This window comes from Chelonia mydas, chromosome 5, assembly GCF_015237465.2.
Source record: "Chelonia mydas isolate rCheMyd1 chromosome 5, rCheMyd1.pri.v2, whole genome shotgun sequence".
Lineage (NCBI taxonomy): Eukaryota > Metazoa > Chordata > Testudines > Cheloniidae > Chelonia > Chelonia mydas.
In genome coordinates this window covers 125,923,686-126,178,267 of record NC_051245.2, presented here as the reverse complement: position 1 = coordinate 126,178,267, position 254,582 = coordinate 125,923,686, and the positions used below count along the sequence as shown (strand labels likewise).

At 44.3% G+C, this 254,582-nt stretch overlaps 1 protein-coding gene across 3 annotated transcripts; it reads right to left on the bottom strand.

Moving 5' to 3' along the window:
- Positions 1-66,440: 66,440 nt before the first annotated feature.
- GAK (cyclin G associated kinase) lies at positions 66,441-195,391 on the bottom strand. Of its 3 annotated transcripts, none has more exons than XM_037902267.2 (28): positions 195,024-195,391; positions 162,799-162,860; positions 160,776-160,835; positions 157,723-157,837; positions 156,772-156,914; positions 153,978-154,103; positions 152,544-152,633; positions 146,372-146,507; positions 145,576-145,688; positions 141,954-142,065; positions 139,573-139,696; positions 128,258-128,307; positions 128,019-128,167; positions 124,773-124,895; positions 122,194-122,327; positions 120,378-120,572; positions 118,700-118,817; positions 105,018-105,097; positions 104,419-104,612; positions 101,445-101,603; positions 99,434-99,925; positions 95,596-95,766; positions 83,765-83,902; positions 83,269-83,388; positions 75,101-75,331; positions 71,431-71,579; positions 69,000-69,176; positions 66,441-67,176 (listed from the first exon to the last, which is right to left on the bottom strand). In XM_037902267.2, the coding sequence occupies exons 1-28, from the start codon at positions 195,163-195,165 to the stop codon at positions 67,075-67,077; spliced, it is 4,005 nt and encodes a 1,334-aa protein (XP_037758195.1). In that variant the 5' UTR covers positions 195,166-195,391; the 3' UTR covers positions 66,441-67,074. The 3 variants fall into 3 exon arrangements, with proteins under 3 accessions (XP_037758195.1, XP_037758196.1, XP_037758197.1); XM_037902268.2 differs by lacking the exon at positions 195,024-195,391 and adding an exon at positions 177,683-177,838; XM_037902269.2 differs by lacking the exon at positions 162,799-162,860 and having other exon boundaries at positions 195,024-195,121.
- Positions 195,392-254,582: the final 59,191 nt, after the last annotated feature.

Below are 254,582 nucleotides of genomic sequence, written 5' to 3'. Positions count from 1 at the left end.
TTGGGAATCATATTTTACATATAATAACTACATCAGCACTTAGAGAAAAGAAGTACACCTATCAGACTCTTTCCTGCTGTTTGTCAATGATTGCAGCAGTGAGTCAGGAGGTCGTACTCCAGTGGTTCCCAAACTATAGGTCCTCTAGTATACATGCAAGGTCATGCTGGATTGAGGACACCATTTTGTAGAGCATGTATTTCTGTTGGGTGGTCTGCAAAGGCACCATATAGGGCTGTGGGAATCAATAAGTTTCAGAATGGGGTCATGCAGGCAAAAAGTTTGGGAACTGCAGTTCTACTCATTACTGCCCTGCTTCAGGAAAGGAAAACATACATGGGGTAGTGAAAAACAGAAATGTTCATTGCAACAAAAGACAGTAATTTACCTATATTCCAGTTCCCTAGTTAAGCTAGTTAATGAGCCAAAGGCTTGGCAAGCTCAGCATTAATATGCTCATCAAGTAAGAAGGACCTTCAGGCCTTTACCTATTTACTCTCAGAACTCTTGTCTTTCAAAGTCAGTCAGACAGCAGTTACTGCCTCGATGCTACTATCAGAAATACAGATTATGACCGAACCACCTCCATTATATAGGGCTTCCAAGCTCTGCCCCTTTCCCGTAATGCTTTGTTTAAAGGAGATTGACAGGAAAGCTTTTTTCCCCCCACTTTTTCTGTAGCACAAGCTAGGAATTGCACTAACATTCCATTTGTTGTCCAAGTAAGAAGTAGTACTCTTGTGATATTCATTAAAAACCTGTATATCAGAAGCGATGAATCAGTTTTCCTGAATCATGAGAGTAGCTCTAAAATTGCGGTATTTAAAAAAATATCATGTTTTTCCACTTTGGGATTTTTGAACTTTTAGATAGAAACAGTTTGCACTCGCTTCAGGTTCAAAATTCAACCTTAAATGCAAAAAATGAGCTTTTTTGTGCTTTGCTGCCCTTCTACTCTCTGTCTTACCCAGTCTTCTGCCCCACACTCATTCTCCATTCAGTGTGCCACTAATCTAAGTATTTTGCAATGGAATCAGCATTATTGAGCTATTCAGAACTATGTTGTTGAAAATGTGCAGAAAACAAACTTCCAGGCTAGAATACTTAGCGTTCAGAACTGATGAAGTGTTCAATTATTGTTAATCATTTAATCAGCAAGAATAGTTTTGTTGGATATATAATTGTTTTTCTGTTAAACTGGCTAGCATTTTGATAATAGCCAAATCTTTTAATCTGATATTCAATTTATATAGCAATATATTCTAATAGTAAGAAGAATAGTCGTTGGAGTAAATGGATATATAAAAAACGTTCACGTGGAAGAGGGTAAGAAGTATGATAAATAATCCAAATTCAGGAATATTAGTAAAAGAATAGTGATATTATGTCTCTAAATGTCAAACAATCAAATTTCTGATACACCGGTACCAAGGAACTATGTTGTTAGAACTGTCACAAAAGATGCTGATATTATCTGAGACTGGTATGAAGGTGCTGGCTGTGACTCCACAGAGTTGTTGCTCCATTCTGAAATGGGCTTAAAATGGAACATAAATTCCTGTTTTAATACTATGTGTAGGAGACTTATGCCTTTGAGTTTTCAATGTTAGTTTTTATGTCCTTTGAACGTTCTATATATTTTGGTTTGGTTTCTTTCAATAGATTTTTAATATAAATTGTTTGAAATTAGTCTCTGGCTGAAACTGGTCAGGATTTCGTCTGTTTCCTTCTCATAGAATCATAGAATACCAGGGTTGGAAGGGACCTCAGGAGGTCATCTAGTCCAACCCCCTGCTCAAAGCAGGACCAATCCCCAATTAAATCATCCCAGCCAGGGCTTTGTCAAGCCTGACCTTAAAAACTTCTAAGGAAGGAGATTCTACCACCTCCCTAGGTAACACATTCCAGTGTTTCACCACCCTCCTAGTGAAAAAGTTTTTCCTAATATCCAACCTAAACCTCCCCCACTGCAACTTGAGACCATTACTCCTTGTCCTGTCATCTTCTACTACTGAGAATAGTCTAGAACCATCGTCTTTGGAACCACCTCTCAGGTAGTTGAAAGCAGCTATCAAATCCCCCCTCATTCTTCTCTTCTGCAGACTAAACATTGGCCTTCTTGGCAACAAGGGCACACTGCTGACTCATATCCAGCTTCTCGTCCACTGTAACCCCTAGGTCCTTTTCCGCAGAACTGCTGCCTAGCCATTCGGTCCCTAGTCTGTAGCGGTGCATTGGATTCTTCCATCCTAAGTGCAGGGCCCTGCACTTATCCTTGTTGAACCTCATCAGATTTCTTTTGGCCCAGTCCTCCAATTTGTCTAGGTCCCTCTGTATCCTATCCCTACCTGCCACCGTATCTACCACTCCTCCTAGTTTAGTATCATCTGCAAATTTGCTGAGAGTGCAATCCACACCATCCTCCAGATCATTTATGAAGATATTGAACAAAACCGGCCCCAGGACCGACCCTTGGGGCACTCCACTTGATACCGGCTGCCATCTAGACATGGAGCCATTGATCACTACCCGCTGAGCCCGACAATCTAGCCAACTTTCTACCCACCTTATAGTGCATTCATCCAGCCCATACTTCTTTAGCTTGCTGACAAGAATACTGTGGGAGACCGTGCCAAGAGCTTTGCTAAAGTCAATAAACAATACATCCACTGCTTTCCCTTCATCCACAGAACCAGTAATCTCATCATAGAAGGCGATGTGACATAGATGACATAGATTGACATAGATGTCAATGTGTGTCTTTAAAACTGTGTACAGCTACACCAGTTTTAGCAGAGAGGGTGAGTCTTAAGAAAAGCTGGTGCAATAGTTGTTTAATAGATTTAGGATTAAATCTGTTTTGCCACCATGCTTCATAATGAAAGCTCAACCTTCAGCAGAGGCTGGCACACAAAAATTTCCTTAAGGAAGAACTCACCGATTGCCCTTCTTAAAAACCGCTGCCATCTCCTATTGTTCTTGTGGAGCTGAGGCCAAAAACCAGCATCAGTTAAGATGGTTGCCATTCCCTTACAGCACATCTAGGAAGAAGTTACAGGCTACAGTTAGCAAAGATGGCCATCATCTCCCATTGTCTCAAAGAATGAAGGCAGCCTGTCCACCCCTGGATAAATGGCAGCACCTTAAACAGTCTGGAGGAACTGTGAGGTGTAGGTGAACATGAAGGGCAGTGGAATCAAAAGGGAAATATAGTGATGTGGGGGTGAAGGAGTGTGTAGGGAGAAATGGACTGATAGGGAGGGAAGCTGGTGGGAGCATGGGCACAGAATCATAGCAATGGAAGACTGGAAGGGACCTTGATAGGTCATCTAGTCCAGTCCCCTGCACTCAGGCAGCACCAAGTTTTATCTAGAACATCCCTGTCAGGTGTTTGTCTAACCTGTTCTTAAAAACCTCCAATGACAGTGATTCCACAACTTCCCTAAATAATTTGTGCAGGGACATGCACAAAAGGGAAAGGGAGGGGGCTACAGGAGAGCAATGTTCCTTCAATATTTCTCCATAAATTTCTAAGGATGTTTACACTACATGACCCGAGAACCTTTTAAGGGCAACTGGCCAGGGTGTTACACGAATGTCCTGATTCTGGTGCGTGCTGTCTGGTTCACCAAAAAGAGTGTCATGTGAGTTCTCACATAGAAGCCAGGCACAATGGTCGCTAATGTCATTGTGAAATAAATGTACTGATACTATGTAAGGAGTTATGTGTATACACTGAAAACATGTCAAAGTCTGTAACACGTCAGAGTTGACAAACGGGATTTCTGTCCAACAAGAGATATTTATTCACCTGTCTTTCTGTTGAAATGTACATTAAGTATTGTCTCATTCACAGTGGGTGTCCCATCACCTGTTTAAGCTGAACGCAGGTGAAGGATTGTAAGAATTTCAGAAAGGAACTAACAGACAGAGAAACACAGCAGGAAAGGGAACCTTATCTGAAGAAACACCTCAAAGGTTTGCTGAGCTATATTTGGGGAACAAAGATGACATCCCATCATCCTGCACCTAGGAAGTAAATGGGCAGTGTGTTGACATTCATGAAAACGGGATCGCAACCAGCCTTGGTTGAGATACTGCAGAGGACTTTTGGGGTGAGATAAATTTCTTTAGACAAGAGTAACTTCTTAGTTGAGTTTAGTCTCTAGAAAGCTTTGCTACAATTTTGTTTTATATGTAATCTTTTATTTCCATTATCCTTACTCACACTCTCTTTAATCTTTGGTAATAAAAATGTATCCTCGTTTTCACTATAAATATATCTCAGTGCTGTGACATTGAGCAAGGTGCTGATCTGGAGCTGATGTGTACCCTGTTCCCTTGAGGACAGCAGACCTGGTATTTCTGTGTGTGTTCTGTGGCTGAGGGACTGGAAGCTCCAAAAGGACAGGGATGCACCTATTGTTATTGCAAAGCAAAGTAAGGGCTGGCATGGCACAGAGGAGAGCGCGTGGGTAGCTAATGAGCTGACACCCAGTGAAGCACAACCAAGTCTCCCTCACACTGGAAGCAGCGGGTAACAAGGTGACTCTCAGTCCTGGGTCCCTCGAGAACCATCACACACTGATATCACTGAGTTTGTTAATCTTTCAGCAACTTCTCACTATGTACGATTAAACTGACTTTCTTGGACACCAAGCGGAAGCATGTTTAGTCTGTTGTGGATTTTTTAAAATCAGTTAATTTATTTTATATTAATATCTCCTAAGGCTCCATATTGAGACCCTTCTAAATCAGTGTTGATGCCAGTGTATAGATTGTGAATCAGGAGCTTTATTACATGTGCTTCAGACATGCTTATTTAGCATATAATTTATGCAATGTAATTTAAATGGCACCTCCTTATCTGATCTGAACAGCCCTAGATGTTAAAACACTTGTAAGGTTAACCCTGAACAAAAAGCAAGCACTCATTCAAATACAGAGTGCATGAGCAAGGCAGCAGGGAGTGGTGCAGGAGGAGCAGGGCCTGCAGAGAGAAAGGAGGGGCGAGGAGGACCCCAGTATAGTGCAGCTAGAGAAAACTCAGCTGAGCTGAGCTACCCCGCTTACATCAAAGGGTTGCAGCACTCTCTGGAACAGTTCCAAAGACCGTTGCTCTCACTGATTTCAGTGAAACTTGAAGAAAAGCTCCTGTGTAAACCGGTGGGTGCCTGATAGGCATTTATCAACCTGGCCACAGTTAGATTCACCCCCGCCACTGCAGACATCCATGCACAAAACACACATGGACATAGAAGCAACAGGAGGTCTTCTCCACATCACTCCTCTCCAAGGCTGCTGATTCTTCTTCACTTTCCACAAGCATTAAATACACTGATACGTTCAACGATATCACGAGGACTGAAGCATACCAGTTAGGCTATTTTATCATCTTTACCATTTGCAGAACTTATTTTTAGAAGGAAGGGCATATGAATTCTAGGTTTCTTGGGCCCCACATGCAAGCTCTAAAACCTTCCATGGAGGCTGGCAAGCACTTGATGAGCACCGTTCCGCAACATGTCAAAGATTGATAAAAGCAACAGACGTTTAAAAAGCTAGATTGCGCAACTACATTGTTCATGAGATCAGTGCCTTTAAAATACATACCTCATCGCTATTTTAACTTATTTAGCAGATCACATTCCAAGCTGGTCTTATGGCATTCAAGCAAAGAATATTATAGGTTAAAGCAATGCTAGCATCAGCATCCTGGGATTTTACAAGATAGTGGTGGGTTAAGTAATTTCACTAGTCCAAGTCTTGCTAAGTGATCATGGGTTAGAATTTTGAAGTATGTTACTTAGAGTACTATTTTCTGTATACTTAACCACATGAGGTTTGCACTCTAATGGGATCTACTCAGCCTAAATACCACACAGTGCTTCAGAAGTGTGCCCTTAGGACCTGGTCCAAAGCCAGTAATATCAGTGGGAAGACTCCCATTGACTTCAAGGGGTTTTGCATTAGGTCTTTAAGCATCAAGCTATTATATTGTCTTCCTGCAGAGAATCAGTTTCAAAATAATGAGCCAGAGCAGGGAAAATCTAGGTCTCTCTTTGACCTGAAGCATCTAGCTACTCAGTGTATTGTTAAAAATGGATGTTGCTTTCAACAGCTCACTTTCAGTTTCATCAGTGGCTTTACTAACTTATGGATAGTCTTATTAGGGAACAGGACAGGTGTCCTCAAACCTCACAGAATTCTGGTACTGGTGAGACATACAGATGTAGCAGAGTCCCAAGCAAAACAATATTTGTTTAACATAGCATTAAACAGAACAAGGGGTGAAATCTGAGTTTACCTACTAAAATACCACTAAATGCTCTCCGCTGAATAGTTACAGAATTCAGGGCCCTGCAGGTCGGTTTCTCATTGCAGGTGAAATAAGTGATACAGAATTTGGATATCTTTGTACAAATAAACTTGTTGCACTATATACATCAGTCCTTGGACAGAGATGGTCAGAAATGACACACAGCCAATCCCCTCTTCCAGAAAACTCAGCCCAAACACCTACGCCTGGTTCCCAAGAAGAAGCTCTGCCTTTATGTTTCTAATTTGTCAATTCTTGGTGCAGTGAATCAACACTTATTGTTTGAAACAGCTCCCTCAAGAAGAACTACATCTTCAAACGAATAATACAGCATTTCTTCAATGACCATACACTGTTGCAAGCACACACAAAAAACAACAAACAAAAATAACCTTGTAAGGCTGTCACAATGGCATCAGAAAAGGAGCAATAAATCAGAGACAGATTTTGCCGTTCTTACTCACACTGAATAGAACCTTATTCTGTGAGTGTTCTTATTGATTTGCATGGGACTACTAATGGAGCAAGGTACTAATCAGCATGAACACAGGTTGCAGTATCTGGCTCTGAATTAACAATCAACAACATACATCTAAACACAGCTGATGTTCCTTATTGTCAGCAGCGATTCTATTTTGCTTCTGGCAGAAATAATTTTCAACAATAAAAGGGAGGGGACACCATATTTATACGGAACACAGGGAACTTCAGAACTAAAGGGAGTGACCTCACAAGGCTATGGCTACCCTACAGAGCTTACAGAGGCACAGCTACACCGATGCAGTTGCACCACTGTAGCGCTGCTAGCGCAGACATCTAAGCTGGTGGGAGAGAGCTTTCCTGTTGACTTAATTACTCCAGCCCCCGTGAGCAGCGGTAGCTATGACCGTGGGAGAAGCTGTCCTGCCGATATAGTGCTGTCCACACTGGCGCTTAGGCCGGTGTAACTTACGTCGCTCATGGGAGGTGGTTTATTCACACCCCTGAGCAATATAAGTTATACCAACCTAAGTTGTAGTATGTTACAAAGCCCTCCAGAGCACTGTTTTCCTGTGCTTGTACTGAACACTTCAAAGTGTCTCCCAGTGGGAGTTTTGCATGAGGACTGCTATGAAATGGCACTAGTTAGCATGCAATACCAGTTACATTTATTTTCATGTGTACGTTCTCCACTGCTTCAGTGGCACTGATAGAAGCTGGAGTATAGACAGGGCCCAGGTATTTTTCCTATTGTCCTCTGACCTGACAATGATAAAAAAAAACCTCAGCAGCCATAACTACACTGCTGCAGCTTCCCAAAGTGGTCCAAATTTCCCCCAAGAAGAGGCCATCAGAGTAAGTCAAAAGAAAAGAAAATAATGTTCTTCGATGTGCAAGATCTGTTAACATAAGAACACTTCCCTCACTACCATGCAAAGCCTAATTACTTGGAAATTTAGGATTTTTTTTCCCAGTTGAAAACAATGGATTTCTTCCTCTTCTTCTTTTTTTTAAACTAAAATACTGAAAAAATTTAACACTTTAAAAGCTAAAATGTTTTCCTCAGATGTGGTCTGAACAGAGCAATGCTTTCTCATGCAAGTCATGCTACTAAAGTCAATGAAACTATTTGTATAATAGAACCCATCGTAAGCTCATTTGCACCATACTCTCCGCATGATCCTGAGCAACCTGTTCCCTGAAGCACAGGAAATATATAGCTAGAGAAGCTAATGACAATCTGCAGATGCTCCTCACTTGAACATCTCCAAATAGCCTGATCATTTAGATTAAAATCAAGACACCAAAGAATGATTCTGATACACTAACAGACAACGTTCCCAATACAGACCTTTCCACTTGGGTCTGAAATCTGTCATTTTCATGGTGTCTAATTTCATCGTTCAATAAACAGCAAGAGTGAAAATATAAATGGGGTTTTGATTTTCAGGTTAGTGTGGATGGCACAAGGACAATGCGAAGATCATTTTAAAGAGACAAATTGGTTGTCTCTGAACTGGGGATGAGCCAGAGGAGAGTTTCAGGAGCATCTTCAACCTGATGTAGTCCCAGTTTTTTATATTGCAAGCAAAGCTCAAGTCAGTCTGTTGTCTGAGGGAGGAGGCAAAGAGAGAGAGAGAGAAAATCTGTACTCCTTAGCATCTTCTCGGCCATGCAAGCTGCTTTATCGCTACACCCCCCTGAACCCCATTGTGGAACCCACTGCTTTAGTTTCTCTAGGATACAATAGTTGCAGAAGTCTTCCCCTAAAGTTTCCATTGCTTTGCTATTTTCCTCATTATGTGCAAGCATATCTATAGCTCTGAGGATGCTTTTGGACCATAATACACAAATTACTAGGTTTGAATTTAAATAATAAACAAAATGCAGCCTCAGAGACGGAACTATAAGGAATAGAATTCACATCACATCAAGCCTCCGGTTTATGTAGATTACTGATTCAAGTAAATGCCAGCCCTTTAGGACAACTGACGACACTGTGGGAATGAGAACTACACAAAAAGTACAGGCATTCAATGGTCTGAACTCTAGGGAGGCAATTACTGGGCAGTGAAGGATGCCAGTCTAAAGCTGCAGCAATTTAATAAATTAAAAGATGTGCTGAGCCCTTCCATAGATGCATCATCAGGAGCTGAGAGAATAAAATACAGCTGGATGTGCTAGTTATATTGGACATACTAGAGGGGGATCTGGCAGGGACAATGCTTAACACTTTCCACTAGAAAGGATTCTTGTGATCTTTTCTTAACACGCCTGCTCTTTGCAGCAGGCCTTTGCTATTCAGCAAAGGGGGACACCTCAGGCTACAGAAGTGTCTTTTTTCCCCCTCCCATGCAATTCCATTCAGAGATAGCTGAGGGTAGATCTACACAGTTCAATACACAAAATAAGCTAGATGAGCAAAAGCCCTTTTTGCCAGTGTAAGTGCATCTCCATGAGGACTTTTGCTGGCATAGCTGTATCTTACTGGTGTGTGGGTTCCGCTCCCTGCCCTCCCCACCACATGATGTTGTCAAAAACCCTAATCAAGACTCAATTATAACATGCCCTGAACCTGGTACATGGCCTCAGTGTCCTACTACCCCCGGGGAAGAAGCTCTTCCAACAACAGAGAGTACAGCAAGCCAGGCTCCCTCAAGTACCAGCAAACCATCCTCCCCACCCCTTTCTTCCTGCTGCCTGGGTGCTAGTAGGAAGGAGCACGGGGAGCACGGGAGAGAATCTCCCTGCTCTCAGTTCTGGAGTCTGGCCCCACCCTGGCCCACAGTAGCTAGACTCAGCAATTGCAAGGGAAGTCCTTCTCAGCCCCTGCAGCCCTGGGTTGCTTAGTGCAGGGTCTAAGGTCTGCTTAGTGCAGACAGGATCATCAGAGAAATTAGCTGCAAAACTCTAAATCTCCACAGAGCATGTGCGAACAGATTCTTTCCTAAAGGTTACAACCTACCCAGATTTGGGTGGATTATTACTAAGAGGGCAAAGAGAATGTCCCTGATATAAAGGTCACTCTTGGTCAAATGTCAAGCCCCTGCTGCAAAGCATGGAAGTATTGAAGCTTCTCAAAGAAGAGGTTGCCATATATATATATATACATTTTTTTTAACATGGGCAAAACATATTTCTCCCTAATCCTGGTCTCATAAGGTTTAACCATTTTATCTGAAATTTTTCACACAAAAAAATTCAGCCTGAGGCAGACACCTAGCATGGGAAGTGTCACCCTGAACAGCTAGTTTGGCAAAATTGTAAGGAACTGAAAATTGGGTCTTATAATGTGAAGTGTCAGGCAACCTTAAGCATAAGTGGAGCTGGTAGCACCACCAATATAGACAGGACCAGGTCAACAGCTCAGGTGGTAAGTAGTCATTGTGACCAAGGTAACTCAGCCAATCCCCTTTATTATTCTCCAGTTAATTTGCATGGTACAACTCTATTAATTGAAATGAGTTGGTGCGGTGGGACTGTACACGTCAAGAACAGGGTGGTTGAAAAATTTCCACCAAAACTGTTTGATGGAAATTTGAGTTTTTGACTGACTAAAATATTTTCGTCACAGTGCTTCATGGGAAATGTAGTTTGTTTGCCCCAGGGCCCCATTCTCCTCGGTGGTCTGGGCTCTCTTGCTGGACTGTATCTCCCATGAGGCAACTGTACCCTTGTCCAAGAGGGGAGACCATGGTGCATCATGAGAGATTGTACTCTGACCAGGGACTCTAGCCTATAGGTGGGAATGGAAGTTTGAGACATCAGATGTATAATTCCCATGAGGCACCACAGTAGCATTTCGTGGTTTTGATTTGTGGCTCAAATCAAAATTTTCTTTGAAAATTTAGGCTAATTATTTTTGTTTACATCAAAAATTTCTTGGAGGGGAGAAGGAACCTATTTTAACAACCTGTAGTCAAGAATTCTCATAGACTTCATTATGCAGAAAAGGCAAAAGTATTCAATAAATGGTTCTGTTCTATATTTGGAAAGAAACAGGATGAGTTATCTTTTACTGATAAGGAAACACTTTCCATTCCATCAGTAACTAAGAGATTGTTAAACAGCAGTTATTAAAGTTAATTTTTTTTAATTCAGTAAGGCTGGATAATTTGCACTCAAAAGTACTACAAGAATTAGCCGAGAAGCAATCTGAACCATTAATGTTGATTTTTAACAAATCTTGGAACATTGGGGAAATTCCAGACATTGGGGGATAAACTAATGTCATGACCACATTCTAAAAGGGCAAACAGGATAACCTGGGTAACTAAAGGTGGTTAGCATGACATCGATCCTGGATAAAAGTCACAGAAAGACTGATATGGAATGCAATTGGTAAAGAATTCATAGATGTAGCATAATTAATTCCAATCAATGTTGTTTTCTGGAAAATACATGTTGTCAGACAAATTTGATATCGCTTTTTGATGAGATTACAAGTTTAGTAGATGACTTGATATAGTATTCTTAGACTTTTGTAAGAGATTTGACTTGGTACCTCATGTTTGCAGTGTTGTTGAAACTGTGCTTGTCCCAGGATATGAGAGAGACAAGGCGGGTGATGTAATATCTTTTACTGGACCAACGTCTCTTGGTGAAAGAGACAAGCTTTCAAGTTCCACAGAGCTATTCTTCTTCAGCTTGTCTCTTTCACCAAGAGACATTGGTCCAGTAAAAGATATTACGTCACCCACCTTGTCTCTCTTAGTTCCTCATGATATTCTGATAAGAAGTTTGCACTATACAAAATGAATATAGCCTATATTAAGTGGATTAAAAACTGGTTCTCTAACTCACAAAAAGTAATTTCATATGGGGAATTGGCATCCAATTGGGGTATTTCTTGTGAGGTTCCACAGGGATCTGTTCTTGACCAAATGCTATTCAATATCTTTATCAAATAGAACATCACTGCTGGTATAATTTGCAGCTGACAACAATTGGTGGAGTAGGGACAGGTCAGCTTTACAGGTAGATCTGAAACACTTGATAAGGTGGGATATGCACAGGGGCAAAGAATATTGGTCACCCATACAAGATGGGGAGAGAGTATCATGCAACGTACTGGCACTGAAAGGGACTAGGGAGTAACAGTAGGTAACTGACTGAATGTGAGCTCCCAGTGTGATGTTCTATCTAAAAGGACAAATACAACCCTCAGATGCATAAGCAAGGAAACTATCAAGTAGAAACAGGGAGGTGGCATTAAGTGTCCAAAAATGTCATTAACACAGAATTAAGATTGCCCAGGCGTGCCTCAAACCTTTCCAGAAAATTGAGTTCCGCTACACTCAAACCTCTCAAAACCAGGAAACAGAAACTTCTGAAAAAAATTACAAAATACAAAGCTACAGTACACACCGCCCCCACGATGCCCCAGTGCCAATCACACATGTTAGCACTTTGCCCATACAGATGCTACAGAACACTTTGGGAACAGAACACATGAGTAAAGGTCTTCAAGGGCATCAACTCATCTAGATATTTGCCTAGTTTTACAAAAAGCTACCTAAAAAGCACTAGCAAAGTCAGTACAAACTAAAATTTCATACAGACAATGACTTGTTTATACTGCGCTATAAACTATACACTGACATGTAAGTACAATATTTAAATTTCAATTGATTTCTAATTCTATGGTAAAAATGAGGAAGTCAGCAATTTTTCAGTGACAGCATGCTGTGATACTTCTGTATGTTTATGTTTGATTTTATAAGTAAGTAGTTTTGACGTGAGGTGAAACTTGGGGGTACGCAAGACAAATCAGACTCCTGAGAGGGGTACAGTAGTCTGGAAAGGTTGAGAGCCACTGATCTAACACACCTTCTCTTTGCTAAGGCAAAACTCACCTATAGGTCAGGCATAGTGAACAGCAGCTACCTACACTTGGCCTACACTCAGACAAACACAGACTTGCAAAATGTTACCATCCTTTCCTCCTGGCCCTGACAATTCCATCTGAGACATGGCCTTCACTTACCGCTCACTAAGTCCCAGAGACCAAAGTGCTGATGATCCCAAGACAAGACAACCCAATGCACTGCTTCTGACACAACCTACAGAATTCAGTGCTGAAAGGAGGCATGCTTGATTTCTCAAGGAACATGTGCACCTGCCTCACATCACAGTGACAACGTCTCCAACCTGCCCAATCACTCCCCTCTCAGCATTCAGTACAGCCCCACCTAACACAATGAATGCAACCGGAGTGTGTGCAAGTAAATGCTGCAATTCAATCATATGGAATGCAACACAAACAATGGCAGATTCTTAGTCTTTCATGTCTACTTAGGATGGCACCACCTTTACTGACCCACACCCAGTGACTAATGCCAGCTCCATGGGGCAGACTTAAGTTTGCATTGAAGGAGGGCATATACTTTAACTCTTCATTTCCTGGTTTTCAGAGGTTTGAGTGTCACTGAACCTGATGTTCTGGAAGGGCACAAGGCACCACTGGGCAACCCTGTTAAGTTTTTAAGCAGTTAATTTCCCTATTTTTTCTTATCAGCATCCCCTGGTTCCACAGCCCAGCTTTCCCTCTCCACTGCCTCTGGCTCCTTAGAACTGACTGAACAAGCCACAGAAGTCCCTGGATGCATGTTAGTCCTTTCAGTGCCATGCATCATCTCATCTCTTCACTCCCCTCTCTGCCTGTTGAGCACAGCCCAGTTCTCCTTCCCCAGCCAGGAAGAGGTGTGCATTGGCAATGGCCCCACAAGTTGAGGAACTGGGGAGAAGGTGCAGAAACAGTGCAGGGACTGACGTGGAGTCAATGGGGATGTGTTTCGAAGGGTGGACAGAAATAGAGGTATGACTTGTAATAGGGTTTGGCGGAGCAGAGCTGAAGCCTCCTCCATACCCCACTGCACAGCTCTGACCTTCTTTCTTTTCCACACTCTCCTCCTTCACTGCTCTGACCTCTGCTAGAAGCAGCTGCAGCAGCAGCAGCACTAAAGGGAAGGGTCAGCCCAGAGCCTTTTCCCCACTGCAGGAGGCAGCGTGGGAAAGGAAAGGTGTCCTGGTTTTTTTCCCCTGATCAGGGAAGGGTGCCCCTGAGGCCCTTCCCTCAGGCAGGTGGCACAGTCATGGGGAGGAATTCTTGAGCAACGAATTGTATTTGTAGGGCAGGGCACAGACGGGACCATTTTTCTCCCCCTTCAGGTATGTCACTGCAGGGGAAACTTCCCAACCTCCCCTTTTATGGTTCTGCTCTGTCAACACATCTGAGCTCCCAGAGAGCCCTTTGACTTACTCGTTGAAAGAGCATAGAAAAGCTGAATTTTTGGAAACCTAGTTCTTTCTCAGAGCCTGCTGGTCACTGAACTGGGTTTTCAAAAGCAGTGTTTAAACAGTCTCCTACACTAATAGGGGCTAGTTGTCTAGGGGTGTGCTGGTCCCTCTGTAGCTGTACCCGACCCTTCACTGCTCCAATAGTTCCTTGTGTCCCACCCACATACACTACTGACCCCCATATTTTGTGGCTCAGCCCCAAAAAGTTATAACAACCAGAATATGTTATGAGCAGCTCATGATTAGGGGCTGAGTATTAGTAACCCCCTGAGCAAATGACCCAGTGACTTGCTTTCCTTTGATCACACTCAGTCCCACTGTTCAGGAAACAGATGAAGAGCAGGCATCAGGATTATGCTACCCTGACTGCTTATTAGCATATTTTATCTTTCCTCTGTTTAATTAATGCTAATTTTCTTGACAATTCATCTAGAGCAGGGCGTTGATTAATCGCAATTAACTCAAAAAAATTAATCGCGATGAAATGTTAATCATAAAAGTTCATTCATACAAGTACTGTAGTGCAATCTCTTTATCGTGGAAGTGCAACTTACAAATGTAGATTTTTTTTTGTTACATAACTGCACTCAAAAACAAAACTATGTAAAACTTCAGAGCCTATAAGTCCACTCAGTCCTACTTCTTGGTCAGCCAATCGCTAAGACAAACAAGTTTGTTTATATTTATGGGAGATAATGCTGCCCTCTTCTTATTTACAATGTCACCAGAAAGTGAGAACAGGCATTTGCATGTCACTTTTGTAGCTGGCATTGCAAGGTCTTTACGTGCCAGATATGCTAAACATTGGTATGCCCCTTCATGCTTCAGCCGCCATTCCAGAGGACATGCTTCCATGCTGATGATGCTCGTTAAAAAAATAATGCATTAATTAAATTTGTGACTGAACTCCTCGGGGTAGAATTGTATGACCCCTGCTCTGCTTTACCTGCATTCTGCCATATATTTCATGTTATAGCAGTCTCGGATGATGACCAAGTACATGTTGTTCATTTTAAGAACACTTTCACTGCAGATCTAACAAAATGCAAAGAAGGTACCAATGTGAGATTTCTAAAGATAGCTACAGCACTTGACCCAAGGTTTAAGAATCTGAAGTGCCTTCCAAAATCTGAGAGGGATGAGATGCGCAGCACGCTTTCAGACGTCTTAAAAGAGCACGACTCCAATGCAAAAACTACAAAATACGAACTACCAAAAAAGAAAATCAACCTTTTGCTGGTGGCATCTGACTCAGATAATGAAAATGAACGTGCGTCGGTCCGCTCTGCTTTGGATTGTTATCGAGCAGAACCCACCATCAGCATGGACGCATGTCCTCTGGAATGGTGGTTGAAGCATGAAGGGACATATGAATCTTTAGTGCATCTGGCATGTAAATATCTTGCAACGCCAGCAACAACAGTGCCATGAGAACGCCTGTTCTCACTTTCAGGTGACATTGTAAACAAGAAGTGGGCAGCATTATCTCCTGCAAATGTAAATAAACTTGTTTGTCTGAGCAATTGGCTTAACAAGAAGCAGAACTGAGTGGACTTGCAGGTGCTAAAATTTTACATTGTTTAATTTTTGGATGCAGGTTTTTTTGTACATAATTCTACATTTGTAAGTTCAACTTTCATGATAAAGAGATTGCACTACAGTACTTGTATTAGGTGAATTGAAAAAAAACTCTTTTTTACAGTGCAAATACTTGTAACCAAAAATAAATAAAAAGTGAGCACTGTACACTTTGTATTCTGTGTTGTAATTGAAATCAATATATTTGAAAATGAAGAAAACATCAAAAAATATGTAAATAAATGGTATTCTATTATTGCTTAACAGTGCAATTAATTTTTTTAATCATGTGATTAATCGCAATTAATGTTTTTTAGTCACTTGACAGCCCTAATCTAAAAGTAAAATCCGTCTGCATGTAGACTTCAGAGGACTTTAAAATATCAAACTAGAAACTTTGGTCTGAAGGCAAAGCGTCCAAAAGGTTTTTTGCTGCCCCAAGCAAAAGATTTGCCGCCCCAAGCTCTGAGAGCGCAACTGCCCAAGGAAAAAAAAAAAAAAGGTGGCCGGAATGCTGCCCCTGGCATTGTGCCGCCCCAAGCACGTGCTTGCTTTGCTGGTGCCGAGCGCCGGTCCTGCCCGCAGAATGCAAACAGAGCAATTAATGTGCACAACACATTCTCTGAACGCTGCCAAGAGTAGACTTGAGCTCCCAATATGCCCAGGTTCAGTCACCACAGCATGTCACCTTCAACCCTGCAGTTACTGTGACAAGAGACTGCCGGCAACAGAGCCCATAGACGTGCTGCACATGAGCATTTCACCCTCTGGCATGTCAGTTTAGCTCAAACCAAGCTGGAGTTCTAAATTTAACTGTCAATAACTTGCTTCCCCAAAGGGGCTGGAGCGGTCATCCTAGCTGAGCTCAATCCTGAGCAGGTGAAATCTGTCTGAGGCGGATCAGAGCCTTAGAGCCCCAGAAAGGCACTCACATACACAAAGCTAAGAAACAGGTGATTTTGTAAATACATGATCTGGGGGTCTGTATTTTGGGAACCCCTTGCTCAAATGACCCAAACTTTGGGCCAAAAACTTTGCCCTGCATCCCCATGAGGCACAGCAATTTTCACAGTAATCAGAGTCAGCATATGAATTTCAGAGCATTTATAATTGGTCTTCCTTTAACCAGTAAGTGAGGCTCAACCTTGAGTGGCTGGTCTGCTATATGGTGGCATTAGGGAGCCCGTTACTGGAATAGTGTGTTTTGTTCTGGTAGTCACACTTCGACAAGGATGTAAAGTTGGAAGGGGTTCAGGAAGGAGTTACAAGAATGAGTCACGATCTGGAAAGCACGCTTTACAGTGAGAGACTAAAGAATCTCAGTGTAAGAGATGGTTGAGGTATTTTGACCAGTCTACAAGTTCCCTCAGGGTTAGAGATTTCTGATATTAGAGGGCTCTTGAGTCTAACAGAAAAAAGTGGACTAAGATCCAGTGGTTGGAAGCTGAAGCTAAGCTATTCAGACTAGAAATAAGATGCAAATGTTTAATAATGAGGAACAACTATGGATCCAACAATAAATCCACCACGTATCATAGACCACACACTGCAACTTTAACTCTTCAGTGTAGGAATGCTGATGGAGCCGTTCTCCACTAGTAAACACACTTTGCACTGATTTTGGAGTAAATCATCACCATCCTTACTGAAGAATAAAGGTGGAAGAAACATACCAATGTATTTTTGAGTCGAGGTCAAAGAAAAACCTTACACACTTCTAAATTACCTTCTCACTTCAGTGATATAGTTGTATGCTGTCTAGACAGCTACAGAATCTGTCAATCTCACATTCAAGGTCTGAGTCATCCAGCTGTATTTAATGACTTCCTGAACACCGAAGACCAAATTCAGATTGGAGTTTAAGCCCTTATAGTTTATGCCTTCCAGCCTCTTGGCATTTAAATTACATCAAATTAGGCTGCCTTACATACATTTAAAACCACTTAACACCATGTGATTTACTGAATTTCTGCCAGATGTGAACAAGAGCTCTCAAAAATGCGTAGCAAAAGGCCTACAGTTGCACTGGATTTTCTCCAGTGGCAGTGCAGACCTGCACCATCCCTGCAGGAGCTCAAGGAGGCAAAATTCCTGACCTTGCTAGCGAAGAAGGTGAGCTCATCAGCAGCTGCCTCTCTTTAGCAGTTCTGGCCTACTTCCTTTGCTACATCAGTTCCCTTCAGGACACTGGTGTTAGATGGAAAGGGCATTGCTATTGTCCCATCCCCGCAGGGATGCTATATATACCCCCAGGGGTGAAGGAAGAGAAAAGTCCCTGTGTTCCCAGATACAGGCCCTTCAACAGCAATTCCAGGCCCAAGGGCAGAACAGTCAATGGGCCACCATACACTCAGAAGCCGCGCCTGCGTGGACACAGTCTGCGTGACATTTGGGCGGCGCTGTGCCTGTGCTGGCTATTGCCCAGCGAGCGGCTGGCTCTGCTGCTGGGGGCGCTCTTCCAGCATGGCCAGGGCTTCCATATGTCCGCCCGGTAGGGTTGCCAACTGCCTAATTCCGCAAACCCTAGGACCCTTCCCCCACCCCTTTCCTAAGGCCACGCCCCTTCCCTGTCCCTTCGCCAGGGCCCCACTCCCTGTTCACTCCATCCCCCCCTCCCTCTGTTGCTCGCTCTCCCCCACCTTCACTCACTTTCACCAGGCTGGGGCAGGGGGTTGGAATGAGGGAGGGGGTGCAGGCTCTAGGAGGGAGTTTAGGTGTGGGTTTTAGGCTGTGGCAGGGGTGGACGGGGTTAGCACTTACCTTGGGCACACCGCTCTGGCAGCAGCTCCTAGGTGGGAGGTCCAGGGGGTCTCCGCACGCTGCTGCCTGCAGGCACCGCCCCCAAAGTTCCCCTCGGCTGCAGCTCCCAGCCAATGGGAGCTGCGGAGTCAGCACTGGGGGCAGGGGCAGTGCGCGGAGACCCCGTGCCCCCCCTCCCTCCCAGGGCCGTAGGGCCATTCTGGCCACTTCAGGCAGTGGCATGGAGTGAGGGCGGGAAGGAAGCCTGGCTTAGCCCCACTGCACTGCCGGTGACGGCAGCCCTGGGCCCTTTTAAATCACCCAGACTGCTGGGCAATTGCTGCCCCTGTCAGTGGGCCTGCCCTGATCACAGGGACATCTCTTATGTGAGCTACCCAAGGTGGGGGGTGAGATAAGAGAAGGCTGCTTGTGGACACTTCCACACTGCAATACAATCTTAAGGGCCAGGCTCAATCTGCCCCTAACGGTGTGCTTACTGCCAATACCTGCTCTACACAGCCAGGAGACATGGCACCTCATTCCCAGGCTGTAATTAACTAAGGGGAGGTTGGGAGGCTGGAAGAAATTGTGGTGCGACTCAAAAAAAAATCATTTGGCTCCAGGGTTCCTCCTCTAGAAAATCTGGAAATAGCAAGAGAAATTTCCTGCACTTAAAATATTTTCAGGATAAAAGGGCTCAAATTCTGAACTCAGAAAACTTCACAGTGGGGCAAACATCCCAATCAGAGCAACACATGCTCATTGAAATCAGCGGGGCCCCAAGCACTTTCATTTCCCATTAGATGCACAGAGGAGAAAGAGAGCTGAGGCCTGAACCCGATGCTGTGAACCAGAGTTAGGCCATGTATTAAAGCGGATGTTTACAAGTTCACTACATGACCTTGGCAAAGGCACTGCTAGCATGGCTGAAACACAAGCACTCCAAAGAAGCGATGGATACTGGGTATGTGTGAGAACATACTTCAAACAATTAGCCCAGGGACATGCTGGCCTAGTGCTAAATAAGAGGGTCTGCTAGAAGTAATGAATAGGGATGTTGTGCCGGAGACACCTGGAGCATTATACAAGGGGAGGTCACAAGCAGATGTCTTGAAACATGTGAGAAGGTACGAGAGTGGTTTATCTCAGTCTATAAATATTAGGATGCCTTGCCTTCACTATTTGTGAGGCCTTGGGGGCAGCAGAAATTCCCACTGCTGATGAGATGTTCCATGCCACTGGACACTCTTGTGTTAGTGTACCTATAACCATGGAGCCAAGCCACAAGTAATGTGTCTTGAGGGCAATAAACCTGGCCGAGCACCTTTGTCAACTGAACCATGCCAGTGGTCATTCTTTCTGAGTAGTACTGTCAAGGCCTGTTGAGTCAACTATCTTCGCAGGGTTTGGACAGCACACAGAGAGAGCACACACACATCTACCTGACAGCAGTGCACATAGAAAGGGGCCTGGAGTTTCAAAGATGCATATGCACAGCCTCTTTTTGTGCACAAATATGTGGCTCTTGCAAACCACTCAACCCCAGTACAATACATTAAATTACATTAATTTAGTGTAAATTAAATGCCTAGATTTCAAGGCCAGGAGGGACCATTTTGATGGTGTAGGCTGACCTCCTGACCAGTGATTCCTGCACCAAGCCCAATAGTTCATGGCTGAACTGCAGCATCTTTTTTATAAAAACATTCGATCTCAATTTAAAGACTAAGTGATGGAGAATCTACCACATGCCAGTTTGCTACAATGGTTAATTTCTTTCATATGTTTCCAGTTTGAACTTCATTGTTTTAATTACGATTTTAATCTGTTAATTACTTTAATATGTTTCCAGTTTGAACTTCATCGTTTTAAACTTTGAGCTGTTGGATTTTATGCCGTTGCTGGACTGAAGTGCATTGTGGTATCAGACTAGATCAATTTATGCAGCAAGGTTATTAGCGACTGGTAGAGAGCCCTTATAAGCATGTATACAACACTTTTCCTCTGTGGATCTCAAAGTGCTCTACAAAGAAAGGTAAGCATTGCCACCTCCATTTTACAAACAGGGAACATGAATTAGACACCTCACCCAAGACTACTGAAGCAAGCTACACTGAAAAACACATACCCAAGTGGGTCTTTTGGCAGTGAAAGCCAAGCTGCTATCCTGTGTCACAACACACAACATGCTCATATGAGGCATGGAACATATAGGTAGGGCCCTTCGTTTTCAGGTTTTATTTTATTTAATTTTCCCCAGGAATTTATCAATGTTTATTACTGATGTAAGCAGAGTCAGGATGAGCTCCACCCTGACATCTGGTGGTGAGGTGTGGCAAGTTGTGGAAAAGAACTTCAGGGGCTGATCTCATTTGCATAGGCACACCCACCCCACCTAGAATGAGGCCATAGCTGTCCAAATGGTCACTTTGGCTGTTGTGGGATCCCCCAGTGTCTCTGTTATTGGGGCGGGAAGAATAAATTGTTATTACCCTGATTATGGAAACTGTGCTTGGAACTGTACTTGGCCTTTTGTTATGATGGAGGGACTCACCATCAACTAAGTAGCACTCGCTAAGCAAGGGACATGGGTTCCAAAACTCTGTGAATGGAGAGAGGTTTGAGACAGGTATTTGTACCTGGTGGTGTGGGCCCCTTTGTGAGGGCCTGAAACACCAATTGCACCTCTGTCTCTCTCCACTGTGGAATGTCAGAGCTAATTTTGGGTCTATTAAGAGTCTTGCTACAGGTACTGTGCTAAATTCACTTTGGCCTTATGGTGCACCAGCACTAAGGCTCCCACTACTATGAGCTGAAATCACTGAACACTGTGTCAAGTAGTGGGGAGCCGGAAGAACCAGAGTGCAGCGGTGCTGTTCGTGGATAGGCTGGCGGAGTGTTCGTGAGACGGCGAGGTGAGCTGTGCAGAGCGGAGCTGTTCGTGAGACAGCGGAGTGTTCGTGAGATGGCGAGCTGAGCAGAGCTGTTCGTGAGACGGCGAGCTGTGCAGAGCGGAGCCGGTCATGAGACAGCGGAGCAGAGCAGAGCCCAGCCCTGTGGGGCACTCAGCTTCAGGACACGTAAGGTGCCCCTTACCTCTTCCACACACAGGCACATTTTAGCCAGACTGGGGAGTAACACTCTGCAGATGAACTTTTGAACTCTGAGGCTGGGCTTTTGAACTTTGGGTGATTTGTGGATTGCTGGACTCAAGAGACGTTTGGGTTCTGGGACTCAAGAACCCGAGGGAAAGGATGTGGCCCAATTTGCTGGGGTGGGTCTTTGCTCATGGTTTGGTTAATGAACACTAGTTGTGGTGTTTCCCCAAATTAATGCTGATGTCGTTTACCTCATGTTATTAAAGATTCTCTGCTACACCGAGACTCTGTGCTTGCGAGAGGGGAAGTATTGCCTCTTTGAGGCGCCCAGGGGGTGTGTAAGATTTTCCCAGGTCACTGGGTGGGGGCTCGAGCCAGTTTTGCATTTGCTTTGATGAGAGGGAACCCCTGTGTACTGAACCTGGCCCTTGCTGCTATCAACTTGTCCTGGCAGAAGGGTTACACTACAATAATGAAAATCTGAGTAAAAAGCTATTAATAATTTTTCTGGGTAAATGCTGGGTTTTATATTAGTGGATGAAAGGACGGGGGAAAGTATTCCATAGATTAATGCTTTGATGAATAGAATTCAATGTGATTTGCTGCAGAACTAAAATAGAACTCAAAACACAATGCCCCCTCTGAGTTTAAGAAAACAATGTATCTCTAATCCCCAAATAAAACTTTTCATTTGAATAAACAATTTACTGTTGTAGACTTCGAACTATTAGCCTATAAATATTTACATTTAATAATTGGGCCATACTATTTGCAGCGCATACACTCAACTTCATCCTCTTCTCCGGTTTTTGTTTTTTTAAAACTTTCAAATACTTCCCTGTGTTCTGAAACGTATTCTGACTCAGATTTTCATTTTCTTCCCATTTTAGTGTGTCAAATCTTTAAACAGTTATCTGCTAACAGCTTGAAACGTGTACGTGGTGGGTGTGAGATTCATCAGTACATTCAGATGCGTGCACACTTCAGAGCTTGCGTGCATGCCTGTTTATCGGGTGTATCTTCTAGACTAATACGTAGCCTTACTTCAACAGACAGCTTTGCATATCCACACAGACTAACGTATCATAATAAATCTTGCTCATGCAATGAATTGTATTTTCCAAATAAAACAAGTTATTTTTATATATTTGAATTATACAAAAGTAGGGTGAAAATCGGAAAAAAATGAATATGCTTTTTGTAAAATCCAAGATTTTTTCAGTAAAAATTGGTTTAAACTGAAAACGAAGGGACTTACATATAGGCCAAGAATCTCTCTATAGGAAGTGCCCTGCAGGAATGATTTCCTGTTCTTTAGCCACTAGCCAATTAGAAGTAAGACATGTGCCTATCTTAATACATTTTATTTAAGGAGGGCACTGGGTCTGGGCTCTCAGAATAGCCAAATGAGCCAGACTGCTGCCAACAGTCTGCAGAGCCCAATTCCCCAAGCTTGAGGGCGCATAGTTTTATAATGTCAGAAGCAGTGCAATTTTTTGATTCCTGGAACACAGAGCATAAGGAGAATAATTGTGGGAGTGAATGGCTCCAATTACCTAGGAGCAGTTCCTGAAGCACTGGCTCAGATGACATCTCTCTGATAATAATGAAGGGAGTCTTCTTGTAGATCAAGTTATTTGAAATATTTGCTAGCTTGCTCTAGCACTCCCATGACAAGTTAACATCAGCTACTATAATTTCTTACAGCTTGGTTCCTGTTAGCTTGGTGCTGTAACACTGGTAGCCAAGTGATATTTAAAGCAACTTTCCCCTTGCTATTTTTCAAGGAATCAAAACATTGATCTCTGCTTTCACTTAACCCACTCGAGATAAGAATCCAGATGCCAGAAAGGCTAAGACAGCAACAAGAGCAGACTCCTTGATGATAGTGGGACTACTTTACCATGTTGCTTTTTATGGAAAATTGAGAAACTAGGTTAGAAGTTTCAATCTTGCCAAATCTTCTTCTTCTTTTTTTAATTTGCAAAAAGATAAATTGGGGTTTCATTGACTGAAATGACTGATCCCTTTGGCAACACTGCAAACATTTCCATCTGAGTCAGACAAAGTAATGACAATACCTGCATCTTAATTACACTCACACCACCATCTAATCCCACACTATCATAATGCTTTATTTCTTAAAGGGCAATGAGCACTATTTTCAGGTTTGCAAGCTAAGAAAAATGAGTGCTCATGGGGTTACTAAATGAATAGAGCATCTAGCCTCATTCATTGCACCCATGTAAGTACCAGCCATCTTGAGCAATGGATTAGGCAGGCGTACTGCTTGAGGGAATTTTTTGTTTCATGATGATATACTCTACTACTACTAAAGTGGAAGAATTAAGGTTGCACAAAAAGCCTTAAATTCTCATTTCTGAACTTTGCAGTGCTTGACCTCGCAACCTCAACTTTCTTTTTATGTAGTTTCTTGTAATATATAGATAGATATAGAGAGAGTCATTCTAAATATTATGTCCAGGTAGACTCTTGAATCTGTTCAAGTTGAGGATACGCTGTGTCCAGATTTATTTTTAAGTGGGTCAGCTTTGTAATACAGCTGTTTGATTTCTATAAATCCTCCCAAACTTATTTTATGCAATAAGATTTCAATGGCTCCTTCAGTATCTGATACTTCAGGTACTCAAATATATTCGATATCGACACAAACAGCAGAGACACTAGTTTTTGAGCTGCCATTACTGTACTACTGGAAGTCCACCAAGAACTCTTTATATACCACAACTCAATAGTTCCTTGTTGATCTCCTCTCCTGGCAATTTTTAAATCAAGGTTGGATTTTCAGATATGCACTAGTTCAAACAGGAATTATTTGGGGAAGTCCTATGGCCTGTGTTATACATAAGTCACAGTAGATGATCACAATGGTCCCTTCTGGTCTTAGAATCTATGACCCGATTCTCCTTTGTCTCAAACAACAAATACCACCACCTTGGAGGGGAAGAAAAAAGACCTCACAATATGCCTGGAACATCAACATATCCGGGTGTGGGTGGATTAAGGTGTGAGGAGCAAATTCCAAAGTCAAAGGGCTTTCACAAAGCCTGCCCTCTTGTTTACACTGGATTTCCAGTTTGAGGAGCCACTACTGATCTGAACTAAGGCAATGTGGCATGGATTGAGAATTAACTTCAGAATTATTAATTAGATCAGACTAGGTAACTGTCTAGCACCATTAAATCCTAGTGTAGACAAAGCCACAGGTAACCAGTTGCCAAACCATTTAGGGCATATTAAATCATAATTTTTCTTTCGTGTTCTCTCACTGCCTAGAAATACACAGAGAACCTTTCCATCTAACTACTCTTCATTCTGCCCTGTTGATATTAATTCAACAAACTCCTCATTTGGTGAAATAGGATTAGAAAAGATGACGATGGTGATAAATAAAAGTCTTTTCCGACAGCAGGGTAAAACTCATGGGAGACTGAGTTTTTTGAAGCAGGTTCTTGCCCACCTTATCAAGAAAAAAAATTCACCCCCTTTATTCCCACCAGCAACAGACGCATTTAGGAAACTGCTGGGTGAAGGCTGTATGTGGCAAGGCAGGTTGTTTGACACTTTGGGTGTTCATGAGATAATTTTCTAACATATTTTTGGCATCGTCCCATTGGAGCAGCTAAATATATTCATTAGTTGTGCTCACCAGAAGCTTCAGTAATGCATCCAATTCAGGCCCTCTACCATGTATCACCCTAAGATGGAGACATTTCAAACAAGCTCTGATATTTTCCTATAAACAGTACAGGAAATAAAATGTAACCAGTGTGAAGTGCTGCTATGAAGTCCATAGAGCCTTAGAGACTGTTTAAGGCCTGGCTGTAAAAATCACACAAAGCATTGGCACGTTAATTAACAAACACCCTAATTGAATTAAAAGGGAAACTGTCAGGTTAAACATACTTCTAAAATTATTATTCAAACAAACAATCTAAAAATCTCTTCACCCTTTATTTAGAAACTTCATTTACTTGGGTTTAAACAGCTAATTTACTTTTTGTACCTCGTGTAACTTTGACTGCTATGACAGATTAGTCAACTTCACTTTCTGGACCTCTGGTCATAGAGCAATGTTGTAGTATTTCAGGTACAAACACTGCTCAGAAAAACCTAAACAGAACACACCTACGCTGACATTTAAAAAAAAAAAGTGGACATCTTTTTCTTAATAAATTTTGTAATTTGTTCAAACAAATCTAAATTTTGGACTTGAAGTACCTGACACTGGGTCAAACATTCCACTCCACTTCAAGTGAAAAGGAGCAAAATGTAGTAGGTTCTTCTGGGATGTTCCAAAAGGTAGCGTCCAGGCTTGGCATAATGGTCCCTCCCAGCCCCACAGAAGAACCGGTACAGGAACGAGCTTCACAAGTGTGGAGGAACAGGAGTGGGGGCACAGCTGCTCTGCAACATTAACTGGACTAATGCTCATTACTGGTTACCTTCTCTCCACTCCAGCAGAGCTGGAGAGAAAGGATCTAGCCAATGGAAGGCAAAATTCTCCAACTGAACATCCAGCAAGTATAAGGCTCCATAATCCAAAAGGAAAGTAACTTTGGCTATGTCTATACTACTGCTGCAAGTCGATCTAAGTTACACTACTCCAGCTATGTGAATAATGTAGCTGAAGTCAACATAGCTTAGGTCGACTTACTGAGGTGTCTACACTGTGCTGGGTCGACGGGAGACGCTCTCCCGTCAATTTACCTTACTTCTCTTGTTCGCAGTGGAGTACCAGAGACAGTGTTCTGCCATTGATTTCACTAGACCCGCTAAATCGACTCCTGGTGCATTGATCACAGCAGCCTTGATCCTGCAGTAATGTAGACATAGCCATACAATCATAGAACTGGAAGAGACCTCGAGAGGTCGTCTAGTCCCATCCCCTGCACTCATGGCAGGACTGAGTATTATCTAGACCATCTGAACTCCATACAGGCTGGGGGAAGGATCAGGCTGGGCAGAGAACCAGAATCTGTATGTATGAGCAGCAGCAGCCAGGAGCAGACACTAGACGGCTAAGAGCTGTGTATGCACCTGTGCCTGGCAAGGGGCCAGCACCAAGCTTCATGGCAGCTTTCAAGAGGATCATGTGGAGGGGTCCCAAGGAGACATAGTTAACCTTATGGACATTTTCTGGAGTGCCCCTAGGGGCTGAGTTAAGAGCTGGTGGGTCGAGCCTTTGTGCAAAGGGGAGTGAGGACGTGCTGATGGCTGAATGGATCTGGATGCTGGGGGGCAGTCAGAGGTGATGCTGCAGTAAGGGGTGAGTTTGAGGCTGGCATGAAGGGAGGGGAGGCTGCTGGGTGCAGAAGTTGTTATGCAAGGCTGAGTACTGCAGCTTTGCTAACACCAGTTGCCCCAAAATATCCATTGCCCCCAAAAATTAAAACTAATTTCAATATGAGACTTTTTTAAAGTTGATTTTAATTTGCCTTCTGGTGTTTGATCTTTTAGACTTGAAAACATGAACCCTTTATTCACAACCACACAGTCTAGAAAGTTTGTTTTTTTTAAATGAGAGCTTGGATTCTCCTGTAATAGCAGGATTCCAGGAGCTGGGGCTTTAAGAGAAACACCAACTATCATGAAACATGAGACAAAGAACAAGAGTTGGTAAGATGGGTGCTGGGGCAAGAGGACAAAGCGTAAGGCTCATATTGCAAGTGGGAGGTCAGGGCAGTGCTCCAACAAGGAGAAGAGATGATGGTTTTATGGAAAATAGATCTTGCTAACAAACTGAGTATAGCTTTTAATGAGATCATAAGTTTGAAGTAACAGTGATATAGACTTTTCTAAGGGATTTGCCTTAGTCTTGTAGGACAATCTGGTAAAAAATAGTGCTATACAAAATCTGGTTAACTGAGAGATCACAAAAAGTACATGGCAAACTCATCACTTGAGGTGTTTCTCATAGAATCACACAGGGATCTGTTCTTGTGCTGATGCTATTCGCTACCTTTAGCAATGATCTGGAAGAAAATATAAAATAATTACAGATAAAAATGTGTAGATGATACCAACTGGTAAAGTGGTAAATAGTGACTGGGACAGGTCAGTTACGCAGACCAACCTGGATTATTTGGCAAGGCTCATTTGAACAACATTCATTTCAATACAGCTAAATTTAAGGTCAAAATCTAGGAATAAAGACTGTAGGTCTGTGGCGGGGTCTAATAGGCCTTCTCTGACCTCTGCTGGAGGCATTGGTGCACGGACATCCCCTGCTCAAAGAAAACCCATTCAGATTGGGCTACTACGAAGACAGTTCTCTGGAGGCCTAGAAGGACCAGGTAGATACACTGACCAATCAGGAGTCAACCAGCCGGTTAAGAAGTCTTGCCTGCTGCTTCTCACTGGTAGAGCTGGAGGAGATTTTGACAGAGGAAGTGTGCCCCAGTGTTAGCCCAGGACCCCAAGGCCAGCTCAGAGTCTTGCTGCAGTTAAGCGGTTGCCTTTGCGCTTTTTGTTTCTCCATTTAATGGCTCAGGCAGCCAAACTCTGAGTTTTGTTATTCAGTTAATTGACTGCTTAAGAGACCAATGTCAGGCTTACGGCACCGACCACCCTGCTCCAAACAGGAGGCCAAAGCCTTGTGGACTCTGGCAGGTAACGCTGTCCCCTGGGTGCTACAGAGCAGCCCCACTGCCACAAGGCCACACATAAAGATGGGGGAGGGTAGCTTGGAATGCAGTGACACTGAAAAGGACTAGGGGGTAATTGGCCATAACCAGCTGAAAGTGAGTTCCCACCGAGATGCTGTAGCTAAAAGGAAGAACAGGATATCTGAACATATAAGCAGGAGAAGTGAGATTTCAGTGGGGGGGCAGGTAGCTAGGGAGACACTGAGTTGAGAAAAGGAGACCTCCTGGGTGAGGGAAGAGGTGTGGAAGAGGGCTGGGAGGTGGAAAGGATGACAAGGGGAGGCCTATCCCAAGAGAATTGATGGGGGAAAGACCCTAAAGAAAGTAAGTGGATTATCAAAGGGGGAGAGAGCCCAGGAGAGGGAAGGGACCCAAGTGGGAGAGAGGAACTTGGGCTGAGCTCCTGTATGGAGACATCCCAGGGGAGACATCCCAGCAGGAAGATGAAATAAGTGGATTTAGCAGGAAGATAGAGAAATAGGGACAATGAGGGATGGGGAAGAAGAAAATAAAAAGAAGAAAAGGGAAGTGTTGGAGGGGCAGAAAAACAAATGCTGAAAAGGACTGAGAAAAAGATGAGATTGGAGTGAAAGTTAACAACCATCAGTGGAAACACATTAAATCGTTGTGTCCCAAAGATCTTTTGGTGTCAGCAGGCAGAGGGCACAGGGGCACATAAGCGTTCCAGAGATCCCCTGGATCTGGTATCTACCTACCACTTCATGCAGGAGAGCCATGCAAGGCATGCATTGAAAGCCTATGTCACACTGGTCATCACAATCACTGCAAGATGTATTTGTGGAAAACATGTGAAGGGTTATGTATAGGGCCCTAGCAAATTCACAGCCATGAAAAACATGTTGTGGACCGTGAAATCTGATCTTCCCCCATGAAATCTAGTCTTTTGTGTGCTTTTACCCTATACTGTACCAATTTCACCGGGGACACCAGAGTTTTTCAAATTGGGGATCATGACCCAAAAGGAAGTTGCAGCAGGGTCACAAGGTTATTTTAGCTGCAGTTGCAGTATTACCACCCTTACTTCTGCACTGCTGCCTTCAGAGCTGGGTGGCTGGAGAGTGACAACTGCTGGCTGAGGGCCCATTTCTGCAGGTAGCAGTGCAGAAGTAAGGGTGGCAATACCATACCATGACATCCTTACTTCTGCGCTGCTGCTGGCAGCAGCTCTGCCTTCAAAGCTGGGCTCCCGGCCAGCAGCCGCCAATCTCTGGCCACCCAGCTCTGAAGGCAGTGCCGCCACCTGCAGCAGTACAAAAGGAAGGATAGTAGTACCACAAGCCCTCCCCCCTGCCAATAACCTTGCAATCCCCCCACAACTCCTTTTTGGGTCAGGACCCCTACAATCACAACACTGTGAAATTTCAGATTTAAAGAGCTGAAATCATGAAATTTACTATATTTAAACTCCTATGACCGTGAATTTGGTAGGGCCCTAGTTAAGTATACATACTAAAAATTATGTTCTCCAGGGCTGTGAACAAAGGCAAGTCACCAAGAGGTGATCCACATTCTCCTATCAGGCAGGGGGAGAAGAGACACTTACCTTGCTCTGGCTGGTCATGTGCAAATTGTATATTGTCTGGCTCATAGTGGTTGCCCATTTACAGTCTGAGCAACATGCTAATCAATAGATTGCAGGGGGTGTAGGAAAAAACAAAACCAGCAGGGGTTATCCAGTTTAGAGGTAAAGCAATGAGCTTTTGAAACTATAGGTTTTTAAGGCCTGGCTTGACAAAGCCCTGCCTAGGATGATTTAGTTGGGGTTGGTCCTGCTTTGAGCAGGGGGTTGGACTAGATGATCTCCTGAGGTCCCTTCCAACCGTAATTGTCTATGATTCTATAATTATATGTTGGTGCAGCTGAACCATCAAACTGTGAGGACAAGCTGTCAACAGGCTTGATCTCAGGAGAAACGATCTCAGCCAAGCTCACTGAAAGCTCTGGGAGAAGGACTTGGTGTACACTATCTTGCAGGAGACAAGTAAAGTTTAGTGAGTTAAGTTTAGGCTCTAGAAAGCCTGCTATGATTTTGTTTGATATGTAACCACTTGTTTCCAAGATTCTCACTCTCTAATCACTTGAACCTCTGTTCTTTGATAATAAACTCATTCTTGTTTCCACTCTGTTATATAAGTGTGGTGTGTTAAACAGTGTGGTGATCCTGAGTTGACTCTTGCATGCTGGCATGCTCTGTTCCTTTGGGAGGAGTGAACCCGCGAGTTCTGTAAGCGTTCAATTGGTCAAGGACTGGGCACTACAGGGAATGTGTGGAGGACTCTGGGGTTGGTGTACGCCTATCGCTAACCTCTACAGAGAGCGTGAGGCCTGGAAGGCAGAGCCTGTGTGGCCAGAGGCTGGTGGATTCAGGGAGCCGATCCACCACAGGCACAGACAAACCAGAAAAGTCAGATTTCCACACAGTGGTTTTTTGCTGCAGACAGACAAGCACTGTGATATCAGGGGTAACTCAACCAGTCATCAATCGCTCTCTCCTGTTCATTTGCATACTTTAATTCCATTGGTTGAAGTGAGTCAGCAAATGAAAATGCAGGTGACTTTCACAGAGTCGGTGGGTACAGGACGAGTAACCGGGGCTGCTTCAGGTCAGGGGCTGACTTGGCCAAGTAGGAGTGAGGCTGGAGATTTGCATTATGGCTCCTTCCCTTCATGCTGGACCTGGCTCAAACAAAACCATGCACCTTTGCCCAATCAGAACTATCTGGTAAGATCATCTAAACAGTGCCCATTCGGTGCTGCAGGGAGAAAGATTCCTCTGCCTTCAGCACTAGGCGGGCAGATGACCAAGGCAGGCAGCGGGGTTAGGGTTCCGGGAGGGAGGAAAGGAGTGAGGAATGGCCGAGTTGCCTCTGATGTCACAATGGTCATGGTCCTCTGCCTGGAGCACCCAATGGGCCCTGTCAAGGGGAAGCTTTTGTTGAAATGAAACTACTAACACAATGGCGAGAAGAAGTAGCAGCAGCGTAGAGAAATTACCCATCACAGGGAGGGTTAGTGGCAGTACGCTGTAAAACTGCTACCAGTTCAGGGACAGAGACTGTGTGCCTGCCTTTCATGCCAGCTGCCAGATCAGCATGTATCAGCAGGCCAAGTATGCGGCCCTCTACTATGGCCCTGGCATAAATACAAGGGTCTGCCCTGACACGCTAACAACTGAAACAGACCATGTAGGAACAAAGGAAGGTGGGCCGCCATGGAAACCAGTGCCTCTGCCAGGGGAAGCCAAGCCCAGGTCTGCTTGGTAGAAAGTTTTTAAAAATAGCTTCTGCGAATGCTATGTAACACATCCAGACTTCGATTTTATCTAGCAGACACACTGCTGACATGGGCATGGGATGCAGAAATAGGCACTCCATCATGGTGAGTATGGGAAGGGGTAACATGGTTTTGTTTTGTTTTCAGCAGTGATGCCAGCTGTTCAAACCTTTTTATTTTACATCTGTGTGTCTGATGAGCAGTTAGGGCCCTAGGATCTTGTGCATCTTTATTGGACTCTGCCAAATTTTGGTCCATGAGAATGCAAATTATTTAAATACAGATTCGCACCAGAAGGTTTCTTATTCACTTACAAGCCTCACCAGGTCCCTACATCAGCCTGTGTTTTCAGTGCCAGTGGAGGTCATGGGAGAGGATGACCCTCACATGTTGCATTTCAGGAATCAAGAGACCACGGGCACCTATTTTAAAGAAAGATTACAAGATCCAGGATAGAAATCGGGATACCTGGCCACTTGCTTCTTTCTCTGCCCCGATGGGGATTCCTGGGCTAAGATGAAATAACCGCATCATTGTCTCCCCCTTCCCTTCACAATGTCAGTCCAAATAAACAGTGTTTATTGGGGCTGAAGAACTTGTAGGAACATGGCTCTGCGGGACCTGTGTTTCCACAGCAGCTGGGAGGTAGAATGGGTTGCACAGCCACCATCGGGATGGCTTGGGCCTCTGCTGGATCTTCTGGGATTATCACATTTGTGGGTAGCCAAAGGTTTCCAGGTCAAACTAGTTCTCCAGGGGAGATCACTAGCCACCCATGCAGCTGAAAGAATCAGGTGACAATTTAGCTTCTAGTCTTGAATGTGAGCATTTTACACATGCAGGAGACAATATGGCCCTCTCCCTTCAACAGCATTAGAATGTAGTTCAATCTGTTACTGTTAGAATAGCTGCTAAGCCTGCCTGTTTTTCCATAAATGTTACTGCGGTTTAAGTGCCATCTGTGCATAGGCGATCTGCCATCAGTTTATAAACCATGTGCAAGTAACAGGAGAGTTCTTTAATTTATATGCTTTTCTCCAAAGTCCTCTCAACAAGTTAAACATGTCAAATATTTTTAATGATTGAAACCAGTTCATTTCAATAAAACTTCAGCTAAGAACTTTAAAATATCTTTTTAAAAACCCTCACACTGTTAAATCAAAATGATGTCAAGAAAGTTAAAACATGAAGGGAAATGCTAGCAAAACTCTGACAAGAAACTAAAAGAGCAAGTGACCAAAGTCAAACAGCATCAAATGGCATCTACTTGAGAGCAAAGAGAATATTACAATGGCTCTGCTAAGATCAGAAAGTGAATTGAAATGTTAGCAAAATAAGCACCTCTTTAAATCAACCTCCACATATTCCTATTTCCATACTCAATTAGCTTCACAAGAGCACTAAGAGGTGTCTGAAGTCTCCTTAATGTAATCATCCCTTGAGGGAAATTTCCTTTTGCATCTTTGTACAAATTGCCCTTACTGAATAGGTGATCATTTCACTTTGGGAGATGGGAGAATGCCTGTTCAATTCAAAAGTCTTTTTTCAAAAACGTAACCCATCATTTGCTGCACATCTTCTTGTATTTCCATTCTTGTGTCTGAAATTAGGACACACTTGGAAACACTAATTACTTCATGATCTAATAGCAGATTTAATCTAGCTGTATCTCTTATTCAGAGTAACAAACCCCTTCCTTTGGATTCAACCCCCAACTTTCCCCAGATGCTAATGTACACGTGTTGCATTTATCACATTTCACAGCAATGGAAACCTTCCTAGCAATAAAACTAGCAACACCTCTGCAACACAGTCTGACAAGTCTGTTAGTGAATTATCCTCTGTACTGCCAGATAGTAGAAGCGGTTTCCAGAAAGGAGAAGGGGTAGATGATAATCAGCATGTGCTAATGACAGAGATGAGACTGCATCAGCTGGATTTGACAGCCAGGATTTTGCAGATTGGCAAAATGCATCTACCCTAGACAATCATATCGTTAGTAACTGAACAAGGATTGCACTGCCAAAGTACCAGCTCTGGCCAAGGCCAAAGGCATTAGCTAAGAACTGAGAAGCTTGTTGCCGGCACCCAGTGCCAGAGGCAAGCAACAGCAGGGGTTCATTGCCCGGTGTGTGTCACCCAATAATCACAACGGGGTGGAGAAGCGGAAAAGTTTATTTGAAGCTTCAAAGAAGGTACAGGGAGAATAGAATCTCAAATCCTGCACACAGAGCAGGAAGTTACACAGGCTTTTATACATTCTTTTTTCAGCATACTTATCCAACAGCAAGCTGCCCTAAGTATCCATATAGCCAGCCAATCCAGTTACCAGCTAATTCCCTTGTTCTCTGTACCATCTATTACACTATAGATATAAAGCTGCTTTGTTCAGCATTGTTCTGCCATATCTGCCCTGTTTGGCCTTGTTTAGTTTCAGGCAGTCTGACGTTGCAACATATTGTTGTAAAATCCCCAGCATGACTGCTGCGAGTGCCTCCGGGCGGGGGGAGCCAAGGACACATGGGCCTAGTGCGAGGGGGCTTCATCGACACTCGTGGTCTTCCACCCTCCCGAGTTATCTAGTGTAGTGCCCAGTGTCCCCAACAAGTTCATAGCTGGAACCCAAACCAGATCACCTGTATGTTAGTTTTGTTCAAAATAGGTATTAGTCTTACAAGAATGTATTTGATGTTTGGACTCTCTGAAATGCTTGTACGTTGTGCATGCATTAATTTCACTTGTAGTGTCTGTATTCCATGCTATGCTTCATGGGAAGTGCAGCCCTATGTGCAGAATGTTGCCACAGTAAAGACTCAGGCTGACAAATGGTGTGGATTTTCTTTGCAAGTTGAGGAAATACATGTCGAGACTCAAGCATGGCTTTAGGAACTTTTCCGGCAGTAGTGCATACGGAAAGCCAGGAGATGAGCCAAACAGTTAGTGGAATTGATGCTGCTACTTCACAGAAGCCAGTGTCTTGCCATCAGCCTAGCAAACTAGAGATGTAAAGCAGGAGTAACCAAAGAAATCAGCCTCACAAGCAAGATGTGCTGAGCCACAGCCCTTTAAGAAACGTGGGCCTTCACATCAACCCAGCAAGCTAGAGGTGCTCATCAGATGATGATAGAGGCCTGTCACTTCATGGCAGCCCAGTAAGCTACAAGTCCTGAGGATGAGCTCTCTCAAAAGTCTGGGCTTCAAACAACATCCCAACCAGACATGTTTTGAGACAGTGACCCGTGAAAGTAACATGAGAGGCCAATGTCTTAAAATCAGACAAACCAACTTAAAATAGCTCAGCCTGCAAAATCAGAGGCCTATGTCTTTGTATCACCCAGAAATCAAGAGTGCTGAGCCAGTAACCACAAAGGCCTTAACAGATTAGTAAGATAGAAGTGCTGAGCTCACAGGCTCAGGGGCCTGACCCTCAATATCGTCCCAGCAAGGCAGAGGTGCTGCTGCGCCAGTAACCTCAAAGTCTTGATCTTCTAATCTCAGTAGTAGAGTTTGTCCTTTAGTTTAAGCAAGGACTGAATCACTTCTACTTAGAGCAACAACTTCTGCCTGCTGGAGTGGAGGGATTAAAATAGCCAGAGTACCAAGATTTACATTTTCACAGATGGCTCAAAAACTGTGCCGTGATCATGCAAAGCCCTGCCATTTGACTGGGTAATAGTGACTGTCAGCAAATCAGAGGACAGGGATTTGCATAATCACTGATTATGCAAATCAGGCCCTAACAACCAGAGTGCAGGGAATGGAATAACTTGTGGGGGGGCTGGGGGAGAGAACTGGGAGAGTACTGTGACTGAATAGCACCCTTCATTGGCTGTCAGTTCCAGTTCCGTATGATATTAGACATTACAAAATAAATACCTGGATGTAACAAACTACATGTTGGTAGGATGAGAGATGCCCTGAGTGCAGGGTTCATTCTCAGCTTGAACGCTTCTGGCTTAGCTTCGGGGTTACACCAACTGTGGCATATGGTACTTCCCAACAGTGCGATTTTAGCTGGGACTGAGAATTTACTGTCCCGGGGCTACGCAGCAGGCAGTGGGCCACTCACTGACCTGAGAACTCCTCTGCAGGCAGGTAAGAGGGAAGGGGAGAGGCCAAGAGGGTACACATGAAGGAGTGTCCTAACCCTTTAAGGGACAGGCTGGAGCCTACAACCAGCCAAGGAAGCCTCCTGCTCTGCCCTGGGGGTGAGTGGTTGAGCAGGAACAGGAAGCTGACTTGCAGAGAGGGGACCAGGAGTTATGTATGTTTTGAGGTTCTCCCCCCAACTCCCACATTGGGTCCAGAGACATTTGTTTGCTGAATAAGTCTGGGAGCTCTAAAGTGTAAGTCTGGGAGTCCCGAGGAAAGAGCCTTATGAATTCCATTAAGAATGCTCCGTCCGTGAGACCTTCCTAAATGGGACACGCTTGTTTTGGTTTTCCTTTGGGTGGATCCTTTATGGGACAACACAGCAGCAGGACCACCAGGAGTAGCACGTGGAAGGCCGAGAGGAGTTTTGGGATTGAAGCTGGGGAGAGGGCTTTATATCAGTGATTTAAACCCCTCCAAGTGGATTTAAACCCAGTTACAGCTTTATAAAACAAACTTGAGCTATTGCAACTTCAGATGAAGATTTATAATTAACTAAATTATAAATGCAGTGTTTTGAATACTACTACTAGTAAGGTGTCACTTGAATCTTTCAAACTCCCGTGGACAATACATAAATAATTTAATTGACAATTAAAGCCCTGATCTGGCAAACCCTTGTGCAGCTATGTAACTTTGCTCATATGAATAATCCCATTTGACTACCTGGGGACTATTCATGTGCTTAGAGATAAGCACAACTAAGTGTTTTCAGCACTGGGCTAAAATTGTATATTTATTAATACTTTTCTTAGTATCATAAAACCTTTGTCACTTCAAAACAAACATAAACTTGACTTTTACTAGATTTTTAAAGGTATGAGGTGTTGCTGCGCTCAGCTTCTTGAGAAGCTGGCTTTTAGACTCTAAAGTGCCTAAATCACTTTTGAAAATGAGATTAGGCTTATAAATCAGTTAAGCATTGCAATGCTGAACACATCAACGCCTAAATACCTTTAAAAATCTGGGCTTTAATACATGAACAGAATTAGTGTGCACTATGTTATACACAGGCAAAACATTTCAGTGATAGGAACCTAAAGGGGGACTCCTAAACCCGTGTGCAGGCCAGTGAGGGGTGAGATTTTCCAAAGCACGTCAGTGATTCAAGAGTATGTCATGTTAGGGGTGTGATTCCCAGCTGAAGTAGATGTACCAAGCGAGCTTTGATTGACTTAGCATGCTAAGAACAGAATTACAGCCATGGCAGCATGAGCAGTGGGAGGTGATATATATACGTAGCCAAAACTTCAGGCACGTACGCGGAGGGGCTAGCCCCTTGCTCCACAGCAGCTATCCTTCTATTTTAGCTGCTAGCTCAATCAGAGCTGGAGCTTTAAGGAAAAACCACAAATACTGGGAAATTTGCGATACAAACCACAAGAGTTGGTCTGACTGCATTGCTAGATACTGTGGAGTAGTTACCAAATCCAATTGTGCACCCACTGCGTTCAGTGCAAGTTTTGCCACTCACTTCATTGAGAGCTGGATTAGGCCCGTACTTTGGGTTAGTGAAAATGGAATCATTAAAAATATTTATCCACTGGGGGAAATTAATCCCTGGTGTAACTAGACCGAAATCACTTCTGCTAAGAATGAATTAGGTCCATTATAGGTGATATAAATGTTCTATGATTACTTTAACCTAACAAGTTTGTTTGGACTGTTTAATAGACTTATATTGGGGTTCTATGAACTGTCAAGGGCAGACAGAGTTAGAGCATTTTCTATGTGATTTGAGGGTGAAGGAAACAGTGGAAGTTCAGCAAGGGGACTAGAAAGAGAAAGGGGGGGGGGGATGGTTTCCCAGCTAAGCAGCATCACTAGCTCAGGACCCCTTTGGTTGTAAAGAATCCATGGTGTGAAATGGAGAGAAATGGCGAATTGTCATTGGAGGCTCTAGACTGACAGATCATGAGAGCTATGAAAGACTAAATCGTAATCCCTTTACTCACATAGAGCAGCCCTACCGATTACACATGGTGCAAGGTACTTTCCAGCATTAGTTAGGGTATCTCAATTTTGCCCAAAAAGAAGCAAAGCATCTATGGGAAGTGGAGCAACTGAACAAGCATTAGTATTGTGTCTATTGGGGGTAATGCACATTTGAAAACATAATTCAAACTATACATGTAAAATGATGGGGTCTAAATTAGCTGTTACCACTCAAGAAAGAGATCTTGGATAGTTCGCTGAAAACATCCACTCAGTGTGCAGTGGTAGTCAAAAAAGCTAACAGAATGTTGGGAGTCATTAAGAAAGGGATAGATAATAAGAAAATATCATGTTGCCTCTATATAAACCCATGGTACACCCTCATCTTGAATGTTGTGTGCAGATGTGGTCGCCCCATCTCAAAAGAGATATATTGGAATTGGAAAAGGTTCAGAAAATGGCAACAAAAATGATTAGGGGTGTGGAACAGCTACCATATGAGGAGAGACTAATAAGACTGGGACTTTTCAGCTTGGAAAAGAGACAACTAAGGGGGGATATGATAGAGGTCTACAGAATCATGACTGGTGTGGAGAAAGTAAATAAGGAAGCGTTATTTACTCCTCCTCACAACACAAGAACCAGGGGTCACGAATGAAATTAATAGGCAGCAGGTTTAAAACAAACAAAAGGAAGTATTTCTTCACACAACACACAGTCAACCTGTGGAACCCTTTGCCAGAGGATGTTGTGAAGGCCAAGACTATAACAGGGTTAAAAAAAGAACTAGATAAGTTCATGGAGGACAGGTCCATTAATGGCTATTAGCCAGGATGGGCAGGGATGGTGTCCCTAGCCTCTGTTTGTCAGAAGCTGGGAATGAGGACAGGGGATGGATCACTTGATGATTATCTGTTCTGTTCATTCCCTCTGGGGCACCTGGCATTGGCCACTGTTAAGAGACAGGATACTGGGCTAGATGGACCTTTTGTCTGATCCAGTGTTGCTCGCCATCCTTACTTTTATGTTCTTTAAATATTTGCAGATCTTTACTCATATTCCCCCTTATTCCTCATTTAGTCCCATACTGCAAATCACTTTTGGCTCAGTCTTCTCCCCCCCTCCCTCCCCACATTTTTGTTGCTCTTCGCTCCCTTTCACTTGTTGAAGTTTCTCTCGATTGGAGGTACCCACGTGCTTTGTCTTTTCCTCCCATTTCCTTTCATGTAAATGAGATGACAGTAAGGCTGATCTCACATTTCCATGTTGTGTGCTATGTGACAGAGGCACGACTACCAAAACGACGCTGCCAGCTATGGTGGATTTACGCCTGGATTGACTGCATTCAATTCCAGATGCCTCCACGCTAGGCAAATGAACGAGAGTGCAGAGAAGGGCAGCAGAAATGGCCAGGGGATTGCAGATAGCCTTGCAGTGCGAAATGTGTGTAGCTGGGCTAAGTGATGAAAAAGGGAGATGTGATAAAACATCACAGAGGGAGAAAAAAATGTTGTTGTTCAAGGGGGCCTGACTAGGAGTAATGGGATTCAATTTTAAAGGAGGAAAAAAGATTCAGCAATAAGCTCTTCCTGCTGAGCAAGCTGTTAAATTGTTTAGTGAACTTTTGAGGAAAGTTGGCAGAAACCCCAGGGCTTGAAACATTTAAAATTATATAGGATGTTTGCCAGTGCTTTTTTCCTACGAGGAATAATCCTGCATGGGCAGGGAAATAAACAGAAAGGCTGATTTTGCTTGAAACTCCACATTTGGTCATTCATAGGATGGGAGCCGAGTTACCAGACATCCAAACAGTGATGTACTTCCCTATAAAATGGTTACAGTCTCAAACGGAGTTCATGCAAGTGGTGCAAACACAGAAAAAAATGCCAGTAAAAGCAAACCAGCCCTTTGCACAATGACTTTCCCCCAGCTATAATGGATAGGAATTTGCCCTTTCAGGCCAGGAGGTGGCAGTATAAGCTAAGAAATGTATTCAATTATTATGATACTAGTTTGTATTCATGTGCATTGTTATCCAAGGAACTGTCAAACTCCAGTGTTTCTCTGGCCTTGTCTACACTACGAAATTAGATCGAATTTATAGAAGTCGGTTTTGTAGAAAGCGTTTTTATGCAGTCGATTGTGTGTGTCCCCACACAAATGCTCTAAGTGCATGTAGTCGGTGGAGTGCGTCCACAGTACTGAGGCAACCGTCGACTTCCGGAGCGTTGCACTGTGGGTAGCTATGCCACAATTCCTGCAGTCTCCGCCGCCCATTTGAATTCTGGGTAGAAATCCCAATGCCTAATGAGGCTAAAACATTGTCGCAGGTTGGTTCTGGGTACATCTCATCAGGCCCCCCTTCCCTCCCTCCCTCTGTGAAAGCAACAGCAGACAGTCGTTTCACACTTTTTTTCCTGGGTTACCTGTGCAGACACCATACCACGGCAAGCATGGAGCCCGCTCAGATCACCGTCACCATATATCTCCTGGGTGCTGGCAGACGTGGTCCTGCACTGCTACACAGCAGCAGCTTATTGCCTTTTGGCAGCAGACAGTGCAGTATGACTGGTAGCCGTCATCGACGTATTCCAGGGTGTTCTTTTAACCGAACTCGATGAAGTCAGGGGCGCATGGGCAAACATGGGAGTGACTCAGCCAGGTCATTACCCTTTTAAGTTTCATCTCATGGTAATTCAGTCCTACCAGCAGTCCTACTACACCATCTTTTAATGAGCACCCAAGAGATGACGATGGCTAGCGGTCGTACTGCACAGTCTGCTGCCAGCAAGATGTATAAAGATAGATGAAGTGGATCAAAACAAGAAATAGACCAGATTTGTTTTGTATTCATTTTCTCCTCCCTCCCTCTGTGAAATCAACGGCCTGCTAAACCCAGTTTTGAGTTCTATCCTTGAGGTGGCCATTCTGTTTCTCACAAAGCCACCCCCTTTGTTGATTTTAATTCCCTGTAAACCAACCCTGTAAGCCATGTTGTCGGTTGCCCCTCCCTCCATCAGAGCAATGGCAAACAATCATTTCGCGCCCTTTTCCCTGGATTGCCCGAGCAGGAGCAGATGCCATAGCACAGCAAGCATGGAGCCCGTTCAGCTTACCACAGCAGTTATGACCATTGTAAACACCTCATGCATCATCATGCAGTTTATGCAGAACCAGCACCTGAAAAACCAGGCAAGGAGGTCACGGAAGTGCAGTGATGAGGATATGAACACACTTTTCTCTAAAACCATGTTCCCCTGCAATTTGGAGGTCATGGTGTTAATGGGGCAGGCTCACGCCATGGAACACTGATTCTGGGCCCAGGAAACAAGCACAGAATGGTGGGACTGCATAGTGTTGCAGGTTTGGGATGATTCCCAGTGGCTCCGAAACTTTCGCATGTGTAAGGGCACTTTCATGGAACTTTGTGACTTGCTTTTCCCTGCCCTGAAGCGCAAGAATACCAAGATGAGAGCAGCCCTCACAGTTCACAAGTGAGTGGCAATAGCCCTGTGGAAGCTTGCAATGCCAGACAGCTACCGGTCAGTTGGTAATCAATTTGGAGGGGGCAAATCTACTGTGGGGGTTGCTGTGATGCAAGTAGCCAACGCAATCATTGAGCTGCTTCTATCAAAGGTAGTGACTCTGGGAAATGTGCAGGTCATACTAGATGGCTTTGCTACAATGGGATTCCCTTACTGCAGTGGGGCTATAGACGGAATGCATATCCCTAACTTGGGACCGGACCACCAGGGCAGCCAGTACATAAACCGCAAGGGGTACTTTTCAATGGTGCTGGTGGATCACAAGGGATGTTTCACCAACATCAACTTGGGATGGCCGGGAAAGGTTCATGATGCTCACGTCTTCAGGAACTCTGGTCTGTTTAAACGGCTGCAGGAAGGGATTCACTTCTCAGACCAGAAAATAACTGTTGGGGATTTTGAAATGCCTATAGTTATCCTTGGGGACCCAGCCTACCCCTTAATTCCCTGGCTCATGAAGCTGCACACAGGCACCCTGGACAGTAGTAAGGAGCTGTTCAACTATAGGCTGAGCAAGTGCAGAATGGTGGTAGAGTGTGCATTTGGACATTTAAAGGGTCGCACGCGCAGTTTACTGACTCGCTCATACATCAGCGAAACCAATATTCCCATTGTTATTGCTGCTTGTTGTGTGCTCCACATCTCTGTAAGAGTAAGGGGGAGACGTTTATGGCGGGGTGGGAGGTTGATGCAAATCACCTGGCCGCTGAATACGTGCAGCCAGACACCAGGGCGGTTAGAAGAGCACAGCAGGAAGTGCTGCGCACGAGAGAAGCTTTGAAAACCAGTTTTATCACTGGCCAGGGTACTGTGTGACACTTCTGTTTGTTTCTCCTTGATGAAAACCCACCCCCTTGGTTGCCTCTACATTCCCTGTAAGCCACCCACCCTCCCCACTTCAATCACAGCTTGCTTGCAAAAGAAATAAAGTCACTATCATTTAAAAAACATGTATTCTTTATTGATTATAAAAATAGGGAGATAACTCACAAGGTAGCCCAGGTGGGGTGTGGGAGGAGGGAAGGAAAAGGCCACTTTAAAACTTCTTCAATGACAGCCTTCTGTTGCTTGGGCTGTCCACTGGGGTGGAGTGGTTGATGCCCGGAGCCTCCCCCATCAGCGTTCTTGGGCGACTGGGTGAAGAGGCTATGGAACTTGGGGAGGAGGGAGGGCGGTTAAACAGGGGCTGCAGTGGCAGTCTGTGATCCTGGTGCCGTTCATGAACCTCCACCAGACGCCGGAGCGTGTCCATTTGATCCTGCAGTAGCCCCAGCGTTGCCTTATGCCTCCTCTGATCTTCCTGCCGCCACCTCTCCTCACGTTCATCGGCCGCTTTCCTATACTCTGCTATTGTATCCTTCCACACATTCTGCTGTCAGTGCTGGACGACTGCATGAGCTCAGAGAACATTTCATCGCGTGTGCGTTTTTTTCGCCATCTTATCTGAGATAGCCTTTGGGACAGAGGAGGGAGGCTTGAAACATTCTCAGCTGCTGGAGATAAAAAAGGGAGTGAAGTATTTAAAAAGATACATTTTACAGAACAATGGCTATACTCTTTCACAGTGAACAACACTATTCACATTACATAGCACATGTGATTTTGGTACAAGGTCGCATTTTGCATCTTATATTGAGTGTCTGCAGCTTTGGTGTTAGAGATCACACACACAGTGCTGGGCAACAGAATTCGGCTTGCAGGTGGCCATGGTAAGCCATAGTCTTTCAGCTTCTGCAACCTTCATAACAGCAGCGCCCTCCTTTCCCATACCAAGCAAAGCCCGTTGAGTTGGCCATTTAGTGCTGCAGTTTTCCTGTTAACGTGCAGCAGCAGTAACCAAACTAACTCCTTCCCCCCATCCAATTCTCTGGGATGATCGCTTTTCCCCTCCCCCCACCACCTGGCTGGTAACGGGAAGATCCCTGCTAGCCAAACGCGAACAGCTCAGTGCCAATGCCCTCCCCCCCACCACGTGGCTAACTACGGGGAGGATTTCTTTTCAGCCACAGGCAAACAGCCCAGTACGAACGGGCATCTCTGAATGTCCCCTTAATTAATTCCCCTATTTCAGCAAGGTTACCATGAACGATATCACTCTCCTGAGGATAACACAGGGAGATAAAGAACGAATGTTGCTTGAATGCCAGCAAACACTGAGACCATGCACTGCCAGGCTTTGTCATGCAATGATACTGGATTACTTGCTACTAGCATGGCGTGGTAAAGTGTCCTACCATGGAGGACGGAATAAGGCTGCTCTCCCCAGAAACCTTCTGCAAAGGCTTTTAGAGTACCTCCAGGCAGAGGTGAAAGTAAGTCGACTGACTTACCGGTACGCTGGGGCCAGCTCTGGCCCCTGGAAGGGGCGGGGCTGAGGGGGTCAGAGCCAGCCCCAGCCCACCCTGTAAAGTAAGTGCCCCCCCTCCCCCACTGGGGTAGCAGCAGCAGCCCAGGGCTCCTGGGGCTATTTAAAGGGCCTGGGGTGCCACTGCTTCTACTGCCCCGGTCCTTTAATTAGCCGCCGGAGCCCTGGGGAAGTGGCGGGATTCCAGCAGCTATTTAAAAGACCACAGCAGCAGAGGCAGCTGGAGCCCCGGCCCTTTAAATAGCTCCTGGAGCCCCCACTACCCCAGGGCTCTGGGGGCTATTTAAGGGGCCTACACCTCCCCTGCTTCTACTGCCCTGGTCCTTTAAATAGCCCCCAGAGCCCTGGAGTAGCGGTGGTGGGGCTCCGGCGGCTATTTAAAGGGCCGGGGCGGTAGAAACAGGGGAGCCCCAGGCCTTTAAATAGCCACCAGAGCCCTGCAGCCGCTACCCCAGGGCTCCAGCAGCAGAGCTCTGGAGGCAATTTAAAGGGCCTGGGGCTCCAGCCACTGCTGGGAGCCCCAGGCCCTTTAAATTGCCCCCTGGGGAAGCCAGGCTGCCCCAGTACTGTGCACCAACTCTTGCCGGATGCGTACCGGGGCATACTGGCTTACTTTCACCTCTGCCTCCAGGAGAGCTTCATGGAGAGGTCCCTGGAGGATTTCCACTCCATCCCCAGAGATGTTAACAGACTTTTCCGGTAGCAGTACTGGCCACGAATGCATCCCATGTCCTCCGGGCTACTTAATCATTAAAAAACACTTGCTTTTATAATGTATTATATTTAAAAAGGTACACTCACCAGAGGTCCCTTCTATGGCTTCATTGGGTTGGGAGGGTATTTCAGTCAGGGTGATAAAAAGATCCTGGCTGTCGGGGAGAACGGTGTGCTGTGTGCTCTCCTCAAGCTCGTCCTCCTCCTCCTCATCTTCCCCATCCGCAAAATCCTCAGGCATGGCAAAGAGTACCCCATCATCGGAGTCCACGGACAGGGGTGGGGTAGTGGTGGTGGCCCCCCCAGAATTGCATGCAGCTCAGTATGTCTGGGGCTCTGTCCTAGAGCGTCTGTTTGATTCTTTGGTTTTCTGGTACACGTGTCTGAGCTCCTTAAGTTTCACGTGGCACTGTGTTGCGTCCCTGCTGTAGCCTCTGGTCCTCATAGCCTCTGAGATTTTTTGAAATGTTTTGGCATTTCGTCTTTTGGAACGTAGTTCTGATAGCACAGATTCCTCTCCCCATACAGCGATCAGATCCAGTACCTCCCATTCGGTCCATGCTGGAGCTCTTTTTCGATTCTGGGACTGCATGGTCTCCTGTGCTGATGAGCTCGCCTGGCCAAACAGGAAATGAGATTCAAAAGTTCCTGGGGCTTTTCTTGTACACCTGGCCAGTGCATCCGAGTTCAGAGTGCTGTCCAGAGCACTGTGGGATAGCTCCCAGAGGCCAATACCTTCGAATTGCGTCCACACTAACCCTAATTCGAAACGGCGATGTCGATTTCAGCGCTAATCTCCTTGTTGGGGAGGAGTACAGAAATCGGTTTTAAGAGCTCTTTATGTCGAAAAAATGGCTTTGTTGTGTGGATGGGTACAGGGTTAATTTGGATTTAACGCTGCTAAATCTGACAAACTCGTAGCGTAGACCAGGCCTCTAACTGCACCTGTCTTCCATTTATGTCGATAGCTGTAGATTTGTGGTTGTGGGGGATCAGGGTTTCCATGCAGTAGAAGTTGGAAGGGGCTTTCTTTGTTTCTCCAGTAGATTTTGTCTTTCAGCATGTGTGCTGCTTGAGAGTCCTTGAATCCCTGTATTTGATCCCCCTTTTCCACTGTATGAGGTTCAATCTGCTTTGCTTTCGGGGGCATTGTGACTGCCTCTCTAGCTGTCTTTCCTGCTGTCCCCTCAGTTATGCCACCAATGCTAGCTTTGTGTACATCTAACAAGTGTCTTTGCACCCTCTTTCCCTGTAGGCATGTAATGTTCTCTGCAAACTGCTCTGCAAGGCTGCCACCTCAAACCTACTCTTTGAGACCTACAAGACCAATTAATAATTGAGAGGCTGGATAACTGTGGCACATCTAACGAAGTATAGTGTACATATAAAAAACTGAGCACAGGACAGGATTCTATTAAGCCTCTGTCTTTTTATCTGTAATTTCCTGGACTGTAACCTTTTTGGGGCAGGGGCTGAACTATCCGTATGTAAACTGCACGTAGCACATTGCAACACTTGTGGCCTACTGCCCTCCTAGCAGAGGGAAGTTAGTGTTGCTCACCAGAGGAAGATGGTCCTTCGCCCAAGATGATTACATGCTAAAGATTGACAGGCAACAATTCAGAGAGATGCAGCACCAGGAGGTGCTGGAGTCGTGGCAGGATGGTGGTGCCAGGACTGGGCAGTTGTGTATTTTTAAAATAAGTAAAATCTTTCCTAAGGTGGTGGATTAACATAGGCATGCTTCACAGAAGAGGACTCTTGTGGGGGTATTGAAAGAGAAGAGGGTGGACTAATTCTCTCCAAATGTGTACATTTTTAATATTTAAAGGCCTTATTTGAAGGTTGTCGCAGATTCTCCATCACTGGCACCTTTTAAATCAAGACTGGATGTTTTTCTAAAAGATCTGCTCTCATTCAGACAGGAATTATTGTGCGGAAATCCTATGGCCTCTGTTATAGAGGAGATCAGACAAGCTGATCACAGTGGTCCCTTGGCCTTGGAATCTATTAAACGATCATAGAAGGGAAGGACTGTAAAATGCTGGTAATAAAGAGAAACACAGAGAGGGCTGTGTATGGGATGGGCACACATCCATGGTGCTTTCTCAGGGTTAGTGTGTTCCTGTTTGAATGGCCAGCTGATTTGAGGTCAGAATTTAACCCCTGACATTAGTGATTTCTTTCTGTTTGGATAGAGTAAAATTACTAAGGACATTCGCAGCTTTCACTGTGTCTGAATTTGGCCCATTATATTGAAATTCCACTGAAGGTGATGGTCCTGTGGCCCTACCTCCCAAGGCACAGGCATACGGAGTGGAACTGGTGTGCAGACAAGGTATATGTTGCATACTAGAAAGATGAGTAACAGAGGGCTGGGGGAATTAGGGAGGTAGGATGCCTCCCCATGTTTTCCACAGAGCAGTTCAGTGTGACAAAGTTCCTGCTCTACCTTGGTGGGTTTTGCGCTTATTGGCAGATTTGCTCGCCTTGGAGCTTCACAGCAGCCCTCAGCTTGGCCGTTTTTCTGAACCCACAGTCCAGGTCGACTCCTCCTGTGTCCGACCAGGAGTTGGGAGGATTTGGGGGGAACCCAGGCCCGCCCTCTACTCCGGTTTCCAGCCCAGGGCCCTGTGGAATGCAGCTGTCTGGAGTGCCTCCTGGAACAGCTGTGCGACAGCTACAACTCCCTGGGCTACTTCCCCATGGCCTCCTCCCAACACCTTCTTTATCCTCACCATAGGACCTTCCGCCTGGTGTCTGATAATGCTTGTACACCTCAGTCCTCCAACAGTCCGCGTTCTCACTCTCAGCTCCTAGTGCCTCTTGCTCCCAGCTCCTCACACGCACACCACAAACTGAAGTGAGCTCCTTTTTAAAACCCAGGTGCCCTATTAGCCTGCCTTAATTGATTCTAGCAGCTTCTTGATTGGCTGCAGGTGTTCTTATCAGCCTGTCTTAATTGTCTCCAGAAGGTTCCTGATTGTTCTGGAACCTTCCCTGTTACCTTACTCAGGGAAAAGGGACCTACTTAGCCTGGGGCTAATATATCTGCCTTCTATTACCCTCCTATAGCCATCCAGCCCGACCCTGTCACATCAGCTCTGCATCAGTTCAGCCATGGCCTGTGTACTAAAGGCACAATAGAATCCAGCAGTTGCTAGGTAACAGTATTTTGCTCTGGAGGGGGCATGTTTAATCAACTAGTGTTGGTTCAGATGATGTAATGCTTCTGATCCAGTATGTGCTAGAGAATTTGTAGAGGAGCTCTCCATCTGTCTCCAACAGTCTGTCTCTGTAGCTGAGACCACGACAGCTATCATGCTCACCAAACTGAGTTAAGCTCTGTTAATGAAGCAGGCATCTCTCATTTGCTTCTCAACTCCAAACAGAACAAGTAGGAAATCATGAAGCTGCTTAAGATGCCACTAACTGCAAGTTGATGCTTGTTCTTGCATCCATTTTGCGGTTAATGATTTGTGTTTTGAAGCCAAGAATGGTAAAGCTATTGTCATGGAAATTCTCCAAGAGTTAAATGGAAATCAAGATAATGGAAATGAAAGCACCAATGACAGTAGAAACTCAGGGTCAAATACTCCATTAGCAATTGCCAGCGATGCTGTCAACATCACTTAGCATTTTAGAAATTCATAATGAAATTGACAAGATCCAACTAATGCCAATTAGAAATGTGTTGAGAATCTGTCAGGAACTGACCTGAAGAAAAGGCAGATGAAAGTATTGAACTCAAATGGCATTAATCTAATGGAAGCGGAGCACTTTGCAAGACATCGAATTTTACATTAATGAGCATCAAATACAGTGAGTGTGGCTGTTTTATTTCTTTAAATAATATTTCTATGCTGAAATAACAGTGCACTACAGAATGCTTATTGCATACTATATTTTATTCAACACTCCAAGAACACCATGTTCCAAAACTAAAGTGAATTATTTATATAATCAGCTTTAAATTTGAATATTTGCTTCAGCTTGTTCGGTAAAGTAAATATCAACAAGCATGTTTCATAGCTGATACCTTAAACATATTAAAGGTCACAATGAAAATTACTATTCTGAGTCCATCAAATCTGTTGTCACAAGATTTTTGACTCAAACTCTAAAATCTACCTATGGATAAATATACTTGGGATTGCTTGAGAATAAGGGCATTCTCAGGATATAGAGCTGTTAACCATCCAAACTGTGAAAAATGCTTCAGCTGCTGTCTCTCTGCAGAACACGTGTGGTTTTATTACACCAGATTCTGCTGCCCACGTGCTGAGTAACACATTACCTCACAAATAGTGCTCTTGACTTAAGTTGGCTTGTTTGTGGCGTGAGAGTGGCAGAATCAGTCCCCTACTAACCGTGGGCCCAAACATAGATCTATAGACTAAGGCCAGAAGAGACCATTATGATATTCTACTCCAACTTACCTCTGCATAACACATGCCAAAGAACCTCACCCAGTAACTTCGAGCATCAAGCCCATAACCTCTGTTTGAGCTATAGCATCTCTCTTAAGACAACTTTCAGTGTTGATTTAAAAACTACAAAAAGCTGGAGAATCCACCATATCCCTAGTTAAGTTGTGGAATGCTGCATAGCATGTAGTCAACGTGGGGAGGAATGCCATGAGTCAAAGACAGGAATCTGACAGGAGAACTGGAGTGTGCGAACACAGCTGAGTTTGGCAGATTATTCTTTATGAATAATGAAAGGGTTGACTGCAGACAAGTCTGTGGTGGACAGAACAACTTGGGGAACACTGTAAACGCCTTCTGTGATGGGAGGCTGGTTGAGATTTGATGGTCGTCATTTAAACAGACGGGTGCCAGCCAGCTGGGTTCAACACTCTGGGGGCTTGTTAAATGGATGTGAGGGGCAGAGGGTTTGATGTTAAAGAATCTGAAATGCTTACAGTTAGAATGACAAAAAGACAATGTTCTGCAAAAGATCAACTGTAAGACTGAAAGTTAGTATTATCTACTTAAGTGACTACCGAAAAAGGCAGTGAGTGTGGGGAAAGCACTTAGAAGATGTGCTAAAGGATGCTCCATACAGGCAGAACAGAAAGCTGGTGGGAGGCTCATCACAATGAGACTGTCTGCATCAATGGGAACAAGCTACACAAGACAGACGAATGAAGGAAAAGGTTCTCCTTTAGACACAGTCTGGGCACACCTAACCTGTAGTACAGGGGTGGGCAAACTTTTTGGCCCGAAGGCCACATCAGGGTTGCGAAACTGTATGGAGGGCCAGGTAGGGAAGGCTGTGCCTCCCCAAACAGCCTGGTCTCCACCCCCCTATCTGCCCCCTCCCACTTCCCGCCCCCTGACTGCCCCCCTCAGAGCCCCTGACCCATCCAACCCCCCCTGCTCCTTGTCCCCTGACCACCCCCTCCTGGGACCCCCCACCCCCTATCCAACCCCCCCGTAACCCTTTACCCAACCCCCCCCCTCCTTGTCCCCTGACCGCCCCCATCCGGGACCCCCCATCCCTAACCACCACCCCAGGACCCCCCCCGCTCCCTGTCCCCTGACTGCCCTCCCTCAAACTGCCGCTCCATCCAACTGGCCCCTGCTCCCTGTCCCCTGACTGCCCCCCGGAACCCCCTGCCCCTTATCCAATCCCCCCACTCCCTGCCCCGTTACCATGCCGCTCAGAGCATCAGGAGATTGCAGCCCCGCCGCATGGCCAGAGCCAGCCACGCTGCCCGGCAGGAGTGGAGGGCCAGAGAGCTGGCAGCGCAGCGCACTGAGGCTGTGGGGGGCAGGGGGGCAGCAGGGGAGAGGCCAGTTCAGGGGCTGGGCAGGACGGTCCCACGGGCTGTAGTTTGCCCACCTCTGCTGTAGTAGCTGAAGAAATATCAAGGTGGGTTAAATTCAGTTCTGAGCTGTTCAACTTTCAGTACTGTTCTGCCCTGGGAAAAGGCACCAGTGGTCAACAGGGCATCCTGTCCTTTAAAGTTGGGGCCTTCCTGTCCTAAGGGCAAAGCTCACATATCCAGGGAGTCAATAAGAATGGTAGCGCTGTACCCAGGAAGCAGGTGGCTTCCCCCCCCCGCAACAAGATAGACTCTTGTCTCACCTCTAAGGAATGCCTCCTTTTGTTTTGTCTTTGGAGCTTCAGCAAGCTGATTTGGGGTCTCTTCCCATGCTATATAGAAGTGCTGCATGTTCAACCCAGGTGTATTTATACCATTCAGGCAGGTGCACAAGGAGGGATTTGTATAACACTTGGGGGCAAACATTCATTATCCAGCTGACTCAGCCAAATGTAGTGCGGATTTATGCCAATGTTGAAGGTCTTGCTGCAAGGCATGTGAAAAGGTTTGCAAACTTGCACCCTAGCTAATGTAACTGACCCTGCTTTCATTATCCATCTAATGCTGCTTGGAAGGCAGCTAAGCTCTTGGTTCCCACACTCCCCCAGAGGAGTAATTTTGCCCCAAAAGTTAGAAGTGGGGAACAGAGTCCCCTGCAGCACTGCAGAACCATCCCTCCCAACACCCCCAGGGGATTTCAGAACCTCAGTGTGCTTTCTCCCCATTCACCACCAATCCCTCAGCACTTACCTTGGCTTCCCTCTGGCTCCAATTCTACAGCGTTTCAAGTGGCTCCCACCCTGTGCCCAACTGCTTATTTCTGAGAGCAGCTGGTTCATGTTTCCACTATTCCCCCAGCTCCACCTCCCCAGCATCCACCTTCCGTCCCCTCCTGATTCCTCAGCGTGAAACTGCACCGGGCTCCTCTGCTTTCCACAAACTCCTCCCATGTCTCCTCCCTCTCTCCCCACCTTGAACCTCATTCTCTCCTTCACCCCAGCCCCACAATCTCTCCTCCCACTTTTCACTAGTGCATCTCTCTGTTGTACTGGGGTTATCATCACAATGGTATCAACCTTCCCTCCCAAAGCGTCCAGCCACATCCCTCTCCCAACTCCCTGCCAAACTTCTAATCCCCCGTCTCTTCTCCCTTTCCCCACCCCAACTTGCTTTCTTCATGGCCTGCTCCTCCAGCGTGTCCCTTCCCTGCCCCCTCACAGGTGCTCTGGCATCAACTCTGGGTCCTGCTGCTATCCTCCCTCCTGGAGTCCCCTTTCACCCTCCCCCCAAGCCCCTCCGTTCCTCTCTGCCCTCGGGGGTCCCCTGTAATCCCCCCATGCACCACAGACATTCCTCCATCCCTGGCCTCTCCAAACCCCCTACTGACACTCCCATAGCAGCCTCCCCTGCCCTTCCTCATGGGCAGCAGCCTCCCCTGGAATCCAGATGTTGCCCTTCCCCCAGAGAAGCCCATTCCCCTTTTCCCTGCTGTACCAATCATCCAGCTGCCCCCGCCTCTCACCCCAAAGCAGCTCCTGACTCTGCCCTCCCCCACACTGTCCCTTGCTTCCTCCAAGGCTGCTCCTGCCCCTCATTCCCTGCCTAGACCCTCCAGGGCTCTTCTTCCCTCTCCCCCAAGCCCATGCAGTCCTCACCATGCTATGTCCCTATCCCCAGGAGCTCCCCCTTTCCCTTGTACCTTTGCCCCAGTGCCTCACGCCTTAAGCAGCTGGGGGAGGGGAGAAGGGAAGCTGCTGATTTCAGGCCAGGCCTGGCTCCTGCTCCACAGACACTTAGAGCCTGAAGGTGAGACGGCAGGAGGCCAAGCACGGTGGGGAACTGACTGCAGGTAGGAGTCATAGCTGCAGCAGCCAGACAGAGCAGCCCCCAGAGGCAGAAGGTTTCAACATGGCTTCCCACCTGGGAGTAGTAACAGCTGAGGGGGTAGGGGGCAGCCTGGTGGTGGGGGAAGCAGCCTCAGACCACTCTGACCCCGCCCCTTCACAGCCAACCAAGAACTGAGTGGACTTACACAATGTCCCTTCCAGCTGAGAGATGACCCCCCTCCGAGGATACCAGGTATTCTGCTCCCTGCCTCACGTGCTATAGGTCAGGAAGCTCTCTGGACCCTCCACATTCTGCTCCCCATTGGAGCATCTTTAAACTGGATCGTTGAAAGCCCGTCTTCACATAGCCACACAGGAAACTCATTCAGTCTGTGACTTTGCACTCCATAATGTTTTATGGAAATAGGCTTATGAGTGTAAATATGAGGTGACTGGAATATGCTTCATGGAAAAGGTCTCTTGTAAGGTATCATTACAAAGCTTATGATCTACTGAGTGTGTTCATCCCATTTGTTTGCGTATGTTATTTCTAGATCTGGAGTTAGGAGAATAAGATATAAACTTGTATCACTGATGTAAACATATTAAGTGGAAGCCATTAAGGGTGCTTTAGAATCAATGAGCTGTCAATGGGTTTGTTTAACTGCAAACCTTCCTGTGTATGTGTCGAGCAGATCCTGGGTAATGAAGAATGAGGTCTTACAGTGACATGTGACCTGAACTGGAATCCATCTTAAACCTGGTACTTTTCCATTTAGAAGGAGGGGTGGGGACCCAGAGAGACAAAAGATTCCCACCTTGTGCCAAAGCTATAAAAGGGGGTGGAGCAGGACAAAGAGGGTCCCAGTCATGAGAAAGCTCCTGCATTTCACCTAAGATCCCTGCTGGAACTAACAAGGACTGTACCAGGGGAAAGGATTGGGCCCAGACTAGGAAGGAGTCTAGTCTGTTCCTAATTGGAACATCTCTGCAGCTGAGATTTACCTGTATTCAGTTTCTTAATGTATTAGGCTTAGACTTGCGTGTTTTGTTTTATTTTGCTTGGTGACTTACTTGAAACCACTTAAATCCTACTTTTTATACTTAATAAAATCACTTTTGTTTATTAGTAAACACAGAGTAAGTGATTAATACCTAGGGGAGCAAACAGCTGTGTGCATCTCTCTCACTGTTATAGAGGGCGGACAATTTATGAGTTTACCCTGTATAGGCTTTATACAGAGTATAATGGATTTATTTGGGGTTTGGATCCCATTGGGAACTGGGTGTCTGGGTGCTGGAGACAGCTAGTTTTTGGTTAAAGTCTGCAGCTTTGGGGGCATGGATCAGACCTGGGTCTGTGTTGCAGCAGCCTAGCACGTCTGGCTCAACAAGGCAGGGTTCTGGAGTCTCAAGCTGACAGGGAAAACGGGCTCAGAGGTAATTTCAGCACAGCAGGTGACAGTCCCAAGGGGGTCTCTGTGACCGAACCCATCACAAAGTCTACATAAGGATGTAACTGCAAATATGAGAGTTGCTTAATTGTAACCCACATTAATGGGGTGACCACTTGCCTGCCTAATGCAATATAGAAACATTTAAAGAGGCTTTGGAAATAAGTTTTGTGAGGGAAAGTTAAGTTATTTCCTCTTTTAAAGAAAGAAATAGGCAGAAATTGTGTTTGTTTTGTTTTAATTGATCATTGATTGAATGATGTCACATTTCAAACAAAGTGTTTTGTTCAAAAATTGTGCCCAACATTAATGGCCCATTCATTTTTTGTTTACAAAGTTTACTCTTAGACTATTTCCTTTGTATACATACACATGTATGGATTTTCATTTCACTAGTAGCAAAATGCCTTGATACACTGCATTTCCTGATAAAGATGCCAAAAATAAGGTTCAAACTTCCTTTGTCCTTCCACTCACCAAAAACAAAAAACTAAGTACAGTAGCAACTACATGAAATTACACAAAGTATCTCCAAGTGATTTAAATCTTCCTAATGTAGACGCTGATCGCTTCTAGAAGACTAAATTGCAAATATACAGTACATTCAATTAAAGAGAGGTTTCTAGATGCCTCTCAATCCTGTTTTCCAACACTTCATCAAAAAACTTCAATCAGAAAATGCATCCTTCATAGAACAGTTGCATTCATATTTTTGGAGTGTCTGTTTTAAAATGTGAGGCAGTATAATCACCAGTCTGGCAATAAACTTATCTTAAGCAGGGGGTGAGCGAATTATACAAGATTCAAAGAGATTAGGACCATAGTACATTTGTTATTCTCTTACCTTAATACACAGATTTCAATATTCTATGACCATTGCTGAATATTTTGAAAATACATCTCTGGTAGTTAAAAGATTTCTGCACTAGGAGCAAACTAAAGCAGTTGGAAAGTGACACATTCTTGTTAGCGATTTTGAAGGCTGATTACCTTCAACTCCAACAGAAAAATGTCAGCTGACCCACAAAGAAAAGAGCAAGACCAAAATGTTAAGGTTTTGTTTTATTTTAACCTCATTCACAATATCAAAGTATTTGTGATAAAGAAATTCTTGGAAAACTAAGTGTAGAACTTATACAAGAGAATCACTTTTAAAATCAATTAAACTCATAAGACCCTGCAGCTATTTTTCATAGGCAGCAAATGAAACTATTGGCTGTGACAACTTGGGCCTACATTGCCAGTGGCTGGAAAATTAAAAGCCTGATCTGGAGACACTGAACATTCGTGAGTCCCAATGACTTTGCGAATTGCAAGTCCTCAGCACCTCCTAGGACAGCCCCATATTTGTGCAAAATCTTAATGCCCAGAACACAACTTTGAGAGAGCCAACTCTGCTTGGAGAGGAACTCATTCTGCTCATGGCACAAAGACAGTTCTTCTAGGAGGAGGTAAAAAAAAAAACCAATTCAATCTAGTGAGCGTGAGCACTGAAATAGTAACAGTTCACTTTACACTGAGGGAAAGACTACTTGCCGGTTTTGCTGATGGATGACGAAGGGCTGAACATGTCCCTGCTATTGCTATTTATGCTTACATCCCTCCTGGCCAGTGTGGCTTAAGATGACAATTTCAGGTCCTGCCTACCTTTTTTGCTGGAGGAAAAAACTGACAAAGTGCAAGGGCTATTTAATCACTGTTCTTTCAGTAGCCTATTTAACTCCATAGCTAACACCCGCGAGGCAGAAAAGACTTCTCTGTTAATGATTCTATATGGCTACCAACGGATGAAAATACCAAAATGCTCAATTCTAAATCACTATTCTATTCCTATTGGATACGTCCAATGAGTTCTCAAGCAAAAGTTGGGAAGGCCAGGCTTGGCTTGCTCGGTGTTCTTACAGTTAAAGAAAAAGCAAGCGGATTTCATCACCGCCACACACACTTTCAGAAAGATATTGCCCTCTTTTTAGGTCATCTTTAAAGTGAACACTGAACCATTCTTAACCACGCCTTTACTATCAGCTCTCCTTTGGGTCAGATCCATAGTCACAGCTCAATTGCCCTACCCTACAGAGCTGACAAATTCCTATTGTAAACAGTTTATTACCCCAGAAACAAAATTACTAGAACTGTCCCTCACTTTCACATTGTATATTCCCTTCCCTCACTGTCCCGCCCTCCCAAAATAATGGTCCCTGCAGCCAGGCACAGGTAACTGATTGCCTGCAGGCAGTGCTGCTCCAAAAACAGTTGCTTTTCATTCACAATGGTCCTGAAAGGACTCCAAATCCAGACCACAAAGCATTACAGTTCAGTATACCAAGTGGTCTTTAGAGGCTGCACTGCTTGTGGACTGAAATACAGTGGATAACCAGATGGAATACTACCTTTGCAAACACAGTAAGTGCAAAGTTTAAGACCTAATGCATTACTACATCAACAGGCCAGAAATCGGTATGAACTCCAATTAATCTGTGATGGATATCAAATTAACTTCTCAGGGGACAGTTGTTTGTTTCTAACTCTTAAATGCACATTGTTACCTTCAGTTTTGCTTCAGACTCTAAAATGCTCTAAATATTTTTTTATGTCGTGTAGTTGTAGCCGTGTGGGTCCCAGGATATTAGAGACGTGGGGGGGGGGGGAGGAGGGGCGGGGTGGTAATATCTTTTATCAGACTAACCTGAAGAAGATCTCCGTGTCAGCTCGAAAGCCTGTCTCTCTGTCTCTCTCACCAACAGAAGTTGGTCCAAAAAACGATATCACCTCACCCACCTTGTCTCACTAAAAATATTTTTGATGACAAAGCACCACACACTGAGTTACTATCACAGCATATAAAATCAAATAGTTCAGTGGTTTGAGTATTGGCTTGCTACACTAAGGGTTGCGAGTTCAATCCTTGAGGATTTAGGGATCTGAGGCAAAAATTGGGGATTGGCCCTGCTTTGAGCAGGGGGTTGGACTAGATGACCTCCTGAGGTCCCTTCCAACCCTGATATTCTATGACAGAGATATGGAAAGTTTGGGGGGGGAGACGGCTAGCTCAGTGGTTGGCACATCAGCCTGCTAAACCCAGGGTTATGAGTACAATCCTTGAGGGGGCTGCTTGGGGATTTGTCTTGCTTTGAGCAGGGGGTTGGACTAGATGACCTCCTGAGGTCCCTTCCAACCCTGATATTCTAAGTTGTGTTGGGTACTTGTTTTAATTTTAAAGACTTAACATGCTTGGGAATGAGATGCTAAGGAGGAAGGGGAGAGAACAACGCAACCAGTAAGGGGAAGTCCAGTGAGCAGGTAAACATGCATGATTTCAGTATGGTTGAAGGCATGCACCTGCCAACAGGATTAGTTGGTACATCCAGCTGCATTGCATTTTGTAATGAATTGGAAGGGCTGCAGTTAAGTTGAAAACTCATTGCAGATTTGCATTACCAGTGAGGTTCCAAGTATGAAGAAAGGGGTTTGCAGTGCACTGAGCCAGAAATCAGTCAGGTTGGGATTACTGAGTGGTGTCAGATGTCTACTTCTCCTCCAGCTGCAGAGAGAGCAATGAGAAGTTCCTGCTGCCTCTTCAATCTCATTAGGAGCAGCTGTTCATGGACCTGCTCTGTGCTAGATCTTATTTATTGCTCACTGTTTTTCATTTTCCATCCTCTCTCCATTAAACTCCTTACAAGCCTTCTGGGGAAGGGTTGTTTTGCTCTTGCTTCTCAAGGGCCTAGCACGCACTTGTTGCTATGTAAATAAAAGTGGCTGTGGATCAGGCCTCAGCCGGGGCAAAAGGGAGCAGGGTGACATGGGTCTCTGCAACTGATCAGCACTACTAGCGCTAACTGCTTGTAAACCTACGCATGGGTGAGCCCCCAAAACTTCCTCTGGAGGGAATGGAAACGAACACCTAGAACCTCTGAAAAGCAAGACCCCAGTGAGGTTCTACTGTACATCGAAACTTTAACCAGGGTTAAACAATAAAATTAGGAATAGCTTTTCCAAGGTTTTTTTTTTTAGGGCAGTTTTTCCTAATTTAATCACCGTTACTCCTTAATACAACTGTTAAATACCTGACTAACTTACTCTGCTAATGCCATTCTAGGTAAAAGAAAAACACTGAACTCCGCAGTTCCTCTAGATGTGTACTCACTAGCCACTTACACACTCCATCCACATTGTGCCTGGCTGTAGGAAAAGAGTAACTAAAATGGCTGCCTTATTTTAAATTAGGACATGTATTTAGATGTGTATCTTTTGGACTGAGGGTGTGTCATGCGCAATTGTTCCATCAAAGATTAAATTAATCACAACATTCAACCAACAGGAAGAGCGTGTCCCCCGGGGGCGGGGGGGAGGAGGATGTCCCCACTGGCTTTTCTTTCAGTATAACTATTTCCTGGGTGACAATCATGTGCATGCTGGTCATCTGGGCCAATTACAGAGCAAAGCCTCCCGACCTGTAACTGGTGCTTTGGGGGTCATTAGGGCTAGAAGTCAGTCTCACCCCTGCACTTCTCCACCTGCTGCTCATTATGGCAGATGAGCCTGGAAAGTCCCTGCCCACCTCACCCCAGTATAACGGCTAGGGAAAGGAATGATGTCAGAATTAGAAGTGACACAGAACAGTCACCAGGTGGTTGCCCTTCCCAATAAACTACAATCACGATCCAATACTTAGCTTTGTCTAGCCTTTAATCATTACGTTGATGGCACTTCCTCTGAAGAGCTACTCTGCTGTTTACAGTCTCAGTTCAGAACACTAACTTGCTATAATGTCATCTGAACTTCTAAACAGAAACCAGCAGGGAACAGGCATGTGTTTCATACACTGGTCTGAAATATTTAAGTCACCCTCCACCATCTGATTCTGAAATGGAGCAGCTCAGCTCTTCCTTTCTTTGAGGTGCATCATTTAAGTTCCCTGCAGTTTCCTGAGTTGAGGTATTTCTGCTGAAACACTAAAAAACAGAGGCTGGTGTTTTCAAGTCGGGGTGCCTAAAGCTGGGCTGCTAAGTGAAAGGGATCAAGTACTAATCACTCCGTTAACTTCCATAGGAACTGCAGGGGCTCAGCTCCTTTGAAGATTAGGCCACTTATTTTAGGTGCCTAACTTTAGGTACCCATGTTTAAATACTTATGCCCAGAAGTCATGGCTGTGCTGTGTTGATGTTAAAAGGTCCCATGATAGATTTTGTAAGATTAAGCACCATGTGCAGTGGTGACACTTCCTGTCCCCAGCCATGGTGGAGATCTGCTGCTCCTTGTACTAGAGGTTGTGGCATTTCAACAGTGATAGTGATTGTGATTTCTGAAAAACCACAAACGGACACATGAACAGTTCTTTACTGAAACCCAGTCTACTATATACATTCTTGTATCCAGTAATAAACAATTCAGTCCAAGGAAATCAAGTGTGACTAGGAAGATTGACTAATTACACATCCATACAGCATCTTCCATCCCCAAAGACTTTATACATCTCTATCATTTCACCCATCAATTAAATGGAGACAGATGGGGTGAAAGGCAGGCAACTCATTCCTCACAGTACTCCACGATTGGTTAAGGGGGGAAACCCTATGCTGTTTATTATTCATATCACCTCTCCATACTTCATTACTTCACTAAGACTTCACAGTAACTGGCAGAATTGCTCTTTTCTTAAAAATCCACTACTGCACTCCCCAGTTCTCCTAGACTTCAAAAGGACACCACACTGGAAACCTAGCCACATTTCAAACTGCCTTGAGTTTCTGGTCCTGTACTGGTCCTTCCCTCACCTCGCCAATTTTTATTATTTTAAAATTGCTCCCTGCGGCTGCCCCAAAACCAGCACAGTGATGATACAAGAGAAAGAGTGAAAGTGACTGCACATAAGTGCTGTGAAATACACAAAATAAACAGAAAAAAATAGTTCTCTAACCTTTTCCGTTACAGTAATCTTAGTTGCTATACTTGTAGCAAAGAAATAAAAAAGCATGATTTTAAAATGGACAGCCTTCCTTTAAAAAGGATTGGTCCCTGAACGTCCTGGCCCAAAAATGTTTAAAACTGCACTACTGCCTAATGGTCCAACCCTCCCGAACCCCTGTATACAAAACTTATATTGCTTTACATTACCTTGCCCCAGATAGATTTGTAAGAGTCTTTATAATCTTAATACTTCAGCCCTCCCAAGAGGACCCTAAATTTCATGAAAATAGGCCTTGTATAGAAGAACTACGAAGGGCCCCAAACATATAAAGAGTGTTGCTCGTGTCCATTCCATTCTAGGTGTGTGTGCACCCATGTGCACAGATGTCAGACTTTTGCCTTAGCGGTGTTTGTAGGGTCAGCTGTGGCGCCATCTGGAGTGCCGCACTCATGCGGTGGTATATCAGGCGCCAGCGGCCCTGCGCCCTTTCAGTTCATTCTTGCCAGCAACTCCAACAGAGGGGCAGGAGGGTGGGTGAGGGAACGGACATGAGCAACACACCTTGAAGAACAACAGTTACAAAAGATAGGTAACCGGTTTTAATTCTTCGAGTGCTTGCTCATGTCGATTCCATTCTAGGTGACTCACAAGCAGTATCCCTGGAGGTGGTCTCAGCATTAATGGACATGCAGCTTGTAATACTGCTCTACTGAAGCCGGCATCGTCTCGGGCTTGCTGGGTAAGCACATAGTGAGATGTGAATGTGTGAATGGATGACCAGGTGGCGGCCCTGTAGATGTTTGGAATTGGCACATGGGCCAGGAAGGCTGCCACCAAGGCTTGTGCTCTAGTCAAATGGGTGGTTACAATTGCTGGTGGAGGAACTTTTGCCTGATGATAGCAAAATCGGATGCAGGCGGTGATCCAAGATGAAATTCTCTGAGTGGACACTGGACGACCTTTCATCCTGTCAGCCACTGCGATGAACAGCTGTGTTGACTTGCGGAATGGCTTGGTCCTCTCGATGTAGAAGGCTTGCAGGGAGTGCAACCTACGTTCCTCCTCAGACTTATGAGGCTTCATGAAGAAGACTGGTGAAAATATGTCCTGGCTCATGTGAAATTGCGAAACCACCTTGGACAGGAAAGCTGGATGTGGCTGCACCTGGACCTTGTCCTTGAAAAACACCATATAGGGCAGGTCCAAGGTAAGTGCCCTAATCTCAGAGACCCTTCAGGCAGAAGTTATCACCACTGGGAATGACATCTTGCAGGAGAGCAGAAGAAGGGAACAGGACACCAAGGGCTTGAATGGAGCTCTCATGAGCCTGGCAAGCACCAGATTCAGGTCCCACAGAGGGACTGGGTCCCAGACCTGGGGGTAAAAGTCATTCCAGACCTTTCAAGAATTGGACTGTTATGATATGAGTGAAGACCAACCTGCCTGGAATGGAGGGTGAAAGGCTGATATGGCAGCCAAGTGGACCTTAATTGGAGCTTGAGATGCATAAGGTAGCCCAGGATCGACTGCAGCGAGCTGGCCTGCTCAGGCCTAACCCCTAGGGCCAAGGCCCAGCACATGAATCATTTCCATTTGGCCAGGTAGGTCACTCTAGTGGAGGGCTTTTTACTACCCAGTAGGACCTGCTGGACACGGGCCGACCACTCCTGCTCTTCAGCAGTTAACCATGCAGCAACCAAGCTGTCAGGTGCAGCGCTGCTAGATTCGGGTGCAGGAGCCTGCCATGATTCTGGGACAGGAGATCCAGCCAGAGGGGCAGCTGCAGTGGGGACATCACCGACAGGTCCATCAGTGTGCCGAACCAGTGTTGGTGAGACCAAGCCGGGGCTATCAGGATGACCTTGGCCTTGTCCTGCTTGGTCTTCATGAGGACTCTGTGAAACAACAGCACGGTGGGAAAGTGTACATCAGAGCCCCCAACCACAGAAGTAAGAAGGCATCCAACAAGGAGCCCCTGTCGATCCCCCAAAATGAGCAGAACAGGTGGCATTTTCTGTTCTTTTGAGTTGAGAACAAGTCCACCTGGGGAGATCCCCACTTTCGGAAGATCCCCCTGATTACCTCAGGGTGGAGTGACCATTCGTGGCGACATGAGAAGGCTCTGCTGAGGTGAGCTTCTAACATGTTCCTGGTCCCGGGGAGGTGTGCTGCCACAAGACGAATGGCATGCTGCACACAGAAGTCCCAGAGCCAGAGAGCTTCCTGGCAGAGGGCTGATGACCTGGCTCTGCCTTGCTTTTGTTGATATAAAACATCGTGGAGATGTTGTTCATCAGGACTTGAACCACTTTGCCTTGTAAGTAGGACCGAAAAGCCTGACAGGCCAGGCAAACTGCTCTGAGCTCTCTGACATTTATGTGGAGGGAGCGGTTGACCCCCAACCACCGGCCCTGAGTACCAAGCTCACCCAGCCCAGGTCAGAGATGTCGAAAACCAGAGTTAGCGACAGGGCTGGGGCCGCGAAGGGAACTCCCTGCAATGCCAATGCGGGGTCCAACCACCATGCCAGTGATGAGCAGAAGTGGTCCGGCACCTTGACGACCAGATCGAGGTCATGCCTGTTGGGCACATAGACCGATGCCAGCCAAACCTGCAGCGGCCAGAAGTGGAGCTGGGCATGACGGACCACATAAGTACAGGCAGCCATGTGGCCTAGCAACCTTAGGCAAGTGCAGGCCGCAGTGAGCGGGTGGCCCCTTACACAGGAAATCACCTCTGACATGGCTTGGAAATGGGCCTCCAGAAGGAAGGCTCTGGCCTGTGTGGAGTTGAGGATTGCCCCAATAAACTCTATTTGTTGCACTGGTATGACTTCTTTTAGTTCACTAACAGGCCCAGGTCGTGACAGGTGGCACACACTATATCTGCACTTGATCCTGTGACCTGCCCTTGATGAGCATGGAGTCCTTAAACTTATGGAGGGAGTCCCACAGGTTAAGGTTATATCTCCCCAAAAGAGCCTCTGAATTGGAGACTGGCCACTGAATAAATTTTCCTCACAAGAAGTTCCAGTCTCTTGGCCTTCTCATTTTTTGGGGTGGAACTAGAATGCCCTTGCTTGTCTTTCTTGTTGGCTGTTGAAACAACCAACGAACCCAGGGGCGGGTGAGTGTATAAGTATTCAAACCCCTTGGCGGGAATGAAATACTTCTCAGCCCTCTTGGAAGTGGGCAGGATTGAGGACGGGGTTTGCCAGAGGGTTCTGGCAATCTTTAGGACTCTTTTGGGCACCGGGAGCACGACACGTGCGAGGGAGGATATAGAGAGCACATTAAAGTGTCTGATTGCTCTGCCATCTCTTCCGCCTCTAGGCCTAAGTTAGTGGCCATCCTTTGGAGCAGGGCTTGGTGCTCCTTAAAGTCGTCTGGTGTGCTAGCACAAGAGGGCCCCACCACAGCCTCATCTGGAAAGGATGAGGACGACTGAGCCATTGGGGGAGGGCCCGGGACATCAGCTCTCTACCCCAGTGTCTGTTTGCACTTTGCGCAGAGCCTGGTGCCATTTGATGCTTGTCCAATGGGGCGACCAACGATTGGTACGACAGGGGCATCGGCATAACGGGCATGCCCCAGGCATTCCAGTAAGGCCATTGCGCTGGCCACTGGCCCTGCTGCCAGCATGGCATCGCTGAGGTGGACACAGCCTCAGGAGCCCAGTCACGATGGAGCTGTCTCAGTGAGGGGCTGAACTCCTTCTCCATGCCGGAGGAATCCTCCTTCAGTGACCATTGCAGGGCTGTCAACACCTGAGTCTGGTGGCTAACCATCGCTGTGGGTGAACGGTGCCTTGAGTAGGCAGACTGGTGCTGGGAGTAGAGGGAGCAGCGCCATGTCAGGGAGCGTCCCCGTGGTCTAGGTGACAGTGATCGTTGGCGTGGAGGGGGTTGGCGTGAGGATAAATGGTGCCGACCATGCAGTAACCGGCGCTTCCCTCTGGGTGAGTGCTGATGAGAGGATGGAAACCGGGAGAGCAGTGCTGACAATCTGTGGTGGTGAACCGGTGACCTAGGCTGATGCGGAAACCAGGGACATGGCAACAAGGAGCTCTGCCTCAGCTCCGGAAACCGGTGGCATTCACTCGCCTTCTGGGAGGCTTTCATGGCTGGCTTGCCCTCGTAGGGAGACTTTGCCAGGTCCATCGCCGCACCCGATGTCCTTTGCTTTCTCAGCACCGGGAGCTGGGAAGGCATTAACTCCGCCATAAGTCTGGGTGCCCTACCACTCCCAGAATTGGTGGCAGATCCCTTGAGGGGCAGGAGGTCCCCTCAGGGACGTGTCCCCCTGCGGCTCTGGCATGGGCGGGAGGCCAAAACAGGGTCCTTTACCCAATGCCCCTTGCTCTGTCTTGCTCGGTGCTGGGTCCACTTTTCAGACTTCTTCTTGGGCACCGGCAAAGGGGATCAGTGCCAGGTAGAGCCCGGTGCCAGGGTGCACTATGCACCAAGGCTGAAGTGCTGGGGACACTTGCATCTGGCCGGGACAGCTCTGAGGCTGGGCGGAGAGCAGCCTCCATAAGGAGGGCCCTCGAACGAATGTCGCGCTCTTTCTGTGTCTTGGGACGAAAGTTCTTACAGATGCGACACTTCTTTTACATGGGATTCCCCCAGGCACTTCAGACAGCTGCCATGCAGGTCACTAACAGGCAGGGCTTAAAACCCGGTGACCTGGGGCAAAGTGCGGGACCCTTACTGAGTAACTGCAGTACTTAACACGGGGTGGGCAAACTTTTTGGCCCAAGGGCCATATTGGAGTTGCAAAACTGTATGGAGGGCCAGGTAGGGAAGGCTGTGCCTCACCAAGCAGCCTAGCCCCCGCCCCCTATCCGCCCCCTCCCACTTCCTACCCCCGACTGCCCCCCTCAGAACCTCCCACTCATCCAACCCCCCTGCTCCTTGTCCCCTGACCGCCCCCTCCCAGGACCCCAGCCCCTAACTGCCCCCCTGGGACTCCACCCCCTTTCCAACCCACGCTGCTCCCTGTCCCCTGACCTCCCCGACCCCAATCCACACCCCTGGCCCCTGACAGGGCTCCTGGGATTCCCACGCCTTTCCAACTCCTCCTGTACCCCGTCCCCTGACAGCCCCCCCCCGAACCTCTGCCCCATCCAACCACCCCGACAGGCCCCCCAGGACTCCCACACCTATCCAACTACTCCCTGTCCCGACTGCCCCCCGGGACCTCCTCAGAGCAGCATGTCTGGCAGTCGCGCTGCCCGGCTGGAGCCAGACACGCTGCTGCACTGCCCTGCAGGAGTGGGCAGCCCCACTGCCCATAGCACTGCCAGCGTGGCTGTGGGGGAGGGGGGACAGCAGGAGAGGGGCTGGGGGCTAGCCTCCCCGGCCAGGAGCTCAAGGGCTGGGCAGGACGTGGCCCACACACCGTAGTTTGCCCATCTCTGACTTAACAGCTACTTACTAACTAATCTACAATAAACAGAACTATTTACAGCTGTAACACAAAGGGAAAGAACCACTGACCGCCTGCGAGGCAAGGGAGAGAGGCGCTTTGACCAACCAGCATAGGCGGCAAGAAGGAACTGAGAGGGTGGAGGGCCGGTGGTGCCTGATATACCGATGCATGAGTGTGGCACTCCAGAGGGCGCCACAGCCGACCCTACGGATACCACTAAGGCGAAAGTCTCTTACAACTGTGCACGTGGGTGCGCACACACCTAGAATGGAATCGACATGAGCAAACACTCGAAGAAGAACCAGTGGAATTAAGGCTAATTCAGAGTTGTGCCGGCACAAACCCATACTTTCGATTTCAATCAGATCAGAGTTCAATAATCCTCCTCCACTCTTTCAAAATTCACAGTGACCGAATATATGTACACACGTTACATACAGAGGTAACAGTTCAACTGTGTTGTATCTGAGTTTGGTGGGAGCCTGTAAAGTGTACACAGCATTCAAATAATCTCTTCGCCAACCCATTCACTGTGATGTCGATTTGGCAGTGGAAAGCCTCATTTCATGCAAATTGTGGGATAATCTGAATTAAAAAACTAGAAGACGCTCATTGTAAGACAGGTACCTTGACATCACTGCAGCTCCTTTCTCAGTTAAGAATCCAAACTGGACGCAAAGGCAAATTGATTAAAAATACATCTTTTAAGATACTTGGGTAGATTCATAGATATTCAGGTCAGAAGGGACCATTATGATCATCTAGTCTGACCTCCTGCACAATGCAGGCCACCGAATCTCACCCACCCACTCCTGCAATAAACCTCTCACCTATGTCTGAGCTATTGAAGTCCTCAAATCATGGTTTAAAGACTTCAAGGTGCAGAGAATCCTCCAGCAAGTGACCCGGACCCCACACTGCAGAGGAAGGTAAAAAACCCCAAGGGCCTCTGCCAATCTGCTCTGGAGGAAAATTCCTTCCCGACCCAAAGCTGCAGTGCAAGAGACTGTCACCAAAACTAAATATCACTCTAACAAACATTTGCAAACTAGCCCCCAGGAACTGGGATTTACAGTTTGGAGTTATACAATAGTCATTGGTCGTTAGTATTCAGATATCCATATACTTGTACATGTTAATTTTTGTTTTTTGTTTCTTTTTTAAAGAGATGAGAAACAGTACAGTGAGCTGTGTTCTCACACTGGGTTCTCAACTAGTCTTGCACTAGCCAATGCACTCGCAGTACATCAAGTATATGATGCCCTAACTATACACACTGGTTTGTTCTTTGCATACATAGCTGTGTGCATGCATGCTTCTAAAAATCAAGTTCTCAGACATACAACATAAGTATCCCACTGTCAGTATAAGCACAGGAAACGCTTTCAAGAGGCTAGCTAACAATATAACATTGACTCAGTTAAAACAGACAAATCAAAGCAGAGTAAACTGTTTTGTGCTCACATTTCAAGTTTTAGAATAAATGACTGTCAACTTTTTTCTAGTATGGTATTTATAAAGCCAATGGAAGGCACATTCCACTAGAAAAAAAATAAGAGTAAAAGCTGAAATTCATAGAGTAGGAAAATAAACACTAATCATAGTGGTGCCTTCCAAAAGTTCATAATAAATAATAAAAAGTTAGAATATGCAGTCCTTATATTAAAGCTAAGATTTGTTTCCAGGTTCATGATATGCATTTAAAATAAAATAAAATAAAATCAAGAACAACCCTGGCTGACTTTCCATTAACTGGGAGTTATTTGGCTAAGCAACTGTCAATTCATTGTAAGGAACACAGGTATTGTCAGAAAATATTTTAATTATTTACAGAATGATCATCAGAATGATTACACAAAATACAGATGAAAATGTACACCTCTTATAGATTCAGCAAAAAGATATGCTGAGCAAATTCACTGCTGATAATATAACTAAAGCACCTAGAATAAGGCGATGGTCACCAAACATCAAAATCAAATCATATAACTATTGAAAATATAAAGTACAAATTGAGGTTGTGTGTTTCTTTTAAAGAAAAACCAAAATCAGTGGATTTGGAATGGCTCACACACTTTTGATACCATTACGCCAAAAATCAGTGGATTTGGAATGGCTCATGCTTTCGATACCATTATGCCAAAAATCAGCAGACATCATTAAAGTTATTTATATTTCAACATATTTAAACCTGAATGGAAAGATCTGTTCTCAGGCTAAGATTCTGAAGCATTGAGCAGTTGTTCTCTGAGTGCATCTGTGTACGTTTTGGATTCTGCATCTTATAAAATGTATCACCCACTTCCAAGTATGATTTCAAACTGTGCTGAAATCATGCAAAAATCGTTCCTAAATCCTAGAGATAAGAAATTCAGACTAACAATTCTCCACTCCATTTTGCTGCACATACATTTTGAAAATCCTGTAAAGATGAAGTTTTAGAAAAGGGATTTTGATCCCTGGTTTTCAAACTCTGACCATGCATCACTCAACTCCATGAAGATCATTTTGGCATACTGTTCATAAGGCTGTCCTGTGGCCTGTAAACAAACAGAGCAGGTATTAGAAGCTTACTGCAGAAGTCTAAAGAATGTGAAGAACTGCAGCAGGGCTTGAGAGAAAACTGGATTTTACTAACAGTGAAATTCACACCCTGTCTCTTGTTTAGCCCCTTCTGTTTACCTTTATTTGTTATATAGTGCTGTAAGTGTGCATGGCTTTTTCATCCAAATACTGTAATTCCCTTTTCCCCCCAAATCCCCATATATACCAAAGTCATAGTTTAAATGGCACTCAGAGATTATAATTTGCCTGCAACACTTCAAATTTTTAGTCTAATTTGCTCAGTGTAACTGAGGTCGTATTAAAGTTTCCATCTTTGTATTAAAGGAGTTAATAGACATGGTCTTCATTTTCAGCAAGTGGCTCTTTAAAAATGAAATCAAAACTAATTTAGGTAGAAAATACTGCATGGCAACTGTTACATTAGTATCCCACAATGCAACTGAAGAGCTATTTCCAAGAACACTGTTAAATTCTTTTACACTGGAGTCCGACTTTCCTAGTTGAACATACACTGCTGACTAGGAATACTCCTAGACTTTTTAGCCTGAAACAAATACACCAAGTTATGGAGGAAGTTCTGCAATCTAAATTGGTCTGTGGAACCAGTATGTACACAGTAATACTGCAGATACACCACCTGCTCAATTTTAACTCTTCCTGGCTCAGATGCGCATAAACACGAGGCCCCATGTATTCTGCAACCTCAGACGTTGCTGCAGGATTATGCTCCAGAATTAGAGTTTTTTTTAAAAAATTCCTTAATTCTTGCTCTTCTTGTTAGAAAAGCAAGAAAATTTGAACCAAGCGCAAGAGATGCAATGTTATCTTCCTACATCTGTACACAGCCACGAACAGGAGCCCTGAAAGGGGTGAACTGCCCTAATACTTTTAAAGGGATGTTATTGCTGACACTACAGATAATGTAGATATAATCACCATTTACACAGGGTCTACTGTGCTTATTGGGTTATTCTTTTTTTCATCTTTTTTTTTTTTTTTTTTTTTTTAAATTGGAAGCTGCCACATCATTCCTACCAGGACCTTTCAACAGATTTTATATCCAGTTTGCTGTGGATTATATGGGACCCTGCCTCCACTGAAATCTCTGGGAGGCCTAGGAGTTGGAGGATCCCCCCCAAGACCCATTCAAGGAGTAGAGATTAAGCACAGATTCCACTGATTTGCATTTTGATTGGCAGATGTCCAGAACCTAACAGAACTCTGCTCCAGTAACTGGGCTTTCCTCAGACTGAGCTGAGTGGGACCCAGATGTGCAGGAGTTCAGGTGAGGGCAGGGCTCAGCACTGGCTGCTCTGACACCTCATTACTGTGTTATGGATGACAAGTGAGACTTGAGAATCCTGTACTGCATGGCCTCATTAGTGTGCTAACTTCAGAAGACAACAAAACAAACAGAAGGAAGGCAGAGCATGTGGCTGGCCAAGCACCCATGTAGCTGGGTCCAGCAGTGAATGATAATATGAGTGGTGGAAAAAGTGCTTCTCAACCTTTGTATCTGAAGGGAATCCTTATCTCCACAGTCTGATGCTGCCACCTTGAAGTGCCAGAGTTCAACACAATAACCGTACAGCAGAAAGGTGGACTGAAAAAACACCCAGAAACTAGCCTATTGTCCCTGCCAATATTAAAACCCTTCCCCACCGAGCCTTGCTGTGCTTGCATGGGTGTTTCTGTTCAAAAGCAGGAAGTTTAGCAGATTTTCCTTTTAGTATTGCAGAATTAATTGGTAATACCAGTTTGATAAATAGCCTTTAACATATCCAAGAAAACCACTCACCTTATCTGGATGAACTACAAGTACTGCTTTCCTATAGTACTTCTTTACTTGTTCTGGGGTAACGAGGTCTGCCATGCCAACTGGCTTCCACTTGTTCTCCCCTTCCCAGAGCACAGTGTGAAGAGTGGATATTAATGCTCTTATATTTCTCTCTTTTCCTTCAATCCAATCTAGAATCTGAAACAAAATTAGAAAAATTCAAATTGAATGCAGTTGCCTTAAATGATGTTTCCAATTTGCTTGAAGATACTTTCCTCTCCTGTCACTGAAAACAAGACAATTGGACTTTGGGCTTCAAAAATGTTGAGAGCACTTTGCAAATACGATCTTAATCATGCATCCAAATTCCAAAGAGTGGACACCATGCTTAGCCTTGGAACTCAACAGTGATATATCAAGTCTGCTAGCAGAGGACCAGCATGCTTATATGTAGTTAATTTGGCTCTTATACAGGAATCATTCCAAGAGAACTGAATTAACAACAAGTTATGTTTAAAAATTGTAGAATAGATGACAAGAAGTTATCTGAACAAAGTAACCATGGCAGAATATTCATTTTAGTTACGCTAATTAATCCCATGGTAACAGAGGCTGTCCATTCCAATGCTAGAAATCTTGTTTCACTTGTAAATTTCAGATAAGGGTCTTAAGATGTTTTGAGACTTGTACACTCATATGGTTTGCTTGAGTAAATTGAAGTTTTCTGTACTAGATTGCCCCCTGAACTACAATTGGCTAACAATGCACTTTTCTTAGTTGATTTTATATAATGATATTTATATCAATCAATATAGAATCCCTATGGCAGTAAGGTGAGTATCTCTAAATTGTAACACATTATGTAATATCTCCCATCTTCCCTACTAACCCAGGTGATGGTAGGTAAAAGGCTCTATTTTTTATTTATAGTATTTTACATTAAAAAAGCATTCAAACCAACCTATGGACATGAGTTAAAATATTCCATCAATAAGCTGATTTCCCCAATTCCTCCCTGAGATTATTTCTATTAATATTGTTCAGAACTATGTATATTATCCTCACAATGTTTTACAAAACTAAATAGTAAATGTTACCATTTAACCTTATCTGCAAGTAACACACCAGGAAGAAATACAAAATTTGATCAGAATTCACTTGGAGTGATGCCACCATGGAGACTGGAAAGAGTAATTTTAATATTTGATAGAGGGACAGAGAGCCACCGTGAGGAGAATGAATGACTGCCCTAAGAAAGGTTTCAGAGTAGCAGCCGTGTTCGTCTGTATCCACAAAAAGAAAAGGAGTACTTGTGACACCTTAGAGACTAACAAATTTATCTGAGCATAAGCTTTCGTGAGCTTACTTCATCGGATGCATCATCAGATGCCCTAAGAAAGCGATTCTCAAGTAGTTTCTGTTCTCCACAAGACATAATTTTGTATCATCAGTCACATCCATCACAGCACCATAGCCCTGAACCCCTTAACTGAAAGGGCACTAGTGAAACTGTACTTTATTGGAGAAAAGGTAATAAAACAAGGCTCTAGCTGCCAAAGAGTGGACCTGATAGCAATGAAAACCTTTTGACCCAAGTTCTCCCAGCTTGGTACAGACCAGAAATGCACCCTCCCATCTTCTCCTTAGTCAAAAAGAGATTTGTGCTTGTCTAGCCAAGTTTGTACCAAGACGTGCTCTTTAATGAAATGGGAAACCCAGGCCCTTGTACTATCTAGGGGAGAAAATCCTATATTAGATGTAAAACTTCAGTTCACACACATTAGGATTTTACTTGTTTGTATCTGGGTTTGTTTTCAGCTATGAGTTGGTAACTATGTTCATCAGAACTTTCCAGCTCTCTCTCACTCTTCTCCCCCCATATTCAATTTCCCTGTCCATGAGATTTTACCTGCTGCTTTTCTAGTCATTTTCAAAGTCTCAAAATCCTTTTACAATAATTTCTTGTGAAATGGACATTAGATCTGTTCTACAATTACCTTGTCCACCTCCCATTCTGGATTAGGTGGTCTGTAACAGACTATCCACAGCATAAATTACCCTTTCCTTTTTGCTCCTTTTTATCTTATCACACACTTTAGAGAGGAGTTTTACCACCATCTGCACTTCAAAGCATGCCAATATGGAACAAACCCTCTCCCCTGAACAAATCATTCTCTTCTGTACTGATACCCCAGTTGCCCACTGTATCTTGGTTACGCTAAACAATTAGGATATACATTCATGCATTAAGACCAGTAGGTTCCTCAGTTATTCTGCACATGGGTAGAAACACATGTAAAATTTTATTACAAATTTCTACCATTTTGTACCCCTTCAGTTTCTTTTTTATCCTTCACTGTATCCTCCCCCATTCTACCATCAATAGTTCTAAGTAACAGAATTATGTTTATATTTGAATCAAACCCACTGTTTTTATTATTAAATATCAAACCTTTAATTTTAAGGGGTCCATGTCTTTAGACATTTCTTGCTTTCTCATCTCGGCAATTGTCTTTGTTCCTTTTTTGTCAGATTTAGCTGAAAACCCTTGATTAGATAATAGATCCTCAAAATCATTTTCTGAAACTTTTGGCTTTTGTCCTGTTAAAACAAAGAAAAGAAAAATGCTTACTGGTACATCATCATGAAAGAGGTAACAAGTGTACCACACTATGTATATGTCTATGCTGCACTTTCACTGATGGCAGCACGTAGGGTGTGTGTAGCCACATGCCACCGCAAAGGGCAGGCTATGTCATCACTGAGGTGTATATCTACACAAGCAGAGAAAGGCTCCAGCAGTGGGGAGCTGCCAGAGCCTTTCCCTGCTGAAAGAGCCTTTCCCCACTGCTGGAACTGTTGCCTGCGGCAGGAAAAGACTCCAGCAGTGGCACATGATGCTGCTAAAAAAGCCGCGTAGACAGGAGGAGGCATTACTATGCAAGTCGAGAGTTGTGCAGAATCACAGAATCGTACGACTGGAAGGGACCTCGAGAGCTCATCTAGTCTAATCCCTTACACTCTTTATCTAGACCATCCCTGACAGGTGTTTGTCTAACCTGCTCTTAAAAATCCAGTTATGGAGATTCTACAACCTCCCTAGGCAATTTATTCCAGTGGTTAACCACCCTGACAGTTAGGAAGTTTTGCCTAATGTCCAATCTGAACAGCTCTTGCTGCAATTTAAGCCACAAGCTTCTTGTCTTATCCTCAGAGATTAACAAAACCAATTTTTCTCCTTCCTCCTTGTAACAATCTTTTATGTACTTGAAAACTTATGTCCCCTCTTGGTCTTCTCTTCTCCAGACTAAACAAACCCAATTTTTGCAATCTTCCCTCATAGGCCAAGTTTTCTAGACCTTTAATCATTTTTGTTGCTATTCTCTGGACTTTCTCCAATTTGTCCACATCTTTCCTGAAATATGGCACCCAGAACGGGACACAACACTCCAGTTGAGGTCTAATCAGCGCGGAGTGGAGCAGAAGAATTACTTTTCGTGTCTTGTTTACAACTCTCCCGATAACACATCCCAGACTGATGTTTGCTTTTTTTGCAACAGTGTTACATTGTTGACTCGTATTTAGCTTGTGGTCCACTATGACCCCCAGATCCCTTTCCGCAGTACTCCTTCCTAGGCAGTCATTTCCCATTTTGTATGTGTGCAACTGATTGTTCCTTCCTAAGTGTAGTACTTTGCATTTGTCCTTATTGAATTTCATCCTATTTACTTCAGACCATTTCTCCAGTTTGTCCAGATCATTTTGAATTTTAGTCCTGTCCTCCAAAGCACCTGCAACCCCTCCCAGCTTGGTATCGTCCACAAACTTTATAAGTGTACTCTCTATGCCATTATCTAAATCACTGATGAAGATATTGAACAGAACAGAACCCAGAACCAATCCCTGAGGAACCCCACTCATTATGCTCTTCCAGCATGACTGTGAACCCCTGATAATTACTCTCTGAGAATGGTTTTCTAACCAGTTATGCAGCCACCGTATAGTAGCTCCATCTAGGTTGTATTTCCCTAGTTTATGAGCTGTAGCTCACGAAAGCTTATGCTCAAATAAATTTGTTAGTCTCTAAGGTGCCATAAGTACTCCTTTTCTTTTTGAGCATCAAAAGCCTTACTGAAGTGAAGATATACCACATTTACTGCTTGCCCCCCATCCACAAGGCTTTTTACCCTGTCAAAGAAAGCTATCAGGTTGGTTGGTCACGATTTGTTCTTGACAAATCCATGCTGACTGTTACTTATCACCTTATAGGTGTTGGCAAACTGATGGCTTAATTATTTGCTCCATTATCTTTCTGGGTACTGAAGTTAAGCTGACTGGCCTGTAATTCCCCAGGTTGTCCTTATTTCCCTTTTTATAGATAGGCACTATATTTGCCCTTTTCCAGTCCTCTGGAATCTCTCCTGTCTTCCATGACTTTTTGAAGAGAATCGCTAATGGTTCAGATATCTCCTCAGGCAGCTCCTTGAATATTCTCGCATGTATTTCATCAAGCCCTGGTGACTTGAAGACACCTTATTTGTTTAAGTAATTTTTAACCTATTCCTTCTCTATTTTAGCCTCTGGTCCTACCTCATTTTCACTGGCATTCACTAAGTTAGACATCCAATCACCACCAATCTTCTTGGTGAAAACCGAAACAAAAAAATCATTTACAACTTCTGCCATTTCCACATTTTCTATTATTGTTTTCTCCCCCTCATTGAGTAATGGGCCTTCAGCGTCCTGGGTCATCTTCTTGCTTCTAATGAATTTGTAGAATATTTTCTTGTTTTATGTCTCTACCTAGTTTGATCTTTTTTTGTGCCTTGATCTTTCTAATTTTGTCCCTATGTACTTGTGTTATTTGCTTATATTCATCCTCTGTAATTTGACTTAGTCCTACGAAAAGTGGAAACTTTTTTTTTTTTTTTGAGTTTCAGATCATTCAAGATCTCCTGGTTAAGCCAGGGTGGTCTCTTGCCATATTGCCTATCTTTCCTATGCAGTGAGATAGTTTGCTATTTTACCTTTAATAATATCTTTGAAAAACTACCAACTCTCTTAACTGTTTTTCCCCTAAGGCCATGTCTACACTAGTGAGCTTACTGATGCAGGTGTGCTGATGTAAAATAGCTCGTGTAGCTGCTCTATATCCACAGGAGAGAGCTCTCCCATAGACATAATTAAACCACCTCCAACGAGCAGCAGTAGTTATGTCAGTGGGAGAACCTCTGTCCACATCGGCGCTTCTGTCGGTGTAACTTTATGTTGCTCAGAGGGGTGTTTCACATATCTCAAGGGACCATTCAAGGTTAAGTGGATTATAGGTTTTTTTCCCTCCTTTCCCCCTCTATGTCTGAAGGGCCACTTAACCTTGAATGGTCTCTTGAAATGTGTTAACTCCTTACGCTAAACAAACTACCACCTTGTATTTAACTGTGACACTCTGGGCTTTTCTACACTTAATGAAGACACTACCTACGCCCATGGGAGGAGTTCTTCCATCAGGGTAGGTAATCCACCTCCCCGAGAAGTGGTAGCTAGGTTGATGGGAGAATTCTTCCGTTGATCTAGCGCTGTCTACCTCAGAGGTTAGGACGGTTTAACTGTGTTGCTCAGGGGTGTGGATTTTTCACACCCCTGAGTGACAGTTATAACTGACCTAGTTTCCTAATGTAAACCAGGCCTCTGTGTACATCTCCCAGACCTGAAGAGCTCTGTGTAAGCTAAAAAGCTTGTCTCTCTCAACAACAGAAGTTGGTCCAATAAAAGATATTACCTCACCCACTTCGTGTCACTAATATACTGGCACCAACACAGCTATAACAACAATGCATATGTCATCCTAATATCTATCAGGAACTGCTGGTAGACAATGAGAGATATCCGAGAAGTGGACCTTTATCTGAATGCAACTGCTTAAATGCCACTCATGTTACTGCTATTAGACCTCATTTAACAACAAAACAAAATATGAAGCCTTTAACATGACTAAAATAAGTTCTTCAGAACCTTTCAAAGCTTCTGGTTTTCATAAAGCCCCACAACCACGCTTGTAGAGATCACAAGGACTTCATATGCAACACGCCATTATAACTATAGTTCCAGGAAACAGAACTTACCAAAGCCTGGAGCTCGGATACCTCTCTCTTCTCGGCCTCCAATAACACTGAAGTTCACGGTATAGTTGGGTTTACTCTGTGTGCTGGATTTAACTTGCTGTGGTTGAGCGTGGGATTGCCACGAAGTACCTGTATTTTGTGGTTTCTTTGTCTGCCACTGATTCCCTCCTTTCTGGGACGGAGCTGACTTCTGACCAAACCCACCAGCTGGGAATCCACCACCAGAAGGACCTAGACAGTAATAGTGCGTAATTTAGTTGTAATACATTTTGAAATATTTCAAGTACTTAATACAGTCTCACCCAAGTTCTGGTCTGGACACCTACCCAAGTGATTTAGTAAGAGACACCCTTCAATTTACATGAAATCTAATGTAGAGAACATGGGTGTCTGAAAGTGAAACTTAATGAGAACAGTTTCAGCAAAGCTAGAGACAATATCACAGTTCTAGCCTGGAACCCATTACTGTGTGCCAGTTATTACACCTCAAACCTGAACCACTTAACTGTCATTTTGTGACAACTGCTTGTCTGATCGATCACCACACAGTGCACTTCAGTGGATATATTCAACACAGGAAAATACATTAGGTTTTCACTGCTAACTACTTACATTTCAGTATTTACTAATTATTATGAGAAAGATACTGGGAAACTCCCGTCGTACTCAAGAAAAAGAAGTGTGCTCTGAAGGCACTTACACAAAAGGAAGCTTGAGGGCATGGATTTTAATGGATTACTGTTTTTAAATAAAGAAGTCTTCACCAGATTGGGGAAATGGTTCTAAAGCCTTTAAAAAAATATTACTAATGGGCTGTATACAAATACGGAGAAAAAAACGGAACGAGATCTGACAGCAGAGAAATTGCTTTGAGAACAACACTGAAGTACGATATATACACAAACCCAACATACTAAAATTATCTTGTCTGATAAGCTAGCATTATCTCCCTCATTAAACCACTGTCTGGATTTCTCTAGTACCTCCCATCTCTGCCTGGACAGGAAAATATATTAGCCCTCCGTAGCTTCACCAGCTACAACCGAAGGCCTGATCCTCCATTGGTTACACCGGCGTAAGCCCACTGTAATGGAATCCAGCTCGAAAGCTTTAGTTTCAGCACTCAGCAGGACAAGCCAGGGAATGATACTCCTAGCCAAGGCTCCACTCAGACTGCCTTTATTTGACTTCTCTTTCCTTCAGACACATTTCTAGAAAGCAAGTTTCCTTGGCAAATGGCCAACATAACACTTTCTGGCACAGGCCCATTCAACCGAAAAGCAGCTTGGTAGTTGAATTTAAATGCAGTATTATCATCCAAATTCAGACTGGAAAGAGGAAGGTCACATTGTTACACCTCCGTAAAACAGATCTAAACCACTTCACACTAGAACATAGAATCATAGAATCATAGAATATCAGGGTTGGAAGGGACCCCAGAAGGTCATCTAGTCCAACCCCCTGCTCGAAGCAGGACCAAGTCCCAGTTAAATCCTCCCAGCCAGGGCTTTGTCAAGCCTGACCTTAAAAACCTCTAAGGAAGGAGATTCTACCACCTCCCTAGGTAACGCATTCCAGTGTTTCACCACCCTCTTAGTGAAAAAGTTTTTCCTAATATCCAATCTAAACCTCCCCCATTGCAACTTGAGACCATTACTCCTCGTTCTGTCATCTGCTACCATTGAGAACAGTCTAGAGCCATCCTCTTTGGAACCCCCTTTCAGGTAGTTGAAAGCAGCTATCAAATCCCCCCTCATTCTTCTCTTCTGCAGACTAAACAATCCCAGCTCCCTCAGCCTCTCCTCATAAGTCATGTGCTCTAGACCCCTAATCATTTTTGTTGCCCTTCGCTGGACTCTCTCCAATTTATCCACATCCTTCTTGTAGTGTGGGGCCCAAAACTGGACACAGTACTCCAGATGAGGCCTCACCAGTGTCGAATAGAGGGGAACGATCACGTCCCTCGGTCTGCTCGCTATGCCCCTACTTATACATCCCAAAATGCCATTGGCCTTCTTGGCAACAAGGGCACACTGCTGACTCATATCCAGCTTCTCGTCCACTGTCACCCCTAGGTCCTTTTCCGCAGAACTGCTGCCTAGCCATTCGGTCCCTAGTCTGTAGCGGTGCATTGGATTCTTCCATCCTAAGTGTAGGACCCTGCACTTATCCTTATTGAACCTCATCAGATTTCTTTTGGCCCAAACCTCCAATTTGTCTAGGTCCTTCTGTATCCTATCCCTCCCCTCCAGCGTATCTACCACTCCTCCCAGTTTAGTATCATCCGCAAATTTGCTGAGAGTGCAATCCACACCATCCTCCAGATCATTTATGAAGATATTGAACAAAACCGGCCCCAGGACCGACCCCTGGGGCACTCCACTTGACACCGGCTGCCAACTAGACATGGAGCCATTGATCACTACCCGTTGAGCCCGACAATCTAGCCAGCTTTCTACCCACCTTATAGTGCATTCATCCAGCCCATACTTCCTTAACTTGCTGACAAGAATACTGTGGTATACAAGAACAGGTATAAGCCAAGCATAGACAGGCCTTACACATCCAAACACAGGCAGCAATGCCCTTTACTTCACGATTTACCCTGCACCCCACTTCTACAGAAAGTCACAACTGGGATGTTTTGAGGAAAAAAATCAAAACAGAAGGCCCTGCATGTATGGGTCTATCTGCAGCTTTCTATACTACACTTGAAAAATAAACACTGACATGCACATTTCCCTAAAAATGCTACAACAATGGAAAAGAGCCCAAGAGTGGCAGCCACACTGGTTTTCAGTTTTAATAAAATCCAAGCTGGCCAGCTTTTTGGCAGGCTTTAGGCCAATATGGTACATTCTTGTTTCTTTGTTACTAGTATCGTACGCTGTGTTACTAGTATCGTACGTTGGTCAGCCAGGAGCCAAGCTAAGCCAACTTCTCATTCCAATAATCCCTCAAAACCTGACATTTACAACTACTGCTGGACATTTTGATTACTATGAACAGAGGGAACCTACTAATTTGAGGCCTTGAGATAGGACTCAAAATCCTGCACTTACTTTACAATCAGTTCCAAGCCTGAGGATGCCAAGAAGTTGAACTGACACTTTATTCACATCCTAGTATTATTTCGGATGAGATAGTGACAACATAGCCACCCCTAATGGAATACATGTTTACCATTGAAAATGAGCCAAAGAGGACACTACAGGCTCAATCCAAACCGCACTGCAGTCAATGGGAGTCTTTCCATTGGTTTCAACAGGTGCTGGATCTGAGTCTACAACAGCAAGCTTCTGTAAACCCCCTCGCAAAACCTGACTTGCACAGGATCTTTTGTTAAGAGAGTAAAACAGGTTTTTTGCATCTGCACTGTCATGATTAAGGGGGGCGAGCAGATATTTTATTGGGCAGCCTTACAAAAATGTATTGGAACACTTTTGGCACCTGAGCTTTGCACATATATAACTGAAAGGTTTGCAAATAACTTCAAACCTGAACAGCACCTTCAAGGCAAGGCAAACATTGTATTTTATCATTTTTGTTTAAATTTGGTTAATTTTACGGACAGTGCATTCAAGCACTGACAATATTCATAGTAAAGGCAATAGGAAAACACCTTGTTGCGAGAAGCTTTATATGGTATATGAACACGCAACAAGCTTCTAGTGACAACCATGCAAATTGCTTATATGGAATAATTTGACACCCTCTACTCTGGTTGTCACAAATAATTATGAGCTTTAATTTCAACAGTTCTGGACCAAGATATCTCCGACACTATCTCCCCACTACACCCCATTGTGGTGGTTACAAGTGGCTGGCCAGCTCTTGCAGTCTGATGCTGAAAGCTGTGCACAGAGGGGTGCAGAGGTATTTTCTGCATTTGCAGCTTGCTTCTGCATCTCTTCAGGTGATTGCCAATGAGAGGAAGGTGACAGAGGTGAAGGAGGGAGCTGATTTTGGGGGCCATTGGTACTAGTAATGCTTAGGTTCGTTTTTATAGTAAGGGTGAAGCGCTAGCCCTGATGATGTTTCTTTGGGATGATCCTGTAGCGCAAGGGGGCCATAAAAGTTGTCTAACCGGCTAGGCTGCAAATTCCCCCAGCATAGACCTAACGCCTCAGATGACACTGGGCTGGGCTATGTCTAGGGTGCCACATCTTCAGGCCGCAGCATAAGAGGTGTGGCCAAAGCACTTCTACATCCGGTTGTAACTCCCCCACTGGACTGTGTGGCACACTGGCATAGATTATGGTCTGACATACACCAGTGTAAAACTGGGGTAACTCCAGTGTAGCTGATAGAATTACACTGGTGTAAAATGTATAAGGGAGGACTGAATCTGGCCCACTAGGACATACTAAAGTGACAAAGCTATTAAGATAAAGGCGTGGATGATGTTAACCATGTCATATTTGTTTGGCACACGGCTAACCTAGTGTGGATGGTATAAAATGAAAAACAGTGTTAGTTACATCAAAACTATTGAGATTATCTGGCAAAAATAAGGCCTCCATTGGCATGAAGTAAAGCAAAATAGAAGTGTCTTGGCACTTCTGCAGCATCTAGCATCTCCCCAAGAGCTTTCACGCTTGGCATAACAACATTTTCTCACCTCCCCTGCACGCAAGTGCCTTCAATCTTTCTGCTCCTTTGTGGGTTTGGCTGCCTAGGACAATGGCAATGAACCACCAGGCGTAACAGACTGGCACAACTGCTCATTTTCCCACTGAAGCAGCATCACTGCAGAAGCACCTTGAAGTTATCAGGTAAAAGGCTGTGGATCATCAGCTGAAGCAAAGACTTCATTGCCAGCTGCATGTGCAAGGACCAGGCTCTGATATCATGACCTCTGTGCCTGGCCTCCCCCAGCCCCCCAAGCTTGCACATGCAGTGGAGCAGAGAACTGAAATCTGCTCTCAGTTGCTACAGATTCCATCCAGCTTCACTATCACATTGTAGTTATAACACAGGAGCAGAAGGAAGACAGACACCGGGGCGGGGAGGCAACATGAAGAAAAATCAGAGTAAGCCAGCACTTCATGGTTCCATTAATTTCTGATTAATTTAAACAAAAATCATGTTTTAAGCTTAACACATTTTTCTTGGACAGAAGCTCTCTCAACGTGAACTGCACTGAGACTGCAGACAGGAAGCTACACATTCTAATAGAAAGGCGTAGAAGCTTCCTTACTGATTCCAGCAAGAGTAAGAACTTGACATAAAGCCAAAGACTCTCAAAAAATTCAGCAAGAAAGCAGGAGTCCACACTGGAGACTAACAATCCAGAAGAGGAGGAAACCTGATATCTCATACTGATTTTAATGCAAGGTAGAAAAGACCAGGCTTCTCTGATTAAGTTGGCACATATTTTACTAGGGAGTAGGGGCCAGGGAGTATACACAGACAATGTAGGGAAAGAAAGACCACACACCATATACACTTTGCTAATTGTATCAGAGATTTCTTGCTTACCCTTGACTTCCAACCCCTCTGCTCCCAGTGCCTGACCACCTCACCTCCTCTCACTCATACTCTCCTAACTCCAGATCCTTTTCCTTAGCATGAAAACTCGCACTAGGATCCTCACTTCTCAGAAGGCCAATCCTTAACCCCAACTGCCTCTCCAACTCCCGGCGTCTTTCTTTTCCACTGCACTTCCTGAACAAGCTGTTTATAGTCACTGCCTTGATTTCCTCTCCTCTAATCCATGCAGCCTGTGCACTTCCCCACTCGACTGGATCAGCTCTCACTAGCTCTCCCGTTACCTCTTCTTGACCAAGTCAAAGAACTGCCTTCACCTTCCCTGAGCTTTCTGATGCTTCTGAGAGCGTCAATCACTTTCTCCTTCCTAGATTTTTACCAATGTGGTCTCCATTTTCTACCTGCATCTGAGGGCTCTTTCAGCATCTCCTCTAGCAACTTCTTCTCTTCCTTGCCTTCACTGTTAGGAGTCCCTCACGGCTCTGTCCTCAGTCCCCTCTTCTCCCTGAGTGACTTCATCGGCTCGTAGCTTCAGCTACCACTCAAACATGCTCCCTCACTCCTGTCAACTTCCCCCTGTCCCTTACACAATATCTAAAGGGCTTTCCAAAAGTATCATCCTGGATGCACCTCTGCCACCACCAGAACCCAATGGAGCTACTTCCAAAACCTTTACCACTTCCTGTTATCAGTACCTTGATCTTCCATCACAAGCGCAAGGCTATTTTAGACTTCTCCCCCTTCCTCCCTTGCACGTCCAAGATAGCACTAAATATCACTACATCTTGCCATTTATTCCATTTCATAAACATTTCAAAAAAATTGGACCATTCCTTTCTGTCCTGTCATCATTGCCTGCCTTAGCTTTAATAACTGCCTCCTCCCTGGCCTCCCTCAGCACCGACATCTTTCTTCTCAATCTGCTTAAAACTCAAACTTTAAACTTGTCCTTTCCTCCAAAGCCCTGTGCAACATTGCCCCGAGCAAGTCTCAGATTTTGTCACCCAGTCACACCACCCAATTTGTTTTCTTCTACTCCAGAACTCTTGCTTTCCTCCAGGCTGCCCCATATGCATGGAATGATCTCTCAGTCAGTGTGCTAGTCCCCACCCCTTCCCAAAGACCTGTGCTTTCATTAAGCCCACAAACTAACTCCTTCTCAAATGCTTTCTACATCCCATATTTAATAGGCAAGAGAAATCTGAATGGGTTTTTAAAATCATTTTGAGATACCACCTCCCCCAAATCTCTCAGTGTATCTTCAGAGTAACAGCCGTAATAGTCTGTATTTGCAAAAAGAAAAGGAGTACTTGTGGCACCTTAGAGGACTAACCAATTTATCTGAGCATAAGCTTATGCTCAAATAAATGGGTTAGTCTCTAAGGTGCCACAAGTACTCCTTTTCAGTGCATCTTGTTTCTTACGCCTGTCTTTTGGATAAAAAGGTTCTGGGATAGGGACTATCTATATAATGGAGTTTTGTACAGTTGGAAAGATATGGTCAGTACATAAACATTAACTCATAACCAAGTAGTTGGTTATTCATTTTTTCTTGATTGAATTTGCTGCCATATGGCTTGTGACTATTGACAAAAGGAAGCGCTAATCAAGGTTTCTGAGGTTTCCTCTTTAACTCAATACTTGCTGCAAAATTATACAAAAATAGTGAGGAGAAAATAGCTAATTTTAACAGTACATAACAAGTCTGTAAAGTTGGGTGTAAATTTACAGTGCTACTTTACAGATAATGACGTACACTGCGTGCAACTCAGGAAGTCAGACACTGAGATGGCATGTGGATAAATACTGAAAAATTCTCACTACTAAACAATGATTTATAAAATGATCAACCCTGTAATGAAACTCAGTGTAACACTGATCATGGGTGAGAACTGAGAGAGAGTTTAACAAGGAAGTTCTTGACGTTCCTGTCCAGAGTCCAACCATTAACCAGTGAAGAGAGATTACAGCTATTCATGTATTCTGTTTCCTTTTTTAAAATACCAATATAAAATAAAGAGCAGTTTAACATTTCTACTAATGGCGAAAGCAGTTTCAGAAGTTCTCCATCACAGGAAGGTGCAAGAAATCTCACGGTGGGCAATTATGGAGTAACATAATTATGGAATAACATGCTCATTCAGAAACGTTTCAAAACGTTTTTCGAACCAGTTCAGTTAGAGATTGAAGCATTAAAGGGTTTATATTGCTTCCAAGCTATGTTTTCAAAACATAATTTCTACATAGTAACTGGAAGTTCCCATCTGTATCAATGTCTAATCTTTATCTGAACCCTGCTACGCTCTTGCTCTCAAGGCTGGCGTGTGAAATTTGCTGTCACCAATTAGCTGTGTATTATATAAGAAGTGTTCCCTTTTATCAGCATTAAATTTACTGGAACAAAAAGAAAATCAAAGCCACTAGATGCATTCAGAAAGTCAGAGCACTGGACTGGGACCTGGGTTTTCTTCTTGGCTCTGCCACAAGCCTACTGGCTAACCTTAGACAGGTCACATCACCTCTCTGTGCCTCAGTTTGCCCACCTGTAAAATGGGGATATGATACTGCTACCAACTTCCTTTGTGAAGTGCCGAGAGATCGACAGATGAAAAGTGCTGTGTCAGAGGTAAGGATTGTTATTGGTTGCTTTGCTCTTTTAAGAAAACGTACAAGATTACCTGGAAGACCAGATTTAAGGTTAGCAAGGTCAGCAAAGGGGTCGAAGTTCTGAGATTTTGCTTGGCTGAAAGACAAACCTGAAGGCACACTTGTCTGGCTTCCTGTAGTAAGAACTTGGCCTGTGTCATAAAAACAAATATGAAGTTATGTACAAGCCACAGATGGCAGGGGATGAAAATATCCATTTTTTTTTAAAAGGTGTTGACAAAAACGGTCTCCCTGATTCCTAGGAAATTGCTATCAATATTTTCTCTGTAGATTCTTGTCTGAGGCCTCTCCTCCAAAATTCTTGTTATGTTACAATGTTAGCTTTTGCCACATCTATAACTGTCAGTACTTTAAAGCCAAGTACTTTAATGTGACTGTATTTAATGAACCACATGAGAGCCGCATATGGTTGTTCCGTTGTTTTGGGTGGCTGAGATGACTGATATTTGGAGAGCACGCATTTTCTTTAGCAATGGAAATACACAATATATTTTTATTGCATAACACCTTCAAGTGCAGACTTCTTAGGCTGTTGTGTTGCTAGGTTGGTAGTAGTTGGGGAATCTGCCCAAGAATCCCATCCACTTAAAAGATCTGGGTGGCTTGCGGAGGAAGTCATCTTAGGTAGGTCTGGCACCAAATTTCCTACAAAAAAATTGCAAAAAATTGTCAGTAACAAACCCACAGTGGTAACTGCACTTTTTTGCAAGAGTACCCAAGACTTCTATCCAGACTCCCAGCTGGGTCACTATTTGGCCGGTTTACATTCCCTATATTACTACCAATTATCAAAATTATATAGTGTTGCTATGTGTTCTTACCCATATGCCGTGTTCCTAGAAGGGTTCTGCCATTGGAGTACTTGAGAGAGAGAAATCAAAGCCATTTTCAAATTTTGCTGAGCAGGCCAAAATAAAGGTACCTTCATTCACAGCTGCTGCAGTTAAATTAACACTTCAGCTCTTCCAGACTAAGGGATCATACAAGGGTCACTGCTTCAGGGTCCTCATCTGGTTTTTTACAATACAGCAGGTGTCTCCAAATCAGCAACACTTTAGGAATGGCGCTCCATGCCACTCAACAGTCCAGGAACTACCAAGCTGGACTGAGGGACACTTGCTCTCCTAAAATGGATTTACATGGGCTATGGGTAGGGTCAGTGGAGCTCCATTTGGGGCAAAGGTTTGTCCATGGGCCCAATACCATAATGACCACATAGGCAGCTGAAGAGCAGGACACAGCAAGGTGTCTTCTGCTCCATCTTGGGAAAATAATTTTAGGGACAACTGAACCTTTTGCTCCAGGAAGAAAATGTGGAGAGTGAACCTTCAGGCCCTTCCCTCCATGCATGCCGCAAAAGAAGAGTCTGTCCTGATTCAAAATGCAGAATGAAATAAGAACAAAGTTAGACTAAGAAGGGTTTGAGGGGACGGTCCCATTGACTGCCATTACTTGTGTCCCATCTTAACTTAGAGCTGCTTCCTTCTTCCCCACCTCAGCAATTTATGCATTTCACTGATGGAATAAGCAACTCATATACATATTATTTGGCGTCCTTTCAGAGTCAGAAGTGCTAGATACATTGGCATTTATTAGTAAATAACGTTTAGCTCCTCGTGTTAGCTTTGAGCATTCCCTCCAACAGTTTGCTGAGAAACTAACATACAGGAATAATACATAATTTTGCAATGCATTTGTGCTCTCTCTTTTCTTGACTGCTCGGGCAATTGGTGACCGGAGATACAGACTGCAACTGAAAAGTTCTTTGGTGAAGCTGGCATGTAGTTTAGCATCAACCCAGGACAGCTAACAGAACCAGGCCATGTAACCCAACCACCACTCAGGAAAACATTATGATTTTTCCAATTTTCTCAGCCTTCCAATCCTGAAGAGCCTCACTTTTTGGAAGCTGAGAAAAGACAGCACCATCACCCAGTGTGTGTGGAATATTCTGAAGATCTGGTTTAGCAGAATATAATCTGAAGCTCCGTATTTGCTAAGACTCCTTTTTCTAGCCCCCTTATGTTCAGATTGTTTAAGTAAAGAAATTAAGTCTGTAGCACTTATGGTTGCAAAGAAATCCTTTAAAATAGGAATTATGTGTTACCGACTCAGACATAGCTACCTCAGTCTGCAAAGAGCCTGGAACAAAGTCTCAGAAGTTAGTTGCCTTGTTCATCTAAATAGAATGTTAACTCTGGATCCTAATGAGGATATTTATAAATGTCAGCACTGAAGTATCATACCATATATTCAATCTTAGCTACCTCACTAGTGATCATTTTAGCAGATTCCTCAAGCCAAAGTACTTCTCTGTTGCTGCATGTAACAGAAGACATCGGGATAGAGGACAGCTAGTTTCTGAAAAAGGTTGCAGGAAGCAAGCAAGCTAGGGCATAATATAGCTCCTAAGTGAATAGCCATCCTCTCTCTCTCTGAAGGCATTAAAACTACTTGTCCAAACCAGTCCCTCCGACAGGTTATTCCAAGTTGGAAACAGCAGGAGACGCTCAAGCCTACACTTGTTTAACTTCTAATTATGATCAACTGTTATAGCTCTTCCCTACAATCTAATGAGATCTGGTGATTATTTACTGCCCATGAAACTTACTCATTCATTTATTATTGAATTATACACACCCATCACTGCTCCGACACTGAGTTCACTCCATCTCATTACTGTGGATTATTTTAATGAACACTGAATACTACTAATTCACTTTTTAATGAGTTTAAAATTGCTTCTCTATTCAAATGACCCTAGCTGTGCTTGTGTCTCGCTCTACATCACTGGTAGCGCTCTGGACGTGGTCTCTCTCTGTCTCTCGCTAAAGAAGTTGCTCTCCTTTGCACTTACATTTCAGATCACTGTACACCAGTCTGTGTTTTGTTTCACTCGATGGGTTTTGCCTCTTACCTTACAACACTCACTTAAATTAACAGCACTACAATTATCTTCCCATTCTCTAAATTTCTTATTAAAATAAATGCATAAACCTGACCACAAGGCGGGTAAAAGCCTAGAGATCCACTTCAGACACCATACTGAAGAGTTTTCATTCTGGAGATAAATTTGAGAGATACCCAACAGCAACCCACCTCCCCATTTCTGCTGGGTTTTATGAAGCCTGTGTGACACCAGTTTGCTGCCAAAGGAAATCTGATGACAAATGCTGAACAATCTCACTAGTAAATCACTGAAGAGGAGAAAATGGGCTTTTCTGACTCTGAAAGGACACCAAACATTAGCTTTGAGCGTTCCCTCCAACAGTTTGCTGAGAAACTAAAACACTTTTGCAACGCATTTGTGCTTTTTCTTTTCTTGACTGCTAGGGCAATGGGTGACCGGAGATGCAGACTGAAAGGAGGGATTAGAATTGTTCTATCTTCATGTGACACACAAGCTTGCAATTGTACAATTCCACTCAAGATATCCATTTCCTGGTTTGGGGGGAAGGGAGCACCTGAAACCTGAGGATATACAAGTTTCAGTGAATGAGGATTTTAGAGCATGCCATGCTCTTCCCCATGGCAACAAGCACCATCCTTGCTGCCAGCCAGCCTTTAAGAAGCTCTCCACTGACTTGAGGTTTAAGAAAAAACACTATTCAGTCCTGGGGAGGAGGGGGCATAGCAGAGCCTGTCTCATCAAGAAAGTATAATTTAACCAAGGCGTACTTACCTGGGCTGTACTGTAATCATTACAAAAGTATCTGCTATCCATAACAGCCACAAAAGAAGAATACAAAAATCCAATTGCAATTTACTCATTCACAGAGTAAAAGAAGGCTCAGTACAAGTAATATTGGTGCAGCTTATGTATGGAACACCACACCTCAATGCTAAGCAACTTCAGCTGATTTTCTGAATCCATTAGTTATGGCAAAGAAGAAATTTCATATAAATGTTTCACACACTGGGTCATCATTAAACACATACAACAGAGCAAATGCTACTGGGGGAATTGCAGCAAAAAGTTCAATTAATGCTCCCCGCACTAGCCAGGGCACAGCTTTGATGGGACAGAAACACTGGAGACTCTTCCTGGGGCAGGAAAAGATCTGAATTGGAACAGCTGAGGCAATGTTCCACATGCCCATTCCTTTTCTCCCCTCTACCTCCATGCCTTCACTGTGCGGGGACCTCTATTTCTCTCTTTCCACCCCATGGTGCAAGGCCTACGGGACAAAAGCGGTGGACCACATGCTGCATCTGGCCCCGCTGTGTTGCCAATGGACAGTTGCGGTCGTACTGTGACCAAGTGATTGGCTCCTGTCTGTTCCTTGCTTGGGCGGTAGGGGAGGGGAGTTTATACACTTTGTGGACTCCTCCTTTCAGCCACATTCTTCCCACCCTTAATCTAGTTGCTGGATCTCGGGGGTGCCAGGAGCTTGGTTTATCACCAGTTTGGGGGTCTGAAAGGGATTTTGCCCATATGACAAAACTAGCATATTACTGTGTGGGCTTTTTCACCTTCCACCTGGCATCCAGGAGGGCTGGTTGGGGAATTTAGGTTACAACTGCTGCAAGGCAGGCTCCCGTGAGGTTGGTGGGTAGAGGGTCCAATTGATGTCCTCATAGCCTAAGGCCTGCATCAATACACACGATTCCCTCTTCACTCCAGTCTCAGCTCTGCAGAAAGCTATATCCATCACTCATGCTTTTCCTGCTCACTTCTGCATGCTCTGATCTCCTCTGAGCAGTTCACCTTGCAGCGTTAAGGACCTCTTTGGCCAGACTTTCAAAGGAGCTCAACTCCCATTTACTCACCTACATGAAACGGCCCCATTTTCAAGAGTGCTTATTACGCAGTAACTCCCATGGAATCCTAATTTAGTTTTCATCAACCCATCCCAAAGGTATTTTCTTGCCTAAATATCTATGAGGAGCATAAACCCAGAGAGCAGAAATAAGTTGGAAAGGGATTTAATGCCCTTACATCAAAAAACTCAGCGTCCATGTTTGCTGTAACACAGCACTGAGATTCTGTAACGGAAGTAACAGCAGAAAAAAAAAAAAAGATGGCAATTAAGCAGGAAGCATAATTAGAGCCCTGTGTGGATACAAATTTTGTATCTGCATCCAATCCGCAAAAATGGTCCGCAGATATAAAGCGGATATCCGCAGATTTGCAGGGCTCTACACATAACACAAATAGAGACATTTCTTCTTGCAGATGAGCTCAAGAAAAGGCTTTGCACCCATGCAATAAACAAAGCAAGGCAGACTCATTTACAGCAGCTACCAATATCCAAACAATTAAGGCGCATCTTCCATCTCTATTAGTGCAAGTGCCATTAAGAAGTTCAAGCTGCCACAGCTGGGTCAAGAGCTTACACAAGGTGTAACTTGACTAAAATAGCTTTTATAAAGCAGCTGAGCCTAATTCATGGTATGGTTTGTAAAAGCCATTTTATCCATTGTGCCCTCCCGACACTGGTGACCCAAACACACTAGCTGAAATGTGACCAGATCAACAGCTTTAGAAACAGACACATGGCCTGGACCTTACTGTTTAGGGGACATGGCTAAACAAGGGCTAAACATCCCACCTCCTTCTATGAACCGCAGAAAAGCTCCTAAGTGAACATGGTTAACTGCATGAAAAGACAACCTCCGAACAGGAAAGACTACCTTTGACTGCCTTCACCGGCATCCTATTGCTTGCTCTCTCATTTTCCCCCAGGCTGACACCACTGTTGTTCTCAGTTTTTATGTGGGTGAACTGTACTATTTTTCTGTAAACATTATTTTGTATGATCTTTGGGGCAGGGAATGGTCTAACTAGGTAACTAGTTTTGTGAAACATCTTGTTAGTTTACAGTAAAAATTCAGTGATTTTTAATAATGCTTTTGCCCTTTTGCTTTGTTCCATCCTGCCTACATGACAAAGTGAAACAGTGTGGCTCAATTCCCCTACCTGAAGTGCATAAGGACCTTTAGGCATTGTCTAAACTACACAAATAGTCACAGTTTCTTTTTGCCTGTGCAGACAGAACATCTTGCAACCATGTTAAAATAGCCTTGTGATGGGGTATACAAGACCACACCAGGAAAGAAGGAGTAAAAGGAGAATACTGGGCCCAGCTAGCCCCGCCCCTCCAACCCTGCAGAGCCTACTCCAAGTGGAAGCAGAGTTCAAAAGGAAGCAACCCAGCTCAGAAGTGGGGAGAAGTGCAGACCTACCCCTGCAGGCTCCTGGAAAAGGGATTACAGACACTTCCCTGAAGCACCAAGATGGTATGCTGAGCCCAGTGAGGCTAACCGTTTGGTTTCCTTTTTATTTTCTGTTTCCTTATCTGGGACCAGAAGCAGACGGAGCAGTGGTAGCAAGCGACCCAAGGAGGGTAAAACAGAGGGTTCACCACCCCCCTCCAGAGGTCAGTGTTTCTGACACTTCGAGGGCCTTGGTTCGGAGCACAGTGGAGTGGGTGAACCCGCTCTCTCCTACTACTACCCTTCCCCCAAAGATGAGTGGACGCTAACCACTAGGCTACCAAGGACGTTACTACAATCCTGTCATGTTTAGACATATGTATCCATCAGGATTCAAGTGTCAGTAAGCCTGCAAGCACTTCTTAAAGACAGCTTCATATCTACTATTGTTATCACACCTAACACCACTGGAAATGAAAAGTCACATGTTCAACCTGTTTACTCTGACCCTACACGAAGCGCTGCCAACTGCGCAAGTTTGCTGTTCCCTTGAATAACCAGGTAGCTGGTTTTTCAACTGTCACCAAAAGCCATATAAAACATTAGCATGGAGCACAATGCCTTATTCGAGGAATTTCTTCATTTTTATTTTGGATATTATTTAAAGGGCATTATATTAGAATCTGGAGGGGTTTTTTGTTTCTTTTTTTTTTTTTAAATTAGTCTACTTAGAATTCAGGCTGACAGTCCCTTCTTCAAAACAATTCCCTAAAATGGTTATAACATGGCTTTTTCAAAACCAGGATTCAAAACTGTGTTTTAATATGGTCAGCTCTGTAGTGTAGACAGAACTTTTGTGGCTCCAGATAAGCAGGTTTCCAACAAACAAAACTGAAAAATTTAGGTTTACTTTTTTGTTACAAAACAGGCTGGGACAGTAGGTAGTGCAGTATATGTACTTTAGGACTATTGTAATTGTTCAGACACATTACATGATAGGTGAGTTAGTCTGGACCTTGATATGGGCTTGCTCTCAGTGACTGTGGCTGATGAATTCAGACAATCATCACAACTCCACCAGTCCCTTCATTCATCAAACCAATGAACAATAGAGAAATACCCAGGAAGCTGGGAGAGACTACCTCCGAGAGTCAGATACAGGGTAGGATTCCAAATCCATGCAAAAGCTTTTCCCGCTTCGTCTGCCCTAATTTCCAACCAAAAAATTCCTCTTCTGAGGGACACCTGTTATCAAAGTAGATACTGAAACTTTCTATGCCATTATTTTCAGTTGCACAAGTGATGATTTATCAGACAGCCTTCATATTGATCGGTTATACAGCAGCTCAGCTGAGAAAATGCAAATGGGCCTTACCATTGTATAAAGAAACAAGAAAGTATTAGGATGCGCCTTTGAGAAGAAAAAATTCTTCACTGCTTGGTATTATTCAACAATCCCCCTGCACTTCTATATTATCCCTAGTTTCAGATGTGATTAATGAGAATAGGTAATGTGTATATTCAGTTTTCCTGCATCATTAAACAATTGCACCTTGCCCTAAAGCATGAAAGATTCCCCAACACACATAGCTGGCATCTGCTTCAATTTTGCAAAGGGAAAATCATTTTCAAGTAATATCTTGCTTTGAAATGAGTCCAGTGTGGGTAGTTTTATAAGCCTAGAGAGAGCATAACATGATAATTACACTTATTTACAATATAGACAAGGTATGTCCAGCCAGATCCCTTTGACTGGCCTCTTATTTTAAGAGCAAACTACTGTGGGATCCAATATTCCCATGCCCAGTTCTGGATACCATTTACAGACGCCCCCCGACTTACGCAATCGTTCCGTTCCAGAAAGCCTTGCATAACTTGAATTTTGCGTAAGTCGGAAACATAAACCCATACGTTACGCAAAAATTTCCGCAACTCAAAAATCCTATTTCTGGCTTATGGAACTTTTTCCATGAATGCGAATTTGCATAAGTCGGGTCTTGCATAACCCTGGGAGCGTCTATATACGTGGCTAATACTCAAATTGCAATATGGCACACTGCAAAGTAATCTAGTACTACTCCATCAAGTACAAGAGGTTATCCCAAAACAAACATTTCCACAAAGCAAGCTTCTGAGAAGAAGAAAATGCCCCTGGATGTCAACTAGAGGAAAAAACAGAGCTGATGAAAAGGTATTACTATCCCCTTACTACCATCCACACCTTCTAAGATCACTCTTAACTGTATATAGCTCACACAACCATTTTTCTGGTTCCACATATTTATTCTTCCTAGCCTTGTACTTGGCTGCATGGCAAAGCTGAAAAAGTTGCATGGCTGACCTTGTGCCAATCCACAGCACTTCCTCCAACATTAAAGGAAACAAAATCCCCACAGTGGCAGTGAGTGGTAATCGTAGGACCCACATAGGATATTGTCCAACATGCCTTATGGAATCTGGCCTCGGTCTTGGTGTGCAGAAACTACCTCTCTTCCACAGGGAACTTCTAGGTTTTAGAAAAATTGTGTGCACCTCGCCTGAGGGAAAGGTCAATGCTATTTGTCATGTTAACCATCTAGGAGGACCTCTTCCTGAGACAGTAAGAACTACTCCACTTAAGAAAATGGAGGATTGTGCCCCTGAAATGCCATGGCACATATAACCTGACTCTAAATGGGTCCCTTGCCACTGAGCTCCTGTTTTGACATTGTTAAATTATGAGTGGGTATTTCACCTTTACAAGCCTTTGAATACAATCTAGTACTCACATTACAGTAATCTCATAATCACCACCAGGGCTCTGCTCTGCTTAGTGCTGTACAAAAGTAAAGTTAGACCTGCATCCTGCCTCAAACTGCTTACAATCTGGAGACAAGATGCAATGAGTGAATAACAAAAGGCGGTAGGGAATGAAGACAGTTATATCACGTGGCTACAAAGACTAACCATTTACATAACATTTGCTCCCATCCCCAGGAGAGAGTGACCTAGGCCCACTACCTATAGTTTTCTTCATTCATTTGCTTTGCCTTCTAGGTAGGCCACTCCCCAATCTCCCATTTATCTGACATTATTAGCCCTTTATTTAAAAAAGATGCACACTATTCCCAGCACAACATGGGGAGGAGGTGACCAGCTCTCTGTGGAAAAAGAAGTGGTTCGGGACTATTTAGAAAAGCTGGACGAGCACAAGTCCATGGGGCCGGATGCGCTGCATCCGAGAGTGCTAAAGGAGTTGGCGGATGTGATTGCAGAGCCATTGGCCATCGTCTTTGAAAACTCATGGCGATCGGGGGAGGTCCCTGACGACTAATCTAATTGCCTTCTATGACAAGATAACTGGCTCTGTGGATGAGGGGAAAGCAGTGGACGTGTTGTTCCTTGACTTTAGCAAAGCTTTTGACACTGTCTCCCACAGTATTCTTGCCAGCAAGTTAAAGAAGTATGGGCTGGATGAATGGACTATAAGGTGGACAGAAAGTTGGCTAGATTGTCAGGTAGTGATCAATGGCTCCATGTCTAGTTGGCAGCCAGTATCAAGTGGAGTGCCCCAAGGGTCGGTCCTGGGGCCAGTTTTGTTCGATATCTTCATAAATGATCTGGAGGATGGTGTGGATTGCACCCTCAGCAAGTTTGCAGATAACACTAAACTGGGAGGAGAGGTAGATACGCTGGAGGGTAGGGATAGGATACAGAGGGCCCTAGACAAATTAGAGGATTGGGCCAAAAGAAATCTGATGAGGTTCAACAAGGACAAGTGCAGAGTCCTACACTTAGGACGGAAGAATCCCATGCACCGCTACAGACTAGGGACCAAATGCCTCGGCAGCAGTTCTGCAGAAAAGGACCTAGGGGTTACAGTGGACGAGAAGCTGGATATGAGTCAGCAGTGTGCCCTTGTTGCCAAGAAGGCCAATGGCATTTTGGGGTGTATAAGTAGGGGCACTGCCAGCAGATCAAGGGACGTGATTGTTCCCCTCTATTCGACATTGGTGAGGCCTCATCTGGAGTACTGTGTCCAGTTTTGGGCCCCACACTACAAGAAGGATGTGGAAAAATTGGAAAGAGTACAACGGAGGGCAACAAAAATGATTAGGGGCCTGGAACACATGACTTATGAGGAGAGGCTGAGGGAACTGGGATTGTTTAGTCTGCAGAAGAGAAGAATGAGGGGGGATTTGATAGCTGCTTTCAACTACCTGAAAGGGGGTTCCAAAGAGGACGGATCTAGACTGTTCTCAGTGGTAGCTGATGACAGGACAAGGAGTAATGGTCTCAGGATGCAGTGGGGGAGGTTTAGGTTGGATAGTAGGAAAAACTTTTTCACTAGGAGGGTGGTGAAACACTGGAATGCGTTACCTAGGGAGGTGGTAGAATCTCCTTCCTTAGAAGTTTTTAAGGTCAGGCTTGACAAAGCCCTGGCTCGGATGATTTAGTTGGGGATTGGTCCTGCTTTGAGCAGGAGGTTGGACTAGATGGACCTCCTGAGGTCCCTTCCAACCCTGATATTCTATGATAATTCTAAGAGGATGAGCCCCTGTAGGGAATTAGCATCTCTGAAATTTCCATTAGGTGGAGTTTTAGAAAAGTATCCTTATTCCAGGGTCTCTCATTATTCCTTGGGCAATTCATCATGGACATGTGGCATAACATTGGTTTGTTCTGGGTAGGAAATACAGCTTGAGCTCACTTTGTTTTTGCCCATTATGATTAAAAGTATGTCACAGATATTTCTCGTATTTAGAAAACTCTGAGATCTATATCCTTTACAAGGGTAGCTAAGTTTCATTATCCTCGTTTTACAGCTATGGAAACCGAAAGAGAGAGGTTGTGACATCAGAATAGAACAAAGTTTTTCTGAATGGCAATCCAATGCCCTATCCAGGGACTACCTGCACAGAAAGATGTTCACATACTGATATGGACTGTACTGTATTTTTTATTTGCTCCATAATTCAGACATGTTTCTAATACAGATTTCAGATTTTACAATAAATTAAAATCGGAAGGTGTAACTATTATGGCAAATGTATTGCATGACAGTTATACTTCTGAATCACATCTCACTGAATATTAAACAAAATTAAATTGAAAATCCACAAAGATTCATTTTAGCTTTATTCCAGAAATTGAGAATTTAAAGGGTGACACAGAATTCTTGTGCCTTCAGTTTTTAATTAACAGGGATATATATTTTTAAATTTTTACAGTCCAAATCAAGTAACTTGTTTCTGTTTAGTAAAGCAACAATGTAGTCTACAACTTCATTAGATAGTATCCGAGTTAACTGACAAAATTAAATGGATGATTTAATCGTTAAATGCTGTTGGGTTACTTTAGATACACAGTACTGGAAAACTGAAATTGCTTTTGAGGAGTATATTGGTGAGTTGCCACTGAGTGATAGTTTGTATTACTAGCTCTCTCTGCATTTATAGAAAATCAATCATTTTATGTGTTTATTATTATTATATTTGACTAGGATATAATGCTCATTACAGCAACTCTAAACTCTCCCACTTATACTCTTTTTACTGGAATTTTTTTATGGTAATAGCGTTAAAAGGAAGCACATGGAGAAAAGGTACCTATGGTAGCCGGAAGAAATCATTGAAACAAATTAGCTCCAAGTATTATATAATGTAGCCTATAAATATATTTTAACAAAATTACTTCAGTACAAGTAGTTCCAACTAGCCTCAGTTCTGAAATGTTTAAAGGAAACAACATTCTTTTAACAGATCCTAATCCAGAATCACTTGTATTCTTCTACTTTCCCTTTCCAAGGCCTTAAGAACCTAAGATATTCAAACCTAAGCATGTAAATCATATTTACATTTAGTAATCTAGGTAATTTAATGAGATTGAAAACGCAACTCTGTGTAACCTCAGTTCTACATTGTCATCTCCCAGAAGAAAATTAAACACAGGATTAGCAAAAGGTTAGCAATCTTGGCAAAATAATTGTACCAAGATTTACTACAGTAACACTATACAGGAAATACTACCAGCTGGACATGTTCATCTGCGCACCGGGAACATGGAGCTTATTAAAATAGCAGCCACAACAAGTGGATCTGTTAGACGCTAATCATCCTTGACTAAGCTGATAGAGTAAAGAACTAAACCCGGGGAAAGCCACAGAAACCCTTATCAAAAAATCATGCCAAAAGTACACTTACCTAAATGTAAGAAGTCTGAGCTGGAAGAAGGAGGTGGTGCACTTTGTGTGGAAGGAAATACACTAGATGTAGATGTTGCATTTGGATTAAGAAAATCTCCAAAGAGATCAGGACCGGACAGAGTCGGCTTCTCAGATCCTGATGACATTGTGAATGGGTCAAATGGATCAGCTAAAGAAAGAGGCAGAAAACAAAATTATCTTGAGGGCAGGCGTTACTGCAAATAAAAATCACAGGAAAAAACTTATACCCTCTTGGGCAGGGGCAATAAGGTGAGGTCATGGGTGTCAACTGACGAAGCCTTTTGAAGTTTCTCTTCTTTACAGCAGGAGACAACCATCTGTCCCTGCCCGCCAGACATTAGTACTTACATGCTATTAGACAAGCAGAGCATTTCAGCCAATCACAGCCAGGGAAACCAATTATCCCTTCAAATGTAAATCCTTACTGACACTATAAAAATTCAGCCACAAGGCTCACTTTCTCTACACAAGCCGTTCCCTCAATCTTGAGTCATTCATTTCAGATCAACCCACATTTATCCAAAAATTCACATTAGTAGGGAGATTTTAAAAAGACAGTGACAAGATAGGAATCCCAGAGCCCCAGATAAACTGTAACCAAAGTGGGCTGTTAAACTAGCAAAAACAAAACAGAACAGCCACAGTACCAGGAAGGCATGACTAAAGGTGATTCAGGTACACAAAGAGTGTGACGCAAGAGCTGGAGAAGACAGCAGCACAGTGTCCAGGAGGGAGCTACTTCAGTGACCGCTGTCAAGGAGAGAAATAATTGGAACAGTATTTATACCCAGCAGGGGATGGCATGTGATAGCTAGCAGGAGGCTTGACTCAAGCTCTGCTCTGTACCTGTTGCCCTCAAGGGTCAATAAACTTCAAGAACTAAGGGACTTCTACCAGTCTGACTCCAAAAAACTAGATCCAGGAGTGATAATCTGGTCCTGATGTATCTTTAGATAACATGATTATATTGCATATGATGCTGTAAAGCAGGGGTGGGCAAACTTTTTGGCCCGAGGGCACATCGGGGTTGCAAAACTATATGGAGGGCTGGGTAGAGAAGGCTGTGTCTTCTCAAACAGCCTGTCCCCTATCCACTCCCTGCCCCATGACTGCCCCCTCCTGGGACCCCCCGCCCCAACTGCTCTCCTGGGACCCCACCTCCTATCTAACCACCCCTTCTCCCTGTCCCCTGCCTGCCCCAACCCTTATCCACACCCCTGCCCCCGACAGGCCTCCGGGACTCCCATGCCTATCCAGCCCCCCCGTTCCCTGACCCACCCACACCCCCCCCCCGAACCTCCGCCCTATCCAAATGCCCCCTGCTCCCTGTCCCCTGACTGCCCCCTGGGACCTCCCGCTCCCCACCCCTTATCATGCCGGAGCCAGCCACGCCACCGCGCTGCCTGGCAGGCCTCGATAAGTTTATGGAGGAGATGGTATGATGGGATAACATGGTTTTGGTAATTAAATATTCATGGTAAATAGGCCCAATGGCCTGTGATGGGATATCAGATGGGGTGGGATCCGAGTTACCCAGGAAAGAATTTTCTGTAGGATCTGGCTGATGAATCTTGCCCATATGCTCAGGGTTTAGCTGATCGCCATATTTGGGGTCGGGAAGGAATTTTCCTCCAGGGCAGATTGGAAGAGGCCCTGGAGGTTTTTCGCCTTCCTCTGTAGCATGGGGCACGGGTCACTTGCTGGAGGATTCTCTGCTTCTTGAAGTCTTTAAACTACGATTTGAGGACTTCAATAGCACAGATATAGATGTGAGGTTTTTTGCAGGAGTGGGTGGGTGAAATTCTGTGGCCTGCGTTGTGCAGGAGGTCAGACTAGATGATCATAATGGTCCCTTCTGACCAAAATATCTCTGAGTGCTGGCGGTGCAGTGCGCTGAGGCTGCAGGGGACGGGGAACAGCGGGGGAGGGGCTGGGGACTAGCCTCCCCAGCCAGGAGCTCAGGGGCCAGGTAGGACAGTCCTGAGGGCTGTAGTTTGCCCACCTCTGCTGTAAAGCATGTTATCCTGAACACTGAATCCTCATGCATATACAGCCTCCCTTTTGCTTCAGCATGCAAGTACGGAATCTCAGACATCAGTCTGACTTAAGAAGGTAATATGCAAGTTGAAGCACCAGACATACTCATTCCTGTAATTCAACAAAACTACTATATGACTGTTACTTTCTTTATATAATGTAATGATAGGTTGAGGTGCATTTTTCAGTGCTTTCCCACAGCTAAGTTATCGTACAAGGAGCACATAGTCAAAGGATAAACTACACTATATCTTTTATGGATTCCTGCCAATGAGAGAAAATGCTAAACCTAAATAATTTGAATAATTCAAACAACTCAGCAATAATGAAGCAGTAAATAAATATTTCAGGGATCACATAAGTTATCTAGAATGCAGCAATGTAGCATGTAGTTCTAGCTTTCTGTCCAAATCTGATGACTTTTGTGCATTTAAGTTAGACCCCTTAACCACTTCCCAAAGAAAATGATGTCATTGTAACAGGGATATTTTAGAATGACATTTACAGTGATGAAACTAGGGAAAAAAATTGGGTTGAAGGAACATTTAATACTACATTAAGCTTGAAGGAATTCTGCACTCTAGAACTAAGACTAATTCTAAATCAGGAATCAACTGATGGATCCTAGTCCTCTTAGCCCTCTTAATAAAGGAAAGCGGGACTTCTATTACAGAAATCAAAATAATTTGCTTTCTGAAAATCAGGCAGTTGGGAAGGTTTTGCTTAATTCATAGATTCATAGATAGTAAGGTCAGAAGGGACCATTATGATCATCTAATCTGACCTTCTGCACAACGCAGGCCACAGAATCTCACCCACCCACTCCTGAAAAACCTCATCTATGTCTGAGCTACTGAAATCCTCAAATCGTGGTTTAAAGACTTCAAGGAGCAGAGAATCCTCCAGCAAGTGACCTGTGCCCCAGGCTACAGAGGAAGGCGAAAAACCTCCAGGGTTTGTGTATTCTCCTTGCACTTTAGGCTTATGTAGGTGCGGATGCTGAATTACTTGAGGATCAAGACCTAGCACTGGCCCAGTTCTGTCCACACACTGTCAAAGAATCAGACTAGTAACATCCAGTAGTTCTTTAATCATGTGTTAGTATCACTTCTTGGAGCTCCTGTCTTGTGACAGGGATAAATGACTGTATACAAGTGCAAGACTCAGATAGTAATGATTGAGTTGTCATCTTTCACTCAAAGCTACTATCAGTCTCTGGAAAACGTTAGGAAGAAATGGGTAATCATCCTTCCCTGTGTTGGCAACATAAGTTCTATGTACTCGGATCCAGAGAGGAACATAAAACAATCAACACTTTTGCATGAAGGACAGTGCAAGGTTTTGCTTTGGCATGATTATTTTTTTTAAACAAAGTGAGATGAATTTGTGTAAAACTCAGCTGAAGCTGTACTTCAAAGTCATGAAAACAGGGAAAAACGCAAGATTGTCAATGTCATATTTTGAGCAAAGGTGCCTTTTTCAATGAAGGTAACAGTCCCCACATTGTAAACTTGAACCATGTGAAAAACTTCTAAGTGTTATCAAGCAATTATTCTGTCATAAGAAACAGAAAAAGTACATAGTAAAAAGTTTAAGTATTATGTGCCCCTTTCGCAGATTCTGATGATAGACTATAACAGATCTTTTAGGTTTCGACCAAAACATGGTACTAACATAGTGTACAAACAGAAAAATAGTAAAGCAGCTAATAATTATTGCCTCATTCAGTTATTCACACTATATCACAATTCCAAAGTAGAGATAATTGAGTTACATACCAGCAGAAGACACCGTTGTGGATGGAGATGTACTCTGGTTACTGGCTGAAGGCTGAGGTTGACTGCTGAAAAAGAAGTCTGCCCCTTCTCCTAGAAGGTCCCCAGTAGACTCTTCTGAAATCTGTGACGTGCTACCCACAAGCAAATTGTTCAGTAAGTCTGCGTTGCTAGATGAGCTCTTCATCTCTGAGGCAGTTTGATTCTGTTCTGATGGAACATCAGAGTCTAATCCCAATAAATCTATATGGTCTTCCAACTGAGGTTCTTGTGGTTGGGCACATGGAGTTTCAAAATCAGCTTCAAAAAATATATTTGCATCGTCTTCTGGAGGACTGGGTTTTTCTTTTTCTTCAACTAAATCGGTTTTTCCTTCACTAGGAAATGCAGAAAATTCTTCATCTGATGGGTCACTTTCATCCCTGTCATCAATCAGTCCAAGATGATTATCTTTAGACAAGCGGTCCTCTGCTCCAGTCGCTGGATCTTTTCCTTCTATTGAATGAATAAAAACAGATTTACCTTTTTATAACACCTTGAAGTTAACAGGATTCTCCTGCTCAACCAGGATAAACCAGGTTCAAGTGCCAAGGTCTGAACTTAAAGCTCCTTGCACAAGAAAGGTCAGGGGGCAGGCACAGAGAAGTGAATTGCCACTGGCTTGCCAAGCTCAGAAAAGGTGGTAGAAAAAAAAAGGGGGGGGGAAGCTTGTTTTCCTGCAGGTTTATTCTCCGGCCACTAGAGGCCACGACTGCTGCTACTGAGCACTAGCTACAAATGCTCCAGTCCCCTCATCTCCTTCCATCCTCAGAGGCACATGCCCCCTTCCCCACAGACAAAGCCAAGGGAGCAGAATGGCTCTGACTGCCAGGAGCACATGGACCGGAAATGTGACTAAGTATATTCCTCCATCACTCAACATGTGCATCTATTATCACTGCACAATTAAAGCAGACCCTTGTGCTGGACAAGGAGATATGATCTGAGTTGGGGATGGGAGTGAGAGAGTGGGGAAGAGCCTTCAGTCTGACACTCCCCTTCAGGACACTGAATAAATTATGGTTTAAAGGGCTTTGTATTATACTGCTGCTCTAAAATCAGTGGTAACCACTGTCACCAATGGCACCCCAGCAATTTTACTGTCAAGTGCTGAGGAAAGCCAGGAACCGCATGGAGACACAGGGCTCTCTGAAAACACCAGAGCAGGCAGGCCATGTTTTCAGTCCAGACCATGCCGGAATTTCTTGGCCACTCCACCTGCTCACTTTGCAGCCAGCATCCATAAAGGAAGGGGGAGGATACAGCCTTGCCTCAGTTTGATTTGTGAGCAGCAACGAATGACTATTACATAAGAACATATGAATGGCCCTACTGGGTTAGACCAAGGGTCCATCTAGCCCAGTATCCTGTCTTCTGACCTTGGCCAGGGCCAGGTGCCCCAGGGGGAATGAACAGAACAGGTAATCATCAAGTGATCCATCCCCTGTCACTCATTCCCAGCTTCTGGTAAACAGAGGCGAGGGTCACCATTCCTGTCAATCCTGGCTAATAGCCATTGATAGACCTATCCTCCATGAATTTATCTAGTTCTTTTTTGAACCCTGTTAAGGTCTTGGCCTCTGACAAGGAATTCCACAGGTTGACTGAGTTGTGTGAAGAAATACTTCCTTTAATTTTTTTAAACCTGCTGCCTATTAATTTCATTTGGTGACCCCTAGTTCATGTGTTATGAGAAGAAGTAAACAATTACCTTTACTTTATTCTGATTTGGAGATCCCAAATAAAGGTGGACGGCAACATTTGCAGACCTGAAAAGCTCACTCATTTTTAAATGGTTTTTACTTGCACTCTGATGAAGCAACACACAAAACTGAAGTAATCATGATCTGTCCCTTTGCTACCACTACGCAACAACATGTCAACGCTGTGGCAATCCTTGCAGGTGGGGGAGAGACAACTGATGTATTGCACAAGAGATTAGTCTTTTTGGTAAATAATTAGTAACTTCACCTACCTTCCCAATCCAGAGTATGGAAGAAGTTATTTCCATCAGTGCTGCTGCTCTGTGGAGAATCTGGCTCAGTAGGTGCGCTTTCGGGAGATTGTTCCAATTTGGACTCTTCTGCTTCATACTGGGCTGTTGAACCTGGCTGTCTAGGCAGTTCCGGTTTACCTGCCAGATGGAATTTCAAGCCAAAAACCTTACACATACACTTCTGACGTTGATGCAGATTGTGTCAATCCTAACATGCAGCATGTGGAATCTTACTTAAAAACATATCAAGGTGGCAGTCAGGAAGTAACTCTTGGTTGGATCTCATGAGCAAGCTGCTATTCTTTGTGTAGGAAAAAGGCCAGAAGCTGTGAATTTAGGATGGAATATTAACCCTGGTTTCAGCCACACACGTAACAGCAGTGAAATTAAATTAAGGTATCAGACTAAATATTCTAGTAGAGTTTTGTGTCCTATATTTAAACTGATGTGACTCTATTCAAGTCAGTTGCCTTCAGTTTTCTGGTTCTTTACGGCATAGCAGTAACACTCTGTAGATATTACAAAATAGAACAAGGTGGATAGGAGGGCTGTGAACAAAACTCAGCCATTTCAAAACACAGGAAACAAACAAAGAGCCCTCCGTTTCCCTTCCCCCACAATACAATATCCAAAAAGAACAGGATCAATGAAACTCATAGAAAGTACTTAAAGTGTAGGGCAACAACAGTGTACCACTGATATAGGATGCAAAGCTGTCAGCCTCAGCTTGGAAGCAGGTGAGTGACAGCACCCTGCTCGTGCAGGAATTGGTCACTTTCCTTACTTCAATGTCAGGTGCTGGGCTGGAGGAATATCGTAAGAAGCTAGGGAAGATTGACTTATCAATAGCTCTGTAGTCTCACATAAGAACAAGCGCTCCATGCCAAATCAAAGAGTACAAACAGAAGTACAGCTGTAGCAGTGGGACAGGCTAGCCACCCCAGTACAATCCTGCTGAGGACCCTAAGCATGTACCCAGAGCAGCTAGCTCGCCCCACCCTAACTATGTTCTTATTCTTAGTGTGCTAGTTCAAAACAGTGTGCATACGCCTACCCAAAATGACAATTATGCTTCCTGCTCAAGTGTCGACATACCCTAATGCCAGCAGTGTAGTGTCTGACTTACTGGAGTGCTGCAATATCATCTTTGTTTAAAAACCAAAAGATTCACAAAAAATACAGTATGGGATAGGCTATACATAAAAGGGGTCCTGCCGACTCAGCAACATTTCAGGGCCAAGGATTTAAGTTAAATCAACTTCCAGGATTTTCTTTTTCTCGAGATGAGACAAATTCAGAAAGTAAAGGAGCATAAAGAAAAGGAGTACTTGTGGCACCTTAGAGACTAACAAATTTATTTGATGCATCCGATGAAGTGAGCTGTAGCTCACGAAAGCTTATGCTCAAATAAATTGGTTAGTCTCTAAGGTGCCACAAGTACTCCTTTTCTTTTTGCGAATACAGACTAACACGGCTGCTACTCTGAAACCTGTAAAGGAGCATAGTAACTAAGTGTTTAAAAAAAAAAATTCTCCCACTTCCAATAGCAACACCTTAGATTAATGTAAAAACAAAAAAATTTGTTCGCAATATGATTTAGTTGAGTGTCTTAACGAGAATACAATATAAAAGGGAGATTACGTTAAGGAAAGAATAACAAGGCTTAATGCAAAATGCAAGCTTGGCAGGAATATACTTTTCTAAAAACATATGAAAAGGGGAAAAGTGACTATATGTTGGATCAAGAGAAAAGTGAGGAAAAAAGCAAATACATTGAATTTAAAAAGATAAAAGAAGCAGAAAGACAATAAGTTAGGTCTTATTTATTCTCTAAATACAGCCATACAGAGAACATTAAAGAAAGGATGAAGGAGTGAAACATGAAAACTAATGAAACCAAGAAAAAAGTAAACACTAAATATAGAAATCCTGGCAAGAATTACTAAAAATATATCCAGAACGAGGAAGTTGATTAAAGAGACAAGACGCAATGTTAAAAAAGTGAGATCCCTTCAAGAACAATGGATGCTCACGAATGCGGGGGAAATCTTGAGAGAAACAATCCATAACTCTACTGGACTAGGCACAAGAAACATCTCAACAACAATATATTTCGAACTGTGGGTATGAAAGACCACTTATAGAGAATGTTAGAATACTTTGAACTGCATTGATGAAAGTGTAAACTCAGCTAATCAGCAAAAGCTGAGGGAATTCTCCCCAGGTTTTGGAGACAAAGGGCTCAACTGCCAAATATTTTTGTGTGATGTGTCACTCCAAATAGGGCCTCCAGAGCTCTAAGAAAAGGTGAAAACAGTGCCAATATAGATAAAACGACTGGGCTAATTACAATCTAGTATTAAGGAAAAACTCATATTCCTTAATAACAGGCAAGGGTACGGCACAGCTGTTCACAAGAATTAAGTTTTCCCTTTTAAAGGAAATTTAAAAATCTGTTTAAAAATTTATGTCTGAAAACAAAATGAGTCCTGAACTGGAATGCTTTAAAAGGATAGGAAACAGGCTAAAGTTTCTAATGCCTCCAAAGTTAAGAAAAGGAGTACTTGTGGCACCTTAGAGACTAACCAGTTTATTTGAGCATGAGCTTTCGTGAGCTACAGCTCACTTCATCGGATGCATAGCATATCGTGGAAACTGCAGAAGACATTATATACACACAGAGACCATGAAACAAAACTTCCTCCCACCCCAGGAGGTTACCAGCAGGAGAGTGGGGTGGGAGGAAGTTTTGTTTCATGGTCTCTGTGTGTATATAATGTCTTCTGCAGTTTCCACGATATGCTATGCATCCGATGAAGTGAGCTGTAGCTCACGAAAGCTCATGCTCAAATAAACTGGTTAGTCTCTAAGGTGCCACAAGTACTCCTTTTCTTTTTACGAATACAGACTAACACAGCTGTTACTCTGAAACCTGTCCAAAGTTAAGCTTTACCAAATTTTGATAAAATCTCTTGTTGTTCCTCCCGACTGGAGAAAAGGATCTTGGGATTCAGTCCCTTTATGTTCAAGTTATCCCATGGCGCTCGTTCACTACAGGGTCTGTCTCTGGGCTCCACCTCCACTTCCAGATTCACTTGAAATAAGTCAGGATATTTCTCTTGAATGTCACAAGCATCCAGATCATACCTGTAATATGTTGATGTAATAAAAATCACAAATCAAAAATCTTTCAAGGCAAATATTCAATCAGTCCATCAGGCTCACTATCTTGGACTGCAACAAGTTAAGTGACTAGTACTTCTATGGAATTAGTGTGCAAAGCATAAAACCAATTGGATTTGGTAATTTTTTCCCTGTTTAATCGCACAGGGATGATTTATTATGAAGAAATTTCAAAAAAACCCTCATCAAAAGACGTTGAGTCAAAGGAAGTGTAGTCAATCAAAGGCCAGGACTCATTTTGTTAAAAATGAAAGCTATCCATTTCCAACACTACTAAAACACATACTCCCCCGTAGATCTGTTGATCTGGCAAGTAAAATAATTTGAAAAAAGTTTCTGCAAGTTGTGTTCAGCAAAATATTCACGTACTTAGCAAATTTCACTGTGGTGGCATTCCGGGGCACAAAACCTGTGTGGAACTGAATCTGGAACATCTTCATTGAAGCCATCTATGGGGAGAAGAAAACATAGGATAATTACATAATTCTGTGTAACAGAAGCTAAGGACTCTGTATCTTACTTTCCTTTCGGTAGAAAGCGTTTTTGATATTCATGAACGTATTCTCTTTCAGTTCAGTTTCTCTAAACATACAGTAGCTCCATATAGCATTTTTCTTGGGATGGCTGAATTTGGACTTGTTTATTTCTATTTTTCAAGTAAGTTGGTCGTATCATTGAAGAAACACCATCAGAAATAAAGACACAAGGGACATGATTCTAATCTCTACACCTGTACAAATTGGGAAAAGCTTCATCAAAAGCTAGTACAGCACGCTCAAACTCAAGACAAGCAGTGGCAGATTAGCCACTCAGGGGCCCCAGCCAACGAACTCGCTCTGCCCGGCGCTCCTGCTGGGAAGCAGGGGAAGCCCCCATGCCCCAACCCCGCCCCCCAGCAGGAGCGCCGGGCAAGTGGGGGAAGCCCCTGCGCCCTGACCCTGCTCCCCGGCAGGAGCACCGGGAGGGGGATGGGGGGGGACTGCAGGCAGAAGGGATGGGGAGAGGCCCCCACTTGCTCTTGCCCAGGGCCCCACAAACTCCTAATCCGCCTTTGAAGACAACACATAATTCTGTAGGGTAGAACTCTGGATCTTTCAGTAGCTTTTCCAAAATAACTAACATTTACAGGAACCAAGTACAGCATTGAGGGAGAACAGCCTAAACAGAACTAGATGTATTAATCAAGCAAAAGTTTGTCAGCATCTCAGTACTTATGTTTACACAGTATGTCATGTGTATGCAAGGACTTCTGTTTCCTGTGCAATATCCTGGCTGTCAATCTCACATTGGCCAGCATTATATGTTTTTTTTTTAAACTGATTCATGATACCCATCTAACTTATCCAACTCTTCCTTCTGCTGACAGACAAGACATTTTTCCCTTCTGCAAACACCAACGTAAGTAGCTTGCCTTTATTTACATGTATACATCAGTCCTGGAAGAGAGGTAACCAGAAAGTACACAGGGCAATCCATCCTTTCAGGAATCTCAGCCCAAAGCTAATGCTAGGTTCCCTGAGACCAAAAGAGAGAGCAAACTCCCCTGCTGCTGCCTGCAGTTAGGGTGACCAGACAGAATGTGAAAAATCGGGATGGAGTTGTGGGGGGCACCTACATAAGAAAAAGCCCTGAAAAATCGGGACATCTTGTCACCCTACCTGCAATGCTCCCTCTCCAAACACCACTGCGTCTTGCTCAGAGCTGTGTACTATGAAGGTAAAACACAGCAGGTCTTCCCAAGACTCAACAGTTGCTCATACTCTAATTAAAAGAGCTTGGAAGATGTAGAAAAGCACTATCTGGAGATACCTGCTGTAATATTTGCAACACTACAGTATCAAATACCAAGGAAACTCAAATCTAAACTTGACTCCTAACTTCAAAAGGGAGTTACTTTTAAAAAAGAATATATTTTCAATAAATGTATTGTGAACAGTACAAATAGGATAATCCTCTTTCTTGTTGATGTGTATTCACTTGACTATGAAGAGCAGCATTTACCAGATTAACGTACATAAACTTAAGGCAAGGCGACATGTTTCATTATTAGTTTTAACTGCTATTGTAACATCTTCATTTCAGTCAAAATCCATACAAGACAACCCAGTTCTACAGAACAACCAAGTGCAATTTGGAAGATCAGAATGGACAAAGTCACATTAATGGTAAAAACAGGGAAACTCCATTACTGGGGCTGTCACTGCCCATACCTATGCTGTGGCTTGGAGTTCCACTAGGACAAAGAGCTAAAATAGAGAGATCATGGCAACAGACATGTTAAAAGTTTAGTGTCCAAGATTCTTAACTGGTAAGTGCTCAGTCCTTTGGGAAGTCAAGCAATTTATCTAGGAGCCTAACTTTACACTTTTTTTTAAAAAGTTTTGGTTTTGTTCCAGAGGACAAATTGTCTTACATACCCTCCTTCTAGTAAGACACAGCTATCCTTATCTTACCAACCTCTGTGGCTTTCGAAAAAAGTGAAATCAGCTCTACTTATTTTGTAGCCAATAAATAGACATTTATAGTTTCAAGTAGTGACCTTCAGGGCTAGTTCTCCACTTTCAATGCACTAGCAGCAAGTTTCATAGTCAACATACATCAGTGTTCAATTACCAGGAAGTGGGAAAAGCTTCTAAGAAAGGCACCAAGAACTGCTTATGCCTGGATAGTAGCCTCCCTCAACATTTAACCAAATGTTATTCAAGCGACTTCTTCGCTGAGTTGGGAGCAAGATTTTTCTGATCTGGCAAGAGTCCAATTAAAATCCCACATGGAAAGCAAGTTTTCCAAATAGACAGTATGTAAGATACTACACTTGCTGGAGCAATGGTCTGAGCCAGTATGTTAAATCCTACCGATTCATACAGATTCCATTGCAGGCCACAGAACCTCACCTACCCACTCCTGTAATAGTCCCGTAACCTATGGCTGAGTTACTAAATCCTCAGATCTTGATTTAAAGATCTCACGTTACAGTGACTCTACCATTTAATCTAGTTCAAAATAGCAAGTGACCATGGCCCATGCTGTAGAGGAAGGTAAAAAACCTCCAGGCTCTCTGCCAATCTGACCTGGGGAAAAATTCCTTCCTGACCTCAAATATGGCAATCAGTTAGACCCTGAGCATTTGGGTGAGACCCATCAGCTGCACACCTGGGAAAGAATTCCCTACAGTAACTCAGAGCCCTCCCCAACTAGGGCCTCATTTTTGATGGCTGGAAATACTTGCTAAAAGCAGTCGCAGATGGGCCATATGCCACTGTAGGCAACCGCATCATACCATCCCCTCCATAAACTTATCAAGCTCAGTCTTGAAACAAGTTAGGGTTTTTTTGCTTGTACTACCCTCCTTGAAAGGCTGTTGCAGAACTTCACTCCTCTGATGTTTAGAAACCTTTGTCTAATTTCAAGCCTAAACTTATTGATGGCCAGTTTATATCAGGTTTCAGAGTAGCAGCCATGTTAGTCTGTATTCGCAAAAAGAAAAGGAGTATTTGTGGCACCTTAGAGACTAACAAATTTATTTGAGCATAAGCTTTCATAAGCTACAGCTCACTTCATCGGTTTTCCACTGAATGCATCCGATGAAGTGAGCTGTAGCTCACGAAAGCTTATGCTCAAATAAATTTGTTAGTCTCTAAGATGCCACAAGTACTCCTTTTCTTTCAGTTTATATCCGTTTGTTCTTGTGCCAACATTTGCCTTTAACTTAAATAATTCCTCTCCCTCCCTGCTGTTTATCGATCTAATTTATAGAGAGCAATCATATCTCCCCTCAGCCTTCATTTGGTTAGACTAAACAAGCCAAGCTCTTTAAGTTTCCTCGAGTAAGGTAGGTTCTCCATTCCACTGATCATCCTAGTAGCCCTTCTCTGCACCGGTTCCAGTTTGAATTCATCTTTCTTACACATGAGAGACAAGAACAGACTAAAGAACAGGAGTACTTGTGGCACCTTAGAGACTAATAAATTTATCAGAGCATAAGCTTTCGTGAGCTACAGCTCACTTCATCAGATGCATAGAATGGAACATATAATAAAGAGATAGATTAGACAGACAAGTTGGAAGTTAACTAATTAGCCTCTCACCGTTTGTATGGTAAGATGAGCTATTATCAGCAGGAGAAAAAAAAACTTTTGTAGTGATAATCAAGATGGCCCATTTAGACAGTCGATAAGAAGGTGTGAGGATACTTAAATGAAGGAAGTAGATTCAATATGTGTAATGACCCAGCCACTCACAGTCTCTGTTCAAACCCAAGTTAATGGTATCTAGTTTGCATATTAATTCAAGCTCAGCAGTTTCTCGTTGGAGTCTGTTTTTGAAGCTTTTCTGTTGCAAAATTGCCACCCTTAAATCTTTTACTGAGTGGCCACAGAGACTGAAGTGTTCTCCTACTGATTTTTTAATGTTATGATTCCTGATGTCAGATTTGTGTTCATCTATTCTGAGCTTGAATTAATATGCAAACTAGATACCATTAACTTGGGTTTGAATAGAGACTGGGAGTGGCTGGGTCATTACACATATTGAATCTATTTCCTTAAGTTAAGTATCCTCACACTTTCTTGTCAACTGTCTAAATGGGCCACCTTGATTATCACTACAAAAGTTTTTTTTCTCCTGCTGATAATAGCTCATCTTAACTAATTAGCCTCTCTCAGTTTGTATGGTAACTTCCAACGTGTGTGAGTGTGAGAGAGAGACTATATGTTCCATTCTATGCGTCCCATGAAGCGAGCTGTAGCTCATGAAAGCTTATGCTCTAATAAATTTGTTAGTTTCTAAGGTGCCACAAGTACTCCTGTTCTTTTTGTGGATACAGACTAACACGGCTGCTACTCTAAAACCTGTCAAGAACAGAATACAATATTCCAGGTGAGGTCTCACCAGTGCCTTGTATAATGGCAACAACACTCCCTTACATCAACTGGAAACACCTCGCCAGATGCATCCTAGTCCTGAATTAGCCTTTTCCATGGTCACATCACACTGGCGACTTATAGTCATGTTGTGATCAACTAATACACGAGGTCTCTCTTCCACCTGTTGTTTCCAACTGATTTAAGTCCCCAGCTTATAGCAAAAAAAGTCTTGTCGTGCATGGCCTTGCTCTTTGCACTATAAAATTTCACCCCATTTCTATTACTCCAGTTTTCAAGGCCATCCAAATCTTCTTGTAGAATATTGCAGTCCTCCTCCACATTGGCAATACTCCCAACTTTGTGTCACCTGCAAATTTTATTAGCATACGCCCACTTTTTGTGCCAAGATGATTAATGAAAATGTTAAAATAAGATTAGTCCCAAGACCAATTCATGAGAAACTCCACTAGTAACCTCCCTCCAGTCTGACAGTTCACCTTTCAGTATGACCCACTGAACCAGTTCTTTACCCACCTTTCAATTCATGTCCATCTTCTCCAATTTAGCTAATAAATTTCCCATATGGAACTGTATCAAAAATCTTACCGGAATCCAGGTACATAATATTTACTGCACTTACTTTGTCTAGAAAATCAGTTATCTTTTCAAAGACAGAACAGATTGGTCTGGCATGATCTCTCTTTTGTAAAACTATGTTGTATTTTACCCCAATTACCATTTACCTCTATTTCCTTAACTACTTTTTCTTTCAAAAGTTGTTCTAAGACCTTGCATATAATTGAGGTCAAACTAACGGGCCTGTAGTTTCTTTGGTCACTTTCATTTCTTAAACAAATTTGCAATTCGCCAGAGTATGACTCCCGAGTTTAAGGATTCATTAAAAATCCTTGCTATTGGGATCACAATTTCATGTGGCAGTTCCTTTAATATTCTTGGATGGAGATTATCCAAGTCCCCTGACTTGGTCACTAAATTCTTTGAGCTTGACTTCCAACTCAGATGTGGTAATTTCTACTTCCATATCCTCATTCCCATTAATCACCCTGCCAATGTCTCCAATCTCATCGTTACTCTTATTAAAAACGGAGGCAAGAATCTGTTTACGCTTTGGGCCATGCCTAAATTATCTTTTATTTCCATCCTCTGTGCTTCGCAGTCTCACTTCTTCTTTCCTTATTTTCATGGCTAAAGAACCTTTTACTGTTGGTTTTAACTTCATATGCAAGGTCCAACTCTGCTTGGCTTTTGGCAGTTCTCACTTTTTCCCTATATATTCTGGCTTCCAAGAGGTAGCTTTCCTTGCTGATCCATCCCTTCCTTTCATTCCTTGTAGGCTTTTTGCTTTCTCTTAATAACTTGTTTGAGATGCTTGCTCATCCAGTTTGGTCTACAACCCTGCCCCATGAATTTTTTCCTCTTGGTTCAGATGCAGGCTCCAGGTAGTTTTTGCAATTTTGACTTAAAGTCATTCCAAACCTGCTCCACATTCAGATTTTTGTGTTCTTCAGTCCAGTCCACTTCCCTAACTAATTCCCTTAATTTTGTGAAGTTTGCCCTTTGGAAATCAAGGATCCTAGGTGCAACCCTAGTTATCTATCCTTCCATTTAGCTTAAACTGAATTAGCTCATGATCACTTGAGCCAAGATTGTCCTCTACAACCAATTCTTCTTTGAGGACCTGGCTACTCACCAATACTAAATCTAAAATGGCATCGCCTCTTGTTGGTTTGGTGACTATTTGGTGAAGAAATCGGTCAGCTATCACATCCAGGCATACCTGGGCCCTACCATTATTAGTAGCATTTGTCCTCCAATCTATAGCCTCAGAAATTAAAGTCCTTCATAAGCACACAAATCCCAATAATATTTTATTTCATTAAAACCATTAAAGAGGTCTCTGTCCATATCCAAATCAGATCCTGGAGGTCTGTAGCAGACCTCAAGCACTATCCCAGTGGAGCCTCTGTTATCTTTCTTCTCTGAAGTAATTTTGACCCAAACAGATTCAGTTTTATCCATCCCATCACTCCTAAATTTCTTTACAGTCTACCTCATCATTAATATACAATGCTACTCCACCACCTTTACCTTTATTTCTGTCTTTCCTGAACAGTACGTACCCTTCAATCCCTGTACTCCAGTCAGACTACTATTCCAACATGTTTCTGTTATCCCTTTAATATCGGGTTTCACTTCCTGCACTAGTGGGTTTAGTTCCTTCATTTTGTTACTTAGACTCCTTGCATGACAGCGTAAAGACATCTTAGTTGTTTCTTCTTGGCTTTGCCCAGATTCCTTGTCTGATTAGGTACAGTCATTCTACTGCCAGTATCACCTGACTGTTACTGGCAGTGGTACTGGCACTATCTTTCCTCTTGATGTACAATCTCCTACCCTCTGTTGTTCCCTTCTCCTTTGCTGAATCCTCTAGGACTCTATTTTCCTTCCACTTGTTATTAGTATTAGGTGTGGAGATAACATGAGCATCTCTACAGAATTCCTAATTTAAAGCCCTTTTAATCAGTTGAGCCAACCTCCATCCTAGAAGTCTATTTCCCTCCCTACTCAGGTGGAATCCACCCCATGAGAACAGTCCTCTAACCATGAATGCCTCACAGAGGCTGAGCATCCAATGCCCTCTTTATAGCACCACTGCCTGAGCAGGCTCACCATAATCACTCTCCTCCTCTAGGAAAAGGTAGTATCCCACTGAAGATCACATGAGCATCCATTTCTTTAACTGTTTTTCCCAGCTTGGCATACTCTTCCTTAGAGAGACTCTAGCAAGATCATTTGTTCCCATGTGAAGGAAAAAATCAATGGATCCTTTACTACTCCCATTAGGATCCTCTTCAGCCTCAGTTCCACGTCGTGTACGTTAGTTCCCAACAGATAGCACACCCTTCTGTTCTCTGGATCAACTCTGGTGACAGATCTGCCTGCACTTCTTAGTAAGGAGTCTCCAGTCACTCGGACCTGTGCCTTTCTGGTCCTGCCACAATTCTCCGGCCTTCCCCCTTCTGTTTTTTCTGGCTGCAAGTCCTCGTCTTTTGTTCTCATTTGCAATCTTCTGTGAATCTGCTACAGGTATTCTTTTTTGTGAAGCCAAGTAAGCAATCAACACAAAGACATGCAGATATAAAACAGTCTCACCAGCTGACCTCTCTCGGCCCGGTTATATATAAGGAATGCCCGAAAGCCATATCAAAACCTTGATTTTTTTTTTTTTTAAATTCCTCACTGTACAGACATTGAGCTGCTCACTGACTGCTTTTTGCGTGCAGCAAAATGTTTTGGCTTAACGATCAGTCTAAAGAAGACAGAAGTCATGATCTAGTATCAACCGGGAAGTACTGCAATTACTCTAGTTGAGTCCATTGAAGATGTACCACTCAAGGTCACTGACAAATTTTGCTGCCTAGGCAGTGTTGGGTCATGTGAGGCAATAATGATGATATTACGAAGCACATTGATACAGACAGTGATGCCTTTGGACAACTTCAGTGTCATCACTGAAATGAACAAGGTATCAGACTGCCAACAAAAATTCCTGTTTACCTTGCTGTCGTCATCCCCATACACTTCTATGGCTGCACTATGTAAACCGCTTAACAACACGACATAAAATGCTGGTACCTATTCCATGTATGATGTCTACAGCTGATAAGAGGTATATAATGACAAGATTTAGTTCCAGATATTGAGGGATCCTTAAGTTCTGCAATATCACAGGCATTGAAGTTTTTATAGCAAAAGCACAGCTGTGATGGTGCGATCATGTGGTCCGTATGCCTGAGAATAGAATACCAAAGACAGTCTTCTACGGAGAATTGCAACTGGAACTCATTTAGGGACAGACCAAGAAAACGCTACAAGGACACTCTCAGGGTCAACCTCCAATCTTGTAATGTAGACTTCAACATCTGGGAGCACTTAACCCATGACAAGATGCAATAGTGGCAGCTCTGCCACCTTAGACTGAAACATTTTGAGATCTCATGGATTGCTGCAATCAAGGAGAAGTGTGCAAGGCATAAAGCTAAAAGTAGAGCACATTCATCTACAATTGTCTTCACTGGTGGCACTTGTGTACAGGGCTACAGGTCCAAAATTAGTCTCTTCTCAGGACCCACAATAAGTGACTGCAGCTCAGCTGTCCCAGTCAACAGAAGACTCCATTACTGTGCAGAACGCTCCCTGAAAATAATCTGGGAGAAAGTTTTACAGAGTTTGATTGCAGATGCTGTCTCAGAAGTTCAACATCTGGATTATCTCTAACTCCATTAGTTTACCAAGACGTGGAATTAGAAATTCAAGGAAATTCTCAAGCTATTTTTAAGCTATTTTTAAGCTTAAAAGCTATTTAAAAAAGCTATTTTTAAGCTCAAGCTATTTTTAAGTTTTAAATAATTGCTGGAAAACCTGAGTATTATCCCAATCAGAACTGAATGCTGCACAAGTTACCAACGGCCCATTTTTCCTAACCACGTATTTTCTTTATTAGCAAATTGAACTAAAACTACCAAGTTGTGATTTCTAATAGGAACCAGAAAAATCATCTAAATGAATCTGGCTTCCAGATTTTCCAGACTTGCCAGGAAAGTTTGCCTGAAGTTTCTTGTAAATCATTATGTTTTATATGAAGAGCTGTCTGACTAAAGTGGATAGCCGCAAACAGGACAGTAATCCCTATATGCCAGTTACAGGTGGTAAACATATGCCATGAGCTAGCCGCACATGTTCTCAGTGTAAGTTAGAAATGTAAACTTGATTGTTACTTTACTTCCGAGTCAGGGATTTCTGAGGTTGTGGTGTGGAGATTGAGCTGCAACAGATTCACATGACTATGATGTAGCCATGGTGGCATGTAGAATGGACTTCCATCTTCAACGGTCCCTTGCAAGTTTTCTTTGACAAGATCAGCGTAGGAGGATCTGAGCTGCTTAAATCCCTAATTGCATCTTCCAATCTCATGCATGATTAGCCTTGCACTCTACTTCCCTCAACCGTAGCTCTATAAAACTTCTGTAAAAGCGTATCTTCTTCTGCATGTTGGGCATGACCCCAACATTGAAGTCTTGTTCTCAACTGGTGCAAGACTGCAGCAAGCCAGGATCATTCAAGTACCTCGTTTGACAAAAATCAAACCAATCAATGTTAAGAATACACCGTAACTTCTGACACTGAAAAAAAAATTTAGTTCCTCTCAACTGGTTTTAATGGCCATGATTCTTTTCCACATAACAGTTATCATGACTACAATATTGAACACTCACATCACAGTTGTCACACAGGCATCTTGCCACCCAAACCGAGGCCTTGGAAGATGCTGAAACATCATTTATGCAAGACCAATCCGACGTGTGACTTCTTTGGTAATAAAACCTCCTGCTGACAACTGAATACCCAGATAGATACAACTATTCACCCATTCAATGTCATTGCCATCTACATGCATCAGCAGCAGATTGTTCATTTCCATTTTATAGGAGGCATGCATAGCTTTGGTTTTTATCACCACTGATCTTGCGTCCCATAGATTCTGCAGTTTTTTGCAGCATTAACTATAGGAGGTAAATAGTCTCTCCAAAACAGACAGTATCAGCTGCATAACTGAGTTGCTCTAAAGATGAATCTTTAAATTTCACACCACCTACTTTGGCCTCAATCAGTTTTGTCTATTAGATAGTCTATTAGAACATTAAACACAGAAGAGAGAATGTATTCCTGGTGTACCCCCAATTCTACTGAAAAGCATCTGCAATAGAACCATTGACCCTCACACAATGAAATGTATCATGGTACAGTTCCTCCACTAGGCAAATTAAGTCCTCAAGCATGCCATAATGGTATAGCAATATCCACAGTGCTGATGGACGCATCGAGTCAAAATCAGCTGCTAAGTCCATAAATGTGATTTCAGTTTCCTTTGTCACTCTAGCTGCTCTTTAACGTTCCATGGAACATATATAGCTGGGGTGGCCAAACCACAGCACGTAAGCCGCATGCAACTTTACAAGAGTTGAAGTGCGGCTCTTGGAGCCCCTTTCCTCATTCTGGTAGGCAGAGAATGTTTGGGGGAGTTTGGGGCTTCTGCCCAGCAGAGGGTGTGTGTGTGTGTGTGTGTGTGTGTCTCTCAGGGTTTCAGTCCCATGGGAGGCGCCTACTGGTGTGCCCTGGCTCTCGAACTTCTGAAGAGTGTCATATACAGCTCAGAAGGTCAGTAAATTTGGCCATCCTTGATAGATAGCATGGATTGTCGATTGACCTGGATGGTTCTCCCTCATTTTTAGGTTGAGACAGTATTTCTATCAGTTCAGTTGTATGATCATAAGCACCTTCCCTGGGATTGACAGCAGCGTTATTCCTCTATAATGTGAGCAAACTGAATGGTCTCCTCCCGCACCTTTCAAAAAAGGATGTAGGCCCTTTTCCAATCTTCTGGAATGTGACTGGTTTCCCAAATTTTTAAGGCAACTCTATGAAGCCAGTGAACTAAACCATATCCTTCAGCAGTTCTGATTAAATAATGTCAATACCAGGCGATTTATTACTTCGTAACTGGTCGACTGCAAATATCACTTCCTCTAGTGTCACCAGCCTGTTTTCTGCTGGGTTCATTTGTTGATTAAGGACTCTGTTCCGACCTTCCAGTGCATCCATTCTGCACCATGCCTCTTTTTTCCTCTCCCATAATTTGATGACCTCCTCAGTAATCCAGCTGCTGCTTCTTTATTCTCCTTAGCCCCAGTTTTCCAGCAACCTTTGACAGAATCCTGAAATGAAGTCCACTCCTTCTCCATGGTAGTCATCCAATATAGAATATTTGTTGGAAATCGCTACCGTCTGACTATTGGCGATCACTTCACTATACCACTGGTTCTTTGTTCCAAGAGCTGGTCCCAATCTGGATAAAGTGGGAGGGTTGGGCGATGACCTGGCAAGCCAGCCGCGTAAAACATCTCTAGCTTCACCAGCAGCAGAGCTGGAGCTATTTGATGTACGTTACTGAACTGGATCCAGATCTGCTACAATTAAGACAAAGGACTTCAGAGATTTGACATCCAAACTCTCTGTGGCTCAGCTTTGATTAGTAAGAGTCAGTCCAGCCATGGACTACCTTCTATCTTCTGTAAACTTGTCATATGGAAGGCTGTCATTTAGTATACCAACTATCTTGGATTTCTCCAATTTTGGCAGATTTCCTCAGAGAGGCAAATACAGCTAAGCTTGGCCTCTATGGTATTCAGAGGTTTCCCTGAGTATCACGAGACAAAAGTTCCCATGAAAACCTAGCAAACCTAGGAAACCTGAAGGAGGAATTACACAGATTGAGTGAAGAATGTGTAGTAGAGAAATACAATAGTGAAAAAAATCTGAAAAACTAACTTCTACCAGCACTGAAACTATTTGCATAGATGACGAAATCCTTTTATCCATTATATTTGCATGCTAAAATATTGTTTTCAGAACCTCTGAGAGACAATAATTCCTTGAATTCTGTAGGTAAGTAATCCTGAAATGTATAAATATTTAATATTTCACATATGTATCTCCAGACTTCACTATGGCTACACCAAAGCAGAGAAAGCTAGCACTTTTAGTAATTTGGGTTGAGAGAGACTTCACATGCAAGCTTTGCTTTTATAGCCTGAAAAATGTTAGCATTTTTAGTTGAAAGAAAAATCATGAAGCAACAATATTCTGTTGTCTCCTGCAGAGTGAAGGATAGTAAGGAGACTATGCACTGAGCCAAACCCCAGATGGAAGCAGGGCACTGGAATAGATGGACTTCCTAATCTGTGCGGGATGGAAATTCCTGGAATCCCACTTTGCTATTGGCCCAAATACCTATTCCAGTTGTGGTCTCTGTGTTCTGGACATTAAAAAAAAAAAATCTCACTATCATACAAGTTAGCAAAGAGGTATCATGGTGCCCCCCCCATGATCATGGTAAAGTATATTATACGCCAGCTCTCTTGCGATGGAGAAAGAAAAGGAAGTCAACTCTTGAATGTTAAATGTGCTAGGATGCATGCTCTCTTGTTTATGCAGCTGTCAGATGGCTGGACCCTTCATGAATACAGTGAGGCAAGGCACCAAAACAGATGTTGGGGGTCGGGGGAAATAGTCCCTATTTTTAGAGATGCTGAGCATCCATAAAACACACTGACTTCAATGGGAGCTACTCCATGCTCTGCACTTAGGTTTGTAAGTGGCTTAATTTTTCATATATGTGCACTTTGGATAGTAATTTTAGGCGCACACACTGTGAAAATCATCGTCCAAGTTAAGTCATCTTAAGAAAATGAGCGTCAATTCTAGCTAGAGTTAATCACTTACTACATGCTCTGAATAATGAAGAATCAAACAGTGACATTTTATATCTAAAATTCAGTCTCCCCAGAACTGGGAAGGATGGTGGTCTCTGTTTCAGTGAGAGTTCAGATAGTCCATACAAGTTCAATCTGATACTGTATCTATCACAGAATAAGTCAGAAAACATAATTCTGTTTTTCAGTGCCATGACAATAGCAAGGGATTCCAAACAAACATTTTACACAACTGTAATCAGAAAGCCAAGAAGGTAGCTGTTTAAGATTTTGTTTTAGTGATTTACTCTTGGCAATTGATGTGATTAGAGAGCCTGTATTATACTGCGGTTTGACTTTTAGACACAAAAAAGTGATCAACCTTTCTTTTGGTGAGAAATAAAAACAGATGAAGACTCCTGGCTAAAACATGAAGTTCTGATTTTTTTCTTACTTCTAAGTAAGGAACTTCGGCAGAACTTCATGGAGAACGGAGAAGTCCAGGACAGGCGCTCCAGGCATCAGACGCTGGGGATAACTACCAGTTGTTGAAATGCTTGCTTACCAGAAAATGCTGAAAAAGGAGCAACTAACTGTACACTTCTTGTCAGAATGCTGACCAGAGGCTGCATGTCATGACAGGACTGAAAGGGAAGGTTGAAATCCTAGCCACCTGAAAACCTCAAACTCTTTTCTCAAAGACAGATGAGCACACAGAAGGGCAACAGTAAAACCACTTAAGTCAAACTACTAACAACCAACAAACACCACAGTAATCATGAAAGAGACCGTCGGGATTGTTCTGCATTGCGAAGAATAAACCCTGTAAAGGTTCCATTAAGTATGTCGTTACCTTGGCTTGAAGTCTGCCTCCTAATGTTGACCTGGCATGATAGATCACAATGAGAACATCACCTTGGACGGTTATACCCAATTGGATTACGGCTTTGCCATCCTCAGTTTTGAAGTCTCTGAAGAAAAAGCACATCTCATGTTAAGTTTCAAGAAAAACAACTGCCTTGAAATTGATGTGTTTTTACCTGTTCTGTCTGGTTACTCCAGGTCCTTCTAGGCAATTTAGAAATTCCAGAACTTTTTTTTACTATGGAACTAGGACTTGATATTTCAGAAAGTAACGTCTTTTTTAGAAATTGTCCCTCTCCCCACAGGAGACTGAGGCCCATTTAGACCAGCCTACTATCTTGCACAGTGGCAAAGAATCAGATTGCTGTTACCACACTACTGAGCTGACCATAAAACTAGTTACCACACTACTGCACGCATCATAGCAGTGAGACACTATGTCTTCCTAATGCCCATTCCTACTGCTCTCCTTAGCTTATTGCTAGGTTAGATAGATTATCTCCCAAATTTGCTTCACACTCAATGCCCCCCTCTCAAGGAGGAGCAACCACCTTTCCTAGCTTCTATAACAGTATGTAGCTCTGCCCCTTGAAAGGATCAATTTCATAGCTGCAGAGAGCTGTGGGTGAGGTCTGAGCAGGCATGTGAAAGTTGTCAGGGGCAAAATGACAGACCATCACGCTGGTAGCACAGATGCATCTGCACATGCTGGGCTCCTGAAAGACCATTGCTGAGCTGTGGTCTTCCACCACTTTCCCAGTTCATCTCTCTGGGAAGCTCTCCTAATTCAGTGTGTTTAGAAAGTGCAACCCCATTTGTATCCCCTATTTTTAACTCCCGGAAGCAGGCCTGACCTTCAAATGTCAGTGGAATTTTTCTCCGCTCCTCCTTACCACCAGAGTTTGGGATTTGAAATAGAGGACTACAATAATATGCTGCTAGTACCAATTCTCTTCCTGCCTAGGTCCCAGACTCTCCCAGAAGCATAACCATGACACTTTCACATTCAAATTGCCAAGACTACAGCAATCCTGCTCAGCTCAATCTGCTCCTGGAAGAGCTGACAGGAACTGTTGCTGTGTAACAATATGAATCCAGTTGAATTTAGGAAAATAATTCAGGAGAGTCTTCCGATTAAGAGATCATGTGGGAAAAACACAGCCATCTTAAATCAAAACGGAGTTGCTGCCATTTCAATACTGTCTTTCCCCAGTTCAGGTGCTGCTTTTAATCACTGAGCTGAAGCTGAAAACAAGTTGCTAATCTCTGTTGTGAGCTCCTGATCTCATTTTAAATGGCCAAGTTTTAATAGGGATGTATTGACTTAACATATAGAATTTCACTAGGCACAACATTAACACGTTATATCTATCCCCTGCACAATACCAAGGGTTTAAATGCGAGTCTGAATACTAACTAACCGCTGTTCTGAGACTGTGTATGGAGTTAGGCCTTCCAGACAGAACTTGGGTAGAGTATCCCCAGGTCTGCCCTCAGTGACCCCCAAGCAAAGGCAGAACAGACCAGTTCTTTCCGTGCAAGATTTGTATGAGAGGTGTATTCGCTGCACCAGCACAGTAATCTTTGGGGAGCAATGTTTCAGTATTAAAACAGCTCCAGAAAGAGTTCAAACTTAAGTTTAGGAAACAAGTTACAACTGCACTTACTTCATTTTGTCATATTCCTGTGAAGTAGTGGTCACTCTTTCATCCCCAACATAAACTTCACAAAAAGGCCTACAGCCATTTCGCAGCTTGCTGAACAGAGGAACTGGTGTCATGGTAATTGATTTGATAAGGATTGGCTTGCTGTGAGGAATAATGGGTTCTTCTGCCATCATGTCACACATGTACTCTATATACCTGTCAAAACAAGAGGTATTCATTCAGAAAAACAATACAGCCTAGAAATGCATGATTCAAAACTTACCTTGTCATTGTAAATATTCAATTCAACAGTGTTGCATGACACCATTACTCATAAGCATAAGGGAGTGCATTTAACAGCACGTTAGGAAACTTACGTCTGATTTTATCTATTTCAAAGTCAACCTTGCATGGAAAGAATGAAACAGAGAAAAGGGGAAAACAATCTAAATGTGTATGTCTAAACACATTTCACCCATGGCCAAAGGAGAGTTACTACAGCTGTATCCATGCACAAATTCCCATATTGTTCTAACTTAGGCACCTATATGGCCCCCATCAACAGTAGTTGAGTGCCTCAGTCTTCAAAGCATTTCTCCTCCCAACACCCCTGTGAGGTGGGGGATATGCTAATATCCCCATTGTACAGATGGGGAACTGAACCACAGAGGGACCAATAAAGGTCACATAGGAAGTCTGTGATGGAGCAAGGAATTTCACCCAGCTCTGTCAAATCCCAGACAAACATTCTAACCTCCAGACCATGCTTGGATTCATCCTGGTCAGAATGCACTGACTATTTCAGTAGTGGGGCTTTAAAAAACTTAACCAATTTTAACCAAGCTGTATCTAATTTAAATAATTCTAAACTGTAGTGTACAATTTTGCTCCTCTGCAGTTTGCTAATCCACACACCTCCTTTTCAGAAATCTCTTGATTCTGAAAGGCAAAGATTTATTGGCAGATGCTCTAGTGAAGTCACTTGTTACTTAGATTTCAGTACTTTTACAAAATCTAAATACAGTCCACCTGAAAAACTCAAGTTATGCTACAGTTGCCAAAATAGATGATACAATGCATCAAAAAGATATGCATTTACTCTTTTTAAAGTAGTATGTATCCTCTTATTCACTAAATATGCAATGAACTGACTTCAAGTTAGTACTTGTTATACTTTTGGATTCTGTAAGTCTGAAGTGTGTTCAGACAGCTGGAACTTACGTCCACAATGAACAAGCTATACTTTTTGTCTCTTCTACATTTGAGACTATAGGTTATACTTTGCTATGTAAAGAAGTATTTAGGACAGTTTTCATTTCAAGCATTTTACAACCTCAGCTTTCATTCTTAATGTAGTTCCAACACACATCATGTTGATTTGTTCAGTAATTAGGGTCACATGAAAAATACAAAAATCTTGCAGAATTCAAAATTTACCCAGCTCTATAGAAAAGGAGGACTTGTGGCACCTTAGAGACTAACAAATTTATTTGAGCATAAGCTTTCGTGAGCTACAGCTCAATTCCACTGAATGCATCCGATGAAGTGAGCTGTAGCTCATGAAAGCTTATGCTCAAATAAATTTGTTAGTCTCTAAGGTGCCACAAGTCCTCCTTTTCTTTTTCCGGATACAGATTAACACGGCTGCTACTCTGAAACCAGCTCTATAGGTGACTCATTTGGTTTTTCACGTTTTATCATTCTAACAGACTAATTCCTAAATCAACTACCTTGCCCTACAAATTGGTGTGCTAATTTTTTTTTTTTTTTTTTACACAGTACATGTTCATATGTAGATTTGCTTCAACAATGCTTTGGAGAGAGATTGATACTGTACCTTTTATGAGAAGGCCAAATGCCAGGTGGACAGCGTTTCATACTGAACATATAAACCGCAGCCTCCGCAGTAGTGAAGAGACGGCAAAAACATAAAAAAGAGCAAACTACAACAGCAGATGCCGCTCTTCCATCCTACAAAAAATTGTGACCTAAAGTTATTAAACCTAGTTGAAAATGTTAAGAAAATTACTGAAGAACATGCCTGTCTACACAAGAAGCCAAGTTCATATCCTTTATTTCAAGTTATGAACTAGGCATAATTTAAGTTGATAATGGCTGGTTTTTGAACCACAGTTTTACTAATAAGGCTTTAATGTCGTGGGATCAGTAGCAAATTTCTTTAATAATTAAAATTAAATGTTTTTAAAGATGAAACATAAAAGCTAAGCAAGAAATAAACTGAATTAAGTGCTCATTTGAATGCTAGCAATTACTGAGTAGTTACTAACTTGAGCTTTATATTATCTCAGAGTTCTGAGTGTTCATTTTCTTAGCATCAGTACGCAAATTTTTAACCACATTGTCTGGCTGCTGAGTGGGAGATCCACTTTAGGCACTTCTTCTGCTGACAAGTTAAGGGGCTTCCATTACAGCACCAGTAAGCCTTGAGGTGCACAGGAATAATCAGCAAAGCCATGCAGTCAACATTGGCTCCAATTCCTGCCCGGCAATACATCTTTGGTAATTACTCATATTTAGAGGAACACAGAGGGAAGTTTGAGACATTAAAGAAAAATTCTCGAGCAAAAATGTCATTTTGACAGGGCAAAACATTCAGGAAATGCAACACGATTAAGACCACATAAGAGAAAAAAATAGTTAATTGGTAAACAAGTCTCTGATGACAGAGCTTTGCACTTCATACAGAAGCTTGATAATTTACAGAATGGAAACAAGAGAAATGTCAATATAAGGGGGTTGTGAAAAAGAAAAGCATGGACTTCAGTTAATTTGTCCCACCACATTTTGATGGGAAGGTGGTGACTGAATATAGTAACAAAGCTAGTGCTTGGATCAGAAGTCATTAAGAGAGTAATTCAATGCAAAAAAAAGTCTGAGCCTGCTGAACTCTGAAGATCTCTCCCCCATACCCTCCCAACAACTTCAAAGCAAGTTAACAGATTATGGCTACATTATTTCACAGTAGGAGTGCAACCTTCTTAAAATACTATGTATACCAGCAAAATATGAATTTCAGTAGCATAGGTCAAATATAGCCATTTGGTGAACTATTTAAACTGGAAGGCTTATTTAAATGAAATCATTGTAGTTTTATCATCGAGTTCTAAACGTGACTGTTCATTAAGGATGACCATCATTCTGTCTGCATAAACCCCAAGTTATTAGGCTTTACTGCAGGTGAACACGTAAGGGAGGGGGTATAATGGTGCAGTGCAGCCTCCTGGCAGCTACTTCATTCTATGGGCTAGAATGGCAGTTTCTGCACCAATTGTGAAGGAATGGTAGAGCCACTGGATGTGTTATTAGAAATCCCATAGCCCCTCTAAGTCCAGAAGGTCCTTCGTTAAATGCAGCTTACGTGGGGCAAAAAGCTTTACTTGAGGTCTCCACATAAAGATTACTTACTTCTAAAGTAGCAGGGCTTATATTATGAAATACAGTGTTACTGGTTCATTCAGGGGAGGCCTTGCACAAATACATGGGTAAAGAAGAATTATAAATCCTTTACATTAATCCTTAATTTTGTTTTTCCAGCTCCTTGCATGCTGTTTCACCTCTATGGGGAAATATCAACAGAACTACGATCATCATTAAGACACTATCTAGTTCTCTGGAGTTTGTTTAGCTCCTCGATCACATCTTCAGAATGAAAGACACTTTAGGCTTATGCAGTTACTCAGAAAATTTACTGTATCTTCTAATTAAAACCACCAGTTCGGAGACTTTTTTGTTTTTCTGGTTTCTAAACAGAGGAACTTCTAGTAAGAAGAATCTGAGATCTGCATATGGCAGGTATTGCTCTTTTCTATTAAAGTAGAGGAATTTATGCCAGTACTATGTGAAGTGTCTGACCTGCAGCCATACCTCACTCAAGTTTCCCATCATGTCACATCTCAAACAGGGCTGAACCATGTATATGCATTAAAAAGAGATCTCCATAGACTACTGCAAGAAATGGTGTTAACTCATGAGATATCACTCCTGAGTCTGTACTGAAACAGTGCCTCTAGCATGGTATTTAGAGACACTACACTGGTGGAGGTACCATCTTAGATGTCAACTAGGCTCCTAAACACACATGGAATTTTTAAACAATCACAGCTTTTCTTGTGAGAGCTGTGCATTAACTAAAGTTGTACTGGGAAGCAAAAAGGGAATGTATTTAACTTTTCTTCTTCTTGACCTATTGAACACCAAATTGGTGCAAGTTACACTATTTTACCACATAAGCGCCTTTCCCCCCCCAAAAGAAAACACAGACGTAGACTGGTACAGAATTGGCTTAAGACTGTAAAAATCAACGTTACTCATAAACAAGGATTGATTAATACTGCAATCCTCACTGTCACCAAAAGCTGGACTAGATGAAAAACTTCAGATGTACCTACTACTTACAAGGCAGTGTACAATGCAAACTTTTTTGTGATCTTGCTTTAGCCATAAATGCATGTTCTTGCAAATGCTGTAAAGGTTTTGAAGATTTGGTGCACGTCTTGCTGGCCAACCACATTCAGAAACCTGGGTTGGGGAATTAGGTAAGAGATAAGAAAATAAAAGTGACTACTACCACACTTATATAAGCTGTAACAACAACAAATTGGCAGTTCTGCATGTAAATATTAAATCCAAGAACAAATTAAAACAGGAGCAGTCTCAAATGAGATCTCAATTTGGATAAGCTCTTCACAATATTCAGCCCGAAAGGTCCTTAATCCTGACTGTTGTCTCTGGGTGCTACAGCAATACAAATAAACAGCTACAACATGAAGTTGCACAAGGCTGTTTAAATATCAGGGGGTAAGTCTATGTTACAATAAAAACCACACTGCACCAAGTCTCAGAGGCTGGGTCAGCTGGCTCAGGTGGAGAGGCTATAAAATTGTAGTGTACACGTTGGAGCTCGGGCGGAAGCATGGGCTCTGAGACCACTCACATCATGGGGTCTCAGACCCCAGGCTCCAGTTTGAGTCTGAACATCTACACTGTAATTTACAGACCCGCAGCCTGAAACCTGCGAACTGGAGTCAGCTGATCCAGCCCAGCTGTGGCTGTACTGTGGGTCTTTTATTGAAGCATAGACAGACCCCCAAACACACTACGTAATCCTCCTAAAAAGACTGTCTTAATGTCAGGGTCAGAAAAAAAATCGGCAGAACGGAGAGTTCTGCTGACTTAGGCAGGTTCTGGGCACCCAGAAACTATATTAGAATGGGAGAAGCTATTACTTTAGAATGGGAGTCAAAATAAGCTGGGAGAGGATTCAAAACTAGCATTAACTTCAATTGTAATGAACGCAAAAGACAAGAAAGTTCTGAGAAAGTCTTGTATTGGTGGATGAGCATAGGAGTGAGAATTTAAGCATGAGTTAGAGAAATAGCTGCCTGCCAGGCCTAGATTATCCACAGATGAGGAAACATCCATTTTGCAATGGCTAGTCAGCGGAGTATTGAAGTTATAAGTATGTTGTGTTCCTCTGTGATCGTAACATCACAATGAGTCTCAAAGGTGAGTCTTTCTGGACACTGAAGGAGTCTTGAATGCTATTAGCTTCTGACATGGCTGCTTTCATTCAGCAGGATACTCTAAATTTAGAAACTGTCTTCTTTTTATGTCCACAACAATGAATTAATGAGTCCAATTTGTAGCATGACTATATTGTGGAGACAAAATTTTGCCCTGTTAATATCCAGAGAATTAAGTAGCATGTCCTTTAGGTGTATGAGGTTCAAACAAAGATGAAAAGGAAAAGCTTCCGGATTCAAGGGAAACGAAGAGCTTATTTTCCAGAATAAATTTCTGTGTGTGAAGGAAACCCTGTTTTCATAGGTCCTCAAATACCTCTGGCTATTGATGGGAACCTTATCAAGATCAGTTTGAGCAAGAGCATTTGACAAATGCAGATCCACACTTAGCTTCTGACTACAATGGAACAAGGAAGGACCGTGTCACTGACCGGCTAAATGAACAGTAAGGCCTGACAAACTTCAGGAGGTCACTTAAGGCTTTGGATTTACCAATTTCAACAGTGCCTTCACCCCATGCCAAGGAGGCTTGGGCTGTTACTGCATGGGCAAACAAACACTTTAAATATGCCTGCTAAGGAACTGTATATCTTATGGGTAGACTCGAGTTTTCTGTCCAGGGAATGAGATTTCTGTAAACTGCAAATGTTATTTGAATTGGAAACTTTGGATAAAGTTAGACTTTTTTTTTTTTTTTTTTTTTTTAAAGGAAAAGTGGTGCATTTGGAGGACCTTTTTAAATTTTTTTTAGTGTTGGAGGCATGTTGCTGATAAAGCTCTTACTTTCAGGATTTTTCCAAATGCATTATGGTTCACAATAATCTTAGCATTAACATTGTGCACCCCAGAAACATTTAGGCTAAGACCCTAAAGATCCCTCAATCTTTCAGGCTTAGTCACTTTCCAGGCAGCTTTAGGCAAACAGCTCATCCTCCCCATCTGAATTCTAATCCTCAGGCTCCCATTTGCAGACAGAGGGAATTCTCTTTTAGGTCTGAGGTGCTACCTCGTGTCCTTCTATGGCGAGGAGGGGACTTGTGGGAAGAAGGGGTAAATGGCAAGGACACGCCAATGGAAAGCACAGTGCTGGGCAGACACATGATTTGGGGGGAGAAGGGGGCAGAGGAATATTATTTAACTCTTATATGGATGAAGAAGGGATGTTAATGGAGAGATCCCATCTTACGGCTTACGGTCCAAGAAGGGACCTGAAATAGATGAGACTTCCAGACTATCCAATACTAACACCTCTCTGGGGTGAGAGATCTCCCTGAGATGCATGGACTCCTAGCTGTATAAAGGTCAAACCAAAGCCTGAAATGTATAGTACAAGAAGATCTGGGGACAGCATTAGGGCATGGTTCTGCTAGAGGCCTGAGGTATGTCAACTTGAGACTTTGCTGTTGAGCCAGTCACAGACTGGTTGAGAGACAGAAATCAAAAGAGGAGCAAAGAAGTGTTCATTGATACCGGCTAGGTAGGCCATAAAGTATCTTCTATCTGGTTATGGAGTAAGTCATGTCCTCTCCCCACCCCCTTTCCAGGTTCTGCAGAACTGGACAGGAAGAGTTTCACATAGAAGGGCAGGCTGGGTTATGCTGCATCCACCATTTCAGTAAGCAGCAAGGAGTAGGCATGGCTAGATCGCTCACTTGAGCGAGGGCGACATTTGTGGGCTGGGTCCAGATGGAAGAGAAAGATGGAAAAAGGAGAAATCCCAGTAGCGAAGCCATCGTAGGTAGCCCCCACGGCAGTGAGGGAAGCCTCTGCAAACAGGTGGAATACAGGTTTGTTCCTGAACCTCATGTACTATATACATATACGGAGATTCTGGGTGCCTAGATGTTTCTTCAGCAAAGCTACACCATTCCAGTAAGTGGAAAAATCCTTCCTATTACCAAGTCTGAATTGGTGGTAAAAGCATGGCAGAGGTAATGTTGCCATGAGACCTTTAACTTTTGTAATTGCTCATTTGTGAGTTTAACTATGCATCCTAAACATTGGATTGCAGAAGACTGTAGCATGTAATACAACAAGAAGTGGTAGATCTACTCAATTTATTGTGTTAAAAGACCTACTAAAGGAAAAAAATCAATATGCAAGAAAAACACATACACACCCTATTATGAAATCTTGAAGACCTGTATGTTCTTGGAGATAGATTGTAAACAGCATAGTGTCCAGGGTGTTTAGAGTCTAAAAATAACCGTACGTCTTCTATGTTATTTTTGATGGCAGATTCTACACCTTCTGCTGGAAAGGACATCACTGAAAACAGAACATCACCAATGTTTGAGGTATCAACTTTTACAAAACCACAGTTAAAAACAATGATTAAGAAAGATGAAGCTATCATACCAGCAATTCTGGAAGTGATATATGATATATCTAAATCTCCCTTTGCATAACTGAAATAAAAAAAAAAACAGGTCTAAGTTAATATATTTAAAAAATGAATTCATTCAAATGCAAATAGAAATTTCTGAAGCAGTAGTAAGAGCTCTGCTTAAAGCAGGATAGCTGTGCACTGCAGGGTAACACAAATACTGCAAGACCAAATACATTTAACTACGAAAGGTAGCTGTTGTGGAAATAGATTAGATTTTCAAATGGAGACTTTTTTTTTTTTTTTAAACAGACAGTCCTTGCACTTACGCATGAGGCGGCTAAAAAATCTTAACCAGTGCAGTTATGACATATGGTGGCATGACTGAAGCAACTCACCTTCTTATCAACTTCCAGCTATTCAAACCTTTTTATCAGTATCTTCCTACGTTAGGTACTTCTATGGACCTCATTATTACAGTATCAGAGTGTCTCAAACTTTAATGCATTTATCCTCAACACCCTATGAGGTATGGAAGTGCTATTATCCCCATTTCACAGATAAGGAAGTGGAGCACAGAGATTAAGCAATTTACGTAACAGCACACAGGAAGTACGGGGCAGAGGAGAGAATTATACCTAGGTCTCCCAAGTCTCTGACTAGCACCCATCCTTCTTTCCTACACAGGCTCTTATTTCCTAAGCAGTAATTAAACGTTTCCCATTTTATGATTTATATTTGAATTCTATTTTGGAGACTATCTAGTAGGTAAATTGAATATTTAAGATGCACTTCCATGAAAAGTAGCCAGTATGAATTTACAGAAGACAGATCATAGCTAAAAATGTAAGGAAGAAGTTATGTATATACAGCATTTGAACTGGAAAGTAGCTTTTGAAAGAGGGCTTCAAGACACTAGCAGGTAAGGTATCGTATTGTATTGTACATGGGTGGGCCACATAGGTAGCAAGCTGTTCAGCAATAATAAGTAAGCAGGAAAGAAAACACTTACGAGGTACAGAAAACTAGATCAAACTACAATTAGTATTTGGACAATTTGTTACAAGGGGGTTTAAATCTGTCTACGACACGGAAGATAAATGACTTGTAACGGTAGTAATCTATATACAGTAGGGTTACTCTAAGAGGGGAAAAAAAGGAGACATCATCGTGAAGCCTTCCTGCAGGATAGAGAATAAACTAAATGCTAGCATTAATCTTCAGAGATTCTGTCTGCTCCACCACCACACAGCTCCTGGGGACTTTGAAAATAGGGGGCAGTAAAAAAAAAGTCCAAAACAAAAACACTTGGTAGTTTTGTAGCACTTCCCAACCCAAGATCTCAAACTGTTTTATGAAACTTGACAGCTCCCTTATGAGGTAAATTCCTATTACCACTATTGTACAGATTGAGGAACAGAAAGATGAAGCACAGATGACTCACTCCAGGTAGAAGTCTGACCCAGCCAGGAATAGAAACCTGATCCCCTGACTTCCACGTTGGTGTTTCGCCCACAAGAACACCGTTCCTCTCAAAATAGCTTGGATAGACAAGGCGCACAGACAGATAAAAATGGAAATCTAATTTTCTATAGATAAATCAAGTGTTGTCTAGAGGAGTCTGTCTTAACTGGCCTGTACCATGCCCTTAGATCTGTGCCTTCATTACCATATTTATCACTTTACTGAATGTCTGCTCTAGATGATCAAGCAGTGTTCATTTGACCTTCAACAGGGATCAATTCAACCATGTGCTGAAAGAGGAAATGTTCTAGCCATACCAATATTTATGCCTTTTTCTGGTGGAAGTAGCCCACTTGTCAGCCCTCAGGCATAGTGGGAAACGTAACAGGAAATGAAGAGGTATGAATTCTTATTTAGCGCTGTAAAGGTATTTAAACAAAACCAGAAGCTTTAGCTACATGTTCAACAAAAAGTCTACCTATACAAATAAAGGCTCATTTTATCAATGGGCCTTGACAAACAGTGGCTAGATTTAGCTTGCTTAGTAGTAAACTCGATTGGGGGGGGTCGGGGCGGGGGCGGGGAGAGAGAGAGAGTCACACAATGGGCAAATATCTAAAATTAGCAACTAAATTCACAAAACAAGCTGGTTAATACAACTATACCTAATTACCTTGGACTACTAACGGATACAGGTGTGAAATGATGAAAAGTTAACCAAGAAAAAAAAATGGTCAGAGGAAATCAGCACAAGATATCAAGAAATCACATGCATTCAATTCATGTGCTAATACTTGAAAGTATCCTTCCTTTTACAAGTTTGCCAATTCTTAAAGCAATGAACATTACCAAGTATGCCGTTTATGTTGCAATTTATGTTCTAAAAGGAGTCACAAAGGTAGTCCTCAAATTCACACCAATCCTATATGACATAGCCTTGTTTCATAAAACAGAATTTAATCATCGAGCCATCTAGTGCCAAACCAAAGTTCCATGCACTGAAACAAACCAAAGCCCATTTCTGAATTGAGCCAAGAAACAAAATGCATCCGATGAAGTGAGCTGTAGCTCACGAAAGCTTATGCTCAAATAAATTGGTTAGTCTCTAAGGTGCCACAAGTACTCCTTTTCTTTTTGCGGATACAGACTAACACGGCTGCTACTCTGAAACTAGTAAAGAAATTATCCAGCAATAAAAGGCACCTAATTGTTGCCTGGACTCTTAGGCTGTAAACTCTTTGGAGCAAGGACCATGCCTCCCTTTCCATTGTGCAGCAACTAGCAAAACAGGACCCAGATCCTGACTGGGGACTCTGTTACCACAAACTCACACTAGTGGAAATTAGCAAGTTACCCAGTTTACCTTCTGACAAGTACGTAACCCACACTTGCCAGAGACTACACAACAAGAACAATAATTATTAGTCTCAAATATTACAACACCGTTAAGATGAACAAACTTTTGATTTACCAACTTTGAATCAATATCTACTGTACATGAAAAGAAGAGACTGAAGACTGTCTGGCATTTTAGAGTTCAAACCATTTAAGAGAGGAGTTGTCTAAAGCTAGGTTTGAGACTTACGTGCATTTTATAAAAATTATAGGTTGTGAAAACTGTAAAATGTACCTAACCATCTGAAGTACTACATATGTATTAGTTATGCTCAGATTAATGCAATATAAAATAGGACTAATTAAAACAAATCCTATTTTAAAAGTGTTAGAATTAGAATATTGACAGGGAGTAATCTTAAATCAAGCATACAGGATAGTAAGGCAAAGCTGCAGATTTGAGGGCCCCTATGAGTATGGTTGAAGTGACTAAGAATAGAAGAACAGGTTACGGAAGCAGTACAGGAAGAAACAAAATCTCATTCATTGCCACCTTGGATACTGGCTCAATGTCATCTGGGGTAGTCAGAGGTATTGAAATCCACTACTCCTTACAGGGCCAAAACAAAAGCAGATTCCATACAAAATTGTGAAGAGGTCAGAGGCAACCTTCTGGGCAATACCTGTGCACACAACAGCTGTGTGGTAGGATCATTCCATCACCCTCCCAAATCCAATATGGTTACATTCAATCACAAAAAGTATTTAAAAAAAAAATAATAAAATGGTGGAATGGGCTGGACCAATAACCTTATGGGCTCAAATGTTCTCTATTAACGAAAGTCAAAGAAGCAATGTTCGAGTTGCCCAGCGAAGTCCCATTCCAACCAACTTGACCCAATCATCTGAGTGAGACAACCGTCAGAAGCAGCTCAGGAGCTAGCATTTTCTCCCATAATGTAAGAAAAAGTGACCGCTTATCCTAAGTAATCTACCAACAATAACTCTTGATGTGTTTACAGAGCCCCTACACCCGAATGACTCATTTCAACCAGTAGAACTGCAACACACAAGCTAACTTGGGACGAAGGGTCATGATTGGTTGAGTTCCTCTCATGTCAGAATGGTCCCACTAAAGATTGATGTGAGCTATTGACCATGGCCTGCCTCTAAGTATACTTAGATTTATGAATTGTTAATAACAATTACAAACCAGTTGCTTCAGATGTGGCCTACACAAGAGATTTGAATGAGTTTTAACTATTAACAGAATAAACAGACTCTTCAAAACTTCCTTAAGATCGTTAGTTAGACTAAGCTCTTGAAGGCAAGGACAATCTTTGTGTGGGTTTGTCAAATGCCTACCACAGTGTGACCCTGATTCATGACTGGGGCTCATAGGTACTAGTGCAATACTCAAAATCATCATAATGAATAAAAAGTCTGAAACAAATGCTAAATTTCTTAGAGAACCCATTTAAAATTATCTTCAGCTCAAACTTATTTATTTATAAAGTTAATAGAAAATTCATTAGGAAATCTCAGTAAGTACTGTAAGTTTGGGGAGGATGCTCTGTAGTCGCCATACAAAGAGGATGAACTCTAGTTTAGAATGTAAAGATCAAACTTACTAGGGAGTCACAACCAACATATCCATAATACAGCACTAAAACTTTGCACAGAACTTGATAGAAATAAAAAATATGGTCCCTGCCACAAAGAGATTAGTCTAAATCAAACAATTACAGAAAATTATTGGGTACAGGAATTGGGCAGTATCCCTTTAAATAGTTTGAGAGCCCTCTAGTGATGCTCACTGTGTTTCCTATTTAGGAAACTGCCAGAGCAGCGGTGTAAATATGTAGTCAGGTCTTGCATCTTGTGTATTTAATTAAAAGTTATCTGGACTCCACTGCACCCAAGTAGTTCCTTCATATTAGATTTGTTGTGTGAAAAGCAAAGGACAAAAAAAAAAATGCACATAAGACAAAGGAAGCAGTAAGAAGGGGAGGGGGGGTGAGCATTAAAACAATGAAGATAATGTGAGGTGTATTCTATGCCCTGGTCTACACTAGGACTTTAGGTCGAATTTAGCAGCGTTAAATCGATGTAAACCTGCACCCGTCCACACGATGAAGCCCTTTATTTCGACTTAAAGGGCTCTTAAAATCGATTTCCTTACTCCACCCCTGACAAGTGGATTAGCGCTTAAATCGGCCTTGCCAGGTCAAATTTGGGGTACTGTGGACACAATTCAACGGTATTGGCCTCCGGGAGCTATCCCAGAGTGCTCCATTGTGACCGCTCTGGACAGCACTCTCAACTCAGATGCACTGGCCAGGTCGACAGGAAAAGAACTGCAAACTTTTGAATCTCATTTCCCATTTGGCCAGCGTGGCAAGCTGCAGGTGACCATGCAGAGCTCATCAGCAGAGGTGACCATGATGGAGTCCCAGAATCGCAAAAGAGCTCCAGCATGGACTGAATGGGAGGTACGGGATCTGATCGCTGTATGGGGAGAGGAATCCGTGCTATCAGAACTCCGTTCCAGTTTTCAAAATGCCAAAACCTTTGTCAGAATCTCCCAGGGCATGAAGGACAGAGGCCATAACAGGGACCCGAAGCAGTGCCGCGTGAAACTTAAGGAGCTGAGGTAAGCCTACCAGAAAACCAGAGAGGCGAATGGCCGCTCCGGGTCAGAGCCCCAAACATGCCGCTTCTACGATGAGCTGCATGCCATTTTAGGAGGTTCAGCCACCACTACCCCAGCAGTGTTGTTTGACTCCTTCCATGGAGATGGAGGCAACACGGAAGCAGGTTTTCGGGACAAAGAAGATGATGATGATGAGGTTGTAGATAGCTCACAGCAAGCAAGCGGAGAAACCGGTTTTCCCGACAGCCAGGAACTGTTTCTCACCCTGGACTTGGAGCCAGTACCCCCCGAACCCACCCAAGGCTGCCTCCTGGACCCGGCAGGCGGAGAAGGGACCTCCAGTGTGTGTACCTTTTAAATTACTATACATGGTTTAAAAGCAAGCATGTGAAAGGATTAATTTGCCCTGGCATTCGCGGCTCTCCTGGATGTACTCCCAAAGCCTTTGTAAAAGGTTTCTGGGGAGGGAAGCCTTACTGCGTCCTCCATGGTAGGACACTTTACCACTCCAGGCCAGTAACACGTACTCGGGAATCATTGTACAACAAAGCATTGCAGTGTATGTTTGCTGGCATTCAAACAACATCCGTTCTTTATCTCTCTGTGTTATCCTCAGGAGAGTGAGATATCATTCATGGTCACCTGGTTGAAATAGGGTGCTTTTCTTCAGGGGATACTCAGAGGTGCCCGTTCCTGCTGGGCTGTTTGCCTGTGGCTGAACAGAAATGTTCCCTGCTGTTAGCCACGGGGAGGGGGCAGGGTTGAGGGGGTAGCCACGCAGTGGGGGGAGGCAAAATGCGACCTTGTAACGAAAGCACATGTGCTATGTATGTAATGTTAACAGCAAGGTTTACTCTGAAAGAGTGTAGCCACTGTTTTATAAAATGTGTCTTTTTAAATACCGCTGTCCCTTTTTTTTCTCCACCAGCTGCATGTGTTTCAATGATCACAGGATCTTCTCCTTCCCAGAGGCTAGTGAAAATTAGAAAGAGAAAAAAAACGCACTCATGATGAAATGTTCTCTGAGCTCATGCTGTCCTCCCACACTGACAGAGCACAGACGAATGCGTGGAGGCAAATAATGTCAGAGTGCAGGAAAGCACAAAATGACCGGGAGGAGAGGTGGCGGGCTGAAGAGAGGGCTGAAGCTCAGATGTGGCGGCAGCGTGATGAGAGGAGGCAGGATTCAATGCTGAGGCTGCTGGAGGATCAAACCAGTATGCTCCAGTGTATGGTTGAGCTGCAGCAAAGGCAGCTGGAGCACAGACTGCCACTACAGCCCCTGTGTAACCAACCGCCCTCCTCCCCAAGTTCCATAGCCTCCACACCCAGACGCCCAAGAACGCGGTGGGGGGGCCTCCGGCCAACCAGCCACTCCACCACAGAGGATTGCCCAAAAAACAGACGGCTGGCATTCAATAAATTTTAAAGATGTAAACTTTTAAAGTGCTGTGTAGCATTTTCCTTCCCTCCTCCACCACCCCTCCTGGGCTTCCTTGTAGTCATCCCCCTATTTGTGTGATGAATGAATAAAGAATGCATGAATGTGAAGCAACAATGACTTTATTGCCTCTGCAAGCAGTGATCGAAGGGAGGAGGGGAGGGTGGTTAGCTTACAGGGAAGTAGAGTGAATCAAGGGGCAGGGGGTTTCACCAAGGAGAAACAAACAGAGCTTTCACACCATAGCCTGGCCAGTCATGAAACTGGTTTTCAAAGCTTCTCTGATGCGTACCGCGCCCTCCTGTGCTCTTCTAACCGCCATGGTGTCTGGCAGCCAGGCAATTTGCCTCAACCTCCCACCCTGCCATAAATGTCTCCCCCTTACTCTCACAGATATTGTGGAGCGCACAGCAAGCAGTAATAACAGTGGGAATATTGGTTTTGCTGAGGTCTAAGCGAGTCAGTAAACTGCGCCAGCGTGCCTTTAAACGTCCAAATGCACATTCTACCACCATTCTGCACTTGCTCAGCCTGTAGTTGAACAGCTCCTGACTACGTCCAGGCTGCCTGTGTACGGCTTCATGAGCCATGGCATTAAGGGGTAGGCTGGGTCCCCAAGGATAACTATAGGCATTTCAACATCCCCAACAGTTATTTTCTGGTCTGGGAATAAAGTCCCTTCCTGCAGCTTTTGAAACAGACCAGAGTTCCTGAAGATGCAAGCGTCATGTACCTTTCCTGGCCATCCCACGTTGATGTTGGTGAAACGTCCCTTGTGATCCACCAGCGCTTGCAGCACTATTGAAAAGTACCCCTTGCGGTTTATGTACTCGCCGGCTTGGTGCTCCGGTGCCAAGATAGGGATATGGGTTCCATCTATGGCCCCACCACAGTTAGGGAATCCCATTGCAGCAAAGCCAGCCACTATGACCTGCACATTTCCCAGGGTCACTACCCTTGATATCAGCAGATCTTTGATTGCGTGGGCTACTTGCATCACAGCAGCCCCCACAGTAGATTTGCCCACTCCAAATTGATTCCCAACTGACCGGTAGCTGTCTGGCGTTGCAAGCTTCCACAGGGCTATCGCCACTCGCTTCTCAACTCTGAGGGCTGCTCTCATCTTGGTATTCATGCGCTTCAGGGCAGGGGAAAGCAAGTCACAAAGTTCCATGAAAGTGCCCTTACGCATGCGAAAGTTTCGCAGCCACTGGGAATCGTCCCAGACCTGCAACACTATGCGGTCCCACCAGTCTGTGCTTGTTTCCCGAGCCCAGAATCGGCATTGCACAGCATGAACCTGCCCCATTAGCACCATGATGCATGCATTGGCAGGGCCCATGCTTTCAGAGAAATCTGTGTCCATGTCCTGATTACTCACGTGACCGCGCTGACGTCGCCTCCTCGCCCAGTATCGCTCTGCCAGGTTCTGGTGCTGCATATACTGCTGGATAACATGCGTGGTGTTTAATGTGCTCCTAATTGCCAAAGTGAGCTGAGCGGGCTCCATGCTTGCCTTGGTATGGCGTCCGCACAGAAAAAAGGCGCGGAACGATTGTCTGCCGTTGCTCTGACGGAGGCAGGGGCGACTGACAACATGGCTTACAGGGTTGGCTTACAGGGAATTAAAATCAACAAAGGGGGTGGCTTTACATCAATGAGTATTTCAGGCAGGACTTCACGGAGGGTTCCAATAAGAAATGGTGCATCTAAGTAAATTGATATGAGCTTGGATAAAAACACTTTTACCTGGGCTGAAAACTTACTGAAAGACTATGAACAATAGATAATGATCTACACCAATGTTCCATGCCAAGTTGGGAAAGTTATCTAGAATGATACCTGCAGGGATCTCTTTTAGGCCTGGCGAAATTCAATCTTTCAATTAACTGGGCCAGACAAAGAAGAGAAACTGATAGGAAAAACTTAAATTCCTATGTACCCCCTGTTTTGGGCAGATTTGGATAGAACATATCTATTAATATTGAATTTTAAATTTAATTTTCAAAGTCATACGCAAACTATTCTGGGGCAAAGCCACCTAACAGTGTCCTTTGAAAGGTGAACTACAAAGCAAAATCTCAACATGGCCTGGGCATTTTACTGCTCCACGATGTACACAGAACATTAAACTTTTTAATAACAAGTACGGTTGCTTATATCTTCTTCACTGTACTAGCTCACTGCCTCACGTACTTTGCAACACACGGACGCAGGAAAATATCCCCATTTACAGATGGGGAACTGAGGCACAAACTTCAGACCAAAATTTTCAAAAATGGGTGAGTAGAGTTAAATATGGATTTAGAAGCCTACAATTATGCACTGCTTTTTGAAAAAATCTTCTCCTATATGACTTGCCCAGGGTCAAACACGATGTCTGTGGCAGAGCCAGAACTTGAACCTGTATCTCCTGGTCCAGTGCCATAACATAGCCATCCTTCCTCTCAGTCCTGTGTCACCTCTCTTGTCTGAAGCACTCAGCACACTTGGAAGATCGAAATACTGCTGTTGCACTCAGCATTCATGGAGGACATTAGCAACACTAGAGAATCCTACCAGTGATGTCACACAAGGCTGCTCCAGCACTCTCTTCTCCCCTTTTTCTGAAATTGCCTGACCCTGGTGACCTTTAGGGCCCACCACAAAGCTTGTCCTCCCTCCCTGACCTTTAGGGATAGGGGAAATTGTGAGGCTCTGTACTGCTAGGGGCTGAAATGCTCTTTTTTTCCCCTGCTTCTGAGTTGTTTCCTGGAGAGTGACTGAGTAAGTATTTTATTTGTTTAATAAACAATTGTGCAGGGACTCCCAAGTCATAGATGGATACTCTTTATTGCTGGTTCAGAAACTTGAAAAAAAATACAACAGTTTAAAGGAGGCTTTATCAGCTGGAGCCAGAACTCAGATTACAGCTGTATGTGACCTAACTATCCAGATCCTCCAACAGGAGGAAAGGAGGACCTGATTTCTAATATGGTATCACTTTTTTAAAAGAAAATTGAACATCTGTACACCAAAGGAACAGTAAAAGGGTATTTTCTGCTTTGCAGCCAACCCTTCAAGTTCAGCAAGTATTGAAAAAAAGGAGGCGTTGCCAACACCAAAAGTACAAAAAGGGACCCAGATAAATTGGAAATACAGCAAGTAAACAATGAGATTCAACCTGGCTAATAACATTAGAGGGTAAATAAGCCCAGAGTGCTGTTTGACAGGAAGGAGACTTTCTTGTAAAGCACTAATGCTGAGTACCTGAGAAAGTACCAACAAATAAATTACATGTGATCTTGTAATGAATACAGCAGAAAGAATTATTGGAACATTGGCCCACACAGAGGCATCTAAATCATGGAAAGAAAGTCCATTTTCACACCTTTGTGACACCACATCTAACGTAGAATAAACGTACTTGAGTTCTGATCATCCCTGTACCACAAAGATAGAGACACTGAAAGAAATTCTGAAAAAAGATCAGCAAAATGGGAATGGGTTTGAAAGAAATGAGTTAGAAAATACCCCCCCCAAAAAAAGTATAGCTTTACCGAACCAAGAGGGAGTACACTGTGTTTAAGTATCTGAAGAGTGCATACGCTGAAGAGGGAGACAGTTTTGTTTAGCCAGAAATACGGGGAAACTGAGTGAAAAGGATATCTTTTCAGCATATCTAGCCTTAATTTTCCCTACCCACAAGCTCCAGACACTTGAGTCATTTTCAGGAGTGATGGAATTCTTAAAACACTTAAGACTACACCAGGTAGACAAGACTGTATCAATATTTCCTCTAGCTTCTTTTTCTTTGTGAGGTACTAGTGACTGCAATTAATAATCTACACATTTCTCACACTTTTATTCCCTCTCCCTCTTGTTTTGTTCACTCATTACCTCTCCTTCCTCCTCTACTTGACTTTGTCTACATGTTTAGACACAACTCTGCCCCACAACTCCCTCACAGCCCTGTGACTCTCCCTCACGCTCTGAGTCCCCACCCCACATTCCTCCCCCTCTGATTCTCTTAACTTGTGTGAAAGCGAGAGAGAGAAAAAAAGAAAGGGAAGGGAGGAGCAGAGTTCTGGAGGCTCTTCCTATGCTGAGGCTGGCTGGCTGCACAGAAAGTGCTAGAGTATGTGAGCTCTGATCATCAGTAATGGGCAAAGCAAGGAGGCTGTCTGTCCAGGTGCCTTACTTGGGGGAATTCTGCTATACATTGCAGGAAACCATTCTCCAGTGACTTAAAGATTCATTACATTTAAAATGCTCTTTTCCAGTTCTAGCTCCTATGATACAGTTACCATAGTGATTTTTACATTAGTTCACAGTGACGAAATTTTAAATGGAATACTGAGTACTGGCATATTTGGTCTCATATCAGCACCAACAGGATGCTTTTTGTAGTTTCAATGAGACACTTCTGACCTTCCCTTTTAGAAATTATCAACACAGATGTTCTTTCTACTTACTTGGCCACAGACTGGATCACTTTAGAAGAAGTATCCTTGATGTTTGTGAAAAATCGCTCTGTTCCACCTTTGAGAATATCAAAGAACCCTACATAAGACTGGTCAAGTTCTGCAACGGTCAGGCCTAGAATTAAAAAGCAAATTAAAGTTACAATTTAAAAAAAAACAAGGCATGTAACAGAACTGTGCTCCAATTTCTCTTCCCATGGCAAAATCAAACTGAACTGCCAACAACTTAAGATGTACTAAAATAGGATCAGCCTTCCTGTTATACTCATTCCCAGAATGAAGCTTTCAACTTCTGAAGAACAAACTACACAACAATATTCTTCTATGGTCCCAACATACTATGGTGGTAAACCAGAATAGTTTACAGGTATTATATTTATAAAACATGTAACAAACCATTTTACATCTCTTTATGAAGGAAAGACAGACCACCAAGTGTCTGGCTGTATGCATTTCTGACATATCACTGTTTAAATCAGGGGGTCTCAAAGTCCTGGCCTGCGGGCCATCTGCGGCCCAAGAACCTCCCCACTGCGGCCCACAGAGGAAAGAGCCACGCTGGCAGCAATGTCTGCGGCAGGCGTTGGCCCCCACAGCTCCTATTGGCTAGGGGAGAGGGATAGATACACCATCATTAGTTGCCAGGCACAGTCAGCCATGGAGGCAGCATCATTAGTTGCCAGGCAGAGTCAGCCATGGAGGCAGTGTCACTTTTTTCCCCCCCACAAGGAATATAAACAAGTCAAAATACTGAACACAACTATCTGATGGACACCTCGCTGCATTCCTGAAGGTTTCAACTGCTCAGTCACTGAGGCCAAACATGAACAAACTGACAGAACTGAAGCATTGCCAGATGTCTGGCAAACACTAAAAACTCTCTGGAAGGCAAAGAATTGTATAAAGTTGTATGACAGTTTTATTACTTCTGAGAAATTCGAAATAAAAGATAGAGTATAAACATTTTCTTTTCTGAACACCATCTTCAGTGACATTATTGGCCCGCTGGGAGGATCTGAGGACTGGCACTGGCCCTAAGGTAAATTGAGTTTGAGACCCCTGATTTAAATTGTGGCATGCTGTCTTTCTATTTAGTGCCATCATCCTGATATGCGTATGCCACTGACAAGCTTACTTGACCGTATGTAGTACATTTTACAGCCATTTCTGGTTTTATCTTGGAAAACTTACATTTGTTACTGGGAGTACTAACATTTCCTTTTATCATCATTCGCTGGACAACAGCCTGTTAATATTATTGTGTAATACATAGTCTTCTTTCACCCTGTGTGAACCAGATGGCCAGAAAAGCATTTGAAAACACAATCCTGTTATGAATGAAGATTCATCCCACAGAGAATAAAGTGCGGATAGTATTACTAAAGTCCTTTATTGGTAGTATAAATTTACCTCATTTTAAAGTTCCCCCTTCAGGTAAATTATTTGAATTTATACTTTTCCCTCATGAGCTGCACAGAAGGTATGAATAAAATAACTTAAATCAAGGAGGAGAAAAAATTGCATGCAGTAAAATTATTTATGTTTCCAGTCTTTCATTTTAGGTGAAATATTCAGTTCCTTGAAGCATTTATGCTTATGAAGTTAACAGTTTAATATTTAGCCATGAAATGACACAGGACAGAAACTTATTTCAGTTAGCAAGATTATACATATTAGACACAAAAAAAGGATGTTTTGACTAAGACAAATTAACAGATTAGTTGGAAGAACTGAAGTTCAACCAAAATAGGCTATTATCTGTTTTTAGCATAATATATTTCTAAAGTGGAGGTTTCTATTTGAGTTTTTTTTTGGAAAAAATGACATTTCTGATCCTTAACCAATCTATTTTTATGTTCTTATAGCATGTTCCAATTTTTATATGAATCTTCTAAGTGCTGCCTTTTCCTTAGCTGCTATTATTTTTATGAACTGATATTCATTGTGCAGATAAGTCATTTTCATCTAGGTGTTTCATCTAATTGTTTTATTCCACAGGTTAACAATGCCATTTGGTATCATCTGTTGCACTTAAGCAAGCTGAGTCTTTTCTCTCTTCTTGTGAGAAGAATGTAGGGAGTAAATTTTTACATTTGAATGTATAAACATGAAGTCTATTCTGAAGAAGGTGGAATCAATTTACAAATGTGAAGTCCTTCACAAGAACTATATAAGCTTGCTTAACAATAATCATTTACTTAACCTAAGTGGTTTTCATAAAGCAAGATAGCAGTATAACTCAGCAGAAATTAACATTTCTGCTAAATAAGTTCATTTAAAATTTCAAGCCCACCCAGGAGTTTTCATATACCATAAACTTAACTAGTTTGTATTCACACTGTGTGTGCAGAGATGCGTATCACTGTACATACCTGCATTGTACATATTGTTGAGCTGTCCTGCAGGCTTGGAGCCCTGGGGCACCGAACTTGCAGACATTCTAGGCACAGCATTGTTTCCATAGCCTCCATTTTGTTCCAGGAGCTGCAGAGAGTCATATTCATCAGGAGAAATTTTTTTTAAGTTTATATATAAACACCGCATTGGCAAAGGACAGTTACAAAACTTAAGTGGCCCGGTCCTCACTGTTTAGCCCTGAATGGCTGTTTAAACTACTGAAAGACAAAAAAGTTTCACTAGTTTTGTTTCAGTGCATTAGGCAATATTCTTTAGTTTGGCTCTCAGCCCAGGTTTTTCTGGGTGCATGCATCACTTTACTGGCTGCTCAGGTATGTTATTACTGCTCAAAGTCAGAAGTAAAACTCGAGCTTGAATGGGAGGAGTATCAGGATCTTGGTAGGAAAAATCTCCCAGCTGAACTGCTGAAATACTGATACCATAAACTCAACATGTTAGCAATAAGGTGGCTGCCTTGCAAACCTATCCCTAATTTTTCTAACCAGAGCTAACCTTACCCATAAGGACTCAACTTTCTTCTACAACACAGATGAAAAAGGAAAGGCTAAGAAAGATGGCCCAGCTTTAGAAGAGTGTGATATGATACCTTTATTCCAGAGCAGTGATACTCAGACTTCAGTGGTTCAGGAGCCAAATTACGATCAATATTCCTCAAAAGAGCCACAGAAGTGTGAATTCATTGTTTCATTTACTATTTTTATATACATCTCACAGCAAAACGACTGACCAAGTATTCTAGAATTGGTTAATAACATAGAAAAGGCATCTTGATTGGTTAATAACTTAGACTGGTTAATAATCATTCAGTGTTTTAATATCACATGTGACAAAGAGCCACAGGAGATACAATAAGGAGCCACTTGCAACTCCCGAGCCTCAGTCTGAGTATCACTCCTCCAGAGCAAAGGACAGGCAACGAATAGGACAGCCATGAATTGGGTCACTTGAGCAGAATCCTACTTCCATTTCTAGAAAAGTCTTTACAAGTGTGCAGACACTTCCAGTGCTTCCTTCTCTCCCACTTCCCCTAAAGCAAGAAACACTCCTCATGAAAAAAGTGTGACCACCAAGTAGGAGACAAAAAAGCAGCAAGAGTTATCTAGCAAGACAGACTTCTGTATCCCACATTACATGTTTCATTTAGGTCGCTGCACCTCAAGGAGGAACACAGACAGAAGTGTACCCTAGACAGCCACTATACTAGTGAGCTTCAGTGTTGGCATGAAGGATAATTTGAACTGCAGGAAATAAGGCACTTAGATTGCAATGAGCCATTGCTTGGATGAGCCATTCACCTAGGCAGAAATAGAGGACCACCACATGAATGCAAATATGGCCAAAGACACCAAGGGAGAAGGCTTAAAAACTGAAGATAACGTTGACAATAACAAGCACTTCCCAGAGAAGAAGGGGAATCACCAGAGGAAGCACAAACAGGTAAACTGGGCTGCACACACTCTCCTTGGCAGGAAGGGGGAAGCATAAAACACACTGTTACCAAGGACAGAAATCTGAACCCATATGCAGCTGTTACATTACACTATTTTGGATCCAACCCATAACTTACCAAGTGTAAACTTGTAAACAGGAATGTAACTGTAGCTGGTAAAAAGATTTTTCTTGGGAAAGCTAACCCCAAAGCTTGGGAGACAGAAGAGGGCCTTAACCAAGAGTTAAGGACCAACAGCAGCCTCTACTACAGAATCCCATTCATACAGAACAAGCAGTGGCAGGTCTACACTACTGCTTAAATCGATCTAACTTGTGTCGCTCAGGGGTGTGAAAAAGACACCCCCTCCGAGCCAGGCAAGTTACAGCGAAACTAAGCACTGTCCACACTGGTGCTATGTCGGCAGGAGATGCTCTCCCACCAACATAGCTTCCACCTCTTGCAGAGGTGGAGTAATTATACCGACAGGAGAGTTCTCCCATTGGCATAGAGCGTCTTCATCAGATGCACTGCAGCTGTACCAATGTAGCACTTCTAGTATAGACCTGCTGTCATAAATATAAAGGGAAGGGTAACCACCTTTCTGTATACAGTGCTATAAAATCCCTCCTGGCCAGAGGCAAAACCCTTTCACCTGTAAAGGGTTAAGAAGCTACGGTAACCTAGCTGGCACCTGACCCAAAATGATTGATGAAAGGACAAAATACTTTCGATTCTGGGCGGGGGGGGAGGGGGCGGAAACAAAGGGTCTGTCTGTCTGTGTGATGCTTTTGCCGGGAACAGATCAGGAATGCAGCCTTACGACTCCTGTTAAATTAGGACGTAATCTAGCTAGAAACGCGTTAGATTTCATTTTGTTTAATGGCTGGTAAAATAAGCTGTGCTGGATGGAATGTATATTCCTGTTTTTGTGTCTTTTTGTAACTTAAGGTTTTGCCTAGAGGGATTCTCTATGTATTGAATCCTATTACCCTGTAAGGTATTTACCATCCTGATTTTACAGAGGTGATTCTTTTACCTTTTCTTTAATTAAAATTCTTCTTTTAAGAACCTGATTGATTTTTCATTGTTCTTAAGATCCAAGGGTTTGGGTCTGTGTTCACCTGTACAAATTGGTGAGGATTCTTATCAAGCCTTCCCTAGGAAAGGGAGTGTAGGGCTTGGGGGAAGACATCTCCAAGTGGGCTCTTTCCCTGTTCTTTGTTTAAAACGCTTGGTGGTGGCAGCAGCATACGGTTCAAGGACAAGGCAAAGTTAGTACCTTGGGGAAGTTTTTAAACTAAGCTGGTAAGAATAAGCTTAGGGGGGGTCTTTCATACAGGTCCCCACATCTGTACCGTAGAGTTCAGAGTGGGGAAGGAATCTTGACACCTGCCCTTGGTTAAACCAGTGCAGTAAAACTAATGCAACTGTCTGTGTGGACTCTTACTTCGGTTCTGCAAGTTTAAAGTTTTGTTTCTTTTACAGACAGCAGCAAAAATCACAACAGTTCGAAAGGCTAGTCTGCTTGCAGAGTTGCACCAGTTCAAATGAAGGCAAGATTTTAAATCTATTTACTTAAATCTGTGCAAAAGGACACTCAAGTCAATTAGGAACAGATTTAAGAAACTGAAATAAGCAACCCTTAAACCAAAGTAAAAGTCCACACAGGCATTTGCATTAACTGAATCAGTTTAAGTAAGCTGTTGTGAATCTGTGTAGGCCTAAATTCCCTGTCACATATTTAACTCTCCCCCCCCCCCCCCACCGCCCACACACACACCCCCCCCCCCTCACAACCACCACGTCTCAGGTCAATTTCAATCAAATCTGATGTGACACTGACGATCTACCTCCAGAAGGAATGCTGTTGAGAGGAAGATGCTTCCAAGAGTCTGACAATAAGCAGGAAGAACCACCATAGGTTTCCTTTTAACATATTTGGATGAGAAAGAGCTTTGAGGCTGGGATTTTCAAACCATTAGTTATGCATCCAAATCCCATCGAATTTCTATTGAAATTAGGCACATAAATCCTCTAAACTCAATTGAAAATCTCACTGCAACCATTTTGACAGCTGTTTCAAAGTTCCCATTGATTGAATGTGGGGGAAAAGAAGGATTATACTCTTTATAGCACTCCCGTACCTCTGTGATAGGAGATTTAGGATTCACATTCCTGGCAGCCGCAATCTCCTGCAGCTGATTCACAAGTTCAGTGACTGACAACCTCTCCTCTGGGTTCACCTTCAAAGTGGAACCTAAAAAAAAATAATTTAGACATTACAACAGCCCTTTTTTGATTGCATAAATCTGTACTTTATTTAGTGGATTCAAGTGCAGCATGATTATCAATAGTAAAGCATGCAGAAAAAACAGGGAAACAGTAAATTTGTACCCAAGTATCATTTGCCTTTAACAGCTATCTATGTATTAAGAATAACGATTTTAGTGATGAATCAAGATGACACTAAGAAAATACTACAAGAGCATCAAACTTGAAGAAAATGTTTAAAGGCAACTTAAAACCCACCCCATTTCATCAGAATTTTAACAACCAACTGTAGTAGTTCAACTGTGTCTTTTGAACTTTAGTAAAACAGTTTCTTAAACAAATTCAGGGAATCAGAACCAAAATGCAAAGTATTTCCAGCCAATTTATCAAAATCCTAAGCATGATTAAGCACTGAAAAATCAGTGAAAAACCAGAAGGTTTCCACTCAAAAATCTAGTTCTTAACTGAATATAGAAAAGTTTGAAAATTCTTCATATTGATGTCAAATAGCTAAAAAAAAACTAATCACTCTCATACGGTTTACGACGCCACCGTCAATGGAACTGGAAATTCTGATTGATTAATCCCATGGTACCTAGCATATTTTTAATGATCAAAGATGTATGGTCCACAAAGCATCAGAACAAACAAACAAGATTTTAAACTTACGAATGAGATCATGGAACACAGTATATCGAGTGTCATTCTGAGGAATAGAGTATTTCCCATTGACTATGCGAAGCTTAGCCCCATCTTCAAATGGATGTTGCCTAAAGCACAATAAATATAGGATACAGCCCAATGCCTACACAGAAATAAAAGCAAACATTACAGAAAAGTCAGTAATTCAGGCACCGAAAACCATTTAAAGTTGAATTTTAGATATGACACCAATTAGATACTGGAACAACTCTGACCAAGCTCAAATCTAAAATAACTTTGCTATATTAAAGGCAAACTGCTTAGTCATGGAACCCAACACTATTAACAGTGTTTCAGCTGCATACCCCGCCCCCCGCTTTCTAAAATAACCAAACCTCTGAAGTTTCATTCTTTAGGATCAAAGATTAACAACAAGCCTAGTCTACACAAACTAACAGTTTCTAGTAGCATGAAGACTGTGGTACAGTTTTGCCATTATGATTAAAGGTTTGATAGTTTCCTCAGTCTCAGATTTTTTTTTTTAAGTTCTCTCCACATTGAAGGATTTATATTATAGTATAATATATAGTCATATAGGTATCAACACCTTTGTTATATATGTAGCAACGTGTAGCACAATGGTTTTTAGAGTAGGAGGTCCAAAGAGAGACACATTCTATTTTTATGGGCCAAACCCTACATTGATAATTTCTGTGTAAGTCACTCCTACTTAAAGGATTTGATCCTCTCTTTGTACTCCTAATTCAAATTCATTCTGTTACTAAGTACATAACTGGGTAGTTTGTCAAAGCGCAAATCACTTTATTCAAACAGCATCCCATTCAAAGGCCCATTTAATTCTTTAATTTTTTTACAAACAATTCCAGAAGAGAATTGAAACCTCAATAAAACAACCATACACTGAGGCCAATGAGTTTGTGGGGGACTCAGTTCCATAACTGAAAACAGATACCACACAATTTGCCCTGGGAAATAGCACGTGCCTAAAGTCAGGATTGAGTTCTACTGTTGCAAGAATCCAAGAATAATGGGATGAGTCAAGCAGAACATTTTACTTAATGTTTTCAGGTAAATTTGGATACTTCGATTAACATTAGATACCAAAAAAAAAGAATAGAAGTGGTGATCCTATACTAAACCAGTGGTCCATGTAGTGTAGCAAGAGGTCTTAGAAAAAAGTGTGCCCTGTAACAAATGCTTCAGAGAACAGCAAGATTTTCAGAATGCTTCTGGAAAATTGTGCAAAATCCCCCTGGAAATTTTTTCTTAACCCTGCTAGCAATCATCTCATAGATCTACTTGCACCAATAGAAGTAAGACAAGCATCTGAAGAAAGTGGTCAAAATAGTGACTCACCTCCTTCCGTCTCAATCCTATCTTATACCAACAAGTCACAAGTTATCACTTTATATTCTGTATAATTTTAGTTCTGTTTAAACTCTAGCGTTACCTTTTTCTGGAAAGGGTGAAAAGTATCACTCAACTGGCCATTATTTTATATGAGTACCTTAATCATATCCCATTTTGTTCTACCAGATTAAGTTCCAGTGTTATTTTATTCTCTATATGGAAGCTTCACATTCTCCTGATTATTTTTGCTGCCATTCTTTGGCCAGTTTCAGCTACCTGCTTTTCAAGGGGTGATCAAATTGCAACATTCAAAGCCAATGTGTATCATTGATTTGTAGGTAATGGTGTTCTTTATTCTCTTTAAAATGCAGCCTAATATCTTGTTAGTTATTCTGATGGGTGCTGTGCACTGAGCAGGCTGCCTTCCTTCACCCGTCCATAATGACACCTCAATGTACTTTCTAAGGTGTCAATCATTCAGAACCCATAAGTGTATATGGTTTATTTAAGTTTTTCCTTCCAAAGCACTTTAACTTACAGATATTTACTTTGATAGCTATCTGTCACTTTGCGGGCATCTACTTAGCACACCTACTTGGGTTACACTAGTTAAGTTCTGGGTGCCTTCATGATTTTCACTAGTCTCTGAATTGTGTGCATGGTAAATTTTGCCCAATATATTAACCAAACAGTTTCACTAAAGGTCTCCTAAAATCTTAAGATATAAATCATTTTTCCACAATGAAAAAATAGCTTTTCATTCCTACACTTTTTAAAACCCAAGATGCAACACACCACCCTGTGGTTTCCAAGTTCCCTTAATAGCCTCTTCCCTTATAAAAGTCCCTTGTCCATCTACATTATATCCAATCAGTTTTAACTGAGAACTCTTACAAGTTAAAAATGGTACAATTCACCATCACAAAGAACATGCTTAATATGATGTTACATTACTCAATTCTTTGTAGTTCTTTCTCAGTTACTTTGTCTGGTACTGAAGAAATGCCCAGTGTAATTCACAGAATCACCCTTAGTTCTCTATGAACACATGGATACAATGTTATACCATAACTTGAGCCAAGTGACTTCACTTCTCTATGCCTCTGGTTACCCTCTTATGTTCTGTCTGTCTTGACTATTCAGACTGTATGCTCGCTGGAGCAGAGACTCTCACTGTGTTTGTACCCAGCCCAATGGGTTATCTGTTGGACATGGAGTCCCTACTGTAATACAGATTAATACTAGATGTCTGGAGGGTGACTATGAAGTTGCACTTCTGTGTTTGCAGCTCAGTGAGCTTGTTTTTGTTTCCAAATTCTTGGATGAAGACTATCCAGCCTTGGCTTACTACAGTTTAATCTTCTAAACCGTTTATTTTTGTACACAAACACCTTTGAAGAGTCAGGAAATGTTCTCATATTAACAACTAAAGGTAAGAAGGAGTTAACCTTTAACAGAGCAAATGCACTCAGTAACAGATGTGCAGAGAAAGAAATCTGATTAGCTCAACTTTAAAGAGCTGTGATACAGGAAAAAGTCAAAAGGTTCTGCTTTTGGAAGTTCTAGTGCTATCAACATCTTGTGCTAGAAACCCACCAGACACCAGCCAAATGTGTTTCAATAAAGATTCAGAGGAATTACCCTAAAATAAGTGATATAAAGCCACATTAAAGAAGTGAAACTGCATCAGCCAAAATTAATAAATTGGATAAAATAAGGAGCAAAGAAAACAGCCTTGACAAAAATAATCTCGAGCTCTTACACAGAGCTTGTCATCAGTAGATTTCAAAGCAGTTTACAAAAAAAAGAGTTTAGTATCATCTCCATTTTGCAGATGGGGAAACTGAAGCACAGAAAGGGGAAGTGACTTTCCAAGGTCACCCAGCAGGCCAGTGGAAGAGCTGGAAACACAATCTCCTGAGTCCTGGTCCACTGTTCTATACACTAGTGGTTACAGACAACTTAGATAGAACGTAGAACTGGAAAATGTAAGCCACAAAAACCCCTGCAATCACAACATTAGTGGGCATCTTGAAAATCAAATAAGAACCAAGAATGTGTGAACTCTCATGGTGGTGGAAGAATGCTCCCACAAGCCCACTGAATTTGTGGAAACCTTCATTCATGCTGACACTAAACACCAAAGGTTCCACCTACAAAAAAGCCACATGACATTTTTCAAAGAGAAAGCACTAGAGATAATGGAGGAACTCTGATAAACAATAGCATTTGGTTTTTTTGGAGGCCAAGTCCCAGGAGGACCTGCTATTTGAGGGAACAAAAATATTTTTCCTTTAGCTCAACCTGAAGATAGAAGCAAAAAAAGGAACTTCAGTTCAAGAGATGCCCATTAAAATGGGTAGAAGACACCATTATTTCTACTAAAATGTGGTATTACTTATAATAAAACCTTTATTTTAGGTACAAAAATCTTTAAAAACAGTATCTTCCAGCTTCTTCCATCAACAGGTCATCTAAGTCATGGTGACTTGTGAAGTGCAGAGAACGTGACCGGACCATGAGCAGAAGTCAGCTCAGGTGGAATCTGATCAATTGCAGCATACAGAATTCCCAAAGTGTCGTGCTTCACCCATGTGGGATGCTGAAGATTCTGCACAACAGCGCCACCCATTTGGTAAGTAGCACATCATGCCGGACACATACAGCACCAAGATTCCAAGAGCCGCACTGGCTCCCGCAAGTTTCTAGGTGGATTTCAACATGCTTGTTTTAAACAGGCAGCCCTACATGGTTTGGAATCTGGTTAGCTGGGAGACCTCCTTTCTCCCATTCCATACAGACACAGCTGAGACCAGACAAAAAGAATTGAGCTAAAGGACTCTCAGAACAGCGGGAGGAGCTGCTGGCAGGACACTGGCAGCAATGGGGTTCTCTTGGCTCTGCAATTCACTTCCTTCTTTCAGACAGATTTGTTAACCATCCAAACATGCTCCAAAGCCCATTTTCCCCCTGACAGGAATTTAGGGAAATTGCGGTCAATAGATAAAGGTGCTGGACACTAAAGAAGGATGTGACTGGAGACGGGCCTTTGCATTATGATATGGTGAGGTAAGGTGTTTGGTTTGAGGAAGGCTTTTACTTGGAAAGTATAAGAACTGTTCTGAAGATTTTTTTTTAAATTGTGTGCTTTAAATTTTAGAAGGTGCCTAGACTTTGGAAAAGGAGCCAGAGAAAAATCAATAAAATAAATCAGAAACCAGGAGAATGTTGACCACATTTGAGAACCTGGTAACTGCTCAAAGAAGTAACAGAAGTAATATTCCTGATCTGCAAAAGCATTTTGGGAAACTTTGTGGTTAACAGGAGTTACATTTTTGATCCATACTGAAGTTTAGACTTTTTTATGGCCTGAGAAGCAGCACTACAAATTCATCTAGACAGTATGGTGACAAGCACTTAGAAGAGAGCAGTGGAGGATACTGAACTCTCTGGGAGAAAGTAAAGTACAACCATTCACCCAAATCACAAACTAAAAGCACTTATGCCCCTTGCAGTTGTGATGTACTGCATATGCAACTCTGATTTCCCTGACCCCAGACCACTGGACAGGAGACAAGGCAGCTTAGCAGAATGGCAGGCTCTATATAAGCCCCACTAGTTGGAACACGGCCCTTTTAAAGAACAGAGAGGTATGTGACAATAGCTGACATACTGTTAAATAGGAGTAGTCAGCCACGACAGTAAATACCTGGGTTACCCTAACCCAAAGATTTCAATCGTCCAAGTCCTTTGAATAAATGGAGCTCTACCTTTCCTGTTTTAGGTAAGTGGATGCAATTGTGGTCTAACTTGTATGGATTTAATTTGATAGATGGGTAAGGTGTTTAAGAACTATATTACCCTGGCTTTTCTCTCAAAAATTCAATATGAAGATTGACAACTACAGAGGCAGAACACAAAAAGCTCAAATTAGTTTTAAAAATGTATTGTTTAAAAGGTTTAGACAGTAGTTGAGATTCCAATAGCTCTGAACAGCCATCACAAATGTTAATGTTCAAGTGTCTATTCTGCTTTGATATTAAAATACATGTTTAAAAAGTCATACAGACTTGTTTACCAACACTGGTACAATATTTAGAAGTTAAGTATGTGCATTCATAAAAATATCCAATACTCTGAAAAATACTAATGTGTAACATCACCAAAAAGAATGCAAAAGGACTCATCACTGACACTGTTAACTGAAGATGCACTGGGAGTTTAAATACTTCTCTTCAAATGCAACCACAATCCTTTCAGTGAAGGTTACTCATTTGCCACTGCCTTTTGCCATCCCACTTAGTTGCAACAGAAACATACGTGATTTCTACACAAACAAGAGTTTAGAAGTACTAATGTTTAGGTCGTTCCTGCATTTCATGCTCTTCACTACCCTGAGACTAGGATTTGCGAATGAGCAAAGTCAGAGTTGTGTGTCTTGGCAACCTCTGTCTAATCACATAGTGATCATGGACTCCAAGAGAGCCCTGTCCTGACCTCCAGAGAAAAAGCAAAGTTGTTGCAACATTCATTCAAGGCATTGAAGGAGCTGGGACAAAGTTCCCGAGGTCTATGCCTCATGTCAGCCCAAATTAAGATTTAAAATTCATACCAATTAAGCTTATTTTGCCTGAAATGTATCAGATACAGATGGCTGAAGTTTTGTTTTAATATCAAACAATGCAATCAATTCAGACTGCATCTTATATTCCAATAGCAGCGAATGTGCAATTAGTTTAAACATCACAAATATGATGAAATACAGGAACTATTTAACTATGATATCTAACAGGCATCATTACAAACAAAGAGAAACAGAAGTTCCTACCCATATATCCTGTTTTTCACCGATTGGAAAGTTTGAATACAAGTCTATCATTTCTGGAGTCCTATACATTGGTGTTGTGTTTCTTGTAATCTGCAGAAACAAAAGTAAAAGTTCATGAAGCAGAGACCTGAACAATGCTTTATGTACAGCCTCAGGGAACAGCGTTCCAAAAATGTTCTGCTAAAAAGTAAAAAGGGCATTCTGACTTCAAAAGCTAGTTTGGGGCACATTACTCAAGGTGCAAGTCCTTGGTTCAGTATCAAAATACAGTTATGAGGGAAGTATCTCTATGTGAAGCCTACAGGAATGACATTTTAACTGTAATTAAAGAAGTACCTGCTGTAGTAGTCCCTTCAAGCCACACACAGCAAGCAAAACCAGACTGCATGCTCTCAACAAGGGAGAGTGACACTGAGAAACAAGGAACAGTTATATTATGCCCTTAGGATGCATCTGGAGGAAGGACCCTACTTTGTGCCTTTTTTCCTCCGTCCCATGTGAGAAGTTCGCCAACTGCATGGCACCATCTTCTCTTCCCTTCCCAGAGAGCCAGCAGACAATTCTCCATGAGTTCAGGTTCCAAAAAGGAGAAGGGGACCAGAAACAAGCAGGCTAGTACTCAGGACCTCCCAAAAAAAGAAGTTGATGCTGTGAGAGTCTGCACACTCATTGACAAGTTCATGGATTTAGTTTGAGTCTCATTATTGACCTTCTCCACAGATTTAGAAGGGTTTGAGAAATCGCTTAAAGTAAATCCATCTTTATGCGCTACATTAAGATTTGTCAGCATTACTAGTACTTAGCCAGATCTATGGACAAGTTGCATTTTGAAAGAAAGGGGGAACATGCCAACATTGTTACAGCTGTCCTAAGAGTACAGCAATACTGTCTAGTCCAAGATCTGTCAAACAGACCAACTGCTTCATCACATGCCACCCAATTCAGTTTTAGAAGCCATGTCTGCTTAGATTTGATCAGAGTCACTGAGGAACAACTGACTCTTTACTTTTCTGCAGAGGGTGAAAATTCACATACTAACAGAAAATAGCAGTCAATTCCTCACTCCTCTCCCTTTTTATTAAAAAGGTCATTAAAAGCTACACTACCAACTGTGTCAAGTTTCAGTTTGGGTTTACATTTTATTTCTCCACATCAGAGAGTAGTAGGCACTCCATGGGCATTGATCAGGATAGGTGCTCAGGAACATAGTTTAAAAACACAAGCTGTTTTGTTGTTATGGCAGACAGCATTTGAACAATGTAGCAGCAGCTGACTCGAAAAATAAGGCCTTGTAATCCATTTCACAACTGAAAGGGCTTCAATTTGTCTTAAAACAGTCATAAATGAAGTAAACTTGGGGGTTAAGGCGAACAGAGCAGCACTAATAGAAAGAATTTAGTATCTTATAATTAACTGCAATGTCAAGCTTCTCACCTCCTCTTCAACTATTGCTCTCTTTTGTGCAGACCAACTGTAATCAGGATAATGTGCTATAGTTGTAGCACTGCCAAAGTCACACAGCTTAATTGTCCCTTGGTTACTAATCAGCATGTTCTCCACCTGCAGATGGAGGTAAGTTAACAAATGAAAGAGTTACACACATTTATGAAGGCTGTAGCTCATGCACACTTTTAAATCATACCCAGGAAGTGTACACATATTCATTAAATAAAATGAATCAATACTTAGTATTTTACTGCACATGGTATCCCATGTTCGGGGGGACACTTAAGACTCTATAAGAGTAAGTGACAGGCTTAAGGTCCAACCCATAGGCAAAACAGGTAGTAAGCCCAGGAATTCCAGCTCTCCCCCTTTCTCTAGCCACTATACAGCTTGCCCTGAATGACATGAACTATTTTGTGGAATAGTACATCTTTATTTCTAAGAAATTCAACTCAAAGGACCTTGTAGTTTATTTAATCCATGTCCCTCCATATGTTAGTTTTGCATGACATTTTCCAATGCTTTAAGTTTGAAAAGACATGCAAGGAGTCTTTCACAAATTGCCCTGCAAGATTAATGAGTAGTTTAAAACCTTATCAGGAGCACCAGTTAATAGCTGGGAGGGTGGAGGGGGGATGATTCTGTGCTGATTGTGAGGCCAGCAAGTGAAAATATAAATTAGATGTTTCTTCAAAAAATTAAACTGTTTTCAATAGATCTCCCACTGTATCTCATCTTCTCCGTTAGCCTTAGATTGTGATAGCCGCAGAGCAGGGAATATCTTGCACATTGTATCTTGAGGCTGCATTCCCTTGACCCACCCTGATAACAGACTCTTCCATTTAGTGGTTTCTATTCTGTTAGTCCACTCTTTAGTGTGTTCCTTTATGCGCCAGGTCTGGCATAGTGGGCAAAGCAACAACCAAATACAATCAGCACACACTAATATCAAAGGCACAGAGTAGAATGTGCATGCTTACTTGGGCCCAACTTTTAGAAACAGTGGTCACTACCTTTCCAAGAATGTCAGTAGAGTGTTCATATTTTAAGGGGGTCTCTACCTGTCTCTTCCAAAACCAGCCCACAGGGAACTTTAAAAATCCAAATTTAATTATGAAGAAAATGTCTACCCTATGCTACAAAATGACTTGTTTTGTTTCACGTGGCAAGTACTCAGGGGGACAAACTAATTCAGACAGTTTCAAGTATGAGAGCCACAGGACTATTTTCAAAATGCCCTATAATTAATGTGGAATTTAAACATTTTAAAAAGTGGCACCAGTTTGTACAATGCTGCATGCATGTAAATCACATTAACATTTGCTTTCCCCTGAATCCTTTTGACAATGGCTAATGATGGAGCGCATGCCACACCAACAAACAAAGGAATGAAGTAACGGGAAGTCTGCAGTGGAGATCACTGCATGAATCTCAACCCATTTGAAGGTGCATTATATCAGAGAATTTCAGAGATCCTAATATCTTTAAGAATTTCAAAAGTTACAAAAGCTTTGATACTGAGCCCAACAACCCGTTTTCCCACACAATCAATACCAGATCACTCACTTTAGGGCCAAACAAAGATAAGGTATTTATATTTGTAAATAGTTATTAAAGCAAAAACATTTTAGCTTAAAAGATGCACAGAGACCATTTGACGTAAGTTTTCTCCTCCATCTACCTAAACTCAGTTTTCTGGGAACGGCAGTGCAAATACACCTCCCTAGATCATTTTAGCGAGGCCACTGTCTGTTGCAGCACAAAGATCAAGATCTTGCCCTGTATTTTCTTGTAAAAGCCCTCTCCCTGTGCAGCTACTGTAGTATGAAACCAGCTTTCTGCTTCCCCCTGCCCCCCATCACTTTGAGTTTCTGCCAGGGACAGGTTTTCTTAATAGGCACTGGAATAGTAACAGAAGAAATCAATAATGTAATATTTATTTAACTCTGTAAAATTGTCTATCAGGAACCCCACCGTTCAAGGTGCTGCCCTTGAACTAGCGTCTCAGGAAAAATTTCAAGTTTTACAAAATGCTAACCCTTGGCAACTGCATAGTGCCTCCCAGCAGGATGGCACTGGCCACAGTTTTACTTCAGAACTCAAGACCTTCCATACCATTTGTAAAGGACTGACAAAGGATGAAAGGTCTTAAAATAACCAATCAGGAAATAAGTGGCCCCCTTGATTAATTTTAGTTCAAAAGTCAATGTGCTCCAAAACAAAGTACTACAACAAAAGGTAGATTTTAGTGCCTTTTGAAATGCCAGCCATCCTAATACGACACACTCCTTGCAGCTGGTTGCTAGGTTCAAGAGAGAAGCAGCATTTCAGTAGCACACTGACGACATCCTCCTCTTCCTTTCACAGCTTTGTGTTTCTGCTATTAAAAAATTCTTACCACCAAAATGTGCGTGGCTTCCAGTCACGAGCATACTTACCAGCAAATAGGAACTATTGTTCAGATTAAAGTAAGAGTGGGAAACAGACTACATGGTTTCAGTTTGAGCTCCAAAATTTAATTAACAGGATATTCAACAAGTATTTCCAACACCAAAAATATAGGTAAAGGATGCGGTCTAAACACTAAGCCATGTAGTGGTGTCCTTCATTCCCAGTCAGCAATCCCAACAAGATGGATATATACTCATACCATCATTTGAAATGCTGCATATTCAAGTGTCTCAATTTCATTAGTTCTACAGCATCAACTTTGTAGTCCAATCTGGAAGTCTGCTTTTACACTTCGTTCAAATGTTGCAGTCACTTAAATTCTATACTGTACCTTTAAATCTCTATGAATAATAGGTGGTTTCTGTTTATGCATATGTTGCACTGCTCTGCAGGTCTGATAAAATATCTTCAAAACTGTATCACACGAGAGAGGCCCTTTGGATTCAACTTTCTTTAAGAATTCCACCAGTTGCCCTACAGGAGATAGAACCAATTCATGTTAGTATACAAATGCTTTAAGTTTTGGACAGATTGAAATACTCTTACTTCAAATGATCCATAGTTTTAAAGCATTCAGAGCTTCCATCCCATTTGGATGTAAATACTGCCCCTTCATTTCATCAGACTATGCCAGCAATTCCCACTGGACATTTTATTGCCCAATATTAGCTACCAGGGAACAACATAGGGTTTACAACAAGGAATCAATGACTAAACTAGCCATGAATCATTTTAAAGGGGCCTTTCACTATACCAGCTGACACTCTTCATCACAGATGCAGTATACTCTTTTCCATCCTATCTACTCCTGCCAGGTCATGAGTCAGAAACCACCCTTCCAGCTGAGAAAAAATGGACAACACCCTTAGCCAGGAAGTGCTGCTCCTACACAAGCAACTAATGGAAGTCTGAATGCTTCAAGTAATTAGTCTAAACCATGGTAGTTAAAGGTGTGGTGGGATTTACAGACAATTAGAGACTGCAACCATTGGCTTGTTTAACCTTGAAAGGAGAAGAGTTAGAGGGAATTTATGAGAAGTACTGTAGATTATGAAGGGGACAGTAAAAACTGATCACCTTGCTCCTTTTCAGAATGGCCCATAAAGATGAAAAATAGGTCAGTTAACAGCAGGTAAATTGCTGTCTTGCTAGATAAGGTTTAGCTGTTCTCCATGTAGTAAAACTGTGCACTTTTCCAGTTCAAGATCTACGTATTCATTAGGAAGAATTTACTCTGTTCCTAAAACAAGCCACACCACTCAGGAACAAAAATAGGTTTTACCTTTACAAAGCTCGGTAAGCAGAAGAAACTCGCCCTGCCCAGTATCAGATTCTTCTTTTCCTATTGATGCAGCAGAGCTGAACTGGACAATATTAGGATGACCTGAAAGCTTTTTCTGGGGATTTGTTCAAGGAAAAACTTTAAGCGTGTTAGAGATTTTCTTCATACTATCAAGCACAACCAGCTCACATACATGTCTAATTGGGTGTGTTTAATATACACAACAGAAAAACTTAACCAGTGTCTCATTTGAACAGAATGAGAACTAAAGGCAAAGTCACCAAGAGTAAAAAAGTCAATACCTGTTAATATGGCTCTGGAAGATGCAGATTCTGATCTAGATACAGCTTGGTCTCTCTTGACAATGATTGCAATGCAGCAATATAGGTATTTGTAAAAGACATCTCCAGCAACTAGACTTAATCACGGATATCTGCTGACATTCTGGCTGTGTGACCAAGGCAGGCCCACTGTGCCCTCCGCGCAGGTCTATACACTAGCCCGGGGTGCTCTGTCTGTTATGGTTTTCCTTCAACTAGGTAGAAAAAAGTCTCACAAAAATCAGAGCCAAGAAGCTTCGTTATAAGCAACATTATAAAAAAAAAGGAAAATCAAAAACTTTATACTATAAAATACTTTTTAAAATGTCACTTTCAATCAAAAAGAGGATTCAGGCTCCTAATTCCGGTGTGGGGAGGAAGAGAGAGAAGTAAACCTAAGTGACTTTAGTCACTGGCTGAGGAGCTTACAATGTATCTGTTTATACAGAAACTAGAACAGTGGGACCCTGGTCTAAAATTCGCGAAAAGGAGTACTTGTGGCACCTTTAAGACTAACAAATTTATTTGAGCATAAGCTTTCGTGAGCTACAGCTCACTTCATCAGAGCTGTAGCTCACGAAAGCTTATACTCAAATAAATTTGTTAGTCTTAAAGGTGCCACAAGTACTCCTTTTCTTTTTGCGAATATAGACTAACACGGCTGCTACTCTGAAAACTGGTCTAAAATTGTGGTCCACAGGTATATTGAGCCATGAACGCATGAAGCCAAGCGCTTAAAAACGGGTATTGGCCAAGGGCTGTGAGTAGTGTTGTGACTCTCGGGCCTACAAAGCATGCCCCTCTTGTGAACTCAAATGTAAAAAGTATGTGAAAGTTCACAAGATGTTACAATAACCATGAAAAATTGGTCAAAATTGCTTACAAAGTTGAATGTTGTAACAAGTGAATGAGAACCAGACAAAGAAACTGGATTAGTCTAAACCAAAAAGGCCATGCTGATATAATCCAAGGACTGTTGAAATTATGCTGGTTAAAAAAGACGTGGAACCAGAAGATAACAGATAAAAAAATGGTGTGCCTGATATTAGACCTAATTAGTGAACAAAATAATGAGGGGGATGAACTATGCTGCCCACTTTTTCCTCTTTGGGGGTTTCTTAAAAAGAGACATATACGAGGTAGGGGAAAGATCAGTTCAGTTCACCTCTCCCTCTTATCTCCTGTCCCACCTTGCATCCCAGCTCATCCTCCAACCTGCCAGCACCGCAACTCATCTAAGGAACTTTATTCCTGAAGGGAAGGCCGGCTGGCCTCGCTCTTGTTTAAGGAACTTTGTTTTCACCTGTGAGTGCTGAAAGGCATCGCATCATCATGACAGCCAGTCCTGAGCCCGCCAGCCGGAAAATCTAATTACCAGCACCACAAAGACATGCAAAATCCTGTACTGTATTCCCTTCTGCCCCACGGTTTCTTTCTTCCTCCCCTCTCTCACTCCTGGCGTTTCATTGAATCCTGAAGTCAACTATACTGTAGTCATCCAAGCCTGCCTTATCTAAAGAGAAAGGATCCAACCAAATGACAGCCCTGACCAGATCATAACTAATCAGGGTCAAAGCAGCAGGTGTCTTGGTCGAATAGGCAGCCAAAGCAACCACTCGTAACTAACCAGAGATCCAGTGTTCCAAAAATATCAAGCAAAGCCATATTTCACCCATCTTTTCTATCCAGTCTCTCCCTCCACCTTTAGTCTGCCTGTTTGTTAAGAACAGGATAAGCAGGTGCCCTTCACATCAGGACAGAGTAAAATTAACCTTTGCCTTTTCATCAAAGAAAGACTGTTCTGAAAATAAGAGACTAATAGTTTGACAGCAAAAGGAGAGAGACTTTGATAAGGTCTAACAGTCTGTTTTTCATAACCACTCAACCACAGTTTAAAAATAAATACTTGTTTTAAATTTCTTGTTTTCTTGTATTTAACCAATACACTTTCAAATTAAATGAATGCTTTGAGGTGTTTCCCAAATAATCAAGGGCTTTATTTAAAAATAACCAACCCCAAACCTATCTATCACTGTTTAATGTTATACAGGGAGCGAGTTTATAAAACCTGTAACTCTTCAGACCTTTGAGACCAATATCCATACAACAACAGGGAAAGAGAAGAAGAGTTGTTCAACTCAACAAGGGGAGTAGAAAGTTTAAACAAATCTTTATCCAACTGGGAAATGACACATTTTCTGAATTTCCCCTCCAAAGTTATGACAGACCAAACCACTATCTCCCATTCCATGCATCACATTACAGTTGTTTACTTTAGTGCTGTGGAAACATCCTTTGACTTCACAAATTATGGCTTGGCAATTAGTGACCTCTAGCCTATGATTGGTCACTGAAGGAAGGAGTAAATAGCAGGTGCAATAAATTTATTTAAAAAGAAGTTTGATACCCATAACTCTTTATGATGTACAGTTACTTTGGCATCAGTTTTCCAGAGTTCAATTTTATGGATGACACTAAAATGTTAGCTAAACATTTGAACAGACGACAAAAAAAGAAGCCAAATAACTCAGGGGACTGATGTGATTGAAAGCCTTTTATCCTGTAACTCATTGGTCTGTACCAAGCCAAGGGTTTCAGAGATTTTCTTCACTGGAGAAATACTTTAGAAATACTTTCAGTGTCAATATGGATCGTGAAGAACAGAAACTTTCTGTGTCTTCAGGATGTTCATTTCTTCATTCTAAATATTGAATTTTGACCCAAAGAGGATACCATGAAACAAACTTCTTGAATGATGGCTCTGTTCTTCTCCTCTTCATTAGACAATAACCTCTGTATCGGAAAAAAGAATATTGAAAAGGGGTTTAAAATTTTGAAGAACTTATAAAAACACATATGGGAAAAATTAGCGCTAACAAAACAGTCAACTCTCAAGATCAGGGAGCAAGAGTCAAAGCTGGCTTGATCCCATTTGGACATGTCACCACAACAATAACCAAGTTTCTAGTCACCTAGTTCAAGTTTCTAGTCTTCTGTTCATCTACATCAGTGGTTTTCAACATATCCGGAGTCTGATACTCAAGCCCCACCACCCAGGGATGAGGCATGTAACATAGCTTCACGGGTCCCCCAGGCAATTACCCTGCTTGCCACCTTCTAACACCGACCCTGCATTTGCGACCTCCCTAAATCCATCCCATTGCCCCTCTGGGGCTCACAACCCCCAGGTTGAGAAACACTGATCTAGGTGAGTTGAAGTACCCTGGAAGACCTCTGCGTATCCCTGGTTGAGAGCCACTTATCTATATTCTCTCTCTCTGGGAGCGCAGCCTCTAGAATCATGCTTGCACTACTGCACATAGCAATTCCCCACGCTCAAACCCCATGCATTATGGAGCCCACTGGAAGTTAGTTCTGCAGTCTTCTGGACTTCTGGGATGTTTTGCTACAGCAAACAAACTTGTGCAGCAGATTCAAGGGAATTTTTAATGGAATTAAATATGACCATCACTACCAATCTTCCTTGTTTTATTTATGTGAATATTAAACATACTGTCCCCCACACTTCCAATTTGCTATTGATTTATGCATCAAGAAATGCAACTCCATTCTAGTGGCAGAGGGAGGAGAGAGACTGGAGATTTGGGTAGCTGTAACTTTTGGCACCTACAGGGTGGTTGGGGTTTTCTGACAACAGTGCCGCTCTCCTGTCTTAGGTGAAACAGAAAAATCAATAGGGAGAGAGAACTTGCATGTTCTTGCCACTCACTTGGACTGTCCAGTTCCCCCCTTCTGAAATGCACTTTCCTGAGGGTTACTCCTAGAAAAAGTTCAGTCCTGCTGTGAGGTTGGAGTCATGCAGTCTCATGGTGAAAGAGGTTTCATGCTGTTGTCTGCTAAGGGCTGGTCTACACTACCACTTAAGTCAATCTAACTTACGTCACTCAGGGGTATGAAAAAGACCGGCCCGCCCGAGAGATGCAAGTTACCATGATCTAAGCACTGTCCAGACCAACAATATGTTGGCGGAAGACACTCTCCTGCTGATATAGCTTCTGCCTCTTGCAGAGGTGGAGTAATTATGCTGATGGAAGAGCGCTCTCCCGTTGGCATAGAGCATCTTCACCAGACGTGCTACAGTGGTGCAACTGTGCTGATGCAGCGCTTCTAGTGTAGACCTGCCCTCGGATGAAGATCTGTTTGTTCCTACTGCCATTCCTTGCCAAAGAATGGCCACTTGATAGGTGATGGCCCATCAACTTTGATGACACCTGGCTAGACGTGTCAGCTTGTTTGTCTTTGAGAAATTGGTTTACCCACTCCCCAGACATGTCTGGTAAACACACTTCAGTCATGATTTAATCTTATATTTATATACAGTACTAGTATCCTGTAGACCCTATCGGACCACCAATACATGTATGCCCATAACAGTGGACCAGCTCAGTGAACGGCGGGACGTTCTGTTCTTCCCTAGGCAAGACAAAAATACATCCTCGGAGATACATCTTTATTCCCCGAAACAAACGAGTTAGTACTGCCCCCTGACATGGCTAGTTATTACCCATCACCTTGTATGTGTTGGCTTTGACAAAGTGAAGTATTTTCTGTTTCCTCTACTGTGTAAATGGACAGTGTGTATGTGAACCTGGACTGGTACAGTAAGCAATGGAGAAAATCCTTCAGCTCTGACTTTTTTGTTTTGTATGCACACACATACAACAGTGACCATCATGCTAATGCACTGAGTCAAGAGACACATTTCAATCTTTTAAGTGATTTAAACACACATTACCTTTAAAGCATAATCTTTGCCACTGCCAAGATCTTGAGCTTCATATACAAAAGCAAACCCACCTATCAGATTAAGAAAAGTCAATTATACATTTCATTAATGTCTCTACCAGGTAAATTGATTATTTAGCTTTATTTTAACAACTATAAATAAAAAAAATTCAGTTAATATTAGAAGTGTCTCTAAATACAGTGAGTGTATTCGATTACTTTTCGATTCCTAATCAGCAGCATTAAGAATACCATAAATGCATTGGAAAGTTGGAATGGACTTCTGCTAAGATTCAGAGGGATGGATTAAGGCTGATGCATTAGCCCTCTACAATTGCCCCTTGTGTTAGCAGACCCCTCCCATATGGTAAAATATGGGTGGGCCTGCAGCCATACTACAGAGGTCAGAGAAAAAGCATCCTTGACATGCTGTCCATTCTGGTCAGGGTTTTTTTTGGTGGTTCATTTATGGCCTGGACACAAAAAGAACACCTCCCAACATTCAAAGAGCTAAAGGTGTTGCAGTCTGTGGGACAGAGCTCCCCAAAGAAAGTACCCAAAAAGTGAAGTGGCTAATGACGTTCACTGAAGTGAACTTAAAATGATTTCATGCCTACAAATGTGTGTATCTTCTTTTGAGAACATTTTGGCTCTTTACTAGTGTAATTAATGGCCTAACACAATAGCTCTCTCAGGATGCTAGCCAATCCCTAATCCTCACTCCTTTTTTGGAGGGCTCCATGCCTGGACACCTATTTAAGTTGCCTTGTACACGTTCAGGAGTAGTTCCCACATCACATGCTTTTTATCTGTCTCTCTCATTTTCTTTAGTCTCTTATTGGCAGGTTCGACTTTCTGTTTTTCTTTCTTCACCCTTTTCTCTTCACTGCTCTGCTCCCCTACTTTCTGAAGCACACATGTTCACAGCTGCTCCCCCTGTTCACCTTCCCCATTTCTCACTAACAGCAGGTCCCCCACTGCTTTGCTCTCCGATCTCTGCTGGCCTCTTTGGGTATTAGACCCACCTTGTGCAGTCTCCGAGCCCTTCCACAGACTGGAGAAGGGAAATGGCAGCTTTTGGAGCTCAGAGCCTCCCTTTATTCCACCGTTGCTTCAGGCAGCACTGCTTACACCACCATGCTCCACCTAGGAAGTCTGATTTCACTATGGCATGGCATGCCTTACAAACTCTGAACCATCAGCCTAACCACTGCACTTTAAGTTTTAACTGGCTTTGTTCAAATTTTTCTGTCTTTACCACCCTCTTCACCTAGCAAATCATTCAAGGGTCAAGTTTACCACTGACAGGGAGAAAAGACAATATCTGGGTCTCAACACATCTTCCGCTAAGCCTCTTTCCACTTGCAGAAGGGTTAGTGGAAGAGCTGTAACAGTAGCCCCTTTAGGAGACAGAAGTGAAGGGAATGCATTTAGAGTCCATATCCAAAGAGAAACCAAGACCAAAAAGAAGCCCAAACTGGGGAGTTTCTCTGTTCGCTTTGTTATACCCACACCACAGCTTGAGAAAAAGGCGACACTGGCTGATTTTTCCCTGTCAAGATATTCTGTCAGTTTACATATTTGTTACTTTTCACACCTCTCATTTGATTAAGGGCTTGTCTACATGTACAGCACTGCAGCAGCACCGGTACAGCAGCACTGTGCAGCGCATCTGGTGAAGATGTCCTTTGCCAGCAGGAGCGATCTTCCCGTCGGCATAATAAAACCACCCCTGAGCATGGCAGACACGATGTCAGCAGGAGAGCTTCTCCTGCCGACACAGTGCTGTGCACACCGGCGCTTGTATTAGCATAACTTATGTCACTCAAGGGGGTGGTTTATTCACACCCTTTAGTGACATAAGTTATGTCAACATAAGCTCTAGTGTAGGTAGACACAGCCCCAAATTAGGTCTTAAAGCCCAGATTTCAACCCTGCAAAGGCTAAATTTAATAAATGTTCCAGGTTATTCTGACTAATTCACCTCATGACTGGGTGCTTATTTTGCACTGCTTCCATCTGGCTTCAAAGAGAATCTCAGTGATATTTCAGTCACATAGAGAGAAATTGCTTATTTGGGTTTTCTTAGCTACATTTTGTTATCATTTATGATTATTGGAGTTGTGTATAAAGTGGAGTCATTTTCAAAATATAGATGGACTTTCTACCATCAGTCTATTGTTAAAAGCATTATGATTTTTTGAAGTAGCAAAACATTTATGTGCTTTCATGAACTAAGAGGGATGGTTTGTTTGTTACCAAGCTGTCATTTGTTATTGGCGATAAACATAGTATGCACCCTCAACTTCTTTTCACAATGCCTACCGGTAACTAATTAGGAAATTGGTTCAGAACTCTGAACACAAAACAAAGCCTCCTAGTTAATGGGAAGTGACACAGGAGTGAGTCATGGGCCAGTCTATTTTCCTTATTTATTAGCTACTTCTGATCATTTAATACAATGTTCAGCTGTCTGTAAGTATACACCAATAGCAAACTATTTGTATGGTTCTAATCCATTTTGGAAGTGATTTCAATTTCTTTCATTTGTGGATATGCATGACAGCCAAAACTACAAATCAATTATTTATTTGGCTGCAGTTTTTCTTCTACTGCTGAATCATTTGCCCTGTAAGATTATAGTAAACTGAGGAAGAGCGGATAACAAAATGAGAAGGTGGTGGGAAACCAATCATACCTCTAACGGGATCTTATCCTAGTCCCCCTGAACAATGATATTCTCAGAGTTTTATATCAGACAGAAGAGAAGGAAGAGAACTCTGATGTCATAAGCCTGTAATGTTTCATAACTCAGCAACAAGAAAGGGAGGACAGAGCAGGTCTAAGGAAGAGAGCAGTGCAGAAGAGACAAGGAGGAGTTGACCTGCTATCCCCTTTGACTAAAGGAACAAGATGCTAGTATCTCCAGCCCAGCCACCTTACACATGCTGGAACAACTGCTCTTTGCATGAGGAACACTGCCCAAGTAAGGCAGGAGGATGAATTTGCTTCATTTGCTTCATGAGCAATCCAAACAGCTACAGTAGCAGGCTTTTCAGAGAGCTGGTACTCAGAACCCTTTTGTAGAATTATGTTCGAACACTACATTCCCATACAGTAACAGCTAACCAGCAAGAGAATCCCAGAGGATCCACTCATCTTGTTTTTCCAATAGTGCCAACAACAGAGAGTGAAATTACAAGAACTCCTTGACTCTCCCTCTGCTGTTGGTATCCTTAGGGAACTACTATATACAGGGGAAGCACAGGCAAAATCCTGGGGGCATGAGGTGGAAGAAAAGGAACAAGATGAGCAGAGGGGCTAGGGAAAAAGTCAGACAGAGCAAGAGAGAGAGAGAGAGAGAAACACTGGAGGGGACAGACTAACTAGTAGGGCACAGAAGATATCTCAGCTGAGAATATAAAAGAAGGATGACAGACATAAGCGTTACCAGTAAAGCAGCTTATTCATACCCCACTATGTGCACTTGTACTGGGTCTTTCACTGGATATAGATTCCAAGTTAGAAAGTAAATCACAAACATGCAGCACTAGCTCATCAGACTCAAGCATATTAGGAATACTCTACTTCCTCTAAATGCCAAAAGGAGGAAAAGGGGGACAGCAGAACCCAAAGGAAGTGACAAGTTTGTTCTCTGCAGGTTCTCCTGTTTACCCATTTATGCCTCACTTTCTAACTCCAGGTTCTGTACCGTCTGAACAGAGCCCACAGTGTTCGTAGAGTGCTCCATGAGTAGGACTCAGAGGCACTATAGTGATAAACAAAACCCACTAACAACAACTTAAATCCTTAATAAGCCCCCACAATTCTAGCGGGTGGGCAGGAGGAAAGAGCCCTGTTCCTACCATCATGTGCAGAGGATATGAAGTATAAACTGGGGCCATTTAGTCTCTTTCTGTATGGGTAATAGAACAAGACAAGAGAAATAGCATGCCTAATGCTTTTGCTGATCAGTTGGTGAGACACAGTTGGTGCCAGCTGGCAAAGGGTTCACTGTTCTGTAACAGCTACTCCTAACAGGCCTGACAAGTAGAGCCCTGTAAATCTGCGGATACAAATTTTGTATTCACGCCAGGTTCTACTAACAAGCTCACTACACCTAGCACCATTTCATAGTATTTATCCATAAAGAACATCATGTGAGGTCCCTAATATAGGCTTATGTCATACTCATCCTCACAACCACTGCGTGATGTGCGTACGGATGATATTAAAGGAGGCGTGTCTATGTACTGAAAAGATGTTTAAAGTGTGTCCAAGGCAGAGCTGACCAGCAAGCCTTCGCCAGACAAAGGATGTTGATTCATCTGTCTCTGTTGACCGCAGAGTGGATAAAAATCAATAATTAAAAAAATACAAAAAAAAAAAACAGGGCTAGGGAGGCAGGGGGTGGCGGGGGGGGGGGGGGGGGGGGGGGCAGCACAAAATTTTTTTGCTTGGGGCGGCAAAAAACCTAGAGCCAGCCCTGTTCAGTAGTTAGGAGCTGGACGCTGCAGGGAACACTCGCAGGTTGCAGGGGGCTGGTGCGTGCCTATCACTAGCCTGCACAAAAAGAAAAGGAGTACTTGTGGCACCTTAGAGACTAACCAATTTATTCGAGCATAAGCTTTCGTGAGCTACAGCTCACTTCATCGGATGCATAAGTGGAAAATACAGTGAGGATGTTTTTATACACACAGACCAAGAAAAAATGGGTGTTTATCACTTCAAACGGTTTTCTCTCCCCCCCATCCCACTCTCCTGCCGGTAATAGCTTATCTAAAGTGATCACTCTCCTTACAATATGTATGATAATCGAGGTGGGCCATTTCCAGCACAAATCCAGGGTTTAACAAGAACGTCTGAGGAACAGTGGGGATGGGGAAAAGGAATAAACAAGGGGAAATAGGTTACTTTTTATAATGACTCAACCACTCCCAGTCTCTATTCAAGCCTAAGTTAATTGTATCCAATTGGCAAATTAATTCCAATTCAGCAGTCTCTCGGAGTCTGTTTCTGAAGTTTTTCTGTTGTAATATCGCAACTTTCATGTCTGTAATCGCGTGACCAGAGAGATTGAAGTGTTCTCCGACTGGTTTATGAATGTTATAATTCTTGACATCTGATTTGTGTTCATTTATTCTTTTACGTAGAGACTGTCCAGCCTGCACAGTTGTCCCCTGTACTTAATTGAGATCCCAGACCTTGTGGATCCTCCCCTGAGGCTGGGAGAGGTCCTTTAGTAGTGGACAGGCTCCGTCCGCCCATCTCCAGGATCCCAGACTGCAAGCCTCTCGCTGCAGGCTAGAGGCCTGGAAGGCAGTACTTCTGTTGCAAGGTTTCATACAAAAAAGAAGCTTACAAGAAGTGAAAGATTGGACAAATGACCAGGGAAGAGTATAAAAATATTGCTCGGGCATGCAGGAGTGAAATCAGGAAGGCCAAATCACACCTGGAGTTGCAGCTAGCAAGAGATGTTAAGAGTAACAAGAAGGGTTTCTTCAGGTATGTTAGCATCAAGAAGAAAGTCAAGGAAAGTGTGGGCCCCTTACTGAATGAGGGAGGCAACCTAGTGACAGAGGATGTAGAAAAAGCTAAAGTACTCAATGCTTTTTTTGCCTCTGTCTTCACGAGCAAGGTCAACTCCCAGACTGCTGCACTGGGCAGCACAGCATGGGGAGGAGGTGACCAGCCCTCTGTGGAGAAAGAAGTGGTTCGGGACTATTTAGAAAAGCTGGACGAGCACAAGTCCATGCGGCCAGATGCGTTGCATCCGAGAGTGCTAAAGGAGTTGGCGGATGTGATTGCAGAGCCATTGGCCATTATCTTTGAAAACTCATGGTGATCGGGGGAAGTCCCGGACGACTGGAAAAAGGCTAATGAAGTGCCCATCTTTAAAAAAAAGGAAGGAGGAGGATCCTGGGAACTACAGGCCAGTCAGCCTCACCTCAGTCCCTGGAAAAATCATGGAGCAGGTCCTCAAGGAATCAATTCTGAAGCACTTACACAAGAGGAAAGTGATCAGGAACAGTCAGCATGGATTCACCAAGGGCAAGTCATGCCTGACTAATCTAATTGCCTTCTATGATGAGATAACTGGCTCTGTGGATGAGGGGAAAGCGGTGGACGTGTTGTTCCTTGACTTTAGCAAAACTTTTGACACGGTCTCCCACAGTATTCTTGCCAGCAAGTTAAAGAAGTATGGGCTGGATGAATGGACTATAAGGTGGATAGAAAGCTGGCTAGATTGTTGGGCTCAATGGGTAGTGATCAATGGCTCCATGTCTAGTTGGCAGCCGGTATCAAGTGGAGTGCCCCAAGGGTCGGTCCTGGGGCCGGTTTTGTTCAATATCTTCATAAATGATCTGGAGGATGGTGTGGATTGCACCCTCAGCAAGTTTGCAGATAACACTAAACTGGGAGGAGAGGTAGATATGCTGGAGGGTAGGGATAGGATACAGAGGGCCCTAGACAAACTGGAGGATTGGGCCAAAAGAAATCTGATGAGGTTCAACAAGGACAAGTGTAGAGTCCTGCACTTAGGACGGAAGAATCCCATGCACCGCTACAGACTAGGGACTGAATGGCTCAGCAGCAGTTCTGCAGAAAAGGACCTAGTCGTTAAAGTGGACGAGAAGCTGGATATGAGTCAACAGTGTGCCCTTGTTGCCAAGAAGGCCAATGGCATTTTGGGATGTAGAAGTAGGGGCATTGCCAGCAGATCGAGGGACATGATCGTTCCCCTCTATTCGACATTGGTGAGGCCTCATCTGGAGTACTGTGTCCACTTTTGGGCCCCACACTACAAGAAGGATGTGGAAAAACTGGAAAGAGTCTAGCGGAGGGCAACAAAAATGATTAGGGGACTGGAACACATGACTTATGAGGAGAGGCTGAGGGAACTGGGGATGTTTAGTCTACGGAAGAGAAGAATGAGGGGGGATTTGATAGCTGCTTTCAACTACCTGAAAGGATGGATCTAGACTGTTCTCAGTGGTAGCAGATGACAGAACAAGGAGTAATGGTCTCAAGTTGCAGTGGGGGAGGTTTAGGTTGGATAGTAGGAAAAACTTTTTCACTAGGAGGGTGGTGAAACACTGGAATGCGTTACCTAGGGAGGTGATGGAATCTCCTTCCTTAGAAGTTTTTAAGGTCAGGCTTGACAAAGCCCTGGCTGGGATGATTTAATTGGGGATTGGTCCTGCTTTGAGCAGGGGGTTGGACTAGATGACCTCCTGAGGTCCCTTCCAACCCTGATATTCTATGATTCTATGGTGCTGAGATACAGCAGGCAGAGACAAGAATGCCTCATGCTAAGGGCATGTGTGTGGGGGGAGGTAGGGGGGTGCCTCACAACCCTGGGTACCTCTGGGGAGCTCACAGTAGGGACTAGCATTATATAGATATGACAGTACTGGTGAACCATGCAGTAGTCATGCAGGAGAATAAATTAATTCTGTCCTTGGAGTGAAGCCCATTACTGGACATTTCTGGTCCAGTTTAGTGATGTGAAACAGCAGCAGCAGAGCCTGCCCAAAAGCGGGGGGGAGAGGAGGGGGAAGGAGACAGGGCCCTCCGCCCTCATCCCTCATCTCCCGCCGAAGGCCCCGCCCCCCGCCAAGCTGGAAGCCAGACCAGGCTGAGAGCTATGCATGGCCCCTCTACCTGCCCGGGGTGGAGGGTTAAGAGCAGCCCCCAGCTTGTGTCCTAGCCCAGGGCAAGTGGAGGGTCCACAGCACCCTACAGCTGCCTGGGCTCCCCGGCTGGGCTACAGCTTCCAGACTGGCCGGGAGGGGTGGGATCCCTGCTGAAAAGTGGTAGGGCCATGGCTCTCTGATCCCACCCCACCCCGATCCCGGTGCCCCGATGTGAAGTGCTATTTTTGTTAATCGTTATATTTAAAATTGCTCCAAATCATTATAGTCCTTTGAAACATGCCATGTTTGGAGAGGTGGGGACACCACCTACACTAGCTGAGTCAGCCCATATGTGAACAATTAGAACTCTGTTATTGCCCTTTAAAAACATACCGAGAGACATACAGCATGAAGAGATGCTCTTCAGAATAAAGACTTATGTTCTTCAGTCAGCACATGAACAGACTCCCAGCACATTTGGAAAAAAAAAAAAACCTACTGCAAACTTAGTTTTCTGAAAGGCACTACAAGCGCAGGTAGAAGGCCAACCGTAAGGCTGTTCTTTAAGATCAGCCAAGCTCTATGCATTTGAAGAGACGCTACAGATAGGTTTTGGAGTAGCAGCTATGTTAGTCTGTATCCGCAAAAAGAACAGGAGTACTTAGAGACTAACAAATTTATTTGAGCATAAGCTTTCGTGAGCTACAGTTCACTTCATCGGATGCATACATCTTAGAAACATGTGTCTGAAACTACAGCTGAGAAAGCAACAAGCTGCTTCAAGGAACTGAAAGGGGTTAGAACCAAACACATTTTATGAGCCCATGCTCACTGAACTGCTGCAACTCTGCTGCTTTTAATACAGAAGTCTAACACTGCAGGGATACTCTTCACAGGTAAGTCTGCTTTGTATTAAGTTTTCAAATAAAATAAAGCCAGATCATGCTAAACTCCATCCACTGTCACATAATGAGTTAATAGTGAATAAAGTAGCTAGAAGTCAGAGATGACCAGAGTACGCAACCAGTCAGCTTGACACTACCAGAAAACAGACTCCGATTCACAGAATTTTGTAGTTTCACCGTAATGACTGTGGAACCCCCACTTGTCATGGTTGCAGGACACCTCACCTTTGACCCCTCTCAGGTGTTAGGCTCTGTACCTTCACTTATCTCAGGAGAGAAACCCGGCATTCTCCCATTCCTCGGCTAGGCACAACTGAGTTCAGTGCTTCCCTTTGGGAGTTATCAGTGGTTAATAAAGGCGATCAGAGAGTTTTTTCAAATCAAACAAAGCTTAAGCATTTTAACACAATAAATCAGTCATGATTATCTTACTATAGTCCTGTTTTACCCCAAACCCCAACCTCTGGAATATGGGTGTTAGTCTGCTCCCCAACAGTGTCTGCCTCAGTCTCCCCTGTCTGTCAGGGACTCCCTTTTTAAAACTAACCAAAGGCTTTAATTCTCTCCTGTATCTGCTGAACCTGGTTACACCAGGTCCAATGGCTCAGCTCCCTACCCAAATGTACACTCTGCATGCCTCTTATCCCTTTAAGAGTTTACCATGAGATGTGAATAGCAGGATCCAACATCCCCCACTGAGTCTTATGACAAACCTGCTAGTGAATTAGCATAATATAGGCATATAGTAAACACCATAATACCTGGTCAAGATATAATATTTGTAAGTTACAGGTCAGCCCCATGTCCTTTACACCACTGGAAAGAAATTAATTTTGCAAATTGTTCAGTATTTGCTAAAAACCATAAAGCAAGAGTAAAGCATCGGAGGAGGACAATTTAGACTAGGTATACAAGCAGTCATGTTGAATAAGTTGGAACTTGCTTGAAAATCATGAGTTATAAATATGAATAGAACTTGAACCTTAGAAATTAAGTTCCATTTACTTTGATCAAGGCATGCATATTTTCTTTTTTTTTTTTTATGGAAATTAAGGTGACATCTATAGAAGTATGGCAAGAATTACTTTCAAACACAAAGTCTTGGTTTGAATGACAAGCTTTAAATTAAGTGCATTTTTGGAGGTTTCCCCTGAAAAGCAATGGTTTAGAACAAGGGAAGAGAGGTTTTCCAAAAACCAAAATTTCAAGTTATTTAAGTGTTGCAGAACACTGAGCACTATATTTTGCCATCTCTGACTTTACAATTTCAATTTAGCATTTCATATGGAACTTCTACATGTTCTGTTCATCGTAACAAAATGGTAATCCACTACATTGAGATTTCATGTTACTATTACAGCTTGATGGAGAAGCGTAGATACCAGTGGGAGTTTTGAGTGCATTTTGGAGTGCTGTAGGTGACTGGAGCGGAGTATTAGCAAGGTTCTTAAGCAGTGAGTCTTAAATATTTGTACTGTGGACCACTTGAGAGCTGTTCCTATGGAACAACTCCCCTCTCTACATCGCAATATTCCACTTTAATTGAAGCAAATACTTTGAAGGCCCCTTCTCTGAAGCAGCCCATTAGACTTAAATTATGCACTAAGGGTTCACAATTTGTGCAGCAGTATTACAATATTAGTCTCAGGGGAAAGATAATTATTAAAATGGCATTGAAAGTACATGAGTAAATTAGGGGCTAACGTCTTTACAAGAATATTGTAGTTATAAAAAACCTCATGCACTAGAAACAGAAAACTCAAGAGTTGGGAATTGAACCGCAAAGAAACCCAAACTTCAAACACTGTAGAAGAGTCAAGTTGCCACAGCATGGCTGGTGACATCTTCAATCTGGAAGCATCACTACCAACAGTCTGGTACAATGACTGAACCACTGCCATCATTTTGTCTCATCTTCAATGTATTTTCATAACAAGTTTAAAAATCTGCTGCAGCTGTGGACTAAGCTTACACTGAGAAACTTGTACAGACATGTGCAGTACCAATTGTAAGTATATTTTCCCACCACAGTAAGCTTTTCTCTTTTCAATTCAGAAGCATGATTTAGTTATCTGGGACAAAAAGGTTTCTTTATACTAGTTCTCTATTCAACAATATTCTATAACTGGTACTACATGAAGTCCCATTAAAGAATGGAGAAGGATGCCATTTATCTCATCAGCAATTTCGAACAGTAGGTCTCTCTATAAACAGTGTGTGGTTGTAGCGGCCACTAAAGTTCTAAACATGATTAAAAGGGAGGAAGCATTTGGAAGAGGAGGAGGTGTCATGGACTAAATGAAACTTAAGGATGGAAAAATTGTCTCACAATGTATTTTACTTTGTCTGGAAATTTACTAGTAAAAAACTATGCAATTTAGCACCTGGAAGCAAAGAGGCAACAACATGAGTAGCTGGAGAACCACCAGGTTATGGGTTGAGTTTAGTTGGAAGGAGGAAATAGGAGCGCTGATATGACAGGCTTACATTTTGCGGACAGCTTTCTCCCCACTAAATAAAAGAGGAACGAGAATGAATTAAGATGGGGCGGTCAATATCTGTGGGAGTAAGACGATGGGAGCGAGGGGTCCATGGACAGGCTTTAATTTTATATCCATTGTCCCAGACTCAGCAGGTAGGAGACTGAAGCTAGTCTCCGTGTGCGGGCAAGCATGCAAAGGAGAGTTTAGTAAGGAAAGACTTGGTGGGTTATATGTTGGGGATGAGCCCACAGGATTGGAAATAGACAATGAGTTCGAGTTTGCCCTTTTCTCTAGCCTTGCTAGGTGAGAGGCTGGGGCCATATTGGTAATCTTCTTCATGTGCAGGTGGGATTCATAAAGGAAGAGATCTATCTGGGAGAAGAGTACCACTAAGGCAGCACTCACTAAAGTACTAATGGTTCAGTGTCTACCCTAGCCGTGCTTTCTCACTTTTTGAAAAACTGTGATACCGTTTCATATCCACACTGTTCTGAACCACTGCCACTGCAGCAATTCCCACCCACCACCACCCCGTAGTGTAGGACAATGCTCTGGACCCATCTCAGTCTAAACCATTTCAGTGCTGTCCACACAGTACAAGCTTTCCCTTGCTTCATCCCAAGTAATACTGATGCCCGTTCCGCATCTCATACAGCTGCATGTCCTCTGCTTCCCCACTTCCCAGCCACTCTGTCCCTTTCCTGCCAAGCTCCTAAAATGGTGTCAGAAAAGCTGAAGAAACAGAAAATGGTAGAAAAACCGCTTCCCACCTCCCCCACCCCCTTCATGTGGACACAGACAAGCTTATGTGGTCCATGGCAAAAAGGTGCATTACAAACCCAACGCACACACAGTGTCACAATATCTCCCAAAGCGGCTATAGCCCAAGGAAAGAAACAAAGACAGGGTCTTGCAAGTCCTGTGTCCCAGACCAGACATACTTTCCCAGGGCACCAGACTCAGCAACCTTGTCTCTCATTTCTATATGGGGAACAAAAGCAGCAGCTATAAGAAGCCTTTAAAATTCCATGACCTCCTTCAGCTCTGGAACTGGACTTTCCTCATTTGCTAAACTAGTTATAAGTCTCTCTGTATCCCATTCTTCTACCACTGCATTCCTTCAGCAACCCAAGTTCAAGCTCCCTGCCAGTTTTGCTTCTAACCTTCATCCACTCCCATTTAAAACCCTCCTCCCCTCTTAACCTAACACTGTGTCCCCCACACACACATTCCAACACCAACTATTCCCCTATAAAAACAACAAAACTGAAAGTAACTTACTGGTTATATATATACACACACATATATACGTATACACACACACAGAGCTAATATAGCACTTTTGTCTCACAACAGAAATGCTGTAGACATTTTTGAAAACTAAAATTACTCTTTGCTTCTGATGAGGATTCTACTTTTCATTCTATAGGACACTGAAGGAACTTCACAAACTTAAAGATACTCCTGTCTGAAAAATGTGTGCTCTTTACATCACCTAAGATCACTGTAACCGAAGAAAGTATGTTCCAGCTTGTTTGTTCTGCGCATTTGAGAGCACTCTGTGTTTAGTTTGTTTTCCATGCTACTTCTCTCACACAATGGAAAAGAAGAATTTCTTAAAACAGGTACATATGGATGAGCTACTACCAAGTTTTCAGGTGATTCAAAGATAGTTGTATCTAAAAATATTTTACATTATTTCACTAAAATTGTCTGGATTTCACGTTTACAGCATACTTTAGCAATTAATCGACATATAAAACCATTGTTTTTATAGAACAAAGCAATCTGACACGTCAGATTAAAAGCTGTGCTCGTGAAACTGTGCCCTTACATATGGTGCTAATATTTTACATGATTTAAAAACGAAAACATTTAAAAAACCCAAAGCTTTTGCTTTTTTGTTAATCTTGAACAAGAAAGACTATTAGTCAGTATCACTTTCTCTTTCTGTGTTTGGAATGCAAACATTGCAAGAGACCATTAAAAACCAACTAGATGAAATGGGCTTACTCACACCTTTTTAAGATGGGAAAACATTTTAAGGTTTCAAGAATCTGTGTAAAAAAAAAAAAAAAAAAAAAAATCACACACACACACACTCTAAAATTTTGGGCTGGTGATGTCCCTTAAATTCACTGTGTATTGGAAAGACAGACCCTCAAAACGTTTTCGCCACCCAACTACTCTCCAAGTTTCATTAGATTTCATAATTCTTCCAAATGAAGAATTATAGCAGCCAGGAAATCCCAAGTAAAGGACACTTCCCCATGCAAACTATACAAGAAAGTTTTTAAACCTGAAGTCTGCAATTACTTCTTAAAACTAAGTCACTGCAAATATTCTTTTAAGTTGTTCGGAATTTATTTTCATGTATGCATTATAAAATGGAGGTAGTATAATACCTCCTCCCCAAAGTGAAAACTGCACTGAGATTTGCACATAAAGCAATTCAACATTCTGTATGAATATAACAAGTTCTCCCCAAACTCAAAGAACTTAATCTGTGCTCTGGTCTAGGTTAGCAACAGTGATACAAGCATAGAGAAGGCTTCTGCAAACACTGCGGTTTTCAAGTCCTTGCATGAGGTTAGACAAAGTGAGATTAAAAATCACCACCAGCCTCCAGAACTTAGTTTACACTAGCACTCCCACTACTGCTACCCCTGGTGGAGATGCACCAGTAAGAATCTTTTTATGAAATTCCCTAGTGCAAACACCTTGGTACAAAACAAAGTTCTGAGAGAGTTAACTAGTCAGTCTGCTAGTTTACAAATCAAACACCATGTTGTAGGCTATTTTAAGTTTATTAATGTGTTTTCCTTTAACAGTTTATCTATGAACTGAATATCACCACACGAGATGCTCCACAATGCAAGAACTTGAAGTCCATTTCTAACCTTCATGTTTGTGAACAAATATCTTAAACACACAAGTTTAACCCAGTGATGTCATTTGTCCTGAGCTGCAGACAGCCTGAAACGGTCATTCATATGGATCAACTGCTCTGCCTCAGCGTTGAGAATGCAAACCTAAAAATGACCACCATTTAGTGTCAACATCAACTACCTCACTGGGGATCATTTCAACAGACATCCAACTAAAGCAAGAAATAGACTGGATGACTAATTTGCATGTAAAGTTGGAATTCAACCTTTTTATGCATGACTAATATAGCGTATCCCCTCCAAATTCACACACCTTCCAAATACAGAATGCATTCTCTGGGAATTTTAGTGAAAAATCCACACCGATGAGCGGCACAGTTACACTGACCTAACCTCCGCTGTAGACAATGCTTTTCCCATCAACATAACTACCGCTTGTGGAGGTGGATTAGCTATGCTGAAGGGAGATGCTCTCCCTTCAACGTACTAGCATTTTCACTAGAGTGCCACAGTAGTGCAGCTGTGCTGCTGAAGCATTTCAAGAGTAGACAAGCGCTAAGCAACTGAAACCTTCTGAATGCCTTGTTGGCAAATTAACTTTTTATAGAGCCATTGACTCACTTGTATATTACTCTTCAAACTATTTCAGACAACTGATGTGCCAATTTGATTTGCAAATACCCACTCATAACATTTCTATTCGTGATGCAGTATTTGTTGTGTTTTTCATATGAAGTATCTTACAACAGGATGTATAAAAACTGATTTTTAAAAATATTTTTAAATACCAGATTTTTTTTTTATTGAAAATGAATTTTTAATATAAATACAGAATTTAAAAATAAATCAAATTAAATTTTAAAATGACAGCCTATATTAAAGGCCTCATGACAATTTATTAAAATGATTTAAATTAGACAAAAATAATGTTAAGCTGTACATGTTTACTGCCGAGTTTTAAAAGAAAGTCAAAACACTGACCTGATGGAAGTCACTGGCTAAGCACTTGGAACCCGAGTTTGACGACATGCCAAACCAGATTTAAAAAGCAGAAGCTTCTTCAACAGATACTGAGAAAACATTTTCTTCATTTCATTCAACTACTTAAAATTCAGTGACTACTTCATCCAAAGTTAAGAAACCAATTAGGAATTAAAAAAAAAAAAAAAAAAAAAAAATCAGGAAGGCTTGTTTTACTCTTCCAATCTAGGAATAAAACTAGGTGTTAGAAGAAAAGATCTACAAGCGCTAAAGTCCTGAAGGTTGCAGTGACAAAAGGACACAGTTAAATTCATTTACTACAAGTAATACTTTGTTTTATAAAAAAAAAAAAAAAAACAATCAGTTTTAAAGGCAAAACATATTTTGATAAGGAAGAAAGTTTATGTATCCACCACATTTAAGGCAGTTTTATTTAAAATGTCACTTGTGTATTTTAAACTGAATTTCAAATTTCAATGCAGCTAGAGCTTGATACAAATTGCAAGTAAAAAAATTAATCACCTAATAAATAGAAAATGGTGAATGGTACATTTCTTAACACAATAAAAAATGTAACACTTAATATTCTAAATAAATGTGAGTTAAACTACGCAACTTCTTAGATAAATGTATCCAGACAGATATAGTGTATCCTGGTAAGCAAAAAGAAGCAAACACATTTAGCGTAAAGGCTCTATTTATTTGCAAACAACATGTTTTAATGGTTGCTAACTAATAAGAATCATCCTTTCTTTAGGAAAATAAAGTAAATGCAGAACACAACTGAAAATTGATTTAAATCAGTCAACCCTGTTTTATGAATAATTTTACACCATATAACTGATCCTACTTCAAGAGCTTTCACTGGAGAATGGGATGTACACCATAAATTGGCACAGTAAACTGCCTATTGGGAACCCAATGGAGAACAGATCAATCTACACTTAAAAAGCTATAGCAGGGCAGCTGTACCTCTGTAGCGCTTTAGTGAAGATGCTACTGCGCCAACAGGAGAGTGTCTCCTGTTGTCATAGTTAATCCATCTCCATGAGAGGAGGTAGCTACGGGCAGGTCTACACTAGAAGCACTACACTGGTGCAGCTCTGCACCACTGTGATGCATCTGGTGAAGATGCTCTATGCCAACAGGAGAGCGCTCTCCCATCTACATATGATTCAGTGTTTGCTGGCCAAACTAAAAAGAAGGACCCACTCCTAGAACTCGTCTCAAGTCCCTCCTATAGATTTCCTACGTTCTGCACCCTCATTACACAGAGGCACAATGGTAACTCAAACCCCCCAATACTGTATTACTAATATAGTGACAGGTCTATTAAGTTATCTCAGCACCTGCTCATGCCATACACCAGACACACCAAGATAATCAGACCTAGGGACCTAAAGTTAGGCTTTTAAGTCTGTAATTCTGCAACTGCCAGATTTCAAGAATGATGAATATCTAAGACCTCCCTCTGACCTCAATGGGACTTCAAATCTGAAAGTCAATGCTGGAATGTCCACACCAAATTTCAACTTCCTTGTCCTCCCTTTTTGCTGAAAAGCATGACATTTGTTAACATGCATTTCTTTTTACATGAAAAGCAAGCTGTAAGTACAGGAATGTTATGCCTCACAACACAGCCTTCCCAGCCCACAACATGAGGCACTGGATAAACACATTTTTGAAACCAAACTGGCAACTAAACAACCCTGTTTATAAATGGTTTTCTAGAATAGTACTAATCCTTTCAGATTTTCATGAAGGCAGAGCCTCAGATTCCACTACCATAAAAATGCCTTTATTCTTTGTCACCCTCCCATTCCTGCAGTATTGTATTGCCAATAAGAAAAAAAAAAATCAATGGTCCTACAGATTTCCTGTTTCCCCTCAGTCTGAGCTCTGACCAGATATTTATTTCCCTGCCTTGGTCTCTGCTCCACTCCTTTAAATGCTCCACCTAACAGTACTTCAGAGACCAGGGTTCTAATATATTTCTCTTTGCTACCCACACACTGAATGGAGCTAGAAAAAGCAAAGCAAGTAATAGGGTTTCACAGGAGTAAGCCTCTAGACCAGATAGGTCAGGCACCCGAAGATCACGTGGTTGTTATAGTGAAGGGCATATTGACAGCTTGTTCTGTGAGTATGGTCATCAAGAAGCTCGCTCTCTCAGTAAGGCTGTCCCCAAAACAAGCCACATTAAAGTTAAAATCTAGACTGTAAACTATTAGGCAAAAGACCATAGCACCCTGGTTATCCCCAGGCCCACCATTAATGAGAAGCATCTGTTTTATATGTTTGTGGAGCTGGAGGGAATCTAGACCTTCCAGATTACGTTACTCCTTTTAACCGTCACCAACACATGAGCAGTATACACTATGAGCAGGCCATGAAGAGAGGTATTCACAATCTGCTAACATCTTGCAAGACTATTTAACACAAAGTAGGAGTATCCTTGCTGCCATACAAAGATTTTCCTTGAGACAAAACATTCACAGAATTCATGGAAAGCGAACCTGCATTGAAAATGCCATTGTTCCATTTCACATAGAAGCTTTAAAGATTAAAGTCTGTACTTCCCAGACTTTTTTTTTTTTTTTAAATTAGCAGTGGAGCCAATTTTAACCTGAACGTTCCAAATGTATTAAGGTAAGTACTGCTCAATCGGCCATTTGCCCATGATGGAAAACAGTTTTAATAAAATAGTAATTCTGACATAAAAATTCATTTCAAATATTACTATTTGTATTATTGTAGCACCTAGGAAGCCCACTCAGAACAGAACCCCATTGTGCTAGGTGCTGTACAAACATATCTGGCTCAAAAGTGGTTTATAAATAGCCTTTTCAGTTAAAACAGCTAATTACATATTCTACTGGTTAATCTCAAAATTAAATACTCAGTAATAGTTTAAAAATCTCACCTACCAGCAACAAAATATTTTCAAATAGACTACTGACCAGAATTAAACACATCATAAACCTGCCAACTGTAATTTTTCTATCTATAAAAAAAATTCCTTCTAAGGGTATTTTTCTGAGCAATCTAACAAATTAAGAATCTGCAAAAATTTCAACAGAAGAGCCGTTTGTCTTACTCTGTTCTTTCAACTCTAAAGATCAGTTGAGAACTATCAGTTTTTAGCTCACTTGGCTCATATTAAGCCTGTGTTTACTCTGTTGCTAGTGTATAGTTATATTTCCATTTTTTATTTAGTCATCACAAGACGTGAAATCATTTATGAACAGTTGAATTGTTGTATTGTTTTTCTGACAAGGAAGCAAGTCAGCTGCTGTCACACAAACGTACTACTGAATACATTCAAATACTTGAACAACTATGCAGTCTGTAAATGTTTTAGGATACAGTTAAAGAAACACTAAAAACATCACATTGTTGCCTTTTTGTTTTTGAATATGCTATTAAGAGTAGCAGAAACTGCCATTTACTGTATGTTTGGACAGTGCCTAATAAATGGTACCCTGACCTCCTGAGACCTCATGCCACTACTGCAATTAACCATAATCATTACCATCACTACCTACATTTACTGCAAGATTAGGAAAATAGCTCTAATTTTCTCAGTGTCTTTTTGGGATTTGAAAGCATTTTATCTAATGAGTATCATTTTTTGCCCTGGATAGTTAATTTCCCCTTCAGATTGTGTAGTTTGTTCAAAAGGAAACAGGGCAAAGAGAAAGCGCATTTTAAATACAGAAAGAAGGCCCCCATCCTCCCATGTGCAAGTATTTGTGAGATAGCGGCATCCACTCCAAGCCCCATTACCATCAGTGGGACGCCCACACAAGTGCAGCAGTCTGCTCTCCAGCAAAAAGATCCAGGACAGTCGCATGGTTCAGAGATAAGTGGTACCTGAATCAATTATATCTTGTGTACATTTATGGATATTCATAATTTCTTACCCTCAATGTTGCCAGCACCAGTGGAAGAAATTCTGAAAACAATCAGTAAAGGTTTATTCGTAGTTGTTCCTGCTCTGAACAATTTAGTATCTAGTACTCATGAAAACTGAATTCACAGAGCTGTTTCTGTAGAAAAAATGTACAGACTTCTTCCAGGAAACAGTTTTTATTGATAGATGGGGAGGTCAAAGAAAAAGTCAATCTGTTGTCTTATACTTAGACAGTAAGATATTTGGAGCAGGGACTGGGGCTTTTTTAAGTTTGTTTTTTGTTCTGAGTTTGTATAGCATCTAACACAACGGTGTCCTGGTCCATAATAATAAATAATAGTAGTAGTAATAATGAAACATGCGGGTTAATTTCATAGTTATTCAAATGGACTTGAAACATGTCCAGCTTCGTAGAATGAAGTGGTCAGCTTCAGGATCTGGTGGATAAGCTAAGGAATTGCTACAGAATCATAGAATATCAGGGTTGGAAGGGACCTCAGGAGGTCATCTAGTCCAACCCCTGCTCAAAGCAGGACCAATCCCCAATTAAATCATCCCAGCCAGGGCTTTGTCAAGCCTGACCTTAAAAATATCTAAGGAAGGAGATTCCACCACCTCCCTAGGTAACGCATTCCAGTGTTTCACCACCCTCCTAGTGAAAAAGTTTTTCCTACTATCCAACCTAAACCTCCCCCACTGCAACTTGAGACCATTACTCCTTGTTCTGTCATCTGCTACCACTGAGAACAGTCTAGAGCCATCCTCTTTGGAACCCCCTTTCAGGTAGTTGAAAGCAGCTATCAAATCCCCCCTCATTCTTCTCTTCCGTAGACTAAACATCCCCAGTTCCCTCAGCCTCTCCTCATAAGTCATGTGTTCCAGGCCCCTAATCATTTTTGTTGCCCTCCGCTAGACTCTTTCCAGTTTTTCCACATCCTTCTTGTAGTGTGGGGCCCAAAAGTGGACACAGTACTCCAGATGAGGCCTCACCAATGTCGAATAGAGGGGAACAATCACGTCCCTCGATCTGCTGGCTATGCCCCTACATATACATCCCAAAATGCGATTGGCCTTCTTGGCAACAAGGGCACACTGTTGACTCATATCCAGCTTCTCGTCCACTTTAACGACTAGGTCCTTTTCTGCAGAACTGCTGCTGAGCCATTCGGTCCCTAGTCTGTAGCATGGGATTCTTCCGTCCTAAGTGCAGGACTCTGCATTTGTCCTTGTTGAACCTCATCAAATTTCTTTTGGCCCAATCCTCTAATTTGTCTAGGGCCCTCTGTATCCTATCCCTACCCTCCAGCGTACCTACCTCTCCTCCCAGTTTAGTGTCATCTGCAAACTTGCTGAGGGTGCAATCCACACCATCCTCCAGATCATTTATGAAGATATTGAACAAAACCGGCCCCAGGACCGACCCTTGGGACACTCCACTTGATACCGGCTGCCAACTAGACATGGAGCCATTGATCACTACCCATTGAGCCCAACAATCTAGCCAGCTTTCTATCTACCTTATAGTCCATTCATCCAGCCCATACTTCTTTAACTTGCTGGCAAGAATACTGTGGGAGACCGTGTCAAAAGTTTTGCTAAAGTCAAGGAACAACACGTCCACCGCTTTCCCCTCATCCACAGAGCCAGTTATCTCATCATAGACGGCAATTAGATTAGTCAGGCATGACTTGCCCTTGGTGAATCCATGCTGACTGTTCCTGATCACTTTCCTCTCATTTAAGTGCTTCAGAATTGATTCCTTGAGGACCTGCTCCATGATTTTTCCGGGGACTGAGGTGAGGCTGACTGGCCTGTAGTTCCCAGGATCCTCCTCCTTCCCTTTTTTAAAGATGGGCACTACATTAGCCTTTTTCCAGTCGTCCGGGATTTTCCCCGATCGCCATGAGTTTTCAAAGATAATGGCCAATGGCTCTGCAATCACATCCCCCAACTTCTTTAGCACTCTCGGATGCAGTGCATCCGGCCCCATGGACTTGTGCTCGTCCAGCTTTTCTGAATAGTCCCAAACCACTTCTTTCTCCACAGAGGGCTGGTCACCTCCTCACCATGCTGTGCTGCCCAGTGCAGTAGTCTGGGAGCTGACCTTGTTCGTGAAGAAAGAGTACTTCAGCTTTTTCCACATCCTCTGTCACTAGGTTGCCTCCCTCATTCAGTAAGGGGCCCACACTTTCCTTGACTTTCTTCTTGTTGCTAACATACCTGAAGAAACCCTTCTTGTTACTCTTAACATCTCTTGCTAGCTGCAACTCCAGGTGTGATTTGGCCTTCCTGATTTCACTCCGCATGCCCGAGCAATATTTTTATACTCTTCCCTGGTCATTTGTCCATTCTTTTTTGTGTTTAAGATCAGCAAGGATTTCACTGTTAAGCCAAGCTGGTCGCCTGCCATATTTACTATTCTTTCTACATATCGGGATGGTTTGTCCCTGTAACCTCAATAAGGATTCTTTAAAATACAGCCAGCTCTCCTGGACTCCTTTCCCCCTCATGTTATTCTCCCAGGGGATCCTGCCCATCAGTTCCCTGAGGGAGTCAAAGTCTGCTTTTCTGAAGTCCAAGGTCCATATTCTGCTGCTTTCCTTTCCTCCTTCTGTCAGGATCCTGAACTCGACCATCTCATGGTCACTGCCTCCCAGGTTCCCATCCGCTTTTGCTTCCCCTACGAATTCTTCCCAGTTTGTGGGCAGCAGGTCAAGAAGAGCTCTGCCCCTAGTTGGTTCCTCCAGCACTTGCACCAGGAAATTGTCCCCTACATTTCCAGAAACTTCCTGGATTGTCTGTGCACCGCTGTATTGCTCTCCCAGCAGATATCAGGGTGACTGAAGTTTCCCTGTGAGAACCAGGGCCTGCGATCTAGTAACTTCTGTGAGTTGCCGGAAGAAAGCCTCGTCCACCTCATCCCCCTGGTCCAGTGGTCTATAGCAGACTCCCACCACGACATCACCCTTGTTGCTCACACTTCTAAACTTAATCCAGAGACACTCAAGTTTTTCTGCAGTTTCATGCCGGTGCTCTGAGCAGTCATACTGCTCCCTTACATACAGTGCAACTCCTCCACCTTTTCTGCCCTGCCTGTCCTTCCTGAACAGTTTATAACCATCCATGACAGTACTCCAGTCATGTGAGTTATCCCACCAAGTCTCTGTTATTCCAATCACATCATAATTCCTTGACTGTGCCAGGACTTCCAGTTCTCCCTGCTTGTTTCCCAGGCTTTCCCATACACTCAAGTCTCATATTTAGGCTTAAAATCATCATCATTTAAAGTAAGCTATCCAAATGGCAAAATGGAAAATATGGGGCCCAATCCTTCAAAGGTTCTCAGCCCTTTCTACAAGGTACTTAGTGCTCTCAATTCCTACTTAATGCAAACAGAGGGAACCATAAACTCTAACAAAAAAGTACGTAACCTAACTGCCACTGAACAAAGTTAGCCTGGTGATCGGTGACGTAAAAATCAAATGCAGGCAGGGGGCACTTAGGAGTCTCAAAAGGGAATAGTACGAGATAAGATAACTTGGTTAAAAAAAAAAGTCAGGAACCTTATTTGTAAGTACTGAAGAGAAAGCTAATTGACCACAGTTATGTTTGTTCTTACCAGGAGGCCTCTTAAACACAATCTCAGAGCTGAGATCAATCCTGCTTTAGGCAACGAAACAGGAGAAAGTTCAACGACAGAAAATAATTCCTGATTTAAGTGTGGTAACAGCAGGAGGAGGAAAATGCTTACAACCATCAAAGCATTTACAAGAGAGTATACTTTACAACAATACTTTACGCAGCAGAAATCTGTGCACCCTGCAAAGAAAGGGCAAATGTCTTCTGGAATGTGTTGGCAGCCAGTTGGCTCTTGGACAAGTTTAGAAAAGACCAAGTAAGAGTTTCCTAAAATAATTTTGGAATTAAAAGCAACTCAGAGGCAGACCTCTTTTTGAAGCCCACTTAAGGCAGGTCTAAATCAACTCTTACCACTCAAGAGAGAGATCTTGGAGTCATTGTGGATAGTTCTCTGAAAATATCCACTCAATGTGCAGCGGCAGTCAAAAAAGTGAACAGAATGTTGGGAATCCTTAGGAAAGGGGTAGATAATAAGACAGAAAATATCATATTGCCTCTATATAAATCCATGGTATGCTCACATCTTGAATACTGTGTGCAGATGTGGCCACCCCATCTCAAAAAAGATATACTGGAATTGGAAAAGGTTCAGAAAAGGGCACCAAAAATTTTTACAGGTATGGAACGGCTTCCATATGAGGAGAGATTGATAAGACTGAGACTTTTCAGCTTGGAAAAGAGACGGCTAAGGGGAGATATGATTGAGGTCTATAAAATCATGACTGGTGTGGAGAAAGTAGATAAGGAATGTTGTTTATTATTTCTCATAACACAAGAATTAGGATTCACCAAATAAAATTAATAGGCAGCAAGTTTAAAAAACAAACAAAAGGAAGTATTTCTTCACACAACGCACAGTCAACCTGTGGAACTCTTTGCCAGAGGATGTTGTGAAGGCCACGACTAGAACAGGGTTCAAAAAAGAACTAGATAAGTTCAAGGACGACAGGTCAATCAATGGCTATTAGCCAGGATGGGCAGGGATGGTGTCCCTAGCCTCTGTTTGTCAGAAGCTGGGAATGGGCGACAGGGGATGGATCCACTGATGATTACCTGTTCGGTTCATTCCCTCAGAAGCACCTGGCATTGGCCACTGTCGGAAGACAAGATACTGGGCTAGACAGACCTTTGTTTTGACCCTGTATGGCCATTTGTGTGTTCTCTTACAAGTGTCTTTCTTCCTTTAATTCTCCTGTATTGTTCCCTGAACACCGATGAGTTTATCCCCAATTAAAATTGTACATACCAGCCACCACAACTTGACAGTTTGATGTACAGTGAGGGCTCACTGAACATATTTATGTTGCACTCTGACAAATAATCATGACAACACTGCTTGACAAGTAGCAGTAAAGATTTACTTAAGGTTGAATTGGAGTTTACACTTTAGCCTGGTTTTCAAATACTCATCATCACTACCTCAAAAAAATTTTCTTTTCCACTGTATTTTCCATTTTTGGGCTAAGGCCAAAAGGGATTTGAAAATTAGAAGAAGATCAGATTTGCCAATTTGAGTAATAAGATGGTGGAGGAAGACAACTTTCAGCTATTGGAAATTATTCTATATACACTTGCACACACAACTAAAACAGTCACCTTGGAAAGCTGCGACTTTCTACTACAAAGATCTATGACAATTATAACAGTGCAAACTTATCATTTAGGAATTTTTTCACCGTGAAGGTTATACCTCAAATGGGGCTTCTGGGCATTACTGCAATACACACTATCAGCAGCAGCAACCTGCATAAACTCACCCAGCAGATTAAAAATATATCATGAAGTTAGAAGACAGATTAACATTTTACTTTCTTCCAACAAAGAAAACAACATGAAAGTTTATATGATGTTAACATTACAATTTTTATCCTTCAGAACTTTCTCTGAGATATCTTACCTCCTCCACACTACATTTATAAAACATTATAGATAGTGTTCGATGTAAATTTTTTAAATAAAACAGGTACATTTCAGCCTCAGATACGCACCTACAATTTCCAATGAAAACTGCACAAATATATGCAACAGCAATAATGAGTCTTATGTGTGCATTGTAGACAAGTTAACTCCTAGAACCAAATCATATATCCTGACTTGAATGTTTAAAATTAGTAACATTAGTATACCTTTTTTGCACTGAACAGCTTAACAAGTAATAAGGTACAGAACACTCTAGTTTATAGCCTTGGTGCAATTTTTTGTTAGATGTGCAAGTGTGAATATTTCTTTCCATTCCTGATTACACCACTAGATTTAATAAATATTTTAGAATACTTCTACTGTGTAAAAAAGAAGTTAAGATACACACTTGCAGATTAGATATCGAGCAGCTAAAATAGTTTGCACCAAAAGCAACACGCTCATTTCTCCAGGTCAGGGTCTCAAACGTTTTCATATTGTGAACCACTTCTTTACATCTATTCCTCCTATTAGATCTGTCTCTCTCAAGACCCTGCAGACCACCTCTCATCCCATTTGCAAAACATAACATCCCTGGTACCACAACAGCAAATACTTTTATAGAAATGAAATGTCAAAGAAGCATTTAACATATTTTAGCAACCATATGGAAGTAAAGGAAGCCAGCATCTTGTGACCAGATAATTCTGCAGACCACTAGCAATCAGTTAACGGCCCACACCACGGCTTCAGATCAGAAAAGATACCGCCACATTTCATCCCGGTCCCACAAATCTAAGGGTATATCCCACCCCTGCTGATGTGGGGGGGTAGGAAAGAGAAACTATGAACAGCAATATGCCAAAGGCAAAACTTGGAAACGGAGCCAGCCTTCATTCTGGAAGAGGAAGGGAAAAGATGGGTTATTTGTGAGGGGGAGTCACGGCTCTATCACCTTGCACGGACTCGTGAGGGGTTCAGCGCAGTCTCTAGCAATGCTGTGTACAGAACGGATCGCTTATGTCGCTGTTTGCGCCCCTATAAGACTAACCCCGCCGAACACGGCACACGGGGCCGGCGCTGGCTTGGGGGTGGGGAGGGATGTGCAGCGCCCGGCACACGGGGCCGGCGCTGGCCCGGGGGGAGGGGGGGGGGGGATGTGCAGCGCCCGGCACACGGGGCCGGCGCTGGCCCGGGCGGAGGGGGGGGGGGGGGATGTGCAGCGCCCGGCACACGGGGCCGGCGCTGGCCCGGGCGGAGGGGAGGGGGGGGGGGTGTGCAGCGCCCGGCACACGGGGCCGGCGCTGGCCCGGGGGGGGGGTGTGCAGCGCCCGGCACACGGGGCCGGCGCTGGCCCGGGGGGGGGGGTGTGCAGCGCCCGGCACACGGGGCCGGCGCTGGCCCGGGGGGGGGGGGGGGGATGTGCAGCGCCCGGCACACGGGGCCGGCGCTGGCCCGGGGGGAGGGGAGGGGGCGGGGGGATGTGCAGCGCCCGGCACACGGGGCCGGCGCTGGCCCGGGGGGAGCGGAGGGGGCGGGGGGATGTGCAGCGCCCGGCACACGGGGCCGGCGCTGGCCCGGGGGGAGCGGAGGGGGCGTGCAGCGCCCGGCACACGGGGCCGGCGCTGGCCCGGGGGGAGCGGAGGGGGCGTGCAGCGCCCGGCACACGGGGCCGGCGCTGGCCCGGGGGGAGCGGAGGGGGCGTGCAGCGCCCGGCACACGGGGCCGGCGCTGGCCCGGGGGGAGCGGAGGGGGCGTGCAGCGCCCGGCACACGGGGCCGGCGCTGGCCCGGGGGGAGCGGAGGGGGCGTGCAGCGCCCGGCACACGGGGCCGGCGCTGGCCCGGGGGGAGCGGAGGGGGCGTGCAGCGCCCGGCACACGGGGCCGGCGCTGGCCCGGGGGGAGCGGAGGGGGCGTGCAGCGCCCGGCACACGGGGCCGGCGCTGGCCCGGGGGGAGCGGAGGGGGCGTGCAGCGCCCGGCACACGGGGCCGGCGCTGGCCCGGGGGGAGCGGAGGGGGCGTGCAGCGCCCGGCACACGGGGCCGGCGCTGGCCCGGGGGGAGCGGAGGGGGCGTGCAGCGCCCGGCACACGGGGCCGGCGCTGGCCCGGGGGGAGCGGAGGGGGGCGTGCAGCGCCCGGCACACGGGGCCGGCGCTGGCCCGGGGGGAGCGGAGGGGGCGTGCAGCGCCCGGCACACGGGGCCGGCGCTGGCCCGGGGGGAGCGGAGGGGGCGTGCAGCGCCCGGCACACGGGGCCGGCGCTGGCCCGGGGGGAGCGGAGGGGGCGTGCAGCGCCCGGCACACGGGGCCGGCGCTGGCCCGGGGGGAGCGGAGGGGGCGTGCAGCGCCCGGCACACGGGGCCGGCGCTGGCCCGGGGGGAGCGGAGGGGGCGTGCAGCGCCCGGCACACGGGGCCGGCGCTGGCCCGGGGGGAGCGGAGGGGGCGTGCAGCGCCCGGCACACGGGGCCGGCGCTGGCCCGGGGGGAGCGGAGGGGGCGTGCAGCGCCCGGCACACGGGGCCGGCGCTGGCCCGGGGGGAGCGGAGGGGGCGTGCAGCGCCCGGCACACGGGGCCGGCGCTGGCCCGGGGGGAGCGGAGGGGGCGTGCAGCGCCCGGCACACGGGGCCGGCGCTGGCCCGGGGGGAGCGGAGGGGGCGTGCAGCGCCCGGCACACGGGGCCGGCGCTGGCCCGGGGGGAGCGGAGGGGGCGTGCAGCGCCCGGCACACGGGGCCGGCGCTGGCCCGGGGGGAGCGGAGGGGGCGTGCAGCGCCCGGCACACGGGGCCGGCGCTGGCCCGGGGGGAGCGGAGGGGGCGTGCAGCGCCCGGCACACGGGGCCGGCGCTGGCCCGGGGGGAGCGGAGGGGGCGTGCAGCGCCCGGCACACGGGGCCGGCGCTGGCCCGGGGGGAGCGGAGGGGGCGTGCAGCGCCCGGCACACGGGGCCGGCGCTGGCCCGGGGGGAGCGGAGGGGGCGTGCAGCGCCCGGCACACGGGGCCGGCGCTGGCCCGGGCGGAGGGGAGGGGGGGGGGGGATGTGCAGCGCCCGGCACACGGGGCCGGCGCTGGCCCGGGCGGAGGGGAGGGGGGGGGGGGATGTGGCAGCGCCCGGCACACGGGGCCGGCGCTGGCCCGGGCGGAGGGGAGGGGGGGGGGGGATGTGCAGCGCCCGGCACACGGGGCCGGCGCTGGCCCGGGCGGAGGGGAGGGGGGGGGGGGATGTGCAGCGCCCGGCACACGGGGCCGGCGCTGGCCCGGGCGGAGGGGAGGGGGGGGGGGGATGTGCAGCGCCCGGCACACGGGGCCGGCGCTGGCCCGGGCGGAGGGGAGGGGGGGGGGGATGTGCAGCGCCCGGCACACGGGGCCGGCGCTGGCCCGGGGCGGAGGGGAGGGGGGGGGGGGATGTGCAGCGCCCGGCACACGGGGCCGGCGCTGGCCCGGGCGGAGGGGAGGGGGGGGGGGGATGTGCAGCGCCCGGCACACGGGGCCGGCGCTGGCCCGGGCGGAGGGGGGGGGGGGGGGGATGTGCAGCGCCCGGCACACGGGGCCGGCGCTGGCCCGGGGGGAGGGGGGGGGGGGGGGATGTGCAGCGCCCGGCACACGGGGCCGGCGCTGGCCCGGGCGGAGGGGGGGTGGGGGGATGTGCAGCGCCCGGCACACGGGGCCGGCGCTGGCCCGGGGGGAGCGGGGGGGGGGGGGGGGTGTGCAGCGCCCGGCACACGGGGCCGGCGCTGGCCCGGGGGGAGCGGAGGGGGCGGGGGGATGTGCAGCGCCCGGCACACGGGGCCGGCGCTGGCCCGGGGGGGAGCGGAGGGGGCGGGGGGGTGTGCAGCGCCCGGCACACGGGGCCGGCGCTGGCCCGGGGGAGCGGAGGGGCGGGGGGGTGTGCAGCGCCCGGCACACGGGGCCGGCGCTGGCCCGGGGGGAGCGGAGGGGTGTGCAGCGCCCGGCACACGGGGCCGGCGCTGGCCCGGGGGGAGCGGAGGGGTGTGCAGCGCCCGGCACACGGGGCCGGCGCTGGCCCGGGGGGAGCGGAGGGGTGTGCAGCGCCCGGCACACGGGGCCGGCGCTGGCCCGGGGGGAGCGGAGGGGTGTGCAGCGCCCGGCACACGGGGCCGGCGCTGGCCCGGGGGGAGCGGAGGGGTGTGCAGCGCCCGGCACACGGGGCCGGCGCTGGCCCGGGGGGAGCGGAGGGGTGTGCAGCGCCCGGCACACGGGGCCGGCGCTGGCCCGGGGGGAGCGGAGGGGTGTGCAGCGCCCGGCACACGGGGCCGGCGCTGGCCCGGGGGGAGCGGAGGGGTGTGCAGCGCCCGGCACACGGGGCCGGCGCTGGCCCGGGGGGAGCGGAGGGGTGTGCAGCGCCCGGCACACGGGGCCGGCGCTGGCCCGGGGGGAGCGGAGGGGTGTGCAGCGCCCGGCACACGGGGCCGGCGCTGGCCCGGGGGGAGCGGAGGGGTGTGCAGCGCCCGGCACACGGGGCCGGCGCTGGCCCGGGGGGAGCGGAGGGGTGTGCAGCGCCCGGCACACGGGGCCGGCGCTGGCCCGGGGGGAGCGGAGGGGTGTGCAGCGCCCGGCACACGGGGCCGGCGCTGGCCCGGGGGGAGCGGAGGGGTGTGCAGCGCCCGGCACACGGGGCCGGCGCTGGCCCGGGGGGAGCGGAGGGGTGTGCAGCGCCCGGCACACGGGGCCGGCGCTGGCCCGGGGGGAGCGGAGGGGTGTGCAGCGCACGGCACACGGGGCCGGCGCTGGCCCGGGGGGAGCGGAGGGGTGTGCAGCGCCCGGCACACGGGGCCGGCGCTGGCCCGGGGGGAGCGGAGGGGTGTGCAAGCGCCCGGCACACGGGGCCGGCGCTGGCCCGGGGGGAGCGGAGGGGTGTGCAGCGCCCGGCACACGGGGCCGGCGCTGGCCCGGGGGGAGCGGAGGGGTGTGCAGCGCCCGGCACACGGGGCCGGCGCTGGCCCGGGGGGAGCGGAGGGGTGTGCAGCGCCCGGCACACGGGGCCGGCGCTGGCCCGGGGGGAGCGGAGGGGTGTGCAGCGCCCGGCACACGGGGCCGGCGCTGGCCCGGGGGGAGCGGAGGGGTGTGCAGCGCCCGGCACACGGGGCCGGCGCTGGCCCGGGGGGAGCGGAGGGGTGTGCAGCGCCCGGCACACGGGGCCGGCGCTGGCCCGGGGGGAGCGGAGGGGTGTGCAGCGCCCGGCACACGGGGGCCGGCGCTGGCCCGGGGGGAGCGGAGGGGTGTGCAGCGCCCGGCACACGGGGCCGGCGCTGGCCCGGGGGGAGCGGGAGGGGTGTGCAGCGCCCGGCACACGGGGCCGGCGCTGGCCCGGGGGGAGCGGAGGGGTGTGCAGCGCCCGGCACACGGGGCCGGCGCTGGCCCGGGGGGAGCGGAGGGGTGTGCAGCGCCCGGCACACGGGGCCGGCGCTGGCCCGGGGGGAGCGGAGGGGTGTGCAGCGCCCGGCACACGGGGCCGGCGCTGGCCCGGGGGGAGCGGAGGGGTGTGCAGCGCCCGGCACACGGGGCCGGCGCTGGCCCGGGGGGAGCGGAGGGGTGTGCAGCGCCCGGCACACGGGGCCGGCGCTGGCCCGGGGGGAGCGGAGGGGTGTGCAGCGCCCGGCACACGGGGCCGGCGCTGGCCCGGGGGGAGCGGAGGGGTGTGCAGCGCCCGGCACACGGGGCCGGCGCTGGCCCGGGGGGAGCGGAGGGGTGTGCAGCGCCCGGCACACGGGCCGGCGCTGGCCCGGGGGGAGCGGAGGGGTGTGCAGCGCCCGGCACACGGGGCCGGCGCTGGCCCGGGGGGAGCGGAGGGGTGTGCAGCGCCCGGCACACGGGGCCGGCGCTGGCCCGGGGGGAGCGGAGGGGTGTGCAGCGCCCGGCACACGGGGCCGGCGCTGGCCCGGGGGGAGCGGAGGGGTGTGCAGCGCCCGGCACACGGGGCCGGCGCTGGCCCGGGGGGAGCGGAGGGGTGTGCAGCGCCCGGCACACGGGGCCGGCGCTGGCCCGGGGGGAGCGGAGGGGTGTGCAGCGCCCGGCACACGGGGCCGGCGCTGGCCCGGGGGGAGCGGAGGGGTGTGCAGCGCCCGGCACACGGGGCCGGCGCTGGCCCGGGGGGAGCGGAGGGGTGTGCAGCGCCCGGCACACGGGGCCGGCGCTGGCCCGGGGGGAGCGGAGGGGTGTGCAGCGCCCGGCACACGGGGCCGGCGCTGGCCCGGGGGGAGCGGAGGGGTGTGCAGCGCCCGGCACACGGGGCCGGCGCTGGCCCGGGGGGAGCGGAGGGGTGTGCAGCGCCCGGCACACGGGGCCGGCGCTGGCCCGGGGGGAGCGGAGGGGTGTGCAGCGCCCGGCACACGGGGCCGGCGCTGGCCCGGGGGGAGCGGAGGGGTGTGCAGCGCCCGGCACACGGGGCCGGCGCTGGCCCGGGGGGAGCGGAGGGGTGTGCAGCGCCCGGCACACGGGGCCGGCGCTGGCCCGGGGGGAGCGGAGGGGTGTGCAGCGCCCGGCACACGGGGCCGGCGCTGGCCCGGGGGGAGCGGAGGGGTGTGCAGCGCCCGGCACACGGGGCCGGCGCTGGCCCGGGGGGAGCGGAGGGGTGTGCAGCGCCCGGCACACGGGGCCGGCGCTGGCCCGGGGGAGCGGAGGGGTGTGCAGCGCCCGGCACACGGGGCCGGCGCTGGCCCGGGGGGAGCGGAGGGGTGTGCAGCGCCCGGCACACGGGGCCGGCGCTGGCCCGGGGGGAGCGGAAGGGGTGTGCAGCGCCCGGCACACGGGGCCGGCGCTGGCCCGGGGGGAGCGGAGGGGGCGGGGGGGTGTGCAGCGCCCGGCACACGGGGCCGGCGCTGGCCCGGGGGGAGCGGAGGGGGGGGGGGGGGTGTGCAGCGCCCGGCACACGGGGCCGGCGCTGGCCCGGGGGGAGCGGAGGGGGCGGGGGGGTGTGCAGCGCCCGGCACACGGGGCCGGCGCTGGCCCGGGGGGAGCGGAGGGGGCGGGGGGGTGTGCAGCGCCCGGCACACGGGGCCGGCGCTGGCCCGGGGGGAGCGGAGGGGGCGGGGGGGGTGTGCAGCGCCCGGCACACGGGGCCGGCGCTGGCCCGGGGGGAGCGGAGGGGGCGGGGGGGTGTGCAGCGCCCGGCACACGGGGCCGGCGCTGGCCCGGGGGGAGCGGAGGGGGCGGGGGGATGTGCAGCGCCCGGCACACGGGGCCGGCGCTGGCCCGGGGGGAGCGGAGGGGGCGGGGGGATGTGCAGCGCCCGGCACACGGGGCCGGCGCTGGCCCGGGGGGAGCGGAGGGGGCGGGGGGATGTGCAGCGCCCGGCACACGGGGCCGGCGCTGGCCCGGGGGGAGCGGAGGGGGCGGGGGGATGTGCAGCGCCCGGCACACGGGGCCGGCGCTGGCCCGGGGGGAGCGGAGGGGGCGGGGGGATGTGCAGCGCCCGGCACACGGGGCCGGCGCTGGCCCGGGGGGAGCGGAGGGGGCGGGGGGATGTGCAGCGCCCGGCACACGGGGCCGGCGCTGGCCCGGGGGGAGCGGAGGGGGCGGGGGGATGTGCAGCGCCCGGCACACGGGGCCGGCGCTGGCCCGGGGGGAGCGGAGGGGGCGGGGGGATGTGCAGCGCCCGGCACACGGGGCCGGCGCTGGCCCGGGGGGAGCGGAGGGGGCGGGGGGATGTGCAGCGCCCGGCACACGGGGCCGGCGCTGGCCCGGGGGGAGGGGGTGTGCAGCGCCCGGCACACGGGGCCGGCGCTGGCCCGGGGGGAGGGGGCGGGGGGGTGTGCAGCGCCCGGCACACGGGGCCGGCGCTGGCCCGGGGGGAGGGGGCGAGGGGGTGTGCAGCGCCCGGCACCTGCCCCGCAGGAGGGCCCGGCCCAGGGGCGGCGGCCCTGCCCCCCTCACCTTCGGCGATGACCCTCTTGATCCGCAGCTTCATGTCCCCCAGCTCCACCGTCTGCCCCACGAAGTCGTTGTGGTCGCGGCTGGCGGCCCCCAGGGAGCCGGGCCCCGCCAGGAAGTCCCAGGCCGACTGCAGCAGCGACATGGTCCCGCCGGGCTAATGGGGGAGCCGGACCGGCTTCGGCTACCGCCCGCTCCTCGGAACAACAACACCCGAACTCGCCCCGCCGGCCACCGTACCCCGCCGGGGCCCACTTCCGTGAATGTTGCGTCATGTATGACCTCACCGCCCCGCCTCCATTGTGCCCTCCCGGCTGCGGCCACCCGAGCCACGCCCCTTTGTCGGAGCCACGCCCCCCGACCCTGAACCCGACAGTCTTGCGGCAGGGGCGGCGGTTATACTGCGGCGCGGGGGAGGGAGGATGTGAACTCTGGCCGGTTTATGCGGCCTAGCCTCGTTACCTGCCACTGACTGCCAGGCGCCCGCTCCCAGGGCAATCCCCTCGTGGGGGAGTGCACTTACTGGGAGCACGCCGGAGGCATGTGCACACTGGTGTGGGGGGATGTGCACGGGGGGGGGATACCCATAATGTGGGGGGAATGGGTGCAGGGGGAGACCCATGTTGTGTGGGGGGAAGACTCATGGTGTGGGGGGATGTGCACGGGGGGGGAGACCCATGGTGTGGGGAGATGTGTGCGGTGGGGGGGAGAACCATGGTGTGGGGGGGATGGGTGCAGGGGGAGACCAATGTTGTGTGGAGGGAAGACCCAGGGTGTGGGGGGATGTGCACGGGGGGGGAGACCCATGGTGTGGGGAGATGTGCACGGGGGGGGAGACCCATGGTGTGGGGAGATGTGCACGGGGGGGGGAGACCCATGGTGTGGGGAGATGTGTGCGGTGGGGGGGAGAACCATGGTGTGGGGAGATGTGTGCGGTGGGGGGGAGAACCATGGTGTGGGGGGGATGGGTGCAGGGGGAGACCAATGTTGTGTGGAGGGAAGACCCAGGGTGTGGGGGGATGTGCACGGGGGGGGGGAGAACCATGCGGGGGATGGGTGCAGGGGGAGACCCATGTTGTGGGGGGAAGACCCATGGTGTCAGGGGATGTGCACAGTGGGTGCAAGGGGAGATCCATGGTATGGGGGGATGTGCGCAGTGGGTGCAGGGGAAGACCCATGGTGTGGGGGGATGTGCACCTGGGGTGAATGTGCACACATGGGGGTGGAATGGGGGGAACCCATGCTGGGGAGAGGCACATGCACACCACATGTATGTTTGTGGGTAACCCACTCCTGAGGGGATCAACTCACCTGAAGGATGGGAGGAGACCCCCTCACCTTGGGTTGTGTATGGCAGAACCCCCTTACCTATGGCTAAACTAACCTGCGGGAGGGGGGGAATTAATGGGGGGTTCACACTGGGTGTGTGGGAGGGGACTCAGTCACCTCAGGACAGAAGGGGCGGGGAGGAACACATTCAGAGCTGCAGGAGAACCAGAATTTGCGTCTTTGACGCTGGCAGAAAAGGTGCCAGCTCATGCCAAGGCCCCAGGCCTTACTGAACAATGACAAATGCATAGCTGGAAACCAGTCTGCTTAAGTGTATCGTTTAAATAGATATTAGAGTTTTGAGAATGTGTTTAGACTTAATGGAATGCTTGTAGGATGCTGCATATATTAATCCCTATTATATCTGTGTCCCATGTTATAAGGTAATGTTTAAATGTTTGCTCTGTCACCATAAAAATATTTGCTAAGACTGTAAATCTCACACAGTCAGAGGAGAAACACTACGAAAGGTGAAATACTAGTTTACCACAAAAGCTGTTACCACCTCCCCAACAAACGAACGTCTACAGACATCAGACAAGCCGTTGTGGACAAAATAGTTTGATTGCTTTGCCTGCACCCCGGAACAGGGTAGGTGCCCAAGCCCTCATCCCCTCACAGTTGGAATGCTGGGGGAAAGAAATAAAAATGCCTGCTAAGGAGAAATTGGTATCTTTATGCTGTCTGGACTCTGAGAGGCAAAGATTTCTAAACACAAGAAGGAGATCCCCATGCCGTTTCGCTTGGGTTACCCCTAAAGAACATAAAAGCCTTTTTCTCATATAAGCTTATGTTATCTTTTGAACTGAAGATTGTACCTCATTTGTGTGTGTATATTTATGTCCTTTAACTTCGTAAATACCTCTCATTTCTTTTTCTTCGTTAATAAACCTTCAGTTAGTATGTTACAGGATTGGTTACAGGCTTTGTCTTTGGATTGAGATCGAAGTACTGTACAGTTGACCTGGAGTAAGTGACTGGTCCTTTGGGACTGGGAGTAACCTGAACATTACTCCTGGGGGAATTCTGCACAAATTCATGTTGCCCGCAGATGACTTTGCTTCCCCGCAGAAAAATGACTTTCTGACAGGAAAGCAAAGGGAAGCTGCAAGAGCAGTCATGCACCACTCCCTAGCTGCGCAGGTACATTGTTTCAGACAACCGGAGCAGCTGGCAGAGCTGGGGACACTCCAGCCAGTGACTCCTCCCCTGAGCTGGGATCAGCTGCTAGTCCCTGCTGGGCTACAGGCAGGAGAGGATGGGACTTCCTCCTCCCCTGCAAGGAGTGGCTGTGGCTGTGTCAGACCCATCCCTAGAAACCTCCCCTAGCTTCAGGAAGCTCAGCATCTTCCCTTGCTTCCTGCCCCCATCACTCCTCAGCAGTGGGAGAAGGGGTCATTGTACAGGGAGCTGCTCCCCTTTCCTCCCAACCCCTGTGCATCCGGACCTCCCTGCCAAGCCTCACCCTTATGCCCAGAACCCCCCTAGCCCTCCATACCTGAACCCTACCCCATTGAACCTCAACCACTGTATCTGGAGCTCCCTGCACCCAGACTCCCTGCTTCCAGACCCCCACTCCTGCACCCAGACCACCCCCCACTGAGCTCCCTGCACTCAAACCCTGACCCTGTTGAGCCCCACCCCCCTGCACCACCCTGAGGCCCCACATCCAAACCTCCATGCCACTGACCCCCAACTAGCTGCACCCAGACCCCCACCCCACCCCACCAAGCCCCACTTCCCTGGCACCCAGACCCCCTTGCTGTGACCCCCAGACCCAGACCCCTCTGCTGAGCCCCAAACACCTTCACCTGGAAGCCCCTGCAGAGTCCCATTGCACCTGGAATCCCCCCAGTGAGCCTCTCTGTATTCAGATCCCCCCACTGAGCTGCCTGCACCCTGGTTGTCCCACACACAATCCTCTCACCCCACACCTGGATCCCCCCACACTGAGCCCCTCCATACTTGGATCCTGCCTAGTTGAGCCTGCCTGCCCCACACCTGGTGCGCCTGGCGCAGAGGGGCAGGGCCCAGGGTGTTTCTGGGGTAGGCCCAGGCCTTGTGCTGTGCCAGGGTTGGGTGGAACCTAACCACTGAATCCTTGTCCTGGGGGTGGGGACTTTGCTGGGTGATCTCCCACCTTGATGCAGCCTGTGCTCCCCACTGCAATACTGGATCCTCTGCATTTATTTATTGACAAATAAAACTTGCAGAATTTTTAATTTTTTGGCACAGAATGCCCTCAGGAGTAGAACACTGATGTGATATGTGGCATAAGCAACCATCTATCACAAAGTCCAGCTTGCCTAGGCGGCAAGATAGAGAATGCCCAATGGGACTGTCTAAGACTCCATGATAAGTCTGTTAGAGTGCTTTAGGAGTTCACATTTGTTACTGGGTTGGTAAAGAAAACACAACAGTTTCAGGTTTTTGACCTGCTTGTTGACGGTCTGCCCTGAGGTTGGCACTCAGGGTCATGAGCCACTCCAAACAGTGTGACAACATCCCATATAAAAGTTTACCCCTCCCCCCCCCAAAAAGAGGGGGGGACGGTCCCAACTGGAATGCCAAGTCAGGTTTGTGAAATTTTCCACAGGAGGGACATTTTTAAAAATTCCATGGCAGTTGGGGAGCCAGATCTGGCAGTGAGCAAGGCAGAGTGACCAGCTGGTTTTCCATCAGATGTTTTGATGGAAGTGATGTGTTGGCCCAGCACTCTTCAGTAGTATCAAATCAATATTTTCTGACAGAAAACTAGGCCAGCGGGATACTTTCAAGTAACTCTAGCACCAGTCATCTCAAGAAGCATGCGGTAAAAAGAGGGTTTGAGGCACTCAAATGACCACAGTCCCCATGAAACCGAAGTCATGTAGCCCAAGACATAGCAGGAGTGTGAGGTGCTACCCCTTAGGGGAATGCATTGCTGGATGGGGCTGGGGGAATGGTGCAGGAGACAGGTGACAGGTGTAGAATCAGGCTGCAGTATCTGCCAGTGGATGCAAAGGAGGGAAAGGCCCGATGACTGGGATGGCGTGGGTAGGGGCTGCATGCATAAATAGCAGCAAGAAGCAGGCATGCTTAACATTGTTCAGCGGTGACAGAACTCATTAAGCAACAATTGCCTTGTTTACTTCTTGTCTCTGGCTAGTATCAGCTGTTCAAAGTTCCTGCGTGCTGCACCACAGAATACCTGGGACCTTCTTTGTGTCTTTATCCATGGGGATCCCACTGATAATGCACATACACCTCACGCATGCAAAGATTGCTGTCATTTCTCCACCCATGTGCACTGGAGCCCCACATCTCATGCCTCCCAACATGAGGGCAGAATGGCCTCAAGCATCTCTCCATTCCCTCTGCTTGCCCATGGCAGGAGATCAGAACTTGGCAGAATCCGCTTTTTACCCTCAAGTGCCCTTGCAACTCATCAATTTTGTAGATGTTATAATTATTGTAATATTAGTTATTCCTATAATTAGTTTAGAAGATTGATCTGACTTAGGCAGAGAAGCCAACTCCTGGGCATCTGTACAACTGCAAATACCAAGCCTTATTTGCTAAATATGACAGCGCTGTGAGATACAGTAACAACATTCATTGACAAGCTCTCTGGAAGTGAGCTGACTGGCAATCTACCATTCCAGAGGGACAGTTAGGAGCCAGAATTTGCCCCAGAGAGCCCTGAACACCTCTGATACAGCATTTACATCAATGTCTATAGACATAACCATGTGATGGGAAACACGAGGGATTCCCAGAGCAGTCCAAATGACTACAGAAGATTTCCCCTTCAAAGGTTGAGGTCGCGGTGAAATGTTATCCAAGGGATTATTAGAAAGCAAGTGAAATCTTAACTCTCTCTATATATATACTGAAGATGTATAGTTTAGACTTCCCACATAATTGTTTTCAAAAGGATACCATACTGATTTATTTAACAATGCAAAAATAGTAAGAGGTAGTTCTCATCATGAACTAGCTGTGAAATATTAAATTTTACCTCATTTCTCAGCATCTAATTAAAAAGTTACTGCTACAACAGTAGCATGCATATTGGCAGCACAGGATTGTAAGCCCAGCCAAAAACACTTCTGAAGTACAGTTCAGAAGGAAGACAAACCCATCCCTGAGGTTTGGATTTATTTTGTTGCTCTTCTGACTCATGCTAAAAGCATGAGTCACCAGAGCAAACAGAACAGGTTCTAACTGTTTTTAGTCTTAGTATCCTGGTTCTACATACAGAAAGCCTCTCTCCCTTTGGAGGCCAGACAGGTACCTTATTCCCAGAACAGATTTGACAACATAGGGGAAGCCATTTACTTTGCTTGGCTGACACTTCTGCTTCAGTCATTTTCTCCCTAACCGGGACAAACCAAATAAGAAAAGAAATAGTGCCTTTCTGCTTCAAGGGCCTCCCACTACACAGCAAGAAGCATGTGGTTTTGAAAGCACCAATCTCAGTCCCCTGGCTGAAATATCTGATATCTAGCTCCACTGTTTATTCCTGGCTATATCCCACTGGGATATGTTTTTATGACATGGGAGATGTTTTTATTGTAAAGAGGTGTTTTTTTAACTATAGAATTTTCTCCTGTTACTTGCCAGAGTACACCTCCCCAGAGGGTGAAGTCCAAAAATAAAATGCCTAGGCTATAATTTGCTCTTAGTCTGATTTGTTATTATAGTTTCGTATTTTTTATGCATAAGAAAGGTTAAAGGCCATTATGTTTACTGTACGTGGTTTTATATAAAAAGCTTACGTACCTCTTTCCAGAAGATGCCGGTTTTGATAGAGGCCAAGTGTATAAAATTGTAGCTGCTCAGTATTGCTAAAGTAAATTTTTTTTCACTAGTCCCTATGTAGATAACTGGAATATTATAGGCAGTGCTAGCAGCAGCTCCTATAATTAAAGTTGCCCAACACTTTACAGTATACGGTTCCGTTTTAATTGCTTGTAATGTAGTCAAAACTTTAACCAGTTATGCTGAAGATTTATACACCAGGGGTCTCCTTCAGGCCAATGATTTTGGGGGAAAAGTTTCCACTAAACCAGTTGAGCCATTTTCGCAAAGCAAGTTAAAGAAAATTATGCCATTTTGCCCATGGTAAGAAGATTCTTAAAATGGTTTTGCGGAGAAGGTCTAGCACCTCTAGATTTTGCAACAGAGCCTGAAATTTGGCAGGGGGAGGCTGTGACAGAGTGCTGGGAGCTAGCACCTATTGAAATCCCAGGAGTAGGTAGCCCCATCAGAAGGCTCTTCCCCCAGCCTAAGGGAAGGAGGCACTAAAAACCAGGGTTCAAATAAAGTTGGGGGATAACAAATGACAAAGCAGGAACGGGAGTGTGGGTTACAGGGTTAAAAGCAGGGAGCCAGAAAGGGACACCGAACAGAGAACCATGGACAGCGCCCACTGCTCCTCGAAAGCATCCAGGGAGCCAGTGGACCCGGCCCAGAGGAACTCTGTTTGGATACATGATCTAAAAGAGGAGTGGAAATAGGCCCCATTGTCACAAAGCACCTCCCCATCCAGCATCCTCCTCCTGGTATGGTGGATGGCGACTTCATGGGGCCACAGATAGGGTGTGCATAAATCAGGAGGTGTGAGGAAAAGTGCAACCTGGTGAAGAGGCTACTTGTGAGTATTAGAAGGCAGATCCAAGAAGAGCACCTTGCACTTGGAGTGGAAGATGGTGAGGTTTGCAGTAGTTGCTAGTTACTGTGGGAGTTTATTCCACAGTCTCAGACCAGTCTCAGAGAAAGCGGTCTCCTGCACAGATGAGCTCTACTGTTAGGGTAAAAAGGTTGATTGTGCCAGAGTTGTTGCCCATGGTCTTCAAGGCAGAACTTTGGGCAATCATTTAAAATGTACTACATATCAGAGGGGTAGCCATGTTAGTCTATATCCACAAAAACAACGAAGAGTCCGGTGGCACCTTAAAGACTAACAGATTTATTTGGGCATGGGTCAATGTACTGGGTCAAGACAGTTTACTGCTTTGAAAATGAGGCCCAATACCTTGAATCTGATTACTCCTTAGAAAGCCAGTGTAGAGCACAGGCCTGATGTGCTTGCAATAGCCAGTGTTGCTGAGGAGGTGTATAGCAGTGTTCTCTATAAGCTGGAGTTTAGTATGGGCTGATAGCTTCATGGCCAGGTATATTGCATTGCTGTAATCCAGACAGGAGCTGACAAGTATGTAACACTGAGGCATGGTCATTATTTACCGGGATGGGATGGAGTTGCCAAGCCAGGAACACTCCTTAACTCGTGTCCATTAAATAAGGCCTGGGACAACACACAGGACAATTGAAGTAAAACAAAGTATTCAGGGAGCACATTCTATTCTGTACACTAAATAAGGCAGCAGTCCTGTGGAAAAGCTAGTATGTTATTATGTAATTTAGGACTGTAATGCATGCACCCAACGGGGATGAATTAAGGTTGCAGAAGCAACCTTAAATCAGGCATTCCTAAGCTTTTGAGTGCTTGACTTTACAACCTTAATATTCTTTTAATGTAGTTTTTTGGATGTAATTATTGATATATTCTTAACGTTACATAGTGCTCTTCATTTGGAGAGCTGTGCATTCTAGAACCACAGCAAGACTGAAAAGAGTCAATCCTCCAGGAAAAGAGAATGAACTAACCCTGCAAGAAATGGATCTTCACTACTCTTTCTTTCCACCAAGTTGCTGGTTGGTTCTTGATCCCAAAATGGGGTGAGAGAAAAGAGGCCTCATGCCTGTCTACTTAAACACCTTTTACATAGAGTCTAGTACTTGTACTGGATCCTGCCCCAGGAACATCCAGTTCTGGGGGGGCCTAGGTCAACTCTTGACATTCAGTATCCTAACAACTTTAACCCCAATATTGCTAATGGTGTTGAGAAAGTTATTTTGAATGATTCCAGCACCATTATCAACCGCTCCGTTTATGTATCTCCAGACAATATTTTGACATGAGCATATTAAAATGGATGGTTAAGCTAGAACATGTTCTCCTCCTGGAATGGGTGTATCTAGATCAAACTAGATTCATTTTGGATAAAGACACAGGGCCCTGTCCTGCCCTTGTGGGCATAGTGAAGACTTCCATTACAATCAATAGGATTGCTTCTGCTTATTCAAGGGAAGAACGGGGTCCTCCCTGCATAACAAGAGTGACCCATAACATTGTTTTGATTAATCGGGCGTGCATTTGTCAGTAGAAAGTTACTGAGGCAAGAACAGCTATCCAAATTCAAGCAGACTAACATGGCTCTAGGAGTTGCCCAAGTCAAGGCATACATGAAGTGGACCTGCACAGCAGTTTTACTTTTGCATTTGAGAGCAATAGACCAGTCACTACATGCAGGGAGGAGCTCTCTTCTACCTCAATTGAGATTAGTATCGCAATTCAATTACTTGTGTTTGAGGTGAGCGCCGCACTGAAGGAGGGAGGCCCTGCCCCCCTCTTTTGGGTTGCCCTATTGCTAAATTCCCCTCCATTAATCAAAATGGCTACAAAACTACACATGGACAATATTCTATATTAGTTTAGAACAGGGAGATCATTTGCTCATCTGAAAGAGGAAGAATGTTCTTTCATATGTACTAGCCTTGTAGTCCTTGAAAAATTAAACAATTGTGCATCTCATGTTAATTTTGATTTACGTTTTCAGTCACTTGAGTTTACAAATCATTTCTACAACAGGAAAATGTTTATATTTCAAAACTTGGGTAGATTAAACTCATTCAGTTCAGAGTTTACACATAACCCAAATTAAAATTTAGGACAGCCCAAGCACAGAAAGTTTCAGGGCAATGAAGACTGGGGGCCTTGTCTACATTTAATATGCAGCAAGCTGGGTCCACATGGCACTCGCCTATCATGCACTAACAAACCATGTGGACCCAGCTACCACCGACTATAAAGTTACAGTGGGAGTACATCAAACGGCACTACAGAACTTATAGTGTATGGAAGCTGGGCCCACATGGCCAGTTAGAGCATAGCACTTAACTAGCTGTGTAAGCAAGCCCTGGGTGTTTTCACTGAAACACATACCAACTGTCACAAAAGTATACACACAAAGCTTTGACTCATGTTAAAGCAAACTTAAGTAAATGTTATCTCACAGCTATGGCATATACAGATTATAATATGTAATATCCCATAACAGGTGAGCATTTTCACTAACTCCCTTGGATCACTGCAACAGAGACTAAGGGCAGGTCTTCACTACCCGCCGGATCGGTGGGTAGTGATCGATCTATCAGGGATCGATTTATCACGTCGCATCTAGACGGGATAAATCGATCCCCGAACGCGCTCCCCGTCGACTCCGGAACTCTAGCTCGCGAGAGGTGGAAGTGGAGTCGACGGGGGAGTGGCAGCGGTCGACTCACTGCCGTCCTCACGGCCAGGTAAGTCGACCTAAGATATGCCAACTTCAGCTATGCTATTTGCATAGCTGAAGTTGCGTATTTTAGGTGGACCCCCCCCCCCGACCCAGTGTAGACCAGGGCTAAAGATTGTAAGTCACTTGAGTCCTTTCTGAAGAAATAAATGAAGAGACACTAGGTTTCATATACGTGTATTTAAAATGTAAAGCCAGCATAAAAGTTACATTGCTTATAATTATCAGTACCTACTTCAGTTATAAGAATGTCATTTATTAGATTTAAAAAAAATTCTTTTCCCCTCTGACAGTTTAGTGGTCATACCTGCTCATTAAAAAGATTCTCCATTACAAGAGACAGATTTGGAAAAGCCTAATACACAAGCTTCTTTGGTATTTCCCATGTAAATTCTTCTCTTCCAAAGTGCCCATAATATGCAGTCTGTTGATATATTGGTCTCTTCAAATCCAGTTCCCTGCATAAAAAGAAACAGAAGTATTTTTTTAAGTCTACCACTGCAAGAGAAGATGCAAGTATATTAGTGTATCAAGATACTCTGATGCCCTCCCCAGACAAACAAGGGGAATGATTTTAACTGACAGTGCAAACTATAATCTCTCCTCCATGAAATCATCCAAATTTACAAATGGAACAGCAGCCACAGAATGGATTCAGGGTCCATTTATAGCACCTGAAAACCAAGAGCGGAGTGCCTGAAAGTCTAACTATCAGACACAATATCAGTATGCAGCTAGTAGCAGAAACATTTGGATCACCTCGCTCAGCCACAATGTTCACAAAATATGCCTATGGACTTGAAATGTTTTTCTCCTATGCCTGTGCAAGTCTGTGGAAGGACGCTTTGTTCATTTTAACATAGGGTATATTCAAATGTAGCCATAAGACAGTCAAAGCCAGATCATATCCTCATGTAGGAAACATCCCGGAAAGGACCTATGAAGGACAGTACTTCCACACTAGTAAATCTAAACACTAAATACCAGTTTTCACAATGAACATGAGTTCTGCCAAATGAATATTTTCCAAGCCAGCTAGTTATTGTCTACACTAGGCTTTTGACCTGATAACAGCCATCAGTGGATAGATGCCAGCGTAGCTGCAATGGTGCAAGACAATACCGTGACAGGCAAAGCAACTTTTTGCAGGGGTGGAGCTTAACCCTGTTTGCAACCAAGGTAAATTGCACTAATGCAAGTCTAGTGTAATAAGGGTTTACCATGCCTACACTTGGGGTTTACAGCTACTGGAATGGTCAATCTCTGATTTAAAAATTTTATTAAAGCTAATGTTAAAAAAAAGATACAATACATAGGTTGAGAAAAGAGTGTTTGTACATCTGGGTATAGTGCTTAGATTATCCACAAATATAAAGTTAGTTTTTTAAAAGTCATATGATACATATAGTACATAATCAGCAATAACCCAAATTAGGTGAATAGATTTAATAATACAGTTTAGATATTAGAATCCGAATACTCATGTACATCACTCATGAAAAGCTGCACAGAGATTTGGTTGTGGAAAGCAAAATATATATCAATGAGTGGAGATTGTCCCTCAGTAATTGGGAATTAGGTTGGTTGTCCATTTAGAAAAATACAATCCATGAGGAAAGTATTTGTTACTTTCCCGACTGCGCTTCTCATCGGCACTCCAGCTCATCCCTCCCAGTATTGCGGATGTCCGGTGATGTGTTCTATGTAGATGTCCCTCAACCATCTGACGGCATCCAACACCATAAGTTGCCACATCAGCCGAGAGTAGCGTTGACCAATTCTGCATTCTCTCAGTACTCGCTCATTACTGGGGTCCCATGCACCTAAGGCTCTGATGATCAGTACATGTGTCTGGACCTGGTAACGCTTAGCTCTCAAGGTTTCGGCCAGAGGGGCATATTTCTCTACACTGGACTTGTGTCCCAATATCAGCCAATGTCTGAATCAATATGGGCCATTACTGCATTTCTCTGTAATGTAAGTTTCATTGAATCCAGGCTCACTGTACTTGTTAATCTTTATTTGAAGGGTTTATGTTTAATATAGGAGATTTCTTACTCTACTGTTCTTAAGCTAATTTCCTCTTGAGCACCTTATTGTCCTGGCTATTGCCCAAGTCTTAAAAACTAAGGTAAAGTGGAACAAGTACCACCAGGATATCCATAGATCTTCAAGCTGGAAAGAGGCTGTGTGGTCCAGAGCATGCAGGAGCCAATATCAGGACCACATACCATACCAGTACTTACGTTTGGAAAGACTGTTTTAAAACAAGATGTACGGGCCTGATCCAAAGCTTACTGCAATCAATGGAAAAAATTCCTATTGACTCCAATACGCTTTGCATCAGACTCAATTTAAAAGATGCTAATACTTAAAAGGCCAAGTAAATGAGCAACAAAGCAGCAAGACTGTCACAAGGTGGGGTTCCCTCAGCATGGATTCTTCATTGCAAACAGACCTCACACACTCCTGCATAGGTTCAACATCATATGCGTTATTTACAATGTGCTATACAAGTGCTTGTCCCCCACAACATAAGGCTTTTACTTTCTCCTCACACACAGGGTGAGAAACAGGGAGAGATCTCATCTCTCTGAGATCATGGGCTAGCCTCAGGGGCAGCCCTAGACTAGCTGCCAGCAACGAGATCTAGGCTGAGGTTTTTGGTAAACTGCAAAACATTTTGCCCCTTTTTTCCTTTTAATGTTTTTTAATGTTTTTTTTTTTAACCAGAGGCTTAATTATTCGGTTTGTCCGTCCGTCTGTCCACCCAATGTTTCTGAGATCAGATAAAATAGAGACACGAAATTTTCAGAATAGATTTGTACACGACAGCTAGATGATATTTCAGTCTGATTTCAAATAAAAATGCATTACAAATGTTAATTATAATATTTATTATTAAAAATCCAAAATCATCCATTACGCTATCCTGCTTTAACTGCCATTACCAACATACCCATTATAGAAAGAAATAACAAAACTCTTCAATGAACTTTAACCTGTATTTACAAAACACTCCGAATAAAAAACACTCTGTGCTCTTAAAACATGACTTTTCTTGCTTTAAGTTTTGAAAATTCAGTCGCTAGTTCTTTTAGATCCAGTTTTCCAGCGATTTCATGCTCTACTGACATTGTGGCAAGTCCAACAAGTCTCTCTTGCACCATTGTTGAACGCAGATATGTTTTTATCAATTTTAACTTTGAGAAGCTACGTTCCCCACTAGCTATGCAAACTGGCAAAGTTAAAAGAATGTGTAGAGCTATAAAAATGTTTGGAAAACTGTCTGAGAGTTTATTTTCACAAACAAACTTCACAAAAAGAAAAGGAGTACTTGTGGCACCTTAGAGACTAACCAATGTACTCCTTTTCTTTTTGCAAATACAGACTAACACGGCTGTTACTCTGAAACCAAACAAACTTCAGTACTTCTTCAGGAGTGGAATGTTTCTTAAATCATCTTGGAAAAGCCTGAAGCTCACTACACAAAACTGTAGCATCAATGTCTTTTGAATTTTCATGAGTCAATGCCGACTCCAGTTTTAAACAAAATTCTCTTATCTGTTTTGCTGTTTTCTTTTGCAAGCTGTGGATATCGTATAGAAAGCCAAATACTGACTCTAGCTGCTGCATCTGTTGAAATCTTTCATCAACCAAGTGAATAACAGTATCAAGGACTGCGAAGTAGAAATTCACTTTGAACCTTTGTTTTGGGTTCTGAATGGGTGTGTCTCATCCTTCATACAAAAACTGCTGTTTCTTTTGCCGAATGCAAACTGGCTCTGGTTCAAATTCTGTCAGAAAGTCTATTTCTTCAGCAAGCTCGAGAGAATCTACCAATGTTCTTTCAAACCCTTCATCACTTCTGAATTCCTCCAGAATATTTTTAGTTTGCTGCAGTTTTTGAATAGCAGAATGTATGTTCAAGTTCTTTTCCTGAAGCTGCTTACTAGTAAGGTTAATCTCGGAAACGATATTATACCACAAAATGAGTGAAGTCACAAATTTGAACTTGGAAAGGCCATTTTCAAGAGCTTCTGCATCTGGACATGCCGTATTGCCAGTTGATCCAGTAAAGGTAGTATCAGAAATTTCAGTTAGGGCATAATAAATGTTTCCAAGTTCATAGCAAAGAGGCTTCAAAGCATCAGTGCAACTCTCCCATCTTATCTAAGTGGTTTCACAGTTAGAGAATTCACATGGCAAGTCAGAATCTCCCAATGGCATGTTGAGCCTGAGAAAAACACAAACACGTTGCACCAGGTCAAAGAAACTGCTTGCCTCCAAACAGCATCTAGCAGCATCATTGACAACCAAATTCAGAGAATGCGCACTGCAAGGAACGAAAAAGGCCCTAGGATTGATTTCCATCATTCTCCTTTGCACACCATTGTCTTTACCCTTCATATTACTCCCATTATCATAGCCTTGGCTACATAAGTTTTCAACAGATAATGACATTGTTTCAAGCTCTTGTAGAATAGTTTCAGTCATAAATGCTCCAGTCGTCTCCTTCAGTGGTACAAAACCCAAAAAATGTTCCTTTATGAGCACTTAAACATTATCTTCATCTACAGACTTTTCCATATCCACAAAACGAATGATTATCATCATTTGTTCAACATGACTCACATCTGGTGTACAGTCCAGTATTATTGAAAAGTATTTTGCAGAATGGACAGTTTCTACAATTTTCTTTTTAATGGCATTTGCTAGGATTTGAATCAGTTCATTCTGCATATTTTTTCCTGAGTAAAGAACCTGTGTTTCATGCTCAATTATTTTACATAGAAAGAAAAGGAGTACTTGTGGCACCTTAGAGACTAACAAATTTATTTGAGGATAAGCTTTCATGAGCTACAGCTCACTTCATCGGATGGCATAACCTTTCGTGAGCTACATCGGATGCATCCGATGAAGTGAGCTGTAGCTCACGAAAGCTTATGCTCAAATAAATTTATTAGTCTCTAAGGTGCCACAAGTACTCCTTTTCTTTTTGCGGATACAGACTAACACGGCTGCTACTCTGAAACCTATTTTACATAGATGTTCCTTCATGACTGGATCAAACAAAGCTAGGTATTCAACAAATTTTAAAAAGTTTCCATAACCTGGAGTGTATAATTTTTCATTTCTGCTGCGGAATGCTAAATTTTGCCCACCAAGAACTCTCACTAAAGCAATAAGATGCTCTAATATTTGTTGCCAATATTCTTCTTTTTCCTTGATCACACATAAATTTTCTTCATCAATAGTTTTTCCTTTTTGCAATCATAATTCAAGTTCTTTCCAATTTTGAAAACATTCCAAATGTTCTGTACTTCTTTCATGTGAAGAGAGAATTGAAGATATGTTTTTCCAGTCCTTTGAACTATTTTCAATAAGTGATGTACCAATTGCTTGATTTCTAAACAACTTGCAGCAAAAGCAAAACAGAGTCCTTCAACACTGAATATTGTAACCAGTTTCAATTAATTTCTTCCCCATTAATGAGTTTCCTCTTGTAATGCTGAGCAGAGAATTTTCTTTGATTTCCATCCTCAGGGAAGGGAAATTCATGAACTTGTTTGGGTCCATGTTCCACAAGAATTTGCCGTACACTGTCATCACATCTGGGCCATGAAGCTGGGTCCCCATACTGTAACTTGTTTGTAACTTCCTTATCCTTTCTTCCTTCTACTTCATTTACTTCAATTTCTGCATGTCTCTCTGAAGGTGAATACATTTTCTCCACTTCCATGTCAGTCTGATACTGTGAGCTTCCTTCATATAGAAGTAAGTTTCCACCATCTTGAGTTTGCAAACTGCTTTTTTGTGGATGTGAGCTACCCTCATCTCGAAGTAATATACCTTCATCTTGATATTCCAAACTGCTTCCATGCGGATGTGAGCTAATCTCCTCTCCAAGTAAAATTCCTTCATCTGGATGCTGTGAACTGCTTCCATCTTTATTTGGATTAAAGAGAAGATATTTCAGGAAGAATCCCTGCTGTTTTGCTTGGTCCTTTTCCTTCTCAGCCTTATGTTTACAATACTCAGCTCCTGAGGGTTTTCTTTTTCCTCTTTCTGCCATTGGACATTTGAATATTGTTATGTACTGTGCTCCTGACTGCAAGCATTATAGCATTAAGGATGGCTGACACACCACACGGTTGGTGACTTAAACCACATTGCAGCCATCCCAACATGTCTTTTCGCTGCTTAAACGTTCAATGATTAGTAACATACACTCACTTACCTATTAAAACAATTAGTTACAGTTTTTACATGGAAACAAGATGACCTTTTTCGATGTTATAACCTGACACCGGTTGTTTGGAAAGTAATCCCCTTCCTCACGCTTACCCGCTTGGAGTGTGACGTCATCACATTCGTAATCTATTAAGCGTTAACGCTGCTACTTTTCTTTTATGGACCTTATTTATTACGTGAACCAGTTATAACAAAGAAAAGTTCATAATTATACAGTCCAATAATAATACTAAGGTTTAATAACACTTAAAGATACTCACATTTTGGATTTATAATGCTGAAAGACGTTATTCTTTATTCTTTGGCACCAAGAAACATAATTTACCAAAGTATTCGGTTGATTCTTAACCATCTAGCTGCAACGTGTGTTAAAATGACCTTTTGACATGTATCAACTCGCGATATCTCCACTCTACATGAATTTCTGGCTATGAGACCTTGATGTATATTCAAGTGAGGTGTCACTAGCATTGCAGCTCTTGCCACTGGTGGATGTGTTTCATTGTGGCTGAGTTATTGCTTATCAAAATTGCGGAGTGGGTCATCTTGACCCTACGTCACAAATTGAAAAAAAATTAGCTAAAATATTATTTATTTTTGCAGTAAATAAAAGTTTTGACATATTAATAAATTCTCAGAAATGTAGAGAAATGAATTATAATTCATATTTCCTCTGTACATGCATGGGAATTGAAATAATGACATCTCCGTTATTTTATTTGTATTTTTTTCATCTTTTTCATTTTTTTTCCTCGAATTTGGCGCCCCATTTAACTTGGCACCCGAGGCGACTGCCTAGTTCGCCTATATGGACGGGCCACCCCTACCTCCCCTGTCTCTTTTAACTATCCCCGGCTGATGAGCTGAATCATCTTGTTAGTTGTTTAATCATCCAGTCCTTAACCAATTATCTCCTTAGTTTGGCCCATGTGGGGACACTTGCCAAGCACACAGAGTGATGAATAAGCCTTAGGCTATTTACACCCTGTCACAAAGACTCCAAAACTTTTGGCTCCTAGTTGATTGGAACAGATCACCTGTGGTGCTCAAAACAGTGAAAATGGTTTGTGAGAAAGGGATTAATCTAGCGATATGTATTAAACCATGTTGCATTGCATGTTATTAAATGAACAAAAATCACTCAAGTCAAGAGGGTCTGGGTGTCATAATAAAATAATAAGAAATCACTGAAGTCATCAGCTTATCAACATCAAGAGTGAAAACGGCAAATAAGAATTTAGATTGTACTAGCAGATTGAGTCCAGTCTGTGAATACTGGTGACTATCACAGGAAGGATATTACTTTCCAGAGTACAGTATGTAATAAAGGTGTCAGCCTAGGCTTGAGTGTCAGTGATTTTTCCTCCCTTGTTATCCTACTGTTAATTGAATTGTCTTGTTAGACTGACCTCCCACTTGGTAAGGCAACTCCCATCTTTTCACGTGCTGTGTATTTATACCTGCTACTGTATTTGCCACTCCATGCACCTGATTAAGTGGGTTCTAGCCCACGAAAGCTTATGCCCAAATAAATGTGTTAGTCCCTAAGATGCCACAAGGACTCCTCATTGTTTTATCTTCAGAAAAGCTAGAAAATGCTGTCCTCTGAAATGTACTATGTAAGTGATGATCTTACTCAACAGATCTGCTCCCTCTGTGTATGCAGAGTTAACAGCTGACTGAAGAGTAGTATAAGATTTAAAGATACTGGCAGAAAGTTTCTCCACATTTTGACATTTTAACTTGGAAAGAACATTTTTTATCTGATTATTTAAGGTACATAAATAACGTACATATTTAAGGTACATATTATTTAAGGTACATAAATAACATAGCTATGGCTACACTACAGAGCTTACAGCCGCACAGCTACATTGGTGGAGAACTCTCCTGTTGACTTAATTATTCCAGCCCCCATGAGCAGTAGTAGCTAAGTAGTTGGCAGGAGAAGCTCTCCCATGGCGGCGGTGTAACTTATGTAGCTTGGACGGGTGGTTTATTCACACCCCTGAATGATACAACTTATACTGACTTAAGCTGTAGTGTGAACATAGCCTTACTACTTCTGTAATGCATCCAGGTTTTCCTCAGATGCAATATATATGAAACTCCACAATACTATTTATAGTCCCCATCAGACTAGAACCACATTAAGGGTGCTGGACTGAAGATGTACGTGAGCAATTAAAGCAATATTTTCAAAATTCTGAAAGGGATTCTTAAGTTTATATTAGCACTTTACAAAGATAAGGAGTTCAAAACTGAAAACTAGGAGTAGAGAGGCAATTCCCCATAACAATTCACATCACAGGCACTGGCTTCTAATTTTCCCCAGGGGCGCTCAACCCCCATTCAGCCCCAGGCCCTACGCCACCCCTTCCCCTCCTACTCCACCCCGAGCCCCACCCCCATTTCATCCCTTCCCCCAGCTGGCGCACCCACAGAGTCAGTCCCTATGATTCACATAAAGAGTCAAATGAATCAGTGACCAAAGGTAAGTATTAGGGTCAGACTGCACCCCTCCTCTGTGCAAGCAGGCAAGTGCTGGTCAGGGAGCACCTACCCCCTTCCCTTTCTGACCCCCTCCAGAGGTGAGGGGCCAAGCACACTCTTTATGCTCCCCTGAGTGCCAGGACTGCATTGGGCTAGTGTCACTAGCCACGCCATGGTGGAAGCAGTGTAAAAAATGGAATAGAGCCACTTCAATAGCTGCACAGGGTTTCTCCCCCACCCACAACTGCTGTTGATTGGGTGACACCTTCAATGGTTTTTATAGTTTCAGCCACAACTGGATTTTGGCTTAGGGCTTTAAGCCAAGTCCCTAATACTTTTACACAATGTTGTGATTGTTTCCTTGTGTTTATTATGAGAGCATCTAACAAATAAGGGTAGGGGTTTACCAAATTTGCAGCCATGAAAATCACATCACAGACCATGAAATCTGGTCTCCCCTGTGAAATTTGATTTCTGGTCACCTAGATCTGAAGGCAGAGCAGAGAGCAGCAGCTGCTGGTGGGGTGCCTAGCTCTGAAGGCAGCGGCACCAAGAACAGCAGGAGCACCAGAGAAGTAAGGGCGGCCATAGCACACCATGCCATGCCTACTTCTCTGCTGCTGCTGGCAGCAACACTGCCTTCAGAGCTGGGAGCCCGGCCAGCAGCTGCCACCCAGTTCTGAAGGCAGCACTGCTGAGAGCAGCAGCATAGAATATCAGAGTTGGAAGGGACCTCAGGAGGTCATCTAGTCCAACCTCCTGCTCAAAGCAGGACCAATCCCCAACTAAAGCATCCCAGCCAGGGCTTTGTCAAGCCTGACCTTAAAAATATCTAAGGAAGGAGATTCCACCACCTCCCTAGGTAACGCATTCCAGTGTTTCACCACCCTCCTAGTGAAAAAGTTTTTCCTATTATCCAACCTAAACCTCCCCCACTGCAACTTGAGACCATTACTCCTTGTTCTGTCATCAACTACCACTGAGAACAGTCTAGATCCATCCTCTTTGGAACCCCCTTTCAGGTAGTTGAAAGCAGCTATCAAATCCCCCCTCATTCTTCTCTTCCGCAGACTAAACAATCCCAGTTCCCTCAGCCTCTCCTCATAAATCATGTGTTCTAGTCCCCTAATCATTTTTGTTGCCCTCCGCTGGACACTTTCCAATTTTTCCACATCCTTGTAGTGTGGGGCCCAAAACTGGACACAGTACTCCAGATGAGGCCTCACCAATGTCAAATAGAGGGGAACGATCACGTCCCACGATCTGCTGGCAATGCCCCTACCTATACATCCCAAAATGCCATTGGCCTTCTTGGCAACAAGGGCACACTGTCGACTCATATCCAGCTTCTCGTCCACCGTAACCCCTAGGTCCTTTTCTGCAGAATGGCTGCCGAGCCATTCGGTCCCTAGTCTGTAGCGGTGCATGGGATTCTTCCGTCCTAAGTGCAGGACTCTGCACTTGTCCTTGTTGAACCTCATCAGATTTCTTTTGGCCTAATCCTCTAATTTCTCTAGGTCCCTCTGTATCCTATCCCTACCCTCCAGCGTATCTACCTCTCCTCCCAGTTTAGTGTCATCTGCAAACTTGCTGAGGGTGCAATCCACACCATCTTCCAGATCATTTATGAAGATATTGAACAAAACCGGCCCCAGGACCGACCCTTGGGGCACTCCACTTGATACTGGCTGCCAACTAGACATGGAGCCATTGATCACTACCCATTGAGCCCGACAGTCTAGCCAACTTTCTATCCACCTTATAGTCCATTCATCCAGCCCATACTTCTTTAACTTGCTGGCAAGAACACTGTGGGAGACCGTGTCAAAAGCTTTGCTAAAGTCAAGGAACAACACGTCCACTGCTTTCCCATCATCCACAGAGCCATAGATGTAAAAGTGGCAATACCATGACACCCCTACAATAGGCTTGCAACTCCCTTTTGGGTTGGGGCCCCCACTTTGAGAAACGCTGCAGAGAAAGCACAGATTTTTTGTGGGTTGGTCACGGCATAAATAGCCATGTTATCCATGAAATTTGCCATTTATGTCATGACCGACCCACAAAAAATGTGTTTTCTCTGCAATTTAAGTAGACTCCTAAAACATGGGACTAGCTGGCTGCCTTTTAAACCAAGTTTAGTCAATTTCAAACAGGCATTATAAGATTGCAGCACTATTATTAAGGTTGGCTCTTTGTTCCAGATCACTAGTTGGGTTTTCACCTCATTATCAAACCAAACACTTTCCTGAAATGGAGAAAATATTTGCAGTAGCTGGCCCAAAACTCCACCTCTCCAGAAGTGGATGTTGACATGCTTGCTACAGCTCTTGATGGCTAGCAACAGCAAGTACTGGACTGCCACTTTCTGAAAAGGGCCAGATTCAGATGTATTCAACTTGAGTGAGGGTTATTTATTCCACAGACAATCTCACTGATTCAGTGGGATTATCTGTGAAGTAAGTATATCAGAAGCTGGACCATAGGTAGCAACACCTGTGGAAAGCTGCCCCAAAGGAAGAGAGTGCAGGGAGGCCTCATTATAGAGTAGTCCTCTGTAGAAGTGGGAGTCTTCAGATAAACTAGGGAGGTAGGAACACTAGGTAACCCAGTGGCAGGTGCTGTTAGGCAATCCTGTCTATGCCACAGAGGAACTGTACTGAAATTTAATTACACTTTGACATGCATACTACATTACCCTGGTCATGAGCCACAGTGAAATGCAGTGCACTGTCATGGTTATAATTAGGGCCCTACCAAATTTGCATCTGTGAAAAACGTGTCAAGAACCATGAAATCTGGTCTCTTCTGTGAAAGCTGGTCTTTTGTTCACTTTTACCCTATACAATAGGCATAAAAGTATACAAAAGTACACAGTGTTTCTCAAACTGGGGGTCCCGACCCAAAAGGTGGTAGCAAGCCTATTGTAGGGGGATCGCGGTATTGCCACCCTTACTTCTGCACTGCCTTCAGAGCTGAGCAGCCAGGCAGTGGCGGCTGCTGGCCAGGCACCCAGCTCTGAAGGCAGCACTGCTGCCAGCAACAGTGCAGAAGTAAGGGCGGCATAGTATGAACACATCTGCAAAATCTGCTAGTTATGATGTGACCAACCCATGAAAAATGTTTGATTTCTCCGTGATTTAAGTAGACCCCTACTTATAATCATGTGTAAGCGAAGATGTGTGGCCACAAATTGTACCAGAATTAAACAGCATTATCACCTTCTCACCAGCTTGGTAAAAATATGTGGTATAGACAAGTCTTATGGGCACGATGTTTTAAACCATTCTACAGGGAGGACCCAACTTGAGGACTGGTTTTAGGCCTCTGAGTGGAGCAGTTTGTGTAACGGGGAGGACACAAAGATGGCGCTAATGGGTATTTTAATGATTATAAATTATTTCAGAGTCAGGAGTATAGGAACCAAACACTTGAATTTAAATTGTTCAACTGTCTGTTATACTAGAGTGAATTGTCAATGTGTGTAAGTTCTCCAATGGGAAACAAACCTTATAATGACTCCAAGGCGTAGATGAAAGTTTTTCTGCACAATTTCAAGCAGCTCTTCTTCTGATCTATCTGAAGTGCCATAGTGGAACACAGAAATGGCTAGAGGATGGCTCAGACCAATACAATAAGACAGCTGTAGGATATACACATCAAACCAAGTTAGTAATTGCAGTTCATTTCAGCACCCTTCTGCTTTACAAAAACAGAGACCTACCTAGTTTTAAGATTCCCTGCAGTCCAGATAAGGTATTTCCTTTAGGACCTGTTTTTAGTATTCCATTGCGGCATGCTCCTACTGTATTGTGGTCTGGTACCTTCCCCCAGCCAAAACAGCTAGTATTGGGCCAGTGTTGTTGGGGTCTGTAGGAACTACCATCTTACAATGAAAATATGCCATACTCAGGAACTAGGACTTGGAAGGGGCTCTACCATGGGAAAAAACCTTTCTGCTTCCTTATGATGTATAAGTGAAGCTGGGAAGATTTGTTGTTTCTGTTTGTTTACATTAGAAATTTAACTCAACTATCCTGTTTGATTGGAAGACTATGCTTGACTGGGCAAACATTTCACAGAAATGCTATGCAGGTGAAACAAGAAAAATTAAGAGGGGAAGTGCTTTCTACTCAGCCTATCAGAATCCTTCTGACTGGCTAACTGAACTCAAACACTTCCATGATAGCCCTTCTGCTGAAGAGTCAACACCTCCTTCCCCTGTTCAGCCAAGGGCTGAGAGAGCTCAAAACTCAAGTCTCTGGGTCCCAAGAGGAAAGCCACCAATAAAGCAAGAAAAACTGATTTGACAATTGTCATAAATATAAAGGGAAGGGTAACCACCTTTCTGTATACAGTGCTATAAAATCCCTCCTGGCCAGAGGCAACATCCTGTTACCTGTAAAGGGTTAAGAAGCTCAGCTAACCTGTCTGGCACCTGACCCAAAGGACCAAAAAGGGGACAAGATACTTTCAAATCTTAGAGGGGAAGGCTTTTCTTTGTGATCTTTGTTTATGTGGTTGTTCTCTCTTGGGACTGAGAGAGGCCAGACAGAAATCCAGCTTCTCCAACCCATCCTAATCCAAGTCTCCAATATTGCAACCAGTATAGGTAAGACAGGCAAGGCAGATTAGTTTATCTTTTGTTTTATGTGAATTTTCCCTGTGTTAAGAGGGAGGTTTATTCCTGTTTTCTGTAACTTTAAGGTTTGCCCAGAGGGGGGATCCTCTGTGTTGGAATCTGAATACCCTGTAAAGTATTTTCCATCCTGATTTTACAGAGATGATCTTTACCTTTTTTTTTTTAAATAAAATCCTTCTTTTAAGAACCTGACTGATTCTTCCACAAAAAGAAAAGGAGTACTTGTGGCACCTTAGAGACTAACAAATTTATTTGAGCATAAGCTTTCGTGAGCTACAACTCACTTCATCGGATGCATGCAGTGGAAAATACAGTGGGGAGATTTTATATACACAGAGAACATGAAACAATGGGTGTTACCTTACACACTGTAACAAGAGTGATCAGGTAAGGTGAGCAGCAGGAGACTGAGGGCGGTGGGGAAAAACCTTTTGTAGTGATAATCAAGGTGGGCCATTTCCAGCATTTGACAAGAATGTGTGAGGAACAGTGGCGGGGGGCGGGGGGCAGGGAGGGATTAAACGTGGGGAAATATTTTTATTTTGTGTAATGACACATCCACTCCCAGTCTTTATTCAAGCCTAAATTAATTGTGTCCAGTTTGCAAATTAATTCCAATTCAGCAGTCTCTCGTTGGAGTCTGTTTCTGAAGTTTTTTTGTTGAAGAATTGCCACTTTTAGATCTGTAATCGAGTGACCAAAGAGATTGAAGTGTTCTCCGACTGGTGTTTGAATGTTATAATTCTTGACATCTGATTTGTGTCCATTTATTCTTTTACATAGAGACTGTCCAGTTTGGCCAATGTACATTGGCAGAGGGGCATTGCTGGCACATGATGGCATATATCACATTGGTAGATGTGCAGGTGAACAAGATCTCTATCAAAAAGAAAAGGAGTACTTGTGGCACCTTAGAAACTAACCAATTTATTTGAGCATACGCTTTCGTGAGCTACAGCTCACTTCATCGGTTGCATCTGATGAAGCGAGCTGTAGCTCACGAAAGCTTATGCTCAAATAAATTGGTTAGTCTCTAAGGTGCCACAAGTACTCCTTTTCTTTTTGCGAATACAGACTAACACGGCTGTTACTCTGAAAGATCTCTATCAAGCATTCTTACAACTAGAATACCAGATTGACAGAGCCAGAAAAGTACCCAGAAGTTACCTACTACTGGACAGGCCCAACAAAGAAAATAACAGAACGCCACTAGCCATCACCTTCAGCCCCCAACTAAAACCTCTCCAACGCATCATCAAGGATCTACAACCTATCCTGAAGGACGACCCATCACTCTCACAGATCTTGGGAGACAGGCCAGTCCTTGCTTACAGACAGGCCCCCAAGCTGAAGCAAATACTCACCAGCAACCACACACCACACAACAAAAACACTAACCCAAGAACCTATCCTTGCAACAAAGTCCGTTGCCCACTGTATCCACATATCTATTCAGGGGACACCGTCATAGGGCCTAATCACATCAGCCACACTATCAGAGGCTCGTTCACCTGCATATCTACCAATGTGATATATGCCATCATGTGCCAGCAATGCCCCTCTGCCATGTACATTGGCCAAACCGGAGAGTCTCTACGTAAAAGAATAAATGGACACAAATCAGATGTCAAGAATTATAACATTCAAAAACCAGTCGAAGAACACTTCAATCTCTCGGCAGCAGGCTGAGCGGGGCCGGTGGCTGGGACTCGGCCGGCAGCAGCGTGCCATTAAAAATCGGCTCGCGTGCCGTCTTTGGCACACGTGCCATAGGTTGCAGACCCCTAGCCTAGCACAATAGGGCCCTGTTCCTAATGGGGACCTCTAAGTGCTGTGTCATTATTAGTCATTATCAGGTCATTGCAGGAACCAAGGGTGCTATGAAACTTTAACTCAAGTGTTTAACTGTGGAACAGCTCTGCCCTCTCATGTATATAAGGATGTCATGTGCTGAATGAAAGCTGATATACAGCAGCCACCCAGAACAATTATGCATACTTGCTGGTATTGCATGCTGCCTAGACAATCACCATGTTTTATTTGTTTTGCATTAGTTCTGGGCCCAGTCATGGTAATATCTCTCACCACAGAAGTTGGTCCAATAAAAGATATTACTTCACCCACCTTATCTCTCTAATATCCTGGGGCTAACACAGCTACAACAACACTACAAACATGATCACACAATATCATAATAATGCATATGACCAAGGAAGCCAAATAAGTTTGCACAGGCAGCCTTCATTCTGGCATTTCCTAATTTTGGAATGCTTGACTTTCCAATCTTAATGTTCTTTTCATGTCATTTTTTGGGATGTATTTTCATAAAAAGCAATCTGAAAAAAACAAATTTTTATCATGTGGAACCATACTGACTCTCATCTGGGTCATGAGCAGGGCTGAGACATTCAGACTTTTGCCATTTGAGGTAATGAGTAGAGAAGCACAGTCTAGCAGTCCTATGTGGACCAGCCACTGGAAGGTGGGAGGTGAGGAAGAGACATTGTACCAGTGGAGTTCACAGTTATTTGCTAAAGAATCAGCAACCCTGGGTTCGGTTACAGGTTCTGGGGGTAGGATGTCCTCTCTAGAGGTCTAGTTGGGGTCCCTGTGCCCCCAACATAGAATCATAGAATATCAGGGTTGGAAGGGACCTCAGGAGGTCATCTAGTCCAACCCCCTGCTCAAAGCAGGACCAATCCCCAACTAAATCTTCCCAGCCAGGGCTTTGTCAAGCCTGACCTTAAAAATATCTAAGGAAGGAGATTCCACCACCTCCCTAGGTAACGCATTCCAGTGTTTCACCACCCTCCTAGTGAAAAAGTTTTTCCTACTATCCAACCTAAACCTCCCCCACTGCAACTTGAGACCATTACTCCTTGTTCTGTCATCAGCTACCACTGAGAACAGTCTAGAGCCATCCTCTTTGGAACCCCCTTTCAGGTAGTTGAAAGCAGCTATCAAATCCCCCCTCATTCTTCTCTTCCGCAAACTAAACAATCCCAGTTCCCTCAGCCTCTCCTCATAAGTCATGTGTTCCAGGGCCCTAATCATTTTTGTTGCCCTCCGCTGGACTCTTCCCAAGTTTTCCACATCCTTCTTGTAGTGTGGGGCCCAAAACTGGACACAGTACTCCAGATGAGGCCTCACCAATGTCGAATAGAAGGGAATGATCACGTCCCTCGATCTGCTGGCAATGCCCCTACTTATACATCCCAAAATGCCATTGGCCTTCTTGGCAACAAGGGCACACTGTTGACTCATATCCAGCTTCTCGTCCACTGTAACGACTAGGTCCTTTTCTGCAGAACTGCTGCCGAGCCATTCGGTCCCTAGTCTATAGTGGTGCATGGGATTCTTCCATCCTAAGTGCAGGACTCTGTACTTGTCCTTGTTGAACCTCATCAGATTTCTTTTGGCCTAATCCTCTAATTTGTCTAGGGACCTCTGTATCCTATCCCTACCCTCCAGCGTATCTACCTCTCTTCCCAGTTTAGTGTCATCTGCAAACTTGCTGAGGGTGCAATCCACACCATCTTCCAGATCATTTATGAAGTTATTGAACAAAACCGGCCCCAGGACCGACCCTTGGGGCACTCCACTTGATACCGGCTGCCAACTAGACATGGAGCCATTGATCACTACCCATTGAGCCCAACAATCTAGCCAACTTTCTATCCACCTTATAGTCCATCCAGCCCATACTTCTTTAACTTGCTGGCAAGAATACTGTGGAAGACAGTGTCAAAAGCTTTGCTAAAGTCAAGGAACAACACGTCCACCGCTTTCCCCTCATCCACAGAGCCAGTTATCTCATCATAGAAGGCAATTAGATTCGTCAGGCGTGACTTGCCCTTGGTGAATCCATGCTGACTGTTCCTGATCACTTTCCTCTCATCTAAGTGCTACAGAATTGATTCCTTGAGGACCTGCTCCATGATTTTTCCGGGGACTGAGGTGAGGCTGACTGGCCTGTAGTTCCCAGGATCCTCCTTCTTCCTTTTTTTAAAGATGAGCACTACATTAGCCTTTTTCCAGTCGTCCGGGACCTCCCCCGATCACCATGAGTTTTCAAAGATAATGGCCAATGGCTCTGCAATCACATCCCCCAACTCCTTTAGCACTCTCGGATGCAGCGCATCCGGCCCCATGGACTTGTGCTCGTCCAGCTTTTCTAAATAGTCCCGAACCACTTCTTTCTCCACAGAGGGCTGGTCACCTCCTCCCCATGCTGTGCTGCCCAGTGCTGTAGTCTGGGAGCTAACCTTGTTCGTGAAGAAAGAGGCAAAAAAGGCATTGAGTACTTCAGCTTTTTCCACATCCTCTGTCACTAGGTTGCCTCCCTCATTCAGTAAGGGGCCCACACTTTCCTTGACTTTCTTCTTGTTGCTAACATACCTGAAGAAACCCTTCTTGTTACTCTTAACATCTCTTGCTAACTGCAACTCTAGGTGTGATTTGGCCTTCCTGATTTCACTCCTGCATGCCCGAGCAATATTTTTATACTCATCCCTGGTCATTTGTCCAATCTTCCACTTCTTGTAAGCTTCTTTTTTGTGTTTAAGATCAGCAAGGATTTCACTGTTAAGCCAAGCTGGTCGCCTGCCATATTTACTATTCTTTCTACACATCGGGATGGTTTGTCCCTGTAACCTCAATAAGAATTCTTTAAAATACAGCCAGCTCTCCTGGACTCCTTTCCCCCTCATGTTATTCTCCCAGGGGATCCTGCCCATCAGTTCCCTGAGAGAGTCAAAGTCTGCTTTTCTGAAGTCCAGGGTCCATATTCTGTTGCTCTCCTTTCTTCCCTGTGTCAGGATCCTGAACTCGACCATCTCATGGTCACTGCCTCCCAGGTTCCCATCCACTTTATCTTTCCCTACTAATTCTTCCCGGTTTGTGAGCAGCAGGTCAAGAAGAGCTCTGCCCCTCGTTGACTGTTCCCCTTTTCTTCAGCTCCCATTCCAGACCTGGTTTTCTACTATTTCAACCCCCCTCCCACAGCTTTTGTTGCTTTCAGGCTTCCTCTCCTCCCTCTGCTCCTCATCCTTTTGCACTGTAATCAGGCTGCCTCCCCCAAGCTTTCTGGGTGGCAGTAGGGGGCATTAAGAACATAGAAAGAGGGTCTCCTTGCTCAGTTCCAATACCTGCCTGCCACCACAGGGTCTCCAGCAGCTAAGAAAAGCCATTGCAAGCTAAATCCTGCTCAGCCACTATGGCTCTGGAGTGGAGCATGCTCAGGCACTGGGGAGGGCACATATACAGTCCAGTCAGCATGCAGGAGGAATCCTCATAAAATATAGCTGCCAGCCTCTAACATCTCCACTGACGATGTGAAAACTAATTTTTCAGAGGCTTATAACTTGTCCAAATTTGGGTTTTCACAGGGACCACAGGAGGCACACAGGGTGACCACCACCGAATTTCAAGCCCTTTCTCCAAATCACTGAGGTGCCAGATTTTCTCGTTAAAGCTAAGCATTTAAAATGGGTAAAAAACAGTATTATTCTTCATCCTCATTCTTGGCAATAACTGAACATTTTTTGCTGAAACTTGCCCCCCCACAAAAAAATAAAAAAATCAGTCTGAAACTTACACCCAGCGTGAAAAATTTCAACCCAAATGGTTTAACTCTGGCAAAAGTATAAGCAACTGAAAAGTATAAGCAACTGAAAACACGGTCTCATAATTCAAAGTGTTAGGCAGCCTTAAGTATTGAGATTGCTAAGAGAACTACCTATAATGTGTTTAGTAGGGTATGCCTGCTCTTGATTTTTCCCTTCTTACCTGGATCAATACTCTTCTACAGAGACCAGCTTTCACTAGGGATTTTGCAACCCAGCGAGCTGCATATGCTGCTGAGTGATCAGCTTTGGAAGGATCTTTCCCAGAGAAAGCACCTCCTCCATGGGCTCCCCAGCCTCCTTAAGTATCAACAATGATCTTTCGGCCAGTCAATCCAGCATCACTCTGTAGGGCAAACAATTACACGTTGACTTGACAAACCAAGGCTCTGTGTATAAATTAATTCCGACACCACTATGGATTAATTGCTTGTATTTATGTCAGAAACAAAACAAGCCCAATCAATGGGTTGCTATGCGTCTCTTTGTAGGTCGTTATTTGATGTAGCCTACCTGGGTAAGGTGGAATTTTATGTAGGATGTGCCACAGTTTGTACTGTAATAATTTTAAAAGATTGATATGAACACAGCCCGTTTTTGAAAGACACAGTAAAACCTATTACTTTGTCATTTGCCCCATCCAGCACAAATCATAATGTTGGAGCTGCTGGCCAGTGAACATGTTTAGTGCCACTTGGTGGGATTATTCACCCTTTCAAGGGGAAAGAGGAGTGGTTTATGGTAAAACTCAGCTTCACTAAATAAGGCAAAATGCTAGTCAGGATTTGCCTTTAGTTATCTAGTGAAATCTGTACACAATTGACTAGATTGTACCTTGTAAACACTTCCCCAGTGGGGAGCTGCACCACTCCAGCACAGGTCATCTGACTCCCAGACACAGTGCCATCCAGTGCACAGGGGGGGTGCATGAACTTCAACCCCCCACTCTGCCCCCATTTAAGAGGTGCACACAGTCCCCACCTATGTAGCAAGATGCCTGGAGAAAAGGGGGAAGGAACAATGGCATTATTTACTCCCCAGCCCCTCTGGTGAATTGTTATCACTGGGGACTATGGCATCTCTATGGCAGTCCTGTACTCTCCTGAATTTGGCCATTTGTTACACCACTTGTATAATGTAGGGAAGAGGTTTTTTATTTTCTTCTCCCTACTGCACGCCCAGGTAAGGGCCAACCACAATCTTGCTCAGTGTGTGTAACTGAAACACTGAACAAATTCCAGGTTCTGATGTACAGTGAGAATTAATACATTGTGTCTCAATCTTAAATTGCGTAGCCATCCGGATAGCATTAACCATACCAATTACTCTAAGTGCTAAGCATTATAGGTATTGTGACATCAACTCAAGTGCTTCAAGTCAAGAATTTTAGCAAGTAATTTAAGAACCAGTTTGTTTAACATAATGTTCAACTTTCTGTAATGATTGAAGTATATTTTGTCACTGATAAAGATTCAAGAATCTCTACATATCCATTCTTGATTGGCCAAACAATTATGGGATCAGTTTGGATGCTAGCTTCCTCACATCCTCCTGATGACTGAGTATAAGCAGCAGTTACCAAGTTTCCTTAAAAATGTAGTTGAGACTTGTATTGTTTCACTAAAACAGCACTCTTAATTGTTTTGAGAGAGAACATTTAGAAAGGACATTGCAGAATATAATCTCAGTCTATTTGTGTTAAAAATCTTTCAAAGTACCATACCTTAGGACCACACTTCACTTGGAAGGAGATGATAGATTGTGTTCTCATCTAGATATTTTGCTGGAATAACTTTTTTGACAACTTTTTCCATTAGTTCTTTCCGCATTTGTTGAACAGGCATATTGGGTGCATGTTGTACAGAGATCACCAGTGTGTGTACACGGATGGGCTGCACTACTCCATTGTTTTCCTTGTATTCCATTGTGATCTGAAAATCAGCCATGGAAATTCAAATCCAATATTCCCTGACCAGGAGGGGCATCAAACCCAAATGTACAATTCAAACAACTTCATATTTCCCTCTAATAGCAGAAGGAATAGAATTTGGTGAAATCTGATTAGAAAAAGGACTGGATGCTAGATTATTACTGGTGACGCTGAGAAACGATTGATGGAAATACAGACCTCAAAGAGGCCAAAAATAACTATTGTCTAATTAAAATAAAGAAGGATCACTACAGAAGCGTATGCTCATCTCTAGTTGGCTACAGAGAAACAAAGTAATTATAATGAAAAACAAGAGCTTGAGATCCCAGCTAACAAGCATTAAGGTCATTTATAGATGGGGCAGGTTGAAGTGTGAAGGGAAAGGAATTTAACATACTGAAGCTCCAGCTATGGTTAAGTTACTCTTTGTCAAAGAAGTTAATTCTAAACATCAAACTGCAGGAGGTGCTGCTTCATTTCACACTGAAGTTGCAGGTGCTTAGCACCTCTTGGAATTCGGCCTACACCTCTGCTCTGCCTTACTTCCACTGCGTCTTCCTAGTTACAGTTTGTAGACTCTAATCATTGGTGATATATGGCAGTGATCAGTGTGACCCAATTCAAATTTAGGGGTAGGTGTTGGAGTTCGTAGCTACTGATTCATGCCTTGTGACAGTGGAATAAGACTAGGGCGGTTGATTAATTGCAGTTAACTCACGTGATTAATTCAAAATAATTAATTGCGATTAAAAAAATTAATCACGATTAAACGCAGTTTTAATCCCACTGTTAAATAACAGAATACCAAATGAAATGTATTAACTGTTTTTGGATATTTTTCTACATTTTCAAATATGTTGATTTACATTACAACACAGAATACAAAGTGTACAGTGGTCACTTTATATTATTATTTTTATTACAAATATTTTCACTGGAGAAATGATAAACAGAAGAAATAATATTTTTCAATTCACCTCATACAAGTACCACAATGGAATCTCTTTATTGTGAAAGTGCAATTTACAAATGTAGATTTTTTTTTGTTACATAACTGCACTCAAAAACAAAACAATGTAAAACTTCACAGCCTAGAAGTCCACTCAGTCCTACTTCTTATTCAGTCAATCACTAAGACAAACAAGTTTGTTTACATTTACAGGAGATAATGCTGCCAGCTTCTTATTTACAATGTCACCTGAAAGTGAGAACAGGCTGTCGCATGGCACTTTTGTTGCGGGCAGAGCAAGGTATTTATGTGCCAGATATGCTAAACATTCATATGTCCCTTCATGCTTCCGCCACCATTCCGGAGGACATGCTTCCATGCTGATGATGCTCGTTAAAAAAATTATGCGTTAATTAAATTTTGACTGAACTCCTTGGGGGAGAATAGTATGTCTCCTGCTCTGTTTTACTCACATTCTGCCATATATTTCATGTTATAGCAGTCTTGGATGACCCAGCACATGTTGTTTATTTTAAGAACACTTTCACCACAGATTTGACAAAACACAAAGAAGGTACTAATGTGAGATTTCTAAATATAGCAAAGGCACGCAATCCAAGGTTTAATAATCTGAAGTGTCTTCCAAGATCTGAGAGGGACAAGGTGTGGAGAATGCTTTCAGAAGTCTTAAAAGAGCAACACTCCGATGCAGAAACTACAGAACCCAAACCGCCAAAAAAGAAAATCAACCTTCTGCTGGTGGCATCTGACTCAGATGATGAAAGTGAACATGCGTCGGTCTACACTGCTTTGGATCATTATCGAGCAGAACCCATCATCAACATTGACGCATGTCCTCTGGAATGGTGGTTGAAGATGAAGGGTCATATGAATCTTTAGTGCATCTGGCAAGTAAATATCTTGCAATGCTGGCTACAACAGTGCCATGAGAATGCCTGTTCTCACTTTCAAGTGACATTGTAAACAAGAAGCAGGCAGCATTATCTCCTGCAAATGTAAACAAACTTGTTTGTCTGAGTGACTGGCTGAACAAGCAGTAGGAATGAGTGGACTTGTAGGCTCTAAAGTTTTACACTGTTTTATTTTTGAATGCAGGTTTTTTTGTACATAATTCTACATTTGTAAGTTCAACTCTCACGATAAAGAGACTGCATTACACTGCTTATATAAGGTGAATTGAAAAAATACTATTACTTTTGTTTTTTACAGCACAAATATTTGTTATAAAAAAATATAAAGTGAGCGCTGTACACTTTGTATTCTGTGTTGTAGTTGAAATCAATATATTTGAAAATGTAGAAAAGATCCAAAAATATTTAAATAAATGGTATTCTATTATTGTTTAACAGTGCGATTATTTGCACAATTAATCACAATTAATTTTTTTAATCGCTTGACAGCCCGAAATAAGACATTAGTGAAACCCTGACCTAAGTCATGTGATTGCTCAGAAAATAAAGACCAGTCTCTTACCAAAATTCCTTTGTCATTTATTACCTGTATCCTTCCTTTACCTGCTGTTTGTATGTATATGAGTGCCTACATGCCAACACTTTCTCATAACATGAAAGAAACCTCCCAAAACAGTTTTTGGATTGATTCAAGTGCTAAAAAGGTCATGGAACCGTATGATTTTCTTAGCACTTGACAAAAATACATCCCCAGTAATATCCCAAAGTGCAGTAGTACAATGCAACTTAACTCACCACCACTGAACCAGTGAAGTTAAACATAAACCGCCCTCTCCTCCAACAATTCCCCACATTTCCAATTCCCACTCCTCATTCAATTCTCCTCTGCCTTCTGAGAACATATGTACATTAACTGTCTTACTAGGGAGAAAATGTAACTCTAACCATTCAGTCAGCAAACTCACTCATGACAGTACTGAAGGCTAAGGAGATGACTAACCAGATATGCAGCCTGTTACTTCTAGGTCATTGCTTCAAATGTAGCCTGTGGCAGCACTGACTAAAAGATCTGGGGGCCTGAGAGAAGTGAGTGGGTTGTCCCAGTCCAGTTGCCTCACAAAATGTGTCCACATCACAAAAAGCACCATCCTAGCTGGTACTAACTGATCATGTTAGTGTCCAGGGAGACAGATATGTTCCTCTCGCTCCTTGTGTTGGTCCCAAGAGTCATGACTGAGGCACTGACAGGACAGCGTGGACCAGACCATATGTGCAGTGGATATGAAAATGCCATCTCCTGGCCTGTCTAATCTACTCCATTCAAGCACATAGAATTCATGCCACTGCCACACCAGCTGTTCCTTCATTTCTTGAAGAACATGAATCGGGTCTAAATTCAATCGTGCAAGTTAAAGGGCCCAGCCCTTTTCAAATCTGATTTATAATCCATGTTATTTACTAACCTGTGTTTTCCCATCTGGTCTAACCCAGGGCCATGTTCCATTCCGCTCCAGGGCTTTTATCTTTGCATTAAGTTTGTGTGCAAGTAGGATTGTTAGAGGCATGCATTCCTCAGTTTCATCAGTGGCATAACCAAACATCAAACCCTGCACTGAGGCAATAGAAAATAAAACATAATTCCAAGGCACTTATTTCCATTTTCAGTTCATGGGAAGAGGCATCTGTGACATGAAGTCTGGGTGTAGTGTCACTTGCTTCTTTACACATACACCAGTCTTGAAATCAAAAAGCCAACCAGTGTAATCCCTTCTTCGAAGAATCTCAGATCAGCAGCATTGCCTGGTTCCCAAGAAATAATTCCATCTCATCAATAACCCACTCTAATCAGAGACCAAGACAAAGAGCTAACTGCTGTTGCTTGCACAGCTCCACCCGCCCTCCTCAAAACTACCTGTACACACAACCATCCATAACCCAAAACACCATAGCATGTCTTTTTAAGAACTTGAAAGACTAACACAGTGCCACCTGATGACATCTGCCATAACAAAAAGTTTAGTTGTAGCTTTAGCCTTTAGAGCCGTTGGATATGTGCAGGCAGCACTTATTGAAACCAATGCATGCCAGGTTTTCTTGGCCTTGTTATTAATCATGTACACAATATTTAGTTCAAACCCACATGCTTTAATTGTCTACCATGTATTCTGCATAGTCTTTTTTTTTTTTTAAACAAAGGGTATGATCCAATGCAAATTAACTGAGTTTGCAATGTATATTCGACTGGGCTTTAAATGCTTGAAATAAAGACACTTTACCTGGTCCCCAGCTCCAATGTCATCTTCACTCTTGCCATGAGAGACAGCATGTTTGATTTCTTTACACTGTTGTTCTAGAGCTACCAGCACTGTACAAGTCTTATAGTCTAATCCTGGTGAAGAGAAGTGGAAGTGAATGATACCACAATATTCTTCTTTTGTTTGTTTTCAGAAATAAGTCAGCTATAAAAGCTTTACTTCACGGACAGTTCAAAAAAGGTTGGCTGAAGATTTGAGGTATTTGGGTTACAAACACAAAGTGTAGGAATTAATCTTATGCCAGAAGCTTGGCTTTGTCTCCCTCCAGTGGGTAGGCCATGTATAAACATTTGCACATTACAGTCCCCAAGCTATTCTGGTCTTTTAGGCAAATTAGCAGAAGCTCATGCTTTTCATGAGGTGTCAGATTCTATCCCATAGGTCACGCAATCAGAGACATTGTCCATATTCTGTTATTGGTGGACAAATGCCAATGCCTAATGTCATTTAATTAGGAAAGTCTGAAGAGTGTTGTGAAAGGAAGCAGGGCTTTTTTTCATTGTCTCCTGTAAAGGGCACTTGATGAAACTAGACAGAAGTATATTTGAGATGAATACAGGGAAATGCTGACGTAGAATAGTCATGTAGGGGAGTCACTGCTGCAGGAACCCATTGTAGCAACTACATTAGTAGGAATACTGAAGAATTCCCTTGTGCATGAACTTCAAGTCTCAAAGTTTACTCAAACCTAAATACAAGGAAGACCAGTCCTTCTGTTTTTATAATAGGTCATTTGGCTGCAGACAAGTCATATTCCATGCCTAACCATCCTGTCATTTATGCATGCTCCAATTCCACTACTTCAGTGGGAATGGTGGGGGTTCAGCACTTCTAACAATCAATTTCTGAGTGACATGTTGACTCAAGGCCACATCCAATACACATCCATATTTATATTATCTTTTTTCTCCTGCAGGATCAGAGTCATCCATGATGTTATTTCACTGAGGACTGTTACAGAGTAATTTGACAGCACGTAATCAGAACTGACTATGAACCAGGAGGCAAGTACATAACTCACCTTTTGAAGAGTCATCATAGCCTATCCTCTTGAGGGTCTCTCGCACAATTTGCTGGTAATCCACTACAGCTTTGGAAGTGATCTCTCCACAGAGCAAGATTATCCCTGTTTTGGACACACATTCTGTAAAGAGTTGAAATAATATTACAGTAAAATGAAAGTTCTCGCTATGTGTATAGGCTTTTGAAAGAGTATTTGGTCCTAGAAGCAACTGTGTAGTACAGTTTGAGGCTGATTGGACAGAACATGTTGTGGAATTGCTCCAGTAAATAAGTCTTAAGCTTGGCCTAATTTTTAAACATGTCTTGATACCAATCACAGACTCTTGTCCTTTGCAACAGTGTGGGATGGATCCTCCTGTCTACTCCAGTTGCTTTATACTGTTCTGGACACCTGAGATTCCCTTAGTGAAACTGAATCCCCTGCTGGTGCAAAGCAACTCCTCCTGGCCCTGGACATGGGGAGAGTTCTCAGTAAAGAGCGAGCACCATCAGAATGGCTCTGTACTCCACCAAGTGCCAGTTGCCATGATGTCTGGCTGTCCAGCTGACCAAGGAGGCAATTTATAGCACTTTGAATGTGACCCTGTGATCCTGTAACTATTCCCTTCCAATTGCCTGTTGCTCCCACTTGATGCCTCTTATCTTGGTTTAGACAGTAAACTTAGGGGGCAGGAATAGTCTTAGGCCCAGATTTCTAATAGTATTTAGCTACTGCTATGCAGAATGTTGCAATGCCTAGACACTTAGGAGCCAAAATGCCATTGACAGTCTATGGGAATTAGGCTCCCAAGTGTTTAAATCCCTTTTGAAAAGAGGATTTAGGGTCCTAAATCAGTTAGATATTGTAGCGCTGATTGCAGCAACACCTGAATACCTTTAAAAATCTGGACCTTAGTGTCTACAGTGCCAAGCCCAGCAAGCTCAGATTTTAAGTAAGACCCCCTCCCCACCCCCCCGGTGCTACTACAATACAGTCTCTCAATTTACAGTACATACAACAAAGTGGCTGTCCTGAGCTGCACGTACCTTTGTCTAAAGTTAAAACACAATCAAATGAAAGCCAGCAGCTGCTTCTCGCCCTCAAAACAAAAAACCAACCAACCAAAATCATTGAGCCCAAACAATACCGCTGCCCACAGACCCTTAGTGATTATTGGGTGTGGGGCTGGACACCACCTATGCTAAATCCAAGGGGGGGTCACAACCTGCTATCATAAATGTCTGAAGCACCATTGTACTCACACCCTTGCACTACTGCAATAATATGTGTACAAAATAAGCCTTGTGAGGTATCATATGAAAGCTAGTACGCTGCTGATTATTAATATCATTGCAAAATGCATCTGTTAATATTATATGTGAAATTATGAATTCCCTCAGTATGACATAACTAGAACATGTTTACAGCCAGCAGCCTAGCCCAGGTGATAAACAAATCTGTCCTCGACAAAGGAATGTGGGTTTACCTTAATTTCCATATTAGCAATACACAGAGCCATCAAGCCAAACCAATGGGGTTTTGATGATCCTGAACTGGAGAGACAGAGAATTAACATGGCTCCTGGACCCCAGAGAGACACAGGAGACTGAATCCCCAGGAGGCCTTCCTGAGACATCACTTCAGAGATAAGGAACAGAGAGAGATTCCATCTTTATCCTTTACCTTAGGAGACAAAGAAACCACATGATTTGATCTCTGTGATGAGTCCTGGCCAGCAAAAGCTGGAAAGGCAACTGTGGATGAGAGAAACTGCCTTGAACAAAGACTGTATCTTGCTAGATTAAGTTTTAGACTTTTAGATTCATATTTTCACTTTTATTTGCTTGTAACCAGCTCTACCTTTATCTTGTTTATTTGGTATCACTTAATCAATGTTCTTTTGTTAATAAATTTGCTTTGCTTTCATTATAAATCATCAGTGCTGTGTAAGTTCAGTAAAGTGTGTGCTTCTAGGAAGCTAGCAAGTTGGAGTGTTTTACTGTCTCTGTAAAGGCAGCAAACACTACTTTCTCTATGAGTGCCTCTGCAGTAGGACAATTTTGGGGTGAATTGAGGGCTGGAAAGATACTATGGTCAGTCTGCAAGGAGTAATCAGGTTGGGCAAAACCAGGGTGAAGCTGTGATGGGATCCCTGGGGTACAACCTGGAACTGTGACTGCTGTGCCCCTTAACTCTCCAGCCTGGGCTGTCTCTTTCAATGCTTTGTTAGTGACAAGCAGCAAACCTCTCCAGGTGCTGTCGTCACTTAGCTAAAAGCATGCAGGGAAATGCTCAGCTACATTACATGAATGCTATCTCTAAGCCACACATGAACCATACACAGAGAAACACCAGCAAATCCCCCAAGCCTTGCACCCCAGAAATGTACAGTTTTACACTGCTCAAGACCTTCTCTTGAACAATGAAGGTTCATTAATTAGTTTGCCACTTTTTCAAAGAATAGTGGACAAGCACCAGCCTCTTAATCTGAACAGATTCCCCATGAACTTTAGACAAACTCACTGGTAAAGATAAAACATTAAAATAAGCTTATTAACTACAGAAAGACAGATTTTAAGTGAGTATAAGTGGTAGGCGTAAACATCAAAGACAGTTACCTAAGAAATAAAAAGTAAAAGCACAGTCTAAATCCGAAGCTCTATTAGACTAAGGAAGATTTGAATCAAACAGCTTTTCCCAACCCACTGAATGTCACAAGTAGGTTACATATCTTAATACACCAGCTGAATTTCCTTCTCAGCCTGGGACCAATCTCCTCAGTTTGAAGTCTTTGTCTTCCCATCATTACTGTTGCCTTCAGTGTAGGTGGGGGAGAAGAGAAGTAGTCTCATGATGCCACTGTTCCTTATTTTATACTCTCAATTCCTGTCCAGGAAAGATATTGGCCCAGACATGTCCTGATGGGCTTTGCTGAGTCAGAGTTGAGCAATCCCGTGGTGCCTGTGCAACTGTCTCTTACAGAATTGTAAATCTCTTCTTTACAATTCCCCTGCTGGTCAATGGCTCGTAATGGTCACATAATGCCTGTTTGGGTGTGGGTCACCTCCTTTGTTGCCACTGGAGAACTAGCAGTGGGCGACTCCCAGACAAAAGGCAGATAGTGACCAAACCCCTTAGTGGCCTGGGTGAATCCCAAAACATCAGAGGTTTTGCACATTGTATCAGAGGTGTTGTCTACACAGATGTTTCACACTCCCAACGAGAGTCTTGTGAACTTCAGTGTCAGACAGTATCTCTTGGATTCTCTGGGAAGCCTTAGCTGTCTAGAGGTTTATAGATTAGCAGCACACTCCAGTGATTCTCATCTCTGATTTCTGATTAAATGGATGCCCTAAAATGATTTTGATTCAAGTGAGCTTTTGCTGCACTTGAACCCAGAAAAAATTAGTAGAATAGCTACTCCATCTCCTGATTTATCCTCCTTGGATCTGTGGCAGCATCTTCCGTCTGGATTTACTGCTACCACCATGTCATCAGTACTTTGATGAAGCAGATGTATGTCTCAGATTAAGGTGATGCTGGAAGACAATTTCAGAGCCCATTTTCAAAAAGAATTGGTCTATGAAATTTCAAGGAAAGTGAAATTGAGGCCTTCAAAACTACATTTTCACACAGTAACTTTTCACCTATACAGCTAGCTTTAACAGATTTGTAAAATGAAGTTAATAGCTGTGTAACAGGGCTGTTAAGATTAACGTGTACATATATTGCTTTGAGATCCTCCACAGAATTTAAAGCCAGAAGAGACCATTAGATCATCTAGTCTGACTTCCTATACATCACAGGCCATTAAATTTCACCCATTTACCCAGTAACTTGTGCCTGACTAAAGTGTATCTTCCAGAAAGGCACCCAGTCTTGATTTGAAGACATCAAGAGATGGAGAATCCACCACTTCCCTTGGTAGTGTGTTCTCATGGTTAATTACCCTCTCTGTTAAAACACTGTGCCTTATTTCTAATTTGAATTTGTCTGGCTTCAGCTTCTGGTTCTTATTATGCCTCTCTTTTCTAGATTAAAGAGCCCTATAGTACCTGGGATTTTCTCCCCATGAAGGTATTTATCTATTGTAATCAAGTCACATCTCAATCTTATTTCTGATGAGCAAAATAGATAGAGTTCCTTAAGTTTGTTAGGCATGTTCTCCAGCCCTCAGTTCACTTTGAGGCTTCTCTGCACCCTCTCCAGTTTTGTAATATCCTTTTAAATTTGTTGACACCAGAACTGGATGCAGTATTCTCACATTGGTCTCACAAATGCTGTATACAGAGGTAAAATCAACTCCCAACTGAGTACTCTGCTTTTTGTACCACTGCATTAGCCCCTCTTGTCACAGCATCACACTCAGAGCTCCTGTTGAGTTGCTTGTCCACTATGACCCCTGCATTCTTTTCAAAGTCACTGGGGTCCGGGATACAGTCCCCCTTCTATAGGTATGGCCTGCATTCCTTCTTCCTCAATATATGTCCTGGCATTTGTCTGTATTAAAACAAATTATGTTTGAGTGGGCCCAGTTTACCAAGTGATCCAGATCACTCTATATGACTACCATAATATAACTATCAATCTTTGTGTTACCTACAAATTTTATCAGCAGTGATTTTATACTTACTTCTAGATCACTGATTTGAAGTTTGAATAGCCTCAGGTCTAGAACAGATGCCGAACCCCACAAGAAACACCCCCATTTACAGACTCCTCTTTGACAACTACTTTGAGATCTGTCAGTTAGCCAGTTTTTAATCCATATAATGTATGCTCTATTGATACTGTATAATGCTAACGTTGAATCAGAATATTATGGAGCACTAAGTCAAATGTCTGATCAAAAAAAACCCCACTACATTTATTACATCCACAAAGTTACTTTATCAGCCAAACTTTTAATCTCAAAGAATAAAACCGGGTTTGTTTGACAAGACTTATTTTCCATAAAATCACATTGACTAGCAACTAATTATACTGCTATCCTTTAATTCTTCACTGATTCCTGTATCAGGTTTTCCATTATCTTCCTCAGGATTGATGTCAGGGTAATCGGCCTGGGACACCTTCGAACATCCTGCTTGCCCTTTTTGAATACTGGCACATTAGTACTCTTCCAGTCTTCTGGAATTTCCTTGGTATTCCAATATTTATTAAAAATTAACACCATCAAGCCAGGGAGCTCCTAATCCAAATCTTTTAGGACTTGTAGGTGCCAGTTATCTCAGCCTGATGATTTAAAAATATTTATCCCTAGCAGATGTTGTCTAATGTCATCCTCAGTTACTAATAGATTGGAAAATACTTCATCATCCTCGTGTGATACAAGTATATCATCATGGTTCTTTCCAAAAACAGAACAGAAATATTTATTGAACACATCTACCTTTCCCCCAAACCTGATATACTTCAACTCTTTATTGTCCTTAGTCCCGCCAGCATTGGATTTTTCTCTGGTGTCTTTAGCTTCCTTTATCAAATTTCTACACTTCTGCACTTCTATTTTATATCCAGTGCTATTTCCCCTTTCTCCATTTGGTATATATTCCTTTCCCCCCCCCCCCCCCCCCAAACTACTGCTTTCACTTTACACTGAACCAGTTTGGGCTTTTAGCCAAAGTTGTCTTCTTTCTTGATTGTGGACTCGTGGCTTTTTGGCCATCTAATAAACAAATCATTGAATGCAAAGCTATACAAATGCAGAGAATTATTTATTTTACTTTTTTAAATTTATTTTTTCTTAATCAGAAAAGAGTACTTACCACAAGCAACCTTAGCATCTGGATCAACTCTGATATGAGCATCAAGGACAGCATCGCTGATCTGATCACACTTTTTATCTAGACAAAAAGTAATATATTATTTAGTTGTTACCTGTAATAAGTATTTTTAAAACATAATACAAACATGATCTCCAGAAGTATGCCATGTACTAAGAGCATCAGGTAGGCACCATAAAGAAGGAGATGCATAAACAGAATTTCCTTCTCAATGGAAATGAGAGTTCTAGTTTTTAAGTACCTGCCTAGATGCAAGTTTGGCACTAAATATACAGAAATGGATCTATGCCTTTACTTTCTCCTCCCCCTCCAGTCCACAACAGCAGAAACATCCCTGCCATCTCCCAGTACCCCAGGCCCCACAAGTTATAATGAGTCACCAGGAGGTGAAATATTCTTCTGTTAAAATGGTCTGAAAACTTAGTTTCAGGGAAAAACTCCACAACCACTGAAAAAGGTATTGAATCAAATGGTAGCTAAGCTTTGGGACAAGGACTATATTTTACTTTGTACAGTGTCTAGTACTCTAGGATACCCAATGCTGACTGGAGATTAACTTCTAGGCATTATCACTGTACAAATAACCTGGACAAAAAGGTGAGCTGTAACTAGATCAGAACTAGAAGAAAACATTAAAGAAAAATACTACACTAGATTGTTTATAAATATGTAATTTCTTAGAGCAGTGCATTGAGCATATGGAAGGACAGATTAGATCCAAAAATCTGTAGTTTGTGTCAGTAGAGACCTGATCCAATTAAGTTTGTTGAAAATTTTATTTTCAAACTTCCATTTAATGTGAAAAACAATTCCTCTCTTTTCAGAGCTCCTCTAAGGCAAGCAAATGTGGAATTTGTAGAGAAGATAAACAGACCGTGATGTGATTATAACCAGGTGTTGAGGTATGCAGCACTTACTATTCATAAGATAAAAGTCTTTCCTTCCTGTCTTCATCTGCAAACAGGGCAGGGATTTAAGGAAATTAATTTCAACAAGAGGGTTTATGTGCTCCTAATATTTGGAGCAAAGCTAACAATTATGCACAGCAACGGTATTTTTTTCTGTGATAACAAAGCAGTGACTTAAGATTCAGAGGGTGAGCGCAACCTGCACCAAGGACTTAAAGTCAGGAGGCATTTGGACAGAGTACTATGCAAACAAAGAAGTATGTATTTATGCTGAAAAATCTCAACTTGACGTTTTAATGTTAACTTCTGGCTTTACTTTAATTACTAGAAACATAGGGCCAGATTTTTAAAGGTTTTTAGGTGCCTAAACATGAAGATAGATGAGCAGTGGGGTTTCTCTAAAGCACCTAGGCACCCAAAGTCTATTGATGCTTCTGAAAAATACCATTAGGAACCTACCTGCATCTTTAAGCATCTAAATATCTTTAAAAATCTGGGCCTTTACTCACCACTACTCCCACACTCAAGTTCAAATTAAGAACAGACCAAAACGAAAAGGAAGAGCACGAAGAATTTGTGAGCCACATAAATATAGTGAAGCTTTGGTGTATAATTTTTATGTCCGCACTCACAGGCTTGTTATGTTGGTGCATATGAAGTACAAGTACATTTCAATTCAGTGAACAATCGTTCTGTGGTTGAGTGTTCGCATTCTGTAGCTGCAACAGGAAAGTGAATTTCAGTGCTAGTGTATTTTGATCTTTTCGTATTTGCTTTCCATGAATTATCTTGTCCTAACGCCTTAACAATGCAAATACTCATGAAAATCAAGTAAGTGTGACTGACTATTGATCAAAGGCTAAGTATTTTCCTTTGCTAGTCAGTTGTAAAACTTACAATTTGCTATTTCCTACAAGGAAGTGCACTGGCATGGACTTCTGCACCTGTTCAGAGTCTTATTCAGACTCCATGCTAGTTTACTTACTTGCAGGATCACAACCTTTGTCAGTTACATAAGTCAATCAGCCAGGGTGAGCTGGCGGACAAGAGATAATTGCTAAGAAGTTAATGAAGATATGACCAAATTTGAAAATGTTGTTTTCTGACATCAATATGTGAAGGTGAAATTCACTCAATGAATTATTTGCCTCTAATCTGAAGAGATGAAAGAATGTTTTCTAGCTAGCAGCAGACTTTGTTCTTTCAGTATATTAGGTATCCTAAAATGCATTCTACATTGCTATGGAATGAAACAAGACAGATAGCAACACAAAAAACTCTGGGGGCCTCATGTTCCCCTCTCTTTATGCAGGAGGAGAGGAGCCAAGAGAGAAAGTAGACTGTAGGGAGCAGTGATCCACCCAGACCAGACCTACACCGTCCCGGACCGCAGTATCTTTGATAACCTATTTCTGGTTGGGGATTTTTTGGAACTCGGGCCTAGAGACGGTCTGTCGTTCGCCCTCCTGTTCCTAGATCAGGAGAAGGCGTTTGACAGGGTGGACCACGGGTACCTCCTGAACACTTTGCAAGCCTTTGGCTTCGGACCCCAGTTTGTGGGTTTTCTCCGGGTGCTGTACGCCTCCACAGAGTGTCTGGTTAAGCTCAACTGGACCCTGACTGAACAGGTCAGCTTCGGGTGAGGAGTATGGCAGGGGTGCCCCCTCTCGGGCCAGCTGTACGCTCTCGCGATCAAGCCCTTCCTCTGCCTCCTCCGCAGGAGATTGATAGGGTTGATGCTGTGGGAGCCGGAGCTGCGGCTGGTCCTGTTGGCGTATGCCGATGACGTGCTCCTTGTGGTCCAGGACTCGGGCAACTTGGAGTGGGTGGAGGCTTGCCAGGCCATCTATGCGGCAGCCTCCTCCGCCCGGGTCAACTGGGTCAAGAGCTCTGGCTTGGCAGTAGGAGATGGGCGGCGGGCAAGCTCCCTCCCACCCACGCTTCAGACCATCCGGTGGAGCGCAGGTCCGCTGCTCTACCTCGGTGTTTACCTTTCTGCCACACATCCCTCTCCACCGGAGAACTGGGAAAATTTAGAGGGCGGGGTGATAGAGCAGCTCTGGAAATGGACGGGACTACTCCGATGTCTCTCCCTCCGTGGGAGAGTGCTGGTGCTTAATCAACTAGTCCTGTCCAACCTCTGGTACCGGCTCAACACCCTGGTCCCAGCCCCAGGTTTCCTGACCAACCTCCGGATATCGATTCTGGGGTTCTTTTGGTCAGGAATGCACTGGGCCCCTGTAGGGGTTCTTCATCTACCCCTGAAGGAAAGAGGACAGGGCCTGAAGTGTCTACACACTCAGGTCTGCGTCTTCCGCCTCCAGGCCCTACAGAGGCTCCTCTATAGTGCAGGCAGTTCGGCGTGGAGCATACTGGCGCATGCCATCCTGCGCCACATCTGAGGGCTCCGATATGACCGGCAGGTCTTTTATCTCCGTCCGGGAGGTCTTCCGCAAGAACTCTCTGGGCTGCCGGTCTTCTACCAGGACCTCCTCTGGACTTGGAAACTGTTTTTAACGACCAGGTCCGTGGCAGCCACCGAGGGGGTAGATCTCCTCGCGGAGCCCCTGCTACACAACACCCAACTCCGTGTGCAGGTGGCGGAGTCCCGCTCGGTGCGCCAGAGCTTGATCCTGGCAGAAGTCACGAGAGTCGGCGACCTCCTGGACTACGACCGGGGAGACTGGCTGGATCCCCTGAGGCTTGCCCGGTGCATGGGGCTCTCCAGACCTCATACCCCCCGGCGCGTACTTCAGGAGGTGAAGGCCACTTTGCCGCCCGCTGCTCGAGCTTACCTCGATCGGGTCCTGCTCAAGGGCACGCCCCACCCACCCTCTACCCCAGGCCCGCCAGACCTTTTAATTGGACCCCTGCCCCGTAGACCCAATCGACCCCCTCACCCCTTTACGGCGAGCCGGCTGCATGAACTGCAGCCGGTACGCTTCCAAACCACGCCAAGGAAACATCTATACACACTCATGCTTCACGCCCTCACCCTAGTGTCCCACCCCGACACAAAGTGGAGAGACCTTCTGCCACCTTTGGAGGTGAGCAACCCCGGTGGGCCAGCCTATATTCCACCTTGGTTCCGAGGCCCGTCGGGGACATCAGTTGGCGGCTCCTTCACGGAGCTGTGAGCACGGGCACATACTTGGCACGGTTCAACCCCATCCCAGATACCTGTCCCTTTTGCGGTGTGAGGGAAACCCTGGCGCACGTATATTTGGAGTGCGCCAGGCTGCAGCCCCTGTTCCAGCTCCTCACGAATCTTTTATTACGTTTTAGGTTGCATTTTTCCCTCTCATCTTTTTATTTATGCACTCCCCATCCGTGGCCTCACAAAGTCGCGGGATCTCCTAGTTAACCTCCTCCTGGCCCTGGCTAAAACGGCCATCTATAAAACCAGAGAGAGGAGGTTGGCCGATGGAGTTTTCTGTGACTGTAGGGCCGTTTTCCGATCCTCGGTCCGTTCATGTAACCAGGCGGAGTTCCTCTGGGCGGCGTCCGCCAACTCCCTTGATGCTTTTGAGGAGCGGTGGGCGCTGTCCGAGGCTCTCTGCTCGGTGTCCCCGTCCAGCTCCCTTTGTTTTGACCCTTTGATTGGGGGAGAGAGTAAGGGACCCCAGCCCCAGCCATTGCTGCTGCGGACACCACCACCTTAGAGGGGTCCTTTCACACGTGGGTGCACGTGGCCCCCCCCCGGTTGTCCACCCCACAGCCTGCCCCTTTTGTTGGGTGCTTTCAGAGGAGGGAATTGTTGGTGACACTCGGGCGTGGCGCCTGGTAACTTGAGGGGGTGGCAGACCTTGAGAGTCGATGAAGCCCCCTCACTCTGGACCATCAGGTAACTCGGAAGGGTGGAAGACCACAAGAGTCGAGGAAGCCCCCCACTCTGGGCCCAGGCAAGCTTGAACACTTCCCTCCCCTGAAGCTAATGAGGAAACAATTGTGATCGGTTGCTGTGTTACACATTGCATATGCTGTTGTTTTGTTTTGTAAGTGTGTTGTGCAAATAAAAAAACCCACCTTTTTTGCTTCCAAAAAAAAAAAAAATTACTCTCCTGTAGCCATCTGGCCTGACCTGTCACATATTCCCCCCTCTGCTCAACACTACGGGGTTGGGCAACTTGGGACGTCAGGCAGTGTACTCGTGACAAGCCATCTGCATTGCCATGGTGGCTTTCAGCCCGGTGTTGTATGGTGAATTGGAAAGGTTGTAGGAACAGGAACCATCTGGTCACCCTTGCGTTCTTCTCTTTATTTCGCTGCATCCACTGGAGGGGTGCATGGTCGGTCACAAGAGTAAACCGTCATCCCAGAAGGTAATAATGTAGTGTTTCCATGGCCCATTTCACAGCTAGGCACTCTCTTTTGTTTAAAAAAAAAATTACTCTCCTGTAGTCATCTAGCCCGACCCTGTCACAGTATATAAAATCTCCCCACTGTATTTTCTACTGCATGCATCCGATGAAGTGAGCTGTAGCTCACAAAAGCTTATGCTCAAATAAATTTTAGTCTTTCAAAAGCCTTTTGTGTTTGATGCACTCTTCTCCCACTGACTTCAATGGGAGTTTTAGCAATAACTTCAATAGAAACAGAGTTAGGCCAGTGCTGGGTGCTTTACACATCCCTACCCCAACTTTAGGTCCTATTCTTTCCTCTAAAATGGGCACAAATGATATAAAGTGAAACATTTGGAGATTGTAAAGAGGCAGCATGCAGATTTTTTTGTCGTGTAAGCATGAGGGGAAAATAGACTTTTCTCTTTGATTAGTATAGTGTCCAAACGCTGTATTTTGCTTTAATGATGAATTTTATAGAACAATATTCTGTATTTGGGAGGCAAAAAAAAACCTTTTAAAATTATAAACACTTTTATTCTTTTTCTAATAACCTACAGATGGTAAGTGATGCCCCTTACCAATATTGTATTTGAGTCACTGGCAGAGTGAGAAATGAGATAATTAAAAGGTCACAATATACTAGGTTATTCTGGGGTCACTGGGAAAGACAACTGGCTGAGTATCAGCAATCCCTCAAGAATGGGACTGTGACAAAGTGGGGATTTTCCCTTGTTATGTTGTATGTGAGCCTTACTGTTGAGCCTATGTGAGTTTTACTGTTTTGTATGAATACTGTGTGTGCCTCAGTTTCCCTGTGTGCTGCACCAATGCCTAGGCGATGGGATAAGGGTGTGTGGCTGAGACCCTGTAACCTGAGACCCAGGAGGAGGATGCGACCAGGTGACACTTTGCCTGGGAAGCGAAACAAAGACCAGGAGGAGGAGCAGCGGGGGGTATCTAAGGTCGGGTCACTGGAAGCTGAGCAGTCTGCTTGAGGGGGACTGGAATGGGGAGTCCTGGGTGTCTGGCCCGGGATTCCTCCAAGATGGACTTGGCTGAAAGTTACTGATTTCTGGGCTAACAAGTTCTGTTCTACGCTGTGTTCCTGTCGACTAATAAACCTTCTGTTTTATGCTGGTTGAGAGTCACTGCTGACTGTGGAGTTGGGGTGCAGGGCCCTCTGGCTTTCCCAGGAGCCCCGCCCGGGTGGACTCGCTGCGGGAAGCGCACAGTGTGGAAGGGGATGATGAATGCTCTGAGGTCAGACCCAGGAAGTTTGAAGCTGTGTAAGCTTCTTGCCCTGGTGACAGTATGCTCAGAGAGAGGAGGCTCCCCCCAGAGTCCTGACTGGCTTCATACAGAGCAGTTCCAGAACATCGGACCTATGACTCTGTGACAGGGACTAAAAGCAGTGCCCTGCCTCAGAGGTTCTTAAACTTGTTGATGCTTAGGCCACATCTGAAAAGGTGTCTGGTAGACCATCTCCCCTCCCATTCTGACCATGCAGACCAAGACCACCATCTTCCTTCCTACTTGCAATCCTACAATACCCCTATAGCAATTTCAGCAATTGTTTATACAGACAAATACTATTTGGAAAGCATAGCATTAAAGATAATAAAGGTGACTGAAGAAGCTCAGTCCTCTTTGAAACGGTGACTGTACTTTGGCTAATTTCATTACGTGTATTGCAGTAACACATGCAGGCCCCAACCAGGGATGAAGGCCCCATTATGCTAGGTGCTTTGTACATGGAATAAGAGTGAGTCCCTACCCAAAGAGCTTAGAGATAAGATTTTCAGGAATTACTAGTGACTTTTGATGCCCCAATTTTTGGGTGCGCTGCCTGAGACACTTTAAAGGGACCTGTTTTAGACAGCAGGTGCTCACTCTCTGAAACACAAGTCTGTAAGGTGTCTCAAGTAGAGCACCTACAAATGGAGGCACCAAAAATTACTCTGAAAATCTTGGTCTATTGTTGGAGCTATCAGGGGGTGGTACACACAAACGAGGAAGGACAAACAGTGAACTGACTGCTCCTTAAAATACTAAACCATTGCAGCATACCAGTTGCCTAGCCATTGTCAAGTGTTTCATATACATCCATCACTGCAGAGCTGACCTGAGGAATTTTCACCTTTTCACTCCCATCAGTTCTGTCTCAGGCTAGGTCGTCATTACAGAATTAACTCTGGTTATCTACACTTCAGTTAACTCCTTAAATTAACCTAGCTCAGGAAGGGCAGAACAACACTTGAGCTGCACAGAGTGATAGGATTAGCAGCTCACTAGTTGTGCTAACTCAAGCTGTTGCTTGTACCTGGGGTCAAGCCAATTCTGGGCAGCAGTGACCATGAGATGGTCGAGTTCAGGATCCTGACACAAGGAAGAAAGGAGAGCAGCAGAATACGGACCCTGCACTTCAGAAAAGCAGACTTTGACTCCCTCAGGAAACTGATGGGCAGGATCCCCTGGGAGGTTAATATGAGAAGGAAAGCAGTCTAGGAGAGCTGGCTGTATTTTAAAGAAGCCTATTGAGGGTGCAGGAACAAACCATCCCGATGTGCAGAAAGAATAGCAAGTATGGCAGGTGACCAGCTTGGCTTAACACAGACATCTTTGGTGAGCTTAAACACAAAAAGGAAGCTTACGGGAAGCGGAAACTTGGACAGATGACTAGGGAGGCGTATAAAATTATTGCTCAAGCATGCAGGGGTGTAATCAGGAAGGCCAAAGCACAATTGGAGTTGCAGCTAGCAAGAGACGTGAAGGGTAACAAGAAGGGTTTCTACAGGTATGTTAGCAACAATAAGGTCAGGGAAAGTGTGGGACTCTTATTGAATGGGGGAGGCAATCTAGTGACAGATGATGTGGAAAAAGCTGAAGTACTCAATGCTTTTTTTGCCTCAATCTTCACAGACAAGGTCAGTTCCCAGACTGCTGCACTGGGAAGCACAGTATGGGGAGCAGGTATGCAGCCTTCAGTGGTGAAAGAACAGGTTAAGGACTAAATAGAAAAACTGGACATGCACAAGTCCATAGGGCTGGATGGAATGCATCCGAGGGTGCTAAGGGAGTTGGCTGACGTGATTGCAGAGCCATTGGCCATTATCTTTGAAAACTCATGGTGACTGGGGGAGGTCCCTAGACGATTGGAAAAAGGCAAATATAGTGCCCATCTTTAAAAAAGGGAAGAACCGGGGAACTACACACCAGTCAGCCTCACCTCAGTCCCTGGAAAAATCATGGAGCAGGTCCTCAAGGAAACCATTTTGAAGCACTTGGAGGAGAGGAAGGTGATCAGGAACAGTCAACATGGATTCACCAAGGGCAAGTCATGCCTGACCAACCTGATTGCCTTCTATGATGAGATAACTGGCTCTGTGGATACGGGGAAAGCGGTGGACATGATATACCTTGATTTTAGCAAAGCTTTAGATATGGTCTTCACAGTATTCTTGCCAGCAAGTTAAAGAAGTATGAATTGGATGAATGGACTATAAGGTGAATAGAAAGCTGGCTAGATTGTCGGGCTCAATGGCTAGTGATCAGCAGCTCGATGTCTAGTTTGCAGCCAGTATCAAGCGGAGTGCCCCAGGGGTGGGTCCTGGGCCCGGTTTTGTTCAACATCTTCATTAATGATCTTGATGATGGAATGGATTGCACCCTCAGCAAGTTTGCAGATGAAACTAAGCTGGAGGGAGAGGCAGATATGCAACAGGGTAGGGATAGGGTCCAGAGGGACCTAGACAAATTGGAGGATTGGGCCAAAAGAAATCTGATGAGATTCAACAAGGACAAGTGCAGAGTCCTGCACTTAGGATGGAAGAATCCGATGCACTGCTACAGGCTGGGGACCAACTGACTAAGCAGCAGTTCTGCAGAAAAGGACCTGGGGATTACAGTGGACGAGAAGCTAGATATGAATCATAGAATCACAGAATATCAGGGTTGGAAGGGACCTCAAGAGGTCATCTAGTCCAGCCCCCTGCTCAAAGCAGGACCAATCCCCAACTAAATCATCCTGGCCAGGGCTTTGTCAAGCCTGATCTTAAAAACATCAAAGGAAGGAGATTCCACCACCTCCCTAGATAATGCATTCCAGTGCTTCACCACCCTCCTAGTGAAAAAGTGTTTCCTAATATCCAACCTAAACCTCCCCCACTGCAACTTGACACCATTACTCCTCGTTCTGTCATCTGCTACCACTGAGAACAGTGTGCCCTTGTTGCCAAGAAGGCTAATGGCATATTGGGCTTCATTAGTAGAAGCATTTCCAGCAGATCAAGGGAAGTGATTATTCCCCTCTCTTTGGCACTGGTGAGGCCACATAGAATCATAGAATATCAGAGTTGGAAGGGACCTCAGGAGGTCATCTAGTCCAACCCCCTGCTCAAAGCAGGACCAATCCCCAATTAAATCATCTCAGCCAGGGCTTTGTCAAGCCTGACCTTAAAAACTTCTAAGGAAGGAGATTCCACCACCTCCCTAGGTAACGCATTCCAGTGTTTCACCACCCTCCTAGTGAAAAAGTTTTTCCTAATATCCAACCTAAATCTCCCCCACTGCAACTTGAGACCATTACTCCTTGTCCTGTCATCCGCTACCACTGAGAATAGTCTAGATCCATCCTCTTTGGAACCCCCTTTCAGGTAGTTGAAAGCAGCTATCAAATCCCCCCTCATTCTTCTCTTCCGCAGACTAAACAATCCCAGTTCCCTCAGCTTCTCCTCATAAGTTATGTGTTCCAGTCCCCTAATCATTTTTGTTGCCTTCCACTGGACTCTCTCCTATTTTTCCACATCCTTCTTGTAGTGTGGGGCCCAAAACTGAACACAGTACTCCAGATGAGGCCTCACCAATGTCGAATAGAGGGGAACGATCAAGTCCCTTGATCTGCAGGCAATGCCCCTACTTATACATCCCAAAATGCCATTGGCCTTCTTGGCAACAAGGGCACACTGTTGATTCACATCCAGCTTCTTGTCCACTGTAACGCCTAGGTCCTTTTCTGAAGAATTGCTGCCGAGCCATTCGGTCCATAGTCTGTAGCGGTGCATTGGATTCTTCCATCCTAAGTGCAGGACTCTGCACTTGTCCTTGTTGAACCTCATCAGATTTCTTTTGGCCCAATCCTCCAAATTGTCTAGGTCCCTGTTTATATCCCTACCCTCCAGCGTATCTACCACTCCTCCTAGTTTAGTGTCGTCTGTAAACTTGCTGAGGGTGCAATCCATACCATCCTCCAGATCATTTATGAAGATATTGAACAAAACCGGCCCCAGGACCTACCCTTGGGGCACTCCACTTGATACTGGCTGCCAACTAGACATGGAGCCATTGATCACTACCCGTTGAGCCCGACAATCTAGCCAACTTTCTACCCACCTTATAGTGCATTCATCCAGTCCATACTTCTTTAACTTGCTGACAAGAATACTGTGGGAGACAGTGTCAAAAGCTTTGCTAAAGTCAAGGAACAACATGTCCACTGCTTTCCCTTCATCCACAGAACCAGTTATCTCATCATAGAAGGCAATTAGATTAGTCAGGCATGACTTGTCCTTGGTGAATCCATGCTGACTGTTCCAGATCACTTTCCTCTCATCTAAGTGCTTCAGAATTGATTCCTTGAGGACCTGCTCCATGATTTTTCCGGGGACTGAGGTGAGGCTGACTGGCCTGTAGTTCCCAGGATCCTCCTTTTTCCCTTTTTTAAAGATGGGCACTACATTAGCCTTTTTCCAGTCGTCCGGGACTTCCCCGGATCACCATGAGTTTTCAAAGATAATGGACAATGGCTCCGCAATCACATCCGCCAACTCCTTTAGCACTCTCGGATGCAGCGCATCTGGCCCCATGGACTTGTGCACGTCCAGCTTTTCTAAATAGTCCCTAACCACTTCTTTCTCCACAGGGGGCTGGTCACCTCCTCCCCATGCTGTGCTGCCCAGTGCTGTAGTCTGGGAGCTGACCTTGTTCGTGAAGACAGAGGCAAAAAAAGTATTGAGTACATTCGCTTTTTCCACATCCTCTGTCACGAGGTTGCCTCCCTCATTCAGTAAGGGGCCCACACTTTCCTTGACTTTCTTCTTGTTGCCAACATACGTGAAGAAACCCTTTTTGTTACTCTTAACATCTCTTGCTAGCTGCAACTTTAGGTGTGATTTGGCCTTCCTGATTTCACTCCTGCATGCCCAAGCAATATTTTTATACTCATCCCTGGTCATTTGTCCAATCTTCCACTTCTTGTAAGCTTCTTTTTTGTGTTTAAGATCAGCAAGGATTTCACTGTTAAGCCAAGCTGGTCGCCTGCCATATTTACTATTCTTTCTACACATCGGGATGGTTTGTCCCTGTAACCTTAATAAGGATTCTTTAAAATAAAGCCAGCTCTCCTGGACTCCTTTCCCCCACCTGTTATTCTCCCAGGGAATCTTGCCCATCAGTTCCCTGAGGGAGTCAAAGTCTGCTTTTCTGAAGTCCAGGGTCTGTATTCTGCTGCTTTCCTTTCCTCCTTGTGTCAGGATCCTGAACTCGACCACCTCATGGTCACTGCCTCCCAGGTTCCCATCCACTTTTGCTTCCCCTACTAATTCTTCAGATCTGGAGTACTGCATCCAGTTTTGGGCCTACCACTACAGAAAGAATGTGAACAAATTGGAGAGAGTCAAGTGGAGGGCAACGAAAATTATTAGGGGGCTGGGGCACATGACTTATGAGGAGAGGCTGAGGGAACTGAGCTTATTTAGTCTGTAGAAGAGAAGAGTGAGGGGGGATTTGATAGCAGCATTCAAATACCTGAAGCGGTGTTCCAAAGAGGATGGAGCTAGGGTGTTCTAAGTGGTGGCAAATGACAGAACAAGGAGCAATGGTCTCAGGTTGCAGTGGGGGAGGTCTACATTGGTTATTAGGAAAAACTATTTCTGTAGGAGGACAGTGAAGCACTGGAATGGGATCCCTAGGGAGGTGGTGGAATCTCCATCCTTAGAGGTTTTTAAGGCCCAGCTTGACAAGGCCCTGGCTGGGATGATTTAGTTGGGGTTGGTCCTGCTTTGAGCAGGGGGTTGGACTAGATGACCTCCTGAGGTCTCTTCCAACCCTAATCTTCTATGAGTCCATGTTAAAGTACCACCACACTCAACAATTCAGTGCAGTGAAACACTGCAGTGAAAACAAGCCTTCTGTTAGAAGCCACAGCCATATGAGCAATCAGCTCTTCAGAGACCGCCAGCAATTGCAAGTAGTGCACAGGCCACTGGTATCAGTTTGGCAATGTCTGCTTGCCCTATCTAATTTGCTGAAGAGAAAAAGCTTTCAGTGCCCTGTGCTGAAGGAATCCAGTGCTCAGACATTTGGGCAATATTTGTAGAGCAGTGATTGCTCAAAAGGGTATGTGATCTAGAGCAATAAAAGGACTTTAAACCAACATCAATGAATTTTAGAGCCTTTCTGAAAATTATTAACTCAATTTATTGCTTTACTGTATTTTTAAAAGGTTCATTATTGCAAAGTACCACGTAAGAGAGGGAAGGCAATGATGCAAACTAAAAATACCCAGGCACTGTTTTGTGAAAAGTTAGTTCCTTTGTGGTTTACTTTTATCTCTTACTAAGTATGAACTGATATATTGATGTTCCTCCACACAGAATTCAGAGACATCACGGGAAGTTTTGTGTGTGAAAGGAATAGAGGATTGCTAGACTGAGAAGTTGAAATATTTGAGAGGGTACAGAAAACCCACAAAAACTATTTGAGGACTGGAGAGACAATCTCAGCTGGCCCACTCCTGCTGACTTGGGCTCACGCTAAAGGGTTGTTTAATTGTGGTGTAGACATTCGGGCTTGAGGGGCAGCCCAAGCTCTAGGACACTCCCCCCTTGCGGGGTCCTATTGGCGGGAGTCCAGCCCAAGCCCAAATGTCTACACCGCAATGAAATAGCCCCTTAGTCCGAGCCCCAGGAGCCTGAGTCAGCTGGTGAGGGCCAGCCATAGGTTTTTAATTGCACTGTAGACCTACCCTTAAAGAGACCAATCTGTTTAGCTTACCATAAAAACTAAATTGACTTAATTACAGGGTATAAGTATCTTCACAGGGAGAAAATTTCAGGTATTAAAAGGCTCTAATCTAGTGGAAAAAGGTATAATGAAAACCAGTAGCTGGAAGCTGAAGCCAGACAAATTCAGATCAGAATTTAGACACAAATTTTTAACAGTCAGGGTATTTAACCATTGGAACAACCAATCAATGGAAATGGTGGTTTCTTCATTTCTCAAGGTCTTCAAATCAAGACAGGAAGCCTTTCTGGAAGATATGATCTAGTCAAACACAAGTTATTGCAGTCAGTACAGGGGTAACTGAATGAAAATTAATGGCCTGTGATATATAGGAGATAAGACTAGATGAGCTAATAGTCCCTTTTGGCCTTAAACTCTGAATCTGAAGTATTTCTTCGTCCCCAAGAAAGTAAGATCTTAGTCCCAATTCAGCAAACACAGGCCTGGTCTACACTACGGGGGTTAGGTCGAATTTACCTGCGTTAGGTCGATTTTAAAATGAATGTATCCACACAACCAACCCCGTTCCATCGACTTAAAGGGCTCTTAAAATTGACTTCTGTACTCCTCCCCGGCAAGGGGGGTAGCACTAAAAGCGACCTTGCTGGGTCGAATTTGGAGTAGTGTGGACGCAAATCGATGGTACTGGCCTCCGGGAGCTATCCCAGAGTGCTCCATTGTGACGGCTCTGGACAGCACTTTGAACTCCGATGCACTAGCCAGGTACACAGGAAAAGCCCCGGGAGCTTTTGAATTTCATTTTCTGTTTGGTCAGTGTGGTGAACTTAGCAGCACAGGTGACCATGCAGTCACCCCAGAATCGCAAACGAGCTCCAGTATGGACCGAATGGGAGACACTGGATCTGACTGCTGTATGGGGAGAAGCATCTGTGCAGGCAGAACTCCGATCAAAAAGAAGAAATGCAAATATACTTGCCAAAATTTCACAGGGCATGTTGGAGAGAGGCTACAACAGGGACACACAGCAGTGCCGCATGAAAGTTAAGGAGCTTAGGCAAGCCTACCAAAAGACAAAGGAGGCAAACAGTCGCTCCGGGTCAGAGCCCCATACATGCTGCTTTTATGATCAGCTGCATGGCATTCTAGGAGGGGACCCTACCACTACCCCACCACTGTCCGTGGACACCTGCAAGGTTTCATGCAACAGGGAGGAGGATTTTGTGGATGAGGAGGAGGAGGAGAATGCGCAGCAGGCAAGCGGTGAATCCGTTCTCCCCGGCAGCCCCCACAGGACCTTTTCATCACCCTGGAGCCAATACTCTTCGAAGGCGGGATCCCCGACCCTGAAGCTGGAGAAGGCACCTCTAGTGAGTGCACATTTGTAACTACAGTACAGGGTTTAAAAGCAATAGCGTTTAATGTTTGATTTGCCCTGAAGAATTGGGATGCATTTGTGGCCAGTACAGCTACTGGAAAAGTCTGTTCACATGTCTGGGGATGGAGCGGGAATCCTCCAGGGACATCTCCATGAAGTTCTCCTGGAGGTACTCTGAAAGTAGTCTGGAATCTTTGCAGCACAAAGCATGGCAGTGAATGGTCCTGGGTTTTGGTCGCATTTAAGCAACATTTGGTCTATATCAGGGATCTTAAACTCAAATCATCATGAGGGCCACATGAGGACTAGTACATTGGCCCGAGAGCCACATCACTGACACCCCCCACCCCGCTGCCCCTGGCCCCGCCCCACTCCACCCCTTCCATGAGGCCCTGCCCCTGCCTCGCCTCATCCCACCCCTTCCCCACCCCCATTCCAACCCCTTCCCCAAAGTCCTCACCCCAACTCTGCCCCCTCCCTACCCTATTCCAACCCCTTCCCCAAATCCCTGTCCCTGCCCTGCCTCTTCTCCACCTCCTCCCCTGAGCACACGGCTCCCCGCTCCTCCCCCTCCCTCCTGGAAAGCCCTAAGCGCTGCCAAACAGATGTTTGGCGGCAGGAAGCGCCTGGAGGTATGCAGAGGAGCGGGGACGCGGTGCACTAGGGGTGGGGGCAGCAGGTGAGGGGAGCTTAGTGGCCACAGGACATAACTTCGGGGGGCACCGGGGAGGGACCACGGGGAACTTGGCAGGCCACAACAAATAACTCCAAAGGCCTCATGCGGCCTGCGTGTTTGAGACCCCTGGTCTATATCTTTCTGTGTTAGCTTCAGGAGAGCGATATCATTCATGGTCACCTAGTTGAAATAGGGGAATTTTTGTAAGGGAACAGGAAAAGGACCCCGTTCATGCTGGGCTGTTTGCGCTTGGCTAAAAGAAATCATCCCGGAGAATAGCCACGCAGTGGGAGGTGTGTGCTGCACATCCCCCCAAAAACCGCAGCCCCTCCTTTTAAATGTGAAACCCAAACCATTGCTTGCTATGGGAACGGATGGTGCTGCAGTTTGAAAGCATTTCCACATGTTATGCATAAGAAGCCAACCCCACATACCCTTTGCCTTACCATGGCTGCATGGAAACCGAATTCTGTTGCCCAGCCGTGCGTGATGTGTCACCATACCGGCAGGCGCTCAATATAAAAGGCAAAATGCAACCTTGTACCTAAAGCACATGTGCTGTCTGCTCTGAATTGCTTGATTCACTGTGAAAGAGTCTCCCTTCTGTTCTCAGAAATGTATCATCTTAAATTTTACTCTCCTTTTTTGTCTCCCCCCAGGTGCAAATGTTTCTAGGCTCCCCCTATCATCTCTGTCCCTGAGGTTATCGCAGATTAGAAGGTGAAAAAAACCTCACTCACGATTACATGTTTTCAGAGCTCATACAGTCCTCCCGCACTGATAGGGCACAGCTGAATGCATGGAGGCATTCAGTGTTAGAGGCTAGGAAAGCATTAAGTGAGTGCGAAGAGCAGAGGCAGGAGGCAATGCTAAGGCTAATGGGGGAGCAAACGGACATGATGAAGCATCTGGTGCAGCTGCAGGAAAGCCAACAAGAGCACAGACCCCCGCTGCATCCATTGTACAACGACCTGCCCTCCTCCCCAAGTTCCATATCCTCTTCACCCAGATGCCCAAGAACATGGTGAGGAGGCTCCAGGCACCCAACCACTCCACTCCAGAGAATGGCCCAAGCAACAGAAGGCTGTCATTCAAACAGTTTTGATTTGTAGTGTGGCTACAATAAGCAATGTGGCCTTGTCCTTCCCTCCTCCCCCACCCCACCCCACTTGGGCTACCTTGTGAGTTATCTCCCTTTTTTTTTAAATTAATAAAGAAAGAATGCATAGTTTCAAAACAATAGTTACTCTATTTTGAACGGGGGAGGGTGGTTGGCTTACAGGGAATTAAAATCAACAAAGGGGGCAGGTTTGCAGCAAGGAGAAACACACAACTGTCACACCGTAGCCTGGCCAGTCATGAAACTGGTTTTCAAAGCCTCTCTGATGCACACCGCGCCTTGCTGTGCTCTTCTAATCACCCTGGTATCTGGCTGCTCAAAATCAGGCACCCGGCAATTTGCCTCAACCTCCCACCCCACCATAAACGTCTCCCCCTTACTCTCACAGATATTACGGAGCACACAGCAAGCAGCGATAACGATGAGAATGTTGGTTGCGCTGAGGTCTGACCTAGTCAGCAAACAGCGCCAGCGAGCTTTTAAACATCCAAAGGCACATTCTACCTCCATTCTGAACTTGCTCCTTACTACTGTCCAGGCTGCCTGTGTACGGCTTCATGAACCATGGGAGCAAGGGGTAGGCAGGGTCCCCAAGGATAACTATTGGCATTTCAACATCCCGAACGGTAATTTTCTGGTCTGGGAAGTAAGTCCCTTCTTGCAGCTGCTCGAACAGCCCGGAGTTCCTAAAGATGCGAGCATCACCTTTCCCGGACATCCCACGTTGATGTCAGTGAAATGTCCCTTGTGATCCACCAGTGCTTGCAGCACCATTGAGAAGTACCCCTTGCAGTTTACTTACTGGTTGACAAGGTGGTCCAGTGCCATGATAGGGATATGCGTTCCATCTATCGCCCCACCACAGTTAGGGAAACCCATTGCAGCAAAGCCATCCACTATGACCTACACATTTCCCAGAGTCACTGCCCTTGACAACAGAACATGAATGATTGCATTGACTACTAGGATTACAGCAGTCTCCACGGTAGATTTTCCCTCTCCAAATTGATTCCCAACTGACCGGTAGCAGTCAGGTGTAGCAAGCTTCCACAGGGCTATCGCCACTCGCTTCTCAACTGTCAGGGCAGCTCTCATCTTGGTATTCCTGGGCTTCAGGGTGGGGGAAAGCAACTCAGAGAGTTCCAGGAAAGTGGCCTTATGCATGCAAAAGTTTCGCAGCCACTGTGAATCATCCCATACCTGCAACACTATGCAGTCCCACCAGTCTGTGCTTGTTTGCTGGCTCAGAATCAGCATTCCACGGTATCAATCAGCCCCACTGCCGCTATGATGTCCCAATTGCCACAGCCCGTGCTTTCAGGAATGTCTGTGTCCATGTCCTCATCAAAATTGTCCTTGTGCTGGCATCTCTTAGCCCCGTTCTGCATATACTCCAGGATAATGCGCGAGGTGTTTACAATGCTCACAACAGCAGCAGTGAGCTGAGCGGGCTCCATGCTT

Excerpts from the sequence above, each read along its gene's own strand:
- GAK (XM_037902267.2), bottom strand. The coding sequence starts at position 195,165 with ATGTCGCTGCTGCAGTCGGCCTGGGACTTCCTGGCGGGGCCCGGCTCC. Across the intron at positions 142,066-145,575 it reads CTAAATCTCCTATCACAGAG|CTCCTGGAACAAAATGGAGG; the intron begins GTACGGGAGTGC and ends GACTCTCTGCAG. Across the intron at positions 120,573-122,193 it reads ATTTGGCCTTCTCATAAAAG|GTATATAGAGTACATGTGTG; the intron begins GTACAGTATCAA and ends TTGTTTTGACAG.